The sequence below is a fragment of the Callospermophilus lateralis genome, unplaced genomic scaffold (genome assembly GCF_048772815.1).
Source record: "Callospermophilus lateralis isolate mCalLat2 unplaced genomic scaffold, mCalLat2.hap1 Scaffold_1096, whole genome shotgun sequence".
Lineage (NCBI taxonomy): Eukaryota > Metazoa > Chordata > Mammalia > Rodentia > Sciuridae > Callospermophilus > Callospermophilus lateralis.
The window spans coordinates 194,565-482,922 of NW_027511202.1; the positions used below are offsets into that span (position 1 = coordinate 194,565).

At 41.7% G+C, this 288,358-nt stretch overlaps 1 pseudogene; it reads left to right on the forward strand.

Moving 5' to 3' along the window:
- The first annotated feature begins 3,254 nt into the window (after positions 1 to 3,254).
- LOC143386479 (AT-rich interactive domain-containing protein 1B-like) lies at positions 3,255 to 235,530 on the forward strand (annotated as a pseudogene).
- The last annotated feature ends 52,828 nt before the right edge of the window (positions 235,531 to 288,358 follow it).

The following is a 288,358-nucleotide window of genomic DNA, read 5'->3' on the forward strand; positions in this document are numbered from 1 at the left end:
ACATAGCCACTTGTGGGCCTCCTCAGAGAGACCACAGGGTTATTCTGCTCCCTGCACAGCAGCCATCAACAACAAGCAGGAGGTTTCCCACAATGTTAAGTTTTCAGAAAACATAACTCTCTTCTGGACTCCTGTACCCAGAAGCCTCTCCCCGTTGCTTTAACCTCTAGCACACAGACACTCAACCTGTGCTCTCCCCAGACTTGCTGTCCTGGCACCATGCAGTCCCCACAAAGACCTGTCCCTATAACTCATCAACAACATCTTCAAAACCACCAAAGTCTCCTTGCAAACCACCACATCTCTCAACTCTCAATCACCATAATGGCCTCTCCATTCCCACCCTCCTCACCTATGATCCTTTTTGGCACAGAAACCGGAGTGACCTTTTCCCTTTTTTAAAAAATGTCACAGGATGTTGCTTCACAGCTCTCGCTCTGAGGAAACTTCCCATTTTACTGGGTGATCTAACCTGATTCCTCATCACCCACCCTCTGGGTGCATCTTCAACTACTTTCCCACTTCTCCTACCAGTCACCCCTTCCTCATGGGTTCCCACTTCAAGACCTTCTCTGTTCCTGCTGTACGGTCCACACAGCCTACCCCTTCGGGCTGTCACTCAAAACTCAGGCTGTCGCCCTCCCAAGTTTGGCCACTTGGCATCTGCTTTGTTACTGTAGTTAGGACACTTGAGACTGACTCCAGGGCTCCTCAAGCGCTAGGTAAGCGCTCTTCTTCAGAGCTACATCCCCAGCCCTTTCTGCTTTGAGACAGGGTGTTGATAAATTGCCCAGGCTGGCCTCAAACTTGGGCTCTCCTGCCTCAGCCTTCCCAGTGGCTGGGTCTGCAGGCACGGAGCCGGCCCGGCTCTCCGCTCAACCTCCCTCCGGCCCCTCGCGTGGTTCCTGACCGCCCCCTGCGCGCTACAGAAGGGTCCGCCCCACACCGAACTCTACCGGGTCAGAAACGCAACTCTGCGTCACCCGCCAACGCCTGCCCCACCCGGAGGAAGGCTGGCACAGCAAGCCACCCAGGCTCGCCGGCTTACCGGGCCGCGGGGCCCCTACCGGTCTCCAGATGCCGCGCAGCTCCACATCCGCGTGCCTCCCGCTCCCGCGTCGCCGCCTCCGGGGAGCCCTCGGACTCGGACTCAGAGTCGAAGCCTGAGGCCAGGAATTCGTCCACCGTCAGCTCCGCCAGGCGCCAGCGGGTCACGGAGGGTCACAAGGCGCCAGCCCACTAGCCCCAGCCTTCGAAAGAGGTGAGGACAGGCCAGAGCACAGGCTCCCGCAAGGAACACGGCAGACTTACCTCCTGCGGCTCCTCGCCTCAGCCATGACGCCGAGCCCGCCGCGTGCGCCGCACTTCCGGCCCCAGAAAGCCGTGCACTAAGGCACTACCTCCGGGTCGGCCCCGCCCCCGGCCGAGCCCCACCCTGTGGCTGGCTCTGCGATTCTCCACTGCGTAGCCGGTGGCTTCCAGGCGGGAGGGCGCGTTTGCACCCTCATGGCCTCAGGTGGGTTCTGGCACGGCTCTGGCATTCATTCGCCCAACGCGGGCCGGGCCAGGTCAGAGCGCTGCGTCCTCCTCCGTGACACGCTGAAATAACAACTCCCACCTGGGGAATCGAGGCCCTGTCTGCGGCCCACCCGTGCGTCTGCAGGGCGCTGACACCAGACAAAACGTGCGACAGTGGAGACTTCTATACTAAGAACACAATGAACCAAGGGTTTAATGGAGAAAGCAATGAAAACAGAAACGGCAGGGATACAAATAGACAGTCTGACAGGAATCAGAGCATGCTGGGAGGCGGGACTGGCTTCGCCTGATGCGAGGTCGGAGCAAGAGCCCTGTGTCTATCTTGCTGGACGGTCAGCAGCCCCTGGCAGCACCATCCACATTCCATGCAGCGAGGTCCCACGGAAAACACACCCGAGTGTCTGGCCAGGGCGCCCGGGGCTGGGCGGAGAGGATGCATTCCTCTTTCCAGGCTGCAGGGTCCGCGGGCGTGGACGGCTGGACCAAACGGCCAGTGCACGGCCCAAGGCTTGACCCACCACAGCACAACCGGCAGGTGGCTGGCCATCTGGGGCCCGGAGCTTGTCCGCCTGGGGCAGTACGCGGGGCCGAGGGCTACGAGAGGAATCGATCCGGTGGCGCCATGCCGGGCTGACCCGTGTCCAATGTGGATCCTCGAAGCCTCCTCGGAGCGCGAGAGATGGGGCGGGCGGCGCCGAGAAACCTTGTCTGCAGCCGGGGAGGAGCGCGACGCTGAGGGGCCACCGCTGCTGAGCCTCCATCCAGCAGTCGCTCTTGTTTGTCCTGCGCCCTTCGCGGCGGCAGTTCAGTGGCTGAGCTGATGCAGCCGCGCGGCGAGCGCCCAGCCGGCAGGACGCAGAGCCCGGAGAACGGCAGCCCGGGGCCCAGGCCCGAGGCGCCGCCGCCGCAGCCGCAGCCGCCGGCATGAGTAAAGCGGAGAGCGGGCGGCGCCGAGGACCGACAGAGGGACCGGGGGACTCGGAAGAACGGCGTCGCCCGAGAGGCTGCCACAGGCCTGGATCGTGTGAAGTCCGAGCCCCTCCGTCCTTTGGCCACGGCAGCGGTTCTGGGAAGTCCTGAGTGCTGCGGGGGGGCCAGGGGTGCTGACCCCTGGAAAGAGAGGCCCTAAGCCCCTTGCCTGCCCTTGAATTCCTCCACAACGGGAGGTCCACCTGCTGTACCGGGGGGCCAGGGGTCTGCTTTAAAACAGGCATTGGCCGGTTCCCTGCGTACACCTCCCACATTCCCAGTACTGCTGAGGGATGGGAAGGGTGGCTGGCAAGGCAGGAGCCCTATCCTTAGAAGGGTCGAGGATACCTGTCTCTCAAGGGGAACAAGAGATGGGTGAACTTAGTAGCTGAGAAGGGAGGTGGGCAGAGGAAGCTGGACAGTCAGGGCAGCAGTGTCCGGATGATCCCCCAGTGGGAGTAGGCTTAGAAGAGAGTCTGGTCTGGCTCCAGGGTAGCTCCCTGTAGAGGAGGGGAGGTCTTGCTCCAGGCGGGCAGCATTACTAGGTGGGCCTTGATGCAGAAGTTATGGCCACTGGACTGCTGGACAGATGGTTGACTTGGCTGCCCTGGCCATACCCAGAAGTCTGGTGGTAGAGAGGAGGTGGGTGAGCAGCCCCCTACAGGGCTAACCCTGACCTGGCCCTGCCCACCTGCAGCCCAGAGGCAGAGCGAGCGTGGCCCAGGCAGGCCCTGCCCGCAGCCCCCATGGAAGGTGCCATGCAGCTACTGAGCCGCGAGGGCCACAGTGTGGCCCACAACTCCAAGCGGCACTACCATGATGCCTTCGTAGCCATGAGCCGAATGTGGCAGCGTGGCCTCCTGTGTGACATCATCCTGCATGTGGCCGCCAAGGAGATCCTTGCACACAAGGTGGTGCTGGCCTCCTGTAGCCCCTACTTCCATGCCATGTTCACAAGCAAGTACCACAGTCTGGGTGGCACTTGGGGGCTCTCTGCAGCTCTCCCAGGACAGGTACCAGCCTGACTACTGTCCCCACAGATGAGATGAGTGAGAGCCGCCAGACTCATGTGACACTGCATGACATTGACCCTCAGGCCTTGGACCAACTGGTGCAGTTTGCATATACGGCTGAGATTGTAGTAGGCGAGGGCAACGTACAGGTGAGGCAGTGTGTCTCCTGCCAGATCTCCCCATGCCCTGGCCCCTCACAGGCCTCTCCCCAAACCCTCCAGTTACTTTCACAGCCTGGGCACCTCCCACCAGACCCCATCTCCATGTTCCACAGACGTTGCTCCCAGCTGCCAGCCTGCTGCAGCTGAACGGCATCCGGGATGCCTGCTGCAAGTTCCTGCTGAGTCAGCTGGACCCCTCCAACTGCCTGGGCATCCGGGGCTTTGCCGATACGAACTCCTGCAGTGACCTGCTCAAGGCAGCACACAGGTATGTGCTGCAGCACTTTCTGGACGTGGCCAAGACCGAGGAGTTCATGCTGTTGCCGCTGAAGCAGGTAACCTGCCCACAGGGCCCAACCCACATCCTGCTCCTTCCCACCCCAGCACAATCCTTCACCCCTTGCTCTTTGTTCCCCAGGCCTCGTTCCCAGCTTCTGACCCATGCCCACCCTGTGACCTGTCGCCTGGACACCCCCACCCTGTTCCCATCTCCTGGCTCTACCCAGGTCTTTGCCTTGGACTCTTCATCTCATCTCATCCTTAACAGCCTCTGCTCCTAAACCCCAGTCTTGGTTCCATGTCCCCAAGACTATTTGGGATCTAGGCCACGGCGATGGGCAGGGAGTGCAGAGGAGGTCTCCTGGGGGCCATGGACAGCACTGGGCTGAGCAGAGAGTACAGAGGAGGTCTCTTGGGGGTCATGGGACAGCATTGGGCTGGGCAGGGAGTGCAGAGGAGGTCTCCAGGCTGCCATAGGACAGCACTCGGCTAGCCAGGGAGTACAAGGCAGGTCTCCTGGGGTCCATGGGACAAGCTGGGATGGGCAGGGAGTGCAGAGGAGGTCTCCAAATGAGCCATGGGACAGCAATGGGATGGGCAGGGAGTGCAGAGGAGGTCTCCTAGGGGCCATGGACAGCACTGGGCTGGGCAGGGAGTGCAGAGGAGGTCTCCAAATAAGCCACGGGAAAGGACTGGGCTGGGCAGGGAGTGCAGAGGAAATCTCCTGGGGGCCACTGGACAGCACTGGGCTGGGCAGGGTGTGCAAGGCAGGTCTTCTGGGGGCCATGGGACAGCACTGGGCTGGCAGGGAGTGCAGAGGAGGTCTCCTGGGGGCCATAGGACAGCACTGGGCTAAGCAGAGAGTACAGCGGAGGTCTCCTGGGGTCCATGGGACACCACTGGGCTGGGCAGGGAGTGCAGAGGAGGTCTTCTGGGGGCCATGGGACAGCACTGGGCTGGGCAGGGAGTTCAGAGGAGGTCTCCTGGTGGCCATTGGACGGCGCTGGGCTGGGCAGAGAGTACACAGGAGGTCTCCTGGGGGCCATGGGACAGCGCTGGAATGGGCACGGAGTGCAGAGGAGGTCTCTGGGGGCCATATAATAATAAGCCATGGGAAAGGACTGTGCTGGGCAGGGAGTGCAGAGGAAATCACCTGGGGGCCACAGGACAGCACTGGGCTGGGCAGGGAGTGCAGTGAAGGTCACCTGGGTGCCATGGGACAGCACTGAGCTGAGCAGAAAGTACAGAGGATGTCTCCTGGGGTCCATGGGACAGCAATGGGCTGGGAAGGGAGTGCAGAGGAGGTCTTCTGGGGGCCACGGTACAGCACTGGGCTGGGCACGGAGTGCAGAGGAGGCCTCCTGGCGGCCATGGGACAGCACTGGGCTGGGCAAAGAGTACAGAGGAGTTCTCCTGGGGGCCATGGGACAGCACTGGGCAGAGCAGGGAGTGCAGAGGAGGTCTCCTGGCGACCATGGGACTGCACTGGTGTGGCCAGGGAGTACAAGGTAGGTCTCCTGGGTGCCATGGGACAGCGCTGGGATGTGCTGGGAGGGCAGAGGAGTTCTCCACATGAGCCATGGCACAGCACTGGGATGGGCAGGGAGTGCAGAGGAGGTCTCCTGGGGGCCATGGGACAGCACTGGGCTTGGCAGAGAGTACAGGGGAGGTCTCTTGCGGGCCATGGGACAGTGATGGGCTGGGCAGGGAGTGTAGAGGAGGTCTCCAAATAAGCCATGGGAAAGGACCTGGCTGGGCAGGGAGTGCAGAGGAAATCTCCTGGGGGCCACGGGACAGCACTGGGCTGGGCAGGGAGTGCTGTGGAGGTCACCTGGGCGCCATGGGATAGTACTGGGCTGGGCAGGGAGTGCAGAGGAGGTCTCCTCAGGGCCATGGGACAGCACTGGGCTGGGCAGGGAGTGCAGAGGAGGTCTCCTGGCGGCCATGGGACAGCACTCGGCTGGCCAGGGAGTACAAGGCAGGTCTCTTGGGTGCCATGGGACAGCGCTGGGATGGGCAGGGAGGGCAGAGGACGTCTCCAAATGAGCCATGGGACAGCACTGGGATGGGCAGGGAGTGAAGAGGAGGTCTCCTGGGGGCCATGGACAGCACTGGGCTGAGCAGAGAGTACAGAGGAGGTCTCTTGGGGGCCATGGGACAGCACTGGGCTGGGCAGGGAGTACAGAAGAGGTCTCCAAATAAGCCATGGGAAAGGACTGGGCTGGGCAGGGAGTGCAGAGGAAATCTCCGGGGCGCCACGGGACAGCACTGGGCTGGACAGGGAGTGCAGTGAAGGTCACCTGGGCGCCATGGGACAGCACTGGGCTGGGCAGGGAGTGCAGAGAAGGTTTCCTGGGGGCCATGGGACAGCACTGGGCTGAGCAGGGAGTACAGAGGTGGTGTCCTGGTTGCCATGGGACAGCACTGGGCTGCCAGGGAGTAGAAGGGAGGTCTCCTGGGGGCCATGGGACAGTACTGGGCTGGGCAGGGAGTGCAGAGGAGGTCTCCAAATGAGCCAAGGGACAGCTCGGGTCTGGGCAGGGAGTTCAGAGGAGGTATCCAAATGAGCCATGGGACCTACTGGGCTGGGCAGGGAGTGCAAAGGAGGTCTCCTGGGGTCCATGGGACAACACTGGACTGGGCAGGGGGTACAAGGCAGGTCTTCTGGGTGCCATGGGACAGCACTGGGCTGGGCAGGGAGTACAGTGAAGGTCACCTGGGCGCCATGGGACAGCACTAGGCTGAGCAGAGAGTACAGAGGAGGTCTCCTGGGGTCCATGGGACACCACTGGGCTGGGAAGGGAGTGCAGAGGAGGTCTTCTGGGGGTCAGGGGACAGCAGTGGGCTGGTCAGAGAGTGAAGAGGAGGCCTCCTGGCAGCCATGGGACAGCACTGGGCTGGGCAGAGAGTACAGAGGCGGTCTCCTGGGGGCCATGGTACAGCTCTGGGCAGGGCTGGAGTGCAGAGGAGGTCTCCTGGCGGCCATGGGACTGCACTGGGGTGGCCAGGGAGTACAAGGCAGGTCGCCTGGGTGCCATGGGACAGCGCTGGGATGGGCAGGGAGTGCAGACGAGTTCTCCACATGAGCCATGGGACAGCACTGGGATGGGCAGGGAGTGCAGAGGAGGTCTCCTGGGGGCCATGGGACAGCACTGGGCTGGGCAGAGAGTACAGAGGAGCTCTCTTGGGGCAATGGAACAGCAATGGGCTGGGCAGGGAGTGCAGAGGAGGTCTCTAAATAAGCCATGGGAAAGGACCTGGCAGGGCAGGGAGTGCAGAGGAAATCTCCTGGGGACCACGGGACAGCACTGGGCTGGGCAGGGAGTGCCGTGAATGTCACCTGGGCGCCAAGGGACAGCACTGGGCTGCGCAGAGAGTACAGAGGAGGTCTTTTGGGGGCCCCGGGACAGTATTGGGCTTGGCAGGGAGTTCTGAGGAGGTCTCCTGGCAGCCATGGGACAGCACAGGGATGGGCAGAGAGTACAGATGAGGTCTCCTGGGATCCATGGGACAGCACTGGGCTAAGCAGCGAGTACAGAGGAGGTCTCCTGGGGTCCATGGGACAGCACTAGGCTGGGCAGGGAGTGCAGAGGAGGTCTTCTGGGGGCCACGGGACAGCACTTGGCTGGGCATGGAGTTCTGAGGAGGTCTCCTGGCGGCCATGGGACAGCACTGGGCTGGGCATAGAGTACAGAGGAGGTCTCCTTGGGACCATGGGACAGTACTCGGCTGGGCAGCGAGTGCAGAGGAGGTCTCCTGGTGGCCATGGGACAGCACTGTGGTGGCGACAGAGTACAAGGCAGTTCTCCTGGGTGCCATGGGACAGCGCTGGGATGGGCACGGAGTGCAGAGGATGTCTCTGGGGGCCATTACACAGCCCTGGGCTGGGCAGGGAGTGCAGTGAAGGTCTCCTTGGTGCCATGGGACAGCACTGGGCTGGGCAGGGAGTGCAGAGGAGGTCTCCTGGGGGCCATGGGACAGCACTCGGCTGGGCAGCGAGTGCAGAGGAGGTCTCCTGGCGGCCATGGGACAGCACTGTGGTGGCCAGGCAGTACAAGGCAGTTCTCCTGGGTTCCATGGGACAGTGCTGGGATGGGCACGGAGTGCAGAGGATGTCTCTTGGGGCCATTACACAGCACTGGGCTGGGCAGGGAGTGCAGTGAAGGTCTCCTTGGCGCCATGGGACAGCACTGGGCTGGGCAGGGAGTGCAGAGGAGGTCTCCTGGGGGCCATGGGACAGCACTGGGCTGGGCAGAGAGTACTAGGCAGGTCTCCTGGGGGCCATGGGACAGCACTGGGCTCGGCAGAGAGTACAGAGGAGGTAGTCTGGGTGCCATGGGACAGCACTGGGATGGGCAGGGAGTGCAGAGGAGTTTTCCACATGAGCCATGGGACAGCACTGGGATGGGCAGGGAGTGCAGAGGAGGTCTCCTGGGGGCCATGGGACAGCACTGGGCTTCGCAGAGAGTACAGAGGAGGTCTCTTGCGGGCCATGGGACAGCAATGGGCTGGGCAGGGAGTGTAGAGGAGGTCTCCAAATAAGCCATGGGAAAGGACCTGGCTGGGCAGGGAGTGCAGAGGAAATCTCCTGGGGGCCACGGGACAGCACTGGGCTGGGCAGGGAGTGCTGTGAAGGTCACCCGGGCGCCATGGGATAGTACTGGGCTGGGCAGGGAGTGCAGAGGAGGTCTCATGGGGCCATGGGACAGCACTGGGCTGGGCAGAGAGTACATAGGAGGTCTCCTCAGGGCCATGGGACAGCACTGGGCTGGGCAGGGAGTGCAGAGGAGGTCTCTTGGCGGCCATGGGACAGCACTCGGCTGGCCAGGGAGTACAAGGCAGGTCTCTTGGGTGCCATGGGACAGTGCTGGGATGGGCAGGGAGGGCAGAGGACGTCTCCAAATGAGCCATGGGTCAGCACTGGGATGGGTAGGGAGTGCAGAGGAGGTCTCTTGGGGGCCATGGACAGCACTGGGCTGAGCAGAGAGTACAGAGGAGGTCTCTTGAGGGCCATTGGACAGCACTGGGCTGGGCAGGGAGTGTAGAGGAGGTCTCCAAATAAGCCATGGAAAGGACTGGGCTGGGCAGGGAGTGCAGAGGAAATCTCCTGGGGGCCACGGGACAGCACTGGGCTGGGCAGGGAGTGCAGTGAAGGTCACCTGGGCGCCATGGGACAGCACTGGGCTTGGCAGGGAGTGCAGAGGAGGTTTCCTGGGGGCCATGGGACAGCACTGGGCTGAGCAGGGAGTACAGAGGCGGTGTCCTGGTTGCCATGGGACAGCACTGGGCTGTCAGGGAGTAGAAGGGAGGTCTCCTGGGGGCCATGGGACAGCACTGGGCTGGGCAGGGAGTGCAGAGGAGGTCTCCAAATGAGCCAAGGGACAGCTCTTGGCTGGGCAGGGAGTTCAGAGGAGGTATCCAAATGAGCCATGGGACACTACTGGGCTGGGCAGGGAGTGCAAAGGAAGTCTCCTGGGGTCCATGGGATAGCACTGGACTGGGCAGGGAGTACAAGGCAAGTCTTCTGGGTGCCATGGGACAGCACTGGGCTGAGCAGAGAGTACAGAGGAGGTCTCCTGGAGTCCATGGGACAGCACTGGGCTGGGCAGGGAGTGCAGTGAAGGTCACCTGGGCGCCATGGGACAGCACTGGGCTGAGCAGAGAGTACAGAGGAGGTCTCCTTGGGTCCATGGGACACCACTGGGCTGGGAAGGGAGTGCAGAGGAGGTCTTCTGGGGGCCACGGAACAGCAGTGGGCTGGGCAGGGAGTGAAGAGGAGCCCTCCTGGCAGCCATGGGACAGCACTGGGCTGGGCAGAGAGTACAGAGGCGGTCTCCTGGGGGTCATGGTACAGCTCTGGGCAGGGCAGGGAGTGCAGAGTAGGTCTCCTGGCGGCCATGGGACTGCACTGGGGTGGCCAGGGAGTACAAGGCAGGTCGCCTGGGTGCCATCGGACAGCGCTGGGATGGGCAGGGAGTGCAGAGGAGTTCTCCACATGAGCCATGGGACAACACTGGGATGGGCACGGAGTGCAGAGGAGGTCTCCTGAGGGCCATGGGACAGCACTGGGCTGGGCAGAGAGTACAGAGGAGGTCTCTTGGGGCAATGGAACAGCAATGGGCTGGGCAGGGAGTGCAGAGGAGGTCTCCAAATAAGCCATGGGAAAGGACCTGGCTGCGCAGGGAGTGCAGAGGACATCTCCTGGGGACCACGGGACAGCACAGGGCTGGGCAGGGAGTGCAGTGAAGGTCACCTGGGCACCAAGGGACAGCACTGGGTTGGGCAGAGAGTGCAGAGGAGGTCTCCTGGCAGCCATGGGACAGCACAGGGCTGGGCAGAGAGTACAGAGGAGGTCTCCTGGGGGCCATGGGAGAGCACTGGGCTAAGCAGCGAGTACAGAGGAGGTTTCCTGGGGTCCATGGGACAGCACTAGGCTGGGCAGGGAGTGCAGAGGTGGTCTTCTGGGGGCCACGGGACAGCACTTGCTGGGCAGGGAGTTCTGAGGAGGTCTCCTGGCGGCCATGAGACAGCACTGGGCTGGGCATAGAGTACAGAGGAGGTCTCCTGGCGGCCATGGGACAGCACTGTGGTGGCCACGGAGTACAAGGCAGTTCTCCTGGGTGCCATGGGACAGCGCTGGGATGGGCACGGAGTGCAGAGGATGTCTCTGGGGGCCATTACACAGCACTGGGCTGGGCAGGGAGTGCAGTGAAGGTCTCCTTTTCGCCATGGGACAGCACTGGGCTGGGCAAGGAGTGCAGAGGAGGTCTCCTGGGGGCCATGGGACAGCACTGGGCTGGGCAGAGAGTAGTAGGGAGGTCTCCTGGGGGCCATGGGACAGCACTGGGCTCGGCAGAGAGTACAGAGGAGGTAGTCTGGGGGCCATGGGACAGCACTGGGCTGGGCAGGGAGTGCAGAGGAGGTCTCCAAATAAGCCTTGGGAGAGGACTGGGCTGGGCAGGGAGTGCAGAGGAAATCACCTGGGGCCATGGGACAGCAGTGGGCTGGGCAGGGAGTGCAGAGGAAATCTCCTGGGGCCACGGGACAGCACTGGGCTGGGCAGGGAGTGCAGGGAAGGTCACCTGGGCGCCATGGTATAGCACTGGGCTGGGCAGGGAGTGCACAGGAGGTCTAATGGGGCCATGGGACAGCACTGGGCTGGGCAGAGAGTACAGAGGAGTTCTCCTCAGGGCCATGGGACAGCACTGGGCTGGGCAGGCAGTGCAGAGGAGGTCTCCTGGCGGCCATGGGACAGCACTCGGCTGGCCAGGGAGTACAAGGCAGGTCTCTTGGGTGCCATGGGACAGCGCTGGGATGGCCAGGGAGTGCAGAGTACGTCTCCAAATGAGGCATGGGACAGCACTGGGATGGGCAGGGAGTGCAGAGGAGGTCTCCTGGGGGCCATGGACAGCACTGGGCTGGGCAGAGAGTACAGAGGAGGTCTCTTGGGAGCCATGGGACAGCACTGGGCTGGGCAGGGAGTGCAGAGGAGGTCTCCTGGCGGCAATGGGACAGCACTGTGGTGGCCAGGCAGTACAAGGCAGTTCTCCTGGGTGCCATGGGACAGCGCTGGGATGGGCACGGAGTGCACAGGATGTCTCTGGGGGCCATTACACAGCACTGGGCTGGGCAGGGATTGCAGTGAAGGTCTCCTTGGCGCCATGGGACAGCTCTGGGCTGGGCAGGGAGTGCAGAGGAGGTCTTCTGGGGGCCATGGGACAGCACTGGGCTGGGCAGAGAGTACTTGGGAGGCCTCCTGGGGGCCATGGGACAGCACTGGGCTCGGCAGAGAGTACAGAGGAGGTAGTCTGGGTGCCATGGGACAGCACTGGGATGGGCAGGGAGTGCAGAGGAGTTTTCCACATGAGCCATGGGACAGCACTGGGATGGGCAGGGAGTGCAGAGGAGGTCTCCTGGGGGCCATGGGACAGCACTGGGCTTGGCAGAGAGTACAGAGGAGGTCTCTTGCGGGCCATGGGACAGCAATGGGCTGGGCAGGGAGTGTAGAGGAGGTCTCCAAATAAGCCATGGGAAAGGACCTGGCTGGGCAGGGAGTGCAGAGGAAATCTCCTGGGGGCCACGGGACAGCACTGGGCTGGGCAGGGAGTGCTGTGAAGGTCACCTGGGCGCCATGGGATAGTACTGGGCTGGGCAGGGAGTGCAGAGGAGGTCTCATGGGGCCATGGGACAGCACTGGGCTGGGCAGAGAGTACAGAGGAGGTCTCCTCAGGGCCATGGGACAGCACTGGGCTGGGCAGGGAGTGCAGAGGAGGTCTCCAAATGAGCCAAGGGACAGCTCGGGGCTGGGCAGTGAGTTCAGAGGAGGTATCCAAATGAGCCATGGGACACTACTGGGCAGGGCAGGGAGTGCAAAGGAAGTCTTCTGGGGTCCATGGGACAGCACTGGACTGGGCAGGGAGTACAAGGCAGGTCGTCTGGGTGCCATGGGACAGCACTGGGCTGAGCAGAGAGTACAGAGGAGGTCTCCTGGAGTCCATGGGACAGCACTGGGCTGAGCAGAGAGTACAGAGGAGGTCTCCTGGAGTCCATGGGACAGCACTGGGCTGGGCGGGGAGTGCAGTGAAGGTCACCTGGGCGGCATGGGACAGCCCTGGGTACGCAGGGAGTGCAGAGGAGGTCTCCAGGTAGTCATGGGACTGCACTGAGCTGGGCAGAGTGTACAGAGGTGGTCTCCTGGGGGCCATGGGACAGCACTGGTCTGGGCAGGGAGTGCAGAGGAGGTTTCCAAATGAGCCATGGGATAGCACTGGCCTGGGCACGGAGTGCAGAGGAGGTCTCCTGGGGGCCATGGGACAGCACTGGGCTGTGCAGGGTGTACAAGGCAGGTCTCCTGGGGGCCATGGGGCAGCAGTGGGCTGGGCAGGGAGTGCAGAGGAGGTCTCCTGGGGTCCATGGGACAGCACTGGGCTGAGCAGAGAGTACAGAGGCTGTGTCCTGGGGACCACCGGACAGCACTGGGCTGGGCAGGGAGTAGAAGGCAGGTCTCCTGGGGGCCATGGGACAGCGCAGGGCTGGGCAGGGAGTGCAGAGGATGTCTCCTGGGGGACATGGGACAGCACTGGGCTGGGCAGAGAGTACAGAGGAGGTCACCTGGCGGCCATGGGACACCACTGGCCGGGGCAGAGAATACAGAGGAGGTCTCTTGGGGGCTATGGGACAGCACTGGGCTGGGCAGGGAATGCAGAGGAGGTCTCCTTGGGGCCATGGGAAAGCACTGGGCTGGGCAGGGAGTTCAGATGAGGTCTCCAAATAAGCCATGGGAAAGCACTGGGCTGGGCAGGGACTGCAGAGGAGGTCTCCTGGGGGCCATGGGCCAGCACTGGTCTGGGCAGGGAGTGCAGAGGATGTCTCCAAATGAGCCATGGGACACCACTGCGCTGGGCAGGGATTGCAGAGGAGGTCTTCTGTGGGCCATGGGACTGTACTGGGCTGGGCAGGGAGTTCAGAGGAGGTCTCCAAATGAGCCATGGGAATGCACTGGGCTGGGCAGGGAGTGAAGAGGAGGTCTCCTGGGGGCCATGGGACAGCACTGGGTTGGGCAGGGAGTGCAGATGAGGTCTCCAAATGAGCCATGGGAAAGCACTGGGCTGGGCAGAGAGTGCAGAAGAGGTCTCCTCGGCGCCATTGGACAGCAATGGGCTGGGCAGAAAGTACAGAGGAGGTCTCCTGAGGGCCACAGGACAGCTCGGCGCTGGGCAGGGAGTGCAGAGAAGGTCTCCTGGGGCCACGTGACAGTACTGGGCTGGGCATTGAGTACAGAGGAGGTCTCCTGGGGGCCATGGAACAGCACTGGTCTGGGCAGAGAGTGCAGAGGAGGTCTCCTGGGGGGCATGGGACAGCACTGGTCTGGGCAGGGAGTGCAGAGGAGGTCTCATGGGGGCCATGGGACAGCACTGGGCTGGGCAGGGAGTACAAGGCTCGTCTCCGGGGGGCCATGGGACAGCGCTGGGTTGGGCAGGGAGTGTAGAGGAGGTCTCCTGGCGGTCATTGTACTGCACTGGGGTGGGCAGAGTGTACAGAGGTGGTCTGCTGGGGGCCATTGGACAGCACTGGTCTGGGCAGGAAGTGCAGAGGAGGTTTCCAAATGAGCCATGGGACAGCACTGGGCTGGGCACCGAGTGCAGAGGAGGTCTCCTGGGGGTCATGGGACAGCACTGGGCTGTGCAGGGAGTACAAGGCAGGTCTCCTGGGGGCTATGGGACAGCACTGGCCTGGGCAGGGAGTGCAGAGGAGGTCTCCTGGTAGCAATGGGACAGAACTGGTCTGAGCAGAGAGTAAAGAGGCGGTGTCCTGGGGGCCATGGGACAGCACTGGGCTGGGCAGGGAGTAGAAGGTAGATTTCCTGGGGGCCATGGGACAGCGCTGGGATGGGCAGGGAGTGCAGAGGAGGTCTCCTGGGGGCCATGGGACAGCACTGGGCTGGGAAGGAAGTACAATGCAGGTCTCCTGGGGGCCATGGGACAGGACTGGGCTGGGCAGAGAGTACAGAGGAGGTCTCCTGGGTGTCACGCGTCACCAGTGCGCTTGGCAGAGAGTGCACAGAAGGTCACCTGGGGTCATGGGTCACCACTGTGCTGGGTAGGGAGTGCAGAGAAGGTCCTCTTGGGGCCATGGGTTACCACTGGGCTGGGCAGGGAGTGTAGCGGTCTCCTGCGGGCCTTGGGAAAGCACTGGGCTGGGCGGGGAGTGCAGAGGAGGTTTTTGGGGGCCATGGGAAAGGACTGGGCTTGGCAGGGAGTGCACAGAAGGTCACCTGGAATCATGGGTCACCACTGGGCAGGGCAGGGAGTGCAGAGGAAGTCTCCTGGGGGCCATGGGACAGCACTGGTCTGGGCAGGGAGTGCAGAGGAGGTCTCCTGGCGGCCATGGGACAGCACTAGGTAGGGCAGGGAGTGCAGAGGCGGTCTCCTGGGGGCCATGGGACAGCTCTGGGCTGGGCAGGGAGTGCAGAGGAGGTCTCTGGGGGCATGCGACAGCACTGGGCTGGGCAGGTAGTGCAGAGGAGGTCTCCAAATGAGCCATGGGACAGCACTGGGCTGGGCAGAGAGTGCAGAGGAGGTCTCCTGGGCGCTATGGGACAGCACTGGGCAGGGCAGAGAGTACAGAGGAGGTCTCTTGGGGGCCATGGTACAGCACTGGGGTGGGCAGGGAGTGCCGAGGAGGTCTCTTGGCGGCCATGGGGCAGCACTGGGCTGCGCCGGGAGTACAGAGGAGGTCTTTTGGGGGCCATGGGACATCAGTGGGCTGGGCAGAGAGTGCCGAGGAGGTCTCCTGGGCGCCATGGGACAGCACTGGGCTGGTCAGGGAGTGCAGAGGAGGTATCCTGTGGGACATGTGACAGCACTGGGCTGTTCAGGGATTGCACAGAAGGTCACCTGGGTTCATGGGTCACCACTGCGCTGCGTAGAGAGTGCAGAGAAGGTCTCCTGGGGACATGGGTCACCACTGGGCTGAGCAGAGAGTGCACAGAAGGTCATTGGTGTCATGGGTCACTACTGGGCTGAGTAGAGAGTGCAGAGAAGGTCTTCTGGGGGCCATGGGACAGCGCTGGGTTGGGCAGGGAGTGCAGAGGAGCTCTCCTGGGGGGCATGGGACAGCACTGGGCTTGGCAGGGAGTGCAGAGGAGGTCTCATGGGGGTCATGGGACAGCACTGGGCTGGCCAGGGAGTACAAGGCAGGTCTTTTGGGGGCCATGGGACAGCGCTGGGTTGGGCAGGGAGTTCAGAGGAGGTCTCCTGGGCGTCATGGGACTGCACTCAGCTGGGCAGAGTGTACAGAGGTGGTCTCCTGGGGGCCATGGGACAGCACTGGTCTGGGCAGGGAGTGCAGAGGAGGTTTCCAAATGAGCCATGGGACAGCACTGGGCTGGGCACGGAGTGCAGAGGAGGTCTCCTGGGGGCCATGGGACAGCACTGGGCTGTGCAGGGAGTACAAGGCAGGTCTCCTGGGGGCCATGGGGCAGCAGTGGTCTAGGCAGGGAGTGCAGAGGAGGTCGCCTGGGGGCCATGGGACAGCACTGGGCTGAGCAGAGAGTACAGAGGCTGTGTCCTGGGGACCACCGGACAGCACTGGGCTGGGCAGGGAGTAGAAGGCAGGTCTCCTGGGGGCCATGGGACAGCGCAGGGCTGGGCAGGGAGTGCAGCGGATGTCTCCTGGGGGACATGGGACAGCACTGGGCTTGGCAGGGAGTGCAGAGGAGGTCTCCTCGGGGCCGTGGGACAGCACTAGGCTGTGCAGGGAGTACAAGTTAGGTCTCCTGGGGGCCATGGGGCAGCAGTGGACTGGGCAGGGAGTACAGAGGAGGTCTCTTGGGGACCATGGTACAGCACTGGGGTGGGAAGGAGTGCCGAGGAGGTCTCTTAGCGGCCATTGGGCAGCACTGGGCTGGGCCGGGAGTACAGAGGAGGTCTTTTGGGGGCCTTGGGACATCAGTAGGCTGGGCAGCGAGTGCCGAGGAGGTCTCCTGGGCGCCATGGGACAGCACTGGGCTGGTCAGGGAGTGCAGAGGAGGTATCCTGTGGGACATGTGACAGCACTGGGCTGGGCAGGGATTTTACAGAAGGTCACCTGGGTTCATGGGTCACCACTGCGCTGCGTAGAGAGTGCAGAGAAGGTCTCCTGGGGACATGTGTCACCACTGGGCTGAGCAGAGAGTGCACAGAAGGTCATTGGTGTCATGGGTCACTCCTGGGCTGAGTAGAGAGTGCAGAGAAGGTCTTCTGGGGGCCATGGGACAGCGCTGGGTTGGGCAGGGAGTGCAGAGTAGGTCTCCTGGGGAGCATGGGACAGCACTGGGCTTGGCAGGGAGTGCAGAGGAGGTCTCATGGGGGCCATGGGACAGCACTGGACTGGCCAGGGAGTACAAGGCAGGTCTTTTGGGGGCCATGGGACAGCGCTGGGTTGGGCAGGGAGTTCAGAGGAGGTCTCCTGGGAGTCATGGGACTGCACTCAGCTGGGCAGAGTGTACAGAGGTGGTCTCCTGGGGGCCATGGGAGAGCACTTGTCTGGGCAGGGAGGGCCGAGGAGGTCTCCTGGGGGCCATGGGACAGCACTGGGCTGGGCAGGGATTGTACAGAGGTCACCTGGGTTCATGGGTCACCACTGGGCTGGGTAGAGAGTGCAGAGAAGGTCTCCTGGGGACGTGGGTCACCACTGGGCTGAGCAGAGAGTGCACAGAAGGTCATTGGTGTCATGGGTCACTACTGGGCTGGGTATAGAGTGCGGAGAAGGTCTCCTGGGGGCCATGGGACAGCACTGGGCTGGCCAGGGAGTACAAGGCAGGTTTCCTGGGGGCCATGGGACAGCGCTGGGTTGGGCAGGGAGTGCAGAGGAGGTCTCCTGGGGGGCATGGGACGGCACTGGTCTTGGCAGGGAGTGCAGATGAGGTTCATGGGGGCCATGGGACAGCACTGTGCTGGCCAGGGAGTACAAGGCAGGTCTCCTGGGGGCCATGGGACAGCCCTGGGTACGCAGGGAGTGCAGAGGAGGTCTCCTGGGAGTCATGGGACTGCACTGAGCTGGGCAGAGTGTACAGAGGTGGTCTCCTGGGGGCCATGGGACAGCACTGGTCTGGGCAGGGAGTTCAGATGAGGTCTCCAAATAAGCCATGGGAAAGCACTGGGCTGGGCAGGGAGTGCAGAGGAGGTCTCCTGGGAGCCATGGGCCAGCACTGGTCTGGGCAGGGAGTGCAGAGGATGTCTCCAAATGAGCCATGGGACAGCACTGCGCTGGGCAGGGAGTGCAGAGGAGGTCTTCTGTGGGCCATGGGACAGCACTGGGCTGGGCAGGGAGTGCCGAGGAGGTCTCCAAATGAGCCATGGGAAAGCACTGGGCTTGGCAGGGAGTGAAGAGGAGGTCTCCTGGGGGCCATGGGACAGCACTGGGCTGGGCAGGGAGTGCAGATGAGGTCTCCAAATGAGCCATGGGAAAGCACTGGGCTGGGCAGAGAGTGCAGAGGAGGTCTCCTGCGGGCCATTGGACAGCAATGGGCTGGCCAGAAAGTACAGAGGAGGTCTCCTGAGGGCCACGGGACAGCTCGGCTCTGGGCAGGGAGTGCAGAGAAGGTCTCCTGTGGCCACGTGACAGTACTGGGCTGGGCAGGGAGTACAGAGGAGGTCTCCTGCGGGCCATGGAACAGCACTGGGCTGGGCAGAGAGTGCAGAGGAGGTCTCCTGGGGGCATGGGACAGCACTGGTCTGGGTAGGGAGTGCAGAGGAGGTCTCATGGGGGCCCTGGGACAGCACTGAGCTGGGCAGGGAGTACAAGGCTGGTCTCAGGGGGGCCATGGGACAGCGCTGGGTTGGGCAGGGAGTGCAGAGGAGGTCTCCTGGCGGTCATGGTACTGCACTGTGCTGGGCAGAGTGTACAGAGGTGGTCTGCTGGGGCCCATTGGACAGCACTGGTCTGGGCAGGAAGTGCAGAGGAGGTTTCCAAATGAGCCATGGGACAGCACTGGGCTGGGCACCGAGTGCAGAGGAGGTCTCCTGGGGGTCATGGGACAGCACTGGGCTGTGCAGGGAGTACAAGGCAGGTCTCCTGGGGGCTATGGGACAGCACTGGCCTGGGCAGGGAATGCAGAGGAGGTCTCCTGGTAGCCATGGGACAGAACTGGTCTGAGCAGAGAGTACAGAGGCGGTGTCCTGGGGGCCATGGGACAGCACTGGGCTGGGCAGGGAGTAGAAGGCATATCTCCTGGGGGGCCATGGGACAGCACTGGGATGGGCAGGGAGTGCAGAGGAGGTCTCCTGGGCGCCATGGGACAGCACTGGGCAGGGCAGAGAGTACAGAGGAGGTCTCTTGGGGACCATGGTACAGCACTGGGGTGGGAAGGAGTGCCGAGGAGGTCTCTTAGCGGCCATGGGGCAGCACTGGGCTGGGCCGGGAGTACAGAGGAGGTCTTTTGGGGGCCTTGGGACATCAGTAGGCTGGGCAGCGAGTGCCGAGGAGGTCTCCTGGGCGCCATGGGACAGTACTGGGCTGGTCAGGGAGTGCAGAGGAGGTATCCTGTGGGACATGTGACAGCACTGGGCTGGGCAGGGATTGTACAGAAGGTCACCTGGGTTCATGGGTCACCACTGCGCTGCGTAGAGAGTGCAGAGAAGGTCTCCTGGGGACATGTGTCACCACTGGGCTGAGCAGAGAGTGCACAGAAGGTCATTGGTGTCATGGGTCACTACTGGGCTGGGTAGAGAGTGCAGAGAAGGTCTCCTGGGGGCCATAGGACAGCGCTGGGTTGGGCAGGGAGTGCAGAGGAGGTCTCCTGGGGGGCATGGGACAGCACTGGGCTTGGCAGGGAGTGCAGAGGAGGTCTCATGGAGGCCATGGGACAGCACTGGGCTGGCCAGGGAGTACAAGGCAGGTCTTCTGGGGGCCATGGGACAGCGCTGGGTTGGCAGGGCGTGCGGAGGAGGTCTCCTGGGAGTCATGGGAATGCACTCAGCTGGGCAGAGTGTACAGAGGTGGTCTCCTGGGGGCCGTGGGACAGCACTTGTCTGGGCAGGGAGGGCCGAGGAGGTCTCCTGGGGGCCATGGGACAGCACTGGGCTGGGCAGGGATTGTACAGAGGTCACCTGGGTTCATGGGTCACCACTGGGCTGGGTAGAGAGTGCAGAGAAGGTCTCCTGGGGACGTGGGTCACCACTGGGCTGAGCAGAGAGTGCACAGAAGGTCATTGGTGTCATGGGTCACTACTGGGCTGGGTATAGAGTGCGGAGAAGGTCTCCTGGGGGCCATGGGACAGCACCGGGCTGGCCAGGGAGTACAAGGCAGGTTTCCTGGGGGCCATGGGACAGCGCTGGGTTGGGCAGGGAGTGCAGAGGAGGTCTCCTGGGGGGCATGGGACGGCACTGGTCTTGGCAGGGAGTGCAGATGAGGTTCATGGGGGCCATGGGACAGCACTGTGCTGGCCAGGGAGTACAAGGCAGGTCTCCTGGGGGCCATGGGACAGCCCTGGGTACGCAGGGAGTGCAGAGGAGGTCTCCTGGGAGTCATGGGACTGCACTGAGCTGGGCAGAGTGTACAGAGGTGGTCTCCTGGGGGCCATGGGACAGCACTGGTCTGGGCAGGGAGTGCAGAGGAGGTTTCCAAATGAGCCATGGGACAGCACTGGCCTGGGCACGGAGTGCAGAGGAGGTCTCATGGGGCCCATGGGACAGCACTGGGCTGTGCAGGAAGTACAAGGCAGGTCTCCTGGGGGCCATGGGGCAGCAGTGGGCTGGGCAGGGAGTGCAGAGGTCTCCTGGGGTCCTTGGGACAGCACTGGGCTGAGCAGAGTACAGAGGCTGTGTCCTGGGGACCACCGGACAGCACTTGGCTGGGCAGGGAGTAGAAGGCAGGTCTCCTGGGGGCCATGGGACAGCGCCGGGCTGGGCAGGGAGTGCAGAGGATGTCTCCTGGGGGACATGGGGCAGCACTGGGCTGGGCATAGTGTACAGAGGAGGTCACCTGGGGGCCATGGGACAGCACTGGCTGGGGTAGAGAATACAGAGGAGGTCTCTTGGGGACCATGGGACAGGACCCGGCTGGGCAGGGAATGCAGAGGAGGTCTCCTTGGCGCCATGGGAAAGCACTGGGCTGGGCAGGGAGTTCAGATGAGGTCTCCAAATAAGCCATGGGAAAGCACTGGGCTGGGCAGGAGTGTAGAGGAGGTCTCCTGGGGGCCATGGGCCAGCACTGGGCTGGGCAGGGAGTGCAGAGGATGTCTCCAAATGAGCCATGGGACAGCACTGGGCTGGGCAGGGAGTGCAGAGGAGGTCTTCTGCGGGCCATGGGACAGCACTGGGCTGGGCAGGGAGTGCAGAGGAGGTCTCCAAATGAGCCATGGGAAAGCACTGGGCTGGGCAGGGAGTGCAGATGAGGTCTTTAAATGAGCCATGGGAAAGCACTGGGCTGGGCAGAGAGTGCAGAGGAGGTCTCCTGGGGGCCATTGGACAGCACTAGGTAGGGCAGGGTGTGCAGAGCAGGTCTCCTGGCAGCCATGGGACAGCACTTGGTAGGGCAGGGTGTGCAGAGGAGGTCTCCTGGGGGCCATGGGACAGCTCTGGGCTGGGCAGGGAGTGCAGAGGAGGTCTCTGGGTGCATGCGACAGCACTGGGCTGGGCAGGTAGTGCAGAGGAGGTCTCCAAATGGGCCATTGGACCGCACTGGACTGGGCAGAGAGTGCAGAGGAGGTCTCCTGGGGGGCATGGGACAGCACTGGTATGGGTAGGGAGTGCAGAGGAGGTCTCATGGGGGCCATGGGACAGCACTGGGCTGGGCAGGGAGTACAAGGCTGGTCTCCGGGGGCCATGGGACAGTGCTGGGTTGGGCAGGGAGTGCAGAGGAGGTCTCCTGGCGGTCATGGTACTGCACTGGGCTGGGCAGAGTGTACAGAGGTGGTCTGCTGGGGGCCATTCGACAGCACTGGTCTGGGCAGGAAGTGCAGAGGAGGTTTCCAAATGAGCCATGGGACAGCACTGGGCTGGGCACCGAGTGCAGAGGAGGTCTCCTGGGGGTCATGGGACAGCACTGGGCTGTGCAGGGAGTACAAGGCAGGTCTCCTGGGGGCTATTGGACTGCACTGGCCTGGGCGGGGAGTGCAGAGGAGGTCTCCTGGTAGCCATGGGGCAGAACTGGTCTGAGCAGAGAGTACAGAGGCGGTGTCCTGGGGTCCATGGGATAGCATTGGGCTGGGCAGGGAGTAGAAGGCATATCTCCTGGGGGCCATGGGACAGCGCTGGGATGGGCAGGGAGTGCAGAGGAGGTCTCCTGGGTGCCATGGGACAGCACTGGGCTGGGCACGGAGTACAAGGCAGGTTTCCTGGGGGCCATGGGACAGGACTGGGCTGGGCAGAGAGTACACAGGAGGTCTCCTGGGGGTCATGGGTCAACAATGGGCTGGGCAGAGAGTGCACAGAAGGTCACCTGGGGTCATGGGTCACCACTATGCTGGCTAGAGAGTGCAGAGAAGGTCTCCTTGGGGTCATGGGTCACCACTGGGCTGGGCAGGGAGTGTAACGGTCTCCTGGGGGCCATGGGAAAGCACTGGGCTGGGCAGGGAGTGCAGAGGAGGTTTCTTGGGGGCCATGGGAAAGCACTGGGCTGGGCAGGGAGTGCAGAGGAAGTCTCCTGGGGGCCATGGGACAGCACTGGTCTGGGCAGGGAGTGCAGAGGAGGTCTCCTGGCGGCCATGGGACAGCACTAGGTAGGGCAGGGAGTGCAGAGGAGGTCTCCTGGGGGCCATGGGACAGCTCTGGGCTGGGCAGGGAGTGCAGAGGAGGTCTCTGGGGGCATGCGACAGCACTGGGCTGGGCAGGTAGTGCAGAGGAGGTCTCCAAATCAGCCATGGGACAGCACTGGGCTGGGCAGGGAGTGCAGAGGAGGTCTCCTGGGCGCCATGGGACAACACTGGGCAGGGCAGAGAGTATAGAGGAGGTCTCTTGGGGGCCATGGTACAGCACTGGGGTGGGCAGGGAGTGCCGAGGAGGTCTCTTGGCGGCCATGGGACAGCACTGGGCTGGGCCGGGAGTACTGAGGAAGTCTTTTGGGGGCCATGGGACATCAGTGGGCTGGGCAGGGAGTGCCGAGGAGGTCTCCTGGGCGCCATGGGACAGCACTGGTCTGAGCAGGAAGTGTAGAGGAGGTTTCCAAATGAGCCATGGGACAGCACTGGGCTGGCCACCGAGTGCAGAGGAGGTCTCCTGGGGGTCATGGGACAGCACTGGGCTGTGCAGGGAGTACAAGGCAGGTCTCCTGGGGACTATGGGACAGCACTGGCCTGGGCAGGGAGTGCAGAGGAGGTCTCATGGTAGCCATGGGACAGTACTGGTCTGAGCAGAGAGTACAGAGGCGGTGTCCTGGGGGCCATGGGACAGCACTGGGCTGGGCAGGGAGTAGAAGGCATATCTCTTGGGGGCCATGGGACAGCGCTGGAATGGCCAGGGAGTGCAGAGGAGGTCTCCTGGGGGCCATGGGACACCACTGGGCTTGGTAGAGAGTGCAGAGAAGGTCTCCTGGGGGTCATGGGTCACCACTGGGCTGGGCAGAGAGTGCAAAGACGGTAACCTGGGGTCATGGGTCACCACTGGGCTGGGTAGAGAGTGCAGAGATGGTGTCCTGGGGGCCATAAGACAGCACTGGGCTGGGCAGGGAGTGCACAGAAGGTCACCTGGGGTCATGGGTCACCACTTGGCTGGGCAGGGAGTGCAGAGGAGGTCTCCTGGGGGCCATGAGTCATCACTGGGCTGGGCAGGGAGTGCAGAGGAGGTCTTCTGGGGGCCATGGGACAGCACTGGGCTGGGCAGGGTGTACAAGGCAGGTCTCCTGGGGGCCATGGGACAGCGCTGGGATGGGCAGGAAGTGCAGAAGAGGTCTCCTGGGGGCCATGGGATAGCACTGGTCTTGGCAGAGAGTACAGAGGAGATCTCCTGGGGGCCATGGGCAGCACTGGGCTGGGCAGTGAGTGCAGAGGAGGTCTCCAAATGAGCCATGGGACAGCACTGCGCTGGGCAGGGAGTGCACAGAAGGTCACCTGGGGTCATGGGTCACCACTGGGCTGGGCAGGGAGTGCAGAGGAGGTCTCCTGAGGGCCATAGGACAGAACTGGGTTGGGCAGGGAGTGCAGAGGAGGTCTCCTGGGGGCCGTGGGACAGCACTGGGCTGTGCAGAGGGTACAAGGCAGGTCTCCTTGGTGCCATGGGACAGCAGTGGCCTGTGCAGGGAGTGCAGAGGAGGTCTCCTGGTAGCCATGTATTTCAGATTTTTTTAAAAACTGGATATTTTGTATACCTTAATGAGATGCCTTGGGAATGGGATCCGGTCTAAACACAAAATTCACTTATATTTTACATAAAACTAATGGACATAGCCTGAAGGTAGTTTCATACATTATTTTTAGTGCACTGTGCATCACATGAGGTCTAATGTGGAATTTTCCTCTTGTGGCATCATATCACTGTTAAAAATTTGGGATTTGGGAGGATTTGGGATTTCTGGATTAGGGATGCTGCTCAACCTTTGTAAGGGAAGAGAGAATATTAAGAAGGCAAAGTGGTTTACAGTGTCAGACTCTGAATTAGTATACAGGGTAAAAATGGGAGTTCATAACCTACTTTAATCTAATGTATGAAATATGATATGTCAAGAGCTTTGTAATGTTTTGAACAACCAATAAAAAAAAGAATTGGGAAAAGGCCACTGGATTCAACCCATGATCAGTCACATGACCTTGGAGCACTTTGAGGAATGTGAGGACTGTCACCTGGTTGTATAGATTTAAGGTAAAAGTGGTCAGTAGGAAAATGGAGTTGGAAGTACACTCTTTTCTGAAGAAGGATTTATATTTTTTAATCTTTTTTTGTAGTTGTAGATGGACAGAATGCCTTTACTTTATTTTTTTTAATTTTTATGTGGTGCTGAGGATTGAACCCAGTGCCTCATGCATGCTAGGCAAGCTCTACCACTGAGCTACAGCTCCAGCCCCATGAAGAAGGATTTAAATAGCCTAGATCAGAGTAGGTGGAACTGGACCAAGGCTTCCTGGAATGGTAAGAGTTATCTGGGTTCTGGGAAGATGGGTTGAATTTGAATAGGCGGATAGAATGGCAAGAGATGCCTAACAGTCCCACATTCTTTTTGGTATCCCTATAGTATTTACTGTTCCCAAGTCATTGCACAGTCCACACGCATGGGCCAGGCATAGGCCAAGGAACAGCAGAGTTCAATTGTAAAGGGAAGGTTGGCCACATCATAGAAGACCATACATGGCTTGTCTAGGGGATACGTTCTAAGTAGGACAACATCCAGTGGATCACGGCTAGACATACAGGAAGCCTGATCAGAAGAATGGCATAGCAGGGCTGGGGCTGGGGCTCAGTGGTGGAGCACTTGTCTAGCATATGTGAGGCACTGGGTTCGATTCTCAGCACTGCATATAAATAAATAAATGTCCATTGTCACCTAGAAAAAAAAATTAAAAAGAAAATGATGTAGCAGAGCCAATATTTTAGAATTAAAAGATTGGGGTGTGCAAGATATCTACCTTTTTAGTTTAAACAAATAGTTTAAACTGGGTTATGTAGAGCCCAGAATTAAAGGAGCACATCTGCCTAGAATGTCAGTTTGATTTGATTTGTATGGGGTAGGAAAACATGCAAATAGGTAGCCGTAGTAGAATGCAGAATTTGAATGATGTGAGACAAACACTAAGACTTCCAAAGGCATTTCAGGCTCATAGAAGTCCTCCCCACCTCCCTACCCAGGGATGCCTCTAGCACTTGCTTTCCCTCTCCGTTGCCTGTAGGGCACTTGGCTGGTGACGTTTGGGGAATACTGAGTTAGCAGAACATGAAAAATTCAGGAGGGAAGCAGATGAGAACCTGGCTAAGGCGGTGACCGAGGTCAGGAGAACAGGGGAGTGAGAAAAGGCTACGAATGACTGGCAGAGGTAAGGTCCTAGACCTAACTGGATTTGGAAGAGCAGGCACAGTAGGGTTCAGAGTAATTCTCCTTCAGTGGTCCATGTGAGACTGAGTGTTCTTTCTCTTGTTCTTTTTTCTTTTTTTAATCTCAGACTTGAGTTTGGGAGGTGTCCTTTTATTCCCTATTGATGATAAAGAGTCAAGAAACACAGGGCAAGATCTGGTTAGTTTAAAAACAAAAACACATCTCTTAATCAGAGCTAACATTTGGCTCCCAATAATTTCTCTTAAAGCCTTTCCTGCCCCTGCTGGCCAAGATCTCTAGTATGCGAGTGGTTTGCTACGGCTGCCATAACAGTGCCTCAGACTGGCACTCAGCTTAACCCTAGATACATATGTTCTCAGAGCTCTGGGTGCCACCAGTCCAGGATTAGAGTGTCAGTAGGTGGGTTTCTCCTGAGGCTTCTCTCCTTGACTTGCAGATGACCACCTCACTGTGTTCTTCAGAGGACATGAGCCAGTTTCGATTAGGGCCCACCCTAATAACCTAATTTTAACTAAATAATCTCCATTCTTTGTTTTTATTTTACGTGACAGAATGTATTTTGACATGTCATATATACATGGAGTGTAACTGCCCACTCTTTTTTTTAAGAGGGAGGGAGGGAGGGAGGGAGGGAGGAGAGAGAGAGAGAGAGAGAGAGAGAGAGAGAGAGAGAGAGAGAGAATTTTAATGTTTATTTTTTAGTTTTTCGGCGGACACAACATCTTTGTTTGTATGTGGTGCTGAGGATCGAACCTGGGCCACACGCATGCCAGGCGAGCACGCTACGGCTTGAGCCACATCCCCAGCCCTGTAACTGCCCATTCTTGTGGTTGTCCATGGTGTGGAGTTACACTGGTTATGTGTTCATGTATGAACATAGGAAAGTTATCTGCAATTCATTCTACTGTCAGTATAACTCTTTTTAAGGCTTTTGTCCAAGTGTAGTTACATTCTGGGGTACTAGGAGTACCCCAAATTCAAAACATGGATTTGGGGGAGCAGGGTCCATCCCATAACAAGCAGGTTGGCCCCCACACTCTTCGCCATCCCCCAGCCTTCTGAGTATCACAGCCCCTAAGCGCTGTCCCCTGCTTCCTTATCATCCCCTGGCCTAGACTCCATGCCCCTTCGTGTGTAGGGACTTTTTTATCCTTAGTATCCCACATAGTATCGGCTCCTAGGAAATGCTCAGTAAACATTTACTGAAGAGTAAGAAAATATGTCTCAAAACTCTGGGGGTTTCATCATTTATTACATGAAAGTTTCTGTAAAAGATTGTGTTTGCTGGCCAGCCACAAGCAGAGGAAAGGAACCAGTACAACACTTCTCTGCTTACATCAGAATCCTCCTTTTGCACCTTAAGTATCTCTTGCTTGCTTGTCTGTCATTTGGAATACCTGTAGTGAATTCACTTACCATACTGATAGTTTTCTCCAAGACCTGAGTCCACATCCAAATTTTTTTTTTTTAAGAGAGAGAGAGAGAATTTTTTTAATATTTATTTTTTTAGTTTTCGGCGGACACAACATCTTTGTTTTTATGTGGTGCTGAGGATCGAACCCGGGCTGCACGCATGCCAGGCGAGCGCGCTACCGCTTGAGCCACATCCCCAGCCCCTCCACATCCAAATTTTGAACCAAAACTTACACTTAAGAAATTTAGAAACCAGGCTGAAAGAGGTTCATTCTCTTCATATTGGTGGTGTGTGTGACTAGCAACAAAGTGGTTTCCGGTTTATTGGTTCATTCAGGAATTTCTAAAATAAGAAAAAAAGGCAGAGGGTATACAACATAATGTCCATACATGAGAATTTCAGAATATAGTTACTCAGGAAACTGTTCACGGTGTGGAACGTTGTGTCTCACATTGGCTCCAGAAGCTCCCTGAACTCTCCAGCTTCCCCCATTAGTTGGAGGTGGGGGATCTTTGGCATCTGTTTTCATAGAGATTGTCTAGACAGAAATGGTTCCCAGGACAAGCAGGCAGCCTAACTCTAGTGTCAGAGGACTGGATCGTGAGAACCTCTAAAATCCTATCTACTCCTAAGAGTAATTTTTCTTTACCTATGAGAACATTTAGAAAGTACAAGTTTTAGATTCCAGTTTTTAACATATCATGAAAAGAGGAAGAAATTCCCGTTACCACAAATTCAAGTTATGATGAGTACATAATCACACATTGCTGTGCAAGCAGAGTATACTAAAGAGATGGAGCCACCCGGTGCAGTGACACACACCTGTAATCGCAGCAGCTCAGGAGGCCGAGGCAGGAGGATCACAAGTTCAAAGCTAACCTCGGCAATTTAGTGAGGCCCTAAGCAACTTAACAAGACCCTGTCTCAAAATAAAAAAATTAAAAAAAAGACTGGAGATGTGGCTTAGTGGTTAAGCACCCCTGGGTTCAATCTCTGTAACCAAAAAAGGGGCCGGGGGGATGGAGCCAAAGCCTAAGTTGTCCATAAAAGGCTATGGCAGGTCACTGAGTTGACAGTGGAACTGTCTCATGTCATCCATCTAATGGTTGTTCTTTCTAGTTAGCCTTGGTATTGGCTCAGCACCGTGATCGCTCTAATGTCCTGTCTGGCATTAAGATGGCAGCCCTAGAAGAGGGCCTCAAGAAGATATTTTTAGCAGCAAAGAAAAAGAAAGGTAAGCTCTTCCACCTGAGATCAGGAGAGGACCTTCTTCTTCCAGACATGTGGTGTCGTTTTGAGGGGGAGATGAGGAATGTCCAGACCACACTCGGTTTGCATGGCAAAGGTAGAGCACAGAGTGCTGACCACTTCATCTTGTCTGTGTGTGACCCGTTTCCTTTTCAGGTTGGTTTTATATTTGTTATCTCGTTTTTATCATGATTTTACAGTGGGGAAGCAGAAGATTAGAGATGAAGAAATTTGGTCATACGCAATTGGGAAAAGCCGTTTATTATACTTCCCCTTAGAGAGTCACAGTATGCCATGACTCTCTGCCAAAGAAATTTAATTTTGTTTCTAAACCTAGTGTGTCTTGGTGTTTGTTGAATTTCATGGATTATTGGGGAATCTTTGATTTCACCATTAATCATATTCTACTTCCATTGTGCCTGCTTATTTTCAAGAGCCTGTGGATCTTTATGTTTAGCAGAACAACTTAATTTTTCCCTATTATAATCCCCTCACCAGCATATTTTTCACACTGTATTTGTGTATTTTGTGTGGACAGTCATTTTCTTCTCTGTATATCGTATACCCATCAACCCATTTTTGATGAGTGAAGACATCATGATCTTTTTTTGCAAATGCCAGTGGAATATTATGCATCCATAAAATAGATGAAATACTGATATGAGCTCCAGTATGGATGAACTTTGAAAGAATGCTAAGTAAAAGACAGTCAAAAAGCTCACATATTGCATAATTCCATTTATAGGAAATGCTCATAATAGACAAATCTAGAAAGCCGACTAATGTTTGTCAGAAAGGAGGAAGGAGAGAGTGAGGAGGGAATTTATTATTCTTATAGAGAATCTTCTTTTGAGGTAGTGAAATGTTTTGGACTCAGATAAAGGTGTTTGCACAATATGTAAATATACTAAGTGCCACTGAATTGTATCCTTCAAAATGGTTAAAATGACAAAATTTTATTTTCTACATATTTTATTAGTTTTAAGAACATGCATGATCTCTGGATCTTCTTTCTGAAATTGAAGCAACCCAGTTGTAGGGGGAGTGTGAGAAATTTTGCATGAGCATCAGCCAGGATATGGGCACTTAAAATAGAAAAAAAAAACAGGAAAATTAGAAGTTAAAAGTACTAGTGCTTTTAGTATCCTTGCAGTTCACTGTTTAAAATATATTATTCTTTTTAAATGAAAGCCAAATTTTTAAATTTAACCCTTTATTTTTAAAACCATCTAAAGCAGATCAGATTTTAGCAAAATATTTCTATCCATCTATCTAAATCTATTTATCAAACATGAATTATCTATGTGGTCACCCCTCTATCAGTGCATATCTTCCTAGAAAATTTTCTGTAATTTTCTAATATAAATAATAGTAATTTATGGATGGCAGAATTCTGGTGATAAAAATAAGTCTTCCTTTTAATTTTTGCATTGTTTGAATTCCTTGTAATGAACATGTATCATTTTTATAAACAGCTTTGTGTGATTTTTTTAACCAAGTAGTCTAATAAGCAATACTAATACTAATACTAATACTAATAATAAAGTGGCACAGAGGGGTAAATATGCTGAGATGTAATGACAATTAGTTCTGGGGGAAATATAGTTTTTTTTGTTTTGTTTTGTTTTAATTTTCTTGGGTTACTTTTTCAATTCCCAAGGTAATATTTTAAAAATCCTTAAAACTTAGAGAAATATTCAGAAGCTTGGCCAATGTCACAAAACTGTTCAGAGTGGAACTAGCCGGGGCTGGGATTCAGATTTGCTTGATATCAAAGCGCAATTCTCAGACTTGACTTAATCTTGCCATAAGTAGTATGGCTTTGTTTTTCAAAAATTCAATCTCAATGTAATTTCCCCCTGGATTCTAACTACTGACTGAGCCCTACATCTGTAGTTCAAAATGCCAAGCCTGCAGAGGAGGGTATTGTCTGTGCTTTCAGTTCCAGGAAATTATCCACCTACCATCAAAATGCCCAGGGTCGTAGCATCTGCTGCATACAGAGCACAAACAGGATGCATTGCTCAGCAACACAGAGTCCAGATTCCTCGTGAATTAAGATGCCCAGAAGCCCACTGCAGAGGGAGCTCTGTGGTGTTCGATTACCCATTTACTCACTGCTTATTGAGTTCCTGGGAACTATAAATGTGGATCCCTGATTGTTAGTAATGTTCTCCTTAAGACATTTTTTTTTCCAAGCAGAAACCAACTCATGCGAAAAGAGGAATTTTATTACTCCTGTAATCCCAGCAATTTGGGAGGCTGAGGAAGAAAGATCGGAAGTTCTAGATCAGCCTCAGCCACCTACTGAGATCCTGTCTCAAAATAAAAATAAAAAGGGTTGGAGATGTAGCTCATTGGTAAAGCACCTCTGGGTTCAATCCCCAGGTCTACAAAACAAAAAGCAAAACCTAGTTGGTTTTTTAGGATTGAAAGACTGAGTTATATCTGAAACTCAGACACAAAATGACACCAGGGATGGGACTTAGAAATTCAAAACAAATGGTCTAAAGTCACATGGTTCAAATTTAAACCTTTCCTCTGACATTAGCCCTCTGGCCTTAGATAATTTTCTTAACCACTCCATCTGCTTATCTGTAAAGGAGACATAACAGTAGTCTCCTCACTGGTAATTCTGAGTGTTAAGCAGGTTACATATGTAAAAAGGGCTTATCAGAGTGACTGATAGCTCTTTGAATTCTTCTTATTAAAATATACCACTGAATACTTGATTTCTTAATTTTTTAGCCTACCTGCTCAGTCCTATAGATTTTGTATGTTCCAGTTCAGCTTCAGTAGGCATAGTAATTTGACAACCTCTTCGTTTCAAATCCAAATTTCTAGAAAATATATTGGTTGACTCATTGGACTAGGAGTTTTTTCCTTGTGCAATAAATAGAAGCCAGTAAGTACAGACTAGTTGTAAATAATCATGGCTGTTGGGAATCCAGTGTTACCACGTGCATGAAAGAAAGGGGAACTGAGCCAGGGGGTAGGCACTACATGGACCAATGGAGAAGTGGATAGTACATGGAGGAAATCTCTACATGTGCTGCTTTTTTGCTGGTGTTCAGAAGGAAAAGTGGGAAAGAATTCTTTGCTTTAGCTTGGATGTGCTAAAACTATTTCTGTGAATCCCTATCTTTCTTTTTCAAATCTTCCAATCAACCAACCAATCTTTCTGTCAAGCAGCCAACTGTGCTCTTGGATTTAACATTTTGTGATAGAGACTTTGAAAGCTACCATGAAGATAATGAAGGAAATAATATACTTGGTCTTTTTTCTTTCTTTTTTCATTGCCTATTCATTATCATGGATGGAGAGGTATGAGCCTTCACTCTTCCCACAGTGAATTCTTTTTAACAAAATCTGGCACTCTGGAATCAGTAATAGATTTTTCTACATGTTATTGTTAGAAATCTTTTCTTCATAATAGATTCAACTTTACAAAACACCAAGCTACAGTTGAGTAAGATGCCCTACACTGTCTAATTAAGTTGTGAATCTCTAAGATACTTGGATAATTATATTCAAGTCTGGACTTTTGAAACCTACCTACCTTGGAGGTTTCAACCTCCATTAATAATTGACTGGATTTATTTGTTTACAAGACCCAGCTCAGACTAACTACAACAATAAGAGGAGCTCATCAGTTTATTTAACCAAGAAGTTCCATGACAGGTTAAGAATTCAGGCATAGATTGATCTAGTGGTTTACCCATATCACTAGGGTGCTTCTTGCTTTTCTCCATCTTATCTTCCATTTAAAGGTTGGAATTCTTCATGACTTCAAAAGGCTGGTGGTAAAACAGAAGCTCCATTTTTTTTCTGTTTCAGCAGATTGGAGAATGTATTCTTTTGGCAGCTTCCACAGAAAAGATAAGATACTTTTTCCCCCAGAATTCCTCCAAAAGGCCATTCACACTGGCTGGTAGAAGGATGTATTGACATAAACCAGTCAAGGCAGGAGAGGGGGGATAGTAGAGGCTAGAAAAGGTAGCAGAATACAACAGTTACTAATATGGCAATTTGTAAAAATGTGGATGTGTAAATAATGTGATTGTGCAATCCGTGTATGGGGTCAAAATGGGAGTTCATAACTCACTTGAATCTAATGTAGGAAATATGGTCTCAAGAGCGATGTAATGTTTTAAGCAACCAATATAAAAAAGAGGTCTTCATTTTTCTTTGTAGTTGAGATCTCCTGTTTCCGCGACATGTTTAGTTGTGTTCTCTCCTTTAGTCCTCCCATGCTCTAGTTATTCTGATATGGAAAAACTAGCTGAAATGCCCAACCAGTCTCTAAATCAGTGACAATTTTTCATTAAGCCTAAAGTCACTTTACATTTGCTACAGTCATACTAAATACACTTCTTTGTTGGGAGTTTAAAAGATATTTCCATCAGCTACATTACAAGGACCTAGAACTCCCATTCTTGTTTATGTAAGAGTGGCTTCATCAGATTAAATGCTGTTCTCTGGAATAAAATAAAATAGGAATAATTTACTCATAAGATTCCTACGTAAACCATCTTTATTTACAAAGTACTATCTTAAGAATTATTGTTTCATTGAGCTTCAATTGGAGCCAAAGTATAGTCAATTACTGATGTAAAAGCAGTTACTTAAAAACTAAAAATGAGAGATAAGTCAAATTACATTTGAAGAGAGCGCAACAGCATGAGGTTTCTTGTTTGGTTCTGGATGTTGAGTAACAGGCTCATTTGCAGGTGGAAGGAACCCTTCAGGGAACTCACTTGTACTTTCAGAATGGGGGTGTAGAGGGCTGAATTCCAGCTCTTGGGGGAAGATTGTGAGGAAAACCCCCTCCCTGCATAGACACTTCGCATTGGAAATGGAGTGGGTGGCGGGTCAGGTGGAAAATAATCTCCAGGTTCACACACAAGTTTCCTGGGAGAGGTGGAGGAAAAAAGAGGTCCTCTTCTCATGTACTGACTCCTTGGGTCAACTGGAAACAAGGCACCTCTGACTGGAGGGAAAGGTGCCAACACAGAGCCAGAGCCAGTTGCTTGGTTTTCAGCATGGAGAGGTGAATCAGGCACATCAGAGTCCAAAGGAGGCATATTAGGAATTCTGTGTTCTGCTGGTCCCGATGCTCTACCACAATTTGAGTAAAACCTATCTTGCCTTTGTAGAGGAAGACGTGGATCAGAAGAATATGGTTGGCCTGGCGGAGGGATCATCAGCCTGCTGGCCTGTTCCCCTGGAGGAGAGAGGGGCCCAGTCTGAGAAGGTGCTCTCTGAAAATCAGTGAACTTATGACAGCTGGATTCTCTTCCTTTACTGCTAGTCGCATGGTCCAGAGGATTCTCCAGGGCCCCTTGACCCTCTTCCTCCTCCCACTGGAGTGAAAGGTGAGAGTGTGAGTGGACCACTCTTTTCAAAATGAGGAGGTCTCCTTTCAGATGAAGGATGACCTATTGGTGAGGGCCCATTTGGAGAAGGCTTTCTGCCCATTGCTGAGTTGGAAACATCCAGTGCATCATAGGGATCTTTTTCTACAAGTTCAAATCTAAGCTCCTTCTCAGTTAATTTTTGTCTGTTGCGTGCATTTTGTTTCCTGACATAAGTGAGGTTTCTTTCAGCAAACCGAGCTGCCAACTCACTAGCATGTGCTTCTTTCTCAGAGGAAATAATCTTCCCCAGACAGGAATGAATGGTACTCTGCAATTGTTCTTGAAGATATTGGGCTCTCTTTCTGTAGGTCTCCAGCTCTTTTATTGTATGGCTCATCTTTTCTTCGGCTTTGGAAAGTTTCTCCTCTTGCTCCACACGGTAGTTTTCCTCCACTCTTAATTTCCTGTGCAGTTTCATCACATTTTCTTGATAGCGTTCCATCATGACTTTAAAGTTCTTCTGTAGGGTCTCATTCTCACTTTGCAGCTGTGCGTTTTCTGACTGCAAGGATGCCTGTTCAGTCTGCAGACTTTTAAGGTGTTCTGTAAGGTCTTTCGTGGTTTTCTCCACTTCAGATGAGAAAGTACATTTTTGAATTCTTCCTCCTTCCAAGATTTCTAAGGAGGCCTTTAGCTTATCACCATAAACCAGGTTCCTCAAAGCTCCTTTGGACTCATCCTCCAAGTGAGCACCAGTTTCGGGTTCTCTCGTCTTTCCCAGTTCCAGGTGACCACCATCCCTTTGGGCTCCCAGGCTTGGAGAAGATCTATCCTTCATCTTCAGCAAGCATTCACTCAGAGACTCCATGTGATTTTCTGTGTCCCTTAGAACTTGTTCTCCAGCTACTTTAGAGTCCTCTAATATGATTTTTGCTTTATATTGGACACCTCCTTGTTCCCTCTGTGCTTCAGCTTCTCCTCGTATTGTTGGTCTCTGCGTTTGCAGAAGTAGGGATCCTTCATTCAAAACCTCTTTGATTGCCAGCTTCAGTTCTTCCTCATTCACTTGAAAGAGTCTCCAGTTTGTTTTAGCTTCAGCTATTTGTGATCTGAGGGATACAGATTCACCTTGGAGGGACTGTATCCTTCTTGATAGATGTGCCATCGTTTCATCCTGTTGACCATGTTGAGCCTTCTGTGCTTTCAGCTCTTCTTCTAGAAAGAGCATTTCAACGCCATGGCTGGATTCGGATCTATGCAGCTTTTCGTCGGTTGCCTCCAGCTGTTGTGCTTCTCTTGAACCCTTCTCAAACCTGCAATCCTTTAAAGATGATTCTAAGCCTTCATGTTCTTTTTCAACAAGGCTCACTTTTTCAAGAAGTCCACATTTTGCCTCAATAAGTCCAGCAAGATTTAGAGCCAGCCTTTTTTCTCTTCCCACGTAAAGCCTGCTAAGAACCGACTGAAAACCTCTCCAGAAAAGTGAGAGAAAAGCAAAAAATCCAAGAGCTGTACACATCACCAACTCCCAAGGAAAGCCATAAGGAAGATGGCCTGGCTTCATGTCTTCGGACAATGCTGCCACAACCCTGGGTGCTTCTCCCAGAACCACCCGCTAGTATGGCTGAGAGGCAGCCCTTGGCTCCTCCATCACGCCAAGAAAGCTTTGGCTCTTGCCACCACAACCACAGCCGGCCCAGGCAGGCCAACAAGACTGTGGACACTCAGGTGTTTGGTCAGGAACTCCAACCTGCACCAGGCAACGGAGCAGACCACTGTGATCCCCTTCATGGGCTGAGCGTATGGTGGGTGGTGGGCGTATGGCGGTGGGAGCCATGATCAAAGGCTCCCAGGAGCCTTGTGTGCTCAACTGCCCATCAGGGGAGTCTTGTCCCCCTCCCTACCCAGTGCATCCTCAAGGGCCACAGGTTTAGGTCCCTCCCACTCCAGCCAGAGAGAAGTCCTCTCCATGCCTCCCACCCCTTGATTGGTTTAGGCCAGGCCAAGGCGGGGTTAGTAGGAAGATTCCATCCAGTCATAATAACATTCAGTTTGATGTCACTCAAATTCCAAAGATGACTAAACTGTTCAAACAGCTTTTATGGCCTATATTGGTCTTTGTGTCCCCTGCCTTTTGTTTGAGTGACTCAGTCCTTTCCCTGCCCTTGTGCTCTCCCTATTTCCTACCTTCCTTGCTTCCTTCCTCCCTTCCTGGTTTTTCTCCTTTTCTTCTTCCTTCTTTTCTACCTCCCTCCATCCCACCAACTTTGCCTTCCTCCCTTCCAACTTTCTCTGTCCCTTCCCTCCCTTTTCTTTTCTTGCAAGTGTTTGGGGTGACTCCTGTTCATGGAGTCATGTGTACAGAAATGATACCTGGTTCTATTGAACTCTACTTAATTGTTTCTCACCTCTGTGCTCCTTTAGCCAAGTCACTCCTCAACACTTACTGTAACCCTTTAAATTTTTTGTCCATTTTCATTTAAAAACTCTTTCAAAAATTGAACCATTTCGCATGCAGATACAGTCTTCTTGATCTGCTATTAATCCCCCACTACTGACATTGTAAGTTATTGAAATGTACACTTCCAGACCGTTTCCAGATTTTTGATTTCTGTATATCTATCTGTCTATCTATTTACAAACATAACATGGTATTCTGAAAGTATCGTTCTGCTTTTGGAGCTCTACATTGTGTTTTTCAGAAGCAGGCCTATTACACAGAGATGAATCCATGTTACCTAGATTGAGTTCAAACCGGAATGTGCACTCTGAATCCCATTATATTGTTCTACCTACTAATGGACAGTTCAGTTATATCCAGACCTCACCACCTCCCCCATTAAGTAAAACCCTTGTGAAGAGACATGTAGATGCCTTTATGAACATCCTGATAATTTTTCATGGCAGTGTTTTCAAAAACCAGTTAGTAAAATCAATTTACTCCATTGCAGCCTGAAATTACCTTCATTCCAGTTTACTGGTATAAGAACCGCAGTATATCAGCAACAATTCTCCAATAGTAGTTCAGGCAGAAGTCATTCTAGATAACAATGAGTGCCGGATCCTCCATGTATTTTACACAGCCCATGACAGGGGACATCCGTCCACTGGTTTAGAACAACTGATGTTTTATGCTGGCAATTTAGGTTTATTTAAAGGAGTGATTAGAAAACAGGTGAGACAGACTGATTAGATTCAGTATGTATGTTGGCTTTGTTTTTCTAGGCCTGAGTTTTTCACATTTCAATTAATTGTAGGTTAAGTATCAGGCAGATTCTTCACTGGGCTTCAAATGTGATAAAGTTGCTTCTTATTTTTAAGAAGGCCGTTGCAATCCTGCATTTATTTTACACCTCAGTGCTTGTTTTACACACAAGCACACACAGCCACACACCACACACATCAACAAACACACAAACACATAATTAGAGCACATTTAACACTGAAATAAAGCTTTACCTACTAATTCATAACTAGGGTATTTTTTTAAAAAGTATTGTGTCTTGGTCTCTACTAGGGAAACATTGTTCAATGTGAGATCTCTGGTTTGGTGTAGGGCAGTGAATGTTCACTTGTTGGCAATGATATAGAAATGGGGATAAAGAGTTTTCACAGTAGGTAGGCAGAGTCAGAGTATGGAATCTAAGAATAAGAAATTGGGGAATTTCCTCTTTGTTTCTTCATTTCAATCTCCTAATAATTCATGTATATTTTCCAAAAGTCTCCCAGAAAACAAGGACTAGGTCAATCCACATATCAGTGAACCATAGGAGAATGCTATTCTGAATTTCATATAAACAGTCATAAAATAAAAAAAGACAGGTGCTGTGGTTTTGGCTCAGCACTAGAGTGCTGGCTTCACACTTTCAAAGGTCCTGAGTTGGATCCCCAACACCATATGTGAAAGGAATGAATGAACCAATGCATGAGTGTATGATGAATGAATTAAAGGTATAAGGAGGAGGAGGAAGAGGACGAGGAGGAGAAGAAATAGAAGAAGATGATGAGTAATTTGACAGAAGGGAAAAAGGGGAGGAGAGTGAGTTTAAAGTGTGGTTTCCAATTCCCAAACGTTAAATTACAGCAGACGGGATAGAGAGAGAAGATGGGAGGGCAGGAGAGGGGGGATAGTAGAGGCTAGAAAAGGTAGCAGAATACAACAGTTACTAATATGGCAATTTGTAAAAATGTGGATGTGTAAACAATGTGATTGTGCAATCCGTGTATGGGGTCAAAATGGGAGTTCATAACTCACTTGAATCTAATGTAGGAAATATGGTATCTCAAGAGCGATGTAATGTTTTAAGCAACCAATATAAAAAAGAGGTCTTCATTTTTCTTTGTAGTTGAGATCTCCTGTTTCCGCGACATGTTTAGTTGTGTTCTCTCCTTTAGTCCTCCCATGCTCTAGTTATTCTGATATGGAAAAACTAGCTGAAATGCCCAACCAGTCTCTAAATCAGTGACAATTTTCATTAAGCCTAAAGTCACTTTACATTTGCTACAGTCATACTAAATACACTTCTTTGTTGGGAGTTTAAAAGATATTTCCATCAGCTAGATTACAAGGACCTAGAACTCCCATTCTTGTTTATGTAAGAGTGGCTTCATCAGATTAAATGCTGTTCTCTGGAATAAAATAAAATAGGAATAATTTACTCATAAGATTCCTACGTAAACCATCTTTATTTACAAAGTACTATCTTAAGAATTATTGTTTCATTGAGCTTCAATTGGAGCCAAAGTATAGTCAATTACTGATGTAAAAGCAGTTACTTAAAAACTAAAAATGAGAGATAAGTCAAATTACATTTGAAGAGAGCACAACAGCATGAGGGTTCTTGTTTGGTTCTGGATGTTGAGTAACAGGCTCATTTGCAGGTGGAAGGAACCCTTCAGGGAACCCACTTGTACTTTCAGAATGGGGGTGTAGAGGGCTGAATTCCAGCTCTTGGGGGAAGATTGTGAGGAAAACCCCCTCCCTGCATAGACACTTCGCATTGGAAATGGAGTGGGTGGCGGGTCAGGTGGAAAATAATCTCCAGGTTCACACACAAGTTTCCTGGGAGAGGTGGAGGAAAAAAGAGGTCCTCTTCTCATGTACTGACTCCTTGGGTCAACTGGAAACAAGGCACCTCTGACTGGAGGGAAAGCTGCCAACACAGAGCCAGAGCCAGTTGCTTGGTTTTCAGCATGGAGAGGTGAATCAGGCACATCAGAGTCCAAAGGAGGCATATTAGGAATTCTGTGTTCTGCTGGTCCCGATGCTCTACCACAATTTGAGTAAAACCTATCTTGCCTTTGTAGAGGAAGACGTGGATCAGAAGAATACGGTTGGCCTGGCGGAGGGATCATCAGCCTGCTGGCCTGTTCCCCTGGAGGAGAGAGGGGCCCAGTCTGAGAAGGTGCTCTCTGAAAATCAGTGAACTTATGACAGCTGGATTCTCTTCCTTTACTGCTAGTCGCATGGTCCAGAGGATTCTCCAGGGCCCCTTGACCCTCTTCCTCCTCCCACTGGAGTGAAAGGTGAGAGTGTGAGTGGACCACTCTTTTCAAAATGAGGAGGTCTCCTTTCAGATGAAGGGTGACCTACTGGTGAGGGCCCATTTGGAGAAGGCTTTCTGCCCATTGCTGAGTTGGAAACATCCAGTGCATCATAGGGACCTTTTTCTACAAGTACAAATCTAAGCTCCTTCTCAGTTAATTTTTGTCTGTTGCGTGCATTTTGTTTCCTGACATAAGTGAGGTTTCTTTCAGCAAACCGAGCTGCCAACTCACTAGCATGTGCTTCTTTCTCAGAGGAAATAATCTTCCCCAGACAGGAATGAATGGTACTCTGCAATTGTTCTTGAAGATATTGGGCTCTCATTCTGTAGGTCTCCAGCTCTTTTATTGTATGGCTCATCTTTTCTTCGACTTTGGAAAGTTTCTCCTCTTGCTCCACACGGTAGTTTTCCTCCACTCTTAATTTCCTGTGCAGTTTCATCACATTTTCTTGATAGCGTTCCATCATGACTTTAAAGTTCTTCTGTAGGGTCTCATTCTCACTTTGCAGCTGTGCGTTTTCTGACTGCAAGGATGCCTGTTCAGTCTGCAGACTTTTAAGGTGTTCTGTAAGGTCTTTCGTGGTTTTCTCCACTTCAGATGAGAAAGTACATTTTTTAATTCTTCCTCCTTCCAAGATTTCTAAGGAGGCCTTTAGCTTATCACCATAAACCAGGTTCCTCAAAGCTCCTTTGGACTCATCCTCCAAGTGAACACCAATTTTGGGTTTACTCGTCTTTCCCAGTTCCAGGTGACCACCATCCCTTTGGGCTCCCAGGCTTGGAGAAGATCTATCCTTCATCTTCAGCAAGCATTCACTCAGAGACTCCATGTGATTTTCTGTGTCCCTTAGAACTTGTTCTCCAGCTACTTTAGAGTCCTCTAATATGATTTTTGCTTTATATTGGACACCTCCTTGTTCCCTCTGTGCACAGCTTCTCCTTGTATTGTTGGTCTGCGTTTGCGGAAGTAGGGATCCTTCATTCAAAACCTCTTTGATAGCCAGCTTCAGTTCTTCCTCATTCACTTGAAAGAGTCTCCAGTTTGTTTTAGCTTCAGCTATTTGTCATCTGAGGGATTCAGATTCACCTTGGAGGGACTGTATCCTTCTTGATAGATGCGCCATCGTTTCATCCTGTTGACCATGTTGAGCCTTCTGTGCTTTGAGCTCTTTATCTAGAAAGAGCATTTCAACGCCATGGCTGGATTCGGACCTATGCAGCCTTTCGTTGGTTACCTCCAGCTGTTGCGCTTCTCTTGAACCCTTCTCAAACCTGCAATCCTTTAAAGATGATTCTAAGCCTTCATGTTCTTTTTCAACAAGGCTCACTTTTTCAGGAAGTCCACATTTTGCCTCAATAAGTCCAGCAAGATTTAGAGCCAGCCTTTTTTCTCTTCCCACGCAAAGCCTGCTACGAACCGACTGAAAACCTCTCCAGAAAAGTGAGAGAACAGCAAAAAATCCAAGAGATGTACACATCACCAACTCCCAAGGAAAGCCATAAGGGACATGGCCTGGCTTCATGTCTTCGGACAATGCTGCCACAACCCTGGGTGCTTCTCCCAGAACCACCCGCTAGTATGGCTGAGAGGCAGCCCTTGGCTCCTCCATCACGCCAAGACAGCTTTGGCTCTTGCCACCACAACCACAGCCTGCCCAGGCAGGCCAACACAGGCTGTGGACACTCAGGTGTTTGGTCAGGAACTCCAACCTGCACCAGGCAACGGAGCAGACCACTGTGATCCCCTTCAGGGGCTGAGCGTATGGTGGGTGGTGGGCGTATGGCGGTGGGAGCCATGATCAAAGGCTCCCAGGAGCCTTGTGCTCAACTGCCCATCAGGGGAGTCTTGTCCCCTTCCCTACCTAGTGCATCCTCAAGGGCCACAGGTTTAGGTCCCTCCCACTCCAGCCAGAGAGAATTCCTCTCAATGCCTCCCACCCCTTGATTTGGTTTAGGCCAGGCCAAGGCGGGGTTAGTAGGAAGATTCCATCCAGTCATAATAACATTCAGTTTAATGTCACTCAAATTCCAAAGATGACTAAACTGTTCAAACAGCTTTTATGGCCTATATTGGTTTTTGTGTCCCCTGCCTTTTGTTTGAGTGACTCAGTCCTTTCCCTGCCCTTGTGCTCTTTCTATTTCCTACCTTCCTTGCTTCCTTCCTCCCTTCCTGGTTTTTACTCCTTTTCTTCTTCCTTCTTTTCTACCTCCCTCCATCCCACCAACTTTGCCTTCCTCCTTTCCAACTTTCTCTCTTTCTTCCCTCCCTTTTCTTTTCTTGCAAGTGTTTGGGGTGAAAGTCCATGGCAGGCCAGCCCCAAGCTAGGCAAGGTCACTGCCACTGAGCTACAAAATCCCCAGACCTGCTGCCACTTCCTATGCAACTAATTTGAATTATCTCTAAAGAGAAACTCTCACATTAGTCTACTTTCAACGTAATTTCAGAAGAGTTGCTAACATGGGCATGAATCAGTTATGACAAGTCATTTTTGAAAAGCACGGCACAGCTAATGTTCCTCAAAAGAAGGAGTTGAAAAGTTTAGTTGGTTTTCAGGTCAGCATTTCTAGACTAGTACAAATCCTCCTAATCCTGATCTCTCCTTAGTCCTATGATTTCTTTAAGTGTCCCCTTTGCTACTGTTCATGGAGTCATGTGTACAGAAATGATACCTGGTTCTATTGAACTCTAATTAATTGTTTCTCACCTCTGTGCTCCTTTAGCCAAGTCACTCCTCAACACTTACTGTAACCCTTTAAATTTTTTTGTCCATTTTCATTTAAAAACTCTTTCAAAAATTGAACCATTTCCCATGCAGATACAGTCTTCTTGATCTGCTATTAATCCCCCACTACTGACATTGTAAGGTATTGAAATGTACACTTCCAGACCGTTTTCAGATTTTTGATTTCTGTATATCTATCTGTCTATCTATTTACAAACATAACATGGTATTCTGAAAGTATCGTTCTGCTTTTGGAGCTCTACATTGTGTTTTTCAGAAGCAGGCCTATTACACAGAGGTGAATCCATATTACCTAGATTGAGTTCAAACCGGAATGTGCACTCTGATTCCCATTATAATGTTCTACCTACTAATGGACAGTTCAGTTATATCCAGACCTCACCACCTCCCCCATTAAGTAAAACCCTTGTGAAGAGACATGTAGATGCCTTTATGAACATACTGATAATTTTTCATGGCAGTGTTTTCAAAAACCAGTTAGTAAAATCAATTTACTCCATTGCAGCCTGAAATTACCTTCATTCCAGTTTACTGGTATAAGAACCGCAGTATATCAGCAACAATTCTCCAATAGTAGTTCAGGCAGAAGTCATTCTAGATAACAATGAGTGCCGGATCCTCCATGTATTTTACACAGCCCATGACAGGGGACATCCGTCCACTGGTTTAGAACAACTGATGTTTTATGCTGGCAATTTAGGTTTATTTAAAGGAGTGATTAGAAGACAGGTGAGACAGACTGATTAGATTCAGTATGTATGTTGGCTTTGTTTTTCTAGGCCTGAGTTTTTCACATTTCAATTAATTGTAGGTTAAGTATCAGGCAGATTCTTCACTGGGCTTCAAATGTGATAAAGTTGCTTCTTATTTTTAAGAAGGCCGTTGCAATCCTGCAATTATTTTACACCTCAGTGCTTCTTTTACACACAAGCACACACAGCCACACACCACACACATCAACAAACACACAAACACATAATTAGAGCACATTTAACACTGAAATAAAGCTTTACCTACTAATTCATAACTAGGGTATTTTTTTTAATAAGTATTGTGTCTTGACCTCTACTGGGGAAACATTGTTCAATGTGAGTTCTCTGGTTTGTTGTATGGCAGTGAATGTTCACTTGTTGATAATGATATAGAAATGGGGAGTAAGAGTTTAAAAGTTTTCACAGTAGGTAGGCAGAGTCAGAGTATGGAATCTAAGAATAAGAAATTGGGGAATTTCCTCTTTGTTTCTTCATTTCAATCTTTTAATAATTCATGTATATTTTCCAAAAGTCTCCCAGAAAACAAGGACTAGGTCAATCCACATATCAGTGAACCATAGTAGAATGCTATTCTGAATTTCATACAAACAGTCATAAAATAAAAAAGACATGTGCTGGGGTTTTGGCTCAGCACTAGAGTGCTGGCTTCACACTTTCAAAGGTCCTGAGTTGGATCCCCAACACCATATGTGAAAGGAATGAATGAACCAATGCATGAGTGTATGATGAATGAATTAAAGGTATAAGGAGGAGGAGGAAGAGGATGAGGAGTAGAAGAAATACAAGAAGATGATGAGTAATTTGACAGAAGGGAAAAAGGGGAGGGGAGTGAGTTTAAAATGTGGTTTCCAATTCCCAAACGTTAAATTACGGCAGATGGGATAGAGAGAGAAGATGGGAGGGCAGGAGAGGGGGGATAGTAGAGGCTAGAAAAGGTAGCAGAATACAACAGTTACTAATATGGCAATTTGTAAAAATGTGGATGTGTAAACAATGTGATTGTGCAATCCGTGTATGGGGTCAAAATGGGAGTTCATAACTCACTTGAATCTAATGTAGGAAATATGGTATCTCAAGAGCGATGTAATGTTTTAAGCAACCAATATAAAAAAGAGGTCTTCATTTTTCTTTGTAGTTGAGATCTCCTGTTTCCGCGACATGTTTAGTTGTGTTCTCTCCTTTAGTCCTCCCATGCTCTAGTTATTCTGATATGGAAAAACTAGCTGAAATGCCCAACCAGTCTCTAAATCAGTGACAATTTTTCATTAAGCCTAAAGTCACTTTACATTTGCTACAGTCATACTAAATACACTTCTTTGTTGGGAGTTTAAAAGATATTTCCGTCAGCTAGATTACAAGGACCTAGAACTCCCATTCTTGTTTATGTAAGAGTGGCTTCATCAGATTAAATGCTGTTCTCTGGAATAAAATAAAATAGGAATAATTTACTCATAAGATTCCTACGTAAACCATCTTTATTTACAAAGTACTATCTTAAGAATTATTGTTTCATTGAGCTTCAATTGGAGCCAAAGTATAGTCAATTACTGATGTAAAAGCAGTTACTTAAAAACTAAAAATGAGAGATAAGTCAAATTACATTTGAAGAGAGCGCAACAGCATGAGGTTTCTTGTTTGGTTCTGGATGTTGAGTAACAGGCTCATTTGCAGGTGGAAGGAACCCTTCAGGGAACTCACTTGTACTTTCAGAATGGGGGTGTAGAGGGCTCAATTCCAGCTCTTGGGGGAAGATTGTGAGGAAAACCCCCTCCCTGCATAGACACTTCGCATTGGAAATGGAGTGGGTGGCGTGTCAGGTGGAAAATAATCTCCAGGTTCACACACAAGTTTCCTGGGAGAGGTGGAGGAAAAAAGAGGTCCTCTTCTCATGTACTGACTCCTTGGGTCAACTGGAAACAAGGCACCTCTGACTGGAGGGAAAGGTGCCAACACAGAGCCAGAGCCAGTTGCTTGGTTTTCAGCATGGAGAGGTGAATCAGGCACATCAGAGTCCAAAGGAGGCATATTAGGAATTCTGTGTTCTGCTGGTCCCGATGCTCTACCACAATTTGAGTAAAACCTATCTTGCCTTTGTAGAGGAAGACGTGGATCAGAAGAATATGGTTGGCCTGGCGGAGGGATCATCAGCCTGCTGGCCTGTTCCCCTGGAGGAGAGAGGGGCCCAGTCTGAGAAGGTGCTCTCTGAAAATCAGTGAACTTATGACAGCTGGATTCTCTTCCTTTACTGCTAGTCGCATGGTCCAGAGGATTCTCCAGGGCCCTTGACCCTCTTCCTCCTCCCACAGGAGTGAAAGGTGAGAGTGTGAGTGGACCACTCTTTTCAAAATGAGGAGGTCTCCTTTCAGATGAAGGGTGACCTACTGGTGAGGGCCCATTTGGAGAAGGCTTTCTGCCCATTGCTGAGTTGGAAACATCCAGTGCATCATAGGGATCTTTTTCTACAAGTTCAAATCTAAGGTCCTTCTCAGTTAATTTTTGTCTGTTGCATGCATTTTGTTTCCTGAAATAAGTGAGGTTTCTTTCAGCAAACCGAGCTGCCAACTCAGTAGCATGTGCTTCTTTCTCAGAGGAAATAATCTTCCCCAGACAGGAATGAATGGTACTCTGCAATTGTTCTTGAAGATATTGGGCTCTCTTTCTGTAGGTCTCCAGCTCTTTTATTGTATGGCTCATCTTTTCTTCGGCTTTGGAGAGTTTCTCCTCTTGCTCCACACGGTAGTTTTCCTCCACTCTTAATTTCCTGTGCAGTTTCATCATATTTTCTTGATAGCGTTCCATCATGACTTTAAAGTTCATCTGTAGGGTCTCATTCTCACTTTGCAGCTGTGCATTTTCTGACTGCAAGGATGCCTATTCAGTCTGCAGACTTTTAAGGTGTTCTGTAAGGTCTTTCGTGGTTTTCTCCACTTCAGATGAGAAAGTACATTTTTGAATTCTTCCTCCTTCCAAGATTTCTAAGGAGGCCTTTAGCTTATCACCATAAACCAGGTTCCTCAAAGCTCCTTTGGACTCATCCTCCAAGTGAGCACCAATTTTGGGTTCACTCGTCTTTCCCAGTTCCAGGTGACCACCATCCCTTTGGGCTCCCAGGCTTGGAGAAGATCTATCCTTCATCTTCAGCAAGCATTCACTCAGAGACTCCATGTGATTTTCTGTGTCCCTTAGATCTTGTTCTCCAGCTACTTTAGAGTCCTCTAATATGACTTTTGCTTTATATTGGACACCTCCTTGTTCCCTCTGTGCTTCAGCTTCTCCTCGTATTGTTGGTCTCTGCGTTTGCGGAAGTAGGGATCCTTCATTCAAAACCTCTTTGATTGCCAGCTTCAGTTCTTCCTCATTCACTTGAAAGAGTCTCCAGTTTGTTTTAGCTTCAGCTATTTGTGATCTGAGGGATTCAGATTCACCTTGGAGGGACTGTATCCTTCTTGATAGATGTGCCATCGTTTCATCCTGTTGACCATGTTGAGCCTTCTGTGCTTTGAGCTCTTCTTCTAGAAAGAGCATTTCAACGCCATGGCTGGATTCGGACCTATGCAGCTTTTCGTCGGTTGCCTCCAGCTGTTGTGCTTCTCTTGAACCCTTCTCAAACCTGCAATCCTTTAAAGATGATTCTAAGCCTTCATGTTCTTTTTCAACAAGGCTCACTTTTTCAAGAAGTCCACATTTTGCCTCAATAATTCCAGCAAGATTTAGAGCCAGCCTTTTTTCTCTTCCCACGCAAAGCCTGCTACGAACCGACTGAAAACCTCTCCAGAAAAGTGAGAGAACAGCAAAAAATGCAAGAGCTGTACAAATCACCAACTCCCAAGGAAAGCCATAAGGAAGATGGCCTGGCTTCATGTCTTCGGACAATGCTGCCACAACCCTGGGTGCTTCTCCCAGAACCACCCGCTAGTATGGCTGAGAGGCAGGCCTTGGCTCCTCCATCACGCCAAGAAAGCTTTGGCTCTTGCCACCACAACCACAGCCTGCCCAGGCAGGCCAACAAGGCTGTGGACACTCAGGTGTTTGGTCAGGAACTCCAACCTGCACCAGGCAACGGAGCAGACCACTGTGATCCCCTTCAGGGGCTGAGCGTATGGTGGGTGGTGGGCGTATGGCGGTGGGAGCCATGATCAACGGCTCCCAGGAGCCTTGTTGTGCTCAACTGCCCATCAGGGGAGTCTTGTCCCCTTCCCTACCCAGTGCATCCTCAAGGGCCACAGGTTTAGGTCCCTCCCACTCCAGCCAGAGAGAATTCCTCTCCATGCCTCCCACCCCTTGATTTGCTTTAGGCCAGGCCAAGGCGGGGTTAGTAGGAAGATTCCATCCAGTCATAATAACATTCAGTTTGATGTCACTCAAATTCCAAAGATGACTAAACTGTTCAAACAGCTTTTATGGCCTATATTGGTCTTTGTGTCCCCTGCCTTTTGTTTGAGTGACTCAGTCCTTTCCCTGCCCTTGTGCTCTCCCTATTTCCTAACTTCCTTGCTTCCTTCCTCCCTTCCTGGTTTTTCTCCTTTTCTTCTTCCTTCTTTTCTACCTCCCTCCATCCCACCAACTTTGCCTTCCTCCCTTCCAACTTTCTCTGTCCCTTCCCTCCCTTTTCTTTTCTTGCAAGTGTTTGGGGTGACTCCTGTTCATGGAGTCATGTGTACAGAAATGATACCTGGTTCTATTGAACTCTACTTAATTGTTTCTCACCTCTGTGCTCCTTTAGCCAAGTCACTCCTCAACACTTACTGTAACCCTTTAAATTTTTTGTCCATTTTCATTTAAAAACTCTTTCAAAAATTGAACCATTTCGCATACAGATACAGTCTTCTTGATCTGCTATTAATGCCCCACTACTGACATTGTAAGTTATTGAAATGTACACTTCCAGACCGTTTTCAGATTTTTGATTTCTGTATATCTATCTGTCTATCTATTTACAAACATAACATGGTATTCTGAAAGTATCGTTCTGCTTTTGGAGCTCTACATTGTGTTTTTCAGAAGCAGGCCTATTACACAGAGATGAATCCATGTTACCTAGATTGAGTTCAAACCGGAATGTGCACTCTGATTCCCATTATATTGTTCTACCTACTAATGGACAGTTCAGTTATATCCAGACCTCACCACCTCCCCCATTAAGTAAAACCCTTGTGAAGAGACATGTAGATGCCTTTATGAACATCCTGATAATTTTTCATGGCAGTGTTTTCAAAAACCAGTTAGTAAAATCAATTTACTCCATTGCAGCCTGAAATTACCTTCATTCCAGTTTACTGGTATAAGAACCGCAGTATATCAGCAACAATTCTCCAATAGTAGTTCAGGCAGAAGTCATTCTAGATAACAATGAGTGCCGGATCCTCCATGTATTTTACACAGCCCATGACAGGGGACATCCGTCCACTGGTTTAGAACAACTGATGTTTTATGCTGGCAATTTAGGTTTATTTAAAGGAGTGATTAGAAAACAGGTGAGACAGACTGATTAGATTCAGTATGTATGTTGGCTTTGTTTTTCTAGGCCTGAGTTTTTCACATTTCAATTAATTATAGGTTAAGTATCAGGCAGATTCTTCACTGGGCTTCAAATGTGATAAAGTTGCTTCTTATTTTTAAGAAGGCCGTTGCAATCCTGCATTTATTTTACACCTCAGTGCTTGTTTTACACACAAGCACACACAGCCACACACCACACACATCAACAAACACACAAACACATAATTAGAGCACATTTAACACTGAAATAAAGCTTTACCTACTAATTCATAACTAGGGTATTTTTTTAAAAAGTATTGTGTCTTGGTCTCTACTAGGGAAACATTGTTCAATGTGAGATCTCTGGTTTGGTGTAGGGCAGTGAATGTTCACTTGTTGGCAATGATATAGAAATGGGGATAAAGAGTTTTCACAGTAGGTAGGCAGAGTCAGAGTATGGAATCTAAGAATAAGAAATTGGGGAATTTCCTCTTTGTTTCTTCATTTCAATCTCCTAATAATTCATGTATATTTTCCAAAAGTCTCCCAGAAAACAAGGACTAGGTCAATCCACATATCAGTGAACCATAGGAGAATGCTATTCTGAATTTCATATAAACAGTCATAAAATAAAAAAAGACATGTGCTGGGGTTTTGGCTCAGCACTAGAGTGCTGGCTTCACACTTTCAAAGGTCCTGAGTTGGATCCCCAACACCATATGTGAAAGGAATGAATGAACCAATGCATGAGTGTATGATGAATGAATTAAAGGTATAAGGAGGAGGAGGAAGAGGACGAGGAGGAGAAGAAATAGAAGAAGATGATGAGTAATTTGACAGAAGGGAAAAAGGGGAGGAGAGTGAGTTTAAAGTGTGGTTTCCAATTCCCAAACGTTAAATTACAGCAGACGGGATAGAGAGAGAAGATGGGAGGGCAGGAGAGGGGGGATAGTAGAGGCTAGAAAAGGTAGCAGAATACAACAGTTACTAATATGGCAATTTGTAAAAATGTGGATGTGTAAACAATGTGATTGTGCAATCCGTGTATGGGGTCAAAATGGGAGTTCATAACTCACTTGAATCTAATGTAGGAAATATGGTATCTCAAGAGCGATGTAATGTTTTAAGCAACCAATATAAAAAAGAGGTCTTCATTTTTCTTTGTAGTTGAGATCTCCTGTTTCCGCGACATGTTTAGTTGTGTTCTCTCCTTTAGTCCTCCCATGCTCTAGTTATTCTGATATGGAAAAACTAGCTGAAATGCCCAACCAGTCTCTAAATCAGTGACAATTTTTCATTAAGCCTAAAGTCACTTTACTTTTGCTACAGTCATACTAAATACACTTCTTTGTTGGGAGTTTAAAAGATATTTCCATCAGCTAGATACAAGGACCTAGAACTCCCATTCTTGTTTATGTAAGAGTGGCTTCATCAGATTAAATGCTGTTCTCTGGAATAAAATAAAATAGGAATAATTTACTCATAAGATTCCTACATAAACCATCTTTATTTACAAAGTACTATCTTAAGAATTATTGTTTCATTGAGCTTCAATTGGAGCCAAAGTATAGTCAATTACTGATGTAAAAGCAGTTACTTAAAAACTAAAAATGAGAGATAAGTCAAATTACATTTGAAGAGAGCACAACAGCATGAGGTTTCTTGTTTGGTTCTGGATGTTGAGTAACAGGCTCATTTGCAGGTGGAAGGAACCCTTCAGGGAACTCACTTGTACTTTCAGATTGGGGGTGTAGAGGGCTGAATTCCAGCTCTTGGGGGAAGATTTTGAGGAAAACCCCCTCCCTGCTTAGACACTTCGCATTGGAAATGGATTGGGTGGCGGGTCAGGTGGAAAATAATCTCCAGGTTCCCACACAAGTTTCCTGGGAGAGGTGGAGGAAAAAAGAGGTCCTCTTCTCATGTACTGACTCCTTGGGTTAACTGGAAACAAGGCACCTCTGACTGGAGGGAAAGGTGCCAACACAGAGCCAGAGCCAGTTGCTTGGTTTTCAGCATGGAGAGGTGAATCAGGCACATCAGAGTCCAAAGGAGGCTTATTAGGAATTCTGTGTTCTGCTGGTCCCGATGCTCTACCACAATTTGAGTAAAACCTATCTTGCCTTTGTAGAGGAAGACGTGGATCAGAAGAATATGGTTGGCCTGGCGGAGGGATCATCAGCCTGCTGGCCTGTTCCCCTGGAGGAGAGAGGGGCCCAGTCTGAGAAGGTGCTCTCTGAAAATCAGTGAACTTATGACAGCTGGATTCTCTTCCTTTACTGCTAGTCGCATGGTCCAGAGGATTCTCCAGGGCCCCTTGACCCTCTTCCTCCTCCCACTGGAGTGAAAGGTGAGAGTGTGAGTGGACCACTCTTCAAAATGAGGAGGTCTCCTTTCAGATGAAGGGTGACCTACTGGTGAGGGCCCATTTGGAGAAGGCTTTCTGCCCATTGCTGAGTTGGAAACATCCAGTCCATCATAGGGACCTTTTTCTACAAGTTCAAATCTAAGCTCCTTCTCAGTTAATTTTTGTCTGTTGTGTGCATTTTGTTTCCTGACATAAGTGAGGTTTCTTTCAGCAAACCGAGCTGCCAACTCAGTAGCATGTGCTTCTTTCTCAGAGGAAATAATCTTCCCCAGACAGGAATGAATGGTACTCTGCAATTGTTCTTGAAGATATTGGGCTCTCTTTCTGTAGGTCTCCTGCTCTTTTATTGTATGGCTCATCTTTTCTTCGGCTTTGGAGAGTTTCTCCTCTTGCTCCGCACGGTAGTTTTCCTCCACTCTTAATTTCCTGTGCAGTTTCATCATATTTTCTTGATAGCGTTCCATCATGACTTTAAAGTTCTTCTGTAGGGTCTCATTCTCACTTTGCAGCTGTGCATTTTCTGACTGCAAGGATGCCTATTCAGTCTGCAGACTTTTAAGGTGTTCTGTAAGGTCTTTCGTGGTTTTCTCCACTTCAGATGAGAAAGTACATTTTTTAATTCTTCCTCCTTCCAAGATTTCTAAGGAGGCCTTTAGCTTATCACCATAAACCAGGTTCCTCAAAGCTCCTTTGGACTCATCCTCCAAGTGAACACCAATTTTGGGTTCACTCGTCTTTTTCAGTTCCAGGTGACCACCATCCCTTTGGGCTCCCAGGCTTGGAGAAGATCTATCCTTCATCTTCAGCAAGCATTCACTCAGAGACTCCATGTGATTTTCTGTGTCCCTTAGAACTTGTTCTCCAGCTACTTTAGAGTCCTCTAATATGATTTTTGCTTTATATTGGACACCTCCTTGTTCCCTCTGTGCTTCAGCTTCTCCTCGTATTGTTGGTCTCTGCGTTTGCGGAAGTAGGGATCCTTCATTCAAAACCTCTTTGATAGCCAGCTTCAGTTCTTCCTCATTCACTTGAAAGAGTCTCCAGTTTGTTTTAGCTTCAGCTATTTGTGATCTGAGGGATTCAGATTCACCTTGGAGGGACTGTATCCTTCTTGATAGATGCGCCATCGTTTCATTCTGTTGACCATGTTGAGCCCTCTGTGCTTTGAGCTCTTTATCTAGAAAGAGCATTTCAACGCCATGGCTGGATTCGGACCTATGCAGCCTTTCGTCGGTTGCCTCCAGCTGTTGTGCTTCTCTTGAACCCTTCTCAAACCTGCAATCCTTTAAAGATGATTCTAAGCCTTCATGTTCTTTTTTAACAAGGCTCACTTTTTCAGGAAGTCCACATTTTGCCTCAATAAGTCCAGCAAGATTTAGAGCCAGCCTTTTTTCTTTTCCCACGCAAAGCCTGCTACGAACCGACTGAAAACCTCTCCAGAAAAGTGAGAGAACAGCAAAAAATCCAAGAGCTGTACACATCACCAACTCCCAAGGAAAGCCATAAGGGACATGGCCTGGCTTCATGTCTTCGGACAATGCTGCCACAACCCTGTGTGCTTCTCCCAGAACCACCCGCTAGTATGGCTGAGAGGCAGCCCTTGGCTCCTCCATCACGCCAAGACAGCTTTGGCTCTTGCCACCACAACCACAGCCTGCCCAGGCAGGCCAACACAGGCTGTGGACACTCAGGTGTTTGGTCAGGAACTCCAACCTGCACCAGGCAACGGAGCAGACCACTGTGATCCCCTTCAGGGGCTGAGCGTATGGTGGGTGGTGGGCGTATGGCGGTGGGAGCCATGATCAAAGGCTCCCAGGAGCCTTGTGCTCAACTGCCCATCAGGGGAGTCTTGTCCCCTTCCCTACCTAGTGCATCCTCAAGGGCCACAGGTTTAGGTCCCTCCCACTCCAGCCAGAGAGAATTCCTCTCCATGCCACCCACCCCTTGATTTGGTTTAGGCCAGGCCAAGGTGGGGTTAGTAGGAAGATTCCATCCAGTCATAATAACATTCAGTTTGATGTCACTCAAATTCCAAAGATGACTAAACTGTTCAAACAGCTTTTATGGCCTATATTGGTCTTTGTGTCCCCTGCCTTTTGTTTGAGTGACTCAGTCCTTTCGCTGCCCTTGTGCTCTTTCTATTTCCTACCTTCCTTGCTTCCTTCCTCCCTTCCTGGTTTTTACTCCTTTTCTTCTTCCTTCTTTTCTACCTCCCTCCATCCCACCAACTTTGCCTTCCTCCTTTCCAACTTTCTCTCTTTCTTCCCTCCCTTTTCTTTTCTTGCAAGTGTTTGGGGTGAAAGTCCATGGCAGGCCACCCCAAGCTAGGCAAGGTCACTGCCACTGAGCTACAAAATCCCCAGACCTGCTGCCACTTCCTATGCAACTAATTTGAATTATCTCTAAAGAGAAACTCTCACATTAGTCTACTTTCAACGTAATTTCGGAGGAGTTGCTAACATGGGCATAAATCAGTTATGAACGGTCATTTTTGAAAAGCACGGCACAGCTAATGTTCCTCAAAAGAAGGAGTTGAAAAGTTTAGTTGGTTTTCAGGTCAGCATTTCTAGACTAGTACAAATCCTCCTAATCCTGATCTCTCCTTAGTCCTATGATTTCTTTAAGTGTCCCCTTTGCTCCTGTTCATGGAGTCATGTGTACAGAAATGATACCTGGTTCTATTGAACTCTAATTAATTGTTTCTCACCTCTGTGCTCCTTTAGCCAAGTCACTCCTCAACACTTACTGTAACCCTTTAAATTTTTTTGTCCATTTTCATTTAAAAACTCTTTCAAAAATTGAACCATTTCCCATGCAGATACAGTCTTCTTGATCTGCTATTAATCCCCCACTACTGACATTGTAAGGTATTGAAATGTACACTTCCAGACCGTTTTCAGATTTTTGATTTCTGTATATCTATCTGTCTATCTATTTACAAACATAACATGGTATTCTGAAAGTATCGTTCTGCTTTTGGAGCTCTACATTGTGTTTTTCAGAAGCAGGCCTATTACACAGAGATGAATCCATGTTACCTAGATTGAGTTCAAACCGGAATGTGCACTCTGATTCCCATTATATTGTTCTACCTACTAATGGACAGTTCAGTTATATCCAGACCTCACCACCTCCCCCATTAAGTAAAACCCTTGTGAAGAGACATGTAGATGCCTTTATGAACATCCTGATAATTTTTCAAGGCAGTGTTTTCAAAAACCAGTTAGTAAAATCAATTTACTCCATTGCAGCCTGAAATTACCTTCATTCCAGTTTACTGGTATAAGAACCGCAGTATATCAGCAACAATTCTCCAATAGTAGTTCAGGCAGAAGTCATTCTAGATAACAATGAGTGCCGGATCCTCCATGTATTTTACACAGCCCATGACAGAGGACATCCGTCCACTGGTTTAGAACAACTGATGTTTTATGCTGGCAATTTAGGTTTATTTAAAGGAGTGATTAGAAGACAGGTGAGACAGACTGATTAGATTCAGTATGTATGTTGGCTTTGTTTTTCTAGGCCTGAGTTTTTGACATTTCAATTAATTGTAGGTTAAGTATCAGGCAGATTCTTCACTGGGCTTCAAATGTGATAAAGTTGCTTCTTATTTTTAAGAAGGCCGTTGCAATCCTGCAATTATTTTATACCTCAGTGCTTGTTTTACACACAAGCACACACAGCCACACACCACACACATCAACAAACACACAAACACATAATTAGAGCACATTTAACACTGAAATAAAGCTTTACCTACTAATTCATAACTAGGGTATTTTTTTTAATAAGTATTGTGTCTTGACCTCTACTGGGGAAACATTGTTCAATGTGAGTTCTCTGGTTTGTTGTATGGCAGTGAATGTTCACTTGTTGATAATGATATAGAAATGGGGAGTAAGAGTTTAAAAGTTTTCACAGTAGGTAGGCAGAGTCAGAGTATGGAATCTAAGAATAAGAAATTGGGGAATTTCCTCTTTGTTTCTTCATTTCAATCTTTTAATAATTCATGTATATTTTCCAAAAGTCTCCCAGAAAACAAGGACTAGGTCAATCCACATATCAGTGAACCATAGTAGAATGCTATTCTGAATTTCATACAAACAGTCATAAAATAAAAAAGACATGTGCTGGGGTTTTGGCTCAGCACTAGAGTGCTGGCTTCACACTTTCAAAGGTCCTGAGTTGGATCCCCAACACCATATGTGAAAGGAATGAATGAACCAATGCATGAGTGTATGATGAATGAATTAAAGGTATAAGAGGAGGAGGAAGAGGACGAGGAGTAGAAGAAATAGAAGAAGATGATGAGTAATTTGACAGAAGGGAAAAAGGGGAGGGGAGTGAGTTTAAAGTGTGGTTTCCAATTCCCAAACGTTAAATTACGGCAGATGGGATAGAGAGAGAAGATGGGAGGGCAGGAGTGGGGGGATAGTAGAGGCTAGAAAAGGTAGCAGAATACAACAGTTACTAATATGGCAATTTGTAAAAATGTGGATGTGTAAACAATGTGATTGTGCAATCCGTGTATGGGGTCAAAATGGGAGTTCATAACTCACTTGAATCTAATGTAGGAAATATGGTATCTCAAGAGCGATGTAGTGTTTTAAGCAACCAATATAAAAAAGAGGTCTTCATTTTTCTTTGTAGTTGAGATCTCCTGTTTCCGCGACATGTTTAGTTGTGTTCTCTCCTTTAGTCCTCCCATGCTCTAGTTATTCTGATATGGAAAAACTAGCTGAAATGCCCAACCAGTCTCTAAATCAGTGACAATTTTTCATTAAGCCTAAAGTCACTTTACATTTGCGACAGTCATACTAAATACACTTCTTTCTTGGGAGTTTAAAAGATATTTCCATCAGCTAGATTACAAGGACCTAGAACTCCCATTCTTGTTTATGTAAGAGTGGCTTCATCGTATAAATGCTGTTCTCTGGAATAAAATAAAATAGGAATAATTTACTCATAAGATTCCTACGTAAACCATCTTTATTTACAAAGTACTATCTTAAGAATTATTGTTTCATTGAGCTCCAATTGGAGCCAAAGTATAGTCAATTACTAATGTAAAAGCAGTTACTTAAAAACTAAAAATGAGAGATAAGTCAAATTTCATTTGAAGAGAGCGCAACAGCATGAGGTTTCTTGTTTGGTTCTGGATGTTGAGTAACAGGCTCATTTGCAGGTGGAAGGAACCCTTCAGGGAACTCACTTGTACTTTCAGAATGGGGGTGTAGAGGGCTGAATTCCAGCTCTTGGGGGAAGATTGTGAGGAAAACCCCCTCCCTGCATAGACACTTCGCATTGGAAATGGAGTGGGTGGCGGGTCAGGTGGAAAATAATCTCCAGGTTCCCAGACAAGTTTCCTGGGAGAGGTGGAGGAAAAAAGAGGTCCTCTTCTCATGTACTGACTCCTTGGGTCAACTGGAAACAAGGCACCTCTGACTGGAGGGAAAGGTGCCAACACAGAGCCAGAGCCAGTTGCTTGGTTTTCAGCATGGAGAGGTGAATCAGGCACATCAGAGTCCAAAGGAGGCATATTAGGAATTCTGTGTTCTGCTGGTCCCGATGCTCTACCACAATTTGAGTAAAACCTATCTAGCCTTTGTAGAGGAAGACGTGCATCAGAAGAATATGGTTGGATTGGCGGAGGGATCATCAGCCTGCTGGCCTGTTCCCCTGGAGGAGAGAGGGGCCCAGTCTGAGAAGGTGCTCTCTGAAAATCAGTGAACTTATGACAGCTGGATTCTCTTCCTTTACTGCTAGTCGCATGGTCCAGAGGATTCTCCAGGGCCCCTTGACCCTCTTCCTCCTCCCACTGGAGTGAAAGGTGAGAGTGTGAGTGGACCGCTCTTTTCAAAATGAGGAGGTCTTTTTTCAGATGAATGGTGACCTATTGGTGAGGGCTCATTTGGAGAAGGCTCTCTGTCCATTGGTGAGTTGGAAACATCCAGTGCATCATAGGGATCTTTTTCTACAAGTGCAAATCTAAGCTCCTTCTCAGTTAATTTTTGTCTGTTGTGCGCATTTTGTTTCCTGAAATAACTGAGGTTTCTTTCAGCAATCCGAGCTGCCAACTCACTAGCATGTGCTTCTTTCTCAGAAGAAATAATCTTCCCCAGACAGGAATGAATGGTTCTCTGCAATTCTTCTTCAAGATATTTGGCTCTCTTTCTGTAGGTCTCTAGCTCTTTTATTGTATGGCTCTACTTTTGTTCGACTTTGGAGAGTTTCTCCTCTTGCTCCACCCGGTAGTTTTCCTCCACTGTTAATTTCCTGTGCAGTTTCATCATGTTTTCTTGATAGCGTTCCATCATGACTTTAATGTTCTTCTGTAGGGTCTCATTCTCACTTTGCAGCTGTGCATTTTCACATTAATGTTTATAGCAGTTCAGTTCACAATAGGAACCAACTTAGATGCCCTTCAATAGAAGAATGGATAAAGAAACTGTAGTATGTTACACAATGGAATATTACTCAGCAATAAAGAGAAGTGAAATTATGAAATTTGCAGGTAAATGGATGAAGTTGGAAAATATCGTGCTAAGCAATGTAAGCAAATAAAAAAAAAAGGCTGAAATGTTGTCTCTGATAATTGGATGCTGATCCTTAATGTGGCGAGTGTCACAGGGAGAATGGAGAAACTTTAATTGGGCAATGGGCAGGGAGGAATTTGGAGGGGGTATGGGGGCAAGAAAGATGTGGAATGAGATGAACATCATTACCTTAGGTACATGTGTGACTGCATATATGGTGAGGTTCTACATCCTGTACAATCAGAGAAAAGAAAATTTGTGCTCCATTATATATTTGGAACCAGGCACCATATCAAACTCTTGCAATCCCAGTGGCTCAGAATACTAAGCCATAAAGTTGTTGACATACTCAAAGCCAGCCTCAGCAACTTAGTCCCTAAGCAACTTAGTGAGACCTTCTCTCAAAATAAAAAAGGCTTGGGGATGTGGCTCCGTAGTTGAGAGTATCCCCAGATTCATTTCTAGGTACAAAAATAAATAAATAAAGTATATATCATATACATACTTAATGTTATAATGAAAAGAGATAACTAGAATTAAAGAATGAAGGTGAAAGAGGAAATTTAAAATAATAGAAGTATTTACATATGCGTATATCTAGTATGCATATATATATAAATATAAAACTTCAACAGTGGGAGAAAAAGTTATAATTATTTCTTATACTTCAGCATTGCTTGACATATTAAAATAAACATGCATTGCTTAAAAATATGAAAACAACTTTATGACATAAAATATACATGGTATTATGAAATTGATAACGTTTTCAGTATAACAAGTATTGGCACGTATGAGAAACAGAAAGCTATTTCATTCTGATCTTTTAGTTTATGCATTTGGTACTGAGTGATTTTTTTTGGTTGTTTCAGAAGAAAAGGGACAGAGAATAGAGCAGAAGAAACTAGGTAACCTTCAAACACTTTGGAGCTGCAATGAGAACATACTCTAAAATATTCACTCATTGTGGAATTGAATAACATCCATTTCACAAACCAAAGACTTTTCCTATCTCACAAATCAATTTCATTCTATTATATTGGTGAATTAGTTTCTTTTAGTGAATTGGTTGTTCCATTTTAACTGTTGGCCTTCTAATAAAAGGGAAAGACATGTATTAGAAGTATAGAAAATAGTCAAGATAATAGCCCAGCAATACTTCTTACTTATCATCTAACCTCTTCTTTTCAGATTTCCCCATGCTTCAGTGACCACGAGCTGTTACCATTGAATTAGGCATGGCAAGCCTCTCCAGGGCCCCTATTCTTTCAAGGAGTGGTTTGTTGGGGGTACAGTTATGAACAATGGTAATGAAACTATCACCATTTGTTTGAAATCTCATGTAGAGATTTTGAAATTCAAATGAGATATCACTATTCTTCTTATATTTAAGTCATAGGAAAATTAAATTTGATGCATCCTTTAAATTTGTTTTTGCTCTTATAAATCTATGATCGTTACACAGCTTTGAAGTGAAAATAAATCATGAAGTTGAAAAAAGTTACCCTCTATCAATATTGTTGTTGTTCCTATAAATAAGATGGAATACAATTGTATACTTTCGTGTTGGAGAACACACCCATACACTCACATACATATGGTATACACATGTATGTAGTCATGAATATATGAAAATATACATCCAGAGAGAGAGAGAGAGAGAGAGAGAGAGAGAGAGAGAGAGAGAGAGAAGCCTTGTAAGCATGAAATTAATTCTCTTTTTTTCAAAGATCTAATGTTATCATTTCATACATAATTTGTGAATTATAACTTATATAAATTTTGGCATCAAGGAGGTCTTAGATTTGATTTCTTTTTTTAAAAATTTTTTTTAATATTTATTTTTTAGTTACTGGCGGACACAACATCTTTGTTTTGTATGTGGTGCTGAGGATCAAACCCGGGTCGCACGCATGCCAGGCAAGCGCGCTACCACTTGAGCCACATCCCCAGCCCCTTGGATTTGATTTCTGATACTAGTATATTATATATACATTATATCCCCTGCACAATAAGAAATGAAGCAATGTTGGACTGATATTCCAAACTAGATGAAATTTGTTTATAGACAATAGGTTAAAAATAGAATATACACTTGTCAATTTAACTTATGTCTGTGAAGGAATTTTTTTTAAGTTTATGTGAAATAAATGTCAACATGAAATAAATATGAGTTTAATTTAGATCATAGATCCAATCTATAATGAAATGACAGATTCACAATGAATGAAAATTGTGAAACAAAGAATGTTCTTAGAGCAACAATATTTTCTGTCAAACTATTAATAATCTAGAATACAATATCATATACACACATTTATTCTTATCCACATATAATCTTATGGTTGGGATTTGGAAAGTCTCCCAAAGTTTCTTTTGTCTGTTAAGAGCTTGTTCCCCAAATAAAGGTAAGTTTGGAGGTTTGGCCCTTGGGAAGTGATTGTATAATGAGGGCTCTGACCTCATTACTGGATTAATCCATTGAAGGAAACATAATTTGATTGGACTATTGGGAGCTAGTAGAAACTCTATGCAGTGGGTATGGTTGAAAGTAGGTTATTGGAAGCATGCCCTAGGAGTGGATTTCTTTCCTTGTCTGCTTATTCTATCTCTCTCATTCTCTCTCCCTCCCTTTCTCCTTCCTTCTTGGCTGCCTTGTGCTGAAGTGTTTTCCTCCACCTGGACTTTCCACCATGATGCTCTGCTCAGGCCCAAAGCAATGCAGCCAACTGAATATGGCCTGAAACCTTGAATAAATAAAATAAATTGCACCAAAATAAATCTTTCCTCCTCCACCTTGTTTGTGGCACGTATTTTGGTCACAGTGATAAAAATCTGACTAACACATATAGGTATTAAAGAACGCATGTATCTCTGTGTCAGAACAATAACATCCTTTGAAACTAGTTGACAGTTGGTGAAATGCTTTTACTTCATCTCACTTTACTATGAAGATGTGAGAAGACGTGGTTGACTTGTTTATTTTATATGACTTTGCTTATGAAGTAGGTAATAGGTACATTATACAATATACCTCTTTCACAAAAATTCAATAAAACTATCAAAAAGACAGATGCAGATTTTTTCTTTTCTCTGCCTTTGTCCCAATCATTTCACTTATCTCTAGTTTGTTATCTCAGCCTTAGTTTAACAACAAGTACTGTCAGTGCCTTAAGCAAATCTTCCTCCTGAAAACTACACTGTGGAAAGGTTCAAATTAAAGCAAATATTAAACTTTGCTCTTACCAGTACCTTAAATACTTTCTTAGCCTCAAGGATCAGTCCAAGACTGTGTACTTTCAATGGCTCCTCTCCTCTCTCTGTTAAAGTTCTCTATCAACTCTCTCTTTATTGTGCATTGTTCTGGTCACAGACATACACACATATTTATTTCAAATTATCTGTTTTTTGTTGTGTGTGTGTGTGTGTGTATGTGTGTGTGTATGTGTGTGTTTGCATCTGTGTGTGTGTGAACCCTCCTTTATTTCAAACTCCCATAGCAGTCATTGTTAATGTCAGTCATTTGGACATTTAATCACATACAGCATGATAGAGTAGAAATAATGCTGGAATTTAGTTTCAAAGTACAAGTCCAAAAATTTACAGTGATAATAACAACATGTAGGAGGAGACGGAAATGAGATATAATAAAAATATAGACTTGAGATGGATGCTGAGAGGAGAAAAGAATGAGTTTGGGTTCTAGTCATTGGTAACTGGCAAATAATGGTGGTGTCATCTAAGACTGAGCTGAATGAACAAAAGCAATGTTTTATATGACCCTATTTCTATAAAATCTTAGTTTACAGAGTTTTAGTGTTTACTTATCATTATTTCTAGATTCTTTAATGGCTCTGTACACATTTCCAATCTCCCTACCTCCTCAATGTATTAATGCATGAATACCAAGAATGAACAGGAGCTTGGTCATTAATACTGTGCTCATCTAACAACTGAAATTATATAGATTCACATTTTATAATGTATAGATTTAAAATAGCAATGTGAATTTCCACTTATCCTTCAGATACTTGACATTAGCATTGTCCTTTTCTAACAAAAAATTATTCCTAATGTTAATATATTAGATGTATAAATTGAGGACATCTGTGAAAACTCACCTATTCTGACAGAATCCCAGGAGCATTCCTTCACTCTACCTTTAAGAACCCAACTAAAGACTGAAATTTCAACAGGTGTGTAACTATACAAAATACTATTTCAAGATGTTGCTTTTGATAATATATTAGTTCCTTTTGAAACTGCACACTCAGTTCCAAATTTCATATGCCTTTATAATTTCTCATCCTTGTAAGGTGGTATTTTTTAACATATTGCAATGAAAGAAGCTGCATTTTAATGGCATGCTTAATGCATGTGAATACTTTGAGTAATTCTCACTTGCCTTGATTCCTTTTTAAAAAAGTGAGATTCTACGCTTAAAAGAAAATTTTTTATTTAAATAAGCAATTTTCTGGTAGAACTTAAAGTTACTTATGTATAATATGGTCTATGAAATGGAATTTTTAAGCAAATGAGGATTGTGATATTTTTAAAGTTATATTTAAGTAAAAGTTTCATATATGCCTGTAGATAAAAAGTGGACATATGTGTACTGTATTAATTATATGGATGATATATATATATATATATATATATATATATAAAGTTTATATGTGTTTTTGAATAAAATATGGATGTATGCATGTGTTGAGTAATCTCAAAATAAAAAATGCTATCTCTAGAGAATGTTCTGTGCACCAGTTTAAGGAATTACTTTGATTCTTTCTTTATATTTCACATATCACCAATGTTTTATTGTTATCAATAAGTTTACCCCAGTATGGAGAATCACCAATATATCTAAGAATCTTAGGATAGGCTTCAAATTTTTAAAAGCATCCCTTTTCTAAAAGCCACTCATCAAGTGTAAATAAAATGATTAAAATTGCTTTAATTTACTGGTGAACATAAATATTTCTTACTTTTGAAAGATCACGTAATTCCACAGAAGTAAATATTCCATCCAAAACTATTGGTTTATTAAGAATCACTCCAGTTCAATAACCTAAATCTAGTTATTATAGAAAAATGAAGAAATTTGGAACTCAAGGGTTTAGAATAGTGAAATATACACATTAATTTTTGAGGGGATACCAAGGATTGAACTCAGGAGCCCTCAACCACTAAGCCACATCTATAGCCCTATTTTGCATTTTATTTAAAGACAGGGAATCACTGAGTTGCTTAGCACCTCACTTTTGCTGAGGTTGGCTTTAAACTTGAGATCCTCCTGACTCAGTCTCCCAAGCCTCTGGGATTACAGGCATGTGCCACCAGCTCATATTATTTTTATACTTTATTCATTTCTGGATTTATGAGGCCTTAAAACCATAACACTTTCTAAAGAAACTGGCATCCATTCTTTCCCTGTTGTTTTTGAAACTAGATGGTACTTAAACATTGGTCCAAATGGAATAAAATTCCCATTTGTGGAATTCCAGCTCCTTAAATCAAGAGGTGTAGAGGCAGGGAAATGTACTCTGAAGTCACATATATTTAGTGTGAAGCCCAGCACTTTTATCTGTGCCTCAGTTTCCTTAGCTGTAAAATAGGAATAACACACATAGTACCTTCACCGTGTCTTGAAAACTAAAGGAAATAATGTACATTAAGCATTTTTTGGTTCCTCCCAGAGACAGTGATCACTTGACTACTTCCTGCCAATGGGCATTAGTGCTCTTTGATTATTAACTAGAATTTACTTCTATAGTTTATCTGTTTCTGTCTTCTACATATTTTAGAGGTTTTGAAACAGAAAATATGCCAGAAAAAAATAAGGTCAGAAGGAGAATATTATAACAGCTTTATAAAAAAATCCGAAAGGTGCAATGACTTGCCATCTCTACAGTAGGCCTAATGTAATATGCCATAAAAATAGTTTTAAAATAACAAGATGAGAGAGTTATTTATAGAAAAATAGATAAAGCTTTTAATGGTAAGTTGGTACTCTGAATTTCTAAGAAAATGATTGTTATCTCTTTGTCATTATATGTAATATATGCAGTGCATCTATGTATTTTTCAGGCTTTTCCTATGAAAGAAATGTAGTTTCCCATCATTGTGATTTAACCCTGAACTTACAGAGATTTAAGAGCATGCACTCTAATAAGTTATACAATATCTGTAATGGTTCATACTCAGGGGTCAAGATCGTACTTGATGATAATGGTGAATAACATTTTTCAAAAAATCGTGAACGACCACATGGTTGGTATTTTTTCAAGCTAAGTAAAAAATATCAATTAGGCATTTTGTTGTTTAAACTGTCAGTTTTTTCAATTGACCTACTTTTTAGCACTGGCAATAACACCAATTTAGGAAAAGGAGTGTTTCATCAGCAAAGGGTCAAGTTAAGGGAGTAAATTATGGCATCCCTCCCAAGTATGTTTCAGTTTGCCAGAGTGGATGATTGCCTATTCATGGGGAAAGAACGCTATGTGAGAATTCCAGGGCTCTTTGTGTTTTGGCAGCTTTTTTTCACTGTAAGTCAAGGAATCACAGGCTTTAATGTACAGACCTGTGGAGATGGGTGGAAGGAGAGAGGGAACTGGATAAATGGCTTTGAAATGAGATTTATTTACTCTTTTCTTCTTCAAAGAACAAGAGGTATAGTTATATTAATTGTTTGGTGTCTATTTTATAGCTTTTAAAAACAGAGAATAATTCATCTTGATTCTGTAATTACCAGCTATACAAACAGCATATGAAAAGTCTTGACAAGTAGGCTTTTTAAACATGGAATAGCTATTACAATGGCCAAAGTGTTAGATTAAAATATCAAGGTTGTGCCATTTGATAAATTCTTTTCTTTCTTAATAGGAGGTGTTATGTACGTTTGTATGCTAATTCTAAAATGTCTGTACTGTGTATGAAACTAAATATCAAACAGATCACTAAATTCAATGAACCAATAAACGGTAGTTTTCCAAAACATTCTGAAGGAACTGGTTACATATTTTCTTCTGGATAAGAAGTTGGTTTTGTTCTTGGAATACAATCGATTTTTTATTGATTATTTTTTTTAATTGGTTGTTCAAAATATTACAAAGCTCTTGACATCTCGTATTACATATATTAGATTCAAGTGAATTTTGAACTCCCATTTTTACCCCAAATACAGATTGCAGAATCACATCGGTTACACCTCCACATTTTTACATAATGCCATATTAGTAACTGTTGTATTCTGCTACCTTTCCTATCCTCTGCTATCCCCCCTCCCCTCCCATCTTTCTCTTCCCCATCTACTGTAATTCATTTCCCTCCTTGTTTATTTTCCCCTTCCCCTCACAACTTCTTATATGTAATTTTGTATAACATTGAGGGTCTCCCTCCATTTCCATGAAATTTCCCTTTTCTCTCCCTTTCCCTCCCACCTCATGTCTCTGATTGATGTTGATCTTTTCTTCTTGCTCTTCCTCCCTGCTCTGTTATTAGTTGCTCTCATTATATCAAAGAAGACATTATTGATTATAAGTCTATAAAATTATAAATCAAGAGTTTTATCTATCGCATGAAGGTCATGCCTCCATGACAACATTGTTATAGACTGAAGTCTGGGTTAAAAAGCATCCGTTTAACTCCCATGAGGCACTGACAAAGATAAAGTAAAGGAATTCATAAACCCATTTATGCCACATACATGGATCAAAGAAATTATTACAACCTTATATCTGAGTTTCACTCTCTGGGTGAGACAATGTCCTGGAAATGACCCCAGTTGAAACTGGCAGGAGATGATTATCTTTCTCCCCTTTCCACTTTAGCCTGGGGTCAGAAAAATCCAAGTAGTAGTTTGTTGTAGTTTGGATCCAGAATGTTCCTCCCTTGGTGTTATGTTTTGAAGACAGAGGTGGGGCTTTTAGTAAGTGAATGTGTCTTGAGGTTCTGACCTCATCAGTGGTTAAATCTTTGACTGCTGAATGGACTATAGGGAGGCTGGGAAACTGTAGATGACGGGGCATCATTGGAAGAAGTGTATACCTGAGGAGGTCTCTCATGTACCTGGCTGCCATGAACTGAGCAGCTTTCCTCCATCCTGCATTTCCATGACGATATTCTGCCTTACCTCAGGTCCAAAGCAATGGAACCAGTCAAGAAAGAAATACCTGAAACCAGGAGCTAAAATATATCTTTTCGCCTCCAACATATAAAAGCTGACAAACTGCCTTATCAAAATTATCAAATATATAAGTTAATATATTTTATGTGAAAAATGTATATCAAAGAAAATTTTCCCCAAAACTATAGCATTTTTAACATTTCCTAATGAATATGACCATTAGTTATTCATTGATAACATAGTTTTTTTTGTTTTGATCCTATTGTGTGGCATGCAAACTTCATCTTTTATGTCCTGATTATTTATGTAACTATGAATTCACCATTATGTTTCCATTCCTTCATTGAAAGTAGACTTCAAAAATTACACTGAAAAAAAGCATTCTAGCACAATATTCAATATTTTAACAGTATATCTTTTCATATCAATGTAAAATATGGGCTACTTCCAACATTTTACCTAAAATCTTTTCAAATGGGAATTCCAGATAATTATTTTATTGTCTTCCTGACTAGGTAGAATATTACATTTGAGTATTTGAAAAATGAAAAGAACATTGAAACCGTTAGTTATGACATTGGAGCTCATTTATTTGGAAAAACATAACCTTTTTTTTTCTAATTTGGTATAATACAAATAGAACTACAGCTTTGAAAAACATCACCCAACTTTTTTTTTTTTTTTTTAATCACAGCTGGTAAGAAACCAAGAAATACTGTGAGGTCAAAGACTAAGTAAATGCAAGAAATGGAGAATTAAAGAGAACACTATATCATGCTTACATCTGGTTGATATTTGCTGACACAAGGTGAGATTGGCTTCTGTTTCAAAGGCCTTCTGGGAGTAGACCTCAAGAGAGAAAATCATAGGCCTGCATAAGGAGACTACTTAACCCCCATATAGTGACAGTACCAAAGGACCACATTGTGAGCATCAAGTATGAACAAAACATAAATCCCAATTGCACAGAGATTGAGAGGGATAATGGCTCTTGAAAAAATTTACAACCAATACCTGACCTGATATGATGTTTGGTCCTGTATATTTAATAGTGTTGACAAAATGTAAGTTTTAAAAAGGGCAACAAGGGTTGAGGTTGTAGCTCAGTGGTAGAGTGCTTGCCTAGCATGTGTGAGGCACTAGGTTCAATTCTCAGCACCACATATAAATAAATAAATAAAATAAAGGTTCATCAACATCTTAAAACAAAATAAAACAAAAACAAAATACTCAAGCTAACAATGTAATTTAACATATCTATAAGTTGTAATTGCCATGTTACAAGGTCTGCAAATCTGCCCTGGTTTTACCCTAGATTCCAAGTCTTAAAGAATTCCACAGATAAATTTATAAATAACATGATCTTATACATAAAAAAAATCAATCAGTAATTGCATAATAAATCAAGTTGTCATGAGTAAGAGCCGACAGAAATAAGAACTATGAGAATCAGAGCTATAAATATAAAAACTTCAGATAGTGAAATTATCTGGCATAAAATAAAAACTGATATTTTGTATATTGAGATAAATAGAAGGGAATTGGAATGTCAAAAAAGGCAATTAATTACAAAATAGCCCATAATGCTTGAAAAAAAATGTTATTTTCTAGAAGTAAAAAAAATGTTCCTTTTAATATAATAAACCTAATGTCAGGTTAGCATTGAATAGAAGTAGTAGCTGGAGAATAAATCTAAGTGAATAATACAGAATATAGGGAGAAAAGAGAAAAAAATAGAAAATATGAAAGAAATCTAAGAGCAATAAAGGCTAGACTGATGACAAAAAATTTAATTAAATTAAGGATAAATAGTAGATATACCAGAAGCAATGTTTATACATAATGATTGAATACTCCATACCTGCCAAAATATACCAAACTATAGAATTAATATGATAAAGCAAATCTGAGGAGGACAAAAATATTTTAAAAATCATACTTATGCACATATAATGTAACTGTACAACCAATTAAAATATTGTTTCAAAATTTTTGAAACATTTGAGCAGAAAAACATCCAGAATACCACTTATGGAAAGATAACCTAATTTATTATAAAAAAGCATGAACTTGAGGAGAGAAAATGAGAATATTCTTCCTTCAAGACAACTGACATAAAATGGGACTGTCCTAGGAAAAGAGGGTTCTGTGATGATTCCATATATAAAATAAATGAAAATAAGACAAATTCTGTACTATGAAAGTGGAAGCAAAAGAGAATGGAATCCCATCCTTAGGGTATAGTGAAAATAAAACTATTAGTCTAAAAATTGAATTATTGTAATCCCTGGGACTAAGGAAACTGAGGGATAAGGACCACAAGGTGAAGGCCAACCTGGACAATTCAGTGAGAGCAGAGTCCCAAAAATAAAAAAGTGGGCCAGGGGTCAGATGGTAGCTCAGTGGTAAAGAGCCGTTTTATTCAACCTCCAGTAACACTCTCTCTCTCTCTCTCTCTCCCTCTCTCTCTCTCTCACACACACACACACACACACACACACACACACACACACACACATATATATATGTATATATATATATATATATATATATATATATATATATATATATATAAAACATAAAGTGTTAAAAATACTTAAAAGTTCATATGGAGAAAGGAAAAATAAAGACATTTTAGGACAAAGAAAACTAAACATCAGTGTATCCTTACTAAAAAAAGTGATAACTGATGATTTCACAAATAATAATAAGTTATAAGGTTATTAAAAATAAAAACTAAAATGTGTGATCAAACAATATAAAAGATAAAGTAGAATTGCTGTAGTTACTGTTCTAAATACTTCATTATTTAGAAGGAAATTAAGAATATAGTTAAATTTTGACATTTAAAAATTTCTAAGAGAAGCATTAAAGTTACAAAATTATATAATTTTCAATATATGAGAAATAAAAAAATATTAAATAAAGGCATATAAAAGGTGAAATTCATAAAGTACAAAATAAGATGGAACAACAAAACAGGATTTATAAGTATTTAAAATCAAAGTACAAATAAAAAATGATACACTTACATAACAAAGAAAATCAGAATAGACTTTATAAAAGCGAGATACCTCCTCTTATTCAAAAAGAAATACCCAAAACTGTAGGATGAAAAATGTTGAAAGTGGGCTGGGGTTGTGACTCAGCAGTAGAGTGCTCACCTAGCACACTTGAGGCCCTGGGTTCTATCCTCAGTACCACATAAAAATAAATAAAAAAGTAAAGGTTTTGTGTCTAACTACAAATAAAAAACATAAATCTTAAAAAAATGCTGAAAGATAAATTATGAAAAATGATCTACCAGTCAGAAAATATAAAAATGTTAGAGTTTTTGAATTATTTGCTGGTAAAATAAGCTTTACATCCAAAAGGCATTTTTATGAAAGATAAATACATTAACTACAAAATGCTGATAGTTTCATTAGAAACATGTATGTCAAAATTTACTTGTATCAATCAATATGATAGCCTTTTTATACAAGGTAAAATAAGTGGAAAAAATAAAAAGAAGAAATCTACTATAATAATCTACTATACTATAAATCTACTATAATACTATAATATAATATAATATATATATAATATATATAATATAATACTATAAGTATTATTATTTAAATAAAAGATCTTTCAAAAATTAATAGGCTATATGGATTTAAAAAAAATCAGCAAAGATAAAGAAGATTTGAATAACAGCATTACCCTTATGTAATGTATACCTAATCAACAGTGGACCCAATAACTAAAAAATTATACTTTATATTTTGACACAATTATAATTATTGTGTGGATCTGAAAATATTATCTGATCAAATTAATAAATGTCTAAAACTATCATATGATGCCCAAAGTGGCATATCCAAGGAATAAACGACATTTGAGGATTAAAAAAACAACTGATAGCCAGGTGCAGTGTGACATGCCTGTAATCCCAGTGGCTTGGGAGCCTGAGGCAGGAGGATCTCAAGTTTAAAGACAGCCTCAGCAACTTCAAGGCTCCAAGTAACTCAGTGAGACCCTGTCTCTAAATAAAATAAAAAATAGGGCTGCTGATGTGACTCAGTGGTCAAGTACCCCTGAGTTCAATCCTAGGTACCCCTCCCCAAAAAAGAAAAAAAATTCAAGTAATGTATTTTAGTATTGTAATTAACCAAATTAGAAAAATCACTATCTTTTAAAATTATGCCCAAAATTACTAGATACAATTCCACATTCATCTTGGATTTAATAAAATTTTATAAAGAAAGAAATCTCTCTAAAAGGATAAAAATAGCTGCAAGAAATTATAATAGTCATCATCTTCAATGAGGAACTTTTAAAAAGTCTTTCCTATGAGATTACAAATAAGACGTGGCTATTCCTTCTACCAAATCCATTTAAGTTCTGTTCTGAATATCTTACCCATAACAATAAGGCAAGAAAATTATTTAAGAATATTTGAATGGAATGAGAGAAACAAGCCAGTCATTACTTTCAAACATATGATTATGTAGAGAATATGAAAGAAATTACACTTCGATGATCACAATAAACACAATAGTTCAACAAGATTACTGGGTTTAAAAATTTGCATACAGAAATTATACATAATATAATTCTATAGACAAGTAGCAAAGTTTATAAAATATAATAATGCTAAAACTTCAAAATTTTCAAGAGTATAAGATGCCACCCCCAAGATGTGCACAGATGATTACTTGAAGACATCATGAAAAGTTATTAAATCCCCAATCAAGAAAAGAGACCTTAGAAGAAATCAGTTCTGTTCATGGATTTTTCAGCCTCCTGAATAGTGAGATAAGAAATTTCAAAATTCCCTTTGCAGTGACATTTTGTTGTAGAAGCACTAATCAAGCTAATACTTATGGAATTTCTATGTTTAATGCTCTTTGGGGAACTGCCAAACACTCTTGCACAAAGGTTGCTTCATTTTAAACTGCCAAAGAACCTCACTGAAGAGAATTTGCCTAATTGTCACTATCCCTACCAAGGTGGATATTTATTTTCAGGTCTTAACATCATTATTTAACATTACCTAAACACATATGTTGTGTTATGATATATATGTGATATATATTATGATATACATATTATTGTTGCTTAATATATATATAGTGACAGAGTCAATAGTGCACATTATATACTTCGTTAGTTTTTTAATGAAATATATTTCAGCATTTACTTAAGCTTTAAAAAATATATGTAATAATTCATCTATATCCTGCACAATATTCTAAGTGTTTTCCATGTATAAACCAACTCAGTTAGTTTAAAAAGTTCATAAGAGGTGCTCAAAACATTAAAAGGGCCTTGTAATAAATTTGTAAAAGATATAAAAGACCTTTATTCAAAAAATATACAATGTAATGAAGAAAATTAAGGTTTTCCAAAAATAATACCCTGAATATCAAGGTCAAAAGACTCTGCATAAAAATGCAAAAAAAATATTATTTTCAATAGTAATAGAAACCCCAAAAGATGTTTGCATGTTTATGCATGTGTTTGTGTCTGAGTTTAATTTGTAAAACTGATCTGAATATTTATGTATAATTGCCATGGTCAAAAATTACCACAGAACATGGAAATTTGGAGAAGAGACTTTCAGTTCAATATGGTCCCCATTGTGCATTGTTGTCTTGTTGCATGAGCTTCTGGTGTGACACTGGAAAAGTCGGTGTCAAGGCTCAAGTCAAGGAGCTTTACTCCTCCATTTTCTCCTGGGTTTTACTAGTTTGGGTTCTACATTTATGTTTTGAAACAATTTCAAATGGATGTTTTACAGGTTTTATAAAGTAAGGGTCTAGTTCCTTTCTCTTGCATGGAGATATTCAGTTCTGCTAACACAATTTATTAGTTACCATTCTCTTCCACTGTGTATTTTTGGTGTTCTTGTCAAAAATTTATTGACAGTGTGTTTAGGTTTATTTCTGTTCCACTGCTCTATGTATCTGCTTATATCAGTAACATAGTACAGCCATAGCTTTATAATACAATTTGAATTAAGGAAAATCTTCTGCACAGAAAAGAAAATAATCAAAGGAAATATAATGGATTAAAGGATATATAGTTTTAAAATATTTTTCCAATTTATAGGTTGTCTTTATTTCATAGATTATTTTCTTGGCTGTGCAGAAGATTTTCCTACAAATAAAAACTACGATATTATCTCACACCTATTAGGATGACTTTTTCCAAAAGAAAAGAAATAACAAGTGTTGGCTAGGATATGGAAAAGGAATTCTTGTGTACTCTTGGTTGGAATGTGAATTGATATGGCCATATGGAAGGCACTATTGAGATTTCTCAAAAAGCTACAATAGAACTACTGTACAATCATCAACCCATTTTGTGTACAAAGACAAAGGAAGTTAAATCAATATCTTGGAAGGTATCTGTACTCTCATGCTTGTGACAGCAGTATTCACAAAAACCAAGATAGGGAAACAAGATAAATCTTGTTAATTAATAGATGAATCTCTCCATCCCCTCTTTCACACACACACACACACAAACACACACATGGAAAGAGAGAGAGAGAGAGAGACATAGACAGAGATAGAGGCAGAGGAATAAAGAGAACTATTACTTAGCATCAAAAAAGAACATTCTGCAATTTGTGACAACAAATTTGTAGAGATATTATGCTAAGTGAAATCACGGAAATAAGCTAGACACAGCAGGGAAATACTGTATGATCTTATTTACATGTGGAAGCTAAAAGAGTTAAATACATATAAATGGAATATAAAACTAGGGTCCACTAGGGAATTCAATGAAAAAGGGCAGTGTACAGATTGAAATGTTGATTAGAGTATGAAGTTGGTGGGTGTGGTGGTGCACACCTCTAACACCAGTGACTTGGGAGAATACTGCAGGAAAATAGCACGTTTGAGGTCAGTCTCAACTTAATGAGGTCACAACTTAATGAAATCCTGTCTCAAAGTATTTTTAAGAAGGGTTGGATATGTAGTTCGGTTGTAGAATACTCCTGGGTTCAATTCCTAGTTTAAAAAAAAAAAGGAAGAAAGATAAAATGGTAAGAAGTTGCAGTTGTGTGTGTGTTAAGTCCAGAGATCTAATGTACATTGTGATGATGGTATTTAAACCTGTATTGTATATTGGAAATATGATGAGAGCTGATTTCAGGTGCTCCTACCACAAATTTAAAAAGTAAGTGAGCACATTAATATGTTAATATGCTCAACAGTAATATACCTTAATATAATACAAATATACACCATGATATACACTTTAAGTATATACTTTAATATGTAGATATGTACTTTAAATATGTATTATAAAAATAATAAGATTTGGATTCAGTCTAGGTGCCTGTCAACAGAGGAATGGATAAAGAATATATGTGATGTATAAGTAATAGAGCCATAAAGAAGAAGGAATTCTTGTCATTTACAACAAAATGAATGGAACTCTTGGACATCAAGTTAAGTGAAATAAGTCAGACACAGAAAGACAAGTTTCTCACATTTCCTCTCATATATGAAAACTAGAAAAAGAAGTAGAAAGTAGAAGAGGGACCATAACAGAAGGTGATCAAGAGGATGGGAGAGAAAGGGGAAGGTATGAGAGGGTAGAAAAGGGTAGATGGATATGACCAATGCACAATAGATGCAAGTGTGAAAATAGAATAATGCATTCTATTAATTTGTGTGATTGAAAATGTGTTAATAATAAAAAAGAAAGGAAAAGATGACTTACAATACAAAAACATCACACATCTATAGCAATTAACAGTCTGTAATAAAGGCAATGAGACACATGGGAAAATACAAAATAATAGAGAACTCAAACAATTCTATGCATTGAATATACAGATACTTGATAAAAATACAGGTGTCATTTCAGAAGTATTGAAAAAAGACACATTCAATGGTGCACACAGATTTATGTCCTCTGACTTGTGATTATTAAATTTTATAAGTTAGTTATTAAATATGCTCACTCTTGAAATTAAACTATAAACTAGCAATTAAATTATACTAAAAATAAATGTAATAAATAATTAAAACCTAAACCATTTAATTATTTGACTGTATTTTATTATTTCTTTGCTCTTGTTGACATTTTTATTTCCCGTGTGTCTGGATGATAGCTTGTAGATCAACTATCATTGCCCAAATTTGTATTCACTAATGTCATATTAATATCTGGAAATCATCAAAGTTGGGAATATTTAGACGATTGAAATAGGCAAATACTAGTCCTAAGCATTTGTTGCCTGGTGTTTATCAGCACACAACTGGACAGATATTTTAGTAAATGGCACCAAGACAATTAGATAAAAATATGGAGAAACTTTAAATTTACTCACCGTCTCATTATATGTAATAATTCTAGGTGGCATAAAAACTTAAATGTGAACGATAAAACATCAAGTTTTTTTTTAAAAATCTCATGTCATCAATTTAAGAATGGATGACTTAAAATAGACAGCACTGACCATAATGAGTTGTAAAGTAAGAAAAGATATTTTTAAAAATTTACATGAGCTAATAAAATGACAGAAGATGAAATAGGAGAGGGTGACAAAGGTAACTTATTTTCCATAATAGTTTGAATAGAATTCAAGTGTTTTCTGTGTAATCTGTCACTTCACAAAGATATATGATCACTTAAAGTTTAGAATTATTGTTATGAACCTATTCTGCAGGTACATGCTAATGAACGAATAAGAAAGCCTAAACTCAAAAGTCTTCATACACATCCTATAAAGAAGGAAAGAACCCTAAAATGCTGAAATACCGATATGGATGTATGTAACTTACAATGTACTTTTTACAAATTAGAGAAGAATTTCTGTGGCTTCTGTGGAAATGTTAACTGTTTTAAGAATTGAACACAGACAGTTGGGGAGAAGGAGCTAAGTATGTATGCAGATTCAGTTCATCACTGGGAATTGAAAATATCTCTTTTGCAAAGTGTAGGATGTGAAATGGCAGCAGTTTTCAGAGTTAAAATTCCTTAGAGAGGAACTAAAAGATAAAGAATGTAAGAACTGAAAAAGACCTTAGGGATGATCTCTTCCAATCCCTCATATTACCAATGCAGGAAACTTGTCTATAAAGATGAAGTTACTTATCCAAAGTCACCCACCTAGCCAATGACAAAAAAATAGGCTTTGATATGAATCAGTGTATTTTAGTGTTCGAATTACAAAGAAATTACTTGAATTCATGTCAAAATCTGATTTTCTAATGTACTTTTTACATGGCTGATTTCTGTAAATATGTTTTAGAATGATAATATTGTGGGTACAGTTTAAAAACAGATAACAGCAATAGCCTGAAAGAAGTGAGACTGTATTCCAGCTAAGCCAGATAAAAGGATTCAGCATTTTAGGACTACCAAAAATAAACAGAATTCAGTTTACTCTGCTTTGAAATACTATTCCATCATGAAATATAAGCTTAAAATCAGACAGCAAAATTCATTTAAAAAGTATTTACAAACCTTAGTAGTAAGTATTGTTTATCATGTTTGTCTATGAACACTTTGGCTTGATGGTGCATTTGCTAATTCAAATGCAGACCTCATCACTTCCCTCAGGGAGCTCAGTCTACTGTGGGACAACAGTCAATCAACTGTAATATATGCTTACAGCAGAAGTTCCTTCTGCTGGGAAAGCTTGAACCAGAGGTCTTTCACCTGTTCCTCATTGAGGCCTTCCCTGGGGAAAAGGGGAGGAGTTGAGCTCTGAAAGTAAATTGGTATTAGCAGCAGGATTAGGATGGGGTCTGAGGATTCAGCCCCAGGTAAAAGGAGGTTGAGTATGGTTTCAGTTCAGAGAACTTTGGAAAGTTTGTAACAATATGAATCTGGCACAAAAGGTACAGGATAAACATTAAAGGACTTTGGAGAGCATTTGAGAGAATTTTACTTTTTATTTTTAGCCCAAGACAAAACATCGTGTGTTTTAAATAATGGGATTCTATTACAGATATGCTTAGATACTTGTGAATTTGGAAATACTAGCATCTATTGCCTTACTAATAAAATGAAGAGTATAAGTAAACGCAGAGTATAGAATATTACATAATGCTGAGTTAACAAATGTTAGTGCCTTCTGGAATATTCTTAAATTGGAATTTCTGCAAAGTATTTTAAAGGTGATTAAAACAGAGCACTTAGCCCCCTCCCTATCCCTATCTATCTCTTGGCCTGAGTGCCTAGCACAAAAATGTGTTCCTGGTGAACACTCCAAAGATGCACTAATAGTGAGTCAAACAATTAGTTCCCCTGAGTTAAAATTCTTTAATTAAGATATACAGACAAGTGTGTTTTTTATGTGCATCATGCTATGCCCCCATATGCATATACTTTTTGTATTTTTAAACAGGATTGACAAGCTCATTAGGCAGTGCTCTGTTCAGTGAAAAGACATAGAGCTTGGAGGTAACCTTTTCTGTTGGAAAATTGTGCATTTACTAGATGTCTTTAAAATTGGGTTGTTCCTGGATGCCAATAAATTCACTTCCTTTCTAGGAATTTTGTATATACTCTTTCCCTGAAAACTCACTGCTAATCTGACAAGATATGTGTTTAAAAGAACATATCCTGTGCATGCATTTTGTTGTTGTTGTTGTTGTTTTGTTTTGTCTTTAACCCTGCCACCTTGTGAAAGAAACCTGAAACTACAATTTGATCAATTCCAATTCCAACTGATTCTGAACAACATGTCAGATTCTCCACACTATTTGAAAGTACTTTGTACAGCAGGTTACAACACAAGTGCTCCTGGTTACTGTATTTATGAAGAAGCAGTTTTTAGGGGACTTTATATATACTTTGTGTTTGTCTATGTGTGTGTGTGTGTGTGTGTGTGTGTGTGTGTGTGTGTGTATCTATGTGTATGTACATACACATATGTGTATTTATTCATTCATTTATTCAGTGGTACTAGGGATTGAACCCAGGGGTGTTCTACCAGAGCTACGTCGCTAGAAGTTTTCATTTTTTTTTTTTAAATTTGACACAGGGTGTAGGCTGGATTCAAACTTCTGATCCTCCTGCCTCAGTCTTGAGTAGGTTGGATTACAGGTGTGTGTCACTGCACCCAGTCTTTATATTTTACAATGAACAGACATCTCTTTTATTGGACTAGGAACTGTAAGCAAAAAGGGGGACCATGAATTTAGTACAAGGAATGCCACATCTATGGATCCAGGACATAGGCAGAATGCCTTTCAAACATAGACAATGAGGTTTAAAAATTTAGGGGTTTTAGTGCAGTTCTACTGAGGGATATCTTAGAATTGCTTTCTTAATCAAGAATACATTATATTTTATCTGAATTTAACAATTTTTCCCCTGAAGGTATTCAGAATTAGATGCAGAAACTAATGTCACGTAATAAACACAGATTCAGGGTAATTTTGCATAGGCATTAGATTTTAAAAGTGGGAAGTCTCATAGATTTGTAATGAAAATAGGTAGCTAAGAAAGTTCAGAAGCATAAATATCACATTAAATTTGAATCCCATTCATTACCTTTACTTGTTTTGGAGACAATCATTTTAAAAGTAGACTTTTAAACTTTGAGGCTGTAGAGTTTCCATTATCCACCCACAATGTGACCAGATAAAAAGGCAGAACAATCTGGACTGCAAAGAGAGAAAATAATAAAGTAGATATTTGAAAAGAAGTTGAGAAATAGGCAGAGGATTAGTGGAATATTTTTCTTTTTAAATTCTAGAGAGATCTACCATGTGCTTCACTTGTCTGTAACACACACACACAAACATGTACTTGCACACACAGATGTACAAGTGTAAACTACGTCGTGTCCTTAGAGTCCACTTGCTTTAACTTTTTTTCTGTAACTTGTCAACAATAAGTTTAAATCTTTGAAAGATGCTTGTATCATTTCTCAAAGATATGCAAAATAACATACTCAATTTTAAGTTCTTTACATCTTGGTATGGCTTTTCAGGTACTCCATGTGACAATCATATTTGTGTTTTCCTCAATTCCACATTTAGCTAGTTAGATAAAAACATCAGATTTCCAAGTGGGTAATAATCCCTTCACATTTTACCTTCATATATATATATTTTTTTTTCTTTTTTGGTTATCAAAATTTTATGATTTTATGTCTTAAAATTTATCATTGCTATATTATTAATTTTCTATCATCCTCGGCCTCTACTGTATTTCAATGAGCAAGATATTAAAGTCCTTGTAGATAATGCACTGAAGTAGCAGTTTGTTACACAGAATCCTAGGGGTCCCAGGAGATACCCTTGCAAACATTTTGTACATGCTGAATGATCTATTAAGCACTAAAATGGAAAAGTTACCTGTAAACAGTCCCACTCAAATTTTACCTCTCATAAGTAACAGTACCATTAATGTACATCTGAATGTAATGTTATTTACATATAATTAAAACTCTGTAAATCTTATTAAAACTGATTTTTAGTTCCATTCATAATCTATATGGAAAATTTATCTACATAACAGAAATTCATTGGAAGAAAAACAAAAGGCAGAGTTTAAAATATTAACTATCTTTAATAATGACATCTAGCTAACTTTACTCATTACTTAATTCAATTATTAGGCTTTTACTCCCCATTCTCTGCTTCATTTATCCCTAAGTTGAACAGAAATTAATGAACTTCATCAAACTCAAAAATATTTTTTATGAGAAATTGAACCCCTGAGGGCTTAACCACTGAACCATATCCCCAGTTATGTTTATTTAATTATTTATTTTGCTACAGGATCTCACCAATTTGCTTGGATGCTGGCTAAACTGCTGAGACTGGCTTAAACTATAGATCTTTTTGCCTCAGCCTCTGTAGTCACTGGGAATATGGGTGTATGCTACTGCACCCAACTCTGACACATAAATCTTATTAATAGCAAATCAAAGGGCTTCGCCCAGAGTGGAACTATAAACTTTATTTTAGAAGTGAATAAAACACCCAAATATTGTCTTAATCAGTTTCCCCCACTCCCAGGCAACTGAATCATTGTTGAGGGATAATGCACTGACTTTTCACGTAATTCACGTAATTATTGTTATCACTTGTAGCAGGCAGGACTTATCACAGCACTCAAGATCATGGGAAAGACCCTTTCCTTAAAACTCCTACTCAAAGATTGAGTATAAAATGGGTGCTTATGCTTAACAATGGTCTGGCCAACTTTCTTACAATAACATTGCATCCCTTTCCTATGGGATCCCCCCTACTTCCTCTGCTTTCACTGGAGTCTAACCTGCACTGGGATCAGAAGCCTTTCTGCATACTCCTGACTCAATTTTCTTTATCCTTCTGTGTATTTCCTCACTATTTTGGCATAATCAATCACCTGCAATAATTTAAAGAAAACCTAAGTGACTAAAGATGGAGTGCATTCAAAAGAAAATATGCCCCTGATGTTATTCTGAAGGTGCTGAGTCTTGGAATGGAACATTAGATATGAATAAGATTAGATGAGAAATTGTACCCTGAAGAAAATCTATGGAAAAGCAGCAACAGAGGAAAAATACTGAAGAGATCTCTGTTGCCAAAAATATTGACTATGAGGATGTGATGTACTGTAAAGTTTGACAGACAAGGTGTGTACCAGATTAAGAGGATCCTTAAATAGTAGACAATTTAGAATTCAAGGAGTAGATGCAGATTCAATAGTTTTGCTGATTGCACTACATAATTTGTCAAAAGTAACAATTAAGCAGAGATGATTTGGATAGAAAATGAACAATGATATTTTATTCATATCATGTATTTATTTACATTTGTATGTCATAATATTATTTCTTAATATAAATTTAGATTTTTTAAAGCAAATTAACAAAAGATACCACCTCAGTGGTATCTTTGTTTTAAGAACAGAACATTATTTATGATAGGAAGACATTTAAAAGTGAGAAACACAATGTTTCTTGTGCTGATAAGTCACCTATAAAACTAAAATTAAAAGGTAAGAATTTTGTTCTGGATTTGTAGAGGATTGCAGTGTCAATGACATTGGAAGGATATTTAGAGCCTGGACAAAGATCAAAGGATTAGTGGAAAATGGATGAGACAGTCAATGTGGAAACAGTGTGTGTGTGTGTGTGTGTGTGTGTGTGTGTGTGTGTGTGTGTATTTAAAGATAAAGGATAATGATCTATTTTCAGGGTACATATAACATTATTGCCTAAGGGAAAAGAAATCACATTGACAGGCCAAAGTGAAATCACTAGCAAATGATTGTGTTCATGACACTGTGGACTCAAATATATATATTACATACACACACACACACACACACTTAGTTCTTTATGATGATTAGAGTCCCTTCCCATTCAAAGAAAAAAAAAGTGAATGAAATTATAGTAATACATAGAGGCAGTCTGGGAAAATTTTTCTCATAAACATTTGAATTAATTGTATTTATAAAATTCGAAATCATCTAGGCAGGGAAATAAAAGGTCAACTAGAAAATAAATATTAAGAAGATGACCTCAGAGGTACATGCACAGTTAAAATTCACATCTACTGAGCTGCAATTTTGAAGGGTACAAAGTACTGGTGATTGGGAGACTCAACTCTTTCGTTTACTTATGTGTGATTCCCTGTCAAGAGACTTGGCTGCACCAAGATTCAATGTTCTCACCTATAAAAATAGGCAGAGTAAATGTCTTCCACCTGGTAGAATGGTTGTTATGGTATGCAGAAAACAAGTAGAAATGATGAGAATAATTCATGCTACATATATGTTAGCTATCATTATACTATAAAGAGTTTTGACCCCAAAACTTTATTTCCTTATCTGTAAAATAACCTTCTGTTTTCAAGAGCTTGTAAAGCATGCAGATCCTTCACACTTCTTATGAAACAGTATGAAGAAATATGCATCCAGTTAATATACTCATTAAAGTGCAAAAAAATGGTAAAAATATAAAAGATGATCTGGTGATGAAAATTGAAGCCAATTCATCATAATAGTAAGTATAAAGTACTAGTTATAAGTGTGGTTACGATTTGAAATTTACTAAGCAAACCATTTCTAAAAATTATATGTATAATATAAAAATAATTTAACTAAACAGTGGGGTCAAAAACTTTACTAATATTGGAACATCATAAGAAAGATAAGAATTAACACAGAGATTTTATATTAACAGAAAAATAGAAGATCTATTTCAATCTTTGATATTAATAATTGGAGAAATTAAAGTATAAACTACACACATTAAAACACATACATTTCATCATGTCCAATATAATAAAAAACTAAAAAAAACCCCTCTGCTAAATGATTTATTGTATATTGCAGGCAAAACCTACAAAGACACTTTCATAAATCAGAAGCCTAGTACCCACAGTAATACTGGTGAAAATCACAGATTGTTTGATAATATGAAAGTAACAGCCTTTCTTGTTCTCCTTGTCTATCCTCCTACCTCTGAATCCTGCTGGTTTTAAATCAACATCCATTTTGATATTCAGAAATTTACCAGGATTCATTGTGAAATGATTTGTACAAACATTAGTTTTAAATTGATTCATAGTGTCAGCTGCAAATAGCAACAACAAAAATCTGCTCCTCCACCTGACCCAAAAAACAAAAACAAAAAAAACTTACTACTAGAAATAGAGTTGATCAAAGAAAGCTCTCACTTATATGCCATGCCACTGCAAAGTCCATTCTGCTGGAGTTTATGCTCAGAGTTAAAACAGAGGAATGGACCTTTCCATATTTGACATGTCTTTCTTTCCTCTGTTCTCTCCTATGTCCTAATGAAGATATGTCTTTAACTTCAATTTAGTAGTAAATCTGAGAGGTTTATTTTTAACTCCCTTTAAAAAAAAGATAAATACTTCTTCCTATGAATTAGACACTGTATACAATAATTTGTTGCTCAGGAAATTTAAGGTTTATAAACAAAATGAAAGCACTTGAGTATAAGGAAAGGATTAATAGACTGTCAAGAAACTATTTGGTTAAAAATGTATCCTCATATAGTTGAATCTGGGAATTGGTTTCAGTTTTAGATTTGGTTAATGGATACACCTTATAATTTTTAAGTTTATCCATATATGTAAATAAAATATTTTACAATATTTGCTCAAAATTTCTTAGAAACACTATGTTTTCCTGGTGGGTTTTTTATGCTACATACTTAACCTTATTTTCTAAATTGAACTTCTGAAAATATTTCAAAATTTAATCCCAATCCCATGAAGTATATCAAAAATATATTTTATTTTTGGAAATTTTTTTAGTAGGGATGGACTGATGTTAGAGTTTTTCAATCATTTACTTGGAATTAAAAAAAAAATAGATGGCTGTCGAGTAACCCAACATATTATAATGGAATCCGGTAAACTGATTATGTTCTGTGAAATTCAGAGAGTAATATTTAAGGAAGGTAGGGTTATTTATTTTCAAATGAAGAAAAATGTTAAACATATCTTCAATTATATAAATTAAATAGCCTTTGGAAATGAAGACATCTTTGGGGTATTTTATGGAAATGTCTGTGTGCAAGCTCACATATGCAATGCTGAGTGTCACTGATGAAAATTATAACATTTGGTGGAAGTTAAAATAATAAAACAAATATTTTAAAAATGTTTTCTTTCGAAACTTCGTCCTTCTTGCAGCTCAGTTTTGAGTAACCCTGTAGTACTCAATTCTATTTCCATTGCTTTTCCGCCCCCTCTCTTTTTGGATTTGAATGTACTATGCTAATTACCATTGATAAAGCCAGTGTATTTTAAGAGAAACAAAAACCAAAAATTAAAATAGAAGAATCAAAATAAGAATTAATGATAGGCAATTTATACTTGGATTTGGGTTTTGTGCAAATGAATTAAATGCCCAAATCTCTTACAAGAAAAGAATCATATTGGTGTTCTTTCCCAAATCCATAAAATTTGTGTAATTGAACCATTGGAGATTGAGTTAAGGTTAAATGGTAGAGGGGTTAAAGAAGCCAAGTATTCGAATTCCAGAACTCATTATGGAATAGTGATGTCTAAAGTCTAAATACTGTTGATACAGAGAGTTAACATGCTTGTTGTTATCTCATAGTGATTATCCACGCATAAATGACAGTGTGTTCTTATTTTTTCTTTATTATTCTCCTTTTCGTGATTATTTCATCCTCCTTCTCTCTTTTTTTTTTAATACCATGGATTGAACCCAGGAGCACTTAGTCACTGAGCCACATTCCCAACCCTTTATATATATATGTATATATATATATATATATATATATATATATATATATATATATATATATATATATAATTTAGAGATAGGGTCTCACTTAGTTGCTTAGAGTCTTGCTCAGTTGCTGAGGCTGACTTTGAATGCACTGTCTTTCTGCTTCAGCCTCCTGAGCCACTGGCGTCACAGGCATATGTCACTGTGACCACATCTTTATATTATTTAACTCACTAATTTGAATATCAAAATAAATTTTGCCTATAATATTATTTACACAAAAATATTAATAAAAGTTTTAAAATTTGAAATGATATATTTGATTATGTATCAATTCAGTATATAAAAATTGAGCAAAATGAAGACTTAAACCCCAGATTGCAAATTATTATAGAAGAACAGGAACAGCTACCATTGCAATGCTACGTAAAAAGAAAAGTCAAATGAATAAACATCATTTTACATTACCCACAGACAATTGGATCATTCAACAATTTTTTTCTACTATCAAGAAATTTAAGGCAACTCTCGATCAAAGGAGTAATCAAAGTTACAAACTCAGTACTCATCTATCTATATGTTGACATACAGCTAAGACACATTTTTTTTTTCAAATTATCTTCATTTGGAGTTATTGTTTGCCTTTCTGCTAGGAAATAAATAACTTCATTATAAATGGTAGTGTCAAGTGCAAATGAAAGTATTCATTCTATAAACAAAAACTCAAAGAATAGCCTGTCTTTATATACTTGAGTCAAGAAGCTTTTTTGTTTGTTTTTACCCCTATATTTTAATGATCCTGTTCATTTGGAAATACTTAAATGATATAAACTTATTGCCTGTGCAGGGTGACAATTTCATGGAAAGAAGTCCAATGTTCGAGTGTACTGGGGGAATTCAGAAGAGACTTTTATTGGGTATCATTTTTGTTTTTAAGCCTCTATTGCTAGTGACTGGGAATGTGGGTCTGTACACAAATTATTATATGGTTTGTAATAAATAAGCCTTTTATTGTGTGAAAAACACTTAAATAAGAGTTAGATTTTGTAGTATTGTAGGAAGAAACACCACATTAATCATTCTAAAGCACATACTTCACCAGAATTTCACATTAAAACAAACCTGCAAATGATTGTTCATTCTCCGTCCCTTCTTACATAATCACTTTTTTATTGAGTGGATTAAAAACCAACTCGATGGACTAAAATGAATATCAATTACTTACAGGTTCAAGAATATTTAAAGTTCAACTAAAGACAGGCAGTTCAGTTTGGGGAAAAGCAGAAAACCTCTACTATTTTCTGAAGTGGGGTTGAATTAAATAACAAATACTGCTTTTCTTGATAATCACAGCCCAACATTCTATGTCTAAATTATATTTTCTTGAAGGGAACTTGTGGGCACTCAGGAAACCCATATTCTTTTCAACATCTCATATGGCAATATCACAAGGAACCCCAGGAGTTACCTCATCTGAGAACTGTAGACAGGATGTTAACAACACATGGCAGAAGACTTCTGTACTTTCTTTGAGTTCCTATATTATAACATACCCCAGACCCCATGATAATGTGTGGTATGACTCTTTAACTTGGATATGCTATGGCATTAATCTATGTATTTATGCGATGCAAATATCGATTACTTGTCCTATGTATTTATTAAGTTCTTGTTATATGTGAAATACTCAGGTAAGTGTTGGCATAGGACAACAATGGTATAGTAAATCTCTACAATATATTACCCAAATATTTTGTAATAACCTGTCAACAAAAGTTCATATTATCTTAATATTAATCTTGACACATAGATCCCATCATTTCATTTCCCCAGATATCATCAATGATTACCTTTATACCCTTTGCAACAAGCAATTGCTGAGAGAAGAAATTCTAACTTTAACTTCCTGATCTAAATCCCAGAGTTAATATTCAGGTGTATTTTCTATATTTCTCTTCACTTTACTTTGGCATTATCTATTAAATAGTTGATTTGTTTTGGAGTCCTACAGAGCATGTTTAAAATACTTCTCTCCTACCTTGTAGCCAGTGATTCTCAGGCAAGTTACTTTGCTGCCCCTCATAAAGTTGGGCATTACCTAACATAAAGTTGTTTCAAGGATCAATTACGGAAACACATAGAGCAATTAAAAACACTTTCTAGCAAAGGGTAGATGTACTGTATATGTTAACATTAGCTTCAGTATTTATTATAGGTAAGAGTGCAGATAGTAGTGTGTTGTGAACTCATGTAATCTGGGTCAAACTTTGCCTCTGCCACTTACTAGTTTTGTGGACATGCATAAGTTACCCCACATAACTAAAGCTCATTTTTAAAGTGAGAAAATTATGATACATATTGCAAAAGATTAGTGTATTAAATTAAAAAACAAAACATCAACATATTTTCTGGCATACAGCACTCAAGTTGGCTATTTAAAACAACTGTTGTGCTTTGCATTACCTTTATTATTTGCATTCTTATTTTCATTCTATTTTAAAAATATGCTGTGTATGCGGGTCTTTCTGCCTTTCTTCATATTGATCCTTTTCCTAGAATATGCTGTTCTTCTTTAGATATTTTATTCATAGTCCAAACTTTTAAGCCTCTGAGTCCTGAGCTGAGTATGAGCTGCCTTCTAACTTCCAAAAAGCACTTCTTCCAGAAGTCTTTTCTTATAACATTTCAGTTCCTACTCTGTTGCACAGATATTTTTACTATTACTTAAGAGATGTTCCATATATATAGAAAGCTATACAGAATAATAAAATGAATACCTGTGTTCTCAATGCCCAGCTAAAGAAAATTAACTTCTACCCATTGAGAAATACTATAAGAGCAGAGAACATTAGGAAAGACAAACTACAGACTGAGAGGAAGTATTTGTACTACCACAGTTTCTGAGGCCATTTCATACCCCTTCTGAACTGGGATTGTTACATGAAATACAGGCTGCCAAATTGAATTTGAATTTCATACAAAAGTTTTTATTGTTGTTGTTGCTGTTGTTGTTGTTTTTAGTCCAGTTATGTATCAAAAACTGTGTTCCTTCTTCCTCCACAGGTACCCCACCTATAAATTTACTGTGCATTATTTTTTTTTAATTTCTTTACATTTTTGCTAATTACACATTTTGTTAGCAACCTCATAATAATGTTACACGTTTGAGGCAATAAATGGTAACATGACTTATGGGCTTTTAGGATACTGGAAAGCACTCACAGGTGACCCAAGGAAAGGAAAGCATGAGCTTGGTATGAATATTTGTTCCCTAGGTTCTCTTCCGCCTGCGTTAGTTCCTGTGGCTATTTTCTCTAATTGAGGACAATGGCTCCTGTTGGTCAGACTTCTTTATAGCTAGCACACTTTATTCTGGTTCCAGTAACATCTGTAACAACTCTCTTTCTCTTTGTATCTTTTATCCTAGAACTGGCAGTGACTCCTGCTGACATTAGCCCTGGGATGCTAAAGTCCCTTTTTTGATTTTTTTTTAAGCCTGCCCAAAACTTTGCAGAGAATCTCTTTATAAAATTCTCCTTAGTCTTCTGGTCTGACTATGCCATCCTGTTTCTTCATGGGACACTGACACTATCATATGCTTAGGAATAGAACATTTTTTGAGTATGCATACCTTCAACTTGACTAGTTATTGCCAAATTGTTAAATTGTTCTCTGCTGATATTGTATCAGTCTATAATTTCACCAGTAGTAAATATGAACCCCTTCATTTGTTTTGCAAACTTGATGTTTGATGTATCTCATGGTTTTAGTATACATTTACTGAAATCTATTATGTTAGAGAAACTCTTCATGTTTTATTCATAATTCAGTACCCATTAATTACCTGATCATATTTCTACCTCTTTTTTCTAATGTGTCCTCATTGTTCTTATTAATTTTTGGCAGTACTTTACGTATTATGGATTGTATTCATATATCAGTTATGGCCATCAAAAACATGTCCTTATGTTCTGCAGCTTATATTGTCACTGAAATAAAATGGTACCTTTTGATGCCCACAATTTTAAAATATTAATGCAGTCAGATTGATCAGACTTTTCCTTTATGTTTTATGCTTTTTGTTGTAGTATAGATATTTATGTATATGGCTCATCTTCCCTAAAAGAATATAAATTCTATGTGGGCTAAACAAATATATAAATATCTGATTCAACTTCATGTCCTTCAAAGCACCTAGCTTTGTGCTTTGCACATAGAAGGGATAAAGCACAGATAAATATTGTCCAAAGAATGAATAAATAGTTTAGCTTGAACCATATCTCCCAGTCCTCAGTAAAAAATAAAAAGCCAAATTCTTATTAGAATAGAGTGATTTACCAAAATGTAGACATTTTTCGGTATCCTCAAATACCTCAAAGACAAAGTGAAAACAGAAAAAAAAATGTTGATGGAGAAAATATTTATTCTCACCTATGTTTACTGGGGCGAGTATGATCACTCTGGGTGAAGTTTAGAAGATGCTCTTTGGGAATAAAAATGTAAAGAAAGTGTAAATAAACATGCCTTAGTATACATAAAAGGAGGGATCATTTTGTATATAAATAAGTGAACATTTTTCATGATATATATATGCATACATGTGTGTTCATATATATTTTTGTTTATTCACTGTATCTTGCAAAGTAACTTTGATCTTACAAAGCCAAGAAATCTACACTTGGTTTGAATGATAAAACAATTCTTATATTTGTAGATAAACAACAATATACGGCATAGGACAAGACTTTTGTCAATTAGCTGAATATTAGAATGACCTGTAAAATTTTATAAATGAAGCCCTAAAACTTGAAGTAATAGATCAGTAAATAGGACAATTCCTGTGTGTGTGTGTGTGTGTGTGTGTGTGTGTGTGTGTAATGATCACCCTCTTTTTCTCATATCCAGCTATATTAGACACAGCTGTATTAGGATTCAAATATTTGCTTCATCAAGATAACTCAGTAATGGCTGAGAAGTATTAACAAGTAAAAAACTGTTTTCAGGCAAGTACTATGTTTCCCTCTCCCTTAACTGGAACATGCCATAATCTTTCCCTGTAAATCCAGGGCTCTGGATCTCCAAGTTCCTCAAGAATGAAAGCATCCGGTCTTGCTCTTCTGAAATTATCTGTCTCTCAGTTTTATCTTTTTCTATTCTTGGAATTAATAGACAATATGATGTTGATTCACAGGAAGAGGCTACAATAGTGAGAATCCTTGGAAGAAAGCACATATGAAATTGTGGTATGATGAAAGAGAGAAACTATTAGGGTTTTCCCAGCACAGTGCATCTTTCTTATCCAACCACAATGTAGCATGATGACAGCTTTCACTTTAACAAGTTTTTCTTGGGGCTAAAATATTGTAAAATGATTACTTACAGTAGCCCGACGACGATATCCCGTGATCTCTGCCATCTAGCATGGGGAGCTAGATTCTCTAAGAGTATTTTAATCTCAACTCTGAGTCACTGAACAGCTTGAAAATTTTTCTCTCATGAGGGTGAGGATTATAGCGCCTTCTGAGAGACAAGTCATTTATTTGACACTTCAGGGGTGAATTAGCAATTGAGCTAAGTAGCTTCTTAATTGTGGGCAGAATTTCTTCTTTTAGCATCACCCTGATAAACAAAGCCACTGCACACAGCCCAGCATTGGCATGCTGACTTTGTTCAGAAGGCAGTCCTAGTGCATTAGAGGAGGCAGCTGGGTGCACAGTAAATGTGTCATTTGCTATTTAACATCTCTGTGACCTGGATTTAAATTTGCAGTGGCACAAAATGCAACCTCAGTTCTCTCAGAAGGCTATTAAGTCATTCCCAGTAAGCTTGTGGAGAATCTAAAAGACTAAAAGGTTCTTTGCAACCCAACACCAAGTCTTATTTGCAAAGATGGCAAAGTAGTTTGTTTCTCTTAAAGGGATTGTTGAAAGGGAAAAGAATAGGCTCCGTTAATCAACTGATATGAATACATATTATTCATATTTTTAAAAATACACTATGCTTCAGCCAGGATCTCACGAAGAATGTAACTGTCCTGTGATGACTTTTAATCAAGCTGCTTTTCAAGAACATAAATTTGGCTTTTTTTTTTTTTTTTTTTTGACTGTAGGGTAAAATCAGACTAAAATTAAAAGCTTTAAAATAGATGTGTTTTCTTCCCTGAAAGTATCATTACCTACATTCTGCTTCATAATATTGTCCTTTCTATTACATCTGAAAGTCAGAATGAATTGCAGCTGTAACTTTATGTAATCAGAATAATGTAAAATGCTGTTTTTCATTAGACTAATTCTAAATCTATTTTTCTTAAACTATTTCTATTTTATTACTCCTCTTATACAAGGAAACTACTGTACTTTTTATTTTTTGAATCAAATTTTTAATATCTCCTTTATTCTTATTCATTGTTCAACAATCCATTCACATTCAATTTACACCAACATTGGATCAATAAGTAAATTAATCCGGCTTACTCACCACCATTAAACAGCCAAGCCCTCAGGAAAAGTTGTCTTTGTCCCCAACCCCCAGGGTATTAGTTTCTTTTTGGAAGCTGGCAGAAAACATCATTAACTGAAAACAGAGTTCTTGATTACTATAGCAGACAAGGTGCTAATTGTTTCTAATGACCTCAAATAAGCTTTGTTATTTGTACAAACAGTATTCAGAATGGTGGCAACCTTTCCTTTCTGCCTTACCAGTATGTCTCCCCAGAATTACCCAGTGCAAAGACTTTTGTTGATCATTTACTTCCTAATAATGAGATGATGGGCTATCATACCAACACCAAAGTCACTTGCTAACTACACATTATGTATAACTCATATGCCAACCTGGTGATTTTTAAAAGTTTGTACACATTGTAATCACCTGAAGATCTTTTCATAAATAGGGATAGCTATAGTGTAAGAATTCTACTTTATTGGGCTGGGGATGTGGCTCAAGCGGTAGCATGCTCGCCTGGCATGCATGCGGCCCGGGTTCCATCCTCAGCACTACATGCAAAACGAAGATGTTGCATCCGCTGATGATTAAAAAAATAAATAAATATTAAAAATTCTCTCTCTCTCTCTCTCTCCCTCCCTCTCTCACTCTCTCTTAAAGAAAAGAATTCTACTTTATTAAAATCTCTAGCCTGCCTCTAAAAGTAATATAAAGGGACTCACCTAAATAATTGAATAATTTCTGAAACTACATTAGGAAGGTAAAAAGAAACAGGTGAAATTCATTTTAAACTATATTTATTTAGCATAATATATCCAATTATTATTATTTAAACATATAATTAATATTTAAATATTAATAAAAATTTCATAATTTTTGTATTATATCCTTGGAATCTATGTTTTACAACTACAGAACATTTAAGTCTAAGCACATTTCAAGAGTTCAATAGATGTATGTGGTTGGTATCTATTGTGCTGGCTAACATAGGGCTAGCATTTATGGAATCTGCATTTTAACTTGCTTTCAAGGCAGGTAGTCATTGATTGCACTCATAGAAATCTTTTTTTTTTTTTTTGTGGTGCTAGGGATTGAACCCACGACCTAGTGTACTAGTTATTTTAAATGCATAAAAGTGTGAGAGAATAGACTTTCATCCCAGAAAGTTTGTTTTCCAGCAGAGCCATCTGTACATGGCCACATACGTAACTAAATAGAACAAAAGTTGGAAAGTGACAAACGCATCAAGAGGCACAGGAACATGTGTCATATGGTTTCAAAGGAGAATGTTCAGCTGGGAGAATAAAGGAAATCGATGCTTAATGGAGAAGATTGCATGCAATTTTGATAAGATGGAGATATTGCAATTCAAAGATTTTTCTAAAGCCCTGATGCTAATTATCAGCAAAATGAAGATTCTTTACCGGTTCCATTGATTCTGTGAGCACTCAGCCACCAACCCATATCCAAATAATAATCAGATTCCATGAAAAAAATAGGGGATCTTGTCCTATTTTACTTACCTAAGTGTATTCCAACATACTTTACATTCTAACCAAAATATAGTTTAATTTTTGAAAAGCCTATTTCAAAAGAATATATTATCTATCATATATTTCCTGGTTGCAATTATAATGTTCCTCAGTATTTCTGATTTGTAGATAATGGTTAAATGATAAAGCATACAGGTTTTCTTCAAATTTTTCTTTTTCAATGTGCCCAACACTTGGTATCTTCTAAAATACTACCAAATACTTCCTACACTATAAGACACCTGAAATATTTAATTCATAACCCACTCTTCCTATTCATTTGGGAGAATTATAATCTTAAGTAGAATTATACTATTTATCATTTATCACTGTAATTTGTACTGTGTAGCTCCAGGAAACAAATTTCTTAAAATATTCTACTAATATTGTACACATCAAGTAAAAAACTGACGAATATTTACAATAAGCTAAAGAATATAGATAGGTCACATTAGACTTAGTAGGTCTTAAAACCTGCTAAGAGACACTGTTTAAAAAGCATATTATCTTTAAATATATTACCTCATTCAATTAATGGTTAAATTGAATAGATCTTTCAACAATAACTTCAATCAGCGCAGCTTTTTATTATTAAATTTAAACTCAAATTCCCAATTAAAAGCTGTTCATGAAGTGAAAATATAATTAACTATAAATACTAAAGCAGCATAATTTAAATTCTTAATTTAGTTATTTCATGATGTATAGCAAAATGCAGCATTTGAAGTAATTATTTATATAATTGCTTAGAGATAATTATGATCCAACCAAGAGGTAATGTGGACAAATTAAATTTAAATGAATTTCTTAAACTTGTAATCATTTTTTCAATGAATCATTAAAACAAAGAATTTTTTTGAAAATATGAACTCTTGGCTTGGAATATTAGATCCTGTTCCCTGAGGCATTATGTTCTGATATAGAGAAATAATCTACTCTTTAAAACACAATTTTCATCATTTACTCCAATGTGTACTATTGCCAAGAGAAATGACAGATACAAAATTGTATAGTAGTTCAAAATTCTGAATAATGTTTTCCCTTGAAAAAATCTTAATCAAAAGCAATTGTCTTATTAGTTTTTATTATAGGCCTTTGGTGACTTTAATTGCCCTTGATATTTTTAAGTTTTTTGGTAAAGTATGGGCATCTTCTTTAGAAGCACAAATAAATAAATAAATTTCAACATAACATGTGAAACTGATAATACACACTTTTAACCTACAAAAATGAAAATTCTATATGGTTTAGCCTAATAGTTTTCTGTAGAGTTGGGCACAGTTCATTCACTGAGTATGATTCATAGTGTACTCTGAAGTAACAAGGATACTCATCTTCTCTCCCCACTCATCAGTCCTTCTCATTGATGACAACATTATCTAATAGGATTTGGGTCACAACATTTTTCATACAACATATCTAGGAAAAAATGAGTCATTTAATTTTTGCAAAGGTATCTTTCACGTGCAATGTAAAAGATATTTTGTTTTTTTTTAATTCACACACATACACCATAAAAATATAATTAGCTAGAACATTCTTTATAGTGTCCATATAGTTATGAGCACATAGCACTAAAGATGTTTTAGGGTTAGATTAGGCAAATATTCAACTTTGGACATATAAGGAGTCAGTGCATAGCAAAGGTAGTGAGAGTAAATGCTACTGACTGCATTGTTTTTTTTTTCCTAGAGCTGACCAGATTGGAAATTAAAGATTAAAAGGTATAATTAAACAGCTTAATATATTTAAACTTTATAAAAACAATATTTTAAGAATCTTTTTTACACTCAAAAAGGTTATGTAGAGATTACCAATAAACTAACATTTTAATCATTATGTGATACTATAAGCTAAAACATTAGTTTTTGATTTTTGTTTTATATTCTATTTGGGCATGACTGACATGGGATAGGTCTTATCATCTCTTTCTCCTTGTGCAATGATATCCAAAGATAATATGATAGTGTCCCCTTCACAAGTTTGTGAGGAACAATATATATTTATTTTTCATATTCCCTTCATGATCTAGGATAGCATCCTTCATGTCATTTCTTCTAATATATCGTTGTGAAGCAAATAATAAGTTAGTATATTTTCAAACTAAAATATGTTTTGCAGTCCTTATAATTATTTTAAGCCACAGTGACCTTTGATAATACAGGACTTTTTTTTAACTTTCTGACAAACAAGTTATAAGCTAAAAGACTTGGATAAAATTTATATATTTACCAAAGGATTGTTAAGTAATTTCCAAGCCTTAGACATGTAAAATGCAATTTTGAATAGAATACTTTCTCCAATTTGAATCCCTTACCTGAACTCTATGTCTCCCCATGGGTAATAAGATACAGATGACATACTATTTTCTCTCTCTCTACTTCTTTTTGGAGGTACACTGGAACCTGAATACAGCAATTTTAAGTGTATGTTTTAATATTGCCTGAGAGTAATCAACTCACCCTGTGTTCTTGCTATTTTGATCTTTCTATAAAAAGAGAAGCTGTAAAAAGCAAGTAACAAAATTCTGTTTCTTTTCTTTCTTTCTTTCTTCTTCTTCTTTTTTTTTATGATGCTAAGACTTGGCCAATTCACAAAAGATTTTCTAATTACTGAGACAAATTTAATGCTATAAGCCAATTGTTGGAATAATAAGTGCTAAACCTTGAGTGCAGAATAATGAATATATTGTCTAATCACTGAGTTAATCTACCCTCTGCAATTTTTCTTACCCAAGACTGGTTTTAAATCAACACATCCATACTGAGTTCCTAGCCACTGAGTCTTAACTATTTTTCAAATTAATAATTTTTTATTAAGGTGAAGAGGAGATTAGTAAGTTGAACAAGGATGTTATTCATTATTAGACTATTTCACTCAGTATTTTAGTATCTTTAGCATATGGCAATAAATAAAAGGGACAAAATCCTTTCTGATTTTGTGGAGTTTATAATCCTCCAGAAAGAAACAGTACAACACCATGAAATAGGCCAGGGGGTGTTAAAATGCTGTGAAGAAAAATAAAAGAGCATGATGAATGGGGAAGTGAGTTGTCTCCCTATTTTAGACAAAGTTGTCAGTGATGTCTTCCTTGGATGTAGCAATCTTTGAGTAAATACCTAGAAGAAATGGCTACTATGACTGCAATAGAGAGGAGGGACAGGGGATGAAGTTCAGCCAGGAGTGAAAAGTAGATCCTACAGCATCTATCTGACCATGTTTCAGACTTTAACTCAAAGCAAAATGGAAAATAATCAACAGAAGAATTTAGTTTCTTTTTTTTCACCAATCATACATTTCAGCATGGTTTGCCTCTAGGAGGAACATCTACCCATCCATAAGTATTCATACCTGTTTTGCTTCCTTCTGACTCAGGAGTCTGTCTTGGGACTGCTGGTATCCTTCTTCTATTAGTAAGATACTAGATACTCTTTTATACAGATGATGTCTGTGCACTGAGGTCTTTTTGAAACCACTGTGTTTCTATAACCCTGTCAGATTACTGCTCTCCACTGACATTCCAGTGGAGAAGCCATTCTAACCCACTTGTTTACAAGTCAGTGGGTACATTCGTTTTCTATGTTCCTCAGATGTCTAACACATGGGGCACAGAGAAAGAAATCCTTTGTACTTCAAACAGAAGACAGGAAGGCCTTAGCCACCATATTCTTCTCCATAATCTTTGTGAAACAAGCAGATTCTATTCAACTCCATAATTTCCTGTGGACAATTGTCCCAATTCTATTACACTGGTCTTCCTGAAAGATGATTGTCTAATTAGTTATTCCCAACTCCTTACAAACTCCTGGAACTCTTTGGACTTAGTACCAAGTTAGTTTACATGGAATTGAATTTTGTTCATTATCTATTTTTGAGGATCTTGTTTCTTTCTTTACTTAATCTTTTTTTTCTTCACATTCCGGATACTCAAAAAAATCTATTGCATGCAAAAAAACATATAGTTTAATTCTCTTTACAGGCAGGAAAATATCTCATGGTCATGCTGTTAGTTACTATGGTTAACTCAATAAATCACAAGTGCTTTATTAAAACAGGAAAAGATTTTAATTCCATAATGATGTAAATTAATGAGGGAGGTATCTGAAATAATAAAAACATCACTGGTAATGTAAAATTTTATCTCTTAAAAATGTTCCATTTAATTCATTATAGGTGTATAATTAAGAGGAGATATTGGATGAAATACAGAATATTAATGCAAATTTTTCACATATTTCTTACTTAAGTGCTAGATTCTCATCTATTTTACTCAAATGTATACATGCAAGTAATGCTATTTTTATCTGTAGAAAAATAAAGCTTAAAAAGTATATATATATATATATATATATATATATATATATATATATATACACATATAACATTCAAAGAAATCATGTTTATCACGTTTTTCAAGTTGAACAGCAGAGTGAGCTACTTACATTTTTGGTAGGACATGAAAACCCCTGAACATTAATGCAAATAATGAATTTACCCTTACTTAAAAGGCACCATTGTCTGGGTTCTGATAGTAGTACACAACACTTCTTCTTGAAAACATATTAGGCATTTATTTAACATGAACTGACTTTATACATATAAAAATGGTATTTAATATAAGTCTTGTTAACTTACACAATGAAGTTTACTTTTCTTTAATTATAATTACTTGGAACAAGAATTAAAAAAAATAATTGCCCTTGGTCTCATTTATAATGTGTTGAATTTTATGATAGCATGTATTTTTCTTACCTTGGCCTCAAATTTTGAAGTATTACAACAGAAGAACAAAAATATTTTTCTGTCCATTTAACAAATATAGTATCTTACCCTGTCAGTCAGTGAATTATAATGCATCAGACATAAATCAGTGAGGAACTACTTAAATTTGCACCTTGTAATCAGAGCTACAAATTTTGGCAGCAGGCCAAATAATCCAGTGCTAAACGTGCAACATTATTTTATTCCAGTAACATATTAACAAAATGTACAACCATTTTGACTTGGTGGATGATCTAACAACATCCCAGCAAAAAGGCTTTGTCCATTTTTTACACAAATGTCTTTTCCTTGATGATAAATGTATTTTGTAATTTTCATGATGAATCAGTGAGAGAAATTAGCTGTGCCCTTCTGGTGCTTTGTATGTTTTAATCTCACTGCTTTAGAAATGCAGGCTCCAATTCGACATGAAATAAAATCTTTGTATATAATTTTCCTGAATTTCTTTATTCGTTGGACTTGTAATCCCACTTCTGGCTAACTTGCCTTTCTGGAGTCCACAGGCTTTATAGTACTGGAAACAATGCAAAATAACATAATTACCTAAAACAGGATTTCATGATTGCCAGTCTAGGTAGCACATTTATTATGACCTGTATTTCTATTCTAGGTGCAAAGTATAAATGAATAGAAAATAAGTTCCTAAATAATAAAAAAATATTTTAAATAAGAATAAATGATAGTTACACAGAATTTTTATTATATAACACATATCTTTGCCTCTATTTTGCATGAAGTCAAGACCTAGAAGAGGTATACAGCTTCTTAAAAAACTAACTCATTTGAAGATGTGGAACAGGGTCATGTTCCACATAAATCAGAGCCCTCAATGAACACTATTTCCCATCTGTTCAATCTGCAGGATACAAAAAAAAAATAAATATTTTGTTGGGAAGTAGACCAGCAGGGTGATTGACTCATCCTTGTTTTTCTGAGACTTTCCCCATTTTAGCAATGAAACTCTTGTTTCCTGGCAGTTCCCTCAGTTCCAGGCAAACTGGGACAGTTGGTCACCCTATGTATACTGCAATAAATTATCTAAATTTCTTTTGTTCAAATATAATTTTACTTGAAATTCCAACATAAGGCAGTTGCATGTGCAGCTTCTTTGCTGTAGCCATGCAAAATCAACCCAACACTACCATCAGCATGGATGCTCATCCAAGGGCTCCCTAACCTTTCCCTGAGCCTACCTTATTGGCTAAATTTCAACTAAGGTGATGATTTCTCTGATCCTCAATTTTCTTACATGAAGTCACATTTTTTTCTTGAAGCATGGTTATGATATGTAAATTTCTCCTACTTGAAACCAACTTGATTTCCAGACCATGTGTACAACAGTGTGCATCATAGACACTGAAATTACTTTAGTACTTCCTGATGAAAAGAGATTACAAAGGATAATCACACCACTTGAGTTGACTGCCTTGCATGGATAGATTTATGTAACAGTATTTAAAGACTGAAATTTAAGTAGCAAGTGCAATAAAAGTATACATGTCAAAAGTAGATTCTTATATTTTGATGTCTGTATTTTTATCAGTCTTCATTAAAAAAAAACAGAGCTCTTTGCAAAACTTATACAACCATGAGAATTAAAATTTTCCAGCAAGCAAACTTTGGCCAAATCATAGTCTAATAAAATACTTTAAACCATTTATACATTCTGTTTGTGGTTTTGCTGATGATATGTGTGTGAGTTACTCCTATGGGTTCTCATAGGGGAAAATCTTATTTCATTTTTTCCTAGTCTTTCAAAAATGCAGATATTCTGGTTGGTATCATAAATATACACCTTACAGTATCTTTTGAAGTAAAGATATAGAAATGTGGTAGATTGCAACAAATATTCCAAAGTGATTCTTTGTGATTTCAATCTTTCAAGAAAATTTAATTAAATTAGTCATAATCCCAAGAGCATTCACTCATCTATCCATAGATAAATATTATTTGTTCTGGCTTTAATATTGTATAATATCCAAATCAAATTTATGCCTCTCTAAATTATTTGATACATGTAAAATTTATATTAAACTAAAATATCATTTAAAATCTTATTCAGAAATATGTAATCCAGGATAGTATTTAGTCTTGATTTTTGAAAGTGGGCTTTGAGAATGGCAAGGCAAATATTCACCATGGAGCTAGCAACCATCTTAATCACTATCCTCTCAGAAACATCTGGCTGAAACCCGGACACTTTAGGCATCCTTTTAGAATGGGAATTGATTCCTGGAATAAAACAACTCCATACACAATAAAATCCAGGGCTTTGTAGATGAATTCAATTAGTGTCCTCAATTGAATACAAGGAGAAAAGATAAACCGGTGGTTATGAATATGGCTCCACAATTTTACGGAATTTTCCCCATTGCAATCAAATGGTTTAATGGCCTTTTCAATTAAATAGTCCACTATAGGAACATTTTGAAGCTTAGCTAAAACTGTTCCTTGGGATATTTGGGGGCCAAATTAACTTTACTCCTGATTGTTGGATTGTATGGCACTTGTTGCAATTCACGATGCCTATGTATCATTGTTCAGTTCTATTTTCAACTTTGTGTCTGCAAACGACTTTCTGTAGCTCTCCAGTATTCCACCAGGAATCTAGACAAAGAACAGTTAATCTGTGTCAATTTACTGACAGTCACCTGGGTTACATTTCTCCCTGCTTTCTCTCTGCTAATGCTTTCTTGGACAGTGAGTCTTGCCGTAATGAGATTTTCCTAGACAACCTGACTTGCTGGCAAATCCCAAGGGCAGAGGCAAGGAGATTATAATATCTTGGGTCTCCTATGTAGGTCGTGTTGATGGATTTCAAAAAGTGATCTCATGGAAGCAAAACAGAATTAAAAAATATCTTCCCTTTGCTTTGAATATGCCAATGTCTTTTTTTTAAAAAAAAAATCACATCTGGCCCTAGAAATGAAGGAAGCATATTATTTCCTTGAAAGAGTATAAAGAACTGTACAGGAGGGAGTAAATTATGGTGGTAGGGGTCTATGGAATGGAAAATAATAGTGTTGGTGGAAAAAGTAAACATGTAGGCGGGGTGATGAATGAGTGGTTTAGACAGTGACTCACGTTTGACTTTTGACAATATCTAAAATGCATTCTTCATAGACTTCAAGTTCTAGCCATCACCTTTTTCTTTTCCTGTCAAAGCCCTCCCCAACCTGTTCTATGTGATCTCCTCATAACACACAACACACACACGCACACACACACAGACACACAGGAGCCACAAGATGACTGGAGATCAAATACATCTTTTCACAGAATGAAAGCCACAGAAATAACTGAATGAATTTCAATTTTTGCTAGAAAATATTCTATATATAATGTTACAGTTTCTCTTTTAATTATTTCTGATAGTATTCAAGAGAACACTATATCGTCTTGCCATAGTTTAGGGATCACATGAATGAACTATGGGTAGTTTGCTTTACAATAAATTATTTTATCCACACATTGTTCTTTTATTGTTTATTTCTCCTCATGTTGTCCTGACTTCTCATTCATAGGACCTTCAGAGTTTCACCTTCAGAACTCCTAGCCCAAGACAAATTAGCACAGCAGGAAGTGATAGCTGTTCTGTGTGACTCAAGAGAAAAAATATACATTATTTCTCTCTAATCTGCTAAAGCACATTTGACTTGATTCCCATGTCGATTTTCATTTTGACAAGATAGATGGCAAGGCAAGTACAATTGTACAGATTTGCACATTTATTCCCATTTTCAAGGCATGAGTGGAGAAATCTTTCCTGGTTGATGACTTAAAGTGTCCTGTCACTCTTGTCTTAGGTATGATAGTGTTCAGAAATCAGGATGCTCTAATATGCCATCACAATATCCCATTAACTCACTGGGCTTAGCAGTGCATTTGAGGTGTCAAGGGCAAAGAATCCTAATTCAACTGCCACTGATTTGTTACACTTACCAATGAGACAAGGCATACTAACTCTGGGGTGTTAATTTTAAAAACTATCTTCAAGCTCAGGAGAATATAAGCACTTATAACAGGAGGGATGGGTTTGTCAGCATCCTTGCTACTGTCTTCATCCATTTTTACTGAGTTATGCATGAGAGGCATACTGCTGTTAGAGCTGAGCCTGAAGTTTGGCTCTGGATTTTAGTTTTAAAGTCACACATTTTTTTGTCCTCATTTTAATTTTTTTTAAATTTATGAAGTCACAAATCTTGTGTCTATATATCTTATGTAATATTATTTGGTTTTCAAAAGAAATTTGATAGCCAATATAAGGGCATGGGTTGATATTCATTATTATTTTCAGAAAATAAAATGAATAATAATAATGAATAATAATAGAATAATAATAATGAAAAGCTTTTCCTTTGAAAAACTTTAGACTATTGTCAATGAATTCTGAAGCAAAACAAAACCAAAAATCACTAGATTACAGTTTCATATTTAGGAAGAATCACCCATTTTTCTTTTTCTGAATTCTCTACCTGTATTTCTAGGTAAGGGGTGGCTCAGCAGTAGAGTGTTTCCCTAACATGTGTAAAGCTGTGGGTTTTATTTTCAGTACTGCACAGAGAAACAAACAAAACCCCTGCATTTCTACATCTCTTGGGTGGTGGATATTGCATAATAATGGCTTGTGTTCTCTATAATATCTAAAACCATAATCTGGTAAAATTTACAACATATCGTATGCCACAGTTTAGGAATCACATGAATGAACTATTATTTAATCACAGACTACAGCTATGAAGCTTACTGAACATCTTGCCATAAAGACTAGGTGAAAAAGAAAGTGGAGAGTAAGGCTGCACATGTGAAAATCTATTACATCTCCAAAAAGCACCTTGAAATTGCCCACCCTAAGCTCAAATTAATTCAATAAATTTTATTCACATTCTCATTATATCAGGGACACTAGCAAAATTTAAAGAGAAATCAAATAAGAAGACAGTGCTTGACATCATAAAGTTGACAAAATTACAGCAGCAAAAATATTCTTTCTTTGTGTGTGTCTCTCTGTGAGACACATGAACCAACACACTCAAATATAAGCAGTGTAACAAATTCAACTAAAGAGGTAACACAGTTACTTGAAGCTACAGAAGAGAAAAAAAATAAATGGTTGAGAAAATATAACTGGACTGTAATTATGAGCAGAAACAAATTATTCATGTATTTTTTTAGGACATCTTTTAAGTTTTGGAATAAATTTAGATTTACAGAAAAGTTGTAAACATATTAAAGAGATTTCTTGTATATCCAGCTTTCCATAATGCCAACGTCTTTATAACAATAGTACAGATGTCAAAACTGAGAAACCAACGTTGATTATGTTACTTTTAACTGACCTCTGGACTTTATATGAATTTCAGAAGTTTTCCACCAATGTTCTTTTTCTGTTCCAGGATTCAATTAAGAGCATGCCATTGCATTTAGGATAGAAATAATTTTAGTTCATAACTTCCATCATCAATTATAATTCTTGATAGAGTTGTGTGGTAAGGTAAAATTGAGTTCTAGGGAAAGAAATGCCTGGTTTTAAATTCTTATTTTGCAAATTACCAAAGTACTATAACACTAACAAATAACTTAATATCTCTAGGCTGCAGTGTAGTCAGTTGTGAAATAGAAATAACAATAGTAGCAGCTTCTGTGTTGCTGCCTAAACAAGAAAATGTAGTTGAAGTGCTTAGCTGGTGTCTGACCCTAACATTTAATGATTGTTAGCAAACATTATGTTGTCTTATGTTGATTCCCTTAAAAAAGAAAAAAAGTGTAATCATGCGAGAAACTTAAAAATGTATGATATAATGCAACAACAGCAGTACATTTTGCAGTTCAAATGAGAATTATATGCATTAAAGCTAGAGTTCAAAAAAAAGTGTTTGAGGTGGACAGTGATGATTTGACAGGGCATGGATAGATAAGAAAAAATGGTAAGACATTTAAAGTACCCATGAAAAAGAACACAAAGAAAATCTGAAGAAAGGGCAGATGACTGGTTTAGCAATAACACAAACTTGATTATAAGAGTAATTAGGAGGAAGCTGGAGAAAGACACTGGATCAGTCTTGATGGCCTTGAATGCCAGGAAAAGAGGACTTGACTTGGTTGAGTAGGCAACAGGTGACCATGGGAGATTTGTATCCCCTAAACTGTAATTTCATAAAGTGGGCAGAATCTATTGTGAGGTGGGTCCTTTCAGAAGCACACTAACTCTCATTAATGGCAAATTAGGGATACAAATATAGTACCAATTTTTTATAATTGCATAACAAGATTACTGAACATGAGGGCAGGTACTGAATTTACACTTAAGTACCAATTCTTTGGAGCTTCTTAAAGCAAATTTTACTCTTATGCAATAATCATATGCAGCATTTATGGATCAGTTTTTATTTGGAAACCACCCACACGTGTAATTGCAGACAAGAGGGCAAAAATCATTAACAACTTTTCAAAAATGATAGCTATTTTGTTCTCTCCTTGTGGATTAATATGAGAAATACTTATCGAGATTTTATTGGTATTATATCAGTCATGACTTTCATATTAATTATCTTAGGTGTGAAAGAGATATTACACATCCTCCAAAGTGTATCTGTGAGTATGCTTGAATATTGGAACCACAGTGTAAAATAGTGAGAGGAGAATTCTCTAACCTTGGTGTCAAAATGTGCCTGTGCTAATTCTAAAACGTGTATCAGGCACATGACTTCAATAAACCTCAGATTCCTTGAGCTTTATTTTCTTTACTAGAGAAATAGAAATGATAATATATAATACCACATCTCAAACAATGTAAGGATCAAATTAAATGTTGAATGTAGGAATACTTTAAAACATAAAAATATTTACTATAAATAGTGGTCATCACTTTATGGTATTTTATTTTAGTTTTCTCTTGTTTGGAGTCAAGAAAGTTGAATAATTCATATCTATAAATTCTAATTTTATTAAAACAGTTTTAACTTTATGCCTCACCAGTTTTTCGTTTAAATTATAAGAGTACAATGAAATAATATGATTTCACCCTGAATGTATTTTGTCTCTGTATTCATTTCCAACTGAAGTTGTCACTTGGGGATATGAATGTACACACACACACACACACACACACAAGAATATAATACAGGGCCAGGAAGTGGAATTAAAAGATTGACTCAGATCGAGTCATCCAAAAATATATCGCATAGCATGCTTTCCCATCAAACGGACTGCAGTCTCTTTCTCTTTACCCTCAGGTTCAAAACATGTCCTTCTTCAGTGTCAAATAAACATCCATCTGATGATGTTCTCCAATGAGATAAGAGATTATAAATGAGGCAGAAACTCTAACCATGAAGAGAACTGAAGAAAAAGAAATAAAAATAAAAAAGAAAAAGAAAAATTGCTTCTGAAGATGTGGATTTCAGAGTCAGGCAGCTGTCTCCAATTCCCAGAAGTCCAAACGTAGCAATTAGCGCCAGAACTGGTAAATAAACTGGTAGACCCTCCTGTTTGGGAAAAATTTTTCAAATGAATAAATGACGAAAATGGCTCAATGAAAATCTCACGCAAAAGGGTGAAATATAATGACTATCTGATCTGTTAAAAGGAAAAAGCTTTTAAACTAATCGATCTTTTCCACAACAAATTATGTCATAGCCATTTAAGATGATCCCATCTTAAATGGGCAAGTGACAAAGAAATATATATCTAATATACTTGCTCAATGGATGGATTCTCTGTACCCTAAGAAAATGCATTTGGGAGCTTTTATTTTTAAAGGGGAATACACATTAGATCCTTGTGGATGATCTTATCTTTAGTTTTACCCTTGCTGTTGCCAAGGTTTAGAACATAGGAAATTGAGACTGAGCCTTTTTTTTAACCTTCAGGCTTGATGGGCAAATGTGTAGCAATCATTTAACCTGTGTGCTTCATTGATGGTATCCCTCAAAGGACTACACTAATGTATGTCTCACTAATGCTTGCCATCCATCCACTTCATGGGCACATTACAAGGGTTAATTAATAAGGCCGATAAGCACTTTGTTAATTCAAAGTAAATAATAGAAGTGCTAACTAAGCTGAATAAAAAGAAGAGACTCACCTGATGGTTAACTGATTTGAATTTTCAGTGATTTATGGATTTCCCGAATAGTTTCTTTGGTCCTTTACAATAAATTAAAGCCATTCTGGCACATTTTAAAAAACTCATTTCTAAGACATAAGAAATGAACAGTGTGCCCATCATTTCTAATGTGAAAAATGTCTTATAGTAATTTTCTAGATACACTAGAATTATGCATCACTGTTTACAGAAATCGTAAATTGCTCTTTTATTTCTACCTTTGTTCCATGGCAGAATATGTCAAGATGATGGAAAAATACAATGCTCTAATTGGTCAGAAAACCAGGAGTACAAATTTCCATTGACTTCTGAGAGAAAATATCTCAAGCATTGGTAAGAAAGATAAACTCTAAGGACGAGAGCAGTTTATTCCACCCTGATTTAATACTTAGTCCTGGTTTACCTAATTCAGCTGTCAGGAAGACTAATGAGGACCCAATGATGATGGGAGGTTTTTTGATGCCAGCTTTGTCCTTAATGGACTGGATTCAACTCAAAATTATTTCCAGCACTCAGTAGAATGTTTCACCATATCTCAGCAAAGTCACAGATGAAATAATTTCCACCAGACATTGGTAGTGTAGTTATAACTAAAGCTAGACAGTTCAGTGTAGAGTGAGGTAATTATCTGGGATAACACTAACCAATCAAACTTTGTTATGCATATTAGTCAGCTTTGGGCTGACAAAACTAAAACAACACACTGGGTGGCTCACACAGTAGACATTTATGTTCTTATGGTGTTATAGGCTTGCACATGATCAAGGTCCTAGCAAATTTGGTTTCTGCTGAGGGCTGTCTCTGCCTCCTAAATGGTGGCTTTCTCAATCTGCTCTCTTGTAGCCTTTCTCTTGTGTTTGCTCACATTGTCATCTCTGGAATATCTTCCTCTTCTTAGAAAGACACCAGTTCTACCTAATTAAAACTCTACTTTTATGACTTCATTTATTTCTAATTATCTCTATGAAAATCCTGTCTCCAAATACATTGGGGGTGGATAAATGCTTTAACATATATATTTTGGGAGGACATGATTCAGTTCATAACACTGTGACACATGACAGTCAAGATACTTGTGCAACCACAATATTCCTGCATACCTTCTGTATGTGAAACTAAACAGAAAGGTAAATTCTGCTGTTGTATTTATTTCCATATAGAACAATGTCTGTAATGTTCGAATAATAATGATGCACTTGAGATAAGTGTGTTAACATTAGGCCATCTCCAATCTAAAAGGAAATGTTGAAAGTTGTAACAAATGTTCATTTTCCTTCTCAGGCTCAACTTTAGAGTTAGTTGAAAAAATTGAGCGATATGAATTCATGGATGCCACTTTTCTCACTCCAATAAGCAACACAGAGTACCTGGTTTGCTTGAAATTCAGCCAGAGTGAAAAATCATTTCAGTATATAATCCTTAGATGAAAACAAAACTTTTTAAATACAAAAAGCAACTCACTAGAACCCCAGGTGTGAGCTAAATATCTATGCTCCAGCAAACTCTTTTCTATCAAAATGAAGCAGCATACACAGAATCCACACCAAACCTGTAGCTGAAAACTGTACAATCTTAAAGAGATTTTGTTAATTACTTGAGCTCATTACCTGTACATCTTTCTGACCTGTCGTTATGTTTGATTTCCAATATATTAGAACTCAACTGTCCCCTTTAATTGTTCTAATAAGGAGTAACCAATAGAGTTTGCATAGAGAGAAGACCAAATGCCCATTATGCCCCAAATAAGGAAAAGGTTAAACAATTATTTGGATAGAGGAAATAGTTGGACCATGGCAAAACACAGCACCAAGGGGCTTATACCCTTAATGAACTACATTCAATAATTAGTATTCCCACGAGTCTAACCAGTAGTGATTTAGTTTTAGAAAATAATCATCTGTCACATTCAGTTGATGCCAACATTTGAATTATTTCTATCTAGTTGTTTTCTCATTAATTTGTACATTCTGATTTCCATTGTTAAATAAAACCCTTTACTTAAATAAAGGGAGTTTATCCTTAGTTTTCATCTGCACTTTTAGCAATTTATAGTTGTCCAATGTTTACAAAATATATTTGTGTTAAATAGCATCAGATTTAGCTGATTTTCACTTTTTAGTTATGTGAGAAAAGTTATTCAGCAATAGACTGATTTAAAACTTCACTGCCCTCCTCTCAAGACTGGGGAGCTAAGCAAATTGATTTTATGAGGCTCAAGATCTCTATAGCTCAAAGGATCTGGTTTTCAATTGCTTATCATTTGAACTCCAAATTTAATCAAACTTAATGCTCCACTGAGACTTTTCTACAAGGGATGTTATAAGGGAAGAACAGAGAGGTTTTGATAAGGTGAGAAGAATTTGGGAGACAGAGCTGCTCTAGAGGAAGGGTCAGTAGAGATCTTGACTGTTAGTCCCATCTGTATATCAAATATGTAGTGAGTTAAGTTTTGGCCTCCAAATAGATATATGTATCCCCTGAACATGTTAATCCAATTTAACAAAGAAGAGGTATCTTTGCAAATATAATTAAGTTAAGGGTTTTGAGATGAGATCATCCTGGATTGAAGTGATTTCAAAATCCAACACAAAGAGAAGATCAAATGAAGATTGAGACAAAGACTAGAGAGATGCAGCCACATGCCAAGGAATGTTTGGAGCCACAAGAAGCTGTAAGAGGAAAGAAAGGATTCCCTCCTAGTACCTTAAGAAGAAGAGTGTCTATGTTGAAATGATCAATTATTATCTCCATAATTGTGAGAGAATAAGTGTCACTTGTTTTAAGCCACCAGGTTTGTGGTGACTTATTACAGCAATCTTAGGAAACTAATACAGTAAGTAAACAAGATTAGTGATTTGGTAATAAAGATCATGACTGGTGTCCATGGGTGAAAGAAACAAGAGAACATCTGGATGCTGCATTTCTTGTTAGAGTCTGTAAACAAGTCAAGATGGCGCCTGGCATTTTGTAGAGGGAGTGGTTTGTGAAGTAACGCCAGCGAGCCATTAAGTGTGGAGATTCCTTATTGGTTGAGTGCTGTATCTAGTTTATGTTAATTAAGATAAGCTGTGTTGAATGTATATATACCCCTCCTGTCCTGCTGTATCAATCTACACAAGTTGCTTGTCACCCCCCGGTTATTTTGCTGCAGCCAGACTGCGGCAATTTCTGTTCCTGGAGTGATGTTGGATCAGAGTCTTCAGTGGTCAGTTAACTGCACAGGTGTCAAATGCATAGAAAATTGATTTCTACCAAGTGGTTTCCATGAGGAAACACCTGAGGGAGTATAAACTTTTTTTCTATATTTTGAATTTTGCATTTTTCAACAGTATATGGATATTTAAGATGTTATGTAAATCCAAAATATTCTGTCTGCAGTGAACATTTTGTGAATCAGCTCCACTAAGATGCTTCAGTACTCACTGGGGCAAAAACAATTTAAGAGAGGACAGTTTAAGAGATAATAATCAAAAGAATGTGTACAGGAAGGCAATATGGGCTATAATTAGATACCCATAAACTCAGTTTAGCAGGGGAAGTATTATATAAACTGAAAATCTCATGATAAGTAGAAGTATATGAATTTGGCTACATGAGTAGAAGGAGTAAATCTTTTATTAGATTATTAATAATGGTGTAAGTTTGAGGTCAGTATCAGGGTATACTATGGAAATTCAGGCTGCCCAATCTCTTTTTCTTGTGTTCTGTGGTTCTGTTTTAAAGCAATGTAAGGTATCAATCTGAAGGGTGATCTGTCAAAGAGATCTGATAATCAGAATACATTTGGACAAAATGCATGCCAAAGTTTCATTCATTAACCCAAAAGAATATCCTATGTACCAACCTCTTTTTAGATACTGGTGATCTAACAAGGAATGGCACACATATGGTAGGTTTCTTCAAAAATCTGTCTCTACATCTGTACTTGTAAAAATTAAATTTCTGATTAAAACAAACAAACAAACAAACAAACAACAACAAAATAACCCTACAAAGTAAGACTATTTGTAACTTACTTATTTTAGTTCATCTTAAAAATACTATATACCTGCTATTTTAGAGTCTACCATTCATTTTATGTCTCTTCTTTATCTTCAAAAATAATAAGAAGCAACTAAATTTATAATTTTTTTCCAGGAATTACTTTAAAAACCTATGAAAGGATTATGTTAGTTCTCTTTTGATCCCTCAGCACTACCCTCAGAATGCAAGGGATAGGGGGCGTTTTAGTCCCCAAGTTTGATGTGACCCAACTAATAATACCTTTCATTATTCTATAACACTTCTATTTTGTAAAGGACATTAAAGACTAATTTCATTCTATCCTCAAAAGGGGTCAAATCTCAAGGCCAAATTGCTTCCTGCCTTGCCAACTGGCTCTTTGGATTTCTGGCTTTGACTTCCCAAAGTTCCACTAAATATTGAACAGGGAAGTTAAAAAGAAATCTCTTGAGACCATATTTCTGCCTCAGGCAATTGCAACCCACATTCTCTTACAATTTATTCATCTCTCACATGAGCAGAGAAACAACTTTTGCTTATCAAGTGAGGCTGACTTGGACTTCACATGTCAGAAAATTGGTCTGATTACTCTATCCATTAAAGGAAAAATGGTGTCTTGACTTTCACCTGCTATTGGAATGAATAAAGGCAGCATCATGGATCACATGTTCAGAAAGTGGGCTGTCATGATATCTCACAACAGGCTTGGCAAGCTGGAACTCAGAAGAACAACCAGAAGTCAGAGATTGAAAACTTGTGTGCAGGCTGGTTTGATTTAATGTCTTAAGGTTATAAAGGTAAAATGCTACTATTTTTAAAAATTTAACCTCTAGAAGTGAAATTATGGAATGAAAGTAGAGACAACAGTTAATATATAATTTACACTTTGCATTGGTATACCTTAAGAGCTCTGAAAATCTTGAAACTGACAAAAGACTTTATAAATAGTTTCAGGTGAAATAGGTTCAAAAATTTCTTTTAAAAACAATAATACATATAGAAATAATACTTTATCTTACCCCCAAATTAATTTTTTTGGTCAAGATGATGAGAACACTATCACTATGGTGGTAGAGAATTATAAGATTCAGAATAGTTAATATATGTCAAGACATAAAACAGAAAAATATTTAATGGTTTCAAACACAAATGTAAATAACTATAAAAGTAGAGCATATAACACATAATTATTCTAAAGTCCCAAAATCCAAATGTAATAATTAATATCAAATGTTCATGCTATTTCTACACTGACTACCTACCATGCAAACTCTCTAAGGCTTTGTTTCCTTTAGGATTAAGAAATAAGGCAGAATGAGTATGTTGAAACAGACCTCTCTTTCAGTTTTTTATGAGATTGTAAATAATGATTTTGGAATGGGTTTTATCAATAAATATTAATTTTAAAATGTTTATACGCTGCACTTACAAATTACACATTTGAGAATCTAACCATAAAATAATCTGAAATATGGCTAGGGAATCTAAAACTTCTAAATAGCCACAACAGGGAATCACTTAGTACCTTATAACACACATCACAAATATATATGATAATAAAATTTCACACATAATATATGATAAAATATTACATAGTATGAAAAATTATTTTTAAAGCCATCAAATAATATAATAAAATATTTATGATGTAGTTCTTATTAAAATATTGAAAAAATTTGACAGTACAAACTAGAAAACAATATTTCAACAATTCATGATAGTAATGATGGAATTATGAATAATTTTTTAAAATTACCACAGTTAATATTTAAGTCTTCAACTTTTCTAATGATCTTAAAACCACTATTTGAAAATTTCTGGCAATATAGCTTTTTATGTAAAGAAATCTGTAGAGAGTTAAGTTTGGGAGGATTGAAGAAGTATGAGTAGAGATAACATATGTAATATGAAATAAGTAAATAAGCTTTTGAAAGTTCTATAGGATTCCTTGTGAAATGTTCTTCCTTGGGGGATTCTCTTACCATGTAAGGAAATGGTTGGTCTTGGCCTTTAAATTCATATTTGATTTTTTTCAGAAATAGCAAATATGTCAGAATTTGTGTCTGTGTCTTGACCCTCATTTACTTAAAAGAGGTTCTCTCTGAAGAAGAATATTTTTTGTGGTAATAGGGAGTAAATGCCCTCCATATGCAAGAAGAAACAGGGTTGTCAGTTTTGCATCTGTAATGCATTTGAATGGAAGGAGGTAAGAAGCCACTATTTATAGTTCAGCTGTAGTGGTGGAGGAACACAACATCTTTTTAATTTAGAAGATCTTAATCTTATTCCACTCTATCATCCTTTCATAGATCCTGTTTGGCCCATCATAAGTAGAGCAGATTAAATGAGGGGTGTGGAAATATATTCTATATACAAATGTAACAACTGAGAAGTGTTTACATGAAAAACCAACAAGACTTATTTATTTTAGATTTATCATATCTTTGATGCTTTCAACATTCACAGCCTCTCAGTCTCAAATCTGACAAAGTAGTAGTACAGGTGACTCATCTGGCCATTAGGAACTGGTTAATTATGGGAAAAGATAGTTTCAGTAATATTTAAAAGGAATTTATGTATAATGGGATATTTGAGCAGAATGAATAATTTTTAAAATAATTTAAACAAATGCATGAATTAAAAAAACAAAGAAAAAATAAAGTGACTTTAAGTTTTGCTGATAAATGAAAATGGATCTTGACTAACAAAAATGCCAAATATATATTTATAGCTAATTCATTATATATTTCATCAGTATGAGGAGAAATTATTGCATATGAGGGAAATTCACTTTATTGTTTTGTGTGTAAGTTCATGTTTGGGAGCATAATTTGGTTTACTAATTATTTGGGGTAACTTTCAAATATATTGCAATTCATATTTGTGCATAAGGAAATACTAGCTTTATAGGAGCAAAAGATCAAAATGACAAAACAAATTAGCTAACAGTCTATCTGAAAAAAAAAATTAAGGTTTACACTTATGATGATAGAAAATCCTCTGAATATATATTTTAAAAATATTATGTAAGCCCCACTCTCTATACACTTATGTTCCAAAGAATCATGTTCTTACACTTGAGGACATTTTTACACATAGTATTCATAGAGACACTGCCAAAATGTTCTGAATCATTTTTGTCTTTTTTCTCCTTCCCAAGGCTCCAGAAAATATTAAGCATCATCTGTACAATGCTACAATGCCACTGCAGATTTCTGTTTTTTTGTATTGCCTGTGGTGTGTGTGTGTGTGTGTGTGTGTGTGTGTGTGTGTGTGTGTGTGTGTGTGTTTGTAGGTAGTAAGTTTTACTCACACTCAGGACTGCACACTTATTCTTTTTGATGAATCCAGAGGATTATAGCAACAACATGACATCATCTTAAAGAATGATCTCCCATCTTTTATAATGTTTAGAAAGTGTTGAAGAAAATCACAAAATTTTAGCAAACTTTCAGCCCCTCATAATGTTAAAAAAACAAAATTAAAATTCACACTATGTAAAACAAGATTTTGCCAAATAGTCTCTGTAAACATAACATCTTCTGGTCTTTGTAAACATAACAATTGCTGTTCACCCCACTACACATTAGTTTCAAAGTTCTGCAGAAAAAGAGGATTTGGAAAGTCTATAAAATATTTCTCAAATATTTTTAAATATGATAAAATTTATTTACTAAAATCTAACCTTTTGTTCTCAACATAGCAAAGTGCTGAAATGTTTGATAACAAAATAATTGGTGAGGTAATTTCAATCCATGATATTAAACCTATTACGGAGAGCTCCAAAAACCAGTTTTGCAATTCTTGACTTAATACCTACCTACAGCATGTAAAAAGAGTGACAGATAAAAAACAAGGCCAGAAAAAAAAATTTCTTTGGATAAAATGGTTGACATATTATAGAATTCTTCTCCTTTTCCCCCTTTAGTGAAATAGGAGAGAATAGAATGGGACAACTCAGAAAGCTTGGTATATATCTCCCTGTGTCTGCATGATAGTGAACCTAGGTTTCTACAGTGACCTGAGAAATGTAAAAGGCATAGGCTGTGAATATGTAGCCAACAGTGGAGATAACCAGAGAGAATAGGAGGGGGAAAGAGAGAGAGAGAGGAGAGGCTGACTGCACTATCACTTCCTCAGAATGAGACTATATTTGGAAATGGGGTCTTTAAAGAGATAATTAAGGCTAAGTGAGATTAATAAAGTTGGCTTTAATTCAGTATGATAGATATCCTTATTCAAGGACATTAGGACAGGCACACAGAGGGAAACCATTTGAAAATAATAGAAGGCAAGAGTCATTATAAACCAAGGAGAGAGCACTCAGGACAAATCAAAGCTGTCAAAACCTTGATCTGAGAATTCCAGCCTCTGGCACTGTGAGGAGATAAATCATTGTTTAAACTGCCTGGTCTCTGGGTCATTGTTGTGGCAGCTCCTAAAAAGTAGTAAAACTAGTAGCTGTCAAAACTATGATTTCAGATATGAAAGGAAGATATGTGGATATTTTTCATGGACCAATATGGCCCTTTGGAGGAAAACAAACTTGATGCTATTTCAAATCCTGTGATGAAGAATAACTGCAGGGTCACGTAAAGCCCCATACATCAGGAAGGCTGAGAAGTACCCAAAGTTCAAGGGTGAAATTAATGCTCTTTGTGAGGGGGTTATGCAGGGGAGATCTTCTCAGCAAGGAAATCTCAGGTAAGTATAAACTATTCTCATGAAAATAAGAGCCAGTTTAGAAAACCCAGCCAATGCCTAATGAGAGTAGTACCCATCATATAAGGTAGAACATTTTACTGTCACTCAGAACTGCACTCTCATTCTTTTTGGTGAAACCAGAGGATTATAGCAATACTATGACATCATCTTAGAGAATGATTTCCCATCTTTTCATCATGTTTTGAAAGTGATGAAGAAAATCATGAAATTTTAGCAAACTTTCAGCCCCTCATAATGTTAAAAAACAATAAAATTCATACTATTTAAAACAAGATTTTATGAAATGGTCTCTGTAAACATAACATCTTATGATCTTTGTAAACATAATAATTGCTGTCCTCCTCCTTGGCCTTACCTTTCCTCTCATTTCCCAAACAACCTCAAACACTGAGGATGTCAGAGACAGTTTGCACCAGGATGGGAGGTAGGAGGAAAGGTTCACTTATCCTACCAATCCACTCTCTCAGCAGGACTGAGAAGAAAAGATCTTAAAAATTGAAGATCTGATTTTATTTTAGACTCTATATTTTAGCAACTGAACCATTTGTGAAATTAAAGATGATGACAAAAATATATTTTTGAGAACGTGTCTGAGGAAAAAAATGATAGAATCTGAGTGAGATTTTACCCAGGAGCAAAGAATCAGGTGAAAATATTATCCTTTTTGCTTACCCTCAGTGGAATCCTGTGTATATAATGTACATGGTGTACTGAGAACCTACCTTCATGAAAATCAATTCCAAATGTGATGCAAAGCTCCTATTAAGTACTTAGTGAGAGGAAGAAAAAAAATGGTCTCTGCTAAAGGTTTCAGGCTGGGCTAGAGAATTAAATTGACATAAAACAGATTAACAAGAGAAACATACAGATGTATATAATTTTACATAACAAGGGAACCCTCATAAGGAAATGACAACTTAATGAACTGGCAAAACCTACCTACTTATGTATTAGGTAGAACTGAGAGAGGTGATTGTGGAAAGAAACTAAATTATGTGGGGAAGCTAAAAGAAGATAAGAATTATTTTTACAAGGTCTGTTTATACAGAATTCTCTTCACTATGACTCCTTGTTGAAGAATGTTTCTTTTCTCTGGATACAGGGAGGGCATCCTTCACATGGGAGCTTTTATCTACTCTTTTCAGGAGGAAAAGCACAGATTAGAATGCCCTTCTTGCATCTGCTGTTTTTCAAGTGCCTTTAGCTCAAATTAATCTTTATGCCAAAGTGGCATATTTTGGGGTGATATATTATTCCACCCTTCATTAGGAATTTTTTGAGAATTGAACTGACAGAAGATATTAGGCTCTTTAAAATATATTGTGCCATTTAATCCTCTTAGAAAGCCCTGAAAAATATCCTTTTTATAGAAGTATGTAATCAAAGTAGTTCTCAATTTCCTGAAACTTATGAATATAAAAATTCTGGAATTTGAACCCTGTGATATCTGGCACCAAAGTCCATATACTTTCCGCTATGATTGAGTGTATTCCCCTGACCATTTGTTAATTGTTCAGTAAGCAGTTTTCAAAGAAAGTAAGGCAAAATTATTTCATAATGAAGGATATTCATAAAAGAAAACTAACAATATCCAATAATTTGGCTTACTTTAATTAATTTGAAATGCTAATAATGTGCCTAATATTTACCTACAATATGCCGCTTATTGTGGTTTATTCAAAGAAAAAAGCACAACTTTTATATTTAAATTACTCATAATTTAGTAAAGAGGGAGACTTCATAATGTGAAACATTTAAATAACAGCTCAAATCATCCATAAGACATTTCTTTGAGGAAGAGATATATGCACTAAGACAAGAAAAACTGGACATTTTGAGAAATCATGGGAGTTTTTTTTTCAAAACATCTGATAAAATACAGGATAGATGTAAGGATATTTAGATATTTGAAAGTTGAAAAATAAAGAAATTTGAATAAATGAGTATATAAATAATAAATATTCCAATAAATATTTATATATAAAAGTAGAATATAATTAATGTGCTTCTTAAACAATCATCTTCTGTTGAATTAATATAGAACTTAAGGATGATATAGCATTTAACTTCATCTTTGATATAATTTTGGTCTCTCCTCTTTAGTATTCAAAGCTGTAAATTAAAGTCATGTACATGTAAAATATTGCAAAATAAACAAACATTTTAATTCTAATAGTATAAAGGATGAGAAAACAATATAAATACTGTTGTAAAACAACATAGTATGTATTAATTTCACTCAGAAGTGTATTTCCTAAAGTACATTCTGAGTTATCCCATGTACTTACAGAATTCGTATATCAAAAACATCCTAACAGATTTTAGGGTCAATGATTGGGAAAAAATTGAATTAACCAAAGTTAAACACATGCATCTGTTACATAGAAACTTTTAGAGTATTAACACACTAATATGAAATACGCAGCTTCTCAAAATATCATTTGAGGATGGAAATGTTCTGGTTGTCACTTTAAATATCACAAATGAATTGTATATTGTGTCACAGTATCAAAAATGTTATTAAAGTATAAATCAATATAAACCATTCTCAACTACTAAGTATACCAACTGAAGTAGTTAGCATTGCATTTCACAAATTATAAAGTACATTGTTTATTAAAGTACATAAAATGACCATTACAACATAAATTCTGCTGAGGACATAAGACAAATTATTTGGGGATCTTTTGAGCTACAATAACTGACAATATCATAATGTCCAAAGAAAACTGAATATGTGTCATTAAATTTTATAGTATTTCTTAGTTGTTAATAATTGGAATAAAATAGGATCTATGTATAGTTTAATAATTTTAATGATCATAATCATTCTTTGCATGGCTTTGACTACAACCAGGTAAGTGAAGTCAGAGGGCACTTGCCTTAGGTGCAAAATTTAAGGAGCTGCTGCAAACTCAGAAATTATATATATATATATATATATATATATATATATATATATATATATATATATATATATATATATTTCATACAAAATTCAAAATTGACAGAAAATTTTGTGATGAACAAAATATAAAAAGTTTTGGTAGAAATGGATTCATGTTACTGAATTTTCCTTTTTCATGAGCATCTCATATGGCTTCATACTCCATTAGTTCTTTGCTATAGTTAGTTCCACAATTTATGTAGAAATTATATGCATAAAATTTCATACATAAAACTAGTCTTATGGAAAGTAGAATAAAATTTTATAGGATTTCTCATTAGTAACTTAATTTGTTTTTATTATTTAATATATGGGGGAAAATGCTAGGCAACAACACAACAAGAAAATGATGAATGTTGTAGCGAAAAAAAATGACAATTTCTACATTCAAAAATTTTCCTTTAATTTCAAAGTCTCCTTTCTCAAAGTTATTGTTTATATGGCTTCAAGTCAATATATAAATAAAAAGTACAACTGTGCTTGTGTATGAAAGTCTATGGATAATCTAGTATTCATTTTAATGGTACAAAGTATCACAGCAGTTTATGTTTGTAGAGCACTTAGGCTGTTTAGTAAGTACCTAAAATAAATGAAAAATGCTTCCAGCAGTACTTGGTAAGTTCCTGGTGGCATAAAATTCCCATTCCTCTTTCTCTCCTTCAAAAACAGAAATAGAAAGAAAAACTGGAATCTTTCTAGGCAGTCATCTGCAACTTACCCACTATGAAAATCTGATTTTTGGAGATTACCCATTTATTTGAATAGCTAACTGATATGAAGTATACTTTACCATGTACTGCTTTTCCTTGTGTTTAATTGTAAGTTACAACCAGAATGAAGATGGAGGATACAATCAAAGGAAGAACAAAACACACTCAGAAAAACGATTTTGATCATAAGCATGTGGTGTCTATAGAAACTGTTCTGTTGGAAAAGGGTTAGCTGTTTCAGTGATCAAGTTAATGAAGGTATCATTAGATCTCTATTTTAACACAGCGATTTCATTGCATATTACACTTCATGCAGCTGAGCTGTTACATTGCTAATTTAGCTTTTCAGAATATTGGAATCAGAAATTCTTTTATTTCAGTGGGGACAAAAGGAATACTGAATATTTGAGATAATTATCTTTTCTGTTAAGAAACAAGCTGTAATGTTGTAGTGGAATATTTTGATGAATGGATCCTTTACAGAGCTGCATGCTCTGCCTCCTCCATGAAAGGCAGGCACAATGCCTGAGACACCAGAACCAGGCATACTCTGAGACAATGAATGCACAGGTGGTAAATTAGCTAGAGGAAGTGTTTTCTGGTTCCTGAAAGCTGATTTACCATATGGAATATTATGGCACTTCTTAAACAATAGAAAGTGGGATGGGGTGAGAAACGGGGAAAAAAGACTACATGATTGAACACTAAACTATTTTGTAATTCATATTCATAGGCATAGTTTTCCATGTGCCATGAAAACAAATGAGTTAACTAACCCTTCTGCAACTGTATGAAATTTTTTCCAGACTCTGTTATAAATTACTTCTGCTATAGAAAGAAAGACTCATATGCCATGGGCTCTCTGTTCTCAAGGCTGTGGTGTTTACCAGTTTGGGGGCCAATCCCTGATCTACAAACTATCCTGCCACCCTTACACTCACTATACTTATAGCAACTAAAGAATATGTTTACTGCTTTATTTTACTATTGTCTTGGTATTTCTCAGACAAAACCTAAAGAGTAATTTTTTCTATAATGGTAAATGTGTTTCTTCCAATGTAAGCTCTATTTTACATCATTTTCTACAGAACATTTCTAGGTGAGCTGTAGCTGAATATGCCCGTTAAATCTAATAGCACTGTCCATCTAGGAAGGTATCTGTGGGCATTACAGACCTCAAAACAAAACAAACAAAAAAGGATATCTTTTCAGGAATACTGAGAACTATAGTTTTCCATCAATGTCTTTATTTCAAAGGGTATAAACAACTTTTTCATAGACACTTATTGTTACATGTACTTTTTTCTCCAATTGGTGCTGCTCTGAAAGAAGGCATATTCAGCCAAAGCCATTAAGCTAGGAGCATTTATATGAGCAAACGGCATGATCTAAATTCAGCAATCCAGGCCTATACATAAATGAGAAGCAGAAAGAATGAAAAAGAATCATACTTCACAAAATGAAAGGATCAAGAGACAATATGTCCCATGTCAGAATTTTAATCCTCCCATTACTCTCAATATTCATGCTCTGGTAATTTTGTTTTTTATCTCTCCTTCTCCCTGTAATATTTAGTTGTTCCCTCTTCATTTCCTCTGTTTCACCTTAATATGCTAGAAAATCCAATGTTCTATTGGTACAAGATATAACACAGCACATCACTCCTCAATAAACTCTATCAACTTTTTATTTAATCCCAAATGGTCTTCAGGAAAGTTTGTGTGAGAGAGTCCTTACAAACAAAGGGCCTGCTGATTGGAGGTTTGATTTACTGTACTGACAATACATCTCCTCTTCACAAAGGAAACACTTGTTCTCCATTCTGTCCCATTTCAGAACAAAGTTCTGGAAATTCTACTTGACAGACACATAAGTGATTCTAGTCCTTGTGGACTGAATCTGTAGCAATAACAAAAAGAAATACTTGGGACTGAAAATTTAATATTGGGGGGTATATTTATTAATCAAATCATTGACTGTGTCAGGTCATAAAGTATGTTTTTAATTATGTCATTTGCAAAAAAAACTCTGTAATTTAGGTGAAAGAAACATTGAAAAATGCATTGGTTAGGGCCCTGCCAGAATGAAGACCTTACTCAATGGGGTGAGTGATGAAAGCTGATTGAAGGGACTTTTTAAAAGGAAATGAACAGGAACATTAAGAGTCAGGTATTCCCCATGGCAAAAGGCATTTAACATACCTATATACCAGTGGGCAGAAAAGATTGAATCTTGCAGAAGGAACTGAAGATAACAGAAAATTACATGCAGATTATGTGTATATTGAAAGGGAGGTAGGGAGAGAGAAGTTGGGGAGGAAACTGAATTTTGGAATCACCAAGGATTGTAGGGGTATCTGAGGGAATGGAAGCAATCTCAGTCCTTTCTTCCTTCCACTGTTCATAGCAATTGGCCATGAGTATGCTAAATATGCCATAAGGTGTAATAGTGTTCATGAGTTGCTTTATATGACCACAAAACAATTGGAGATTATTTGCATTTTTAAAAATTTATAGAATAGTTATGTATTTATTTATTTTGTGTTGTTGCTTTTAGGTAGTAAACATACACAACTGAGTAATAGGAAGAGATTCTCACCTAACTTCTATTTCATAGAGACTCTATTGCTTGCTTCTCCATGAAAGCTTATTCTTTGCCACACATTAGGGAGATGATGATGATAATGATGATGACAATAATTATAATATCAGTGGGTATGTGAGGAGTAATATTAGTTAAATAATTCTTCACCTCTGTGGTTCTCTGATTCTAAAGGGGTTTCTTTATAACCATGTTACAGAATTATGTTTTAGTTCCCAATAAATTAGTATGTTGAAGCCTTAACCTCCAGCATGGCTATGTTTGGAGATAGGGTCTTGTAGATATCATTAAGATTAAATGAAGTCATGAGATTGGGGCACTGATATAATAGGATTAATGACCTTAAAAGAATTGATACCAAAAACATGTTCATAAACTCTCTCTCTTCTCTCTATATCCTCCCAGTGAGACAACACTTGAGAAACAGTTGTCATTAAGAAGCCAGGGAGAGGGCCAAAGCAGAAATCAAAGCAGCTGCCACCTTGATTATAGACATCCCAGTTTCTAGAATGATAAGGAAAAACATTTTCTGTTTTAAAGCCACTGGTGTGTGGTATTTTGTTATGGCAGCCTATGCTGACCAATACAGAACCGGGAAGCTTAGATCAACTTACATCAACTTAGACAAAAAGAAAAGGTGTGTGTGTGTGTGTGTGTGTGTGTGTGTGTGAGAGAGAGAGAGAGAGAGAGAGAGAGAGAGAGAGAGAGAGAGGGAGAGAGACCACCTCAAAGTTTTGATTACAATTCAGATTAGAATGAAACATAGATCAGGGGAATCTTCTTAGAGTAGATTGCCTAACTTATTTTTAAAGATGAAAAAGAGTTTCATTAAGCAAGATAAAGAGGAAAGTTTATTCATGAACTGTGGATTAATGAAGAGGAAATACAGTTGGAAAAAAACAGCATAAAAAAACAGAAATGCAAGGAATTGGTGAAGGAAAAGGTCTGAAAAAGAAATGGGAGATGAGGTGAGGTCATTAGGGGAGAGATCACATGTCCACAAACCATTTGAAAAACTGAAATATACATATCTATTGAAAACCCATCTTCAAAACATTGATGTCAATGGAAGTTTGTTCCCAGTGTGTGCCTTTTTGGGATTGCTTATGTGGAACTCAGAGCACTCATAAAGAAATTCTATCACATTGTTTTTACTATTTAGAGGGTATCCCAAGTTGACCTCACTGCCAAGATTTCTATTCATTTCCTATGACAAACTTCTGCACACAGAAAGATAAGGTTCAGGATTTTTGTCTGCCGTGCTTTCAGTAGACTTCAAAAACTCTACATACTAAAACACATGATACATTGGAATATAGGGAGGAGACATATAGCAGTATAAAATAAAATTTAAATTAATTTACTCTTGGTTTAGAAATATAGCCAACTCTCTTATCTTGGATTTTATTTTTAAAATATATAATCTGTGACAATAATTTATGATGATTTGTTTATTTTAACATGAAATGAACAGAACAAAATGCTATGCTAATGATCCAAGAAAAATGTCACATAGAAAGATATTTATCCAGAGGAATGGATCACTTAATTGAAAAGGTATACTATTTTTCTGTTAGGAAAAAAAAATCATCAAGATATTTAGCAATGTTTTATTACTCTAAGATACACATTTTTACATTTTAAAATCTGAGTTTGAGAGGATGCTTAAAATTGACAACTGGCCAGCTAACAGTCACAATGTAGCTGTCATTGACTTGACAAGCCTAAAATCAATCATCATTGTTCATGTTGTCTTTGCATCAATTGAGTTATGTGCATTATTAGTGCTACATGTATTATGTTTTAATTGCTGCTTAAAATATCTTTAAAGAGATGACAGTATTCAACATGGAAACAATAATATGGTAACCATAAAACATGACAACACAGATGATTAATTTATGCTTTTTAAAAAATTCCAAGGTAGATCAAAAATTCTTTTGCAATATATGGAGAATAAAATTTCAAGTGATGAAAAAAATAAAGATTTTCTAACAATGCTAGTTTTTATTCACTTACTGGTTTTCTGATTTTAAAAGAGCTGCAGATTTCATATGCTCATATTAGTAGTATTGAAATTGCATTATGAAAAATAAGGTTTGGGTCATTTTCCATGTTTATTCTTAAGACCAATTGTAGAGAGTAAGATCTATTTTCTCATTTCCAAACATGGTCTGAGAACATTGTTGGCATTATTTCTTGTGTTTACATGAAGAAACCATGTGAGGGATGAAATTATACTTTGACATGTAAATGAAATTGATTATTTTCCTGGTAGACTGATAAAACAAATTGCCTATACATTTCTTACTAACACTTACTGTTGCTCTCCTGTAGAATCATGGGATACACTGTTCTTCACTACTTTTTCTTACTCCTATTACAAATTTTAATTAGAATATATATGAATTTTGCTTCTAATGTTAAGAAGTGAGAAGTAGATCATTCTATAAATATCAGCTATTATGTGTTCTCACATAAATAAATAATAAACTCTGAGCAAAATCCATGAAAGAGCTGCCTGCGTGCTCTGAAAAAATTTTTAATGTCAAAATATTGTCAGTCAAAACTGAGAACAAGCAAAATGATATAAACTGAGTTTTCCAGTTTTGTCTTTGATTCCCTGAGGGTGGCCTAATTGTGGCTTTGATTGCAACATATAGGCATCTAAACTCTGATAAAAGAGTACATAGGCTGTTGTGCTTGAAAAATTCAGAGAGATCAAGGTAATAAACATCCCCTGGAGATTGAGAAGAAAATCCCAGAAAAGAAAGCACCAAAGAAGAGAAAAACAGTGTATAGGCAGTTTGAGTTTACATCTTGTCCCCAACATTTCAGGAAGATAAATGAAAGCACCTTCAACTATGGCTGAAATTACTGAACTGAGATCAGTATTTTCAGACATCACTGTATGCTTTGTAAAAGCAAACTACCAACCTAACAAACAAAAATCATTTAGTTCTTTGGCATTATTGAGGAATACACAGTCTATGCACCATAATATTAAAAATGTTCAGAGTCCAATTGACATCTTCAACGTACAGAAAGCAAGAACATAGAGTTCATTCTCAAAACACTAGGCAGTAAGCACATGCTAACCTTGAGATTGCCTGGAGGTTGCAGTTGAGGAGTTGATATAACTCTCACTAGTGCTCAGATAAAGCAAAATATGCTCATCATGAAATGAAAGAGAAAGTGCTAGAAAAAAATAAAATATAGAAAAAGAACCAAATGCAATATCTAAAGTAAATTTTTGAAGAGCAAAACGAAATATCTATATTAAACCTCAAGGACCTGTAGGTTATTACCAAAACATCTTGTTTCTCAAGAGAAGAGGGAAAACAAGATATTGGAAAAACAATACCAGAAAACTACCCCAATTTGGAAATATAAATATACTTATAGATTTAGAAGCTTATTGAAATAAACAGAACAAACTTGAAAAAATTCACACTTACGCACACAAGAGTCAAACTGCTGAAATCTAAGATAGAGAAATAAACAGTGAAATCTTCTGTGTACTCAGAGAAAATTTCTAGATATATAGGGAAAAAAATTAGACCATAACAGACAGCTCAACAAAAAATATGAAGTTCAGAAGAAAATAGAAAATTTCTTGAAAAGATTAAAAGAAAAAGCAAAACAAGAAAAGAGAACAAAGGATTTTATTTCCAAGCAATGTGAGGAATCCTCAAAAAACTATGAATGGAACCACTATTTTAATCCAAATAAACGAAAATCAGTATACTATAGTGATATAGTCACATCCATGTTTATAGCAGCATAATTCAAAATACAAAAATTATGGAACCAGCCCAGATGCCCATCAATAGATGAATGGATTAAGAAAATGTGTTATACCAAAGGACTTAAATATACTACAGGGACACAGCCACATTAATCTTTATAGCAGAACAATTCACAATAGCTAAACTGTGGAGCCAACCTAGATGCCTTTCAGTGGATGAATAGATAAAAAATAAATGTGGCATATATACACAATGGAATTTTACTTAGCATTAAAAGAGAATAAAATCATGGCATTTGCAGGTAAATGGATGGCACTGGAAAAGATAAATGCTAAGTGAAGTTAGCCAATCCCCAAAAGACAAATGCTGAATGTTTTCTCTGATATAAGGAGTATGACTCATAGTGGGGTAGGGAGGGGGAGCATGGGAGGAATAGATGAATTCTAGATAGGGAAGAAGAGTGGGAGGGAAAGGGAATGGGCAGGGAATTAGCAAGGGCGGTGAAATGTGATGAATATCATTATCCAAAGTACATGTATGAAAACTCGAATTGGGTGTCAACATACTTTTCATACAAACAGATATGAAAAGTTGTGGTATATATGTGTAAGAAGAATTGTAATGCAAAAAAACAAAAACAAAAAAGTACATGTATAAAGGCATGAATTGGCGTGAACATACTCTATATACAAAGATATGAAAAATCATATTGCATATGTGTAATAAGGATTGTAATGCATTCTGCTATCATGTACTTAAAAATAAAATCAATATAACAAATTTTTTAAAAAAAGAAATTTTTTTCTCTTCAGATACAAAAAAAACTGCATAACATGTGATATACTTAACATGTCTTCCATTTGTGTCCTACAAATTTCAAATGAAATAAAGGCAAGGCTACTAGTGACCAACTTGAAAAAAAAAGAAAAGAAAATGTAGTATATATACACAAAGGAGTTTTACTCAGTCAAAAAGAAGAATGAAATAATAGAATTTGCCAGTAAATGAATGAAATTGGAGAACCTGGTGCTAAGTGAATTAAGCCAGATTTAAAAAGTTAAGGGTAGAATGTTTTCTCTCATATGAAGAAGTTAGAGAAAAATAAGAGAAAAAAGCAGGTACAGGGTCAGATATCATAAAGATAAAGAGAAGATCAGTGGAGTAGAAGAAGGAGATGGGGAGGGAGAAGGGATGTGAAAGGGGAGAAAATGCTGAATGAGTTTAACAAAATCATATAATATGCCTATAGAAATATACCAGAGTGAATGCCATCTTAATGTATATGCACAAAACACCGATAAAAAATAGTAAATAAATATATGAGCTAAAGAAAAACCAATAGAATAGTAGAAAGAGAATAGAGGAAGGGAGGAAGGGAGAGAGAGTGGGGCAGGGGAATGGGGACTAAAATGGAATAGATCAAACCCCATGCACTTATGATAATTGTCAAAATAAACATAACTACTGTGTATAACTGTAATTTTCTAATAAAACTGCAAAGAAATGAATAAAAGAGGATGAGACTTGATTCTTGAATGAAAAAGAGTACTATTTACAGCAAAAAATTCTTCAGTAATGAAAACAAAGCATTTTTACATGAAGTAAAATGAGGAGAATTTGCCCTCAGTAGGCTCCATAAAGGAAAAGATGCACAAAATAAATTATTAAATGCAAAAAAGAAAAATTATTTCAAATAAATCTTAGATATTTTTGAATAAGTGAAGAATATTCAAAATATTGAAAATATGGACAATGCATGGCTTCTATTTTCTTTAAGATTCACATGGTTATTTAAAATAAAATATTGAATTATCTTTTATAATAAATGGGTATATAGTACATATGAATACAGCAAGATAAAGAAGGGCAAGAGCGTGTCAAATGGGCTTAGATTGAAAAGTTTCTACATTTATCCAGAATGCCAAAATATTATCTCTAAGTAGGCAGTGAAGAAAACAGTAAGAATGATTATATAATCCATCTAACATTAAATTAAAAAAATCCTAAGAGTAATAACTCAGGTGCCTGGTAAATTAAAAAAAGCAATTTTAAATTATTAAGAGAAGATAGCAAATGGGATCAGAGAGAAATACTAAAGATGAAAAGAAATAATTTAATAAATTAAATTAATAAAAATATTTATTTAAATAGAAGAAATAATAGATTTACAGTCTTAAGTCCAACCACAATAATTATAATACATGTTAATGGACTATTCACTCCAATAGAAAGATAAAGATTATCAAAATAAATACAAATCAAGACCTATATATTCTACCCAAAATTTTTCAGAAAATATAAAGGCAGAGGAATGCTTTCCAATGAATTTGATAAGGCAAAATTACCCAAACCAAAAAAAAGACTATGTAAGGAAAAAATCTGTGAACTACTAATATCTCTCATAAGCATGGGCAGGAACATCATTAACAACATATTAGCAAATCAAATAGAACAATGTACATTTTTTAAAAAGAGTAATAATACACATGGGCTGAGGTTGTGGCTCAGTGGCTGAGTGCTTGCCTTGCACATGTGAGGCACTGGGTTTAATCCTCAGCACCACATAAAAATAAATAAACAAAATAAAGAATTTCTGTCCACGTATAACTAAAAAAAAAGGTGGGGGTAGTTATAGTAACTGAGTGGGATTTATCCTAGGAATGCAAATGTTAAATGAATCTGAAAATTAGTCTAATTTATTTTAATAACAGAATAAATGAGAAAAGACTTGTAATCAATTTAATAGATGCAGCAAAACTATGTAGAAATTAATTAAAATCTCTCAAAAAATAATAATTAATAAGAACTTTCTCATTCTGATAAAAGGAATCTTGAAAAACCTTGCAGAGCACAAACACATTAGTAGAGTTGCTATAGTAATATCATTTTGAATTCATATATTAATGAAAGGAGAGAACACTTGAAATAGACCACCATGTCTCACGATTTTGCTTTTTGTGCTATATTATTTTAATCTATTCTTAAGCAGATAACTAGAGTAGCAAATATTGATAATTCTAAGTATTATTAACTTGAAATACGTATGCTCTACTTCTTTTGCATCTGTACAATGGGAATAAAAATAACAGCAATAATAATAATAATATTATCTCATAGAATTCTTGAAAGGATGTGATGAATTAACTTATGTGAGATGCTTAGAATAATCCTTGGTGCACACTAAGTGCTTTGTGTGTTATTATTGAAATATAATAACTATTATAGGAGGCTGCTAATTACCTTTAATAATAAGAATCCCAAACATTATTTGTAGGATGCCTGACATTTTACAATATCTGAACTGTTGTTTTTTTGTACAGATTTTTCACCACATATACTGATTTCATTTAAAATGACTGCTTTGATTTATTATAATATGAGGATCATGTAAGAAATTTTTTATTGCCACCACTCCATATATTCATAATATTTACATTATTTGATTCCAATCTGTCTGAGTTATAAGAAAAGATATTTGTGGAACCCAACATAATAGTAGTCATACTTTTGACAGCAATTGATTGAGAAAACTTCAAAATGACAACAAACCTATTTTTAAATACAAGCACATGTACATGAATGCTGATTATCAAACATATAGATCAAAGTTGTTCATCAAAATGTAAGTATTTGACACACTCTGTCTTTCTAAACATCACTGAAGGCTTTCTTTGTCTCTCTTTTGATTCTTGTCAGGCATGGTATTTCTGAGTACATCAAATATTCTGTTGAGGATTATAACCTTAAGGAGCACAGTTTCGAGGGTTCTGATATGTAGTGTGTTATTATTCCTGAAGTAAGAATTTTAAAAATAAAATATTTTCATATAAAGTTCTATAATAATTGCATTTTTTGTAATATTTTTCTTTTCATTGTAATTTTTAATATCCTTCTATAGTCCATGAATAAAATTAAATAACATTTTAGAGTATCTGAGCCTTGTACATCATGATGTTTCATTTACCTGAGTTGTATTTCTGAGTGAATATTGACAGTAAACCTATTCAAATATAAGTATTTGAATAAACTTATAATAGTGTACCAGACAATTGTAAGAGCTTACATCATATACTAAGTATGTGACTTAAGAGTTGCTATCTGCAACAGAAACAAAAATTCCTTGAGTCTTATATTTAGACCCTTGCTACCAGAAAGAATATGGATTCAAACTTAGGTCTGACGTACTTTGGGCACATTCAGATTGTCTTTCTCAAGGTCAATGTCAGACTTGTTACTTAGTATGTCTACAGCCAGAACGTTCTGTCTATGCAGGACCATTACATAATTGTATTCCTCAGGTACCCATGTCACGTACTCTGGGAACTGGTGTTTCACACCACTCAATGCTGCACACCATATCTGTCCTTGAATTATCCATCACAGCTTCACAATAACATTCATGGTACCCAATTTATTGCCTTCCTGAAGATTCATAAAAGTGATCCCTGAAAGCTTGCTTGCTTCATAAACTTCTGAGATAATCAGAATAGATTCCTTCAGAGCTAGCACAATTATTATTTTCTGTTTCTTCACAGCAGGTTTCATAACATACCTTGTAATACCCCAGTTCATTATGTCTTTTGCTTGGAAATTAATTGCATCCTAGCAGCAGGAACATCCCTCACCATTGATTATTTTCCTCCCTATACTTTGTCTCAATTTATTCCAGTCATGTTTGTCTTTAACTAAGATTTTTAATTTTTTTTTAAATTTCTACTGTCTAGACACACCCCAACAGAGATGCACAGTTCCTTCCTCAGTGTGACAACAGAGAAGATATGCTTAAAGATTTCTTTTCTTTTCAAATTAGAAATATATTGTGATTTAAATTGCTTATACAAAATAATTTCAGCTAGAAAAGATAAGCCCCTCTGACCCATCCTCACCACCACAACCAATAAATGTACATTTAAAATTGGATAAATATTGTAAGGGAACAAGTAGATGAGAAAGATAGAAACATGAGGTTAAGAGAATAATGAGAGAGAGAGAGAGAGAGAAAGAGAGAGAGAGAGAGAGAGAATAATTCTATAAAATGGGCCCACTGCACTGACCCCCCCCCATCCCCATCTCATGTTTTTTTAAGGAGACATATAGATTAGGATGGTGGGAACATGAGGGTAAGAGAATAATTCTATAACATGAGCCCACTGTACTGACTCTCCACATGCTTCCTTTGCCCAAAAGCAATCTGCCTGCAGCCCCTACCTGGCCTGAGGGGACAGGAACTGTCACATTCTTCAACAAACTGAGGCAGGGGGCCTGGCAGTCAGTGATGATAATGAATGATGGGAGACAGGATGATGACTGGTTATCACTGGGTTGCTAATAGAAAACCTCTAGGGGGAATCACACTTCCCAGCTGAAAGGGTTGCTAACCCCTCTGGGATCTGACAGCATTTCCTGACAGAAATGATTACCCCCTGTGCTGCTTCTTTCTGTCTTGGGCACTTGTACACAAGGCGAAAGAAGGTGAAGCATTCTGGGGAACCTATAAAAGAGCAAGACATACCCGCTTTTGAGGGCATACAGCTCTTGGCCCCACTTTTTTCCAGAGAAGTCTGTCTCTGTCCCTTTCTTAAATAAAACTTGTTTTCTACACTTGCCTCAGCATTTCTTGGGTGTATAATCTTCAAAGTCAGTGGAAGGAAGACCAGAGGGCTGGTATCAATATTATCAAATTTATGTCTACAGAGATCATTCCCATTTCACTAATACCCACAACAAATGAGAACACCAGTTTCCTGTTTCAGTCGGAGTTCAGATGGGAAAAGAGAAACCTTTCTTTTCTATATTTGGTGTCATCAAGATGCTCCAATTGACTGAATACATTATGTTAGCACCAAATCTTGTTGGCAAGAACTTTATTTGACAACCTCCGCATTCCTCACCCTACCATCTGTTTTCCTTGGTCCTTAGTCATAAGAAAAAGAACTGATATTTTGCAACACCCATATCAAGCTGACCTAATGCCAGATTTCAATTGACTTCAGAGAATACTCAGCCTTTGGATTCCTACACAGGGTGTGCAAAGAAAGATGTGAAAATGATTCAGAGAGAACTATGTAAATGAAGCGGAGTCATTGGGAGCAGATGCAGATGAGCTCCTACACTCCATATATAAGCCAGTAAGCTAAGGCCAAAAATTCTCATGATTTGAAACACATTGCAAAATAAGTTACTTTTAGGAGCAGATTGGAAGTACAAACTGACTCTCAATGATGTACTCTAGTAGCTATGTTTTCACATATCATCCCCTTCCTTTGACAGCAGATGCAAAATGCAAATCAAATTTGCCCTTGTAAATATATCAATAATTACAATTGTTACTGGCTTATTTATCCGTGACTTAATTACAACCAATGCACTGTCTATCATTTCTACCTAATAGCTAACTCCCTTCTCCTTTTTCTAATATCTTCATTCTCTAAACATGTCATTAATTTGCATATGTTCAACGTTAATTAGCACAGACCATACAACATGAATAATAATTTCTCATATGGGATGTGTAATTATCTCAGGTTCTTTCAGTCACCAGCAAGTTAATTAAGACCTTCTATGTCCTCTTGCTGTGCTTTGATTAAGATTTAATTTTGCCTCCTGGGCAGCTTCCACCCCCTTGATTTTGGAATATATGTTTGGAATATATATATATATATATATATATATATATATATATATATATATATATATATATCAAATGAAATGAAAACTCTTCAAAGATTGCACTTTCTGTAGATTAAATTTGATTTTAATAGTTTGTTTACAAACTAAGACACAATCTCTATGTTACTGCTGATCTCATGTATGTCTATATCTGAAAATACCTGGTCTCTGAATTTACACATGTATGCACTCTTTCTTACTCCTCATGTTTTTTTGTTCATATAGGGGTACTTAAGGAGAGTGAACAATTTTATTATTCTTTATTTCTCTCCTTGAGCTAGTCCAATACTTGGCACATATAAAAAACTCTAGAAGCATATTTTCTTGAATATGAAGGAGAGACATTAACTCATTAAGCATCTAAAAAGCTGTCCTATCACTTGTAGTTTATATTATTAAATAAGTTGTGTGATTCTGTCATATTCTGTGTGCATTACATTATCCTACATGCTAATAGAATTCTCTTTGTTGTTTTTACTCTTGAGTAGAAGCATTTGATCAAAAGATCTACAATTACACAAAAATATTTATCATCCTGACAAAAGAACATTACTATTCCATTTAGACAGCAACCTTTGCAGCTGAGAGTTTCAATAGAGTTTTGAAAAAACAGTTCACTTCAGTTCCAGTCAAGGCATCTGTGGATTTATTGGAAATACTTTCAAAATGGCTAAATTCATATATTGGATAGTGATAATTTTTGTACAAAGCATTTATGATTTTTCTGCAGTCTCAACTACTTCAGATAACTTAGCAATCATCCAGTGTTACTTCATATGAATGATTGCAGCTTTCTTTCAGGCATTTAAGGCAAGCCTCATTGATTCTCTTCATGATTTATTAAGCTAGAGTTCTTTTGTGGTTAAGTGACAGAATTCAGATATGACTGTAATAACTTTTGTAATGGTTTTTAAAAAGCTTGATGGAAGAATGTGAAGTTTGTATATCACCTAAATTAAGTGTCTACTTAGTCAAACACATGTGACCTGTTTCCAAACAATTTCAGAATGACTCATAGCTGATGCTTGCACCAGAGATAGAATTATTTCACATTAGTATAATGAAAAAATATGCAAACATAGTTTCCATATTTTGTATATTATTTTAACTAGGACTTGGTTGGAAATAAAATATCCCAGTCATAATGACGATGACCTGGAAATCAGAAAGGGTAAAACTGTAAAAAAAAAATAACTAAGATAAGCATGTATCCACAGAGGAATAACATTTAGGAATTCACTGGGCAATTGTTTGCAGAGGGGTCTGAAAACCAGTAGTGTTGCTCTTCCATTAAGAACAGTAACAAGAAAAGAACTATGAGGATAGATAACAGAAGAATAAAATAATTTTTACAGTAGAACTCAATTATTAGCCTATACAGTTAATGAATAACCCAACTGTATACTGACACACAAGATTATTAGAAATGTAGTCTAAATCAAGAATGATCCTCAGTGTAGTCAATGAAAAGCCTTGTTACTGGACCTGCTGTGTAAAAAGTCTCAGAAGCAATGGATGACTTGATGATGAAATAATTAATAGCCCTGAGATTGTTTTAACCTACTCCAAGGTTTCAGATTTTGTGGATATGCTAAATTTACAGGAGGAACTGGCTTTATGAGAGGGGATAGAGGTCCAAAACAAGACCACTTGCTGTATCCCTGCCTCATTGAATTTACAGACTCTTCTCTCCCTAATCCCAGCAACATTATAAAAGTCCTAGGACATTTAAACAGGGGAGATAGTGATGATAAGAATTTCATGGCTATAGGGCATTGTTTTTGTGAATGTATGCAAAAGGAGAACCTATAGTTTGCTGATATGTTTTGCTTTTTGTTAAAAAAAGTGCAAAAAAGGTCATAAATTTTCTATTTTGTCTATCAAAGCAGAAAGTTGAATATCTGCCCTATCCTGGCAGATTTGAAAAGAAATGGTAAGATATTTTGTAGGCAACCCTCAAGTAAGATTTTTCTGTTGTATTTTTTTTCATGATTAGCTGGCAGTTATGTGTTTTGAGGAGGAACATCAAAGATAAATTGTTATTTCAGAACATTATATCACATAACAACACTGTTGATGTCAATCTTGAGCACCCGACTGAGGTTGAACTTCACTGTAAAACTGTTTTATTTTTGCCGTTATATACCATGATCTTCAGAGGTTACTTTGGGAATTCCATACTTAAGAAGTAGGGAGTTATGTTCCATCTCATTAAGGGTAGAAGGAGTGTTTATATAAATTATTTGATTTGCTTCCACATGAGATTTTTCTTTACTGTACCCAATTTAATTATCCATTCATTTGTTCATATCAGTACAGTCTCACATATATTTATTTCATACATTGGTTTATAATCTCATTATTTATTTTGATACTCAAATAAATAATTACATTATTTATTTTTTTTTAAAGAGAGAGAGAGAAGAGAGAGAGAGAATTTTTTAATATTTATTTTTTAGTTATTGGCGGGCACAACATCTTTGTTTGTACATGGTACTGAGAATCGAACCCGGGCCGCACGCATGCCAGGCGAGCACACTACCACTTGAGCCACATCCCCAGCCCCACATTATTTATTTTGTTACACAAATTCTTCCAGCTTTAAGATTTCTGTGTTGGCTCTTGTGTTCTTTTAACATATCCCTGAAGTTGCGGGACCAATTTATTTATTTGTTTGTTTATTTATTTATAGCAAGTTCTGGCACAACACTCTAGTAGTGGATTTTAAGAACAATTATGAGAAGAATGGTGAATACCTATGTGCAGTAACAAATGAGGCCAGCCACAGGTATTAAATCCTTTTTAAGTAAACCAAGAGAATTTCTGTGAACTGAACTCAGACTTTTTCCAATGATGTTCTTTATTTGTTTCATTATTTCTACCAGAATATAAATCAGATTTTAAGCTTATATATGCCATTGACTGTTACACAAAAAGCTTAAGAAATGCCTTTACCAAATGAAAAATTGAGGGTGACCTTTCAGCTCCAATGCTAAAATACATACTGACTGTGTTTCTTTCAGTATTTAACATAGATAATGTTAGATGAATACTATTTGTCTAATGCCAGTACACAAACCCTTCCTTATTCACATTTCAATTTTCATGTAACTCAAAGCTTTCATATTTTAGAAAACACTGTGTTCTATGTCAGATCCAAAAATCACAGATTATCACAGTTTGATAGTAATCTGCCTATTATATTACATCAATCCTAATAAAATAGTTTCAGTTCTGGATCCTAGTGTATAAATGTGTGTAAATGCTTATTGTATCAGAGCAAAAATAAGGCAGAGAATGAGAAACATACTGTGCTAAGACTGATTCTGTGAAAACTATGTTGAACTTGGTCTTTAACATTCCTCTAAAACCCTGTCTCCTCCTGTGTACCTTTATCCAGTCATGCTCTGACTCCTGCAAATGATTCAGGCTTTAAAAGACTGTTTATCCTACCGCCAATCCCTTCAAGATATCTCAATATCCTATATTTATAGTCTTTTAGTAAAAACTATTCTTTCTTAGAAAACATCTACCTTCTAAGACAAAATTTCTCTCAATATCCTATATTTATAGTCTTTAAGTAAAAAACTATTCTTTCTTAGAAAACATCTACCTTCTAAGACAAAATGCTTTCTACCTTAGTGACATTCAACTATACTTTTTCTGTGCTGAAAATGTTATTGTTGCTTGTTATGATTTCCTGCTGGTTTCAGAAGGTTCTTAACACTATTTATTACTTTGGAACCAGGAGAGAGGGGAAAAGGTACATGTCCAGATTTCTGGCCAGTAGGCTTGTTTTTACACAAATTTCTATGCTCTTTGAAAGGTTGTTAAGTCCTGTGTATATCATCTCACAATTACTGGCTTTCTGAGGTCATGCTTCATGGTATCAACTGCCTAGAGGCTGTACCCACTCAAAAGCTCATCACAAAAGGTATGCCCTGTGCTTTCCTCTTTTGTGTTTTTCTGTTTGGGAAATCTTTACATAAACCTGGTTGATGGCTCACAGCTCTTCAGTCTTTCTGTTTAGTATCTGTTGAAAGCATCCCCTGGGGACTGACCTTAAATGTTCTCTCCATCTAGAGCCAACAGGAAATATCCTCCTCTTCCTTGTGGCCAGGTTCTTCAAAGAAGTTTGCCAGAGCACGGCAGCTAGAAGACAGCGATCAAAGAACGGTTATTTGTGTATGGTGTATGTAGCTGAGATTTTGAACAACAGAGTATGATACTATGTGATCAGAGAAATAGTATTTCCTCTTCCACCTTAAAATTGATTGTCCCACAAATTTGGTAGTGGTTGGTGGAATATGACACTGCCCTTGAATAAAAATCAGAACAATTCAATTATTCCTCTCATCAAAGAGTACACATAAGATACTTAAAACTGCAAATACAATTTCAACTAAGTTTTTCAAATTTCCAAGCTCCACATGACAACCATATCTTCAAGATTTACTCAGGGGCACTGGTACTTTTGCAGGGTGAGATGTGTGCTGGACGTGATGGTCAAAGTCATTATCCCTTTTAAAAACATTCTTTCAAAATATAGAAACAACATCAATTATGCATAAGATTAGAAAGTTAGAGAATTTGTAGACAATTGAGTTTGTGTAAGTTTGAAGCAAATGAAGAAATTTAAAACATAAATCAAATAATTCCAACATCTTTTTCTCACCCAGCTTAAAAGCTTCTAGAGACTCTTTACTGTCAAAAGAATTATGACCAATTTGTCTAAGAGATGAGAATACAAGCATAATGATTGAATTCCTCCCTAGAATCACTTTCACCATGACATTGCTTGTATCTCTTTCTATACAGAAATGCTTGCAGTTCTCATAACTGACCACACTATTTCAATGCTGTCATTTTTCTACCATGTTATATTCTCTCTTTGGAATTTATTTATATTAATCTAACATAGTAATTAAAATTCTTCATTTATTATTATTGGGTATATAGAGGCTCACCTCTATCATTGCATTTTCTTTCTTCTTTTACATTTTTTTCTTTGCTTTATCCAACAAGTCTATAGCACTTACTAAACACAAAGCAAATACTTTTTGAATGGATGATTTCACATAGACCATAACTGCAAAAACATCAACTAAGCCCAATCTTATGAATATAGGAAAGTATGTCATCATAAAACGAAATTATGAAGGCAATGTAACACAGGTTAATAATATATACATAAATATATGTAATCATGTATATATATATATATATATATATATATATATATATATATATATATATTTATTTATTTATTTATTATATCAATAAGTAGATATAACTAGTGACAATAATACCTGCAGTACATTTAATAATGTCTTCTCAAAATACATACAACTGAAATATTAGAATGTGATATTATTTGGAAATAGAGACTTTGAGGATATAACTAGTTCAGTTACAATGAACTCACAGGATCAGAGTGGATATTAAATCCAATGCATTGTGTCCTTTGAAGGGAACAGGAGATATGGAGTCATAGAAGAAAGAGGCCAAGTGAATATGGGGCAGAGTCTGGTGTGACAACACTGTAAACGAAGGAACACTGAGGACTTGATGAGTGCCACAGTCCAGCTGCGGCAAAATAGAGGGGCGGGGTGGAGTTTGGGGGGGATGAACAACTTGTGTAGATTGATACAGCAGGAGTAGGAGCCATTTATTGTAAGACAACAGAGGTATTCATACATTCCACACAGCTTATCTTAATTAGCATAAACTAGATACAGCAGTCAACCAATAATAAATCTCCACACTTATTGGCTCGCTTGCTCCACCTCACAAACCACTCCCCCTGGCATTTTGCCAGGCGCCATCCAGACTTGTTTACAGACTCTAACATTTCTCTGGTAAAATGCCAGGTGCCATCCTGACTTGTTTGCAGACTCCAACAGATGAGAAATGGCAAAAGCTAAGAAAAGAAAAGGATCATTCCTCCAGAGCCTTCAGAGGGTGTGTGGCCATGCTGATGCCTTTATTTTGACCTCTAGACTCCAAAACCATGGAAGAATTTTTCACGGGCTCTTTTCCACTTGAAGCTCTGAACAAAAATAATAATAAGCCACTCAAGTAAACTAAGTCAATATATCAAAGGAAAAAATGACTTGATGTAGTGCTAGCCCATCCATATCCTTCCTTCTTGATCTCTATTATATTTTTATTTTTTATGCAAAATTAAGCAAATATCTGCCATGGCTCTTAGCTTTTTCATATGACACACAAACATTTAGAAGTTATTATTTATTATTTGGTTTTGGAGAATTAAAATAGTCATCAAATATTTACACTTATTTTCACCCCATATTTTAATTCATTCTTCTACTACATGAAATCATCTAGGATCATATCTGTTTGTGTATAATTTTACAGATATTCATGTAACTTTCATATTGAAAAGTTGTTGAAGAATTACACATCAAAATTACAATCAAACTAAAACTCCAGATATATTCATGATTCTGGAAAATCAATTTATTCAAATAAATAATTTGACTTCAGTACATTTTGAAATTAGGTGTAGGTAGAAAAAATTAGATGATTGAACCCACTCTATAGAGTGTTTTTATAGAGGAATCAAAGTACAATAAGCTTAGTCTAAATTTTTAAATAATTAAAAGAGTTCACTTCAATTGAGTTTAGAAGATTAGTATCCAATATCATTTTAAATGACTTGGAAAAAAATGTCCCTAATCACGTGTGATGAAGATGACTTTTTTTTTCATTTTTATTTTCTATTATTAAGAAAAATTCAGGGGGTTGTTATTTCTATTTTTAAAAAATATTTATGTATTTATTCTAATTAGATATGACAACAGAATGCATTTTGATTCATTGTATACAATTGTTGCACAAATTTTATTTCTCTAGTTATACATGATGTAGTGTCATACCATATGTGCAGTCACACATGTACTAGGGTAATGATGTGCATTTCATTCCACCAACTTTTCTGCCCCCATGACCACCTTTCCCTCCCCTTTACTTAATCAAATTTCCTCCATTTTTCTCAAACCACCCCCCCCTCCACCACTGATAATGAATCAGCACACACTTATCAGAGAGAACATTAACCTTTGGTTTTTGGGGATTGGCTTCTTTGCTTACCATGATATTCTCCAACTCCATCCATTTCCCTGAAAATGCCATAATTTTATTCTCTTTTAATGCTGAGTCATATTCCATTGTGTATATATACCACAGTTTCTTTATCCATATATCTATTGAAGGTCATCTATGTTGATTCCACAGTTTAGTTATTGTGAATTGAGCTGCTATAAACATTGATGTGGCTGCTACTAAAGTATGCTGATTTTAAATTCTTTGGGTTTAAACCAAGGAGTGGGATAGCTAACTCAAGTAGTGGTTCCATTTGAGGTTTTCTAAGAAATCTCCTACTGCTTTCCAGATGGGCTGCACCAATTTGCAGTACCACCAGCAAAGTATGAGTGTGCCTTTTTCACCACATCCTTGCCAATACTTGTTATTTGTATTCTTGAGGACTATCATTCTGACTGGCATGAGATGAAATCTTACAGTAGTTCTGATTTGCATTTCTCTAAGTATTAGAAATGTTGAACATTTTTTTTCATGTATTTGTTAATTGATTTTATATATTCTTCTGAGAATTGTCTGTTCAGTTCCTTAGCCCATTTGTTGACTGGGTTGTTTGTTTTGTTGGTGTTAAGTTTTTTGAGTTCTTTATATATCCTGGAGATTAGTGCTCTATCTGACGTGCATGTGGCAAAATTTTGCTCCCAAAATGTAGGCTTCTCTTCATCTCATTGGTTGTTTACTTTTTTGACAAGAAGCTTTTTAGTTTGAATCCATCCCATTTATTAATTCTGTTTCTTGCACTTCTTTAGGAGGCTTGTTAAGGAAGTCAGAGCCTCATCCGACATGATGAAGATTGGGGCCTACTTTTTACTCTATTAGGTGCAGGGTCTCTGGTCTAAATCCTAGGTCCTCGATCCACTTTGATTTGAGTTTTGTGATTGGTGAGAGATAGGGGTTTACTTTCATTTTGCATATAAATTCCCAGTTTTCCCAGCACCATTTGTTGAAAAGGCTATCTTTTATCCAATGTATGCTTTGAGTGCCTTTGTGTAGTATGAGATAACTGTATTTATGTGGGTTTGTCTCTGCATCTTTTATTCTGTACCATTGGTCTACAAGTCTATTTTGGTGCCAATACCATGCAATTTTTGTTACCATAGCTTTGTATAGTTTAAGGTCTACTATTAATGACTCCTGATTCACTCTTCTCACTAAGTATTGCTTTGGCTACTCTTTGATCTCTTTCCAAATGAGTTTCATAATTGCTTTTTCTGTTTCTATAAGGAATGATCTTGGGATTTTAATTGGAATTGTATTGAATCTGTATAGCGCTTTGGGTAGTCTGGCCTTTTTGACAATATTAATTTTGCCTATCCAAAAGCATGGGAGATCTTTCCATCTTCTAAGGTCATCTTCAATTTCTTTCTTTAGTGTTCTGTAGTTTTTATTCTAGAGATTTTTCACCTCTTTTGTTAAATTGAGTCCCAATTTTTATTTTCCTTATTTTCTTATTTACTTATTTATTTATTTTTGAGGCTAATGTTAAGGTAGTAGTTTTCCTAATTTCTCTTTCAGAGGATTCAAAACTGATTTATAGAAATGGATTTTATTTATGGGTATTGATTTTATACCCTGCTACTTTGCTGAATTCTTTTGGATCTTCTAGGTATAGAATCATGTCATCAGCAAATAATGATAATTTAAGTTCTTTTTTCCTACTTGTATATTTTTAATTTCTTTAATCCAATTGCTCTGACTAGAGTTTCAAGGGCTATGTTGAATAGAAGTGGTGAAAGAGAGTATCCCTGTCTCATTCCAGTTATTAGAGGGAATGCTTTTAGTTTTTCTCCATTTAGAATGACATTGGCCTTGGGTTTAGCATAGATAATATATACAATGTTGAGTTATGATCCTATTATCCCCAGTTTTTCTAGTGTTTTGAACATGAAACGGTGCTGTATTTTGGCAAGTGCTTTCTCTGCATCAATTCATATAATCATATGATTCTTATCTTTAAGTCTATTGATGTGATGAATAAATTTATTGATTTCTGTATATTGAACCAAACTTGCATCTCTGAAATGAATTCCCACTTGATTATGGTGCACTATTTTTAAAAATATATTTCTGTATGTGATTTGCCAGAATTTTGTTGAGAATTTTTATGTTAATGTTCATCAGGGATATTGGTCTGAAATTTTTTTTCCTTGATGTGTCTCTGACTGGTTTTGGTATCAGGATGATACTAGCTTCATAGAATGAATTTGGAAGGACTCTCTTTTTTTCTATTTCATGGAGTAATTTGAGGAGTATTGGTGTTAATTCTCTCATGAGGGTTGTCAGGTCAGTGTGGTCAGTCCTAGGCCTTACCTGGGCCTGGGCTCCCATGTGGGTCTGCTGGATGAATTAGTTTCTGTTATAAGTCATATCACCCAGCTCATGTAATTTCTATGGCTTCTCCAGCAAAACAAATATAATTCATAAAATGTATTTTAATGATTATAATACTTAGCATAGCATTTCATGATAAGTCTGACTTTTCTAACAGCTTTTGTTCTTGTTGTGCACACATGGCATTATTGAATGATTTCCTTGGTTGTCCAAACAGTTTGAGCCCACAATAATCCTTTGAATTCTGCCATGCAAATTATTTGTAAGTCAAACATTCCAGATCTTCTTCAGAGATCCACAGTCCCTGAATATACCTAGAGTGGAGGTTCCCTATTTTTCTTCCCATTTATTCTTAATTCATCACTTCCTGGTGCCTTCATCTTGAAAAAGTTTCCTTTAAAAAGTGTACATTCTCTAATTCATTTCTATAATAACATAATTTTCACACTCAACTTTCTTCTGAAACCCTATTTTTCCTTTCCTTATGTTTTATGGTTAAAACTAATATATTACCTTCTTACATTAATACTACACTGTTCCTTACTTGAAAGACAGAATTATCTGCAATGAAAGCAGCAGAGAACCTAGAAAATCTGTTAAGGATTTGCTGAAATTGTAATTTTGAAAAGGACTGCCCTCTTCTCTTTATCATCTGCCATGTTATGTAAATACAAGTTAGGAGACTAGAGTATCAGAAAACTTGTTGCTTTTTTAGCTTAAAGTTATCAAAAATATTGAGGGTATGAGGACACTTTGAAGAAGGCTCACTGATAGCTGGAGCAGTACTCAGTCCTGCTGAGTACTGATGGATAAGGTGTACAGACCAATCCTCCTGTTTAGCAAAATAAAACATAGGACAAAATGTTAACATCATGATAAAAACACATAAGACCCTGTGAGATTGTGAGAAACTTGAGGTGTAAAACTTAAGAATGTGATGGGGCTCAAAATATGTTACTCCAAAATATGCATCTTGGCATTTGAGAAAACAGCAGAATCAGAAAGGTCTTTCTCAACTTCCCTTCTTCTCTCTCCTCTGAAGCAGGTCACAAATGCTTCATTCTAGGGGTGCCACCCTTAAACCAGGAGGAAAGCAGTATCCTTATCTCTGAAGACAAAAGGATATAATAAAGAATCTGAATGATTGGCCTCTGGTTTATTGTCATTAGCTAACACCCTCTTGGTTCTCCAATCCCATTTCTCTAAAACGGAAGCATAAAAATAAACCACTTTTCCAGTTTCTTTTGGCTTTCATCTCTTTATCAGGAGTCTCATGTCATATAAAACTTATATTAAATAAATTTGTATGCTTCTCTCTCCTTAATCTATTTTTTGATGAACAAAGGTCACAGAGATAAATCAAACATTTGGGGCTGCTTTGGAAGCATTTGATACATTTTCAGAAATTGCTGAAGTCTTGTCATTTTTATTATCTCAAACTTTGGAGATACCTTCTCAACAATCTGCTTGCAACCTTCAGCTAGACCATGGAAAGGAAAATGCTGTTTTGGAAGAGATCATTTCTATGTGCTTGGAAATCACAAAACTTTCATCTCATGTTACAGAAGTTATGTCTGACCCAATGAAATAAGAATTGATTATGTTTCTCTGAAAGTAGGAAAAAGGCTTGAAAATAAAATAGAAGTTAATAATTATATTAAAGTTTCTTCTTATTAATTGAAGTTATAAATTGACTTTAAATTAACTCAATGCCCCGATTTTGAGAAAGGTACAAAATGTATCATTTACTTCTATAAAACCACATATACCCATATACACTAAATAAATGAAACACAACTCTAGACACAACTGTTTTGTTATTTAATAATCCATAGATCTAAACATAGTACAACCACACAGCTTGTACTAAAAAAAATACTTGTTCAGTAAAAATAAAAATATTTATGTTTATGATTATTTTATAAACCATCAAAAAATGGCATCAGACTCATCAAAAGCAAAGGCCATATAGATAAACTGGCCCATTCAGAGAGCCACTAGCGGTTCCCCACTGGAAGCTTAAAGATGACTTATTGACACTGTTGCAAAAAAGAACATGCATTCATCAGGAATCTAATTTGTTAGAGGTTAATAACATTTACCATTTGACTGCAGAGGTCTGTTAGCATAGAATTTAGAAAATGTATGGATAATTCAGACACTGATGAAAGGGAAGCTAAAGAATGCCAAATTCAGGTGTTTCTCCTTCAATGAGAAATTTCTGTGAAGAAAAGATTATAACAAGGTTCTGAGTATAGCTATCAGGAAAAGGATGAAACTCTACAACAATCACATTTTCTCAAAATCAGAAATGAGACATGGCATGCCATTAACATTTTCACATTTTGAAATAGGGGTTTTATTTATTTTCTGACATTCTGTTGAGAAAAGATTTGGTCTCCAATTTCTCCCCCACATTACAAACAAGAAGGTGCTCTTTAAAATGCAAAATGGGAGTTGAAGCTAATAGGATTCCAGATTTATGCCTTTAACAATTTAACAATTAGCAAGAGACATCAACCATACTGGAGAGATCTGTACAAGTAATTTATATCATTTTCAATGGCTTCCAAATAAAATATCAAGAAACATTTTCAAAACTGCAGAATCAATTGATTTCAATATAATACTGAAAGTCCACAGAGGCAGATAATATATTCAATAACCTCTCAAAACTTTCAATTGTAATTATACACTGATATTGGAAAAACAATACTAATACTGTCCTCTGATATTAAAGCATATTAATAGTTACAAGTTAACATAGAAAGAGAAACAGTCTGCCATAGCAACTGACTGCAATTACTATTCAGCACTGTGAACTGGCACTACTAAAATTTTGCTAAGCAAACTCTATTGAGTATCTGTCTTAAAAATGCTTCAATCAATAATAAAAAAAAAGTTTATTTGACTTGTAATCAGATTCTAATTCTACTTTCACTTTTTCTACAGGCTAAATAACTACAATTAACCACTGATTAATGCTGTAGTTAATGAGAAATTAAGGCATTTTTCAATTTTCTCCCCAAACCCAAAGCAACATTTAGTTAAAATATATTTCATTGTTGACAGGAAAAGTAAAATGGTAAGCAAATGTTTTCTAAAAAGTTAAATGATCATTTTAATCTCACTCTCTAGTATAGAGAATTTGAACACAGGGCTTGACACAAATTTTAAATATAGTTCTGAAAAAACTCAGAACTATATTTAAGTTCATTAATATTTTTTCTCTAATTTATTTCATGCTTTAAGAGTAAATTTTAGAATTATTTTATTCTAACAAGAAAATGAATTTGAATCATTCAAGATAGTTATTTTTTACATAAATAATCTACAATAATCAAGACAAAATATTTGTAGAAACTGATGCAATCTTTAAAATAATATATTTAATTTAATTTCCATTACATTTTCTTTCTTCCATAATTTATTTAATTCCATTATTTGCCTTAAGTGTTAAAGTTACTTTGGCTGGGGAAAAGTGAAGGGGAAAAATGTGGGGGATTTTGAATCTCAAGTTTACCTTCAGAAATACCAACTTTAATTATCACAAGAAAATGTGTAGAGCTGGCTCAATTAACTAGAGAAAGATCATAATTTTAAGATAGTCTTTTCATTTTAACCTTTATAAACTTTGGTTGAGTTAACTGCTTCCATGCAGATTCATTATCTAATTTATGTCACAGGTTGAGACAAATGGTTTATGAACAACATTCTTTAACACCAAATTCTCTTTTCACTATTAATTTCACATTAATATCTATCTTTATAGAAGTTCAATTCAGGGCACAGTATGAGAACATGGTTAAAAACAACCTTCAGGACTAAATTGATAATGTATTATATATAGTGTGTTTATTCTGTTATTTTGTTTTTCTATTACTGGGGATTTGAACCTTGAGCCTGACGTAAGCTGGGCAAGTACTCTCTACCACTGAGCTGCTTGCCCAGTCTAACATTTAAATTTGCCCTGTAAAGAACAAGCAAGTACAAAGATAGTCTTATACATTTAATCTTACACATTTATATTTATTTAGCAATTTCAATGGATTATCCTGTCCACTTCTCTCTGATGCTAAGCACATTTTGACTCAGGAAAGATTCACACTTGGCATCCTCTCATATTCTTATGTCACCTTCATTCTTGGAGGCTTCATTCTATGAAGCACCTATGGCCTTCATTCTGCTTCCTGGTACTCAGAATTCTGAGTAACAACCACCAAGCAGTAATTTTTTTCTAGCAAATGTTGTTTTTTCTGACTGCTGTAAAAATTCCTTACCTTGCTATTATTCTTATGGAAGACAAAAAATATTTCTCAGAGATGTTAAATATCTTGTTCAGAGGTCATATGTCTAGGGAAATACGGATCAATACTTTTCAAAGATCATCATACCTCATATTCTGAACACTTTTTGCTTTCACACAATCTTTGTTTTTGATTAGAGGGAAGGAATGGGTTAAACACATGCTTTATAAATATTAGTATGCATATTCTTAATGGGTACCATATCTATGGTAGAATATATAAGTAGAAACTCTGGAATTTTTCAGTGTCCAATCTGGGATACAACTTATGGTGGCCCTCATGTTGATGAAAGTAAGGGAACATATTGTCTAGATTTCACATTTGACAGTAATTAATTATTGAAGTTGATAAAATACGGAGAAGGAGACATCAAGGATGATTCCAAAACTAATTCTAGAAGGTGGTTTTAGTCTTAACCATATTTAGAATAGGGACATGACACATCTGCAGTGGTAACTGCAGAAGGGCAAGTGATAAGTTCATTTTCAGATGCATTGGATTTGAGGTACTCAGGATACCTGCCAGTAGAGATATTTAGAGAGTAAAATGGATGTCAAGTAGTTCAAAATATGGTGCTGGGAAATAAGATATATATCTCTCTATATCTCTCTCCAACTCTCTCTCTCTCTTTCTCTTTCTCTTTCTCTCTCTCTGCCTCTCCATATATATATGTGCAATCTTTAAAATAATATATTTACTTTCCACTATATTTTCTTTTTTTCATAATTTATGTATATGTGTGTGTGTGTGTGTGTGTGTAGAGGGAGAGAAAGAGAGAGAGAGATTAAGAAGGAGAGACAAAGGAGAGACAGTGAGGGAAGAAGAGAGACACTTATCACTGAAGTTTGTTAATATATATTACTAGTCAATGTCAGAGAAGTAAGAATTGAAATTGTGCCAGAAAACAAGTTATGGTGGAAAAACAACACAAAAAACAGAATAGCAAAAGGTGAGTATTGAGGAAAAGATAATTTCATGCTGTGAAAAGTGAAAGGAGTCCCTAGAAAAATACTAATGAACAACAAACTTAAGCCCATTACAATTATGCAGACATCAGTGAATGGAAGTCTTCAAAGCAGAAGATGCCAACACTTCTACAAAATTATACTGAGGAAATAGAGGATAAGTTCTGACAAACAGTTGTTGACTGTCATGAAAAGGAGCTCACTGATGAAAATGAAAGAAAATAGACACCTACTCAAGGAAATCTATACTACCAGCTTGGCTTTCTCATTCAGCTAAGGGACTTTTCCCTCACACTAGACTCAGTATAGTCACCCATTTTAGTCAGTGCCTCAAATATTTGCAAGCTGCTTATATCACCATTTTCTGTGCATTTTTTCTTTGTAATATAGAATTCACTGAGTTACATTCCAAGACTATTTTTATTTTCATTTTATTCTATTTTGAGACAGCTCTCTCTAAGTTGTTTAGGGCCTAGCTAAGTTGCTGATGTCAGCCTCAAACTCATGATCCTCCTGCCTCAACTTTCCAAGTTACTACAATTCAATCTCCAGGACTAAACCAAATGAATAAACAACAACAACAACAAAATAGAACTCACCACACCTACCATATCTATGCACAAATAATTCCAACATTGAAGGGGACTGGGTTTAAAAAGTAGCAATTAGACGGAAGGAAGGGAAGAAAGAAAACAGAGAGAAAAAAACTGGAAGAGAGGAGAAAGAAGGGAGGATTTCTTTTATTCTGTTTCTCTTTTCTATGCTCAAAGGGAAGGTGAAAAACAAAAATCAAAATTACCTTGGGCTGGGATTGTGGCTCAGCATAAGCACTCACCTAGCACGGGCAGGACCCGGGTTCTATTCTCAGCACCACATAAAAATAAAAAAGGCATTATGTTGTGTCCACCAACAAAAAAGATTGCCTCTCTCTCTCTCTCTCTCTCTCTCTCTCTCTCTCTCTCTCTCTCTCTCACACTCTCTCTTTTAAAAGAATAAAAGAACTTTTATTGATGCATCGCTCTAAAAATAAATTTATTGATCATTTTTACTGTTTACTTACCACATGAAAATGTAAGCTTGAAGATAGTAGAGATTTTTGCCATTTTGTATGTTTTGTATTTCCAGTACCCTAGATTGTACCAAGTCAGGGTGGTACAAACTTCTGGTGACTTTAAACTTCCAAGGGCCAAACACCTAGATTATTTGAAGAATTTTTAATGTTTATTTCACCATATGCGATTATGTTTACTCACTCTGTTTAGAGTCAAAATTCCTGCATAAGGAGGTTCACCATCATATTTGATGTATTTTTATGTACAAAATTTGTGCATGTGTTTACAAACATGTCTATCACATAGTATATAATAGGATTCCACATGAATACACTCCTCTGCAAGCATATGTGTCAAGTATAAAGAAAAAACTACCCACAAACTAAAGGCTAATAAGTTAGAACATCAGAAAAGATTAGAATTAGGTGTAAATTTAAAACATACTTTAAAGTGTAGCCACAAAGCCTTTGAGTGTTAAGTATTTTTATGGCATTGCTGAGATTTGGGGCCTTAGATGGATTCTAAGACTAATGGTATCTGTTCTAAAATTGTCTTCAAAATTAGCAGATGTTCAGATACAGATTGCATATTTATCTTTTATCAGGAACCAAATCTGGAGATTTTACTTATTTCAAAGAAGAAAAATTAAGAACCACTGATGAATGCCCTTATACAAGTAAGAATGCCCTTATTTTTCACTCCCAATCTTTTTCATCTACTTAAAAAACACAGAGAGGCTACGTACATGCTTCATACTCTAGTAAGACTTTTACAATATAATAACAAAAAGATACAAACCACTCATGTCCCATAGGTTATAGTCTGCTAATATCTAACTGTTCTAAAATATCTAGTTTGGACCAGACTTATACATATTTTCATCACCTCTGATTTTATTTTACTGACATTCAAATAAAATAATATCCCAATGAATTCAAATTTATTAACAGAAAGATAAAAGCAATTCTATTTCATGTTTATGAAAATGTATTTAAAGAAAATTGAATCATACATTTTTATTATGTGGTGTAATATCATACATTATTGATTGTCAGTTTTCCTTTTACTTGTTAAAATATGCAGCATTTGGTTCTGATATTTTAAGTGTTTTGCACATTTACAAAAATAAAATAGTCAGCACTTTGAAGTTGTTGTGCTACCCAACCTCATCCTAATGCAAAAGAATAATAAGTTTCTTCTTGCAAATTAATAAGAAAAATATATTTAAAAAGCCAAAATCATTTGAAACCTTTCTTATTCCCTTTTAGGATTCACAGTGCTTCTTTACATTTTCATGAGTTTTATTTTTATTAAATATTTTAAAATCTTCAAATCAAATCATGTGATGCTGAAATAATTTGTTCCCTTCATGTACTTACTTTGTTAAACTTCTTGTTCCTCCATTTATAGAATATTAGTCTTTTGACACAGGACAATATGACTCTTGTGAATGGTTTTCAAATTTTGTCATTGTTTTTCTGATATATGAACAGTCAGGTCAAATATCTGTCTACAGTCCTTATGAGATAATGGCTATTTTGTTTTAGACTCATTTTTTTCTTCTTTATCCCATGGTGTGAAGGAGAAATGAGTAAGTCATGTTTCCATCAATATTGCTTATAATCTCTCTACCAGGTTTGCATCACAGTACCTGAGGTGATAGTAAAAATTGAGGCTTTCTTACATTGGAAAAAAAACCTTTTACAATAGGCTCATAAAACCCTATTTTTAAATATGATAAACTAATATACAAGGTAATTAATAACTTAAGGCCAGTCTTATGTAGTGAAAACAAACATTATGTAAAGAACTTTACATTGTGATTACTATCAAATGTGTATTGTTTTTCTCATACTTAAAGATTTAATCAGAACTTCAACTAAATTATTTTTATTAAATATCTACACCTTATTTCACATACTGATAGTAAATCTGTCTTTTAAACTTGAAGTTTGTGATTTTCTGCTCATATTTCCCTCACTCTTGAACAAAACATGCACTTAGCACATTTTAACACCAATTATTAGCTTCCTAAATAATATTTATGTATATTAATGTTAGAAACCTTAAATCCCACTGTACTTTTATAATTGCTTTTTATCACCAGAACTCATTTAGGTTAATTCCCAGATTTATATTCTGCCTTTTTTCTTGTTTCACGTCTGGGATTCCATTTGGGACCTATTATTTTTTTTTTCTTCCTAAAGAAGAGTTTTTATTATTTTCTTACAGGTTCTTTTGCTGGCAGTGAATCTTTAATTCCTCATATGCAAATGCTTTGATGTTATCTTTGTTATTAAAATATATTTATTTACAAAGGAGGAATTCAACTTGAAAATTGTACACTTCAGCATCTTGAAGATGCACTGTCCTCTGGCCCTTAATGCTCAGAAGCCACTCAGTAACTTATGTGAGATTAATCTCTGGCTAATTTTTAAATTTTTTTTTTAGAGAGAACTTTTTTGATATGTATTTTTCAGTTTTTGGCGAATACAACTTCCTTGTTTGTATGTGGTGCTGAGGATCAAACCCGGGCCGCACGCATACCAGGCGAGCACGCTACCGCTTGAGCCACATCCCCAGCCCCTATTTTTAAAAATTTTTATGCTTTGTTTACTTCATTACTTCTGGAAAATTCTCATCCATTATCTCATACAAAAATCTCCTGTGCTCCATTTTAGCTATACTCTTTTATTATTTTGGTTTAGAGGATATTACATCTTCTCATTGTCTCCTTTCCTACCTATTCTTTATGTCTATATTTTACTTGTCCCTGTTTCTCTCTAGCTCAGCTGTGTCAAACTTGTTCTTAGTTCAAATATGTAGTATCATTTTTTTATGGTTTCTAATTCTTTGCTCTAAGTTCTTAGGTTACTTTTTTCTTTCCCTTAACCTTGCATACTGTATCATAATGTGTATCTATAACTCCCACATCCAGTAGCCCTCTGGAACAACTTCTACAGAATGTTTTTTGACTGATTCTAGCTCATGCATTTTTATTCTGGCATCTACTTCCTATCTTTGTGTATTTAAATAAATGTTTTCAAAAATATTTGAGTCCTAAGAAGATATTATATTCTTTCAGAGATGAACTTCTCTTTCTTCTGCTGAGAAGAAATGTGCTAGGAGGTCCACACTAAAGCTTGAGAATTGTGAGAGCTAATTACCTAGATGGCCAGGTTCTCCAGCCTCCTGCCCAGAGCAAGGGATATTATACTAGGGCTTCCAACTTTGTAATTGCTGAATAGTAACTCTCATCTTTCCATCTTAGAGAAACTGTTGAATGGAACTTTCACCACAGATGCACATGGAGGATTGGCAGAAGTTTCCAGAACACAGAGGGCAAAAAGGGGCTATCTCTCAGGAACGTCCATCTTCCTAGTGGCCTATATTTCTGACTACTGCTGTCTGCTGCCTGTTGTAGTTGTGGTTCAAAATTACCCTAAGAAACAGTCATTCCCTCCCTCATTTTTATATGAGGCTCTCATTGATTTATTAAGTTGTTTTTCAATCCAATTTCTTAGAAGCCTTTGTGAAGAGATGATATGAATTACTTGTTCACCATTTACTGGAAATGTATGATACATAAAGGTTAGCTTTTCACAGAAATTTTTCTGTAAACATATTATGTTTTGGTTATCTTAATGTTACTAATTTTGATGTAAAACTGCTCAAAGCATATTTATGTTAAGAAAAGAGACAAAAGAGGGAAACAGTTTTTACATGAAGATACTAAATATAATATTTTTAAATCCATAGAAAATGAAATGTATCAAGTGTAAACAGTGGAGAAATAGGTGTGATAGCTATAATAGTATATGATTAAACTGAAGATTAATGAATAAAGGAAACAGGATCAATAACCCACAATTATTGATATGAATTTTGTTGGGATTTTAGAAGGCCAGGCATTAGAGGAGCTTTTGGACACTGAGATCTAGGCCGAGGGTGGCTTTCTCCACAGCACTGGGAATCTCACCCAGAATTTCACATGATTTTGCTGTTAAAGCCTTCTCAGCTATAGTTTATATAAGTTTGTGAGCTCCTCAGAATTTCCAATTCCAGATATGTATTCACAGATATTTTTCCTCTTCTCCTCTCATTGTGTCTTCTTTGGGGTGATAGTCATGTCCAGGCATTGTGGTGGATGACAGTGGAAGATTTTTATGTGCCACGTGTTCCCATATGTATTAGAGTCATTTTCCGTTTTGCCATTTGAAATATTGAATCTCTGACACTAACCCATAACCTTCTAGGCTCTGACTGCTTATCCTAACATTGATAAAAATAATCCTAAAGGAATAGAAGTAGAGGCATTTGATAGGAGGCATGGTGTATACTTGGACTTGCCTTTTGCTTCATCAGAGATACATATTATAAAACCTGTGACACATTTTTCTCATTTTACTTCTCCAAGAATATTCAAAATCAACAAATATGTAGCTTCCTGACTCCTTGTCTCTGTCGCCAGCGTCTCAATGCATATTTTTTATACATATATATAATCCTACTGCCATCACAGGTATATTTTTGAGAGTACTCTCACTTTGGTAAATACGAATTTCATGAAGAGATCACTGTTCCCCAATACACTGAGGTTACTGAAAATTCAAGCTGTGGTGAGCTTTCTACTTCAACAAGTTTAGACATGAAACAATGTAGAGGAAAATAAATATTTTGGGTACATATGTGAAGGATATATATATCCCCTTATGAATTTCAATTGGCATACATACTATTACATTTTAATGTAATATATATATATATATATATATATATATATATATATATATATATAGTATGAATTTGCAAACATGAACTATATGTGTCATATACTTATACTACCTTGATTCTTTCATGTCCATCTGTGTGGATTTATAATCAAATTTTCAAGAGATATTTTTCAGAAATATTCATTGTCTTGACATACATATTCATTTTGGAATACTCAAAATGAACTTAAGTTAATATTGAGTACTAACCCTAATACTTCTACAGTAAGTGACCCACTTTAACATCAATTAAAGTATATTCATATGGGACATGATGTGTATTTTGAGGTAAATTTTTATTCAAAATTGTTATATTCCTATTTCTTCAGTATATATACATCATAGGATGTATCATTTCATCCACAATTCACAAATTGATATGCATATGATTCACTTTCATTCACGCCCTGTATCAGATCCCATGTATTTCTCCATGTTGCTTTACTTGCTTTTTCATGAGATTTCTTTTATATCACATAACTTTTTAATTCCTTCATCATTTTTGAAGCAAAACTCAAACACAGTTTGTTATTATTTTTAACCCTAATATTACCACTACATGTATAACTGCTTGGATTGAATGTTTGTATGTGAATACCAGATTTTATGTATTTTTTAAAATATCAATTCAATCCATTATTTAAAATAGTAACCTGTTATATTCTTTATTCACCATATGGTCTATTCATGCATCATCTCAATATACATAAACCCAGGGTACACCTATTTTTATCCCCAAACTCTAAATGATAGTGTTTCAAAACATGCTTCCAGAAATTGTGGAAGAAATATGCATGTCACCTGCTCCATATATTCCTTTCATCACATCATGTTCTGGACACAAAATGCAAAACTCACACTTATCTTATTCTTCTACCAAAGCCTCAATTTAAGGAGAGCATGGATTATTAAAATCATCTATGTCTGCATTGCCTATTGTTTTCAAATTTCAATCCCATGGTGAGTATACACTTGATTATTTCAAGGATAGTGTATTCAACTACCCCCCTGTTGAAATCATCCCTGATCTTATCACTCATTTTGTACTTTGCCTGATCTCCTAACATCCTTATTGATATCTCTTTCCCCAAGTGCCTTGTTGTGACTGAGTCTTCATGTATGCTGACATTCCCATTTACACTTTAAGAGAAATTCATTGGATTGCAAAAAGGGCCTTTGGTCCAAATTTTAAACTCACTATTCTTCCTTACCCTACACTGGAATCCTGCCTACTCTCTCTATTTCACTGCAAGCTCTCTTTTACATTCAGTAGTCCCAGGTACAAGATCTTAGGCCATTGTCTATGGATTTAGAGGATTCATCTGTGCAGAACATAATTCAAAACTATGTATCTAAATCAAGGGCCCAACAAACTTGTGTGCTTCAGATCTTACCTAGTTTTCTATTTTCATACTTACATTTCACCTTACATTCCTATAAATATCCCAGTTGCTCAATACCCGTATTCAGCCAGCAGAATGACTTTTAACCCAAATCGAACATGATATGCCCCTTAACTGTACTCTGTTTCCTCAATCTATTTTCACATAACAGCAGGTCCTGAGTTGATCTTGCCATACAGGTATGTAGGGAATCCTACAGCTGCTGAGAAGCTCAAAGCAACTAGGTAGGGCCTGTGAGGTCTAAAGTCATCTTCCCTGGCCAACAACCCAGTCAGGATGAAGGGATGAGGCTGAATCAGCCTCTCTCTTCTCAATGCAGGGAAGATGGACACAATCAGGTCTGTGTGGATTGCTGATTTCGGGCTCCTAGGGTATATAGACCAGTATGTCTTGTGAAAATGTCACAGGAAGGTGGGGCAGCCTCCATCTCATGGGACCCTTGGAAAAAACTGTTAGGACAAAGTGGTTGCCAAGGCAGTGACCGCATTCACTTCCCTGAAGGAAGTGACCTTACCTCACTTCCTTGGTGATGGAACTCTCTGAATTTGGGATCCAGGAGGCGATTCATCCAGAGGCAGTTCCACTCCCAGTGGGCTCACTTGATTGTCTATACCAAGGCCAGAGTCATTCTTTGTTGGTACCTAGTGATGTGTGGATAGCCAAATGCCTTGAATGGTCTCAACAGGGGCCTTTCCTGAGAAAGAAGTGTTGACTCATTGCTGGCTCCTGACAACTACAGAGAGATGGCCAAGGAGACCAGAGCTGAGACAGAACAGGCCACTGCTGAGGAACATTATTTCACCCACCAGTCAGAGGACAGAGTGCATAGATGCAGACCAAATACAGGGGTGGGTTCTGTGTCTCAATGGGTGTGTGTTTCAATTTGTCGTTTTGTCTCATGTTCTGAGAACGTGAAGGAAAAACTTTTTTGTTGTTGTTGTTGTTGTTGTTGGTTTGAAATGGACTGTTAACTAGTGAGCCATTTTATGTCAGTGGATCCCACTGGGTTTGTGGTTAAAGAGTGTAGAGAGAAGAATGCAGCCGTGAATGTGTCCTGTATAGTGGAAATCTTTGCAGGACTCCTCATGTCCAATTTATGAATGTACTGCTGCTTGCCTTGCAGGTGTGCAACACCTACCAAGATCCTAAGTTCCTGTATTCTTCCTGAATTTTTTTTACTAAGTTCAGTTGAACATCACTGTGACTTTACTTGAAAAAGCAGCCATTTCACATTTCACTAAATATTCTATCTATGAGCTAAAAGTCTAAACGTAATTCAGAATAGCCTTAGTTGGTTGTGGAAATAGAATAGCATCAAAACAGTTAGAAGCTATGAAGCGCTGAAATTTTGTCTTCAATACACTTAAGAAGAACAAAGCTTTATAAAGCACCATTTCACTACTTATGTTCAATTAATTATAACATTTCTCTGGAGAGACAAATATACATATTCCACTAAAATTTTAAGCAAGTGCAAGTTCACCAAGTGAGACTTCAGATAAATGCTGGGTAAGAAAATAGCACTACCATCAACCACAGCTTTGTAAGTCAGAAGACTATTTTTTGAAACAGATCCTTTTTAATATAAATCTTTTATATATGCTTAGAGGTGAAGTCCCAGTAAATATTACCTTATCAAAGGAAATTTTTTGGTGGGGTTAAAGTGTGGGCATTAGACCAATATTTCTTACCTGTAGCTTCAATCTACTTAAGCAACATGTATACCCAGAGAGCAGATAGTCAATATTTTCTCATAAGAAGATCCTTGGATCATCTTTAGCATTTAGAAAAGGCCTGAGTTCTGTGTGTAATAGAAGAAATTGCCTTTAAGTTTAAAATATTTCCTGCAGATGTTCCCACAAAAGATCTTCCCTCTAAAAAAACTCAGCTGAGGCTATGAAATATGTACTTCCAGCTGTGGGACCCACCAGAAGTCACCCAAAATACTCTGAAAAAAGCAACTTGTCAGTTAAATGAATGAATCTTAAGATTTTCCACGCAGGGTGTTGATGAATGTGCAATGTACACACTGGTTTTGCTTAGGCAGTGACTGCTCAGCAAAAACCAGGATTATACCCACAGAAACAGTGCCTGCTGGGACTAAAGAAAACAGAAAATGGGACCCAGTGAAGGAAGCCTGCCAACATGTGTTACTGTTTGAGAAAGTGAGGAATGACTCCCGAGGAATTTAGAGAACCTCTGACTGCTGCTTCCCTCACAAGCCTGGAGCAAGGTGGCTCCCTCCTCCATTTTAGCAGAACAAGTGGTTACCACAAAGAACACATGGAACATGCCCTCCCGAGAGAGCCATGTTGGTTGGTCTCTGGGGCAGACCTGAAGGACCTGAAGGACCCATGTTTTCCAAGAGGCACTTATTTTCTTTCTTCTGTCTTTGATACACATGGTTGTCCTAAATGTCTTGCCATTGGCCTCGGTGACATCAGATACTCCGAGACTGTTCCAGAGAGTTTTGCTTCAGCTGCTGCAACTTTTGATGAGTGTTCATCTCAGATAACTCCACCCCACAGCTTCTCTAGATGATGTCCCCCTCTGCGGCCACTGTAGCTGTCCCCTCTGTGGTCTCTCAGAAGCTCCTCTCGAGAGGAAGCAGGACGTCCGCTGTATAGGCAGGACATGGTGCACATGTGTGAGCCTTCCATCTTCCGTTTTTGTTTGTTTGTTTGTTTTTTCCTACATGAGCAGTCTTCTCCTCACCCTTTTTGGAACAGTGGAATAGTCTGAGTACTGTTTCCCTTATGCTGCAACAAAAGTTCTAATGAAATGGGTTTTATTTTGTGTATTCATGATTTCTCTCTTGAGTAGAACCAGCGGACCTGTTGACTCTAAAAGCTAGTAACACTGAGGCTGCTGGTACTAAAAGCAGCCACAAACCAGGGCTGGCAACGCTGAGGGGTCTAGCAGCCAGAGAGGAACAGAGTGCAATGGAGAGTTCCAGAGAGCAGTTGGTAGCTGCTGGCTCCAGCTTCTAGTGTAACAGGTGTCCACTTAACTTTTTTTTTCCTTTTTTTGCATTGCAATATTCTTTTTGTTTTTTTATTGGTTGTTCAAAACATTACAAAGCTCTTGACACATCATCTTTCATACATTTGAAAAAAAACAAGGGAGAGAATTGAACCATTTCACTTTTTGAACATAGCCTTCACTGCTCTGAGGCCTAGTCTAAAAGGGTTGTGTTTATCTTTTCCTCCCCTCCCTCTTCCCTCCCTAACCTGGGGGCCGGGAAGAAGAACCACAGCCTCTGGGACTAGAGTCCTCTGTGCTTCTCTCTAGCTAGCAAAGCAATAAAACTTCTTTTTCCTTTCTCTCCAAATCACGTCCTTGTTATCAGATTGGCATCTGGGACAAAGATGGAGCTTTTGGTAACAAACGAATTATGTAGAAGTCTTCATGTCTGATGGAATGTTTCTGGTAGAGTTTGGGACCTATCTTGTGTCTTTCTTCCTTCTGCTTTCTGCCTGCTGGAATGGGAATATCCTACGCTTATCTAACCATTGTATTTTGGGAGCACATAATTCATCTGACTTCACAATTTCACAGTTGGAGAGGAATCTGGTCTTAGGATGAGTCTCACATTTAAATGACGTTTAGCCAAGAGTAGACTTTACAAGTTGAGTTGATGCTGGTATGAGTTAGGACTTCAGGACTGTTGGGTTTTTAATAAATATACTTTGCATGCAAGAAGGACATGCATTTTAAGCTATAGACTGGAATATGTCTCCCCCAAATTCAGATATTGAACCCCTAAATCCCAATGGGATGGTATTTGGAGATGGAGCCTTTTGGAAATAATTAAGGTTAATTGAGATCATATGGGTCTGATGAGGAAGAGAAGGGCTGGGGATGAAGCTCAGTAGTAGAGTGTTGGCCTGGCATGCATGAGACCATGGTTTTGGTCCCTAGCATCGCAAAGAGAGAGGCAGAGATATCTTTTTCTCTTCATATCCATGAACAGATCAATTGACATATGAGGAAATGGCAAGGCATGGCAATGTACAAGCCAAACAAACAAACAAAAAAACTTTATCAGAAAATGATCCTGCCTGCCCATGAAAATTTCTGTTGTTTAAGCCACCCAATGAATGTAATTTTGTTATGACAGCCTGAGTTAATACAGGTCTCATTTTAAAATTTAAAATAATGAGAACAGCAAAAATATTTTGTCTCTCCTACCTTCGTACACCTACGCAGCTTTTTGTGTTATTTTTCAACTGAATCTGTCACCAGTTGAGTTGAGACGACTCAGTTAGTAGGGTTGGAGGATGCTTGGATAAAATAATGCACTACATTGGCACTGCTGCTCTCTCCCGTTCTTTAAGTCACATGGCTAATGGTGCTACTGCAGGACTCTCAGCGAAGATGATTGTCATCATGCCAGTCATTTGACAGGGGCTTTTCTTCCTCAACACCAGCTGGAGGCCAACTCAAGTATTGATTGCTGTCATTTTGCTTCTATGAGCTCCCGTTGCTCAACCTTCAGTTTTGCTCAGATATGTTTATAGGGAAGCCATATGTGTGTGTGTGTGGGGGGTGAGTGTGCACACATCAAGGTGAGATACTTTTGCACGTGTGCTAATCTTACCAATTTTTGTTTTCTTTTTCACCATGCCACTAGTAGGCCACTTACTCATTTGGGACCTAACAGTTCTCTAACAGAAGCAAGGCTGGACTCCACTGTGATTCCTAGGATTATCCAGTGGCTTCCAGAAAGCCATATGGCCTCCTAGGACTATGGGGTTGAGCACATGTCATATGTTGGAAATGATAAACCCTTTTCTCAAACTATAAGAACTAGATTCATCTGCAAGCAAGAGAGATGTTTTCTTTTGTGAAAAACATGTCCACTCTTACTGCTCCAAGTGTCATTAAAGACTCATTCAAGAGTAAGGAGTGTGGGCTTGGAAGTCAAAGAAGCTTCTAGTTCTGGCTCCCCCAATGACTGGTTGAACAGGTGGAATATTGTCACTTAGCCTCTTTCAGCCTCATAAAATCATCAAGTAAATATTGGTCAAAGGCCCACTGAATGTCAGAGGCTGCACATGGAGATAGGAAGGAAATAAAGAGGAACAAAAAATAAACACATGTAGGGTGGGGGGGAAACTAAACTAAAATTTCCAAATCTCAGAGGAACTTACAACCTTGTAAAAGGAGCAGATGTAAAATAAATATGTCGGGGTGTTCTGGGGACACCAACCTGGGAATCACAGTCTGCCTTTATGTAACATGTGTGATCAGTGACCAGTACTTCAGATGTCCATGTTCTGATGAACTCTTCAGTAGTAGTAATGGAGAGGATGAGAGCTTTGTGCTCATTTAAAGGGAAAAGCAGGAGATGGAAGAGAAATACTGTGGATTAGCTAGCCTATCATGGCATTTGGCACATGACCATGGGACCGAATTTGTGCTGTACCTGAAGACACTCTAGAATGGATGATATTGCTTACACTTGAGAGCATAATACAGTTTTGTTACTTTGGTGTTTTTGCAGCTTTGGACTGCCCTAGATTTCTGTTCCCAGAGCAAGACCTCATTCTCCGAGGAAGAGGAAGCTTTAGCAGCAGGCAGTGCTGAGAGGCAACATGCTCATTAGAGTCAGCAATTGCCCAGGAGACAGTGACAGTTACCAGTTTAGACCCGGGACTGGGATGGCCACACTCAGAGTATGGGTCTTTTTTCTGCACATGTGGGGTGTCCACAGTATTGAGAGGTCATAGATTGTCTTTCTAGCAACTGCTATTATGAGGCAACTGAGGCTACAAATGAATATTAATACTCATACAATCTCAGAGTCCATGGAGCCTGAGTCCAATGTAGATTACATATATGATTATAATAAATTTATAATAAGTATCTAATGATGGTAACCACAGATAGTAATAAGGACACCCAAAAGTATAGAGTGAACTCAGAAGACTTAAGGGAGGATTCAACAGAAAAGGCTATGGTTTATAATTTTCTTATAGGTAGAAAAAATATTTTACATATAGGAAAGGGGAGATATTCATTTCAAAAAGGTCAGAATATGTAAAAGCATGAAGAACTAGAGAACTGAGGGAATTTGAGTAATTCTCTCAAAAAAAGGCAAAGAGATATCTTGAAAGAACGAATTAGTTAGGAATGCTTTTTGTTGCATATCACAGAAAACCCAGAGGAAATAGTTGCAATGAACAAAAGTTTATTTTTATCTCAAAATAAAAAAAAAAAAAAACAAGTTCACAATAAGTAATTGCTGGATATGTTTCAGGGTCAATAATGCCACTCCTTCATGACTGTAACATGACTGCTACTGCTCCAAACATTGCACACATGCTTCAGGCAGGAGGAATAGGAAACAGAAAATGGTTATGCCTTACTTTTTTTTTTCCTGGAAAGACAAGAATTTGTCAGAATCTTATCAACACGATTTCAAGTAGATATAATCCTGATTGTGTCAAATGTCTCTTCTCATGGTACCATGCGCCCACTCCCCCGCCCCCCCCCCAAATCTGGGAAAATAAAGATTTATCTTCATCTACTGTTGTATTTATAAAACCCCAAAGAATTGTTAGAAATAAAAAGATGGATCAACAGGAAGTGGTGAAAAATTATACATTGTTAGAGTATTCAGCCTATGTACATGTAGGAGAAATAAAAGTTAAAAAGTAAAGAAAAGGGTTACCTGGTTTGAAAGGCCTCTTGGGCCTATAAATTTTGGTCTCTGGTCCTCAAGGCAGAGAACCCACTAATTTTCTTTTAATATATATTCTGTAAACTCCCTTGTCAATCATCCCTAACACTGTACAGAACATCCTTTGGAAACTTAGGCAATGTTAGCCATTGCCATGAACTCCCTGCTTATCCGACTTCCGCTGAAACTCAGGGAACACAGAACATTCCTCCTTCTCCTCCCTAATTAAGCTCCATACTGGGACTCTGGCACATTAAAGGTGAGTGAGTACAGCAGGAAGCAGCTGCTCCTGACGAGAACAGACCTTCCTCATATCCAGCATCTAGGAGCAGTACTGAGATGGGCAAGAGACTGGAGGAAGGAAATTTCATTCAGATCCTGACTGTCACAGATGAGCTTCCTGGCCTCACACAACTCATTCTCTAGGCTCCTGTCATGGAGGATAAGCTAAAATAATAGGGTTGAACTAGTGAAATTATAGAATCCATTCTAGTTCTATGATTATTTGTTGATTTATATCCTTCAGCTCCTCCAAGCATGCACACACACCCTGGCTGTATTTTTTAAAGATTGATAGGATGACATTTAATGGGGAAAAAATCAAGGCAAAAACCTTCCTTTATTAGAGACATGGATCTCTAAGTTAGCTAGGTTAACAGTCTTTGTACAAGTAACATTGTAGCCATTAAGGAACCTATGAACTAATATCTCCCCACCACCATTTCCCAGTTTTGGAGTCCTACATTGGTGTAGCTTTGTCTCTCTTATTTCACTATGAAAAGTTTTGCGTCAGGCGGCTGGGTAATCCTCTTATTTCCTTCAGAACACATGACTGTTCATTAAGCTTGGAGCTACAGCCTTCATGCTTCTAGACAGTCACAAATATCTTTAAATATCATTCATGCATGGCTGTGCGAATAAGAAAGAGGAGGTTTTGGAATTGGGTTCAGGGAAATAATGACCTCGCTGTCATTTATCATCAATAAGCCCTTGAAGATAGTCCACATAGGCACTGCTGGACAGAGATGCTCAGTCAGTGTGCTCCACTAGCTTCTAGGCTCTGCTTCTGATTGCTCTTCTTGGACCATTTTTTTTATTTAACTTTGGCGAATTACTAATGTTATAGACGATATTTGCTTCTGTTGTGGATGAGATCAAATCACTTGTCAAATAAGCTGATCTTGAAATTTGGGTGGAACGTCTCAACACTGGGGACTAAAGACAACATGTTCACTGAAAAAGGAAATCTTCATTACTGTGAGTGTACAGCATTCTGTTGTTGCAGGAGAACTCTGACATTTTTCTAACTGGATTGCATCTGCACTTTTAAAAGACAGAAAAGTAGAGTATCACTGGAGATAATAGGATCTGAAACTCGAAAGCCTTCATATTTTATTAGAGCTATATTGATCCCATTTCATTAAGTCACTGGAGTGTTATTTCACATTCCGGTGTCTGCATAACTGCATTGCCTTTGTTTCTCAGTTCTATTTAAAATTCCCTGCCACATCAAGGCTAGTGAATGTCAGTGAAGATAACTATCAACATGTAATAACTTCCAACTACAAGAATGTGTAGCTTGAAAGCACTTGAATGATCAGGTCTCTTTGTAATAAGTGGGAGCCAGGGAAGGACAAATTAAGTCCAACCACTTGGTGTGGATGTCAGATTTAATTTGAGTTCTGACCATCCGTGCATAGACATAGACATTTATCACAGATGGTCAAGGAATGGAAGTGTGTTCTAATGAACAATAAGTCTACATAAAGCAAATGAAAGACTGATTCCCACAACACAAAGAACCTCTAGATCAACCAGTCTCAAAATTACAAAAGAACCTGGGAAAGGATGTAATGTGAATTTGCACCATGAAAATATATTACAATGACAACTTAATTTAGTAACTTGCTTCGAACTTTGTTCTAGTTGTCCATTGTTGCAAAGAAACAAATAAACAAACAAAAAACAAAAATAAAATAGCAAACTTGTTGACATTAAGCAAGAATTTATTATTATCTTTACTGGCTCTGTGAGTCTCACATAGCATTACAGCCAGATGTTAATTGACTTTTGAAGGTTTAACAGGGTCACGATCAAGATAACTTCTTCAATCACTGGTCTATCATCTGCCTGAGTTAAAACTACTTAGGGCTGTTCAAGCATCTTTTTTTTTCCATGCCATCACTTCACATGACTAGTTGGAGTATCCACAGAGCATAGTGGTCTGAGAAAATTGGTTTTCCCTAGAGCAGAATTGGTTTTACCCAGAGACAAAGTTAGAAACTACAAGAGTTCTTATGACATAAGATGAGGAGTCAGTCAGACAGTATTACCCCTCTCACAAATTATTTGTTACCAGCATATCACAACGTCAGCCTAGACTCAAGGGTCAGGAATTATATAAGGGCATGAATATTAGGAAGCGTGGTCAGTAGAGGTCCTTATTCAGAGAACAGCTATAAAAACCTTGTTAATCTACGAGCTGAGGGATTTGCTGTTGCTTACTATGAATAGAGCACTCCTCTAAATAAGATGTTTCTTAACTTACAATGGGGTGATATCCTCATAAACCAAATGAAAATTGAAAATTTCTTAAGTTGAAAATGTGTTTGATACACCTGGTTGGTCCTACTGAGCATCACAGCTTTGCCTATCCTATCTTTAAGATTAAGTGTTCCAAACACTTCCATTATCCTACTGTTGAACAAACTTATCTAATATGAAGACTATTTTAAAATAAAGAGTGAAATATCTCATGTATACACATAATAGGCATTTTGCAGACATGATGGGATGCAAAATAATAAAAAAACCACTATATCTGAAAACTATAGCATTGCAGGACACTGCAAAGAATGGGTTATTTATGTTTGTGATCTCATGGTTGCCTGGGAGATGACAAGCAACACAAGAGAGTACTGTACCACATTTTGCTAGCTCTGGAAAAGATAAAAATTCAAAATACAATGCATAATCTCATTTCCTACTAAATGTGCTTTGCTTTTGCACCATCCCAAAGTTGAAAATTCAAGTCAAACCATCTTAAGTTAGGGACTATCTGTACTTTTGTATGCATTATCCATTTTAATATTTGTAATAACTCAGTGAAAGATGAGGTTTTTTTATTTGTTTGTTTGTTTTTAAGTAAACTAATTGTTTTATATATTTGGTGCATGACAGCTCTGTACCAGACTGTGGTGGATGGAATTCTACATGGCCCTTGAGGTCTCTGCCCCATGGTGTTCCTCCTCTAACTCTTGTTATGTGACAAAGGGATTTTGCATATTTAATTAAGTTTTCTAATTAGTTGACTTCAATACAAGGAGCTTATTCAGGTGAGACTATCCTTTAAAAGCAGGGATTTTTCAAATCGCCTAATATCATACAACTCAACCTGCAAAAGGCCTTAAAGTGTCAAAACAGAAAACTTGACTCTAACAGATTGAGGACTCAGGGTTAAAACCTGCCTTCAGCATCTTATTTTATTTATATTTACATTCAGGGATTTTTCTCCAGCTGGTAGCAGAAGAAAAAGTCAAAGAGATAAAAAGCATGTGAAGGAATCCATGAGCCACTGCTGACCTTGAAGATAAAGTGGTTGTGTGAAGGCTGTAGAGAGATTTTAGCAGAGGTGGGTAACAACAGCCCAACAGCCAACGAGAAAACAAGGACTTCAATCCAGCAATCATAAGGAAATATGTTCTACCATAGTTAAGGGAATTTTGATGCATGTTCATCCTCACTTTCCAGGTCTGAACTTAACCAGACCAATCCTTAATTTGGGCCTTATGATCCCTAAGCAGAGAACCCAGTTGAGTCTGGCTGGACATCAAAATTGTAGAGCTATGAAATAAGTAGGCATTGTATTGTCACAAAATGTGGTAATTTGTTAGTCAGAAACCAAAAGTCTAATTTGGTACCTATAGGGCTTTTGTGGGTATCACGCTCTTGCTTGAACTTTGCCTGTTTGTTCTGCTATCCTAAAATACCACAGACTGGGTCATTGATAAACAATAGAGTTTATTTCCCACCATTCCAGAGGCTGGGAGGTCCAAGATGGAGGAATCAGCACATCTGTTTGTCTGGACATGGCTTCATCCTCTAGAGGGAAGAACACCATCCCCATATTGTACAAGGTGAAAGGGAAAGTCTCTTTTGTTGAGAGCCACAGCCAAAGGGGCTCCAGCAAACTTTCAGACTGCCAGCTGATGATTGGCTCACAGCGGCCCCAGCAACACCTAGCTGATTGGCTCCTCTGTGGAGATGCTCATTGAGCTGTTTCCCTGCCCTTTCAGACTGCCAGCTGATGATTGGCTCACAGCAGCCCCAGCAACATCTAGCAACATCTAGCTGATTGGCTCCTCTGCGGTGATGCTCATTGGGCTGTTTCCCTGCCCTTTCAGACCACGGAGCTGCTCATTGGGGGACTTTTTTGGCTCCGCCCATGCGACCCAGCCAATCGGCCTCAAGAGCAGGAGGATTGTGGGAGGAAGTTGTTGTTGGGGTGTGTGGCTTGTGGGAAGCCGGTGGTGGCAGTTGGGCTCTGAGGGTTTTTTCCTGAGGAGCTGTTTTGTTTATCTTGTGTGGTTCTAAAAATAAAGTTAGTTTCTTTTGACAAGTGGCTCCTGAATTGTGCCCAGCCAGACTGCGGCATTTGGTGGCTCGCATGGGGACCGACTGAGGGTAAGTAAACCGCTCGCCCCTGAGAGCAGGGTGAGAGGATGGGGAGCCATTTTAAGATTCCTCTTTTGTTTTGCTTCATTTTTGTTTTAAGTTGCCTGTCCCTGGAGATGAGTGAGATGGAAGAAAAACCGCTCACTTCTGAGGAAAAACTATTTACGTCTGAGGAACAGATAGGGAGAAAGGACGGATGCACATATAAGGAGGATAGAAAGGCTATAAGGAATTTTTGTTGTTCCATTTTTATTTCATTCTGTCTCGGTTTTGTTTGGCGTCATCTTGTTGGGTTGTATTATAGTAGAAATACGGGATCAGAAACTAGTAAAAAACAAACTGAAAGAGTGTTAAGTAAATTGTTAGAGGAAGAAGGCATCTCAGTAAAATCAAGAACAGTCAGGGCATACGTTGATACAATGCAAAAATGTAGCCCATGGCTTTTTAAGGAGGAGTTGTTAAATATATCACAATGGAACCATCATGGTGAAGATTTAAAAAGAATAGAAAAGAACAGCCCAGGAACGCTGCCAGCTGGCACATTGGCATTGTGGGCATTGGTATCTGGTTTTCTTAGTCCAAAACCTTCAATTCAGACAAAGGTAGAGGAAGGAGAAGACATATTGATTCAAGTAAATGAGGAGGTCTCTCAAGTTAGTCAGAAAGAGGAAAAGATTCAAGTAAAAGAGAAGGTCTTTCGAGCTAATCAGACAGAGAAAGAAAGTTTAGAGCAGAAAAAGCCATCAGGGGGAAAGTTACAAAAGGAGACTGCTACTAAAACCTTTCTATCACCAGAGGGCTTAAGTGTCCAACCAACAGCACCACCTCTACAGGAGACTGCTACTAACACCTTTCTATCACCAGAGGACGTAAGTGTCCAACTGACAAGGCCACCTTCATATGCTGAGAGGCCCCCAACCCCCACAGTGGATAGTTCAGATCCTGAGACAGGATCTCAAGTATTAACATGCCCTGTATTTGAGGTAGGAGGGCAGCGAATTTACCATACTTTACATTTCAAAACAGTGAAGCAGCTAAAAGAGGCTGTAACAACCTATGGTCCTCAAGCACCCTTCACTGTAAGCTTGGTGGAATCCATTACCAACTTGAACTTGACGCCAGCAGATTGGGCTAATACGTGTAAAGCTGTGCTAAATGGAGGACAATACCTGTTATGGAAGGTTGCCAATGAGGAATTTTGCAAGGAGACAGCTAGGTGAAATGCAGCAGCTGGTTATCCTCAGAGAAATCTAGATATGTTGTTAGGAAAGGGACCTTATGAGGGTCAGCACCAACAAATTGCATATGATCCTGGTGTATATTTACAAATTGCTGTAGATGCAGTTAAGGCATGGAAGACTTTACAAGGACATGGAGGTTTACAAGGTCAATTATCTAAGATAATACAAGGAACTAATGAATCTTATGCTGAATTTGTAGATAGGCTTATTCAAACAGCTACCAGAGTTTTTGGGAATACAGAACAAGCAATGCCATTAATAAAACAACTGGCTTATGACCAAGCGAATCGTTGGTGCAGAGATATCATTAGACCATGGAAACATGAAGATTTAAACACATATATTAAATTATGTAGAGACATTAATGAACAAGAGCAAGTCATGGCAGCTGCAGTAAAACAGGCTTTAGATGCCAGAGACATTAATGAACAAGGGAAAATTGTGGCAGCTGCAGTAAAACAGGCTTTAGATGCCAGAGACATTAATGAACAAGGGCAAATTGTGGCAGCTGCAGTAAAACAGGCTTTAGATTCCAGGCCAAGAACATGCTACAATTGTGAACAAACAGGACATTTTAAAAGGAATTGCCCCATAGGAGGAGGGTTTAACAAAACTAGGTATCAAAGGAGTAGAATACCAGGTATTTGCCCACGATGCCGTAGAGGGAGACATTGGGCTAATGAATGCTGTTCTCAAACCACCATAGAGGGTACTCCATTATCAAAAAACGAACAAGGACCAAGTGTTTATCCACGATATCGTGGAGAAAGGCATTGGGCTCCATTGCAAAAAAATGGACAGGGGGGCCCAATGCTCCGGGGCCCAAAACCACAAATATACGGAGCACCGGAGGAACCCAGCAACCCTATCAGGGTAGTGCCCAGGACACATTGTCCATCAGATCCCTCATCAGACAAACCAGAGGGAGCGCAGGGTTGGACATCTGCGCCTCCGCCAGATCAGTACTAACTCCGGAGATGGGAGTTCAAATCATTCCCACAGGGGTGAAAGGACCTCTTCCCAAAGGAACAGTAGGCTTATTATTGGGACTCAGCTCTTCTACTCTAAAAGGACTTATGATAAGTCCTGGGGTAATTGATCCCGATTATGAAGGTGAAATAAAAATTATAGCCAGTTCTCCAAATGGTATATCAGTAATTTCACCAGGAGATAGAATAGCACAGTTACTAATAATACCAAGCCTACATGATAAATTTTCCAGTCGTGCTATAGAAAGAGGTTCCAAGGGATTAGGCTCCACAGGTGTAGATTGGGCTATGCTGTCTTTAAATTTAGATTCTCGCCCCATGCTAAAACTAAATATTCAAGGACATGAATTTAATGGGCTACTGGATACAGGTGCAGACCTTAGCATCATCTCTCGTCAAGAATGGCCAAAACATTGGCCATTACAACAAGCCACTCAAACGCTTCGAGGCCTAGGAGTGGCGATTAATCCCCATAGAAGTGCAATGGTATTAGATTGGAAGGATCCTGAAGGATGTGAAGGAACTATACAGCCATATGTATTGGATCATCTTCCTATAAATTTATGGGGACGAGATGTCCTAGATCAATTAGGTTTGACATTAACAAATAACATCAACCAAAATGCACCCACTATTATGACTAGACAAGGTTTTAGGAAAGGAAAAAGATTAGGAAAACAAGAACAAGGTATAGCAGCACCAATACAAATAGATCAAGGAACAGACAGACATGGGTTGGATTTTCAGAAAGGGCCACTGAGACAATAAAAATTACTTGGAAATCAGAAAGACCAGTATGGGTTCCTCAGTGGCCCCTGACTAAAGAAAAGATACTAGCAGCCCATGATCTGGTCAAACAACAATTAGCAGAAGGACATATACAACCTTCTGTATCTCCCCATAATACTCCCATTTTTGTCATCAAAAAGAAATCTGGTAAATGGAGATTATTGCAAGATTTAAGAGCCATTAATAATGAGATGGTTATTATGGGACCTGCTCAATCGGGGATTCCTCAATTGTCTGCTTTGCCAAAAACTTGGTATGTTTTAGTTATAGATATTAAAGATTGTTTTTTTTCAATACCAATTCATCCTGAGGATAGTCCATGCTTTGCATTTACTATCCCTGCACTGAATCATGAAGGTCCTGATCAGAGATATGAATGGAAAGTACTCCCTCAAGGGATGGCTAACAGCCCAACTATGTGTCAAATTTATGTTAACAAAGCAATCCAGCCACTTAGAAATCAAAATCCTGAACTACAAATATTTCACTATATGGATGATGTATTATTAGCACACAAAGCTAAAAACACATTGCTAGACTGTTATGCCACACTTACAAACTTATTAAAAAATTATAATCTAGAGATAGCAATAGATAAAGTACAATTAAATTTTCCAATTAATTATTTAGGAGTTCTATTATCCTCAACCATGGTCCGTCCACCAAAAATTCAAATACGAGTAGATCAACTCAAATCACTTAATGACTTTCAAAAGTTATTAGGAGACATAAACTGGATAAGGCCTTATCTAGGTATACCAACAGGAGAGTTGGGACCTTTATTTGATATCCTAAAAGGTCCATCAGATCCAAATTCACCCCGAATGTTAACGCCTGAAGCAAGAAAGGCATTAAAAATCATTGAAACATATATGGAAAATATGCATTTGGATAGAATTGATATAAGTTTCCTTTATTATTTATTGTACTACCAACAAAAAATATTCCTACAGGAGTATTTTGGCAAGAAGGTCCATTATTGTGGATACATTTATCTTATTCTCCTAACACTATTCTTACTAGATATCCTGAGGCTGTAGGACAATTAATACTCAAAGGAATAAAAGCAGCAAAGGGAGTGTTTGGAATTTCTCCCAATAAAATTATTACTCCATATACTATGAATCAAATTGATGAGTTAGCTAATGAGTTAAATACTTGGGCAATAATCATGTGCAAATCTAATGTTTCATTTGATAACCACTTACCATCTAATCCTTTATTGTCTTTTTGGTCATCGCATCCTGTAATTTTTCCAAAAATGACAAGAAAAACACCTATCGGGAATGCTCCAAATATATTCACTGATGGATCAAATAATGGTAAAGCAGCAATAGTTACAGTTACTATTATGGTATTATATAAAAATGTGGATGTGTAACCGATATGATTCTGAAATCTTTGTAATGTTTTGAATAACCAATGAAAAAATAAAATTAAAAAAAAAAGAAAAAAAAATAGTTACACCTGATCAAACTTTTATATTTTTAGTACCCAAACAATCAGCTCAAAAGGTAGAGCTTAAGGCAGTATTACAGGCTTTTGTGATGTTTAAAAATTCTGTATTTAATTTATTTTCCGATAGTCAATATATAGTTAATGCTATAGTATCCCTTGAAGATGCTGGTAGGATTTCCCCTTCCTCTACTATTTTCTCTTTGTTTTCCACTATACAAAGTCTAATCTGGGACATAAAAGATCCATTCTTTATAGGACATATCAGGGCACATACAGGATTGCCTGGAGCCCTTAGTTTGGGCAATGATTTAGCAGATAAAACTACACATGACATACACATTTTCTCTACACTAGAAGAAGCTATAAATTTTCATAAAAAGTTCCATGTCAATGCTAATACTTTACAAAAGCGTTTTAAAATAACTAAGGAACAAGCTATACAAATAATAAAACAATGTCAAAATTGTGTGACCTTTTTACCACAAGTTAATCTTGGAGTCAATCCTAAAGAATTGATACCTAACCATATTTGGCAGATGGACGTCACACATTTGCCAGAATTTGGAAAATTAAAATATTTGCATGTTACAGTTGATACTTCTTCTGGATTTTGATGGGCTCTCTTCATGCCAGAGAAAAAACTAAAGATGTTATAGCTCATTGCTTACAAAATTTTGCCACTGTGGGCGTTCCAAAACAGTTAAAAACAGATAATGCCCCTGGTTATACTTCTACCTCTTTTAAACAATTTTGCTCATCATTTGGAATTACTCATATAACAGGAATCCCATACAATCCACAGGGACAAGGCATTGTTGAAAGAGCTCATCAAACTATTAAAATGTACTTATTAAAGCAAAAAGAAGGAATTGGAAAGGGGTATATATTCCCCAAAGATAAACTTAAAATAATCCTTTTTACTCTAAACTTTTTAAATTTGGATTCATCAGGGCTTAGTGCTGCGGAAAGGCATATGTGTCCAAAAAATGTATATAAGCCCAAGGTACTTTGGAAGGATATTCTAACAGGACAATGGAAAGGTCCTGATCCAGTAATTGTCTGGAGTCGGGGGTCTGTTTGTGTGTTTCCACAGGGAGAACAGCAGCCGATTTGGATTCCAGAGAGATTAACTAAGGTGCTGACCCAGTGATTGCCTGGAATCGGGGGTCTGTTTATGTGTTTCCACAGGGAGAACAGCAGCTGATTTGGATTCCAGACAGATTAACTAAAGCGATTTCTACAGACCAAAAAGAAGATGTGATATCCAGAACTCCAGTTTGGTTATTCTTACATCTGCGACAGAACCAGAATGCTTTTTTCAATATCTATTTTATTATTGCCCTTTCCTATATTTTTTTTTTTGAGCTCATACAGACCTAGGTTAATGTTTTGCTGATCAGTTCTATTTTTTGACTATAGAGTTTTTAAACATTGCAATGGAGATTTCACCTGTAAAAAGTTATAAGGCCTTTACTATTATGTTATGTGTCATATGTATTATGTGTGCACACTTGTGTTTTGTGTTTGAATGTACGTATGTCCATATGTCATATATGATGAGCGCTCATGAAAAAAATGGATCCAAATAATTTTTTTTTTATTCACGTGATTTAAATGGTTTAATTTAAATTGGGTAAACAGCTGTTGAAGATTGTTTTATAATGTGAACAAAAAAGGAGGTTAACAGATCTGTTTGTTTACTTTCACCTTTCCTTTTCATTATATTTAATAATTCTCTTAAAGATAATGTAAATTGTTAAGAAAATTGTTTTCTTTTAATGCCTTCTGGAACGTTACATAATTTTTTCTTTAGCCATTATTGCCAAAATTCCTATCTTCATCCCAGTGCCGGTGAAGACAATGTAAATTGTTAAGAAAATTGTTTTCTTTTAGTGCCTTCTGGAATGTTATATAATGTTATATAATTTTTCTTTAGCCATTATTGTCAGAATTCCTATCTTCATCCCAGTGCATGAAGACAAAGATAAAACCAATCTACAGCTTCTGCAATAGCCATCACTGAACTGCTTGCAGAACTTGCCTGGACTATGTATCACTTATATGCATCGTGAACTCACTTGTATGCATTGTGAACTATCTGTTGGTGCAGCAACTTCTGGTAGTGTTGGGGTATTTATGCTGATGGTGTCATCGGTGGTACAATTTTTCCAAAAGGAGCCGTCAGCTGGCTTGGTGTATCTTCCTCCCTTCTGTTTATCATGATCGTTCAGCTAAAATTTGGGGGCCAACAGAGGTGAGGCAAAGAACCTCACCCCCCCGCTGGTACGAAGACCTCTACACAGGTGTGGCTGTATACTGGACTGGTAGTCAATGACGGGTAAGATCCAATTACTATGGTACCAACCTAAGACAGGAGGCTGACGCCTTGAGGTCAGCTCATCCAATAATGGGTAAGGACCATATGTACTATTGGACAACCTAAGGCAGACACGGTCCCTAAGCCACATGCTTCTTGTTTAAACAGAGAGGGGGAGATGTTGAGAGCCACAGCCGAAGGGGCTCCAGCAAACTTTCAGACTGCCAGCTGATGATTGGCTCACAGCGGCCCAAGCAACACCTAGCTGATTGGCTCCTCTGTGGAGATGCTCATTGAGCTGTTTCCCTGCCCTTTCAGACTGCCAGCTGATGATTGGCTCACAGCAGCCCCAGCAACGTCTAGCAACATCTAGCTGATTGGCTCCTCTGCGGTGATGCTCATTGGGCTGTTTCCCTGCCCTTTCAGACCACGGAGCTGCTCATTGGGGGACTTTTTTGGCTCCGCCCATGCGACCCAGCCAATCGGCCTCAAGAGCAGGAGGATTGTGGGAGGAAGTTGTTGTTGGGGTGTGTGGCCTGTGGGAAGCCGGTGGTGGCAGTTGGACTCTGAGGGTTTTTTCCTGAGGAGCTGTTTTGTTTATCTTGTGTGGTTGTAAAAATAAAGTTAGTTTCTTTTGACAAGTGGCTCCTGAATTGTGCCCAGCCAGACTGCGGCACTCTTTTATTAGGGTCTTGATCCCATTCACAAGGTCTCATTCCTGATGACATTACACTGAAAATTTGGGAGAGATATAGGCAAACCAATTTCTAATTCCCCCCACTCCTTTTCCAGTTTTTTTTTTTTCAATGAACTTTCTCTAGTAAATTCATTTCATTTCAAACTCCTTATCTTGGGATTTCACTTTGGAGAATTAACTGAGTTAACAGAGCTGGTCCTAGAAAGTGGACAGTGGGAGAGAATCCTGAGGTGGGGTCATTTACCAGCCTGATGGTAACATAGATGCAATTACTGGTGGAAACTGTATTGTAACTTGTAATTCAATAGCGTCTTATATCTAACCTTCCTCTGAGGTGAATTGGGATGGGATTGGAGGGAATGGATTTATTTTCTTTTGCATTATCTCCAGCATTCAAGTAATATAGGGGAAGTAGTAACTTTTAGAATCATTGAGTGATTGATTGGGTTTTGTCAAATATCATTTATATACTAAAAAAAGGAAAGGATAAACTCAAGTCTTGTAGCCTCATGTTTGGCAACTGGGGTACATGGCATCCTAACTTTCTCTCCAAAAATCTTGTGCAGCTCCACCCCTATGTCCTTGCTATTTGAAGACCACTTGGCCTCCCTCTCTGTTGGCTTAATTCTGCTCAATTCCTACAGCTTTCCTCAAAAGACACTCCATATTACTGGCATCTCTTAATCTGGAGAGTATCCAGTGCTATTTGAGCTTCCTTTACACATCTCCAGGCAGCACCCTCTCAGCGGCTGCTTGCAGGGTCTCAGGAGCTACAAGACTTCTTTTCCCAGGTGAATTTTTCTCTTGCTTTGATCTTGTTTCTTTTTTCTATCCCCCTATTTATCCCCTGTGGAATACAAATGTTTATTCTGTGCCTTCATATTTTGGATATATATAATTTGCTTCAGACTTTTAGAGGGACTCATGCTGAGAGTTTGCCTTGAATCTCAGTGGAGACTTTGAACTTGAATGTTTAGGCAATCCTTGAATTATTGAGACTTGGAAATGGACTAAATGTATTTTTCACTGTGGGGTGGACATGAGCTTTTGAGGGTACAGGCAGAATATTATGGTTTAGATATGAGGTATCATCCAAAAACTCACTCGTGAGACAATGCAAGAAAGTTTCGAGATGAAATGATTGGTTTATGAGAGCTACATCCTGATCATTGCTGATAGGGATTAACTGGATGGTAACTCTAAGCAGGTGGGATATAGCTGGAGGAGGTGGGGTCACTAGTGGTGTGCGATTGGGACTTATATTTTGTCCTTGTTGATCAGAGTTCTCTCTCCCTGATTCCTGGTAGCATGTGCCACATTCCTCTACCACATTGTTCCACCATGAAGTTCTGCCTCAACTAGGCCCTGGAGCAATGAACTTGGCTATCTATTTACTGAGCTTCTGAAATCATCCTCCTCTAATCCAGGGCAGCAGAAGTGTTGACCAAGTGTCAGAGAAGTCTAGAATAAATGGTGAAGGTGGGAGATGGTGTACATTACTTAGGCGACAGGACCAACTATGATGGAAGTCCTGCCATAGAGCACAATATAGTATAACTCACTAATACTTCCTTTTCATTTTTATTTTTCTAGGAATTTTATCAGACATCATCTTGAAGCAACAGTGTAATGGATTTAATGTGACAACTGAATGGATCTGACCATTGATATGGATGAATTGTAGCAGATCATGTTTCCCACACGTTTCTTATAATCATCCACAGATTTCCCCACTAACTCATATTCTACCAGTCCAAATCTGCATCTTTTAAACATAGAGCTGTCTTCAGGATGATGAGCATACCCTGTCTACACAAATGAGATACAAAAAGCCTGAAAATGTATGTTCCTTCAGGAAAAGCCACTAAAAAATAATTAGTGACATAAAGGTACAAATTCTCAGCTCTCTCACAACGTGATGAACTGAACTCTTGTGAAATATAGACTGCATACATTATCCGGTTAGGATTGACCTAAGTTTACTATCTGTAGGACTTGATTACCATATTTATGCTTGATCTCCTTCTAGTTAAAGGACAACTTCCCTTGAATTCATGAATTCTTTCTCTGCTACATCATTTAGAAGCAATTCTTCCTTCTCTTCTTCTCCACTGATATGGTTTGAATGTGTATGCCCCTACAAAATTCATATATTGGAATTTAAACCCCAAGATGATAATATTAGACGATGGGACCTTTGGGAGGGGACTAGGTGAAACCCTCATTAATGGGAACAATGCTTTTATGAAAGAGCTGGGAGAAATCACTCGGGCACTTTTGACCCTTCACCTTCTGCCAGGTGAAGATGCAATAACAAGATGACAACTTGGAAATAAAGATGAGCTTCACCAAATCTGCTGGTACCTTGATCTTGGGCTTCTCACCCTCCAGAACTATGAGCAATAAATTTCCATTGTTTACAAATTACCTAGTCTGTGGGTATTTTGTTGTAGCACCAGGAATACATCAAGATCTCCTCTACACATACCCTTTCCCCGGCTTCTCCTTTACTACTTCTCCTCCTTCTTCCCCTTTTTCCTCTTCTTCTTCCTCCCCTTTTCCTCCTCCTCCTCTTCCCCTCTTCCTTCTCCTTCTCCTCTTACTCTTCTTTTTCCTCCTCCTCGTTCTTCTCCTTCTTCTTTTCTAGCTTATTTATTTCAGAAAGCATGGTTCCTTTAAGAACTCAGTCATATCAACTAGTTAAGACTATTCTGAGCAATGCAAGATGCCACTGAAGAGCTTTGAGCAGAGAAAAATGACACAGAAAAACGACACTTTTCTGGATATTTCATGTAGAAAAGACTGTAAGACAGGAGTGGAATGACAGATGATAAGGGGGGAGACTTCACGTAAAATATGTGTACACACTCACACACACACAGCCCTTCATGGTATGATATGTGTATGTGCCAATCTCTCCTCCCTTATTGTATATATTTTTAAAAATTTCCATTGTCCATGGAAATTAACAACACTGTCTCCCTTACCACTTGAAGATAGGGATTATGGTCACAAGGTCTGGAAAACCAAAAATAAACAAGGAAAATTTTTTCCCATCATTCTCACCCCCTATTTAGGAGTAAAGACCCATGTCTTAATTATTGTGCATGGATATAATTGTCCTCTCTACCTCTATCCTTCCCAATACTGAACTGGGTAGAACATTTTTTTCTTACATTCATTGTCACATTTCTTGTCTTATCTTAGGCATTCTTTTTTTACCATTTTTCTTAAAATAATTAAAATCAGCTGTAAATTGATTTTATGAATGAACAAGTGAATAAAATTTTAAACTAATTAACCAAAGTGGGAATATGAAGAGAATGTCAAACCTGAAACCTGGAAAGGCACCAGAACATTAGTGTGGGCTGTAAACAGGAACTGATCATTAGACCCAAGAAGATAGTGCCTTTAAATAATTAATGCAATTATAACAGGAAGAAGAGAATGTACAAATATATATATATATATATTATTGAGCATTTGCTTTGGGAATCATTTTCCTGAGCATTTCCTTTTTCTATTTAGTTATACATACTATTAGGGTTCATTTTGACATAATTATACAAGCAAGAAATAAAGTTTTCTCTGATTCAGTTCCTAGTAATTCCCCTTTCCCTCCCCTCCCTCCGTGTTCCCTTTCGTCTATTCTACTAATCTTTCTTCAATTTATCAATATATTTCCTTAAATTAGTGTCGTGTGTGTGTGTGTGTGTGTGTGTGTGTGTGTGTGTGTGTGTGTGTATGATTTACTGTGGTATATTCAAATATCTACATAGGAAATTTTGGTCAGATTCATTCCAGTGTTCTTCCTGTCCCTCCTCCTTTACCCTCAATCCCATTCCTCTTCTTCATTAACCTCTTCCTACTCTTCCTGAGCATTTTCTATCCATTCCTTAAGTTAATCTTCACAGCAGCCCGATAGGTTTGCATTACTCTAACTTTTTACAGATATTAGCAGCAAGGAACACTTGGGAGAAGTAATGTGTGGACCCTTAATGAAAAGTATGCAAACAACAATTCAAAACTCCACTGGATTAGGTTGAAATTAGGAAGACACTGGTGTGGTTGCTGTGGGGATATATTCTGGCTCATTTGGGATTTCTTATGAAAACTCTGGGGAGGCTGAATCAGCACATACAGGAAATCAATGGTTCCATATATAAAAAGTTGAAGGAGACAGAGAAGCAGCAGCTGGAGATCATGGTGCATGGAGATTCCAACTTAACACAAACATGAAGAATGGCCCTGGATTGCAAAAGACTTAATCTACTTACACATAACATATGATGACAGAGTACCATTCCTTTGTGAGACACTTACCTGTATTTCAATTCCTTTCATTTTCATGACATAACTCTCACAGAAAGATATTCTTCTCTTCCTTCCACTCTCCTCCTCCCTGGCTTCACTTCCCTTTCCAGTCCATCTCCTCCACTTCTTCTCCACCTCCATTTTTCTCCTTCCCCTCTCCCTTTAATGAAGAACAAAGCTAACAGTTGAACCCCAAGTTTCTGATTTCAAACCCACCATGTGCTGCCTCTATTATTTCTGTGTAAAATATGAATTTTCTTGAGATCTATGTGTTAAGTTAGTTTTTGGCAGGTGTAGAATTAATTTTAATTTATGTGAGAATAAATTTTAAAAGGAAAATTTGACAGGTAAAATTTGAAGAGTTGAAATTGAGAAAAATCAACATAGTCCCCAAAGCAAAAATGATATATATATAAATTGACTTCTGCTTAACATGTGTTTGAAAAATCATCATTATTTATTATGTTCATCATCAGCCACTTAAGAGCTTGTATTACTGGGGCTGGAATTGCAGCTTAGTGGTAAAGTGCTTATTAGAGCATGCATTAGGCCCTGAGTTTGCTCCTTGGCACATCCCAAATTGATCAGTCTTTCTTGGATTATTTACTAAATTCAGTATTTAGTTTTCCTATCTCATTAGTTCTTTGCTTGATTAAGTAGTATATATAATTATTATTTATTATATTACCTTTATATGAAACCTTCTAATCTTGTGTTAGGAGATCAGGCAAAGTACAAAATGAGTGATAAGATCAGGGATAATTTCAACAGGGGGGTAGTTGAACACACTATCCTTGAAAGAATCAAGTGTATACTCACAGTAAGATTGAAATTTGAAAACAATAGGCAATGCAGACGTAGATGATTTTAGTAATCCATGCTCTTTTTATAATGAGGCTATGGGAGAAGAATAAGATAAGTGTGAGTTTTGCATTTTGTGTCCAGAACATGATGTGATGAAAGGAATATATGGAGCAGGTGACATGCGTATTACTTCCACCATTTCTGGGAGCATGTTTTGAAACCCTATCATTTAGAGTTTGGGGATAAAAATAGGTGTACCCTGGGTTTATGTATATAGAGATAATGCATGAATAGACAATATGGTGAATAAAAAATAAAACAGGTTACTATTTTAAATAATGGATTGAATTGATATTTTAAAAAATACATGAAATCTGGTATTCACATACAAACATTCAATCCAAGTAGTTATACATATAGTGGTAATATTAGGGTTACTAATTATAACCAACTGTGTTTGAGTTTTGCTTTGAAAATGATGATGGAATTCAAAAGTTATGTGATATAAAAGAAATCTCATGAAAAAGCAAGTAAAGCAACATGGAGAAATACATGGGATCTGATTCAGGGAGTGAATTAAAGTGAATCATATGCATATCATTTGTGAATTGTGGATGAAATGATACATCCTATGATGGATATATACTGAAGAAATAGGAATATAACAATTTTGAATAAAAATTTAATTAAAAATACACATCATGTCCCATATAATTATACTTTCATTGATGTTAAACTGGGTCTCTTACTGTAGAAATTTTAGGGTAGTTACTCAATATTCACTGAAGTTCATTTTGAGTATTCCAAAATGAATATGTATGTCAAAAAATGAGTATTTCTGAAAAATATCTCCTGAAAAGTTGATTATAAATCCACACAGATGGACATGAAAGAATCAAGGTAGTATAAGTATATGACACACATAGTTCATGTTTGCAAATTTATACTAAATATATATATATATATATATATATATATATATATATATATATATATATATATTTAATACATTAAAATGTTATAGTATGTATGCCAATCGAAATTCATAAGGGGATACATATCCTTCACATATGTACCCAAAATATTCACTCTCCTCTACATTGTTTCATGACTAACTTGTTGAAATATAAAGCTCACCACAGCTTGAAATTTCAGTTACCTCAGTGTATTGGGGGGCAGTGAACTCTTCATGCAATTTGTATTTACCAAAGTGAGAGTACTCTCAAAAATATAACTGTGATGGCAGTAGGATTATATATAAGTATATAAAAATATACATTGTGACCCAGGCGACAGAGACAGGAAGTCAGGAAGTTACATATTTGTTGATTTTGAAAATTCTTGGAGAAGTAAAATGAGAAAAATGTGTCACAGGTTTTATAATATGTATCTCTGATGAAGCAAAAGGCAAGGCCAAGTATACACCATGCCTCCTATCAAATGCCTCTACTTCTATTCCTTTAGAATTATTTTTATTGATGTTAGGGTAAGTAGTCAGAGCCTAGAAAGTTATGGGTTAGTGTCAGAGATTCAATATTTCAAATGGCAAAATGGAAAATGAGTATAATACATATGGGAACACGTGGCACATAAAAATCTTCCACTGTCATCCACCACAATGCCTGGACATTACTATCACCCTAAAGAAGACACAATGAGAGGAGAAGAGGAAAAAAATCTGTAAATACATATCTGGAATTGGAAATTCTGAGGAGCTCACAAACCTGGGTGTGGCAGAAGAGATCTCAAAAGTTGAGGACAGGGTAAACATTCCACAAACATGGAACCCTGCTGGCCTAATGACTTCTTGACTATCTGCCTCAGACATTCGTCCACTGGAAATATAGCTTTGTATTTTAGATTTCTTTGTAGTGAGATTATGAAAGCTTGATCTGAATCTATGTGAAGAGGAGGAGATGGGTTCATATTTTCCAATAGGAACAGGAGGCAGCAGACCTGAATCCTCTCTATGCAGGTTACTGTGGAAGTTGTGGTATGAATGTCTCCCTGGGTGCATTGTGAAGCCTTTGGCTCAATGCCCAGTTTTAATGGCATAACTTACAGCTTCCCTGGAAAATTGGTGTTTGTTTTTGAAATACAAAAAGGTCAACCAGGACACAGTGCTGGAGGGAGATCTGCCACATGGTGTGAGTCAGGGTCTGAAGGCAAAAACACAAACTGGGCTGCTACCCCATATATCTTTCCCACTTGAGTGTAGCAACTTGTTTCTGAGCATCGCACCAAATCCTCTCCCCACAACAACATGCCTTTATATTTTTGGGTCTCCTGGCTGCACTTTGTGAATCACATGTCATTTGGAAGCCAATGACAGAAGTCCAGAGGCCCACCACAGATTTTGGACCACACACCTGCACTCCATTGCTCCAGGTCCAGTTCCCTGCTGGCTCCTACTCACTGGCCTCTCTGTTCTTAACCAGGGTCATGAATTCCACTCAGTCAAAAATGGGACTCGCTGGTTCAGTCATGATGAGAAACAGGAGATCTAAAGGTTCTCCAGGGATTTCTGGTCTTGGGATTCTCAAAAACTTCATGGTATTGGCCTAGCCATATTTAAAGAATGAAGAAGTTGACACTGTGGGTTTTACTTCATTCAGGAGCCATTGAGTGTTGAGGAATCTCCTTTCAGTAAAAGCTCTGGAGATCATATACAGGCAAAGTTCCCAAGGAGTGGCAAAAGGTCACAGGAATCCAGGCCCATTGGGGTCTAAAATATGAGGTTCCTGTGAGTTTTGGCTCTCAACTATAGCTGAGAAGGCTTTCACAGCAAAATCATGTGAAATCCTGGCTGAGATTCCCAGTGCTGTGGAGAAAGCCACCCTCGGCCTAGATCTCAGTTTCCATAGGCTCCTCTAATGCCTGGCCTTCTAAAATCCCAACACAATTCATGGCAATAGTTCTCTGAGATCAGTTCCAGTACTCAGTCTCTAATGGCATCACACCAGAGTTCAAGCTGAGGTGGAGCCAGTCATCTTTTCCAACCACCACACAAAAGACCACTATTCTAACAAAAACACTCCCACATGGCCCTCATCTTTTTCCATACAGACACTCATCATAACATTCTGGCTGGGGGTTTTTATAGGGTGAGCAGTCTTTGATTGTGTGCAAAGAAATCTCTCATGCCCATCATATGCCAAATGTCATGGTGGCCTGGACACCCTTCCTGAGAAACAGCCTAGATAAAATGGGCCTGTAGCACATACTGCTCTGCTTCTCAAATTAGAGGCCTCCTGCCTGCCAGGGGTAGATTCTTTATGTGTACTGCACTCATGAAAAAACCCAAACACCTGTGTGCTAGTTACTGGAGGGCTTGCAACAACTCATTTGACCCAGAGGATCCCTGTTCTGACTTCATAGGGGTAAGGAGCCTGACCAGAGGAAGGCAAGACTTCATCCAATATTACACTTCTTTTTCATCCTTTTAGATTGGGATGGACACATGGGATTTTTCTTGAGTTTCCTGGGGTGCTGAGAATGTAATTCACAGCCACACACAGGGCCAAGAGTCTGATTCAGACACAGCTTTTACAAAGCACTTTACTTCAAAGGCACAGATTAGGCCTCTTCTTTTCCATTTGAAACTGTTTTCTTGAGGAGTCCCAAAGGAGTGCCCTAATGCAAACACCTCTCTGACATTCAGGGGAACAGAACAATAAGGAAGAAAGAAGCCTGGAGAAAAACTTTTCTTTAATTGAACACTGTGGCATTGACAGCTCCTGATCATGCAACTTGGGTTACTATCTATCAGTTTGGGATACTCTGGATTTTCATATAAAAATTCATAGAAGAAATCTCATGTCTCTGAAGAAAAGTAGCAAAACTTATCCAGGTCTCCATAACTTGATTCTATGAAAAAAGAGCCAAAGAATATATGTTTAACTTTGAGAAATAGCATCTGGGAATAATTCATGTATTACATATAGACACTTTGATGGTTAGCAGGTGAAATATGGTTAGTGGTGGATCTCTAGTTCTGAATAAGCACAAATACACTAGAAGAAATAGGCATCCTACTGTTGGAATAGTTTAAACAATTTTTTTTCTTTAATACTGGATCAAATTATTCTTCTGAGATCCCTTCTAGCTGTACTTTGAAACTTGGAGACTATGGAATTACTAAAATAATGTTATTGCATTTCTGAGCAGTCATTTGTACATTTTATATAAATGGAAAAATTTTGAATAGGCTGTACTTTTCTTTTGCCAGTATCTAAGAAGCTTGCTATCTATTTGTAAACACACCAAATGTAATTCAAGAAGTTTGCATAAAATGAAAACCATTTATCACTAGAAGACATTCTTCATATGTGGTATCTATTTCTACATGGTTTAAACATATTCTCTTGTGGATGAAAAAATAAAGCACTTTAGGTAATTGTCTTTGCATTTACATAGCACCTTCACTTAAGACACCTGGGTGTGTCCTACTACTGATATCAATGTCTTGTTTTACTTTATCTGATCTTAGTGTATATTATAATCCATGGTTATCATTAGTAGCTTTGAATTTCAGGATTGATTAATACAGGATGATCTTTAATTTTGCCAATTTCTGTTAAGGCAATTTTTCTTCATATTTTATTCAATTATTAATTCAAAAAGCATGTCTTATTTTTTCAAATTAATGTGTGTTTTAAATCCAGGCTTAATTTGTGCCGCAGTCTGGCTGGGCACAAAATCACGAGCCACTCAAACAGGAACAAACTTTATTTTGAAACTCCTGCCAATGCCCTGTATGCTCCCCTGGAAAGATGCCGACCCCCACACGCATCATTCTCCCGGGCCCACACCAACAGCAAATCCCTTCTCTGGAATTTCCTCCTACTGCACTTCCCCAACCAATGGGAACTCTCCAGGAGTCCCAAAGCAGGCTAAGGTGGACAGCAGGGGTCTAATATCCATTTGAATGCACATCTTAACATAATCATATCATCTCAATGGCTTCCTGGCATCACCTTTCAACCAAAAATACCATGCATCATTACTACTTGGCTATGGCTCTTAGCATCTCCCCCCTTCTGTTTAATTAAGCAACAAGCAATGTGGCTTAGGGACGGTGTCTGTGTCTGTTAGGTTGTCCAATTCAACATAGGGTACCTACCCGTCATCGGATGAGCTGACCTCTAGGAGTCAGCCTCCTGTCTTAGGTTGGTACCACTGCAATTGGATCATACCCATCACTGACTACCGGTCCAGCTTATAGCCATACTTGTGGATAGGCCTATGCACCAGTGTGGGGGGGGGGGTGAGATTCTTTGCCTCACCTCTGTTGGCCCCCAAATCCTTGGTGCCAGGTATCCTCAATGACTGCACAGCCAAAGCATCTTGCCAAAAGCATACACCATCTTGGCATTCTTTCCCAATCATAAGGAATATTGAAATATTCTGTAAAATAATCGATGGAAAGATCAAGTCTGTGGAAGAGCTTCTGGAAGCTGAAGTTCTCAAAGTTGCTAATAAGGAGAAAACTGTTCAGGATTTGAAACAGGAAATAGAGACTCTAAAAGAAGAAGTAGGAAATATCCAGCTGGAAAAGGCTCCCACTCCTGATACAGTATGTTTGTGTGTTGTCTTGTCTTGAAATGTTGTATTGTCTTTGTGATGAAAATACGGAAGAGGTGTTAAGTAAATTGTTGTAAAAAGGAGGCACCCCAATGGAACTGAGAATAGTTAGGGCATGTGTTGATAAAAGCCCAGAAAGTCTAGTCAGAAAAAAGAAAGTTCAGAAGAAGAAGGATTATCAGGAAAAAAGTTGCAGCAAAAGACTATTACTGAATACTTTTCGTTATAGGATGGGAGCAAATCTGCTCGTCCCTGTTCGTCACCCCTCGGTTATTTTGCTGCAGCCAGACTGCGGCAAATTTGTTGGGGTTATGGGAGTAGGAGGGAAGTTGTTTTCTTGTTGTTATCTATATAATTTTACTTTGAACCTTTCAAGATATGGCTAGATAGACCACCAACTCTTACCAATTTCACCAGTCCCAGGTGAAGGATAGAAGTGGCATAGGTTTATTCTTGGAATAGTGCTTCATTCCCATCACAAAATGTCTGATATGAAGGAAGTCTCCTTTTAAAATATTAAATACTAAAATTAACACAAATGTTCATGAGCTTGGTTAATAGTAAATGTCTTTTGGAACTTTTGAGATCACAGTGTCATTGACCTTTGCTTTTCTTTACAAATAGCCTCTGCTAGAATCTCAATCCAAGATTGTATTCAGCCCAAATTTCTCCCTTCTGGCATGCCAAGCAGATTACCACTTCTCAACTGGATTTTCCAAATCTGAACATCATATCTTATTAAGATTATTGATGGGAGATTCACCCTTCTTTGAAAGCAGTTTTCATTATAAATAACAGAAATGAAAGAAAACCTGTTATATTTGTTCCTACCAAAATTCAAATACTTAATGAGACATCTTTTGAAGCTTTAAGTGGTTGTTTTATTTTAAGGAGCCATTTCTATGTTCATTCACACAAACTTGTTGGTGGGAGAGATTTGTTCAACCCCCACTTTCTAACTGGCACCTTTCCCACTCATGTCTTTGCAAGAAGAAAAACAAACAAACAAAACACTTGTGTTGTTGTTGTTGTTTTGTTTCTTCCTCTATAGAATTGGAAGCTATATGTTACTTTCTAAATTATTTTATGTTTATATGAATGTATGAATGTCTCTCTTAAGAAGGCATATTTTCCCTGAGAATTACAAATGATGTTTTGAGCTCTTATTATCTCTGTCAATTAAATGTATCTGAGACTTATTAAAATAAGAAATCTGTTATAGATAATACATTTTAAATATTAACTCCTAAAAATGTTATGTAGTGAAAAATAGGACCACATTATTAACATTGCTTATTATTATTTATATGCAATCTATTTCAAAGGAATTTTTCAATATTTTTCCAATTTTAGATTTTTCTTTTTAAATTTTTCTACTTATGAACTGGTTTTTAAAAAAGAAAACAAGGATTAAGAAATATTTTAGGTAACATTACAAAATGATGGACAAATTATTAGTTTATTTTTCCTACAAACTGAACTTGAACAGATGTGTAATGCAGGTGTAGATCATCAACACTTTATGATATGCCTGCTTTCAATTTTCATCTAATGCCTTGATTGCTTACGAGTTAGTCATGTGTGGTGTTAGAAATTTTTGAAATACTGCTTAATCAGTTGTTAATTAAGAATAAATCATCACATTTTAGAGAGATGGTAAAATACCCTTTTCTGATGAAATGGCAATTGCTCTTTTTCTTTGCTTTTGTTGTACAAAATTGAGCTCCGAGATTTGGATGATTAGAGATTACCAGCCACAATTATGATGTTCTGATTTAACATTGCCCTCTTTGTGAGATAGTATGAACTTGTTGATGCTTTTTAAAAGCATAAGTGCTTCTTTGATGTTTATATTATGAATATTGCTCATGATTGATATTTGGAAATTAGTTCAAGGAAGGCTTTACATGAATGTAACATAATTGCATTTCTTTGTGTCAATTGATTTTATCACTATATTTAATGGTTTGTTGCATACTTTGCAGGATAATGAATTTTGTTTCCTTGCATTATTCTATAAATAACCTTAAACTTTTAAATTAGGATAATCATAGTTGCTTTCTTAACCTTGCAAACATGTACTGCTCCATGAATTTAAGAACTGGAATATATATCTAACTCGAACTACATCAAATATGACATATCCATATGTATGCATTCAAACTGTTTACTCAGAAAGACATACTTCATACCTCTTAGATAATGGTTTCTTCTACTTGTGTTCACTATTAACCTTTTGTCTCCATATTGCTAGAGATGCCTTTTTATAGCTCCATGAATTTTTATCAATTCATTTAAATGGATATACTTAACAATGATTTTTTACATAAAGCAAAAACTTGAGCTTGTATATGACATTCATTGACAGTTGCTCTAGAGATGTATACAGTTTTCACTGATAGTTATGTTTGAGAAGTTTTTTTGGTTTTTATTTTCTTTATTGGCCTTGGTAAATATACTGAAACTTTGAAACATGCACATACACTTAAAAATTTTTTTTGAAGATTACCTGAGAATATACAAAACACTCATCTGCAAAACTTGACAAAACATTTACCTAAATCAAGCAGGCACAATTGAAATTGAGTATTTGGCAATTAAAGTACATATATTTTTTTATATTACATCATGACCTTATGACCCTTCATAATCATTTAACTTGTTATGTGGTAACTGGAGCTAAGACTTTCCAGAATATAATGTTCCTATCAGTCCAAAGAAATGAAACCACTTGGTAAAACTGACAGATTTTAAGTCAAGGAGATTTTTCTTTTTATGTCATACATTATTTAGATGGGTAACTAATAATCACCAAGGATGTTAGTATTGATATAATAAATAGAAGCATATATTCTTGCTACTTGTTGTTGCCATGGGAAACACCCTATGATTATTGTTTTAGTTTTTAAATTTCAATTATTTTATTTATACATGTAATAATAAAATATCTCTATAGTAATAAAATTGAAATTAAAATAATGAATCCATTCCTTATATATTAAGTAAATATATATTGAGGTTCACTGTAGGCAATTTAGTCTGTCCTTTAATTTACTTTTTCCATTTTTAAAATTAGACTTAGAATGTCCCCTTCTTTCTGATAAATTTTGAAAACCTAGCATGCTGATTTTTTTCCTAAAACTTCAAGTTTTTCATATTGTTATGAATTTTTTGAATCATTTGTTGTTTTTCTTTTTTTGAAGTAAAGCATGGTCCTTTTTGTTTTTTCTTAATGACTAACTAGCTAACTGAGGCTGCAACATAAAATAATACTGGTGTTTTTCCAAATGATTAGAGATACCCTTTTATATAATCTAAATATTTGAGCCTCTATACTATTTTACTCTGCTCCATGACCTATTTGTCTCTTTCTTCATTACTATAATGATTTTCTTTCATGGTAGTATTTTAAGACAATTTTGTTTTATATTATATTTTAATAACTCTTACATGAACTCACACACCAAATAACAGTTTTTATTGCACAATTATCATAATATACTGACCTCTTTACCTACCTTATATGAACACAAATTTTTAAAAAGTCACTATACATACATATGTACATGTATATATGTATGTATGTATATATATATATATATATATATATATATATATATATATTAGAAAAATAAATTTATCACACTAACCAATAAATTAATAAATATTGGATATACATATGACAAATAATAATTTTGAAGAAATGTCAAGAAAATAATTTCCTAGGCCTCAGTATATAAAGATAAACATTTTATAGTTAACAAAATGCTTAACTATGATAATATAATAATTTATATATTAAAAATTAAAAGATTAAATTTATTGAGTTTTATGGTAGGATGTGAAAATCAGAATTTTCAGGGCATCTTAAGTTCATTTAATAGGGCTATAGTTAATTCCTCAAAGACAGTGGGATTGGAAACCATGAGTTTTAGGGCTAGGTTTAATGGTAAACTTTACATCAAATTCAGAAACATTTATCCAAGATGTCCATTCCCACTCTGTTAGGGGGGAAATAGTTATTAAAATCTAGCATATTTTTGAGTTCTATTCCAGAAATAAGTGTCTTTCCTGACAGGCAGGTCTGCCTGGGCATATCAGGACTAACACTGACCATTTAGCAAATAGTACCATATTAATACAAATTTATTACTGTTATGTCTTGGAATTCAATAGTAAAACTAAAGCAATAATAAGAGCCAGTTGCTGGCAAATGCTAGTCACTGATCAGATTCCCAGATAGGGGACAAGCTGCTTGAAACTGCTTCCTTCATTACTTTTCAAAGTGTCACAAGCAAAACTTGCACACATCCATCTGCTGACAGTTATGAGGTACACAACTCCTACGTGGACACTGGCCTTTTTGGAGAAGTTCCCTTCCTCAAGAGGGTGTATATTTAGGCTTCCTGTTAGAATCATACAGAACCTTGTTGAAAATGCAGATTCCTGGGCCCCATATAGGAACTACTGAGTGAGTAGCATGAGGGCCAGGAATCTGCATTTTTCAACAAGTAACACAAAATATCTGCATTGCAAAGGCTTTCTTATGAAACATCCCCACTCTGCACTGGAAAGTTGTGTTGTCTGAGGAAAGTAGTTTGTCACTTATCAGCCTCAATGTCACAGAACTAAAGAAATGAAGCAATTATGACTCTCTTGAAGGTGCATGTTGATTGCTCAGATGAGGTGGGACCTGACCCAGAGACAAGACTTATTAAGTATTATTTATTCCTGTTAGTGGATGTAACTGAATTCATTTCAAGGATGTGAAGGAAATACAGGGGAAAGTTTGTTCTTTCACTTGCAGAAGGGGCTGGTCTTTAAAATACCATCTCAGTTAGTGCTCTTTCCCAGCCTCCCTGCTTGTCTCCATTCATTTCAGAATCTAAACTCTGCAAACCTTTATCCTCCTGGGATCCCCCTTAGAGGATTCAAATTCGGGGGTTTCCAAAAACTGTCTCTGAATGGAATCAAAAGAAGATGCACTGTCCCCAGGAACAATAAGCAAAGTCCTCTGTTTGCAAAGTGATCCAAAATGAGTCATTTCATTTGGGGAAAATGAATACATCTTATCTTGCCAATGTTTCACCTCAGGAAGAAGTAGCATTCATGAATGCAAAAGCAGGCTTCTTCTGAGGAAAAGAATGAGTTCTCAACTACAGATGGAGGCTAAGAAAGCCAACCAGAGAGATGGTAGTTCACATCGTTGGAGTCTCAAGAAAAATAACCTCACTGAGCAGGGAGTAGAGCAGCGGTCCTGTGAGGGTCACATAGGATTTGTGACATTCACATTGAGTGAAAAAGATCAGCTCTCAGTGTCCTTTAGTAACTTCCTTAGGCTGATGATAGCTAGAAAGTTCCTGCAGAATTGCAGTGCAGCCTGACTGCTAGTTTTAGTGAGTTTTTTTTTTTTTTAATGTATGGGTCTCCACTGAATAGCGGGAAGGAGAACTTTCCTCTTTTCCTTTCAGTTTATGACCTGAGGACACTGTTGAGTGAGTCCTAAATCCAATGAAACACATGGTACCTGTACTGTCCAGGCAGCCCATGTACCAAGATGAGGATAATCCAAGAATGCTGCCTCAGAGCCTGCACAGTGCCTGCTGGGTGCTGAAACCCTTGGCCATGACCCAGGGCCCTCATCCTTGTCCTGGGCACTGTACTCTGTCCTGGATGACAAGTTGGGTTTTCAAGTCACTAGAATACAAAGCAGAAGGAACTGGGATATCAAAAGCATGAACAAAACGCCATGGGCACAACCTGGCACATGAAGCCCAGCATTCTTCATGGCCACAGAGAAGCCACCACACTGGGGACTCTGAGAAAGCTGCGGACATGCAGGGTGGAGGATGGAGTTTGATTCAGGTAGAGGAATCACCCTAAGTCACAGACACTGGCCAGAAAGAGGGCTGTAATCACTGGATGCATTTGGAAGGGCATGTGTCACTGTTTGGAAAGAGCATGAGGCACCGCAGGAAGGAGGTGGAAACCCTGCTGCACAGCTGGTGGTGTCGGGAGTATCACAGGTACAGCATGCAGGTGATAGGGTGTCCCTGATGCTCTCCTTTGGACATGATAAAGGAGGCTGAGAGTTCCCATGATCCTCCTGGAGGAGGCTCCGGGAAGCAGGTGATGTCCTCGCAGTCCAACTCCCAAGGCTGGGAGAGAAAGGCAAGGTCAGAGTTATAAGCTCTGCAGGCCTCTAATCCAAGTGTGAAAATACAGTGATGCCCTCCCCACCCTGCAGGTGTGAATTTAGAACTTCTATTTTCTACACGGCCTTTCAAAGTGGAATTTAGTTAAATAAACTTTTATGATCATCTATGAGTTATTGCATTGCTTATTTATAGTATTTTCATAATGATAAGAAATTTTCAGGTATTTTTGTGCTGTCTTACTAACAGACGATTATTTTAATAAAAATATATAAAATGTCAGGTACATTGAGAGATGCAGAGCTGATTAGGACCCAGTCAATGCTGTCATAGAGATTTTAGATAAAGAAGCATTATGCAAGAAAAAAAAAGATTCATAACATATGTCAGGTTATTTATTTTGTTTGAAGCTGCTTACAGTGGCCAAGTTTGCACACACAAATCTGAGAACTCAATAATAGTAAATACAGCATCTTCACCATCTTTGTAATCTCCCTCGTCAAGAGCACTGCTCCTCAGAGTGTGATTTTGGGAACTTTCAGGAAGCCACTTCTACATCCACACCTGAGATGCTGGTATCAGGGTGGTGCTGGCAACATAAAATGAATTTGGAAGTCTTCCCTGATCTTCTATTATTTGGAAGACTTTGTAAAGAAAATGATACTAATTCTTCTTTAAGTGTTTGGTAGGATTCAGCTGTGAAGCCTTATGGTCCTGGGAGATTTTTTTTTATTATTACCACTTTAATCTCTTTATTTTTATTGGTCTGTCCAGGCTTTCTATTTATTCTTGATCCATTCTTAGAAGGTATGTGCTTCTAAAAATTTATCTGTTTCTTCCAGAATATTCATTTTTTTGGCATACTGTTCATAATTATCCTTTTTATTTATAAGATGTTCTCTATATGGTCTCTTCTTTAATTTCTTATTTTTATCACCTGAGTCTTCACCCTATTTTGTTAATCTAGTTAAACTTTTATCAATATTATTTGTTTATTCAAATGACCAAATTTTAGTTTAGTTTTTTTCCTATACATTTTCTATTTGATTTACTTCTGTTCTTGTCTTGATTACCTGATTCCATCTGTTAACTTTGGGTTAGGATTTTTTTTCCTTATTTTTCTAGTTCCTAGAGGTAAAAGTTGGATGTTTATTTAAGATATCTTTATTCTTTTAATATAGTGTTTATTGCTATAAACTTTTCTTCTGTTATTGCTTTTTCCTCTTCTCATAAAAGTTTTGCAAATTAATTTTTGTTTATCTCTAGTTAATTTTTTAAAAAATTCTCTTTGGTTTCCTCTTTGATCTAGAGGTTGGTCAAGAGTGTGTTGTTCAATTTTTACATACTTAAAATTTTCCCATGTTCTTGCTGATACCTAGTTTTGTTCCACTGATTAAAGACCTCAACATAAGTTGTGAAACTAAAACTTCCAGAAGAAAGCATAACCAAAATTTTCCTCATTCCCCTGGTAGTTATTTTTTAGATACAAACAAACAAAAGCCCTCAGGCTATAAAAGTAAAATTGAACCTTTGGGACTATATAAAACTAAAAAGGTCATGCACAGCAAAAAATTGGTCAACAAAATAAAAAAAAGGCTTTGGAATGGGAGTAAATATTTGTAAAGCCATGTAGGGTTAATATCCAAACTATGTAAGAAATTTCTAAAACTCATTGGTAAAAAAGAAAAGAAAAAAAATTAAACTTATTTTTAAGAAACGGGCAAAGAAGTTGGACATGATTTTTTAAAACAAATATACAAATGGCCAAGAGGTATATGAAAAGGTGCTCAACATCATTAAACTAGGAAAATGAAAATGAAAACCACAATAAGATATTTCCTTATACCTGTTAGGAGAGTGATTATGAAAAAGATAAAGAGTTGAGCATTGGCCAGGATGTGGAAAAATGGGAACATTTGAGCAGCTGATATGGAAAATAGTTTGGAGGTTCTTCAAAAAAAATTAAAAATAGAACACCATATGACCTGCAACTTCTCTGTTGAGTGTATGTTATCATCTATGGGACTTGGGTTTGTTATTTCCATTCAGCAAAGAATTGAAGAAAAGGACACAGAGATAGCAAGCAAACAGTAGGTTTACTGCAAAAACGACTGTAACAGACTTCTCAGAAGAAAAGTGGGGAGTTGTGAGTCTGGTGGGGAAGTTTTGGCTTGTTCTTTTTATGGTCTCTGGAATCTCCTTTCTTATCTTCTCCTCTTTCCATGTTCTCCTCACTATTGTTCATTGGTCTCCCCTGTGTGCACTCATCTATTTTAATTTTTCTATTGGATTTCCTGCTTAGGAGCACTAGTACAGAAGTGTCTAGCTAATTGGGTCCCCCATTTGTGTCTACAGCACTTTCCTTAATCCATAGTTGACCTCATTGGAAGACTCTCTCCAGACTCCTTTAATCTGGTCCTGTCCTGAACTTCCTCACTCATCATCTTGCCCTGACTACCTATGCCTTTGTACATCCCCTTCACATACATCTAAAGGAAGTGAAATCAGTTTTTCTGTGGTGATATCTGTATTCCTGTTTTCATTGTAGAATTATTCTCAAGATATGAACACATCCTAAGTTTCCATCGATGAAAGAATGGATAATTGTTGTATATACATGTATGCAATAGAACATAATTCAGCCCTAAAAAAAGAAGATATTACCATTTGAAACACCCTGGATAAACCCGGAGGACTTTAGCTAAGTGAGATAAGCCAGACACAAAAAAGACAAATTCTCTATTATCTTTCTCATACTTGCATTAAAAAAAAAGAAAAATCAAATAAAAAGAAACAGATTTGAACAGTGGTTGTTTGGAGCAGGAAAAGGAAGGAAAGGGTGAAAAATAGATCAAAGAGTACAAATTTGCATTAAGACAGAAGGAATCAGTCTAGAGATTTAGTGTGCAGCATGAGAACAATAGTTAATAATACTGCATTGTTTACCAAAAACTTACTAAGGGAGTAGATTTTAGGTATTCTTACCATAAATAAAAGGTTAAATAAAAAAGATTATAAATATGTTTATTTGTTTGACTATCCTTATAATTTTACTATGTAAAAATACAGTAAAACAACATGCTGTATTTCTTAATATACATAATAAAGATACATTTTGAAAAGCTGCACAAGTCAGAGTCACTTAATTCATTGGAGGTGGTGAGATGACTCATAATACAGAACAATGTAAGACTTTTAAATAAATAGGTCTTTAAAAATATTGCTGAGTAATAGCCTGGACAGTAATCTTGTCTTTTAATCTACATGACATTATGCAGTGTTTTTATGCAAATTCTTGTCAATCATACCAAGTTTGGAAAAAGCAGTCAAAGTTTAAAGAGAAAGGTAAGACTTCTATTTACACCACAGGGTTGATGGACATGAAATGCAGTCTCAATTTACAGATTTTAAAATTTATATTTTAATGATGCTGTATGCTTAGTTTTTTTTTAATAGAACTACCTGAATTTTAACATCTTTACAGATGTGCAGGCATATAAAAATAATATGTGAGTCACAGGCATTTTCCTTTACACTTGTTTTCCTGATGCATTTGCTTTGTTGAATAAGAATGGGGAAAATACCAAAAGTTACAGTGTTCTAAGAGACATCACAAAACCAACTCATAAAGTCTCCAGGGCTGTATTAAAATATAGCTGATATAAAAAGCAAAGAAATGGAATCATTATTGCCACAATATCTTCACCTGTGTATATTATGGACCCTTTGAAGCAGGATTCTAAAAACTATAAAAGATAATATGGCTTTCTAAAGAATGTGCTTTCCAGTTTCAAACTAAAGTAGCACTTCTCTTTCATTTCGGATTATGCCACCTGGTGCCAGGGCACCCATACCCACTCTTCCCAGAAACAATGAGTCATTCTTCTTCTTATTTCTTCATCAGGGGCTGGCCTCTCCTAGGTTTACTCTCCAGCCTCACAGTCTGGATTCTCTATTCGTTGTGTACCACTTGGATTCCAGCTATGGTTAAGATTCAACTGATCCATGCATTCTTTTGATATATCCTATTCTCCACGCTCTTGCTCTTGGACTTAGTGTCAGTGAATAATTCAGAGCCCAAGACTGTAAGACCTAATTTACACTTATGAGTTCTCTTATCATTTTTTTTGTGCACACCTTGCAAAACTTTGATGCCCTCTCATAGAAGCCAAAGTCTTGCCTATGTTTTACAATGTTCTTTCACAGATCCCTGTTGACCCTTCTTCTCTCAGTTCATGGTTTTCTCTTAATTTGGAAGTCCCTGGACACACTGTCCTTCCTTCATTTTCTCATGAGCTAAGCATCAGGATTTATGATGGTTCCATTTTCTCAACATGGAACTAGCACAGACTGTCTTCCTATTCTCCACCTCTTCATTTTCTGTTTACCCTTGGGTTGTCAGCTTTAAGTAGACTTAAAAGCAGCTGATGAAAATATCCAGTAATTCATACTCTTGAAAAAAATTGATAATTTTATATCTGAACTTTTACTAGAGGTTTGAATTAAAATACTGCCTAATCCCTAAAGCCCAACCTTCCCTTCCACAAAGTGAGAATGATAATATGAAATAGCTAGAATAGTGAAGAATAATAAATAACTCAAGGACTTTCTCAAAAATGGAAATAAAAGTATAATTTGAAAATCTTTCTCAAGCCCTGTCTAAGCAGCAAGAAAGACACAAATAATATAATTACACCAGAAAATATTTGTATTCACACTGTTTAATATTATTAAAACCATAGACCACAAAATACAGCAATGTGAGGACAAGATTTCACCAGCCACAATACCCATGGTGCTGTGAAATCTGCAGGGTGATACCATGGGAAATGACCAGATAGCTAATGGTCAGGATAATTCCTTAAGCAAAACAGAGGGACACCGGCTCACTGGAAACCTCAGAAAGCCAACTTAAAACTGCAGGCTGATTTTGGAAAGGACCTGCAAGCTCTAAAAGTGAGTGAATGCAGAGAGTCGGTACAAGCCCTAAAGAGAATGAAAAGTTTGAGACACATAACTAGGACACCAAAGTTTTCTTTCAGAAAAATCCTCACACTGAGGAACTGTGCATTACAGATAAAACAAGAAGAAATCCTGGAGGAAAGGGAAGGAGAAAAACAGGAGCCATCCAAAAGAAAGAAAACATATTTTGAATATCACACTGAAACAATAGAAGTGGGTATTCTAGAAATACAAAATGAAAAGAAATAACAAAATTCCCTAATTTCTTATATAATAACAGAAATATTAAGATAGAATTTTATATCATCTTATAAGAAAAATATGTGACAGAATATACTTCTCCATCAAAGGAAACATGCTAGAAAAAAGATGACCACAAAAAGATGAGAACTATAACATATTTCAAAGAAAGAGAAACTATATAAAGATAATGATGCAAGATATTAATTATGACAAGTCATAATTGGACATGTGTTAGATCTCAATATAGCATTATGAATAAAATTCAAAAATAATTTCAGAAATTAAAATTAAGTATGAAGAAACAGAAGAGTGGATAAAATAGCCAAAAAGAAATGAAAAACATAAAAATGATTTGTTAGAAAGTTGTAAATTTAAAGATATGCAAGGAGATTTAGCATGATATAATAAGTGTCTCAAAAGAAGTACAAAACTATAGAATTATAGTGAATAGTAAATTCTAACTATTTTTCCTGAAGAAAAGAGTTTAAAATTACATTTTTTAAAATAGTTTATTACATACTTAAGAAAAATTGTTCCACATAGACCAATATTTAGACATATTTAATGAAATTTGTAGACTTCAAAGAAAAAAAGACACAACCAAACACTTCAGTACAGTTAGCACACTTTTCTTAAGTGAAAAAGGTCAATTAATCATCAATATTTTCTTCATTGCAGATAAAATTGTGGTGATACTTACAATATCCCCTAGAAAAGAAAATAGAATCCAAGGATTTTATATCCATCCATATGGACTTTCAAGTATAAAGATGGAAAATATATTGGTATATTTAACTCATAACTAAGGACATATTGTTCCCATGAGTTCTTCTGGAGACGTCTACTACAAACAAGCTTTAGATCATCAAAACAAATATATAAAGTTACATTAGTATAAAAACATGGATACAGAAAAATAATTTTATTTATTTTTATAAACAATGTTCACTATTGGGTGTGTGTATGTGTGTGTAACTATGTTTAATTCTTCTGTAGGTGGGGAGAACTTTTAGGCACTTCCTTAGTGTGAGCACTTCCTTAGTGTGTGCCTTTTGTCAAAGGCAAAGTCGAATTGCCGGAGACGCTGGCAGGAGCAGAGTCTGTGGGTACTAGGGATGGCACCAAGTTTGAAGGGAAAATAACAGACAAACAGAGTAACCAGAATAGCCACAAAGAACCATATTTTCAAGTGTTAGGAGAAGAGAGGGGGTCATAGGGTCAATCAGAGATTTTCTGTAGGAGACCCAAAGGCCTACTTTCCCCATTTGGGTGCCCTATCAGTCATTTGTTGAGATCCCAGGGGATGACTGGAGTAGAGAATCCAAAATATAGGCAGAAAGCCAAATGGATAGTGGAACAAAGAATATGCAGCAGAGTTTAGGAACTGGGCAAACCAGAAGAGATCTGGTAAGAGTTTCATAAGCAGGTTTGAAAGGTTCTTGATACCCCTTTCCTTTGTGTAAGTGTGCAGAATACCAAGCTGCTTGCAAGTTTCAGAATTAGCTCCAAAATTCTGGATTGATTGGTGTCTAAAAAGAATTGAAGGCATCTGTATTGGCACAGGGTTCTTTAGAGAATCAGAACCAATAGATTTTGTATATATGGAGGGAGGTTTATTGTAAAGAATTGGCTTGTGCATTCGTGGAGGCTGGCCTGTTCTAAATCTGCAGAGCAGGCCACCAGCCTGGAGACCCAGAGGAAAGCTGCCATTTGGGTCTGAAGGCAGTCAGCTGGCAGTGCACAGTCCTGGGAGGGAGGTCCTGTCTGTTTCTATTAAGACTTTCAAATGATTGGATGAATCCACTCCAGGATATAGAGTGTGATCTGCTTTTTCCAAAGTACACTGATTTAAATGTTAATCTTATCCTTCCCCATCTCCCTCCTAATCTCCTCTCCTGCTGCTTTTCCCTATTGTTCACGGTGGGTGGGTCCTTCTGTTAGCTGCAGTGTACCACACTTGTACCTGGGACCTGGGATAGCTCTTCTTTATATCCGGGGGATTTTCCTTCTAGACATTAAGTTGGAACTTGGACAATAACAAACATCAATCAATCATACCAACTTCAAACTTCCATACTCAAATAACCGATCAAATGATGTCAGTAATAAACAAATGTTCAATGCCATAGGGGAGTGGCACATGGTTCTGTGAGCACCCATAATAGGGAGACCCGACCTGGTTTGAGGTGGCGGGGGAAGATATCAGGAAGGACTTTGAGTGACACCTGAGCTGAAGATGTCCAACTGAGATGGGTCAACTCTGAAAAGAGCAGCAGAAGAGTCTCAAATGGAACATGCGCACTGACGAGGTGGTGGTGTTAGTAGTGTCCCAAGCAGTAAAACCAAAGTCAGGGACCTGAGTTCTGCAGAGGACCCCATAAGAAACGGAGCACCAGCTGTTCTCTGTGCTACCTGGAGCCTCCAGCCCCAGGCCAGGGTCACCTCTGCCAGGCAGAGCTGGAGCCTTCTGCCGCTGCGCACTGGCTTTGCCGGGCCTCAAAGCACCAGGAACCTCTTCCGTCCCGCCCTGACCTCATATCAGGTGATGTTGGCCTGCCAGAGCCAGGACCCAGGGGGTGCAGGGTAACCAGAGCCCACCCTCTACTGCGGGGCAAGTCCCCGCCAGCCGCCAAGGAAGGCGTCTCTGTGTGGCTGCGGACGCTGAGTGGCGTGGCGTGGCGAGAAGCATTGGCGGCTAAAGCCAGAGAGCTGCCGAAAGCTCAGACACTAGGTGGGACAATGGAGCCCTGCAGGTGCACAGCTCTGGGTCGTAGTGTGACAGCTCCATGCCAGTTGGGTGAGACCTCACCTTGTCCTGATAACATGGAACTGAGGCCTTAAGGAGCCCACAAGGTGAGCAAAACCCTGTTGACAATGGGTGGACGGTTTGCCACCTTTGGGCCAGTGGTCTTGATTCCATGAAGGTGAGAAAAGAGGGATTCGTGCCACATTTGGCCAATTGATGATGACCACCACCCTAAGGAGGCACTTACTGGCCATTAATAGAAGGCCTGTGTCCTGAGCAAGCTATGCCTTAACAAAGACCTAACACCTTTGTGCCGACTTTCCACACTGTCAGAATTTTCTGAATAACAATCAGTTCACAAGCTACACCACTTTCAGGAGATGCAATTCACTGAATACTGGTGGGTCACTGGGCAATCTCAAATTCTTTTATTCCATTCCAATCACAATTTCTGATATCTGTAACTCTCAAATTACACATTGTACTTCACACACACACATATGTGTGTGTATGTGTGTATCTCATATATATATATAATCTCCACTCAAACTATATATATATATATATATATATATATATATATATATATATATATATATATATATATATATATATCTCGTAGGAAGATTAAGAAAGGGTTAAGGGAGCCGCAGAATGCTGTACCAAAAGCACAGGCAGCTGGCAGATATGAATGCAAAGACCACGTAGGTGGTCAGATAGGGTTTTAATGAACCAGTTCTTCTGAGTTGTTAAGACAGAGGATCTGGACTGAAGGGAATTTCAGAAGATCAGCTTAAAGGGTTAGCTTGATGTGCAGGCTTGGAGTGAGCCATGAATCTTCCTTACAGGCAGGAGAAACCTTACTGTGCTGAACCCTGCAGGGACAGAACCAAAGGATCATTGCTGACACGTTTTTTCTTTCCTTGAGCAAGATTCAGGAGGGATAACCAGGTGACATGATCAGGGAGCCCTCATGTCCAGTTTTGGGGACTTCCTTCTTTCATGAGTCTCAGGTGAGTGGGTTGTATCCAGTGAGGTTGATAAGCTCCTGTGTTTTAGTTCCTGATATGATTTGGGATGTCCATGTAGCCAGGTGCTCCTGATTTAGTTTGATAAATTGGCATGAATAAGTTGTTCATCAGTTTGTACCATATGGTTTGCAGGGCAGATGGTGGTTGTTTACTTGAACAAACAAGGTGTGGAGTTATCCTTCTTTGGCATTTGGATTCAAAGTGGAGTAACTCAGGGCAACCTACTGAGTTTACAAAAATGGCGTAAAGCAGGGTTAGACACAGCCTGAAAACTCCTGTTCTATACATCCTGGAGGAACTCAGAGCTCTGCTCTCCATAGCCTATGTATATAACATGTAAAAGTTGTTTTTAACTTTACTCCCCACCTTTTAAGAGAAAACTTCCTGTATCTGGACATTGCAGATGTAAAGATGCCTATGTATGATAGAAGTGACACTAGCAGTGTTACTGGCCCACATTTGTTGACTGGATCAGAGGACATGGATTAGAAGCCCTAGAGAAGAATGAAAAAACTGTCCTGTGCCAAACTGGTCATATGTAAAAGATGTTTTTCATATTAAAACCATTGTTTTTTTTTGTGTGTGTGTGTGTATGTGTGCATTTTAGTCCTCATTATCGAATTTATAGATGACAATGCTAAGTACTCTTTTGGAAATATCAAGCCTTCCTAGATGTTCTGAAGTGCCTGATCTTCATGTTGAAAGTAGAAGTTGTAAATATATAACATATTTTATTAATTTTTTTGTTAAAATTCATTTGAAATGTTGTTTCAAGGGTGCATACACATTGTGCACTGGTTCTCTGAAGAAGACGAAATGCAGAGTTCTATGCCAGTGTGCTTATGAGAAAAGAGTAACCATTGTTCCTAATGTCTGTGCATTTTGTTTTATTTTGATTTGTATATAATGTACACAAGGGACAAATGAGTACTAATCTACGCTATGTACTTTTTCTAGATGTTAATGAGATTGCCAGTGTATGGCAAGTGATAGTTAACTAGTAAATTTTACATTTTTTATTAAAATTCCTAGAAAAGATTGTTTTCTGAAAATGTGAGTATGAAAGCCCACTGGGTTGGTGAAGTATGGGAATGTTCATAGGTAGACCCTTTAAAATTAAAAGTATTATTACATGTGTACAGTTTATTCAAGATCGTTGTGTGCACATTGAACCAATTTGAGTTCTTGCTTGAAATACCTGGTCTTTCTAGATGTTTAGAAGTGCCTGATGTACGTTAAACTTGAAGGTAGTAAAATGTCACCTTTAAAATATCTTTTTTCTAAAATTTACATGAAATATTATCTTTTTGAATGGAATTATTAAACCACTGTTGTGAGCAGTATTGTACCATCTGTACTTGTTTAGTATTTTGAAGAAGGTTGGAGGGAAGCCATTGCAAAAGGTTTTATGCTAGTGTGTTCATTTTCAGACAACATTTTTCTGTATGTTTTATGCATTTTGTTTTGTTGTGATATAAAGGAAAAATGAGTCCCAAATTTGCAACAAGTAGTCTACATATTAAAGAGGTTGCTAGTGTTTGACAAAGTAGAAAAATTAGAACATTTTTTACATTTCTTGTTGAAATTCACAAGAAAGCTTGTCCTCTGAAGACCACTTTTAGATATGAATTTGTTCAACCATCTCTAAGCATCACATATGTCCACTAGACTGGAGGTGGAGAGAAGGAAGTAAGGAGGGAATGATTCAAGGTCAAAATGTTCAGATTAGAAGATAACTCATATTGTAACTATTAATATGCATGCTGTATGCATAGCAGACAAGTTCTTATATGAAGTATCAAGTCCTTCTAAATATTTAGAAGTGCTTGATATATTTAAAAGTAGAAGCAGTATAAGAAAATTTTTTGTAAATAGCTTTAAAAACTGGAGTCACTAAATCCACTCCGTAAAAGAGTATATTATCTATGCTTGTTCTTTAGGGGCCACTTCTCACTTTAGTCTCCATAGAGTGCTTGCAAGAGAGAAGAAAGGCAAAATGTCTCCCAATTGCTCCTATTTCCCAAAAGTTTCCCAATTGCTCCTATTTCCCAAAGTCTTTTTCCTGTCTGAAGAGCAAAGAACTCACTGGTCAGACCTGCAGGTCAGGAGGCAGCATATAATCACCTCAGACCTGCCTTGATGTGGTCAGGAGAAAAAGTAGGTTTTCAGGCCAGTGTGTCAGGGAATGTCTGCAGAGGCAGGCTGTTCACAAACTACAGGATATAGAAAACAGCTGTTGCTTAAAGTTCCACAATATTTGAAAATAAAAATGATAGTAGATTTGACCCAAGTTAACCAGACTACAATATTATTTTATGATTCTAGATTTAACTTCCTCTAACTTTTGGGTTCTGTTTTAGTCAGCTCTTTTGCTGCTGCAAGTAAAAGACCCAACAAGAACAATTGCAGAGGAGGAGAAGTTGGGGATTCACAATTTCAGAGGCCTCAAGGCAGGTACAGTAGGCTCCATTCCTCTAGGCTCAAGGTGAGGCCGAACATCATGGTAGAAGGTTGTCGCAGAGGGAGGCAGCTCACATGATGATCAGAAAGCAAAGAGAGACTCTGCTTGCCATATACAAATATGTACCCTAAAGCCAGGCCCCAGTGACCCACCTCCTTCAGCCACACTGCACCTGCTTCCAGCTACCACCTAATTAATCCCATCAAGGGATAAATTCACTGATTGGATTAAAGCTCTCACAACCTAAGCATTTCCCCACTGAATCCTCTTGTATTTTCTTACATGTGAGCTTTTGGGGGATACCGCACATCTAAACCGTGACAAGTTCCTTGATTAGAAGTACAACATTTAAATTTTTTCTTCAATTCCTCCTGTCCTTATTTTACCCTTCTGTTTCCTTCAGTCTGCCTTCTGTTTTTTTCCCATATTCTGAAAAGAAAAGGGATGGGTACTTGATGCTCACTGTGCATTTTACAGTCCCTGAACTAACCATTGACATCATGTTTCCAAATCATTTTTTAAAAAGTCATTCTTGTTTATCCTTTGTAAATTTATTTTGTTTATTTTTTATATGGTGCTAAAGATCAAATACAGTGCCTCACATGTGTTAGGGAAGCACTGTACCACTGAGCCACAACCCCAGCCCACATTTCCAAATTTTATAGACTATCATTATCTACACGGATAAGGGTCAATTATGTGCTCAGAAATGGCTACAAGATTCTTTACTCCAGTTATTCCTAGGAAATATAAACCTCCTTTTACTTCATTTAATCACCTCAGACACTTTTCCAAAACCGTGCTCCTTTGGGCTATAGGATCATTGATACAATAACAAAACTTATAATCGTGCTCTGAAAGCCAATGGCAGAGAGAAACCATCCCATGCACGCCCTTGGTACAGAACCTCTAGTTCAACTGGATGGGCTGGAAGGAGGCCAAGGGCTCACTTTAATGGGTAGGATGTATCTTCTGGTGATTGATCACCTCCTCTGTAAATTACCAAGATGACCAATGACTTATTGAGAAGTTTTTCAAGCAGTAAATCCTCTCATTCCCCATTCTCTTGGGCAGTAATGGCATTTCTTAAGTCACAGAGAAATACAGCTGAGGTTACACATTCCTAAGAAGCAAAACTTGACTTGCAAAAGGAACAACTGGTAGGATTTTGGGCAATGTCAGCAATGCTGATCAGCAGCCATGCCTTCCTCAGTTCTCATTTATCAGGCAATGCAATTTTTGACAGATATCTTACTTGCACATTCAAAATGCCCATTTTAAAATGTATAATAGAGAATGAAGAAATTTGAGGAGTTTCAAACCAACATATGCTTATAGTCATGTAAGTCTGGTTTTTAAGTCAGTAATTATCACTGATTATCATAATACATATTAGCCCAGTTCTTTATGATTCGAAATTGCTTATGTGTACTTTAACACCTTTAATGCATAAAATATGATATTACTATTCCTATTTTCAAAATAATATTCAGACATGACTTAGAAATACTGTCAACTGTGAGTAAGCCGTCACCAGTGGAGAAGCAGGCCTTAGCAGAAGCCACGTGCCACGGCGTTCTCTGGAGCTGGGTGCTGTTGTTCTTGCGACCCTCATGAAAGACAGAGCAGGGTTGTGCAGCTGTGGTGCACAGGGCCCTCTCCTCACCTTGTGCCGGTTTTTGACCCTTCTGTTCTTCTGGAAGGAGTGTTTTTCAATGTACAGGTTCTTACTTTGTTAGACCCCAGAGATGAAACTGCACGAAATCAATCTAGCACTTTGAACAAGGCTGTCTTCCTGGTGTAATATCTCTCAGCTGCTTTTTTGAGGTTTCACACATTCACAAAAATAACAGCATTTTTACCTGATCCCAATAGATTTTTCTCTGCAGCTGCATCACTTGAAAAAGCTTTTTGTTCCAGTTCTTAAAGTCTTAAGTATTGAAAGTAATTTGAAAAGACAAAGAAAAACATCCCAATTATGATTTGTGTGTGTTGTGATGACTTTAAGGGCTGACAGGGCTTCGAATGGGCTTTGAAAAACCAGCCAGTGTGTCCATGGTGGAAAATACAGGATTTCAGAGTGCATTATTGAGTGTGCTGTTGTAAACTCGTGGGCACGTGGCATGGTAGGCTTTTTTTGGCAGGACCTATGGTCTCAACCTGCAGCGATGCTAATGATATTAGCAAATTAGCACCACGGAGCTTGCCAGCTAATTCACCAGAGCCTGCTCACTCTCTCGCTGCTATAATTAAAACTAATTATTTTCTAAAACATAGTAATATATGAATATGTGCAATAATCATTTTGTAGTGGGCAATCTGTGGAGTCTTTTTTTAAAGCTGCCACCCCCACCCTTGGCACATGGTGCCCTGTGTGTACGGCCTGGCTGAACCAGCACTCTCGCCTTTGCAGCATGTGAACCGGGTTCTGCCCATCAGACCTCGGGTTCATGTAATTCTGACAGGGATCAATTTCTGGTTTCCCCTCCTTTATAAGGCTCATGCTCTCTCCCACCCCCTCGCCTCCCCGCCTCACAGTCCTCTCCACGCATCTGTTTGATGTCCCACTTGAAGCATCTCCAGTCAGGGTTGTACAGATGGTTTTCACAGCTGGTTTCTTTGGAAGTTCAGCTGTGATTCCCTGGATAGTTATACCAATTCCCTGCTGAGTCCTTGTTCTTCCTTTAGAAAGAAATCAAAACCCGTAGTTTTTTTTTTGTTTGTTTGTTTTTTTAAATTTGCAATTTTTATTATTTCATACAATCTTTATTATTTCATTACAATTCTATTTCAAATAACAAATACAATATGTTTATAAACATATGAAAGACCTAGAAAAATAATTTGGACAAATCAAAAAATGAAATATAATTACATATTTCCTGTGGAAGATTCTCTGACCCATCATGTCCATTCTAGTTTAAATCTGCATGCCTGAATTTTGTCTAAGCATCAATACACACATTCTAGTGAATGTCAATATAGATACCATGGTCAGTTTTCAATTGCGTGATAATTAAGACCTCATATCCCCACCAATAAGTTTTAGCATGTTTGAATTCCCTTAACATAGACAAGGCAGAGTTCCACTAAGTATATTTCAGGCAAAACCCATAGTTTTAACCTGAAGATGTCCGTTAGTATCTGTGATAAAGGTGTGCAAATTAAGTGTTCTCTGGTGAAGCTGTGAGGCCTAGAGGGAGCCCATTGCATGGGTGGCTTTCCCCCTGCAGTGGTGATCTGAGCTGGCTGTCAAGGGGCTGAGGACTGGAAGTAGTGTGCCAGGCTGCAGGGACACCCCAGCACCTTGCAAAGAAATGCACAGCCTTCCCTGCAAAAGGTCTTTTCCAATTATTGTTTTTGAAGTCATTTGGCTAATCATCTTCCCTTATTATAGACTAGACCGTGTGCAATAAATAAAAAATTTGAATGAAGCAATAAGAAGTTTCAGATAATTTCACAAACTATAGATTATTTGAACTGAGGATATCAGAAGTCACTAAGCCCTCTGGCACCCAGGTAATGGATGGATATACATACCTAGTGTTTGCTTCCAAACCCTGATGAGCATGTAAACAGTTGCTTATTCCATTTGTTGCCTAGTCTGTTATAACTAAATAATATTGATAATAAGTTGGCCTTCGGTGGGGTAGGTCTTCAACACACAGAATGGTTGTCACTTTTCTTTTTTTTTCTTTTACAAGAAGGATTGCCAAAATGTGGTGCTATTCACATTTCAGAAATAAGAATGCTCCCAGTTACCATTTCTCTCTTCTTTTCTTCCTTGAAGGGAAACTCAGGTGTCCCATGCCTTACTCAGTAACAGTGCTGGCAGCACAGTCGGACAAATCACATGTATAATCCTGACTCTTTATCCTGTTTTCGATTAGCATCTATGGGTCTTGCAGATATGATGTCTCCCGGTGAATCCAAACTGCCCGTGCCTCTCAAAGCAGATGGCAAAGAAGAAGGCACTCCACAGCCCGATAGCAAGTCGAAGGTACTTCCTCCCCTGCACGCGGTGTGGGTGCTGCCTGACCAAAGCTGCCATGCTGCTACTCTTCCCTGGTGCTGGCTACCCTTTTTGTTCTCTTGGTCTCTTCTCTCCTGCATGCCTTCATTTTGTGCAACATGTTCTAGTCTTTTCTTTCCCCACCCCCTCCATGGTGTGGATCTGAAAGTTACTAGTTCTTATGGCATTAACTCATATGTTGGGGAAGGGGGTGGGGACAAGACCCACCTGAGAAATGCTTTGGGGGTGGGGAGAAGTGAGGGATCTTGCCTGGTTTTGATCCTTGCAGCCATTTTCTCTGCCTTCAGTTTGTAGCTTCCTGTTTTGGCCGCCCAGCAACAACAACATACTTAATATTTTGCTTTCCTGCCTTATTTGATAAATAAGGTTAACAGCTTTTTTTTTCCTTTCTTTCACATTGGGTAACCCATGCTTAGCATGCCATGTAAGCTTGAAGTAAGCATGGTGGCTTTGTGGCCTTATCCAGCATCCAGCAAACTTACCAAATCATACTAATTAAGAATGTTGTTTTAATACCTAATACATGTGTTTGTGTGTGTGTTTGTACATGTCTTTATATATATATATATATATATAGTCTGTTAAACTGGATGTACTTTTTGTTATTTTAAATAAAGTTTGCCCTACCTTTGTTATTTTTTTTTATTTTTATTTTTTTTATTCCTCTACCACAGGATAGCTACAGCTCTCAGGGTATTTCTCAGCCCCCAACCCCCGGCAACCTGCCAGTCCCTTCCCCAATGTCCCCCAGCTCTGCCAGCATCTCCTCCTTTCATGGAAATGAGAGCGATAGCATTAGCAGCCCAGGCTGGCCAAAGACTCCATCAAGCCCTGTAAGTGGCTCTGGTTGTTTGTTATTTTTGATTTTGGGGGGTTTTGGATAATTAATTAATTCTATGTTAATGCTTGCTTGTTGGTTTGTTTTATAAGACTTTTTCTTTATTATTGATCTGTGAAAAGGTTTTCTTTATAAATGATTGCATTGGTAATAAAATGAGTACTGTTTATGTGCATTGTAAAAGTTGGTTTCTGGTAACAGCTGTTTGGTGAAGTGCCCCCGCACAAAACGTGCTGGATCTGAACTCAGGGGGCATTCTCCAAACAAGCTGTTTCTCCATTTACATGGGAACTGATGACAGCTATGGATTAAGTGATACATTTGGCCCAGCTAAGTCTGTCCTGGGCTGTTCCATCTGAAATATTTCAAAACTGCCTACCTAAATAAATAAATATACAACCTGGGTATGGTGTGGCATAACATCAGCCTTGCTTCATTTTCAAATCATATGTCTGAATTAACAAACTTACAGAAATGTTAGTGCATGTGAATTTTTAGATTAATAATGTGTACCTATATTGCAATCAGTTGAGGTTGAAAAATGGTGTTCTGCACAAGACTGCTGATAATCTTGAAATATGTGTGATTTCCATATGATATATAAATAACAAATGGTATTGTGTGTATCAGGGACTTCTTTTAGCCTTAATGTCCTTAGAGTTGGGCCTACTAAAGAAATTAATTCTGTGTCATTAAAAAAAAAGAGAGAGAGTAATGTGCTGTATTAACCTTTGTTTTACATTCATATAGGGAATCAAAAGATCTTTTTGAAAAATCTTTAACATGTAATTAGTTGCCAAGAAGGCTTAATTAATGGGCCAATTTTAAGGCAACTAATTGAAGAGCACAGCCCAGGAAAAGTGAGTCAGAGGGAAGACCATTCTGGCTATGAGGGATCTGGCAATCTAGTCAAAACCCAGAATGAGTCTGCTATTGATTATCCGCTCACTGGGTTAAATAGATAGAGCTTGACAGGTTGAAGAGCTGGTCTTTCTAGTAAATATTTGTGAAATTCACACCGAGCTCTGGTACAACCAGCGTTTTCCTTTTTCAGAGGAAGAAAGGGCACTTTGTTCTTGCCTTCCCTGGAGATGTGTTTCCATTGCAACCCGAGATGAGACATGCAATGCTTCCAGGATGTGTGAAGCAGGGCTGAAGAACAGGGAGAGTTGACTCCTTAGTTTTGGTGTCTCTATGTTATTTGCTTTGAGTCTCAGAAGGCAGCAACATTGTGTGGGTTTTTTTTTTCCCATAATCCACCCTGGTTATTTTTTCTTCCTCCCTCCCTCCCTCCCGCTCTCTCCCCCTTTCTTTCTTTCTTCCTTCTTTCCTCTCTTTATATAGGAAACGGCATTTTGGATCAGTAATGCTTTTAAATGAAAAGGTAAAATTCAAATAATGTTCCAAACACACTCGCACATTGACTCAGAGGAAAAATTTCAGAGGTAGAAAATAATAACCTTTAAAACTTCAGACAATAATTAAGAATAATAATTTACTAAAAGCAGACTGTAAAGCTGGGTTTGTGGCTCAGTGGCAGACCACTGCCTAGCAAATGTGTGGCCCTGGGTTCCATCCTCAGCACCACATAGAAATAAATAAATAAAAGGTATTGTTTCCATCTACAACTAAAAAAAAAGACACTACAAACAGACCTTGCTAATCTCAGAATTACAAAGAATGACTGAGGGTGGGTACTGGCTTCTAGCTTACTGGTCAGATTGTCTCCATCCAGCAAGTCTGTAGGAAGAGCTCATCAAAATCCCACTTTCTACTTAAATGTAAGAAAATCAAATAATCCTTGACCCCATTTTCTGTTTCTAATACAATTACACTTGAAATTGTATATTAACATTTACTAAATATTTCTACATTCTTTAGTCTTCTAAATTGTTTTATGTTTAAAATTTTACAAGCAAACTTTTGGCTCTGGTGCTAGAGAAGCTGTTTGCTAAAGTGAAAGTTGTCATACTCTTGCTCTATATTGTGCAATAACCACTTTTTTTAATGAGTTGGTAATTCAGGAAGGGGGACCAAAGGAGGGCATCATGAAGGACCACATGTCATTTTCACTATCCAGTCACTGCAAATATATGCGATTCAGGAATATTTAACTGCTCTGTCTGAGGTACCACTTCAATTTGTGCTTGCAATTGTTCTTAATAATGTCCCTAATAAAGCCCATCTAACAGCAGGACTAAAAGAGGCAAAATAATAAGCCTGCTGTTGCTTTGACAGTGTACTGTGGACCAACATTGTTTTGTTACAAAACATTCTAAAATAAAAATAAGCACTTGTCCACACACATGCACATATACATATCACCAAACATATGGTAAAGACTGTGAAAATGTAAATCTGCCTAAAAGGCTTGAGGGAAATGTACTTTTAGCCTTAATTAAAGTATATGCAATGAAAACATTTGTGGCACCATAAGAATGTCTTGCTGTAGTTTTTTAACAATTTACATTCCTTTCTTTGCCTCCACAACAGTTTCAGAACAGTAGGATGTAATTTTTACAGCACCCAAGCAGCATTAGATGGTCCTTGGTGACCTGGAAAAGTTACCTGGTCTTTCTGAAGGGCCATCGCTTGTCCATTGCTGGGGGCATGGTGAGGGGAGCCTATGGTAAAGACCTTTATCTAGAGGTTTCCTTGTAGTCTATTAATTTTTTATTTTGGTTTTCTTCAGTCCTAGGGAAGGAACCCAGGGCCTTATTTATGGTAGGCAAGTTCTCTACCACTGAGCTGCATCCTTAGCCCATGGCTAACGCCTACAGTCAAGAAGTGGTGTGTTGAGCCTGGTCAGTGGAGAGAGTAATGACACATGTGCTCTTTATCTACTGAGCCTTGTTTCTCCTCCTGTCCTTTTTCTATATTCAGACACCCAGATCCTAGCTCTGGTAATAATTTGGCTAGTGAGCAGGCCTTTCAGCCTGCAGTCTTGCTGATTGCATTCACATTCACTTCACACCTTTCTCACTGAAATCCTGTGGACAGGCTGATTGAATAGGTTCTTGGTTCTTATTTGAATGCTGCCAGACTTTTCACACTTTTTCCTTCCATTGGAAACTTCATACACAAATGTCTATAAGGACCATCAATGTTATGGCCACTGTGCTAAGTGCTGTGGATTCAACCTAAAGTCTAGTCAAGAGTGCAGTCAGACCAACAAGCACACGCCAAACAGTTTTACCAACTGTGTAATGAAGGACTGCAAAGGAAACATGAAGTGCTGGCAGATTGAAATAGTCCCCCAGGATTGTTGTCAAACAGATGGAGGCCCGACTGTGCGGTGCAGTGTCCTTTGTTATGGTGCCATAAAAGTACTTTGGGGGAAGATCTTAATATTAAAAATAAACCTTTTATCTTTATACATTTTTCTAATTTTAGGAGAACAAATTGAGATAGCACAAGTTAACAAAGAAAGGTGACAAGAGTTAAAATACATATATGCAAACTAAGCAGCTAATCATACCTCAGGCCTGCTCCAAGTTATAGGCATCACTGCCTTCCGATAGCAGGAGCAACCTGTCTACACCCCAGTCATGATTAGCCACTCCCCAGTCTCAGTTTAGAGAGGACCAATGGCAGGTGGAGGGGCTGGGATTGTGCCCCAGGGGTAGAGCACTTGCCTAGCACATGCGAGATACTGAGTTCAATCCTCAGCACCACTTAAATATAAATAAGTATATAAAATAGAGGTATTATATCCAACTACAACTAAAAAAATTTTTTTTTAAATTAAATAGGTGGCAAATGGATCTTAAATTTAGGGTAAGGATAAAATTGGTCATTTTAAATTGAAATGATTGCTTTTATTTCTCATATCTTTAATCTCAAACTTTACCTCTCAGTTTTTCACAAGTGACATGAAAGAAGGAAGACGTTTTTTAATTTAACTGATTACAGGTGGTAATACTTTCTTCCTCATTTTCTTATTATTTCAAAACTTCACTTTTGGAAAACACAGGACTTATTTTTTTCTAGTGTGTCTAGTACTCAGTACTAGCATGTACCTGGCAGCAGCATCCTGCTGATAACACCCATGTCTTGCAGTGCAATCTGAGAGTCCAGTGTGAGCCGTGTAGACACTTTGTCTTCCACCTCCAATAATCCTGGGGTACAATAGCACAGAAGGAAGGACATATGTATACATAACCTGGATGCATGTGGGCATACGATATATGGATGGATATGGATGTATGTTTTAAGTTCTTACCTAAAATAATTTCTTGCCACGAGTGGTGGCATATGCCTATAATCCCAGCAGTTTGGGAGAATGAGGCAGGAGGATTGCAAATTCAAGGCTAGCTTCAGCAACTTAGCGAGACCCTATTTCAAAAATTTTAATAAAGGAATGCAGATTGGCTCAGTGGTAGTGAGCCAACAGGTTAAATTCCTAGTACCACAAAGTAGCAATGATCATGGTAATTTCTAAGTGAGTTGAAGTTTTAACATCAACAGCAAAGTCAGTTCTCAAAAGCTCACACTATTTTTTATCCTACCATTCTACATTTTAATCTACATCAACTGCGTCACCCATAATTATATATTTTATGTAAAGATTTTATGCCTCAGTAATTCTAAAGGTGAAGGCTTAATAATGCAGCCAGATGGCTTTGGACAGTGGCATGGCAGATGGGAGCTGCCACTCTTGAGGCTCTGAGGGTTCCGTTCTCAGGCATTCTTTTTCAGCGCCTGACTTATTACTAAGGGTCATGTCAAGAAATAAGGTGTAACAGCCAAGCACAGTGTCAGTCATGTTATTGACCACCCCCCCCACACCAATTTCAGCTATATATTTTAAACCATGTTAATGCTAAAAAAATTAAAAGGAAAAAAAAAACAAGACTGTTTCAAATAGTGACTATATTGCCAGTGACAGCCTAGTAAATACTCAGGAAAAAATGAAATAAATTATTTGTTCCAGGGAAATCTTTTTTTTTCTTTTAATTTTTTTAGTTGTAGATGGACACAATACCCTTCTTTTACTTATTTATTTTTATGTGGTTCTGAGGAGCAAACCCAGTGCCTCACACATGCCAGGCCAGCCCTCTACCACTGAGCCACAGCCCCGGCCCCCAGGGAAATCATTATTGAAAACTTAGCAGTGGTTTTACACAATAACCCTAGCATTACAGATATTATAAATACATATACATTATTACAAGGATAGAGACAAAAGATAGGAAGGAATGTAGTAGGGCTGCATAGAACTGAAAGAGCCACCTGGCCAGATCCACGATCCAGAGGGAAGGTGAACATTTTTACAGAAGTGCTGAGGGTGAGGCCCACGTGTGGCTGGAGCAGGAGTTGAGAGCTATTAAAAGAAGAACCTGAGAGCCCCTTCACCTGAGAGCAGCTCGGGCAGTGTTGAGTGGGGAGAGCCAGGAAGAGCTGATCCCTGGCCCGGCACATGCGCCAGCTCAGGGCCAGACTTTGTGTTTCTCAGCAAGTGCCGCTGTCACTCCTCTGGGTGATTCAGGGTTTTCATGAGACACACACTAGCCATTCTTTTATTTATATTATTTCTTAATTTTTTTTAGTTGTAGATGGACAGGATACCTTTATTTATTTTTATGTGGTGCTGAGGATCGAACCCAGTGCCTCAAAGACACCAGGTGAGGACTCTGCCACTGAGCCACAGCCCTGGCCCCACACTAGCCATTCTTGGTGTGACAAGGAAAAGTAGGAATAGATTTAGTTTGGGGGCTCTGCAATATGACAGGTAATATTTTTAATTCACTGTGATCCTTCTCTGAGCTAGAACCTTTTCTTTTAAAAAATGCAATGACACTTCATTGGAATGTTGCCTTCTGGGATTCAATGCTTATTAGTTAAAGCAGGTTTCTGTTTATTTTGGTTTAGTTTTTTAAGTGTCTAAAAGGGAAAGTTTGGGCCCTTTTATTTAAAGTCAAAGTAAAATCTTAACTAAGAGAATGTGTAGTCTGTGCCTGAACAAGTAGCCTTCATTCCTGACTGTCATGTGATAGCAATAGTTTTTACTGTCGTCTCTTCTTGTTGGTGGGCTCACAACTGTTTCCTCACCTTCTTCCCTCCACCTCCCTGCCCGTCTCCACATGCTGTCTCTGGCACTAGAAGTCCAGTTCATCCACCACCACTGGGGAGAAGATCACAAAGGTCTACGAGCTGGGGAACGAGCCAGAGAGGAAGCTGTGGGTAGACCGGTATCTGACGTTCATGGAAGAGAGGGGCTCCCCGGTCTCCAGTCTGCCTGCAGTGTGCAAGAAGCCCCTGGACCTGTTCCGGCTCTATGTCTGTGTCAAAGAGATTGGAGGTTTGGCCCAGGTAAGAATGAGTAAATGAATTAGAAGTCATTGCAAGCAGAATTTTACAGAAGCTTTCATTGAATATGTGAACTCAGGGGTTTTTTTGTTTGTTTTTCTTTTTTGGGGTACCAGGAATTGAATTCAGAGGCACTCGACCACAAGCCACATCCCCAGCACTATTTTGTATTTTATTTAGAGACAGGGTCTCACTGTCTCACTACATGCTTCACATGTAGCTTTTGCTGAGGCTGGCTTTGAACTCATCATTCTCCTGCCTCAGTCTACCAAGCCACTGCAATTACAGGAGTGCACCACCACACCTGTTTGGAATCAGGTTTTTCTCTCACAAAGGAAATGCTAAACCTGTTGGAAGGTCACCTTCTGGTTGGGGAAAGGGGTGGCTCTACCACAATCCAGTGTGACCTCAGTAGCTCTAGAATTCTCTGGAATCTGCCATGAGTTCATATAAACACTTTAGAAATTTTTTGTGAATGGCTGAATTACTTATCTGGATCAGATATAAATCACATTCACTGTTTCCCTCTGTCCAGAGCAACTTATCACAGAAATTAAGTCATCCTGGTAAAGCCACGTCCATGACCTCTGGACAGTGAGGAGGCTGCTGTGTGGTTTGTAGTAGAGCTGGGCTAGAGTGGAACAGGGGAGGTGGCCTGGGTACAGAGCTCCAGGAGGTGCTCATGGTCCTGGTGAGCTACTGCCTAACTCTGAAAATAAGTGTCCCCTAAATCTTATGACCTGGGCACCTACTTTGCTCACCCCAGCCCTACCATTTTTTCAGTAAGGAGCCTAGTTGGTTGGACGTATCCTGTCATAGAAACATGTGAGGGTACTAAATCATGAGCTAGTGTCACACTGTGGCCTTTGTCTTTCTATATGCCCAGGAGGTGGAGGGTCAACAGACCCAAAGCCTAGATGAGGAGGCCATGTGTCAAGACTGTAATCCCAGCAGCTCAGCTAAGGCAAAAGGATCACAGGCCCAATTTAGGGAAACCCTGTCTCAAAATTAAAAATAAAAAAAAAACTGGGGAAGTAGCTTAGTGGTAGAATGCTTACCTAGCACAGGTAAGGCCCTGGGTTCAATACTTAGTACAGGGGATGGGGTAGAATAGATGAAGAAATTCTAATAACAGGATAAAGTACAATAATATAGTGGCCCAGGGACATTCCCACAGTAGGTAGCAGAGGCAGATCTATCTGACTCCAAAACATGCCTTTTTGATCCCCCAATAGTTCTCTACCCCAGCTGTGTATGAAAATCTCCTGGGTCCCACCCAGGAGACAGCCTCCAATCCTGGTGACCAAGGTGACCAGATCACTATCCAAGGGCAAGTCTTCATTCATAAGTGTCACTGAGGGCCTGCTGTGTCTCATGCTACCACTTTGGGGGACACAGAGGGGACTTTTGTTCTTGGCCTTCCCACTGGACACCAGACTAAGGCCTATGAAAGAAACAATTAAAGCTTTTTTCAAGACTCTGCATCCTCAGATATGAGTTAAGTGACACAGACCCATGTGAGTGATGGTCATCAGAGAGAGTGATCCAGATACCTCTTCCCACCACCTTCTCCCACTCCCCACGTTTCTACACCTAGAATTTTTCCAACAGAGACTTCAGAATCACCAAGATCATCAAACTGGTATCATATAGCAGTTGTCGGGCTACCTTATTGTGACTCTCTCAGCAGTGCATACCCAGATTGGATCTGCAGACATGAATCTTTGCTAGCTTACTAATGAGAGGGTTACTCACATGTAGCTGGGGACAGCTGCACCCGTGCACCGACCAGCTCAAACTCACCTGCTCAGGCTGCCCCAAACAGCATGCTGACTGGTTTTGAGGCAGCCACAGGCCTGCTGTTTGCAGTCTTGTGTTAAGTGGCAGAAGAGGCTTTTCCCTTAGCATTCCACAGTTGGTTTATTCTGCGTCATTTAGTACTAGATGCATGGACGTAAAGAGCCCTGTAAGAAAGATGGACTCTAGAAATTCAACATTTCATGAAAAGCTGCTGTCTCCTTGACCCTTCAGCGCTACTTAGCACAGCAGACACCAAAGGCACATCCTGCCCCAAGTCATTTGTAGATCTCCACGTTTCACTGTGTGTCTGACCTTTCATAACCTGCTCCCAGGAGGGAATGAGGTGAAATAGTGCCCTGAATCTCTATGTTGCATCTCAGGACCTCCTTATCATCTTGCTCTGTCTGCCCCTGCACTTGTCCCCGTCCCTTCTGCAGTGGAGATGTCTCCAGCCTGAGTGGGCTCATCCTGTGCAGTACTTACAAATTTTGGTCCCCACCCAGCCTCTGAGCTGGGGGCAAAGTGCTCAGCCAGGGAGCCACGGCACCATGACGTGTTTTTAAGTTTGGGGCATTTGGTGACAAGGACTCACCGCCTTTGCACAGGTGCTGCTTCTGCCCACATCACAAGAATCCTCCAGTGAGAGGGCAGTGAACAGATGGACATGGACAGACTTACAGTCTCAGTTTGGGAACTACTGGCTGTTGGAGAAAAGCACACTTAAATTGAAAAACTGCTATTACTTTTAAAGCCATTGTTTGATGCCCTTTTTGCTTAATTGGCCATGGGGTGGGATGGGTGTAAGCAGGAGTACCCTTCACTGGAGGACCCTGTGCGAGGCCTCAGGAGCTGGAGCCAGTAGAAGGCCTCTGTGAGCGTGCCTTTATGTCGCTATCAGCAGGTTGCTTAATGGCTTCATAACTCTGAATGCTGTCTGCACTGTGAGTGGGAGTAATGAGCATTAGTTAAAAGAGGCAAAGAAAAAAAGTCAACCAAGACATTAAGTGCTTTTTTTGTCTCCTGGCTTTAAACAAGCCACTTTGCTGCAAACCAATGATCCTGCTGTTTCTTCTCTTTTTCTTTTTCTGCTAGGTTAATAAAAACAAGAAGTGGCGTGAGCTGGCAACCAACCTAAATGTTGGCACTTCAAGCAGTGCAGCAAGCTCCCTGAAAAAGCAGTATATCCAGTACCTGTTTGCTTTCGAGTGCAAGATCTAGCGAGGGGAGGAGCCCCCACCTGAAGTCTTCAGCACCGGGGACACGAAGAAGCAGCCCAAACTCCAGCCGCCATCTCCTGGTAGGTGGCAGCGCTACAGCTGGCAGAGGAAAGCCCAGGGTGCTAGAGGCCAGAACTGGAGGCTGCACAGCTGTGGGGACAGGGAGAGAGGAGAGGAGGGGCATTCCAGACCTTTGAGAGGAAGTGGTGTCTCCTTTTGTTTGATTGTTTAATTGTACCCACTGGCAGTGCTTAGGAAAGTGAGCATAAGATTTGGGGTGTTGTCCTCTGTGGTCGGCACCTGAAAGGCCTCACTCTTTTGCTTTTACCTAATTTAGTCAAAATGGACTTTGCAATTCTGAGATATATATCTTTATTTCTTATACAAGAATTTTTAAATTTGCCACATAACTGCATAAAATAAACATCACATTCACCTGTTCCGAAATTTAGCCCTGCTGCACCATGTCACCTGTAGGTATAACAGCTGGCTACTGCCAACCCTTCCTCTTCCCAGGGTTCAGGTTTGTTTATTAGCAAAATGAAATTCATACTTGGTTTCTGATGTCCCCTACCCAGCAGGTTCTTACTTTGCAGGAATCCCGTGAACCACCATCAAGATCCGTCCATCCCTACTTCTGAAATGGGTTGAGTGGTGAGCTTAGACGGAGTCCAGAGTCAGGACCCTGCATGCGTGTGGCTCTCCAGGCAGACAGGATGCCTGTGCCTGCCTCTCCAGCCCCTGGGAGAGTCTGCCCTTCTTTGCAGCTCTCCCACTGGCCTTCATTCTCCCACTTAGGATTCAGATTTGAAGTTACCAAGTCTCTTACTCTGATAGTAAATGCAGTACTTGAGGCAGGAAGAAGCTGGCAGCATGCTCTGCTCTAGGTGACCTTCCCACCCGAGAAAATCCCACCAATTCTGTTTTTGGCAACTCGTCATTACAGAGGACATTTCCAAGCCCAGTGACTTTCATCAGTGACTTTGCTGTGCTGTTCCCTGTCCCTACACAGGAGACAGAGGCTACACACACTGCTGGTGTTAGCACAGCCTACTCTGAGCAAAGCTGTTGCTCTGTTCTGGTTGTATACAGTGGGCCAAGAGCTTTCAGCATGCTCATCACTTTGCCTTCGTATCAATCCTGGCTCTTGATGCTGTTAGATACCCCTGAGAAAGCAAAGGCAGGAAGAAGCTAAGTTCCTCATAGCCACGCAGCAGGGCCACAGGAGGTCAGATTTGGGGTGTTTGACTCTAGCTCATTCACTGAACCCACAAATGCCTCAGCTTGTATGACAATGTCTTTGTAGCAGATAAATGGTTGATACCTAGAAGGCAGAGAAGGGAGTTGTTCCCTTTTGATGATTGCCTCCAGCTCCTGTCTGGATGGCAAAGCTGGTATCTAAGGTTGCCAGTCAAGCCGTCTCACGTAAACACTTTTCAGCCTGGAGTACACTTGTAGAAAATACACCTAGATTTAGACCTGTAGGTTCCAAGTATAAGGAGGAATCCTCCTCTTTGACCCCACCCTTAAAAATCTTGAGCCTTTGTCACTTAGGGTGTTTCTGAAAAACTGGGAAATCTAATTTTTTAAATTGCATGTTACATTGAGTTCACAGAATGAAAGAAGCTTGCCACAAACAGCTCTGAAACTATTTCTCCAAAATAAAAACTCAGTGGGGTGCAGGGAAAAAAGTGGTGATGTCTGCAAAGATCCAAGGGAAGGAGCATGTCCCTGAACAGTCTGCTTGTGTGGGGATTGCTCTCCCAGCATGCCTCAGCCAAGCACTGAAGCCTCACCACAGTCTAGATCCTCCAGAAAGTGGAGGCCTGTTCTAACTGCTGGCTCTTTCCTTCCCCTTTTCTAAAACTGCTGCCTTTAGGATGGCATTACATTTGAGCTAAACAAAAGAGGTTAGATTGTGCATGCACCCTTTGGATCAGATGGAGCTGGGGTCCTGCCTGTGATACAGGAGGCAGTGAAAACAGAGCTTCCTGGCCTTGATTGTGAATTCAGTGGCCAGCTAGGAGAGCACCGTGCTGAGTTCTGTGGACCCCACAAAGACTGGCCAGAGGGTAGTGAGCAGTGGCATCCTCACATCCGAAGTCAGACCTTGCATCAGTTGTCCATGCACCTGTCTGGTGGCCTGTCTGGGCCTAATGCCACCACTAAGGAGAGTATCTCTGAAACATTTGTATTGCCAAAGAAGGAAATTAAAAAATCTTCCTAACTATTCCCCATGTCAGTATCTCATAAAAGATTATTCCATAATCTTTCATCTAATTTTCAGCAAAAAAGAAGTGTTCTTTGAAGTCATTAAGAACACAATTATAGGGCTGGGGTTGTGGCTCAGTGGTAGAGCATTTTTCTAGCATGCATGAGGCACTGGGTTAGATTCTCAGCACCCCATAAAAATAAATAAAATAAAAATCCATCAAATATTTTAATATATTTTTTAAAAATACTTAAAAAAAAAAACCCACAATTATAGAAGGATGCAGTAGCGCCACCTGTAATCTTAGAGGTTCAGGAAACTGAGGCAGGAGGATCACAAGTTCACAACCAGCCTCAACAACTTGGCAAGCCCTAAGCAACTCATAGAGACCCTATCTCTAAATAAAATATAAAAAAGGGCTGGGGATGTGGTTCAGTGGGTAAGCCGCATTTGGTTCAGTGCCCAGTACCAAAAAAAGAAGAACATGATTCCAGTTTAATTCTATCAGCACATCCAGGTAAACTAAACTAAATGATTCCCAAGAAACATTCTAGATTTTTGTCCAAATAGTCTCTGAACCAAATGAAAAAGCTAAATCACAGCCATATGCCTGTAATCCCAGCATCTGGGGAGGCTGAGACAGGAGGATCACAAATTCAGAGCCAGCCTCAGCAGTTTAGCAAGGCCTTAAGCAAATCAAAGAGATCCTGCCTCTAAATAGAAACATATAAAAGGGCTGGGGATGTGGCTCAATGGTGGAGTGCCCCTGGGTTTAATCCCCAGTACGAAGAAAAAGAAATGAAAAGAAAAATCTAAATCACTTGGCTGTATCCTAAGAGCATTGCATTGGTACAGCTTTGATTTGATGTGGCTTCTGTGTCTCAAGATATCTGTATAGTCGGTCACTGGTGGCATGACCTCTTCACCTCTGGGGATACATTGCATAGGCACACCAGACACCCAGGTGTGCCCACAGGAACCTGGACAAGGCCTTGAACTGTGGTCTGCATCTCTAAAGGCACCAAGGGGTCTCCATTACTGAACCTATGGAGTATCACAGAGCAGTTCCAGACATCAGCCAGGCACAATGAACCACCAACCAGGTGGCCCCAGCAGGCCAGAGGGTGGAGGGAGATGAATGGCTCTATGGAGAACCAGGCACAGAAGCTGTACATTCAATTAGTAAGGCTGTAACCAAAAACCCATCCATCTTTGCTGGCAGGTGGCTGACTGAATTTCTATTATTAGTTGACAGGTGATGTCACAAAACCTGTCATGGATCCAACTAGGGAATCCTCAGTGGAAGATAAATGAGAAAGGGGTTGGGGTATAAACAAAGGTGCCCTCTGGTTGACCTCCAGTCACCAGACCTGGGACACATCAGCTGCTGTTCTCCTCACCCTCCTCCCCACGTCCCTCCCATCAGAACTATGGCACCGTTCAGTGCTGTGTAAATTATCTTCCCAGCTAGGAGCCTGGCTGTTCTCTGTGAAGCTGTGAATGTACTTAACCTTCAGTAACCTTTCCATTGTTTACTTTAGAGTATAAATTTGTAGCTTCTGGCAAAAGGTAGTGATGTCCTAGAGAGCTAGACCTGCCTCCTCCTAAAGGCTGCTTTTTTCCCCCTTGAAAGGAAAGGGGAAAACCCTGGCAAGAGAGAATTTTTCCTTTTTTTTTTCTTTCTTATTTTATTAGCTGTAAATGTGAGTACTTGTACATAAGGGTCATTCTGTAATCACAGCCTGTGCGCCTGGTTTCAGGAAGGCTGTGGGGAGCCTGCTTGCTTTAAGGAGCAGGCGGTTTCTCATCTGAAGCCCTGGGGGCGGCTGGTCTGCAGGACTGCCCTCGTTTGTTTATTTGTTTATTTATTTATTTATTTATTCTATTTCTTTTTTTTTATTGTTGGTTGTTCAAAACATTACATAGTTCTTGATATATCATATTTCACACTTTGATTCAAGTGGGTTATGAACTCCCATTTTTACCCCATATACAGATTGCAGAATCACATCAGTTACACTTCCATTGATTTATATATTGCCATACTGGTGTCTGTTGTATTCTGCTGCCTTTCCTATCCTTTACTATCCCCCTCCCCCCCCTCCCCTCCCCTCTTCTCTCTCTACCCCCTCTACTGCAGTTCATATCTCCCCCTTGTAAAGGGAAAAATAATGCCCTCGTATATTTATAAGACTGCCTTACCCCTTTTATTATTATGACCTACCTGCTCAATATGCATATCCCGGTTTTGCCAAAATTTTATTTGTAAGCAGTCATTAATTTTTTTCCTCAAAATGCCTGTGTTAGGGGCTGTGGTTGTAACTTAGCAGTCGAGCATGCACCTAGTGCGTGTGAGGCCCTGGGTTCGAGCCTCAGCACCACATAAAAATAAATAAAATAAATCCCTGTGTTAGTAGAGATAGTCCAAAAAAAAGTAGAGATAGTCTTCCCTCATGTCCGAGAAATCTCGAGTCTCTATGTGCCAGGCATGCAGGGTGGATGGCACATAGAGCACAACCTGTGACCAGTCCAACCAAGGGCCAGGCAGGTCTGTAATCCGGCCAGAAGGTCTGTGCTTAGAGAGAGTCTTTCTAACAAGAAGTCTTCTACTCGATCCCATTTCTGCCTCCTTCACAGTGTGCCCTGTAATCTGGGTACTTGTTTCACCTCCGTTTTCTGGGCAGGGACATGTGAATAATGCTAATCATAGTGAGTCCTGAGTATTTCATTGGAAAGGAAGCAGAAACAGTAACAGCAAATGTTCTCCTTTCCAGTCAGCTCCACCCTGCCTGCCCTCAGTTCCAGTTGTGAACGCCCTGACTGTGAACTCTGAGAGGGCAGGGCTGTCACCTGCCTGTCAGTTTGCTACACTCTGTACCCAAGTGTAGAAAAGACCTGGAGTTCAGTTGGCACCTCACCCGTACCCAGTCAATATGTGAAACCAATGTCTGCCGAACATCCAGCATGTTAAGGACCATGATGCCCGATAAAGCTGGAGCCTTTAAAGTAAAATCTCAGAACTTCAGCAGCAACATTAAAGAACTCCAAACCAGAATAACTTGTGTTTTTTCGTGATAAATCTGATTTTATAATTCTAAAAACAACTGAGTTGTTAAGGGCTGTGCTTAGACACGCAGGTGTTGAGAGGGTGTTAGAATAACAGAAGGCTCATTGATACTTTGTATCATTTCTTATTTCTTTTCCTGTTAAAAAATTTCTCATTCCCCAACACTCTCAACTGTTTTCTAATTTGTTTTTTTTTTAAACAGCACAATAGTGTGCCAATTGTTGTACTAAAAATTTTATCCTGTTTTCCTTTATTTACATTTAGACTAGATAGATAGCACTGGAATAAACATTGCTCTGCCTAAAGCCTTCTTTTTATTATTTTCTTGGGATAAATGCTTAGGAAAGCAATTACCCAGTCAAAAGGTATAAATGTTTTATGACTCAAAAATGAAGTATATGCCCACATATTTTACTCAAAAATAATCTTATCAAGGATCAGTATAATTTTCACTATAAACAATGTGAAGCAACTAATTTTACTGACTGTTTTCAGTGGATATTTGTACTGTTTCTTTGTATTGTCCTTTTTTTATTGGTACATTATAACTATACATAATAGGGGATTTGTTGTTACATATCCATACATGGACATTATTGATACTATTTCAATCAATGTGCATTATTTTAAATTGTTTCTTTTATGTACATAAAAAGCTAAAACCAGCCACTTGGCAACCTTTGCTTTCTTTCTCCATTTTCCCTTGCCCACTGCCAGCTAACTCAGGATCTTTGCAAGGCCCACAGATTCCCCAGTCAACTGGCAGCAATTCCATGGCAGAGGTTTCAGGCGACCTGAAGCCACCCACCCCAGCCTCCACTCCTCATGGACAGATGACCCCAATGCAAGGTGGAAGGTATGTTCAGAGAACTATGACCCATCCAGAATCAGATTTATCTTTTGATTTTTCAGGAGCAAACTTCACCAAATGAAGAAATAGTATTTCTAGTGAGTTTTTATTTTATTTATTTTATTTTATTTTCTAGTGAATTTTTAAATGTTGATTATTATTAGCTTTTTTCATGTAATTTATTTTGGATGGTTTTGCATTGGTAAATTTCAAGATTGGTTTATTAACTCCTACTATTATCATTAAGCTTTCACTTTTTGTTTTCTTTCCATTTTTTTATTGGTACATTATTGTTGTACATAATAGTGGGATTTGTTGTTACGTATTCATACATGTACACAATGGCAACATAATTTGGCCAGTATCACTCCCCAGCACTTCACTCCTCCCTGCATACCTCCCATCCCAGTCTCTCTCCTTTACTGATTTCCCTTTAATTTACATGAGATCCCCTCCAACTTTCTTAATTTCACCCTTGGCCTTCTAAGTTTGGTTTATTTCACCAGTGGTCTCTAGTTCCATCCATTTTCCTGCAGATGACATAATTTCATTTTTCTTTGTGGTTGAATAAAACTCCATTGTTTACATATACCACATTTTACATATACCACATTTTCCCTATCTATTCATCCATTGATGGACACCTAGTCTGGTTCCATAGTTCAGGTATAAACATGGGTATGCATATATCACTGTAGTAAGATGACTTGCACCAACTTGTGAAAGTGTTTCTTTTTCATTACATCCTTGCCAGCATTTATTATTATTTGTATTTTTGATGGCTGCCATTCTGACTGATGTGAGATGAAATCTCAGTGTAGTTTTGATTTGCATTTACCTGTGCCTGATTTTAGCTTTCATTGTTTGCATCTCTTCAGAAGCAGTACAATCAGTGTGCACGACCCTTTCTCCGACGTGAGTGATTCATCATTCCCAAAACAGAACTCAATGACTCCAAACGCCCCATACCAGCAGGGCATGAGCATGCCAGACATGATGGGAAGAATGCCCTATGAACCCAACAAGGACCCCTTTGGTGGAATGAGAAAAGGTACATGCAGAGGGGCCTCTGCCCATAAGCAGGCCTAAGGACACTCTTCGCACTGCTATTCCATTGCCAACTTACCTGTCCATTCAGAACAGGTAGAAGCGTGTGCTCTCTGGGTTTGGCAGCCCCCAACTTTCCCACCCTTCTGTTTGTGGGAAATATGTTAAGCATCTTAGTGCCTTATTTTCCTCATCTAGAAATTGGGAAAGTAATAGGACCTGCCTCAGAGGCGTCATGAGGATTAATTGAGTTCCCGTTCATAAGCCTGTAGAGGAATAAGGGGTGCCTGGTAAGCAAGCACGATCAGTACTACCTAGCAGCAGTGGTGCTGTCCTGTTAGTCTGACCCAGGCACAGTGCTAGGTTCTAGGTAGGATAAATCATGCATGCCCTACCCTCAAGGAACTGACACTCCTAAGAGGGGGGAGGTTAGGCCTCAAATGGCTTATAAGATTATGATTGGTAGAAGAAAGGGGAAAAAAAAGAAAGGATAGCAAGAGGTTGGGGCAATGAAAGGGAGGGAAAGCTACTGAGATTGTGTGGTTCTGAGGGCTCTGAGATGTCAGATATCTGAGGACAAGGAAGGAGCCCCTCAGGACGTTGCTGGGCATATTTGTAGAGGTGGCAGCTGCCTGGGGCATAGTGAATGTGGGCAGGTTGAGGCATCCAGGTCAGACAGGGACAGGCCCTCCACCTTCATGGCAGATGGAAAGATTTAGTTCTTTGCCATGTAAGGGGTGTTCAATGGGGAAGTGACATGACTAGATTTTTTTGGTAAAAGTAAATTATACATAAATAACTGACCATCTCATGGTGCATGTATTGAGAGAAGTGAGTGGAGTCAGAAGTCCGTTGGGAGGGTGGGGTTGAGAGCCAAAGGCTGATGGCTGGAGGCGCTGGTAGAGGAACAGGACAGTGAGGGAAATCCAGCATCACTGTGACTGTGTCCAGGTGGTGAAGAATGGGTGGTGGGTGCAGGGTGTGACTTTGGAATCCTGAGCACAGGGACAATCTGTAGCTGTGGGACTGAGAGTCAGAGAGCGGGAGGGTTGGGCGAACCCCTGGAGGAGTCCAGGAGTGCTGGGCAGGTTTCTCCCAGGCTGCGTCCACATAAAGTCCTGGCTCTCCCCCAGCATGTCAGCCCCAAGCAGAAAACCTGGAAGTTTGCTTTTTGTCATCCTTCCAAATACAGCTGGGTCCTGTGAAATTGAGACACGATGCAAACATGAGTGAAAAACATTTCAGAAATAGTGAATGATATTTTTATGGAAGCACTTAACTCTGGGATTCCTTAATAAGGAAATCTGTGCTGTTATATTGTCTAAATAGAGAGAAACATAAACCTTGAAGCTTTATGTTTATGGTTTTCACAAGTATTATGGAAACTGCGCTGAATAAGGATAGGGCTGTAAAAAAAATCTATTTCCTGTGGATTTCCATTTAACTGTTTTAATTTGGGATTAAAGTACAAATTTTTTTAGTATTGAACTAGTGAAAGGAAAAATGAAGAATCCCCAAAATTTAAATATTGGGTATATACCATTAAACAACTGAGATTTATGATATTTCAGAAAACATAAAGCAAAGATAATTTCTACTTTTTCCTTTCAAAGGTTTCAGGGCTACTTATTCCAAGTAAACATTTTGCAGACCATACAATAATCTGTAGGCTCAGAAATTCAAAAGCTTGGTGCATGTTAAAGGTAGATATGTTTCATAGTGATACAAAAGGCTAGATATAACATTTTGTCAGTGTTTTTGTGTCCGTATCCCAGTTTTAGACTCTGAAAATATGAGAACAATATGGGGAAAAATTAGTATTGCCAGCAGCTGCGGAGACTGAAGCGAGAGGATTGCAAATTTGAAGCCAGCCTTAGCAAATTACCAAAGCCCTCAGCAAATTATTCAGACCCTGTCTCAGAATTTTAAAAAGTACTAAGGATGGAAAGTATACCTGGGTTCAATCCCTAGTATCAAAATAATAATAGTAGTAGGAGTGATAGTAGGAGTGACAGTTAATAGTACTCAATAGTATTCAAAATCTGGCCTCAAAATCTACTGTGGACCATTTCACTCTCCTATCTATCTGCTGTTAGCTAAAGTAGTATTTGTCTTGTTCCTTATACCTATAGCTTTTCATGCTTTAAAAATGAATTTGGGGGTTGGGGTAGTGATTTTGGGGTTACCTTGCCAGGCACTAGGTAGATATATAGTGTGCTTCATCAGCTATGTAGACAATGACTAGAACAATCCCTAGTATATTTCAGCTCACTTGCTGAAATTTTGGTGTCCGTATCCCACTTTTAGACTTTGAAAATATGACAATAATATGGAAAAATTTGTATTTTAATCCCAAATTAAAACAGATATATAGAAAACCACAGGAAATAGATTTTTTTTACAGCCCGATTCCTATTCAGTGCAGTTTACATTCTTTACTTGTCTCGTTCTGTAAGGGAACTTGGCAGTGAGCTGACCAGACCACTCTCAGTGGAAAACATGCTCTTTGTCATGGCTGCCACCCGGAGACAGCTGCTGTGGGAGTTGCCAACCCATGGTGTGGCAGCATGGTGAACCCAAGTGCCAGGCTTTTGCCTTATTCCTGAGGTACCGATCCTGAACAAGTGATCATGGTGTTTGTATGTGGCTTAAGTAGTTATTTTGAGTATCTGTAATATCTGAATACATAGCTCTACTTGCTTTTTGTAATGGAATAGATACACCTAATGCTCTAGAGTTGGATGGGTTAGTTCCTAATATTTTCTGTTGTGAACAGTGATGCAGTGGCTGTTGAATTCGAAGCACTTGTGACAGTGTTTCTGCAAATCTGTCCCTCACTCAGATTGTTCAAAGGACAGGAAGTTTTATTTTGTTTGTTTTGTTCCTTGACTCAGTAATCTATGATCCAAAAAACCACCCCCAAACTTAGTGGCTTCAACAGCACCACTTTGCAGTGTCTTCACTGTCTCGTGGCTGTGTTAGGCTGGCTTGCTCTTGGCTCCATATGTTGTCAGCCAGGACACTGAGGTGGCTTCCAGCATCTGACAGCTAGATTGGGAGCTCTGTGAGTGGTGTCTCCTGAGTGGCCAGTTTCTACAGAAGACTCCTGAAGCTTTGGGCTGGGGACTCCTCCACAGGAAATTTTTGCCTAACTTCTTGGTCCCCATGACATGATAGATGGGGCTCAAGGAGATAAGACTCCAAAGGGAGTTTCCAAAAGAACATGTCCCAGTTGCAAGAATTTGCTTGTACCCATTGGCCAGAGCCCCACTGGTCAATACTAATCACGTGATCCAGCTCAAAGTCACTAGGGAGGAGACTTCACAGGCCAAATATCGGCAGATGTGCTTTTTGGGGTTGTGGAAGAGTAGCCTCCCTTAGCAGGTATTGAGAACTCCGGGTACTCCCAGCATGTGTGTAAGAGAGTGGATCTCCCACCCCCACCAGGGATGATTAATATCATTCATTCTAATGTTTGCCAGACTGTGGGGAAAAGGCCTTGTGATCGTTTTGACTTGGATTTCTTTAATTATTAGTGAGCTCCCACATCTTTTCACATGTCACTTGTTGATTGTTCATTTGTTTCTCCTTTTCTTTGAATGGGTTTGTCCAGTTTTGTCTTTTTTCCTATTGGTTTTTAAGAAATTTTTTTGTGTATCTAGGAATTAAGCTATTTAATTTTAATTATGCTACTTGATATTTTTGTTTTCACATCTACAAAATGGAAAGTAATCTCAAAACTGGTTCTTCCAGGCTTGAAGTGCAATCTTCCGTCAAGTAGGAGGAAGTGCACGGTGCGTGAAGGCCTTGGTCCCGAGGCGGCTTCGGGTTCGCCTCAGTGCCAGCCAACAGATGTCTGAGCTCACAAACTTAGTCAGCGTCTGCCTCGCCCAACATAAAAGCAACCATCATAGAATGAAGAAAGTATGATGTATCAGTTAAAGTTTGCATTAGAATGTTTAATTTGCCTGAAGGCTCGTTTCTGGACTTGGTCCCATTTCCTCAGCTGAGCTGATGCAGATTTGCATGCAGGGGCTTATTGGCAGGCTACCTCTGTTAGAAATAGCCAGGGCCCAGCCCATCTGGAGCTATTCTTAACTCTGGTGATTTTCTCTGTTCTGATTTTGGAAGAGTCTGTGCATGGGTGTTCATGTTGAGGTCTTCAGGTCTTCTCCCTCACATTGGAACTCACTGTGTACACACATTTTATTGTCTTCCTCACAGCTATGCCACGAGATGTTGAGTGGCCTCTTGTATAGTTAAGACTTAGACCTCACTGGTATGGACCTGGGCCCCGAGTGGGTTGCTGGTTGCTGCATAACAGGTGAAGGTTCCTCAGGCTGGAGTCAAGGTGTCGCCAGGACTCCCTCTGAGTCAGGCTCTGGGTCCTTTTCAAATTAATTCAGGTTGTTGACAGAATTCAGTTCCTGTGGTTAAAGCCTGGTTGACCACTGGCTTGTTGACTGATCCCTGCCTCCTCTCAGCGGGGCAGTGGCTTAAGGACAACCTAAGGTCTCAGACTGGCTCCATCTCCAGCCTCTAGCCAGGGATTTGAAGGGCTACCTGGATACTCTCCTTTATGGTTAACTCACAGCTGATTAGTGACTTTAATTACACCTGTGAAATTCCTCTTAGCACCTAATACACCATAATCAGGGGCAGCATAAGCCATGCTGTTTCAAGGCTCCGTCATGTTCCAAGCAAGGCAGTCATTTAAGGTACACATTGGGGTGGCAGAGGTGTCTTTGGGGACATCTTAGGGTTCTGCCCCACCAGGACCCACCTGACTTCAGACACTGGGTTCTGTCATTAGTATTGTGGTGTGCCATGTGGACATGGGGCAGACTCCTAGAAGGAGTTAACTTGCAGATGCCTCATTTTATGCCTTTTCTTCAAATATTGCAGTGCCTTGAAGTAGCAAGCCGTTTTTGATGCAAGGCCAGATGCCCAACAGCAGCATGCAGGACGTGTACAGCCAGAGTCCCGCAGGGGCCGTGTCCAACCTGAGCATGGGTCAGCGGCAGCAGTTTCCCTATGGGGTCACTTATGACCGGAGGTGAGTATTTTTCAAAAGGAAGACGAGAAGAATCAGGAGAAATGCTGTTCTAACTTACTCTCCTGAGCCCTGGCGCTGAGCCACTTGGGGCAGCCCAGTGGCCCTTCCTGTCTAGTTGCCACTGATCCCCAGGTGATTGTCAGCTGGCTGCCTTCAGGGACAGCCACAGCAGGACCCCAAAAAAGGACCTTGTCCCCAGGCAACCAGATGGCTTTGTACTTTTGTAAGCAAATTCATAGCATAAATAAGATATTTGGGGCTCTTCTGGCTGCTGCTAGAGGCTTCTCCTGTGAACTCAATACCCAAGGCCACTCCTCAGCACACCATGCCACACTGCTGCACCCAGCATGTACTTCCCTCTCTGAGGTGGTCACTGTCACCACAGTGAGGTGGCCCGGCTGCAGCAGGTGTGACTTCTCTGGGAGCTACCAGACTCCTGGATTTTGCAGAACCAGCTCTCTCCTCCCCACTCTGTTTCTTAAGGAAGGTCTGAGGGTTGTAGTGTCATGCTTCGGGTGTTCTGGAAAGGTCTTCCAGATGTTGCTCCTTCTGATGTTTTCACTCTTCCTTCTAAAAAGAGAGTGCACATTACTCCTTGATAAACAGTTCTGAGAATGCCCGCCACGTGGCCTACATGAGCCTCTCTAAAGGAAGCCATCTTGTCATCGAAGTGGCCAGTTAGGCCACAGGACCAGCCCAGAAGGAAGAGAGCCATTGAGATGTCAGAGAGAGGTCATCATAAACTGCCCTACAGCAGGGGCACGGGGGAGCTTTCTTTGTGATGAGAACCCTCCCCTGTGCCCCTGGTTCAATATGCCCTCCCCTTTGTGGGAGTGTTCGCTCCCTCCCATCCAGGGAAGCACTCAGGCTTTAATGTCATATTTGATCTTCAAAGGAAAAAAAGAGGAGAGACTGGAAGCAATGAAAGAGTGTGAGTGGAGTGCCACTCACAGAGCAGAGCTGGCTCTCAGGCCACTTCCTCCAGGATCTGGGGGTGCATATGCCCAGGGACCACCTGCTGAGATGGCCCCTCTCACCCTCCACACACGGGGTGCTCTTTAGTTTAATCAGAGGGAGGAAGTTGGGAAGATTGCTGTTTTACTAGGTAAGGTTTCTCCCTGACATTTTCTGCACACCGGTTCTTGAGAGTATATAGCTATGTTGTGCCCAAGTAGCAAAACACTGTCTCATAGTGGCTGAAGAATTTGTTCTTCTAGTTGTTAACCCTGGCCATATATATATGCCTCAATCAGTTGGCCATTATAATGTTTAGTGTGCCTGATCAGGATTTTCGTTTGAGTTTAAGACCCAGTTAAAACTGACTGACTGATTTTATTAACAAGATTACAAGAACATTTTCATATATTATTAGACGATTTCCAGTACATATGCTTTTCTGGTTCAACCACATGAGATTTACTTCATTAAGTTTGCTTTTCTGAAAAATGTTACTTAGATTTTTATCCATGTCAATTATATTTCTTTATTTCTAGATAATCATAGTAGTTTAAAAAAATCTGTCTTTTTTACCTGTTGATATTTAAAAATTTATTTTTTTCTTATTCCTTGATTATGTTAGGAATATATTCAATTTTGTTACTCTCTTTCTTACAAGATTCAATTTATTAATTTAAACCAACTTATTTTTCAAGAGTTCAAATCTGTTGCCCTTGAGAACATACTATTTTGTGGTATTTACAATTTCTCTGTATAGTTGCAGTTGGAAATAAATGTATTACTTATTTCCAGGTTGTGACTTAATAGGAGTACATTTCAGTCATTGTTGTTTTTTTTCCGTAGACTTTCAGGTCATAGAACTATGAAATTTTGTGACTGTATCAGCATCATTGGAATTAGGTTTGACCTTTAAAAACTTAAACATTTTTATTCAAAATGAGAAAGTAAAAAGTAGACCATTTTGCATGTGGCAGCACTTCTACCAACACTACTTGAGACCCAGGTTCCTCTGCTTCTTGCTGTCATGGTGCCTCACATGGCGTCCGTGACACTTCCTGGGTGAGCTTCAGTGGGAGGCGGAGCTTCTGCCCCAAAGGCTTGGGCAGGTGCCCACAGGTGCTGCCTGTTCAACCGGTATTTCTCTCACACCTATTAGCAACATCCCAAACCAGGAGTTTGGCAGCACTCCCGAAATGGGTGTTCCCTTCCTTCTTGCTAAAAGCTACAGCAGCTGCTGCCCAGTAAGGCTGTGGGGAACAGTGTGTGACAGAGGAACGGCAGCACCACTGGGGGTAGAGTATCCAAAATGGACTGCTCATGCTGTGCTCATCCCAAGTCCTTTGTGCATTAAGTTTCCTTTGAATGCCTTGTTCCAGGCATGAACCTTATGGGCAGCAGTATCCAGGCCAAGGTCCTCCAGCAGGACAGCCACCATATGGAGGACACCAGCCTGGCCTGTATCCCCAGAAGCCGATGAGTTGGCAAGTGGGTGTGGGGCCTTGTGTTCTCTATTCCTCTTTGAGAATCTGAAACTCAACTTGTGTTACTTCTGAAGATTTTTAGGAATTATAACCAAAATTATTAGCATTTATTGAACATTCAGGATGTATTTAATACTAAAAAGTACTTCTGGAATTTGGGAGTCAGTAATTAAACATAGCTCTTATTATATAATATTGTGAAATAAATATTACATGTTAAATGAAGTTAAATACATTAATTCTTACAAACGATGACAAGACCAATGGAGAGTGAGGTGTGTTGTGAAGAGGTTCCATAGTGTACAGTTGGCTTCTTGTCTGTAGGTTCCAAATCCATGGATTCAGCCAGCCACAGACCAAAAATGTTTGAAAGTATCTTTAAAAAAATTGTATCTGTACAGAACATGTACATGCTTCTTTCTCATTATTCCCCAAACAATAGAGATAGCAATTTATAAAGCATTCATTAAAATTGTATAGGTATTAGAAATAATCTAAAGATGAATTAAAGTATACAGGAGGCAGTACATAGGTTATTTGCAAAGACTGCACCGTATTCAGACTTGAGTGTTCTTGGATTTTGGTGTCCACAGGGGTCATGGAACCAATCCCCTGCAGATACCATGGGACAACTGTATACTCTTGTGTCAAAAGCTGTTGTAAAACAGAAATTTGTCAGTGTTTTGAAGAATATATAGAAAAGGAAACTCAAAATGTTATATAGTAAAAGTTAATTTGTCTTTAAAAAACTAAGATATTAATGCCCCATAATCAAGTTGGCGGTGGCCATTGCTATTTAGCTGTACAAACCCCATGCAGCTGTCAGAGTTGATGCTAAGGCTTGGGCCTCTGGGTGGCTTTTCAAAAACATAGGACCTCGCTATTTCTAAACAACCTTTCAGATGAAAGACCTCTTGCATAATAGAGGATTTTTTAAAAAAATTTTATCACAAAGTAGCTTTTAAACATTTAGGGTTTTTTGGAGAGATATATGTAATAATAATAGAATATATATGTGTGTGTATTTTATATATGCGTGCACACACACACACATACATACAGTGACTTGTATTATTGAGCCATCTGATCTTAAACAGTTTTCAGGTAAAACAAGTACTAATTAAAATCTCAGCATCTCACTCCCTCCCAACCAGAGATTCCCACCCACCCTGACTAGCACTGGTCCCCAGAGTTCCCAGCTTAGTGACAGGTACTGCTGGGGCTGGACACTGGGTGACATGATGTCACAGCCTGGGGAGCTGAATTCTGTCTGGAGACTTTTCTGTAAGACATCTCTTTGGCCCTGGAACTTCTAGTGGCCCTGGGCTCCTCAGTGCTCTCCTGTGGGCCAGCCTTTTGTTTCTCAGTGTGGCTTCAAGCCCCACCCAGCACCCGCCTGTGTGCTGAGGCTGCACTGTCACCATGCTTCAAGGAGAGGAGGCTTTTGTTTCTGCCACAGAAAATTTCCAACGTGTAAAAACAAACTTTGGAAACCCTCTTTGGAGTGTGTGACACAAGGCATTATGTGACATGGAAACAGCCCCAAATTGTTAGTTCTCATTATGTAGGAGCTTCCCATGTTCATCTTGAAATGAACATTACCACCAGGTAATAACTATTTTGCATAATTTGAGCTTGGGTGATTATACCTCTAAGAGCACACCAGCATGATTTGACTTTATATAAATTTCAGAATTAAAAATGCCACATGGATGCACTTGGATGCACTCCAGCCAAGTGCCACAAGGGAGACATGTATAACATGCAGTATGGCAATCAGCAGCAAGAGATGTACAACCAGTATGGAAGTTCTTACTCTGGCCCGGACCGGAGGCCCCTTCAGGGCCAGTATCCATACCCCTACAACAGAGAGAGAATGCAGGGCCCAGGCCAGATGCAGCCCCACGGAATCCCACTTCAGATGCTGGGCGGCCCCATGCAGGCATCCTCCGGTGAAGGGCCTCAGCAGAACATATGGGCAGCATGTAATGATATGCCTTACCCCTACCCAAACAGGCAGGGCCCCAGCGGCCCTGCACAGGCTCCCCCTTATCCAGGCATGAGCTGCACGGATGACTTGATGGTACTTGATCAGAGGATAAATCACAAGAGCCAGTGGCCTTCTCACGTCAGCCAATGCCAGCCTTATATGTCATCTTCGCCTCCATGCAGCCCATCACGCGCCCACCTCAGTCATCCTACCAGACACCACCATCACTGCCAAACCATATCTCCAGGGCGCCCAGCCCGGCTTCCTTCCAGCGCTTTCTGGAGAATCACATGTCTCTAAGCAAGTCCCCCTTTCTGCCCACCATGAAGATGCAGAAGGTCATGCCTACAGTCCCCACGTCCCAGGTCACTGGGCCACCCCCCCCAGCCACCCCCAATCAGAAGGGAGATCACCCTTCCTCCTGGCTCAGTGGAAGCATCACAACCAGTCCTGAAGCAAAGGCGAAAGATTACCTCCAAAGATATTGGTAAGAATTACAGAGATTTGTTCTGGAAATGAATTTCAGTTGAAGTCTAGAATTTTTTTTTCCACATTGTTTTTATGAGTGCATTATAGTTGAACATAATGGTGGGATTATTGCTACATATTCATATATGCACTCAATATAATCATATAATTTGGCCTAGAATTTTAATTTTAATTGATGTAATTTTTGTTGATATTAGTAAGATAAGTTTTCTTTAAAATATTTTTGTTTTAGGTGGACACAGTATCTTTATTATTTATTTTTATGTGGTGCTGAGGATCGAACCCAGTGCCTCGCACATGCCAGGCCAGCGCACAACCACTTGAGCCACAATCCCCAGCCTCATAAGATAAGTACTTATGAGTGCAAATTATCAGAATGCTTTTATGTAAGAGCAATAGTTGGAAACCATACAAATTAAGATGTTGCTGGAGAAGAACTTGAGTTGATGTCGTATTTTTAGGTGTGAATGTTGTGTGGAGATTAGAGCTTCAAATAGGAGGTCAGGGGCTGAAGTTGTGACTCAGTGGCAGAGTGCATGCCTTGCACATGTGAGCAAGGCACTGGGTTTGATCCTCAGCACCACATAAAAATAAACCTTAAAAAATAAAGATTTTTATAAATATAATATTTATTTAATAAGAGGTCAGGGAATCCTCAGTAAGTCTATACTGTGTTTCAGGCTTAAGGATTTGACATTAACCAAACCACTTAATCCCTACATCATGTGCTAACAAACCCCACTGTGAGGTCATGGAAATGCTAAGGGTGACCCTGAGAATTTGAAGGCATGCCACTCTGATTTGGTAACAACACTGTGAATTGCCATGGGAAAAAGTGGAGATTTGGCCGGCATCCGTAGATATGGTACCTGGAGCCGGCTGCTGTGTGCTCCGTGGATTTGACATAATCTGCCCAGCACTGGCAAATGTGGCCCAGGGAGCTACTTCAGTTGAAGCGGATGTCACTTGTTCAGCCTTCAAGAGAGTGTAAATGCTCATTAGAGATCTGGAATGTCTGGGAGTACACAGTTTTTTTGCATTTACTTAACACAAGGGAAATAATAGATGTTGGTTGAATAAGAAAAAAATTTCAGAATCACTTGACTTAAATTATTTGTAGCAATTAGAAAATTGAAGATTCTAAATTAATGCATTAAAGATGTTTTTAGTCACGGACATGAAGAAGATATATATGTAGAGAGAAAAAAGTAAGGCATTTTGATATCTAAGGGCATCACATGGGGAGAGAAAATACAGACACTTTCACACCATTTTTTATATAGAAATATATATAAAAACAATGTGTACATATGTATGTTTAAATAAATATTTATTATTGTTTAACAATTCTTAGTATATGTTATATAAGTACTTGTCTGAAGCCTAGGGAAAAATGTTATTTATTTTTTTTTTTGGATAACAGGGATTGAACCCAGGGGGCTATACCAGCTATATCCCCTGTCCTGGTGGTTTGTTGGTTTGTTTGTTTTTGGTTTGGGGGGGTTGTGTTTTTGTGTGTGTGTGTGTGTGTGTGTTTGTTTGTGTGTGTGTGTGTGTGTGTGTGTGAGAGAGAGAGAGAGAGAGAAAGAGACACACAGACAGACATGGTATTGCTGAGTTGCTTTGGGCCTTGCTAAGTGGCTGAGGCTATCCTTAGAACTCATGACCCTCCTGTCTCAGCTTCCTGAGTTGCTTGTTCCTTATTAAAAAAAAAGTTTGACTTTTCTAATGTAAAAATACTATATGACTATCTATCTTAGAAAGTTTGAAAAATAGAATTAAAATAAAGGAGGAGGGTTGGGGTTGTAGCTCAGTGGTAGTAGTACGCTCTTGCCTAGCACATGTGAGGCACTGAGTTCACTCTTCGGCACTGCATAAAAATAAAGGTATTTTGTCCATCTACAGCTTAAAACATTTTTTAAAATAAAACAAAGGAGGAACGAGTTCAGTGCCCTCCCCCATGACACAGTACTATGGGTGCCCAGAAACCCCCTCCTACCCTCCTAGCTTTGGCTCAGGCACATCAAGTAGAACAGGTCTCCTCCTCAGTCCTGGTCTCCCACCATGCTCTCCTGCAGGGCCTCCTGAGCAGCTCCCATTGAAAAGTAATGGGTCCATTCCAGCCCCATCATAGGCAAATCTTATAATTCTTTATCTAATCACTTTATTTCTTCAGGAACAGGAATAAGGAAAACAAGAAAAAATACAGCCCTTTTATTTCCCATTCCTTGGTTCAGACCACACTCTGAAATCTAACCATCATAGTGCTTATATTTGTCAGCAGCATGTTCTTGAGCAGGAGCTCAAAAATAGAAGAAGACAGCATGGGGATATCAAGACTTTGTATCTGAGGATGTGCCATTTGGGATTTAAATTTTCCTTTTGTGTCCTGCATACTTACCAGCCTTCCAGAGACATTTGTGAGTGAAGAATGCAAAAGAAGACAGGAGCACTTCCGGGCCCATTCTTACTAGAAACCAATGCATCCTTACAGACTGTTAGGTGGTAAAATACCCGAGATGAGAAAGGACCCTGTGCCTAGCCCAGCCATCTCGGCTAGCAGTGGTCCGTGTTTCACCAGCAAAACAACAAAAAGATCTTAGACAACAGACGTTTCTTAGCAAAACTTGTCACCTCCATTTAATCTTAGAAGAGGGGCATGTTCGGCTCTCAGAGCATCTGTTTAACCCTGTGCTCCACTTCTTTCCTCTCATTCTTTTGTTACTTTCTGCCCTTTCATTCATAGAGTTCATTTTACTGATATCCTTATTCTTTCCTGTTTTCAGTTACCCCTGAGGCATGGCATGTGATGATGTCCCTTAAATCAGGGCTTTTGGCTGAAAGTACTTGGGCTCTGGACACTATCAACATCCTTCTCTATGATGACAGCACGGTTGCTACTTTCAATCTCTCCCAGGTGAGCAAGCTGGCACCAGACTAGCCAGTGGCCAGATTAGAGTGTTAGGAAATGAAATCCAGTCGTGCAACACACCTGATCTGATGCCCAGGTTGATTGGTAGTGATCAGCTAACCTCTCTAATCATTGTAGTCATAAATCGACATTGATCAGTATGTAGCTGCCTGAGAATGTGATCTGCGGTGATACTCATTTCAGTCAGGTGACACATACACATACCTGTGCTTCTCAGGAAAACAGTGACTGTGGGTGGGGGGTGTGGCCAAGTTAAATCTTTAGATGAATGTTAGCAGGCCAAAGGGAATATTAGTCAAAATGTAACATAAAGTTAAGAGTGAATCAGGGTTGGAAAAATGGTTAGTTCCAATGGAACATTGCCCTACTTTTCAGGGGGATGTGATGTCTTTCAGTTAATTAAAAACAAATAGGGGCTGAGATTGTGGCTCAGTAGTAGAGCGCTTGCCTAGGGGGCCTGGATTCAATTTTCAGCACCAAACATATATAAATGAATAAAATAAAGGCTCATCAAAACATATATAACAACAAATGGTATGCTACAGAAAATGTATGAAGTATATAGAAGTAGAGAGGAGGTCAGTGAACCTCACCACCCCACCCTACCTCCAGCTGGAAATTTCCTGGTCTTGTGGCCAAACCTCTGTCTAGGTCTACGCCTTTATTCTGCCTCTTCCCAGGTTATTCTGAAGCAGTTATTTCACCTTTAAGAATGAGCCTCGCCAGCAGGTGCGCTGCTAGTAGCTGGGCGGAAGGCAGCTGGATGGGGGGAGCTCAGGATGGGCCCTTCTCCCTGGAGCACATGAGCAATGCTCTGCTTTCTGTTAAAAACAGAGCACTTTCCTTGCTTCCACTGAAATAAGACCATCCTCTCCCACCTCCCCTTTCTTCTTTCATATATTCCTCAGTGTAATGTGCCCCAGAAGGGTGATTTTCAGTTGATAGAAAGCAGATTAATAAGGTCTTAAATGTCACACAAAGTCTCTTTTAAAAGAAAATAAATATTTTAAAATGTATCTGGCCTTCACTAGAGTAATTAACTTTCATCCTTATAATAGGTGAACTGTGCTGGTCACATGTTCTCACACTCAGGATCATTTTTTTAACTTCCCCTTTTCCCCAGGGGAAAAGTATGCTTCAGTTATCCAGACTCCTACCTGGAAACGGTTTCTTTGGGACCCTGAAAGCAAGTACTGTGCCAGAGTCGGTGCTTCTCACTTTCCAAAAGACACTGCTGGTAAACAGGACAGTGTGGTGATGCCGGTGTCTGTCATGAGAAAACACTTTTTATGACCTATTTCTTGAAGGGCCCTTATCTGGCAGCTTGCTCTTGCAATTGGTGGCTCTCTCCTAGTGGCTTTTGTCTTTCAGCTTGAGCTGTGACTAACTGAAATGTAAAATTGCATTTTAGGAAACATTTTAATTCATTTATCAAAGACTAAATTGATTTGTTTCTAATTTTCAGTGTTTATGAGCTACCACATAGTTGAAATTATCTTCTCTAAAGAATATATAGTGAATATAAATTAGGGTAACCTATGGCACCTGAGACAAAAATAACCATAAAAACCTAAGAATAATAACCATAAAAATCCCAGCAAGCAAGTCTCAGATAAATAACAGAAGAGAACGAGTCACTTTGGGTGAAAGAGTCTATAACATCCACATTCCTACTCTTCTAATAATGAGTGTGCTGTATCTAAACCAGGTGGATAAAGAAGAGCCGAGCCCTCCCTCATTGATGACATTAGCAATGTGGAGCAAGAAGTCAGGTTCAGGTTGGGGGAGTTGAAAGTCAGCAGCAACGGGAGGCGTGCCTGTGTTGGCTGAGTTCATGATGTGGGCTTTGGGAAGTTCACCTAGCACACATGTGGTCCTACCCAGCCAGAAAGGTGGTCCCAGTGTGATGTCATGACTGTATCTCTTCTCTCTCCTCTCCTGTAGTTGTCTGGATTTCTTGAACTTTTAGTAGAATACTTTAGAAAATGCCTGATTGACATTTTTGGAATTCTCATGGAGTATGAAGTGGGAGACCCCAGCCAGAAAGCACTCTGTCACAGTGCAGTAAAGGGAGAGGACAGCCAGTCCCTGGTAGAAGATTCTGGGAAAGAGGAAGAAGACACTGAGGGTCTCGAGGAGGAGGAGGAGGATGAGGAGGAAGAGGAGGAAGACATCGAAAAGGTGGAGTCGAGGCAAAGAGCAGTGCCACCCTCACTGCCCCAGACACCACTACAGCCCCCAAAGAGAAGCCCAGACAGGCCAGTAAGTTTGACAAGCTGCCCATAAAGATTGTCAAGAAGAACAACCTGTTTGTGGTGGACCGCTCTGACCGGCTGGGCCGCGCAGGAGTTCAGCAGCGGGCTTCTGCACTGGCAGCTGGGGGGCGGTGACACCACGGAGCACATCCAGACCCATTTTGAGAGTAAGATGGAGATTCCTCCTCGCAGGCGCCCACCTCCCCCTTTAAGCTCCACAGGTAGAAAGAAAGAGCCAGAAGGAAAAGGTGATTCTGAAGAGCAGCCAGAGAAAAGCATCATAGCCACCATCGATGATGTCCTGTCTGCTCGGCTGGGGGCCTTGCTCGAAGAAGCAAACCCTGGACCCCAGACGGAAAGCAGCAAGTTTCCCTTTGGTATACAGCAGGCCAAAAGCCACCGGAACATCAGGCTGCTGGAAGATGAGCCCAGGAGCCGGGACGAGACCCCGCTGTGCACCATCGCACACTGGCAAGACTCGCTGGCCAGGCGCTGCATCTGCGTGTCCAACATCGTGCGCAGCTTGTCTTTCGTGCCTGGCAACAACGCAGAGATGTCCAAACATCCGGGCTTGGTGCTGATCCTGGGGAAGCTGATTCTTCTTCACCACGAGCATCCAGAGACAAAACGAGTGCCGCAGACCTACGAGAAGGACGAGGACGAGGACAAGGGGGTGGCCTGCAGCAAAGATGAGTGGTGGTGGGACTGCCTGGAGGTCTTGCGGGACAACACACTGGTCACATTGGCCAACATCTCGGGGCAGCTAGACTTGTCCGCTTACACGGAAAGCATCTGCTTGCCGATCCTGGATGGCTTGCTGCACTGGATGGTGTGCCCATCCGCAGAGGCGCAAGACCCCTTTCCCACAGTGGGACCCAACTCGGTCCTGTCGCCTCAAAGACTTGTGCTGGAGACCCTCTGTAAGCTCAGCATCCAGGACAACAACGTGGACCTCATCTTGGCCATGCCTCCATTTAGTCATCAGGAGAAATTCTATGCTACGTTAGTTAGGTACATTGGGGATCGCAAAAAACCAGTCTGTCGAGAAATGTCCATGGCGCTTTTATCGAACCTTGCCCAGGGGGATGCGCTAGCAGCAAGGGCAATAGCTGTGCAGAAGGGAAGCATTGGGAACTTGATAAGCTTCCTGGAGGACGGGGTCACAATGGCGCAGTACCAGCAGAGCCAGCATAACCTCATACACATGAAGCCCCCACCTCTGGAACCACCTAGCGTAGACATGATGTGCAGGGCGGCCAAGGCTTTACTGGCCATGGCCAGAGTGGATGAGAACCGCTCGGAATTCCTTTTGCACGAGGCTCGGTTGCTGGATATCTCGATATCAGCTGTCCTGAACTCTCTGGTTGCATCTGTCATCTGTGATGTACTATTTCAGATTGGGCAGTTATGACATAGTGAGAAGGCAAGCATGTGTGTGTGAAGATTAGAGCGTCACATATAACTGGCTGTTTTCTGTTCTTGTTTATCCAGTGTAGGAAGAAGGAAAAGAAAATCTTTGCTCCTCTGCCCCGTTCACTATTTACCAATTGGGAATTAAATAATTAATTTGAAAAGTTATTAAATTAATATTTGCTGTCTGTGTTTATAAGTACATCCTTTGGGGTTTTTTATTTCTTTTTCTTTTTTTTTAACCAAAGTTGCTGTCTAGTGCATTCAAAGGTCACATTTTGTTTTTCACAGATTCTCTCTTTAATGTTCTTTTTTCCATGTTGTATTGCGTTTTGGGGGAAGCAAATTGAATTTAAAGAAAAAAGTTTCGGCAAAAGCTGCTAAGATGGGAAAATTTCACCACACTGAGTCAAAAAGGTGAAAAATTATTAGTTTCTTATGTATTTTATTCTTCAGAGAATGTTAAAAAAAAAGTTGCATCCCATCACCTAAAGCTCTGTGCAATAGAAACTTCTAGAGATATAGGTATAGGGGCTCAAGGAGGTGTGTCAGTCAGTAGTCAGAACTATGAATGATACTGGTTTCTCCACAGGAAGATGGTTACATTAGGCTAGGAGCAAAAACAATGTCTTTTAAGTTAGGATTGAAAATACATACCTGATAGCGATCAATGAAAATTGCTTCCTCACCACTACCGCCTTGTCTGCTGTCTGTCATTTGGCCCCCCACATGACAGTTCTTCACAATTCCTTTAATCATTTTTTAAATATTTTTTTTACTGCCTATGGGCTGTGATGTATATAGAAGTTGTACATTAAACATACCCTCACTTTTTTTTCTTTTCTTTTTTTTTGTTGTTTTTTAGTACAATTTTTTTAGTTTCTTTTTCATGATGTGGTAACTACGAAGTGATAGTAGATTTAAATGATTTTTTATTTTTATTTTATATATTTTTTCATTAGGGCCATATCTCCAAAAATAAAAAAGAAACAAAAAACACAAAAAACAAAAACAAACAAACAAAAAAAGAGGGTAATGTACAAGTTTCTGTATGTATAAAGCCATGCTCTGTTTCGAGAGAGCAGCTGATTACAATTTGCTTCATGAATCACGGTGTGGAAATGGTTGCATATGGATTGATTTAGAAATGGTTACCAGTACAGACAAAAGAAAAAATACAATTAAAAGGAAGAAACACAACTTCAAAGATTTTTCAATGACGAGAATCCACATTTGTATTTCAAGATAATGTAGTTAAAAAAAATGAAAAAAAAACTTGATGTAAATTCCTCCTTTTCCTCTGGCTTAAGGAATATCATTTATTCAGTATAAAATCTTTATATGTTCCACATGTTAAGAATAAATGTACATTAAATCTTGTTAAGCACTGTGATGGGTGTTCTTGAATACTGTTCTAGTTTCCTTAAAGTGGCTTTATAGTGACGAGTTATTTACAAGAAATAGGGGAAATACAGCAGCATCCTCAAATTACAAAGCCCTGAGGTGTGAAGGCACCTTTCGAGGGTTACCTACTTTAGAGTGGGAAGCAACACTTCGATTTTCTCAAATTATTTAGCTAATTAGTCTTTCTTTGAAGCAATTAACTCTGACATTGAGGTATGATCATTTTCAATGTAGATGGGAAGTGGCCGCCAACCCACTGGAGGTGAGAACTCCGAAGCTGACTAGCCAGAAATGTAACACTCTGTCTTTCTCTGGTCCATCGTAATTTTAATCAAAGTTCAGTCTATCCCATGTTTTTTCTGTGTGCCTCAAAGTTATTTTGCATTTAGTTTACTCCACCATGTATAATATTATATTGTGCAATGTTAAAAAGAATATGTTATATTGTATGTGGTGTACATAGTGCAAAGTGATTATTTCTATTTCAGGGCTTATTATTATTCTCATAGTCCTTCCTACCTGGTGCAGAGTAGCTCTTTAATACTCGTCAGTTCTAATTTAAACTTTTTCTCCAGGGGTCGTTGACTGTTATTGTATACCATCAATTTCTCTGAAACTACTACAGAGTCATCCTGTTAGTGGACCCCTGCTTCTTCTAGCTCTACCTCGCACCCCTCTTCTAGTCACAGTGTACTCCACACTCCCAGTCCCTGACACATCTGCCTTCCTGGTTCACGTTACCCACAGTAACATATGGAAGAGTTAGACAGGCACACGCAGTCAGAATCAGTGTAAGACATGACTCTGTAGTCACGAGGAAAAAAAAAATAAGAATTTTTCCTGCAAGCAGTCTCATCTGTCAACTCCCACATTACTTAGTCAAACAATCTTCTTACATAACAATGCAGCCAAATATATGTTGAATTAAAAACCCATTTATAATTCTACTTTAAATACAGCTGCTTGCTAAAAACAGATTTTAGTGCTCCAAGCTTAAAACATGGAGATTTGTAAGATGGAATTCAATATGATTCTAATTTGTCTTTCATAGTGTATGAATAAAAGGTGTATTTCGTGAACTCTGAGTTATCTAATGTCCCAATTCTCTAGTCAATCAGAAGAGTAAAATCATATACTATGAATGTCATGCTTTGAGTTGTAGCCAGTGCCCAGAGTCCAACCATTGAGCAGCTCGTGGGCACAGGCAAACATGCAGCACAGTCTCTAGGCTCCTTCAGGAAGATTCTAGCATTCTTTCTCCACTCTCACCCCAGAATCAAGACTCACAGAAGCCCATGAAGAATTGCAGCCTGCTTGAGATCATCTTGCCTATAAACTGAGTTATTGCTTTGTCCTAAAAATTAGTTTTTTTTTCTATGAGGCTTTTCAGAAACTTACAGGATGCCCATACTTTAAATGTGTACCAAAAAAAAAAAAAGATAAAAATAAAGGAGCAAAGAAAGTTTAGTATTTTGGAATGGTGCTATAAAGTTGAATCTGTTGGTATTTGAGTGATTTTTTTTAATGTCACATAAATGATACTATGGGGTGGCATCTGCTCAGAAATAGCTACTTGGAGTGTTTGGTTTGAGAAGGAAGCAGAATCGGTTTTTACTGATGAGTGTGGCCTGTTTGAAGATTGTTAAACTTTAAAAATTGTAGTGGAGAATGCTTTTTTCCTAGTGGATGGGGGCAGTTTACACAGCATAAACTCTGTTGCTCTAATACAAGGCATGCTGCTTCCACTGAGAAAGCCTCCCTTTCCAAAACTGCCAAAAGTTTTTCGTCTCCTCTCAGATGACATGTGCCAGTTCCCCTATCTGTTCCCCTATGAGGAATGAAGAAAGCATTATAAATGAGCCACAATGGAGACCAGACAACCCATTGCTTTTGGGTGGGCTGAGGTCTCTTTCTGGGAGCCCAGTGGCTGGGGCCATCACCCTGTGCCCCTGGCGCACCCAGGAGAACTTGGAAGTAAACTTTAACTTAATACTTAGGCAAGTTTCTCAAAACTAGTAAATATTTCTGGTAGTGTACATCTGCTAAGGCCACACGTCATTCATTAATTCAGCAGAGGTACTGAGCTCATACCAGGTGCCCTTCTCTGTCCAGGCTCTCAGGAGTCACCAGTGGATAATGGCCTTGGTTTAATTGCATTTCCATCTTTCACATCAGACAGTCATAGAAATGTACAAGTCTGCTCAATGCAGTTTGCTTCCAAAACAATACCCGCTGCACTTTGGCAATGATAACGGGTTTTGCTGTTAGACACATAGGGTAGCCTGGAGACCTCCCTGTGTGCCCTGCAGATGACTCTGAGGCCCCTGCCAGCTCTGAAAGTTCCCTGCTCAGTCTCCTCTAAGGGGTCTAGGAGTTTGACAGTGGAGGGAGAAACTGCAGTCCCCCATACAAAGCTCTGGAGCCCCTGCGTCAAGTGCACAGCACTCTGCAATGCCAGGCTCCAATTTCCCATGTAACTCCCTACCAGGTTTAAAAATGGGAACTTGGAGAATGAGTCAGGAGTGGGGGAGATTATCACATGTATGAACAAATGCGACTTTTTCTCCAGTCTGACTTCAGGCACTTGAAGGCTTACTCCAGCTTTCTCCAGTCATTCTAAGAAACAAAAGAGATCTCAAAAAAACCCTGTGTTCTGTCCTGAGGGCACTCCATAACCCACCGTACCACACTGGAGAGGAAAGTGGCCTGCGGGCAGGAGGCTCGCTAACCCCAAGCATCTCCTGACTTAAGTAGCATGGAATTTTTTATTTTATTTATTTTTTTTTTATAATTCTTATAAACATGCTGCAGAGCTTTGAACAACACTGGCTAGCCAGAGAGCATGTTGGACTTTTCCCCTAAATGTCCATGTTCCTTGCATTCGTTTCTCAAACTGAAAGATGTCCTCCCTGAAGAAGAGTGTCACTGTGACCTTGAGCAAGGTATTTAAATTCTTGAACCTGTTTCCTCGCCTGCAATGGTCTAACCCCCACCTCACAGTATTGACAAGATTAAATGAGACAATACAGGTAAAAGCCTTACAATTACTGAGCGTGCATTAGTCCTAATGTATTTATACACACATGGTTCCTTTGTCTGCTGCTCTAACGTGTTTTGCATGTTTTAAAAGTAAGGCTTGAGAGAATATCGTGAGCTTTGTCATTTGGGGTGTTCTGGGGAATGCCATGCCTAGCCTGTTGCTCACCTGTGTTCAGTGCCAAGGGTGATTCTGATGCTTTTTTATTGAATGTCAGTTTGGGATGTCAGACATCCAGGGACGGGGCAGACCCCTCCTTTTTGATATACCTAGGGGAAGCTAGTCTGAAATCCAATCATGCAATAAGTTTGTGCTGTCGCCCCCTGCCCAGGAAAGGTAAAATACGACAGTGACTGGTCACAGTGTTTGACGTCATACTCCTTTTTCTCTGATACACACAGCACAGAGCTTGCCTAGAAACAAGGTGCCCATCTTCACACTGAGCTGAGAGGCACCATAGTTCCAGAACTGTAGAGTCGAGTCCAGGCCTCTTCATTTGAGCGCAAGCATAAGGTCAAGGAAGGAGTAGAGACTGAGCTTTGCTCTTCCACCCAAGGTTGGCTCTTAGCTGGCCTGGGATCTGAATATTCTACAAACCACGTTTTCCCAAAGAATCGAGGAACTATAATATAGATACAGCTCCTTAAAGATATCCTTCACAAAACGCACACTTCCAAAAGGCAACAACCATAGCATCCACACCAATGCCTCCTGGTAAGTGGTGATCACTACGTTTTTTTGCACTTCAAGGAGTAGCATAGCTTCTAGTTGTTCACCACAGAAGCCTTGGTACAGAACACTATCCTGTCCACCATTCAAAAAGAGTTGCAGAGGCCTGTATACCAAGTCATGTGCTGAGCTGGAATTTCACAACAAAGTACTTGGGGCCCATGATACTCTGAGAAATTAAGAGTTCAGCAACAACCAAGCCCTAGCTGTGTTCACGGCTTAATCTGTAGTCATCCCAGTGGGCCCATCACTAGGAACTGGCATGCCACCGACAGGCACCACGTCACTCTGGTCCTGGAAGCTCTGTTGGCCAGGGCTGCTGGAACATTCCACCTGATGAATGACCGCTGACATCCTAGTGGACAACCCTTAGGATTCTGATTTCATAGTATCTTCCTTTCTTGCTTTTTATTCACTCACTGTGATTTAGAAGGGACACCTGAGGAATGACAAGTGACAAGGACATAGGATGCCAGTTGTTTATATTTGGTTCATGACTTCTAAAAATACTGGTCCCATGCAAGAGGTTATTTGTGCCCATGGAACCATGAAAATAAAAATAAACAAACCCTAATAGACCTAATGGCAGGGGAGTGACGTGGTATATCTCACATGTTTAGGATGAATCCACTTGGCATGATTTTTTAAAAAATCACCCATAAGTGCAATGCTTGTGTTGTTGGTTCCGTGTGTTTTTCACCAAATGGTGTGAACATATGGCCAGTACTTCTCTTGACCATAAGATCTAAAAGGAGAAGGCTCCTGATGGCAAAGAGCCACCGTGATTTATCGAGATGAGTTTCCGTTCCCGGGGAGCCGTTGCAAAGGCTCTGCAGCCAGTTTTTTCCCGTGCCATTCCCTTTCCCCACATTGAACATTCCGTGGCTGCTATGGTAGTGACGGGAGATTGGAATGCATGTTGGAAAAAAAAAATCAGGTTTTGTTAATTAGTGAAAGTTTATCTTGGTGGGCTCTTGTTTTCAAAAATTAAATCTGATGTATTAGCTTGGGGACTCCGAGTGCTGAGCAATCAAGCCTTGATATAAACTGGCATCTCTTCCCACCCACCCAGAATCTGTCTTTAATGGCTGCTGTTAAATGGTGAAATTTGTCAGTGCCTGTAAATTGTGCAGTCTGATGCTCGTGGGGGGAATTACAAGCTTGCAGTTTTGGAGAGCACCTCTGCTCCAGGCCTCTTGCCTGGCATCCTCTGTGGAGCTAGAGGTGGGAAGTCTGTTGTTTTCTATCTTCTTGAAAGTATCTGAAGCTGGGCTTGGATGCAGACCAGATTGGGAATTTCACAGGGCTCCTGTCCTCTGCGAGAGACCTGCATGCCCACCTCAGGACAGCAGAGCGGCTTCCCACATCCACTCACCCAGAGCCCTTTTTGCAGCTCCCAGGGCAGGAGCTCCAACCTGCCTACCTGGGCCCAACGGGAGGCCCTGACTCTAGAGGGAGCGGGACCCAGCTATGTCTTCCAGGAAGCAGGTCCCCCCAGGACCCAGACAAGGGGCCCCAATTCGGAGCTTGCTCACTGTCACACTTATGGTGCTGGTGCCTCAGCATCACAGTGGACAAAGTCTGAGCCCGAGTCTAGCACATGACAGGTGTTTAATAGACACTTTCATTCCAAAAAAAAAGTTGAGCCCTAGCATACATAATAAGAGCCGTCCTGTGTGGTGGCATTGCAGAAATACCCACCAGGAGCTGGGGGAGGACACATGACAGGAGCCCGTGGGCTTGGAGGGGTGACCTGGGAGGGCTTCCTGTGGGACACAGCTTGTGAAGCTGCCAGGCCAGAGGAAAGGAGATGGCCACTGGTCGTGGGGACAGTTATGTGAGAGCCCTGGGCATCCTGGTTCTAGCAGATATCCACCAGCAACCAGGGCGGCTGCGGCAGGAGGAAGGCAAGTTCCAGACCAGCCTGGGAAACTTCATGAGGCCTTGTCTCAAGATACAGTAAAAAGGACCAGGTGTGGCTCAGTGGTGGAGTGCCCCTGTGCTCAATCCCCAATACCAAGAAACAAAAAGAAAAGAAACCCAAAGAGTTCAACTCTAGGCTTGAGGCTACCAGAAGGTGGGGTGGGGGTGCACAGATGAGACTGGAAAGGGGGCAGACACAGGCCACAGTTGTCCCTCCAGAGCAGCTGGCACTGGGAAGCTGGTGAAAGATTTTCATGCTGGACAAAATCCTCCACCCAGATTGAAGCCGGACTTGAGCAGTGGCATGGGCCTGAAGGCCATCAGGTTTGGCAGGACTCAAGCAGGGGATGTGGAGGGCCGAGGAAGTCTGCAGTCTTGGAAAGGGCCACAGACTCAGCGTGCTGGGCATGGGCTTCAGAGGTTAGTGGTCCCATCAATAAAGGAGAGTCACACAGAAGAGTGCTGCCAGTCAGGACAGATCTGAGGAAGGTGCAGCTGGGGACCAGACAGCAAGGCTCAGGGACAGATCTGTCTCAGAATCGGGGCCTCCCTAGGTGTGCAGAACCTCGGCAGAGGCCTGGCTCATGGCAAGGGAAGCTAACCAGGGGGTTGCAGGGTAATAAGAGTGTCACCAACGGTCCAGGTGGGACCATGGTGATCTGGGGCCCTAGAGTCTGGAAGCAGGTGAGATTCGGGAGGGACAGAAAAGGGCACTGCTGGTGGGAGTGGAGGGGGTGGGCCAGCACTGAGGAATGGCACTCCAGGGCCAGGAAAGGTGGGGAAGTGTCTACCCAGAGCCCCCGGGGGAACAGCCTGGCTGAGACCCAAGTGGGACTCCCGCTTCCAGGTCCATAAGCCCCCAAACTCCTGTGGTCTTCAGCCCCCAAGGATGAGGTGGTACAGGAGCTGTGAGGTTGGTGCTCTGCACCATCGGGGGACTGGCCAGTGTGGCCTGCTGGAAGGCTGGGAGCCAGCTCCTGAGTCCACCGACAGGAGAGCTTGGTGTGGTCTGTGCGGGGTGATTAGCACGGGTCACCTCAAGGCACAGCACACTGTGTGATGACCTGAAGTCTGGGTTCCAGCTCAGAACAAGGGCATAAAGGGAGAGGCCAGAGAGAAGAGGAGACTAGGGAGAGGACACGGGGAGGGGGAAGGTACCAGGAGGCTTCCTCAGCAGGCCCGGGGCTCAGGACCGCTGGCAGCGACCACGTCTCCTGAAGCATTGAGGACCTCTGGGAAGTTCCAGGGGCAGGGAGGGGACTGTCCTTCATCACCTTCAGCACTGCTCTATGGGCCCTCCCTCAAGCTGTTCCTCAGAAAAGACTTGTGAGGCCCAGTGTCTGGCCTGGACCCTCCCAATGCACACAGCTGATTAGCAGTTCCAGGGGTCCCCTATGACCAGCAATCTCGCTCCTTCTCATGCATGAAAAAGGAATTGTACTTTGCTCTTCAGAAGCTGTTGAATGAAGAAGGACATTCGGCTCTCTGTGGTGTTTTCACTTAACCTTGGAAGCTGATCTCTGGCAGCAGTTTCTGAACTGGGGCTATGACATCAGCGGTCACAAATCCCGAAGGCTGAGGAACTGACTGGGGGCTTGAGGGGGAGGCTGAGGACCCCATGAAAGTCTCCAAGGTCCCTGGTTAATATCAGAGGAGTGGGGTTCAGCCCCCAACTTGCAGGATGCACTGCTAGAAGGAGCAGGCTTTGTCACGTCCATCAACCTGAACATTAGAGGATTTGGAACCACCCCACAGTGGCCTGGAGAGTGGTCTATAATGCAAGATGTATGGCAGGTGGCCAGTCCCCATTTGCATGGGCTCCCAACTAAGGATGGATCCCAGGTGAGTCAAGTGACCTTACACATCCCCTTTTGACTCCTGGCCTCCTCTTGTGCTGGCCTGTATTTCTCTTGAAGTCTCTTCTCCAGGTCACTTTTGTCTCAAGATCAGCTTTTCCAAGTGACCAGAACATCCCAAGGTAAGTGTTGAAGTCAGCTTTTTTTGTCACTGTGACCAAAAGACCTGACAAGAAGAGAAGAAGAGCACAGAAGAGGAAAGGGTTATTTTGATGCACAGTTTCAGAGGTCTGTGCGTAGATGGCCGACTCTCGTGCTCTGGCCCACGGTGAGGTGGAGCAGAAGGGCAGGAGGTCAGGACATGGCAACCAGAAAGCAGAGAGTGTCACTCGCCAGAGACGGAATACAAACCCAAGACAAACCCCCATTGACCCAGCCGCACCCTACCTGTTTACAGTTACCACCGAGTTGATTCCTGTCAGTGGATTCATGCGCTGATTAGGCTAAGGCTAGCATAGCCCCATCAGGTCACGTCTAGACTGTCCCGCATTGTCTCACATGCAAGATTTGGGGAGACCTCATATCTAAACTGTACAGTAAGTACCTAGGTTATGGTGCCGCTCACCTCCATGTTGTGGGTACCCTGTGGGGAAGGGGTGTGCATGGCCGGTGGACAGTTCACAAACAGGCCTAGGCTGGATGCTGTGTGTGGCCTGGGACCCCTTCAGCACTTCTCCCCTAAGACCCTTATGCACCAGCCCAGGAACAGCACCCACCAGGGGCCTTGGCTGGGCCCAGTGGTCTGGGGTTCGTCTCACAAGAGTTCACGGGAAGATGGACAAAGCAGATTTTTGCTTTTCTGAAGCTACTCCCCATGCAAAAGATGGGCATGCAAAAGTAGGCAACACCCCCAGCCCACCCGGTCCTCTGTCCAGCTCTTCCTGTCCATTGCCAGTGTTGGCACCGGGGCGGCCTCCCTGGACTCCTGCCCACTTCAGAGAGCCAGCTCCTGGGAGAGCTCATTTCACCAGCCGCCCGGGGCTACCTCCCAAGCCCACCCTTCCACTTTCCCTCTTTCCTCGCTCTGCCTCATCCTTCATTAGAACATTCCTTTTCAGGGTCTGACTTTGTACAGATATTCAACGTTTCGAGTTTTTCAGGCCCATCCTTCTGCAGTGCAAATACCATGATTGGTATTTCTAAGTGTGGTTCCTTTTCCTCCCACCCAGGAACTTTTTCAGTTATCCAGTGGCTTGGCTCTTGCCCCTTGTTATAGGTTGGGTTTTATGGCCGTATTGCCATGGACTGTGACTTATGCAATTTCTATCTCTGTTCATTTTTCTTCTCTTAGTTCCTTGGTCACTTGTCTGTTCCATTTTTTTTCCTTTGGGAACTCCTGTAGGCCCAGTCTCCTGAGCAGGGATCTGTGTTCTGTCCTTTCTCTTATCTTCCTTGTTATTCATAATTCTCACCTTGTTTTCTTCTGAGAGCTCAGAGAATTTCTTGAGTGATTAGGTATCTGTACTATCCAACATGCTGTTCACTGGTTCTTTTGAGCTAAAAAAAAGATAATAGTTTTTACTTCAAAGCACAACACTTTAAAATCTCAGATGGTTCTCAAGTTTCTTTGAGAATAAAGTTTTATTTCTGTTTCTTAGTTCGAATCCACTTCATAGCAAAATATTTGCTGTGATTTCTCTTATCTTGGGTTTAGAGATGTTTTTGTATGTCCAATTGTTTTTCTCTCTGATGTTTTGAATTTGAGATGGATTTGGCTGAAAACTTTATTAAAGTATTTCGGTCTCCCACAAAGCAGTGGAGAAACTCTCATCGTCCGTATTTTAATTTTATTTCACTGAAGGTCCCAGGCACCCTGAGGTAGAAAGCGAGAGTCAAGGTAGACGCTGCACAGTGACAAAACCCTCTGTGACGGCAGTGACACTGGCACTGAGGGGGCTTCCTGAGGCTGCGTGTAGAGCATCATCGTTGGCTTCAGGGCTGTGCCTGTCATGCTCTTAGGGGGCACTTTTCCCAGGCAGTGGAAGGGGGCTCCGTGGAGATGGCCGAGCAGCACCTGGGGGCTTCTAGTGGACTCAGGACCCCAGTAGGGTGCTCAGTGAGAGGGCCTTAGTCAGGGGAGAAAGCGAGACCAGGGTGACTCTGACAGTGAGTGGGTCATCATCCTGAAGGAAGCTGGGGACAGCCAGTGCTGGAGGCGTGCAAGGGTGTTATTTTTGACAATATGAAGGGAAACATTTAGGCAGTCATTAGAGAGCATGGTCATGGGGCTTGTCACTTGCTCTTGGCGACAGCTTTACCATCTTCTAATTTCTCCTGCGCCTCCAATTACCCTTCAGGGCGACTTGGTCTGCGGTGGAGCCCTCCAGCCAGCAGCTCTGTGAGAAAACGAGGTCCACGCATCTTGAACGTGCCTCTTGGAAAGAAGACTGAGAAAAGCAATTAGAAGTTTCCGGAATTGCCTGGAGAGGAGAAGGCCCGCTGGGGCCAGAGAGGAAGGAGGAGGCAGACACCCGTCAGGACCGGCTGTGCTTTGAGAGGGCCGCCAGGGCCACAGCTGGGCTGTGTCCTGGCCTCCACCAGGGCACAGGAAGGAAGGGCAACAATCTCCATGGCAAGGACTTGGGTCAGGCATGAGCGGCCCTTCCAGTCCAGACTTCCGGGAGATGGCCCATGGCTCAGTGAGACGGGGAGCTGCAGCCCCTGGGGATGGCATGGGTGCAGATGGCCTGCCCTGGTCCCTTGGAACCATGTGGCCATTTAAGACCAAGGCTAGCATCCCCTCAGGTCCCATGTGCCCTTGGATGTAGGGGCCTAATTACAGCAGCTGAAAGGCCTTTCGTCCCTGGGCTCAGAGCGTCCCTGGAAGGAGGGCTGCCGCTGGGGAGGGGGTGGGGTGAGTGGTGAGCAGCTGAGAGGCCCAGCAGTCCTCTCGGTGGCTCCCTGCAGTGGCACATGCTAAGAACTCTGCTATAGTCCTTATAGCCAGGAGTGACCAGGACATCGGGGTCTGTGCAGGGCCAGGTGTCAGGACGCTGGCGATTTCTCCCTTTGAAGAACAGGCAGATGAAACCCAGTGTATGAAAGCAAAGCAAAGAGGAGCCTATTCAGAAGTGGGAAGAGAGAGCTCGACAGGCTGTGCCCTCAGCACTAGGGACATATGGCATTTGTCAGTCAAACACAGAGCAACCTTCACAAAGCCATCAGAAGGCGGCCCCATGCCGTCTCTGCCATTCATGCCGACTGATGGCTCCCCTGTCCTGCAGGCCCCACTGACGAGCCGTCCCTGGGACTAATTAGCCTTCCAGAGGGCAATCAAGGGCCCTCTCCTGGAACTTTCTTAGGAACAGAGCCAATGGCTGGCTTCAAATGGACACCACTAGAAACGGAGAGACCCAATTAAGCAGTGTCTGCATCCCAGTGATGGCCAGGGGCGCTTCCGGGGCGCCAGCCTCTGCCTGATCCTGTTCCTGAGCCAGGGAGGAGCTGCCAGCATCTGCAGGTGTTCTTTCTGATGCTGTCCCTTATCTATGTCGTGTCACACAGCCCTGGCATTGATACCATTAACTTTACGCACAGTCCTGTGGGGGCAAACTGGGGTCTGCTCTCCACAGTTGGGTCTTCAGAGCCCAGATGGGCCCCACACAGATGTTCACTTAATGTGGCCAAATGCTGAAGCGCTGTTCCCTCTGGATGCTTCCCAAGGCAGTTCCTTTGAGGAGTGTGCTTTCAACAGGCCTGGGGTGTTGGTTTCCGTCTGTTCTCAGGCAGTTGGGCCCTACTGTCAAACTCACCACGCCCACTGGCCCCATCACTGAGTCTCTTCAGGGTGTTCTCTGTGCACCTTCTAGGGATGAAATCCAATAGAGTTGAGAGGAACTTCTGGTGCCAGCCAAGGGTCAGGCTGCTGCTTGTGCCTCACCTTCACCCCCCCCTTCCCTTGCAGCCCCAGATAAAGGAGTATCGGCTCCACTGAACATTGTGCCCTACCCAAAAGGGCCTCCCATTTATTACAACCCTTCCAGGACAGGACTGGCAAGCCCCCTTTCACCTGGAGTGCAAGTCAGTTTCCCACTACTGTAACAAAATGTCTTAGATACTCAATTTAAAAGAGGAAAGGTTCATTTTGACTCACTGCTCTGGAGGTTCCATTCCATGATCCATTGGCCCTGTTGCTTTGGTCTGTGGCAGGGTGGCGGGTCTTGGTAGGAGTAACTCACAGAGGAAGATGCTTACCTCATGGCTGGTTGCAAAAGAGAAAAGGGTGGGTCCCCCTTCTGGGGTCCAGCCCTGGTGGCAACTCCCTTCCAGGAGGTCTCACCACTTAGGGGTTCCACTACCTTCCAACTGCCCCAACAACTCAGGACCAAGGCTCCAACACGTGGGCCTTGGGGATGCATTGCAGATCTGAACTATGTCCTGGTTTCTTTACCCTCAGGACAAAAAACTAGGGTCAGGACAGACTGCAGGTAGGAGAAAGCAATGTCTACCAGAGTAAAGCCAGAGCTTCGACAGCTTGATGCTCTGGGACATCGGCAAAATAAAACTCCATAGACCCAGGAAGGGAGAAGTCTTGAGGCATGGCAGAAGAAGGTGTCAGAGACCATGAATCCACCCAAGTCTCCTGAGTCTGTCCCCTCAGGGCTTGAACCAAGTCCAGACTGTGGCCCACGGGTGGCCTCGGCTGCACTGTGGTCTCGCCGTGCACCAGGAGGCTGAATTTCCAGCGCTGCTGTTCTTCACCTGGAGTCAGTGGTCCAAGTGTGTCCAGGGCGAGGGTGTGGCCCAATGGGGAGTGTGGCTTGCGGGGTGCGACTCGGCTTGTCCCAGGCCCTGGGTTCCAGCCCAGCCCAGCACAAAAGATAAAAAAGAAAAAGAGGAAGATGCAAAAAAAAAAAAAAATTAAAGAGGGATGACAAATCCATTGTAGAAATTTTGAAAAGTATGGGTGCATAAAGATAAAAATCTAAAATAAAAATTACCTGTATTCTGGCATCTAGAAATATCTACTTCAATAAAATACTCAATTTTAGAAGCAAACTTTAAAATTTATTACAGCATGAACCTCTTCATGTCATTAATTTTTCTAAACTTTAAGCCGTAGTGGCTGCCTAGGGTTCCATTTATTTCACCAATCCCCACTCATTGGACATTTATGCCTTTTCCACATTTTCAACCATCATAAAAAATGCTGCAGTGAACACCCCAGAAGATAAATCTTTGTCACTATCTGTAATTAATTCATTAAGACAAATTCCAAGGAGTAAAAACAGTGTATCAAATGGCATGACTGGACACACAGCCTACTTACCCTCCCGAGAACTTCACATCTGTGAAAAGTCCAACCTAAGAATCTCGCTCCTGAACCCTGCCTGTGCTGGGAGCCTTCCCCCACATTACTGAGGAAAAAAGAAGGTACGTTTTCATTTTTTTACCAGCAGACTTGAACTTTTTCAAAGATGTTCTTAGCCCCTCAATATTTTGTCTTTTAGAAATTTTCTGCCTGTATCCTTTGTGGATCTTTTTCACCAGAATATAAATCTTTTATAAAAATTGATCCAGTTTGAGTTATATTCATTTCTTTAAAAAAAATCCTTTTCTTAAAAAAATCACTAGTTCCTTTGTTTTTTTGACCTCAGTTTTGTTTCAGACCTCAGTCTCTTTATCTGCAAAATGAAACTCTGGGCCAAATAACCTGCTGCCCCCACCCCCAGTCATTCAGAGAGCGCGCATCTGACCTGTCTGTTGCCAGCTGCGGCTATTACAGGGCTCCTCATCCACGGCTGCTTGGGGCAGGAAAAATGGAATTGCACATGTCCGCCTGAGTTGGGTATCCCCCTTGAAGAATCAAGTTGGGTCTGCGAACCAGGCTCCCAGGTGTGCATAGGCACCAGTCCCTGCCAAGGAGATGTCCAGGCCCAGGGTCCCACTGGGAGGCTCCGGAGGCTGGAGGAGGCTCGGTGCAGGCAGTTCTGAGGGATGCAAAAGGACACAATGGGCCCACCTTGCCCACTGACTGGTTGAGGACATGGTGACATCCTCTGGGTACATTTGTGACAACAAAGAATTTACCTGTACACAGGAAATGTAGATTCAGAGCTCTGAAACCCCCCTACCCCCCCCTACATACACACAGCAGGTACCTGCAGGGAGAATGTGACCCAGAAGCACTTCTTTCAAGAACCAAAGGTTTCTGCCACTAGGAGGTACCAAATTTATTTCTTTTTTAATTTGCATTTTCCTGTATAAATGTGACTGTAGTTGAGTGAGCGACACCATCTCTCTGTTCCTTTCCCTCTGAGGGGCTGCCTCCTCATGGATGGCTCTTAGGCAGTCGCTCTGAGGCCACCTGCCATTGTCAGGTTAGCACTCTCGACCCCCCTGCCCCCGGAGCGCATGAGCTGGCAGACACAGGCCCCGGCAGTACTGGAATGGGAGTTTTCTCCCACTGGCCGCCATGTGGATCTGTAGGATTGGGGCCAGAACCTCTTCAAATATGGATTTTCAGGAGCATTGGGGCAGAAATCATGACACTGCCACTTCTCCAAGTCACCAGGCAAAAGCGCGGTCTAGGAACGGAGCACCCCCCCCTCCCCGCACCCGCTGGCTTTCTGGTACCCTGGGGCCTGGAAGTCCCTTGCTGGCTCCCAGGCCAGGAAAACAGCTGTTTAGTGTGACAGGTGGGATCAAGGCTGCAGCCCAGGGTGGGCGGCTAGTGAGAGAGGACCCACACTCGGGCAGTGCTGCCATCTGATAAGCACTCGGAGCTGGGTGAGCTCTGAGACTCCTGTCACTTCTGCTCAGGACATGGGACAGCAAACCTCTGTCACCACGGCCATCCTGAGGATGGCTGGCCCTGGTGCCCTGAAGCCCAGCCCTGGCTGCTTGAGGATCCCAGACAAGTCGCCCTGAAACAGAGCCCTAAGCTGGGATCCTTCTGGCCAGGCCAGGGTCGGGGCAGACAAAAGCCCCCTTGCACATGTCCCAGCCTCAGAGTAAGTGACCTCAGAGTGAGTGGAGGGGCAGTCTCCACCCTGAGAGCTCAGGGGCTGCACGCAGGCACCGCCCAGGAGGGCGAGAGGTGCTGGGCCTGGGAGGGCCTGCATCCTGGCTGGGCTGGGGTCCTTCCAAAGTGAGACACACATCATCAGGATTCAGAATGGCCACCACCTGGGGCTCATAATGTCCCATCCATGTTTCCATTCCTTAATTCTTTAAAGGTAAGAAAATGCAGTTTTCCTCTTTTAATTGGGGATAAAGTGGGAGTGGGGACAATTGGAGTCAGAAAGGCCTCAGGCATACCACATCACCTTCCCTTTACAGCGTCCTCACTTGTAAAACAGGAATCGTGTCCAGATCTCCCAGGAAATGGGGGTTCTTGTGGCGTTCCCTGGCGAGGAAAGGTAGAGACCAGAGGAGACACACACACATGCATACATGCTTGCACTCCTGGTCTCTGGTCATATGATGCCCTGTACCACCTTGGGACTCTGCAATAAAGCCATCACCAGAAGCAGATCTTTGGCCCAGACCTCCAGAACCATGAGCCAAAATATGCCTCTCTTTATAAACTAACCTGCTTCAGGTATTTTGTCATAGTGACAACAACTAATATGCTAGCCCTGCAGGATTCATGTTCAGTAAGAAATAGAGAAATTATAATCATGGCAAAATATGTTTATAGACTCACTGACAAAGTGACATGGGGGGTCCAAGGAAGGGGAGATTGAACAGTTTCATATTTGTGTATTTATGATATATACATTAGGTAATTTTGTGTACATAATATGAGAGAGAGGAGTCCATTCCATACCAGGAGCTATATATATAGTGTGAGTCAATCAACTTGGATGCTGCACCCCAGAGACATGGAGGGACAGACAAGAAATAAGACAGACAGATGAACAGTTAGAGGTGGAAATTCATGTCACAGAGGGAAAAATTCAGGGGACATGATAGACGATGCGGAGGTTCCCAGGCAGATCTATCTGGAAGGGCTTCTCTTTGGATGTGGCATAAACTGAGACCAGAGGGGGCCAGTCAGGAAGCCCTGAGGTGGGGGGGCTGTGGCTTTGGAGGAGCAGGAGGCACCCTGAGGCTGGAGAAGCTGGGAGGGGTCTCGTCAGGCTGCGAGTTTGTTCTGGTCCACTGGACCAGGAAAGTCCCCTCCAGGAGACATCTTGGATAAGGATGTCCCCAGGCACAGACCACCCTGGAGGCCACCTGGAGGGTGAACACCACTCGGCCTCCTGGTGCAGCACAAGGAGCCCCACTGGGTGGGAGCTCAGGACAGGGGTGAGGGCAGGATGGCCCTGGGGCAACATCTGAGGTCTGCCCCAGGGTGGGGACTTGGTGCCAGGCAGGCACAGCAGGCATTGGTCTCGGGCCTCACAGGCCAGAGGCGCTGAGCCCAGGGAACAGAGCCTGTGCAGCTCAGAGGCTCACAGCTGTCCAGAAGGTTGTCCAGCACAGGGAGGCCATGTGGGGAGGACTGGCCCTCTGCAGCCTCTCCCTGCCCACCTCAAAGTTGGAGGCCTGTGTCCTTCATAGCATCCAGAGCAAGAAGCGGGAGGCCCAGGGCTGACTCAGCCCCACTGGTTTAGAGGCTGCTGCTCTTGAAAGCCTCAGGGAGACCTCTGCCAGGTGTCTCCAGAGAACCCGCCACGGCAGTCTCCAGACTGGGAGGGCAAGACTGGCAACCAGGTGTCTGCTGCAGTCTCCGGGCCTGAGAACTGTGTGCCGAGGCTGGGGCAGCCCCTCTGCCCTGCCACCTTCTTCGCACCAGGAGACAGTGGCTTCCAACCCACCCCCATCCGTGTGTCACCCTGCTTTGGGTCAAGGGAGACCTGGCCTAGCGTGGCTCTGAGGTCTGCAGGAGCCAGAGACCCTCAGTGTGTGTTGGCGACTTGCGGAAGAGGAGGCTCTGGGACGGGGCCGCAGCAGGCAGGGGCAACAGAGAGCATGGCCTCGTAGAAGGCACATCCATAGGGCCCCCCTGGCAGCAGGGGTTGAGGAGGGGGACCTAGCACTCCCAGCCAGCAGGGACCCTGGGTCTCTGTGGACCCTGAAGGAGGAAAGTGTGCATCCTCTGGAGGATTCTGTCTGGCAGGAGATGCTGTCTCCTGAAGATCTGCCTCTGGCATCCTTCTGGAACTTTCCAGAACACCTCCTGTCCATCGGAGTTGCAGCCCCGCCTCCTGGAAATGTCTGGGTGCTCTATGCTCAGTGACCCTCTGTGCCGTGCACGCAGAGCTCCTCTGAATGCTGTCCCCACAGCTGCCCTGCTCCTGCCTCCCCAGCCCCCTGGTCCATGTGTCTGGTCTCCATGACGACAGGGCCTCTCAGGGATGCGCCTTTCTTTGAGGTCATGCCTGCCGCCTCTCAGCTGAGATTTGTCACCTCCCTGCCTGCCATGCCCTGCCCCAAGCCCCCTTTTCCCCAAGTTGCCCGTGCACCCTGAAGGTCTGCCTTGATCTCCCCAGACTGGCTCCCCGGCCCTCTTGTTCAGATGGTTACTGAGCTCTGCTGACCCGCTCCGGGCTCCAGTGTTTTGACATGGGGATTAGGAGGACTGGGTGCTGATGTGTTCAGGAGTGTGGGACACAGTGGCCGGGTCGGTAACAGTCCTCTGTGTGGCGTCTGGAAGGGGCGCCAGCTAGGGGGTCTGCCAGGGTGCGTAGGTGTGTTCAGTGGATAATTCTTGAGCACCCAGTGAGATGGGCCCTGGGAATGGTCATATTTAACAAATGAGTAGAGGAGATATCCAGTTAAGTTTGAATTTCAGTAAACAATAATTTTCTTCTTTTAGCATATGTGTCAATAGTGTATTCATTGCTTATCTGAAATTCATACTTAACTGGGCATCCTGCATTTTATCTGACGACTGTAAGTGAAAGAGAAACAAAACAAGTAAATACAAAATTAATATAACTCCAGGATTGGGGCCATTGGTAGGAAGAAGGAAAAAAAATTCCAACAGTGCTCTGTGAGAGCATTCCAAGGGGCTGGCGGGATGGTTAGCAATGCCCTCCCGGAGTCTTGGAGCACAGGAAAGATGCTACCACACCAAGCCCAGGGAGAGCATTCTGGGCAGATGGTTAACATATGTGCAAAGGCCCTGAGGTAGTAAAGAATTTGATAGGATCCTCAGGAAACCAGGCTGGTGTGACTAGAGAGGCCAGCAGGTAGGTTGATGGCATAATGAACCCAGCCACAATGAGCAAGTGCTCAACAAACTTCTGTTATTGTGCATTATTGTATAATAATAAGTATGATTTTTAAAGTCAGGCCAGATGTGAATCCCAACTATTTCATGGAACGCTTCACATACTACACTGTTATATTCTATGAGAACTTTCCCTAAAGAAGCCCTCAGTGCTCTTCATGCTGAATCTCATCCCAGCCAAGAATAATACATTTAAAAGTCCTCTTTGAAAAGATGCACCCTATTATCTGAAGATTCTGTTTTCCATCATAGGCACTTCCACAGTGAAGTCACCCAATACACAGGTCACTGAGGACAGGAAGTCAGCGGCTGCGGCTCAGGCCCGCAGTGCAGGGCTCTGATCCCATGCCTGGGTAGGGCAGGGCCACTGTCCGGGGAAGTTAGCTGCAACTTCTTTTTTTCTTGCTGCACCTCAAAAGAAAACTTTCCATTTTAAATTAACAGCATGTCCACTGCCAATATTTGTGGTTACTACCTGTACCGTAAATCTCTTTTAGAGGTGTCTGAGAGCAGCATACACAATGAAACCTCAACGTGAAACTTGATTTAAAGTGCTTTTTCATTAATATAACAAATGAAGTGTGCCCAAATTTGAAAGTATATTCCTTTGGGCCTAATTAAAATACTGAACAAAATACATGGATATGTGTATTTTAAATGAAGACATTCAGTAGCTAGAATTAGCTGCAAAAATTAATTCAAATTGAAAAGAGCATTATGAGTGCATTGTTACTATTAACACAGTCAATCGGCTTCCTCTGAGACAGCCCCAGCAACGTGCATTTGATTTAGAGCCCAAGAGAGCGACAGGCAGGCTTTGCTTTAAAAAATATGTGCACCCTACAAAGTGGGCCTGGTGTCCCTGGTGGCTACTTGATCTGGGCTGAGTTTCTGGGGGAGTTTCCAGGGCCTGAGGTTAGGGTGTGAGCAGGGATCCTCTCCCTGACCTGGGCATCCTGACTGGAATTGGGAGGAAACAAAATGTTTTCCCGTTGAAATGGAAAGGGGCATTCATTGATGGGTCAGGGCCTGGAACACCAGGAGCAGCTTCCAGGAACAGGCCCCAAAGAGTGACCAGAAAGTACTCAAAAAGACTGGAAGACAGGGTGAGTTGGCAGGAGCCAGCATGGACAGTGGTTGTATGGAGGCACTGCTTTGCCACCAGTCCTCACCCCAGACCCTCAGGGGCACTACACTGAGGGGTGCACCTGATCCCGGGTCGGGGGGTATCACTGGCCCAAGACAGAACTCAAGAGCTCACATTCCAAAGATTTGGGGATGCTTCTCCTGGGGTTAATTTTGGTCAAAAGCAAAAGATAATTGAGCAGTCAGGATACCTGAGCAGAGAGATCCTCTCAGCCCCCGGGGACAGGGCCTTGTTTCCAGGCCCTAGAGCAGGACTTCTTACCCTCAGAGATGGAGACCAGCCTCAACCCTGGGCAGGAAGGAGACCCAAGGAGCAAGGGAGACGATTGAGGGCCCAGAGAAGAGTAAGATGGCATGGAGCTCCAAGGAAGGCCTGGCCATGCGCCCCGGAGACTGTCAGCGTGAGGACACACTATGTGTTTTAGTCAGCTTTGTATAGCTGTGACAAAAATACCCATCAAGAACAATCTGAAGGAGGGAATGTTTATCTGGGCTCATGGTTTCAGAAGCCTCAGTCGGTGGACTCAGACCTCGACTCCGTAACTCTAGGCCCAAGGCGGGTCAGACATCCTGGCACAAGGAAGGCCGCTCTGCTCAAGACAGGGTCAGAGAGCAGGGGAGTGACCGCAGGGAAGATGCACCCTCCAAGGGCAGCCCCCAGTGACCCCCTTTCTCCAGCCACACCCTCCCCCCTATAGTAACCACCCAGTCAGTCCATTCAAACCAGGATGGACTGACCAGGGTACAGGTCTCACAGTGCAATCATCTCACCTCTGAATATTCCTGCATTAACAGGAGTTTTGAGGGACACGTCGCATCCAAACCACAGCACTACAAAAAAGTGGACCCTCTTGGAGAAGTGACAGGATGTTTGTGTTTGCTGAAGGGAAAACTTGAACTCCTGACCACAAGACCTCCACACCTCCAGTCCTCACCTGGAGCCGAAAGGCCTAGTACAATATCTATGCTAGGGGTCGTGGAATTAAATACTTCACATGAAGTGTGGTTCCTCAGAGCTGTGAGTACTGCATAATTGTTAGTCATTATTCTCATTATTCTGTAAGTTACTGGCTCTTATTCCAGCCGCTGGGGACTGTTGGGAAGTCAAGGACCATAATGGTAATTGATATTTGTATGGTGCTTTATAATTCACAAGTCACTCCCCTGTATTTGATCTCCTTTAAGCAGATGGCAATGTAGGTCAGGCATTGTGAGTGTCATTCCAATTTTCACTGAGGAAAATGTGTGGCTTCTCCAGCTTTACCTAGCTCCTCTGTGGGTTCCAGTCAGAATCTCCTATCCCTCCTCCTGCATCTCCTCCCCTTGGGGTGGGGGCAGGAGGTCCCCTGGAAGAATCCAGAGAAAGCATTATAGAACTGTGAGCTTCACATATGTCACACACCCGGGCAGAAGGAATGAAGCCCGGCAGAGATGGCACAGACTGGCAGAGATGTAAACCCACAGGGACCGTGTCTCTCAGAACTCTTCGATCTGGTCAACAATCCGCTTCATGCTTACAGTTGCAATCAGTTTCCATGGCGACCAGAAGACCCCCCCCCCAAGGTCTCAGGTCAAATCTCTCTATCTCTGGGTGATATTGTCAAAGGCTGGTGGCAGCTACAAACATTTCTATATTTACCTAGAAACTATCAACAAGCTATCAACAGTGAAGAATTCTGGGCTCATGGGAATTCTTAGATCTCAAGTCCTCAGGAGGTGGCATCTTGCATTTGAAGATGCTGCATGATTGCCCATGAACCCAGGCCCAGGTTAACCCCCAGCCAGGCCTTCCCCAGGCTGGCTCCAGGAAGAGGCGGGGTGGGTGTGGTCAGGGGTGTGTGCAGCACAACTCCTTTGTTTTTTTAAACTAATATAAATGTCCTCCATGAAGAGGCCAAGAGAGCTCTCCTTTCCTATCTGGCCAGTACCCCAAATAGCCAGCCACACTGAACTAATACCCTGTCATTACTCCATGAGCCAAAACTTCCCGAGTCAAGGTTCAGAGCTGGGGCCAGAGGCAGCAGGTGGTGAAAGGATGGGTACCTGTCTCCTGTGGGACTTTGAAGAAAGACTAAGGTGGAAAAGTTTGGTAGGCCTCTTTGATGGTGAAAGGCAGTAGCCTGGCTCCAAAATTCAAAGGCTGAAGGACACAGGCTTGTTTCCCACCTGGAAAAGCAATGAAGTCAGGGAGATCCTCAGTTTGTTCTGCTGTGAGCACAGGAAGTCCTGAATTCACCTGGGCAATGGACGTCAGAAGCTCATTGCTCCTGGAGAAATGATGGAGACAGAAACTATTACTGGGCTCTCCAGAAAACTAAGAGCCAATAGGAGAAGGGCGTTTGAAGGTCGTGGGGTCAGAAGGGGTTCTGGCCACCACACCTCTGAAACACATGCCAAGTGACCGGGGCCTAAAAGTAGGGGCCTCCAGAACACTGGCTGGTTCCCAACATGTGTGCCTTTAGACATGCAGTTCCCTCCCCTGGAATGCCCTTCCTCTCACTCTGCCTTTAAGTGTCACAACCATCTTGGGGATCTGAGTAACATGACATTTCAAGAAGACTGGAAGGATTTGCATCAGACTGCATTTGTGTAGGAAGGAGCCAGGGAGAGAGACGTCAAAATAGGTGCAATGGTTTCTTGCCTATTGGAGTGCTGGGGGGCTGTAGAACACTTGTCCCCCCACACAATGAAGGGCATGTTCCAAGACCCCAGGGAATGCCCTGAACACAGTACAGAACCCTATGAGTACATGTTTTCCCTCTGCACACATGCTTATGATAAAGCTTATGAATTTGACACAGTAAGGAATTAACAACCATAGCCAATAAGAAAATAGACAATAGTAACAATATATTGTAATTGCAGGGGCACCCCCTTTCTCCACAGAAAATCTTAACTGGGCTTCTCCAGAAATCTTCACCTTGTCAGCAGAAGAGTCTGCAAAAGAGTTCAATGTAGATAAACTTTCTATTTTCGTGTTGCCCTGTTTTACTTGGCCACTGGCCAGGAAGAAATCAGCACTCCAGGTGCTGGACACCCCTTTACTAGTTTCTCACAAACATATCCAGTATAGTAGTTTGTAGAAATGTGCAAACAAGGCCTCTGGCCTTGAGCTGGGCTTCACAGAGAAGTCTACATTTCTAAGATAAGAGAAGTTACCAATTGAGCTCCATGGTAACAGCTGGCAGGGGAGGAAAGACAGGGGAGAAGAAGCTCTCCCCTTCTCAGGTGTTGTCCTTGAAGGGTTAACTTGCCCAAAACAGTGAAAGAAAAACTTGCTGTTATGTGAACTTCTGCAGACTGTGAACTTATGAGTCCCTCCCCTTACATACTGGCTATAAAACTCTGAAACTCCCTGAACTCATGGTTCAGGGGATTGATTGGTTACAGCAAAAGCTGTGCCCCCTGAACCTAGCTGCAGCCAAATAACACTGTTTCCTGCTGTCTTCTGTGCCTTGCCTCGTTTATCCCTACAACATAATAAGTTATGCACATGTGATTTCTCCCTGGAATCAAGACAAATATTAACATTTTTGAACTGGGATTTCTTTGCAAGTAGCCACCACCATGGGGACCAGGACCAGGATGCCCCCCAGAAATCAAAGGGCCAGATGGGGCAGGACTACCATGTGAGACTGGTGAGGAAACTGAGAAGGAGGTGGAGGAGGGGTGCTCACCTTCCTTCTGACAGGTGAACCTCTTCTGTCTGTGACACAGTCACGGAAGGTGACTGAAGTTACCAGAGGAAGGGCATGGTGAAAACTCAGGCAGGCCCAGTGGTGGTGACTTGGGTTACTGGTGGCCAGAACTGGGTCAGACAGGGCGAGTCAGACAGGGTCAGAGCCAACCTGGGCAGAAGCCAAAGCAGACCAGGCTGGCTGGGAGACCAACAGGGAGCCACGTGGGCCCAGCTCCCTTTCTCCTGGAGATTTTAACCTGCTCTGGAAGGGCAACTGAGGCCCCAGGAAGCTTAACAATCTTTTATATATTTATTTCTAAAGCATTTCTTAGGACTTGGACCTTTCAAGCTGATGGCTTTGGTGGAACCGGAGGGCCAGCTGGGGTGTGCAGAACTGTGCCAGGCAGGCGGCAGCCGCGGAGCGCTGGCCACAGTCGCACGCCTTTAGGTACGGGAAGAAAATGGGGTTCCGCCAAGATGCTGGGTGTGGCCACCCGCGCCCCAGCGCACACTACCCGGCGCAGGAGTGTTGGGGTGCAGGGCGGGGCCGGCGATCCTGGGCTGGGCGGGGCGGGGAGTCAGGGGTCACCTCTGGTGTCGCTAAGGCAGTCCCGAATGGAGGCTGGAGGAGGGATGCGGGCTCGCTCGCAAGCTGATCCTCCTCACAGCCCGGCCTTTCGGGGAAAGCAGGTGTCCCGGGGGTCCCCACTCAACGGGGAACAGCTCCCCTGCGGCGCTGAAGCCTCTGGGCTCCGTCCCCCTCTGTCCCCCGAAGGTCGCGGGGTGGGGCTGGGGCGAGGACCTACTGCTCTGATTTGGGTTCCAGGGGTGCCGTCCATTTGGCTGCCGGGCGCGGCTGAGCGCTCCCCCTACCCCAGTGGCCCGAGGCACACCCCGCGACCTCGCCTCCTGCCTGGGAAATGTCTGCGACCACACAGACGTCTGGCCTCCCGCGCGGGGTCCGTCACAGCGCGCTCCCGCCCGGGGGAGTGGTACCCGGCCACCGGGGGAGCACCCGCCACGGTCCGGCCCGCACCCCACTTCGCTCAGGAGCGGCCAGCTCCGCAGGGACCAGAGATGCAGCTGGGGCGGCGGGCGGGAGCGGGGCGACCCCGGACAGTGCCAGGCGGCTCCGCAGCTCCGAGCGCCCGGGCGCCACCTCTGGGCCGGTGCTCGGCTTGTGGCGGGGGAGAAGTTGCGGTCGCCGACTGGCGGTCCTAGGAGCCTGTCACTCTGGGCCAGGGTCTTGGGCACCCGCATTTCAAACCAGCCCGGGCCATGACATTTGGCCGCGCTCCTTTGCAGACTCCAGCGCTCTCCTTGGCAGTCCCCAGGACGGAAGAGGGCACATCCTGCCCCACCTGGTGGCCGTCGCCGGCACCCTGCAGCGCTGGGACCCGTCCCTGCCTCTGGGCGTGGGCTGAGCATGGTATCAGAGGCCTCCGACCAGGAAGTCCTTCCTAGCTGGCCACCGAGGGGCACGAGGAGGTGTGAGGATTTCAGGCAGCCTACTGTCTAATTGGAAGTGGGTGTTAAGGATGCGAAATTCAGTTTTGTCAAGTGAAATGTCAGAGATTTAGAGTCTCAAACCCACTCCTAGCCTTTTGTTATTTGACTATCTTTATCCTTGGCAATGTGTGATTCCCATGTTTCAAAGAAAGAACTTTAAAGGTTCAAAACGCTCCCAAGATTTCAAGTAGCTCTTTTAAAAGTACTTTGATGGTTTAAATGAAGCACATGAATACATATCTCTTAAATTACCCAGGGTTTTAAGTCAGAGAAAATGTCTTTGGCACAATGGATTGGGATTTTGTCCTGTGTGTGTGTGTGTGTGTGTGTGTAAGTGCATGTATCATCATCAGCTGGGTGGGAGAAGGAGGAGCCAGGTGAAGGATGTAGGACCTTCTGCCACTTTGCTTCATGAGATTATTGGAGAAGGAAGGAACTTGCATGTTCTTCTCAGGCAGGGGCAGCCAGGTGGCCACATAAGAGCCCTGAAGGGGCCTGGATGAGGTCCTTCATGGGGGCCTTCCTCTTGCTCTTTATGCTCCACCTTGATCAGCAGGGAATCCTGCATGACACAGAATAAATGAATGTGGCCATCTCATCTCTCTTGCTACACCTGCAGCTTACCCATAACCAAGTGATTGATCAAAAGATGAATCTTCCAGGCCAAATCTTCAAGAAAACAGTACCAATGCCAGGCACAGTGGTGCACACCTGTACTTCCAGTCGCTTAGTATGCTGAGCAGGAAGATCCCAAGTTTGAAGCCAGCCTCAGCAACTTAGTGAAGCCCTAAGAGCAACTTAGTGAGATCCTGTCTTAAAATAAAAAGATTTAAAATGGAGCTGGAGAAGTAGTTCAGTGGTAAAGCACATCTGGATTCAAACCCCAGTATGAAGGGAGGGAGGGAGGGAGGGAGGGAGGAAGGAAGGAAGGAAGGAAGGAAGGAAGGAAGGAAGGAAGGAGGGAGGGAGAATCAGCACCAACTAGGGGGGCCTGAAGCTCAGAAAGAAGCAGTTTGGTGTGTGGTGAATGCCCAGGCTGGAGGGTCAGTCACACAGCCTGGAATTTCTGCTCTAGGTAACCTCTCCAACGCTTAGTGCCCTCACCCATAAACCAGGATTAGAGGGGGCCTAAGGCACTGCATTATTGAGAGGATTAACCCAGATACACACAAAGTGCTTAGCCTACAAGCACCTTCAATGTGTGTTGGTGGAGATGGGGCTGCTGGTGATGGGGGTGACAATGAGGCTGGTGGTGATGATGGTCACCATACAAGCTCTCTTTCAGCACCTGGGTCCCAGTGTTATGACCAGACTCTTACCATAACTGTGCCTACTGTCTGTACCATTTGTTTTGATACTCTTGTGGTCACCTCCAATGGCACATGCCCTGACCCTCTCTTGTGGTCAGCTCTTTGGGGAGGGATCAACCCTCTCCACCGCAGCCCTGGCAGCTGGTAGTCATTCAGGAGGTGGATCCCCAACCCTAAGAGCAAGCCTTCCTCCTGGGAGGACTTTGGATGAGAAGAGGATGTGCCCAGAGGCAGCCTCTCCTGCCCTGCTTGGGCTCAGCCAGCTCTGCAAAGATGTTTCTAGAGAGGCTGAGTAGTCTTGGGACAGCCCTGGCCTTGTGCATACAACAAGAGATGGAGGACAAAAAGATGAGAGTTTTCCAAACTATGTTTTAGAATAATAAACTTGGGAAAGAGATTTCCCTGAGAGAGAAGGGTTTGGGAAGACAAATTTTTGGGATCATGGTCCCTTGCAGAAGAGGCCCTGTTCAACCTCAAAACTTTCCATCCCCCAGCTCTTCTTGGAGCCCTTGTTCCTGAATCATCAAGCCCCAGGTGTTCTCTGAACTCTCCCATACCCCATGAGTAGGCACAGTGCCAGCTCTTGTTTTTCTTTTTTCATCTTGTTCCTGTGCCCCAGTTCTGGCTGAGATTGGAAGGTAGGGCTCTGGAGGGCAGGGCTCTCACTGGCACACTTAAAGTCCTCCCCAAAGCACTTAGTAGACAGTGGTGGGGGTGACCCCATATCTGGCATCCCACATATTCTGCACATACTGGGTGTTGGCAAATGTCTACTGAATAAATGACCAGTGACAGGCGAGGGGTGACATCACCTTCTCAAGGCAGGCTCTGTGCTTATCCTTCCAGGCCAGGTGCCCTCAATAGTCATGTGCTCAGGACCTTAGTTGTGCCACAGCACAAGGTGCCTCCAGAGAGGAGCACAGCTGCTTGACAGAACCTGCCCCTTGCATTCTAACAGTTTTTGCTCCTGGGGAATTTACCTCCTCTCTCTCATTTGGAAATTCTGTGATTTTAAGCAATCAATACTTTTAGATTTTTGAAAATGAAATCCTCATCCAGCCAGTTTTCATCCCAGATTCAGAAATGCTTCAAAAACGATCACCGTCCCCATCACAAAGGCTGGAGAAAAGTACAAACTCTTGATTTTCCTGCATAACTCCTTGAGGGGCTGGGGTTGCTGTGGGTGGAAGCCCACACTGGAAAGACCCAGCAAGGCACCAGCACAGTCCTAATCTCTCTCTATTACCGCAGTGGATGGTGAGAGGGGGATTACTGCAGCTATAAATCAGCTTTGTGTTTTGGATAATCTAATACATTTGTCAAGTGGTGTTCTTGCGCTTGGCATGCATAGAAGCGCTCAGTTGGCACAAAGTTTGCAATCAATCTCCCCCGTTCGCTCCCACCCAGCCTTGCCACCTCCCTGGAACCTTCCTAATATTTTATACATAAACCAGTTTGGATTCACGGGGCATTCCAGCTAGTAAATGCTCTGAAGATTCATCTTTATGGACTAGCAGCCCAGCCTTGGAGGCATCCCAGCTTCTTAAGATTAATAGGAATTTTATTTGGTGTGTTATTCTGTGAGGGCCGTCCAGGCTGGGGGTTGCTAGGCTCTGTCATTGTGCGTGCTCTCCTCCAGAGTAATGAGGAGACTAGAGGGAAGGGCTGGGGGATGGGGGGCTCAGAAAAATGACCCTCTTTATTCCCCTTCCAATTCCAGAGCCTCCCAGTAGCATGTTCTAAGCCCTTTGAGGCTCCCAAGGCCCACGGGAACATGAACAGTGAGTCTCTAGGACCCGGTATCATTCTCCTTGGATTACATGATTGTGTCCCAGTGCCCTGGGAAGAGAGACCAGAGATCAAATGGATGAAGACAGTGGCCAGGGGAGGGGCCTGGCCCTACCAAAGGGAACGTACACACTTGCAGTTTGGTTGGCTTTAAAGCGTAGCCCTTGTAATAAATGCACACGGCAAATGTGCTGAGCAAACACCTCCGTGTTCATCAATATGTGGGGCTGTTTATTGCCTCATTAACTTGGAAGCAAGTGATATTGTCTCTTAAATCAACGACTGCGTGGACAGCCTTGGCGCTACGGGAGAACAGTACATCCAGGCCGCGCCGGTGCTGGAATTAATGGCCGAGGCTGTGACTGAAAGGTGCTTAGTCACTGCAGAGGGAATTGGGAGCCATGGACGCATCTGGGCCAGGCTGGGCCAGGGCCTCCGCAACTGTGCACCATGCCACATAGGGAAGTATGCACAGGACAGAAGCCCACGACCCAACCCGAAAAGGTCTGTGCCAGGGCCTGCTGGGCACCCTCATCCCCGCCCCCAGCACCTTGCAGAGCATCACTGGGACAGATGCTGGAGGAACAGATGCCCGTGGGATCACACCCGTCAAGTTCAGGGGTAATCCTGGGGGCCGAGCCTGCAGGGGAGGCAAGCCCCTAGTGCCTAGTCAGTTCTGGGAGATGCAGGTTCCGGGGTGGGATATGGGTAAGGAGACCTGCCATCAAGAATGCTGCTGTGTTTGAAGGGCCACAGCAGGAGGTACTGCAGGATGAACCGGCCTGCACCTGCCCCCACCCCCCTGCTCCCAATGGCGGTTGAGTGGGTGGCCCCGTGGAAGGATTTGTCCACAACTTAATCCCCAGAACCTGTATGTGAAACCTCACTGGGGAGAAAAGGTCTTTGCGGATGTAGTGAAGTCAAAGATCTTGAGAGGAAATGACCACCTGGATTATATGGGTGAACCCTCAATCAAATGACCACTGTCCTCACAAGAGAGGCAGAGGAAGACTCCAGATGGACAGAGGAGGAGGGGACAAGGGGACAACATCCTCTTTCAAGTTAAATATTAGTGCTCCACCTCTGCCCCAGGTGTTCACCCTGAGCTTCTTTCTTGATTTTCCTGCTTGTGCCCACCCCTCCCACCTGGGGTACAGGGTGGACGTTGCCTGAGCCTTGGCGAAGTCACTGGGGAGTCATTTTACAAGTGGGCAGGTGGCCTGGCTTACAGCCTGGCTGAAGTTCAGGTGACGCCTTCAGGTAGGCGCGAGGGGCCACCATGGCTTCTCTGCAGAGCCTTGTGTCTCCTTTGATAGGTCTGCCTGGAGTTCAAGGTCGAACTCTCTCTCGGAGGGTCAGGAACCCCATCGTTCACTAGCAGAGACAGAGGCCTTCCCCTCACCCAGGCTCAAGGGAGACAGCTGTGGGCTGCAGGATGACAGTTCGTGGACCAATAGTGGAAAATGTTTAGGCTCAACTGTTCGAAGCAGCTGATATTTGAATTCTTTTGACCTACAAAATGACAATTCACATGGTTCCACATTAATCTCACCACGGGGATCTGGACAACCCAGATCTGGATGGCCATTTTTCCCCACAGGATCCTGTATGGGAGCCCAGTTACATTCAAATAGGGGCTTGGTGAGCAATGGGCCTCAGCAAGGGTTGGGGCAGGATGGGGAGTCGTGAGAAAGGTCTGGACAGCTGTCAGCTGGAGCCAGCCTGGTGCTCCCAGCCCAGCCGTGACGTTGGCCTGTTGAACAAACACAATTTCACTGAACACCAACTTCAAACTGGGTCATTCTGTGACCAGGTGGGGAGAGATAAAAACAAGTTCCCTCTATAATCACACTGAAACACAAAACAAGCACAGTGTGCAAACCCCAGAACTTAGCATCCCTGCCCCCTCGGCCAGGCACAGGCAAAGCCTCCTTCCATTTCTTTGCATCCTTCAATGAAATTAGTGACACGGAACTATACCCAATTTCAGTGTTCTGATATCCACTCTAGAGCAACTGTGCCCCAAATAATCCAGAAGCCCAAGTCCTATAACAAGCTCCAACCAGACCCCTTACTAAGGCTCCCCATGATACATATTCTCCTCTCTGGCTGCAAATACCACAAAGTCCCCACTTTATTCCACCATCTGTATGTTCCTGGTGACTTTGGCTGGTGAGCCCTGGTAATGACAAGGATCTCGGCCCTCCACTATTGCCATTGCCACCACCAACGCAATCCCTGCCACCCATACGCCCACCACCAAAGTCATCCTACCTTTACCACCACCACCTTAACCACATCCACGGTTAATTACTGTGGCTACCACCACCAATACAATCACTTCCACCATAACGATGACCACATCCAGTTAGTATCACTGCCACTGTCACCAGCACGGACACCACCACCACTACCACCTGCTAAACAATTTTATCCTCCTTCCGGTCGGAGGGTAAAATACTGCCATCTCCATTTTCCCTGATGAGGCTGTCACAGCTGGGGAGGTGCTGGAGAAGGCAGCTTTGTGTCCCCACAGATCCTACATGTTGAGATCCTAACCACCCCTCCACCGCCAGCACCACCATGATCCCTTCCTCCATTACCAAGAATGCCATCACTGTCACCCTCCTAGTCACTAACACCAGTACCACCAGCACCCTGTGGTTATGGGTGGTGATGATGGGGTTGGTAGTAGTAACAGTATTAGGAGGTGATTAGGCCATGAGAGTGGGACCCCCATGAATAGGACTGGTGTCCTTATAAAAGAGCTGCCCATGAGCTTGCTCATTCTTTCCACCCTGTGAGAACACAACAAGAAGGGGGCCTCTGCAACCCAGAAGATGGGTCTCACCAGGACCCAACCATGCTCACACCCTGACCTCAGACCTACAGTCTCCCTCACTGTGAGAAATAAAGGTCTGTGGTTTACAAGCCGCCCGGTCTGTGGTAATTCTTTAGAGCAGCTTGAATGGACAAAAGGCTAAGTAATTGGCTCGGATCACACAGCTAGTAATTGACCAAGCAGGATCCGGATGCCCACTCAACCAGGGACGCTCTACTGTGTCGCACCGGGTGTAATGTCACAGTGCTTGGCCCAGAGGTCCCAGCACCTCCCATCCCCACCCCCTTCCCTAGCAGGTGCCCTGGGACTTGCAAAGTGCTGCTTCTTTGAGGTGGGCCTGCACATGCTTGCTGTGTTCTCTCGTGTGTGGATTTTATAATTTAATCCCCAGGATGATATTCCCTTCATGTCCAAGTTCTCCAGTCAATCTCCTTCTCCCTGCATGTGCCAAATGCAGTGAACACTAAATTTTTTTCAGAGCCAAGAATAGAAACTAAGATTTATGAGTCTCCATCTATTACCATAAGCAGCAGGACCACGCGCTCCCTGGACCCTTTATTTCATGACCATATTATTCTTCATAAATGGCACCTTTTAAAGATGCTGCATAAAGAGGCCCAATTCAGAGTTTTAAATTCAAATTATTTAGGCTATCTGAGAACATGCTAAGCATCTGAACCATGGGTGGAAAATGCCCTTTGTGCATGCTTGAGTAAGTCCAAAACAGCTTAAAGGATTTTCTCCAGGTTTTCAAAAAATATATAATTCACTTCTGGACAGAAGGAAAAAATGTGATAAATTTCTCCACAAAATCAAAGCCTTGAGAGAGAAATAGCTTATGTGGCTCTGAAAACCAGAGGCTTTGTAGTAAATGCGGCCCAGCCTTCGATCAGAGCTTGCACAGGTTCTTAATAAAGACGTCAAAGGTGTATCCAGGGAACCAGCTCAGGAGGGCTTGGGGTGTCCAGACTCTGGGTCCTCTTCACGTGGGTGTGTGTGTTGAACACCCACCACGGACAAAGGTCGGAAACCGCAATCGGGCTCACTATGAAGTGTTTTAAGTCATTCTGGTGTCACTGAATGTGAAAGGGGGACTTCTTCAGTAAGGGAACCAGGAGGACAGCATGGTCCAATTTAGGAAATTGCTGCAAAATCCCAGATGCTACAGGAAAGCCCCCTTTCTCTCTTATAGAAATGCACTGTGGTCTAGAAGCAGCTTCCAAGACTTCTCCAGGCATGTCACCGGCGAGGGTGGCCGCACTCTTGCAAGACCCTTCCCACTGCAGCTGTGGGCAGCGGGTGCAGTCTGTACCTGACCCTGGCCCTGGGCTCTAGGCTTGGGGGAGCGCCCTGCTGGACACCAGGCAGGCCATGCCACTGTCCTCTGGAGACAAACCGTTAAGCCAGGTTGAAGGGTTCCTGGTGCTTGGGGGTGGGGGATCTCATCTAATCACTTTTCTTTTTCCTCTGAGCATCATTTTTAAAGCCTCCACAGAACACCTGTCTCCTCTATTTTGCTCTTAGACGACCCCCACTCCCACTTTCCCTCTGTGTCTCTTTCTGTTTCTGTCTATGTCTCTGTCTCTGTCTCTGTCTCTCTCTGTCTCTCTCTCTCTGTCTCTCTCTCTCTCTCTCTCTCACACACACACACACACACACACACACACACACACACACACAGATACACACAGTGGCAAAATCCAACCAGCCCAGCTCCCCAGAGCCTTGACCTGTAGGGAGAGCCACTCTTCCCCAGCCCAGGAGGCCACTCTGTTAGTGATGAGCTCACAGCGACTCCCACTCCCACAGCTCCTGCATCCTCCTGCCTGCCCAGTCCCCTGGGGCCCACCCTACCTTGTGCCCCCTAGCCCACCCCCTGGCCCCAGCCTGTATCAGGGCCCCCAGCCTGCAGGGTGCTTTGGTTACAATGTGGGGATCCCTGGGACCCTGATCTGCAAGTCCGGAATGTCCAGGGGCTCCTGACCATGGCACGCACCTCCTCTGGCCACCCGGAACTGCAGGGTCAGGATGGATCCGTACATCTGCAGCCACGTCACAAATACATTGATTTTTGTTACAGCCAGGAGGCCCATCCAATTAAAAACAATCACTGGCCTGTTCCAAGCCTGTCTTTTCTTGCCAAGTGCGCTGACTGCCGCCTGCAGGGGACGGTGCTGGCTGAAGAACGTGGCCTCAGTTTCACTGCTGATCGGAGAAGTTCTGAAGCCCCCCTCTGCTGGGAGGTCCAGGTTTTCCCAGGTGCTGCTGGCCCCTACCTGGGCCTTAGTGGCTAGGGCTGGAGCAGCTTCCCTGGCCTGGGGGCTGAAGTGGTTTATTACTAGTTACTAAGCCTTAGGAGAGGATAGGATCTGCCCTTGTTGGAATTCCTGCCTGGGAGATATCTACAACCGTGGAGGAACCCAGGTGGTAGACATGCCATTTGGAATTAGAGAGCAAATCATAAACACACTTCTCTTACTACTACATAAACAAAGACCTGAAGACCTAGGGAATACAGACATGACATATGCCTGAGCAGGTAGGACTATTTTTATGCTTATTGGTGGAGGCAGTGAATAGAATGAAAAAGATAGACATTGATATCAGACAGTGGGATCAAATCCTGACTCTGCCACTTACTAGTTGTGTGACCTGAGGCAAATTACTTAACCTCTCTGAAAAAGAGTTTCATTATCTCTAAAATCAGGCTAAGAACACCTTCTGGAGAGGTGAAATGGAAAATTCATGCAAAAACCCATAGAAGAGGACCAGGTGGATACTAAGTGATTCATGAATAAAATTTTGATTATTCTTCACATTTCTCTATGACTTTCAGCAATTTTCCTAAGGTCTGTTTGTCCAAGTCTGAAAGTATCTCAGGAGTCTGTATTTCACTTTTTTTCCATTCTGGTCGAGGGTAGCAAAAAAGAGAAATTACACACAGAGAAGGGTTCATTGCCAATCCCACTTTTTCCTCTCCATATTCTTTCTTTTCAGACTTTCCAAACCTTCCTTTTCAATCCAGATGTCGGGGTTAGGGTCTCTATGGATATGGAGGTACTAGCTGCAATTCTGGGTGGGGAACTCATCTTTTTTTCCACCTTGTTGATGTGGGATTTCCTCTTGTGGGGTCTTTATGGTGCTGTGTGTAGCTAACAGAGGTCACAGGAGGCAGCCATTCGGTGGTGGGCTGGGAATCGGCCCATTACTTTTGGTCTTCAACACTAACACGTTTTGTGATCCGAGTTCTCAGGCATCAGTTTACTTGTCTGTTAAATGGGGATAATAGGATGGACGAACACCTTCTTCCTGGGGTTGTTGTCCTGGGAGGTTGATGTTAGGTTCCTAACATTGAATTCCATTTGAACTATTATTTCACTCTTCCAAAAAATAACTTCTAGAAAGTAATTGAAGACAGATTTGAGATCCTCTTGTTCCAGGACCTCACCAGAACGCGGCACGGATAGTATTTTTAATCTAGTCATCTAATGTGTGTGTGTGGAAAGCTCTCATCATGGTTTTAATTTGCATTTCCTTAGTCAATAATGATTCTGAGAATCTTTTCATGGGGATCACTTACCATCCATATATCTTCTTTGGTTCTTTCTGACCATATGGCAAATTGCCAAAATATTCTGTTCAGTTTTTAATTGTATTGATACCATTTTTATTGATTTTTTGAGAATTTTAGAAACTGTACCCTAGGTTCACATCCTTTGTCAGATAAATATTGTGCAAATATTTTCTTCCTGTCCATGATATTCCTTTTGATTCTCTTATTGTCTCAAGTGGAAGTATTTAATTTTGGTGAAACCCAATTTATCACTTTTATTTTTCTCTTATGGATAATGTGTTTGGGGTTGGAGCTAGGAAATCTTTTCCTAAGCCAAGGTTACCACATTCTCTGTTATATTTTCTTCTAGAAGTTTTATGGTTTTACATTTCACATTGAAGTCCTGTTAATTTTTGTACATGAGGTTTGGATGGAGGTTGGATCTTTGGCAGATAGATGTCCAGTTATTCAGTATGATTTATTGAAAAAGTCATCTTTTCCACACTGATGACCTTTGTCCCTTTGCTGAAAATCAGCTGTCCATCTGTGTCTGTTCCGTGTGTGTCTATCCTGAGTGTCTCCATCTTCATTTTATAAACCTGCGTGAACAATGGGCAGGAAAGTGGGGGGTCTCTGCTTCCGGTCTTCATCCCCTGGAACCCTTCCCCAAGGTCCCCAGCCAGGACCACCCTCTCTCCCTTCTGGTCCTGGCTTCTGTCCTTCAGCCTGAGGTCCAGTGAGCCTTGCCCGAGCACAGCTTGCTGAGTGCACAGATGTCCATGAGGCGGGCAGGGTTGGGGGAGGGAGGGCAGCAGGTTTTCTGGAAAGTGCAGAGAGTACTCCTATGACCCTTACCACGGCTCTGGATGCCCAGAGTGCTCCCCACCAAGCCAAGCCCTCGGAACCACCAGTCTTCCTCCTGCCCACCACCCTTCCCCTCTTTCCAATCAGGCTAGACAGAAAGAGGCTGCTGAGCTGCTCCCTCTGCTCTCTGAAGGCAGGGAGGGTGAAGCAACCCCAGACCACCATGGCCGCTGCCCAGGGAGGGCTGCCCAGAGGTGGGGGTATGGCAGGATGGCCCCGTGTTTTCCCAGCACCAGGAATCCCATGAAGCCATAACTGTCTCCATACTTGGCAAAGCACCTGGACCCAACAGGATGCTTAATGAAATGATTAAACGTCTCTGTGCGGAGCTGCATTTCATTTATTTAACTTTTATTGTCTTCTGATGAATGTCTGCCACAACCCTAGCTTAACGTGGGAAGGCAGGGGCAGGCCTCTCCACCAGGCAAGGTGGGGGCTGACCTCCGGCTCCACTCCCCCCTTCCTCCCCAACCTGGAGAGCTCATCACTGTCCTTCTGTCCTTCAAGCCATGTCCCCTGTAGATACTGGTCTGGGTACTGACTTGGAAAAAATAATAATAAAAATGTTTTCTTTTTCAAAGAAAATTGTTCTTGGCTAGACAAAATCTTAGGGAGCTGTGTTCCTCATCATCCTTACGTCTCAAGGAGAAGGCGCTGGCTTCAGGACAGTCAATGGACTGAAAATTGTGTGGCTTATATCTAGGAGATTTTTCCAGAGAGTTCTACCTTCCACATAAAATATTATTCTTTCTTTCCCTCTTTCTTTTTTTTCTTTTTGTTTTTTTGCAGGGCTAGGGATGAAATCCAGACTCTCCCATATGCACATCCTCAGCAACCCCCACCCCACCCCAGCAATATGTTTAAGGGGAGAATTGTTTTGGCAGGTACCAGGGATTGAACTCAGGGGCACTCGGCAACTGAGCCACATCCCCAGCCCTATTTTGTATTTTATTTAGAGACAGGGTCTCCCTGAGTTGCTTAGGGCCTTGCTTTTGCTGAGGCTGGCTTTGAACTTGCCATCCTCCTGCCTCAGCTTCCCAAGGCACTGGGATCACAGGTGTGTACCACTGTGCCCAACAAAGGGGGAATTTCATTGGAAAACTTCAGTTGGAAAATGCTGTCGACTTTATCCTTTTTATAAGATCCCTAATGCACTTTACCACTGTAAAGACAGAAATCCTAAGCAAGTTCACCTGCTTAGCTAAAAAGTCCATCATTTTCTTAAACCTATGATAAGAATTTTTTCATCAGTTGACACCTAATACCAAGAAACTTGGTAAAAACGACTTTCCAGAAAATTCCAGAAGCTATTCCAATAAAAACAGTGTGTGTTGTCGTATTCCATTACCTGAAGTCTGAGACCCCCATGAAGATGAGACCGTGAGGACTGTGGGGCTCTCCCAGCTCTCTGCCTGCTTCTTGCTGGCCTACTTGGCTTGACCCTGTTGTGGAAGGAGGGGCCCAGGAGTTCCATCCAGAGCCCTGTAGTGAGCCGGGTGAGCAGGATGTCTGCAAACCCCAGGTCAGGAGGAGCCTCCCCAACCCGGGCACAGGCCGACCTGGATGACACAGTGAGAGCTTTGAGCACAGAGGTTCGTTTCTTTCTCCTGCCAGTTTTCCAGAGAGATCCATCTCCAAGCGTCATGACTGACTGACAAACATTCCCCACCTCCCTTCCTTCTGTTCTGCCCCTCTCCTTGTCTGGACTGGTGTTCAGAATTAGGGATTGGCCGGGAAGACCTCTGCCTTTTAAGAGCTAAGAGAAAGTCAGCGCACCCCACAAGGAGCTGCTTGTCCCCTGGTGCCCAGCTGGCGCTGAGTGTCCCTGTGAGGTAGCTCTCCCCAGCCTCAGAGTCAGCGAATGGAGCCCCCTCCCCGCGCTCCCCCCACCTTCAAGCCTGCTCGGGTCCTCTCGGAGCCCGTGTGCGTGCTCTGACTCTTTGGCCTCGTGATTCCATCAATTTCTTCATCCATTTAAGCCGGCTTTATTTTTCGTGTGCCTATTGTGACAGCCAATCCTGAAGTTGCTTGGGTCTTTTCCGAGGACGGCCAAACCATCATGCAGACCCTGATAAAACGCCGTAAGCCCCAGGCAGTTTCTGGGCGCCCCCGCAGCTGGCTGCGTTCGGAGCTGCACATCAATTCCGCCCTCGGAGGGGTCGCCTGGAGGGGCCGCCGGGATCGCGCGTGTCCTGTGGCTCTGGGTCTTGCTGCAAACGCTGGCTTCTTCTCCTTCTGGAGAATTTCTTCAAACATTAATAATTTCCCTCACCTCTCGCTGTCTTTTGTTGGCAAACTATACAAAATGCAAATCATCCAGAAACCAATTTATTTTAGAAGGTTGCAGCTGTTCTGCTGCATTCACAGGGCACGGTGGGCACTTTTCGGGTGTGTGTCTGTGAGTGCACACAGGCGTGGAAGGCACCAGTGGCTCTTCACAGGAGCAAGGGAGCTCCAGGTAAGAGCCTCAGGTTCAGGGTCCGTGCAAGCAGATCACCTTCAGATGGCTCTCCACAGCCCAGGAATCTGCCAAAGGAGGGGCAGGGAATGTATTTCAGTAGCACACGGGACCAAGGAGACACGTGGTGGACAGGCAGAGGCGCCTGCACTCGTGTTCTCCAGCCAGGCTCTGAAATCTTCAGCCTGGGGAACTTTGGGGCTCTCCCCACTGGCCCTGGTTGGTTAGCCATAGAACTCCTCATTGCAAGCATCCAAGTCTTTCCTCTCTGGTGGTTTTGCAAAATGTCAAGATCATGTTCCTGAAAGAGAAGGCTCTGGGCCTTTCTCCTGCTTCGGTGGCACTCACCCCACACTGTTCTTGGCTCACCCATTAGCCGCCCCTCTTTCATGCTTCCCAGCTGGTAGGGAGGGGGATTTTCTGAGGTAAAGGGAAGGTAGTCCCTCAATTGCAGCCCCCTGGGGCACACTGGACCGGATCTGAGCCAATCACCGTCATTCCAAGATGGCTCCATGACTTGGCATGTGGTCAGTTGTGATCAGTGAGATGGATTCAAGACAAAGCAACCTAAGAAGAAGGCCCCCTCTGCCTCACCTCCCTGCCTCAAATGCTTTTGTGGGATGGTGCGACCCCAGGAGTTTGGCAGAGGCTTGTGACGGTGAAGCAACAGGCCTGGGACAGCTAGCTGCATGCTAAGGTTGGCGGAGTGGGGAGCTAGATGCCATCCTGGACTGGCGATCTCTAGACTTCCAGTCAGGAGAGATGCACTCTCTGGCCATCCACCAGCGTCCCCGTCCCAGGTATTCACAGCCTTCATCACCATAGTAAACCCCAGCCAAAGCCCAGCAGGAACTCCAAGTGCTTCGTCATCTTCTCAACAGTGTCCAAGTGGAAATGAGCAAGGTCCCCACTATATAGATGACCAAACTGAGGCACTGTGCAGGTAAACAACTCCCCCTGGGCAGTTCTTCAGTAGGTGACAGAGCTAGTCCTGACCCCAGCAGTGTGGTACCAGCCAGACTCTGAACCATTGGGCTAATATGTCGTCTAAGCCTGGTCATGAAGAGTTCAGCTGGCACACACAGAGGGGCAGTGCACAGGAGTGCCAGGGGCCCTCCCTACAGACCCAGCCCAGAACCCCATCTGTGTATGTGGCACCTTTAGGTACAGTGTGTCAGCCCTTGGTGGTTTTTGCCCCCTGCCTGTGTCACCATTGTATCCACAGGGATTTCACAGGAAACCAGGAGTGGCGTGCCCAGAATAAACACAGAAAGAAATCAGGAGCCTTCTGCAAGTTGGGCCCCAGGGGCAAGGCAACCCAGGAGCCACAAGGACCTCCTGCCGAATCTCGGGGTGCAGTCTGGAAAACGGGGGGGAGAAGCAGAACTCCCCACTGGGGGCAGACCCAGAGCCAGACCCAGAGGCCAGACCCAGAGCCCCAGAGGGAACCCGCAGAGGCCAACCTTGTTCTAAGTGTGTCCGCTGAAGAGTGATGGCAGTGTGCACTCATCATGGGTCTGGAGGGACAAGGGGAGGCCTCAGGGACGCAGACCCAGCACACCCTCTGAAACTCTTACTGAGGGTGTGCTGGGCTGAGGGGCTGCCCAGCCAGGCTCTCTAGGTGGGTGGTTTTCCTGTGTTCTGCGAAGTCCTTGGGCAAGCATTCTACAGAGAAGTCTAATCCACCAGCTCAACGCTGGGCAAAATAATATTTCTTATCACAACCTGGCCTGAGTACTGGGCAGAGATGAAAGGGGACAGGCAGACCCTGAAGAGAAGTCTGCTCCTCCCTCAGGTGAGTGCAGATCCCGAAGGGTGGGCACAGTGGTGAGTCCAGAGTCCTGCCACACACAGCCTGGGCTGCGGGGAGGCAGCCTTCAGCAAGTCAGGCCTAGAACTGGAATGTCCATTCCATTGCGAGGCTAAAATCCCTTCTGGAAGCTTCTGTCCCTTGGGCTTGTTCCCACTTACTCAGCCAGCAGGGCAGCAGCTGTAGGACTGGATCCTGGTAGGAACCAGGCACCACTGCATGGGCAGGCAGTGAAGGGCTGAGTTTCTTGCAGTCAGACAATGGGTGTCAATCATTCGTAGGATGTGATTGACAGCAAATCCTGAAAACAGCCTGGGAGTTCGACCAACTTCACCTGCAGATTCTGCATATATATATATATATATATATATATATATATATATATATACACACACACACATATGTGGGCAGAATCCTCCGTGTGTATATACACGGAGGGAGAGAGACGAGAGGGATTTGCAGATGGAGAGATGCAGAGACAGGGCCTGTTAAGACTTGTTGGTTTCCACCAGGAGCTCGAGTGCCGGGGCTGGGGTTGGGGTTCTCAGACGGCAGAGGACTCGGGAAACTTGCAGAACAGGAAATGTACTTCTGCTTCCTGCCCTCTGATCATGTAGAAGAGGGACCGAGTGTGCAGAACGTGCTCTAAATAGGACAGGCCCTGGGCAGAGCACGAGGGACACAGAGGGCCTTCCGAGTGCCACTGTCCACTGAAGCCTGTCCCCAGGAGGAGATGACTCCCGAGGGCCTCTCTGGGAGAAGCTGTCTTCTCGTCCTGTGTACCCTCCTGCTTGTTACCATTGCTGTCCCTTCCTCAAAACCCCCACTCCTCTGACAGGTGCGCCAGAGTGTCACACCAACCACAGCCCCTCCTCATTGTGATGATGTCACTCTCCCGCCCTCTCCCTCTTTGGCCCAGGATCTTGATCACAGTTTCTCTCCGATTGCCCTCTTCTGGGTCCCCAGGCCCCGTGCCTACGAGGCCAAGGATACCCCACATTTCTGATCACAGCCCCCCCTCCAGAAAAAACTCCCCCAGGCCTCCATCTGTGGTTGCCACCCACACTTCCTTGAGAACTGTGACTCCTGGTGGCACCCTAAAGCCAACAATCCAGGACCTCAGCACCTCCAGCCCAGGGGCCCCAGTGCTGCCACAGGCTTCATGAGACCCCCACTGTGTTCACTTCCTGCTTTTCCCTGCAGGGACTTGGGGGTCTGTCAGTGTGTCCCTGTCCTGGTCCCTTCCCCACCAGGGGTCTTGCGACCCTGGTTACCCAGCACCTCACCTTCTCTGGGCCTGCCCCTGTGCAGCTGGACTCCTTGGGGAAACCCCACAACCATGCTGATTGGTGTCACGCGCAACCAGAGCCTCTGCGGCCCTTGGCCACACCTGCACTTCCCAGCCGTTCCCCCCGCCTGCTGCCTGTCTCCCCTCCTCTCTCCTGGCTGGTGGCCTTCTTTCTCCTGTCTGTTGAACAGGAGTGACTGGAGGGCCACCTTCTGCCTTGGTTGGCAGCTTAGATCTCTGCTGGGTCACTTCCCTCCACAAACAAACATGACACCAATGCTCCATCTGATCGACTTTGTTAGGTGAGACGGTGACGGTCACAGTGGCGTAGAGCTCAGGTTCTTTGTGTCTTTATCTGTTGCGGATGAATACCAAAGTGAATCTGGGTGAAATCATAGAATGTCCTAGATTTTCTTTAAAATACATCTGGGGGTTGGGTGGAAGACAGGGACCCACAGGAATCTGTTTATTCTCTTTCCTTTTGTGTAGGTTGACAAAGTCCCATGTTATAAAAGTGCTGTCCCCTTCTCTAATCTCTTCTGAGGAGAAATTTCAGCTCTCTGCTGGAAATCTTATACTCCAGAGGGAATTCCAAAGTGGGATTCTTCCGGGCCCAAGTCTTCCTCTCCAGCAAACCTTCCACCAGCCCCTGGGCCCAAGTGAGCCGCACCACCTGGCTTGGGTGACACAGTAGCCTCCTTCCTGGCCCTTCCACTGTCACCTCTGCCCTGCAGCAGTTCTCCAGCAGGGACTCAGCACATTCTGTGGTGGATTTTAGGTCTCCTCGCTGCTCCACCCAACCCCCGCCCCCCAGGTTTCCAGGATGTTGGGGATGATACTCTTGCTCCTCGCCAGCCCACCTCACCCTGGCTTGCTCCTGCCGGGCCCCTGTCCTCTGGTCCCACTTTTCATCTGGAATGCTCTCCCAGCCTTACCTGGCTCAGCCTCTGTACTGGTCAGGTCTCCTCTCCCCAGTCAACCTGGACACCCTGAATTTTTTTCTTGGAGCCACACAGACTGGGGGCTCTAAACAGCAAGAGGTGTTTCATCCCTGTCCTGGAGGCTGGAGTCTGTATTCAGGGCATTGGCTGGTGGGTCCTTCTGAGCCTGCGAGGGAGGGTCTGTTCCCGGCTTCTTGTGTGGCTTGTAAATGGCATCTCCCTGATCACACCTGTTTTCCCTGTGTGGGCTGGTGGCCAAATTTCCCCTCTTGTAAGAACCCCAGGTGGACTAGACTGGGGGCCCTGCTGACCAGGGGGTAGGACTTCGACATATGAATGGGGCAGGGGGGCACAGTGCGGCCCACAACACGGCCCCCAGCAGCCTCTTACATCCCCTCCCTTGCTATTCTTGGAAGCATTCTTTCATACTTCTGATCTTTTTTCTGGATGTGCTTGGGGTGTGTCTGTCCCATGTGAATGTAATTGGGAGAAAGTGAGTCCTCTCTCCATCTTCCCAGCCTGAGCACCTGGCTGCTCTGGGAGGGAGGGAGTGAATTCAGCTCTCACCTGTGTGTCTTGGTGTCCCACTTTCCCTCTAGTGGCCACAGTGCCCCCTAACTTCTTCAGGTGAGCATAGGCCCAGCTGCCTGTGACTCTGCAGAGAACCGCTGGTGACAGGAGAGGCCTGAGTCCACTCCCAGAAAGCCTTGGAGGTCACAGAGGGACCACAGATCTTCTTTTTCTTTGTAATCACCTCATTATTTGTCAGGTCTCATCCCCCTGCCAGAAATGACAAGATGGAAGAGTTATCCTCTGTGTTTATAAGCCAAAATGCCAGGGGCAGGTAAATACCATCAGAGAGAGCTACCAGTGCCTGGCAGCCGCTGTATAATTGGACTGAGATGAAGGAGGTTTGGGTCGGGAGCCCAAGGCTTTCTACTGCACCAAGCTCTTTGTGGAAGGAAGGGGCTCCTTCTATGGCCAAAGGAATAGGGGATCTCAGGGGTCCCTGAGGAGCCAGGGGCCTGAACAGGACCTAAGGAACTACTATCATTATCATGGTCATCTTCATTGTCAGCATTACCATCATTACTACCATTACTATCACCATATCACCATCATCAATATCACCACCATCATCATCATCACCACCATCACCACCATCACCACCATCATCACAATCATCATTATCACCACCATCATCACCACCATCACCACCATCACTACCATCACCACCATGATCACTATCACCACCATCACCACCATCATCACTATCATCATTATCACCACCACCATCACCACCATCATCACTATCACCATCATCATCACCACCATCACCACCATCACTGCCATCACCACCATCACCACCATCATCACCATCATTATCACCACCACCATCACCACCATCACAACTATCACCACCATCACCACCATTATCACTATCACCACCATCATCATCATCATCATCACCATTACCACTATCACCATCATCAATATGAACATAAGCAGTGTCATCACCATCACCACCATCATCACCATCATCACCACCATTAAAATCATCACCATCACTATCATCAATATGAACATGATGAGCATCATCAATCTCATCAATATGATCATGATTGTCATCATTATCATCATCATCATCATCACCATCATCAGCACTACCAGCATCATCACCATCATTAGCATCATCAGTATGAACATGATCACCATCATCGTCATTACTATCATCACTACCAACATATTACCACCATCGATATCAATGTCACCAACATCATTGCCATCATCACCGTTGCCATCTTCATCGCATGCTATTATTTTATACAGAACATTTTATACAAATAGCCCTCTCAAGGCAAAACACTTCTTTTTGTCAAAGAGGCAGTATACCACACAAGATATGAAAATATGGGTACGAACAGGACAAACGACCCCCATCACACATGTAGCAAGCAATCATGAACTGGAGCTACCACCTTAGGCAGTTGCCAGGTGGCTGGGTGGCTCTGCCCACCACAACTGTCTTCACTCATGCACTATTGCAGCTGGGAGTGGTCTCCCTGGGCTGGGCTGCAGAGCTTAGGGTCAGCAGGGATGCCTCTCTTCTAGGTGTCACAGAGGATGTGTGCTCAGGTTGGGTCCTGGCTGAAGGGGCAGCAGCTGCTCTCATGATGATGACAAAATTGCAAGAAATAAGTGGGAACAGACAAGTTTTCTTGAGGATGGACTTAGAGCTGGCACAGTGTCAATGACCAAAAGGAGTCATGTGGGCAAGCCCAGAGCCAAAGGCCAGGCCACCAGCACCCTGCAGTAGAGCTCATCCTCACGGGCTTTGAGGACCCTGGTTGCTATGGTGTGAGGCACCCTCTTTCCTGCTTCCTGTGGTGAAGGTCCTCTGCCATCTCTGCCTGAAACACTGGAGGCTACAGGTGTGGTGAAGAGCTGAGGCCATGCTGGGAGCAATGGGTGTAGGGGCCCAAGGCAGCTGCCCTAAGTAGCCCATCTACCGAGGGTTCAGATTCTGTTTCTGACAGATTTCAGCTTGGCGATGTTGGACAAGTCCTCACATCTCTTTGGGGCTTTGCGCTCAAGTGTGTAAAATGAGGTCATGGCCCTGGAGGCCAGGATGGGATGAAGGAGTGTGAGCCCAAGGCCCATGGCCTGACCAGGGTGGGGCTCAGGAGGTGTGGCTGCTCCTGCTGCTGCTGCTCACTACTCGAGTCCCACCGGGAGGCAGGACTTGGGTGGAAGAGTCAGGAGGCCTGATTCCTACTGATCTGTGTGGCCAGGGAAGGTCGAGTAAAGAGTGGGCAAATGAGGAAGAGAAGGACATGCCCCGTGAGAGGAGGGAAAAACCAAAGCAAGGGGAACCTGAAGGGCCCCCAGGTGTTTCCACATTTACAGTAGGAGTGGCTCCCCACCATCAGCAGGGAACAGGGAGGCCAGGCGACACTGGCGGAGTCCACACAGGCAGGGATTCTTGCATGTCTGACTTTGGAAGGCAGAGTGGCAGCAGGTTGGCCACGGGGCTCTGGGTGTCCTTGGACTGTCACATCCAGACATTGTCCTCAGAGGAAGAACCGACTCTTCTGCATCTCCTTAAAAGCCAGGAAACCTTCCCAGCCTGGGTCCTGTGCCCTCTCCGAACCAATCTCTGCCAGTTAGCAGAGAATGATCTTGGGTTTGGTCCAATCAGAGCATGTCCTGGAGCTGGGGACAGGGTGACCTGGAACAAAATTGGAGGCATGTTGTGTGAGCATCCCATAGTACCCGCTAAACCCTGGAGCGGGAAAGAACTTCCTGCCCGGGCAGCATCTGCAGCTGCTACAAGGCCACTTTGGGTAGAAAACTGTATGGTGTCCCCAGAGAGGGGCCAGCTGGGGCCTCCCTGCCCATGGGGACTGCAGGTCTGTCCAAACAGGAACTGAAATAGATACAGCCTTTGTTTCCAGGGATCTCAGGGGCCCAGCATTTGGCTCATGAAAGCAGAGCTGCAGGGCCAAGTCTGGGTGACTAGTCCAGGCCAGAGTACAGGCTGTTCCAACCAGACCCTTTCCTTCACAGCATGGGCACTGGCAGCTGCACAGTGGCCTGCTGGCCAAAGGTTTATGTGTCACTGTGGTTTAAAGAACCACACTCATTGCCAGAAAGTGGGCTGGGGGCCTGTCTTCAGGATGGCAGTGTCCATACCTCGAGCTTCCCTGTGGGATCTTAAAGAAGCTTCTACAGGAAAGCAGTAGAATTGTACCCTGCCTCACAGCAGCACACCAGAGCAAGGACTGTGGAGATCTTCTCTTTCTTCTTGCTTGATGTGACTCAGGGTCCTCAGAGGGTGATGATGACCCCTGTGCTTCCCACTGTGGGCAGGGTAGGGTTCCCTTGCTCTCTGGGGGACTTTCCAGGGTTGGGGAGAGTAAGAGCTCCTCTGTAAGAAAGCAGCTCTCAGGCCCTCATCTGGGAGCTGTGGACCCTCTGTGCAGATGGGCTGCCTGTTCCAGTCCCCTGAGTGTTTGGCTGACACCAGTGGGCTCTATGTCCCTCTGTGAGTCAGTGACCAAGCATGTCCTGCAGAGGTCTGGATCCAGCCCCAGCCCTGAAGACGCTGGGGTCCCCACCACTCTACAGGCGACGATCCACGGCACAACCCTTTGGAGGTGTTTCTCTGGCTTTCCACGCCACTTCCACAGTCCTTGGTGAGGGTGGCCACTGGTGCCTGGAATCAGAAAGAAATCCCCAGAGCTCAGGCTAGGTGTTCTGGCTCTGCAGCAGAGCCTCCCAGGCCCCCAGAGACTGCAGGGCCTGGCACTCCATACCTGCTTTTTAAAAGCACCATTGAGATCAACTTTGCAAACCACCTCGAGCTGGTTCACCCACAGTAAGCGGGCACCTCAGGGCAGGCCTCTTTTGACTTGGTACCTGCTATTTAGGTGGAGTGGGAAGTACTTGCCCTTTGGGATCCCACTTTGAAGTAGAACTCCTGACTAAGAGGCCTGCAGGACCCCATGACCTTTAGTCACCAAGAAATATCAGGACAGAAAGTATAGATCCCGTCAACTCTGTCCCCTAGGCCCTAGGTTTGAATTTTGTAGTGATACAAATTGCAGTCACAAAATCACATGAGCAAAAATCATAACTTAATTTTTCTACAATTAAACTTAATTTTAATCCTAAACCCCATTTCTGTCTGATGGCAGAAAAACTAGTCTAACCTGATCATCTCAGACCATTTCATGATCTAGCAGCTTTTTTGTGCTTAAGATCAGCTCAAATTAGGTTTCTCCTCTCCTCCATTGACAGCATCTCATTTTAGGGGCTGCTGGGAGGCGGTTGGCTTAGTTGGTATATCATATTATAAGGGTGACCCAGTTCTTCCCTGTCTACTTCAACTCTAGCCCTCGCCATGGGGCCTTGCTTTGGTTGATGGATTTTTACAAATGTGAGGCCACTCCAGGCTCGCAGGGCACTTGCATGGTTAGATTTGCTTGTCTTTCCCTCTGCTCTGGCCAAGAGCTGGGCACACCCAGGGCAGCCTGGCTTGCCCCAGATGTGAGGGAGGCCATCCTAGAGTGGCCAGCAGTCCCAGATGTGTGGGTGAGCTACCCACAGCAGCTAGGGGCACTCTGAACAGCCCCCTGGAGGCTCAGGAGCTGAATGAATGTCTGGTTTTGTTGTGCAGCATTTCAGGGGCTATAAATAAATGATCCACACCAGGTCGTACTGCCTCGGGAAAGTGCCTGTCTTTCCAGCACAGGCAGTTATGTAAATGCAAGTTCTTCTCATAGTTGATTATTGCTCTTTATTCCTAGTGGGAGCTCTGGCCGGAGCCATCCCTCCCCGGACTGACTGACTGGCCACAGCTCCATAGGTCACTGTGCTATTTGAATCTCTGCCCTCATCCTGGCGCCTCTGAGCTGATGGCGCTCTCCTTCCACCAATGTCCACCCCTTCTCAGGGCATCAGGATGAGGCTGCCTGCTGGAACCTCCCAGGACTGTGAGAGACTGGGGAATGTCAACCAGCCCTGCCTTTTCCTGGCCCCCAGGAAAGAATCTCCACTCCATTACCCGAGTCCACAGAGGTGTGGATTCTATCTGTATAGTAGGCTGGCCTCCCGGGGCCCCAGACAGGAAGCAGACCCAACTCTCAGTGCTCAGAGACTTGAAACCCAGCTTGGTGATCTGTCGTTGGTTGCCCCATGTCCCCACAAAAAAAGCTCAAAGTCTCCTTCTTAAGCTTGTCTGGTGTCCCCTTCTCCCAGGACGTCAGAGCCTTCTAAGGGAATCTCGAGCACCTAAGCACCCATTTCCTCCAGGGGAGCTTAAGGGTCATTGGCCTTCTTTTCTGGGGGCGAAGGATCTGGCTTTCAGCTCTCCCCTTCCCAACATGGAGCTGATAGCACACTCTTCTGCCTGGGTCCCTATAGAGCTTCCTGGATCCACTTCTGAATGTACACTTTCATGCTAATTCTCTTGGATGAGTTTCAGAATTGATATAAATCTGAAAAGCCAAGAACCTGACCCTCCCCACCACCACACTGCCGGGTTCCTTGTATTTTTCTGGTTAAGTTTCCACAATAACACAGGGAGAGGGCAGTGAGAAACTTCAGTTAGGCCACCCAAATTTATTCTACCACGAGTTATGGTGAGGTTGAATCTCTTTTTGATTTGAGGTTACTGGCCAAGCAGAGTTGGGACAAAGTGTGAGGAGCTGGAGAGGTGACCACAGAGCAGCTCGCTGGTGGAGAGCCAGCTGGGAGAGTTGTCCCCATGTCAGGCTGCCGCTGTCCATGGGCCTCTGCACAGGGCACTTGGCCTCTCAAAGCCTCAATTTCTTTATCTTTAAGCCAGGGGTTTGGGTCAGATGATATTTTTGGTCCATTCCAGCTTTGATGTTCTGTGATCCTAGGATTTATACCAAGAACAATTGAGGCCAGAGCAAGATTTCTGATCTTGCTGAATTGACCAACTCTCCTTCAAATTGACAGTTTTCCTTGCAGTTTCTAAATCTGATTGTTTCTGTAATTGTTGAGCATTAAGGTGACAATGGATAGCAGAGGACAGCTGGATCCCCATGCAAATGTCAGAGTGTAAGAGGAAAAAGATCATGAGCTTTGAAGCTAAATCAACCTGGGGATCATGTTAGAAGGTGTTCACCCAAAAAATAACCTATCAATGCCTCCCAGTGGCTTCAACCATAGGACATGTATTGCTTGCTCAACAAGAAGTCTGGAAGCAGGTGGACTAAGATCGGTTTGGCAGTCAGTGATGTCATTCTGGACCTGGGCATATTCCAAGCTTCTATTTTGCATCTTTAGCTTTATCTTTGTCACCTCCTAGATCTAAGGAGGCTGACACAGGCCACATACCTTAGCCCACACCATGTATCCACAGGCAGGAAGGAGAGGTGGATTCAAAAAGAATGTCTTTGAGTCCTCTCCCTTTTTTATACCCAAAGCCCCTCCTCCCATAGTTTTCTCTTCCATCTCATTGGCCAGAATGAGTTACATGTTTTCCTATACCAGCCACTAGCAAAGGAAAACAGGATTCTTGTGACCAGCAGAGACCAATCATAATTCATCCTGGAGGGAGGGGGGCAGTCAGATTGCTAGGTTCCATTAGGCAGAAAGAGGTGGCTGCAAGTTGGCAGGCAACTCTCAGGGTCTTTAACTCTGATTTTTAATATGGTCACCAGCTACTTGTGTCTGGAATCCCAAGCAAATCACTCAGCTTCTCTGAGCCCCATTTCAGCCCTTGAAAAATAGGATAATCAGGCTGCTCCACAGTGTTGTTGGGAGGACAAAGTCAGTGTTTTGAACACACCATGACATACCATGAGCTCAAGAAATGGTAGTGCTTGTCCTTCTCATTACCTTGGACGACAGTAGGAGAGGGCAGCCTCGCCGAGTCATCTACTCCCAGTTTTCAATTTTAATAAACTCTCTTTCCATGACGAGATGCGTGTGAGCGTTGCCAAAGTCAACATGCTTGGCTCCAGTGTTTACTGCTGCGACACCTGCTGCTCCGACAGGCTCTGTGCTGTTTTGTACATATTGGTTTTGGACAGTGACTGCTGCAATTTTGTCTTCAGATTTCTTATGGGGGAGATTTAGCATCTGGCAACACGGCTTCTAACTGTGAGGAGTCTCCTAACAAGCATTGTGGTGGGTCACGTGCTGGAATCAGGCTTCGGCGAGGGGAGAGAGAGAGGGCATCTGTTTGTGAAAGGCGCTCCTTCCACCTGCAGGTGAAGGTGGCCGGCTTGGCCCTCCTGACCGCTTGTTGAACGGCCACCTCGAACTTGCAAACATTACGCAGAGCTCTGGGGTCTGCTGTTCTCACTCCTGCAGCCGATTCACCAGCTCTCTCTAAACAGACCCCCACATCCACCTCTCCCCAGGTCTCCTCCTGGGCAGCCCCTGTCGGAGCCTCAGATAGCTGCCTCTGCTCACAGGTCCAGTTCTGCTGCCTGGTGTCACTCAGACATGGAGCCATTTCCATCCTGATGCTGTGTCCTTGAGGAATTCTGAAAAGGAAATTTTCTTTTCTTTTTTTTTTAAGTAGCATTTTATTGTTTGTTTGTTTGGTTGTTTAGAGTCAAGGTCTCACTGTGTTGCCCAGGTTGGTCTCCAACTCCTGGTGATCCTCCTGCCTCAGCCTCCTGAGTTGGGACCTGGGACTGTGGATGTGTGCCACTGTGCACACTGCCTGAAGTTTTGAACAAGTGGCTCTGTTACAGTTGGGATGTGAGATGCCCCCCAAAAATCTCCCATATGACACAATTCAAGAAGTTTTAGGGGAGAGTGATTGGGTTGTGAGAGTCTTAACCCAATCCATGGGATGAACTGAGTGGTAACAGAAGGCTGTGGGGTGTGGCTGAAGGAGGTGGGCATTGTGTGTGGCTTGGGGAATATATTTGTATCTAGTAAGTGGAGATTTCTCTCGACTTTCTGATCACCATGTGAGCTGCTTCCCTCTGCCATACTCTTCTGCCACAATGTCCTGCCTCACCTTGAGCCCTGAGGAATGGAGTCTGCTGTCTATGGATTGAGACCTCTGAAACTGTGAGCCCCTAGATAAACTTTTCCTCCTCTACAATTGTTCTGGTTTGGTCCTTTAGTCAATGCTACAAAAAAGCTGACTAAAATAGGCCTGTGATTTCACCTTGCAGTGGGCCCACAGATTCTGTCCACCCTCTCTGTCATCCCCCGCACTCCAGCCCCTTTGGCTTCTGAACACCAGAATCGTCCTCTTTCTTCCTAGGCTCAGGAGCTCCCCAGACCTTCAGTGGACCCTGTTGTCTCAGTCTGTGGTGGTCACAGAGCTTGACCCTGCCCAGCACCCCCAGAGCCCAGGCAAACCCCATTCTCCCCATGTCTCCCGGGACCTGTCCTCTGTCAGACCACCTCCTTCATTCCTGGAGTCTGCCTTCCATGCTGTGAAGGCCACATGACAGCAGCATCACCTTGTCTGATGAACACTGGGAACCCACACCTGGGATCACACCCAGCGCAGCAGAGTGTCTGCTCAAGAAATGTGCATTAAGTGAGGAAATGAGTGGGGGTGGAGGAGCAGCCCTCCTAATCCAGACTTAGACCCTGGCTTTGACCTGGAGGTCGTTGAAGGAGATAAAAAGTGCTGCTCACAGAAAGATTTGAGACAAGGGTCATCAGAGAGAAAATGAGCATGCACAGCTGTTCCTTCCATGCACGGGCCTGGCCTGCAGAGACACGGTTCACTGGGTATTCTGAGTTGCCGATGAGCAGCTCAAATGCTTCAACAAACTTAAGAAGTGAGGCAAAGGGCAAGGCCCAGGCAGACTCCCCAGGCAGCATGAGGTGGCCTTCTCCCTCCTGATGGTACCAGGAAGCCTCAGGGGTGCACACTTCTCCCCATCACTCCCCAAGGTCTCCTGCCTCTGCCTGAGACCTAGGGGCTCCAAGTTGAGAAGAGGCAACTGGGGTCCAGCTGCTCGGGGGCCATGGAGTACCTGTGAGCTCCAGGTGAGCTCCAGTGCCCATCTCAGCGTCTGGTCTGAAGTGTATTTTAGGTTTGATGACCCAAATATATATATATAGATATATGGCTGACACAAGGAGGCTTGGATCTGAGGCCAGTCGCTCCCCTTCCACTGCTGTTGTGGAAGGAATGAGGCGATGCCATGAGGTGAGGTGAAGAGGATGTGGACCTGCCACATGGTATTGTGACTATCAGGGAATAGAGGCTTCTTGGGCAGTTGTCTTGGTTCTGAGCAGCAGGACACATCGCTTAGCTCAGACAGAAAAAAAAATCAACAAAGGGTAGCAGGGGTCCTCAGGCTCATGGAGAGGTCTGGGAAACAGGTCAAGGCTGATCTTCCAGGATCAGTGTCAAAGTCACACCAAACATGGAGCTCTAGGCTCCGTCACAAGCAGGGCTCTACCCACCATGGTGCCTCCCTGCACAAGAAGGGGACCAAGCAGCCAGGTGCTGCAGCCCAAGCCACTACTGTTACCAGAACTGGGGTACATTTGCCTCCACCAGTGCTAGCACGGTGGGCTTCCCGGCAGGCTGGATCCTGTGCGTTGGCCTCTCCCAGACTCCCTCTGTGGTCATATCTGGTGGGTGGAGCCCAAGTCCAGCTGCAAGGGGAGCTGGGAATGTGAACTGCTGCCTGAGAAGTCAAGATTCATATGGTGGGGATTTTCCTTAAGAAGAGGGGAGCCACCAATAATAGGACAAATGTATGCTGTGGGAACAAAAGGACCAACATAAACAAACGCAGAAAAGGAGCCCCCAGAAAGCACTCTTCACCTCCGCTAAGGGCTTCACTTCTCTGCACAAGGCCCATTTGAAATCATTTGAATTTCTCTGACAGGTTATCAAGCCAATGACTGCTGCCCAAGGAAAATGATAGGAAGTAAAGATCATTACCATAATTTGCATCAGGCCCAGGGCTGAACCATGCACACTGAATCTTTTACCTCTAAATGCTAAGAGTTACCCTGTAAGGTAGGTTTATCCCAGCTTGACACAAGAACTTTGAT